The 285,708-nt window shown below is 45.1% G+C and overlaps 8 protein-coding genes, 2 non-coding genes and 4 pseudogenes across 34 annotated transcripts; 5 read left to right on the top strand and 9 right to left on the bottom strand.

Moving 5' to 3' along the window:
* Positions 1-5,630: 5,630 nt before the first annotated feature.
* Positions 5,631-6,781, top strand: LOC100971388 (cyclin-J-like; annotated as a pseudogene).
* Positions 6,782-54,954: 48,173 nt separating this feature from the next.
* LOC117981226 (uncharacterized) lies at positions 54,955-61,038 on the bottom strand (annotated as a pseudogene).
* A 10,825-nt stretch (positions 61,039-71,863) lies between these two features.
* LOC100971049 (interferon-induced transmembrane protein 3-like) lies at positions 71,864-72,360 on the bottom strand (annotated as a pseudogene).
* Positions 72,361-116,507: 44,147 nt separating this feature from the next.
* On the top strand, positions 116,508-118,241 carry NUPR2 (nuclear protein 2, transcriptional regulator). The gene is made up of 2 exons (XM_003811390.5): positions 116,508-116,945; positions 118,025-118,241. Exon 1 carries the CDS (start codon positions 116,646-116,648, stop codon positions 116,937-116,939), a length of 294 nt encoding a protein of 97 aa, XP_003811438.1. The 5' UTR covers positions 116,508-116,645; the 3' UTR covers positions 116,940-116,945; positions 118,025-118,241.
* A 7,939-nt stretch (positions 118,242-126,180) lies between these two features.
* Positions 126,181-131,350, top strand: CHCHD2 (coiled-coil-helix-coiled-coil-helix domain containing 2). 2 transcript variants are annotated; one of them, XM_003811393.5, is made up of 4 exons: positions 126,181-126,563; positions 128,450-128,699; positions 129,914-130,058; positions 131,062-131,350. In XM_003811393.5, the coding sequence occupies exons 1-4, from the start codon at positions 126,514-126,516 to the stop codon at positions 131,070-131,072; spliced, it is 456 nt and encodes a 151-aa protein (XP_003811441.1). In that variant the 5' UTR covers positions 126,181-126,513; the 3' UTR covers positions 131,073-131,350. The 2 variants fall into 2 exon arrangements, with proteins under 2 accessions (XP_003811441.1, XP_063461815.1); XM_063605745.1 differs by lacking the exon at positions 126,181-126,563 and adding an exon at positions 126,569-126,689.
* An 822-nt stretch (positions 131,351-132,172) lies between these two features.
* LOC112440618 (small nucleolar RNA U13) lies at positions 132,173-132,266 on the bottom strand (annotated as a pseudogene).
* A 502-nt stretch (positions 132,267-132,768) lies between these two features.
* Positions 132,769-153,052, top strand: PHKG1 (phosphorylase kinase catalytic subunit gamma 1). 5 transcript variants are annotated; one of them, XM_034964150.3, is made up of 11 exons: positions 132,769-140,126; positions 143,990-144,106; positions 145,190-145,368; positions 145,939-145,993; positions 148,709-148,804; positions 149,248-149,313; positions 149,522-149,685; positions 150,716-150,806; positions 150,923-151,076; positions 151,212-151,337; positions 151,673-152,713. In XM_034964150.3, the coding sequence occupies exons 2-11, from the start codon at positions 144,024-144,026 to the stop codon at positions 151,916-151,918; spliced, it is 1,260 nt and encodes a 419-aa protein (XP_034820041.1). In that variant the 5' UTR covers positions 132,769-140,126; positions 143,990-144,023; the 3' UTR covers positions 151,919-152,713. The 5 variants fall into 5 exon arrangements, with proteins under 5 accessions (XP_034820041.1, XP_008962058.1, XP_063461808.1 ...); XM_008963810.4 differs by lacking the exon at positions 148,709-148,804 and having other exon boundaries at positions 151,673-153,052; XM_063605738.1 differs by lacking the exons at positions 148,709-148,804; positions 150,716-150,806; positions 150,923-151,076 and having other exon boundaries at positions 151,673-153,052.
* On the bottom strand, positions 152,304-168,715 carry SUMF2 (sulfatase modifying factor 2). 10 transcript variants are annotated; one of them, XM_063605714.1, is made up of 10 exons: positions 168,559-168,715; positions 164,289-164,445; positions 159,845-159,959; positions 158,741-158,845; positions 158,224-158,374; positions 156,082-156,137; positions 154,784-154,868; positions 154,462-154,606; positions 153,931-154,048; positions 152,304-153,443 (listed from the first exon to the last, which is right to left on the bottom strand). In XM_063605714.1, exons 1-10 carry the CDS (start codon positions 168,680-168,682, stop codon positions 153,324-153,326), a joined length of 1,176 nt encoding a protein of 391 aa, XP_063461784.1. In that variant the 5' UTR covers positions 168,683-168,715; the 3' UTR covers positions 152,304-153,323. The 10 variants fall into 10 exon arrangements, with proteins under 10 accessions (XP_063461784.1, XP_063461783.1, XP_034820051.1 ...); XM_063605713.1 differs by having other exon boundaries at positions 153,931-154,028; XM_034964160.2 differs by having other exon boundaries at positions 158,741-158,785.
* An 817-nt stretch (positions 168,716-169,532) lies between these two features.
* On the bottom strand, positions 169,533-181,204 carry CCT6A (chaperonin containing TCP1 subunit 6A). The gene is made up of 14 exons (XM_034964140.3): positions 180,930-181,204; positions 180,430-180,493; positions 178,419-178,553; positions 177,125-177,298; positions 176,512-176,615; positions 174,828-174,938; positions 174,410-174,569; positions 174,232-174,314; positions 173,289-173,385; positions 172,516-172,663; positions 171,988-172,121; positions 171,091-171,193; positions 170,182-170,254; positions 169,533-169,924 (listed from the first exon to the last, which is right to left on the bottom strand). Exons 1-14 carry the CDS (start codon positions 181,064-181,066, stop codon positions 169,852-169,854), a joined length of 1,596 nt encoding a protein of 531 aa, XP_034820031.1. The 5' UTR covers positions 181,067-181,204; the 3' UTR covers positions 169,533-169,851.
* On the bottom strand, positions 172,330-172,462 carry LOC117981289 (small nucleolar RNA SNORA15). The gene has a single exon (XR_004672761.1). It is a non-coding gene; the product is annotated as a small nucleolar RNA SNORA15 (small nucleolar RNA).
* On the bottom strand, positions 177,420-177,557 carry LOC112440582 (small nucleolar RNA SNORA22). The gene has a single exon (XR_003028612.1). It is a non-coding gene; the product is annotated as a small nucleolar RNA SNORA22 (small nucleolar RNA).
* A 153-nt stretch (positions 181,205-181,357) lies between the features above and the next one.
* Positions 181,358-221,632, top strand: LOC103784930 (phosphoserine phosphatase). 10 transcript variants are annotated; one of them, XM_055115980.2, is made up of 9 exons: positions 181,359-181,776; positions 193,773-193,896; positions 198,822-198,964; positions 200,888-201,013; positions 211,434-211,592; positions 212,931-213,065; positions 215,292-215,437; positions 217,510-217,658; positions 220,814-221,632. In XM_055115980.2, exons 5-9 carry the CDS (start codon positions 211,453-211,455, stop codon positions 220,919-220,921), a joined length of 678 nt encoding a protein of 225 aa, XP_054971955.1. In that variant the 5' UTR covers positions 181,359-181,776; positions 193,773-193,896; positions 198,822-198,964; positions 200,888-201,013; positions 211,434-211,452; the 3' UTR covers positions 220,922-221,632. The 10 variants fall into 10 exon arrangements, with proteins under 10 accessions (XP_034820069.1, XP_054971955.1, XP_054971954.1 ...); XM_055115979.2 differs by having other exon boundaries at positions 198,771-198,964; XM_063605741.1 differs by lacking the exon at positions 193,773-193,896 and adding an exon at positions 201,717-201,834 and having other exon boundaries at positions 181,498-181,776.
* A 10,909-nt stretch (positions 221,633-232,541) lies between these two features.
* NIPSNAP2 (nipsnap homolog 2) lies at positions 232,542-268,196 on the bottom strand. Of its 2 annotated transcripts, XM_034964171.3 has the most exons (10): positions 268,043-268,196; positions 254,470-254,609; positions 254,340-254,385; positions 251,163-251,257; positions 250,450-250,520; positions 248,861-249,001; positions 247,832-247,863; positions 237,737-237,831; positions 235,296-235,379; positions 232,542-233,712 (listed from the first exon to the last, which is right to left on the bottom strand). In XM_034964171.3, exons 1-10 carry the CDS (start codon positions 268,132-268,134, stop codon positions 233,648-233,650), a joined length of 861 nt encoding a protein of 286 aa, XP_034820062.1. In that variant the 5' UTR covers positions 268,135-268,196; the 3' UTR covers positions 232,542-233,647. The 2 variants fall into 2 exon arrangements, with proteins under 2 accessions (XP_034820062.1, XP_057158864.1); XM_057302881.2 differs by lacking the exons at positions 250,450-250,520; positions 254,340-254,385.
* Positions 268,197-276,244: 8,048 nt separating this feature from the next.
* On the bottom strand, positions 276,245-281,258 carry MRPS17 (mitochondrial ribosomal protein S17). Its single transcript, XM_003811398.5, has 3 exons — positions 280,832-281,258; positions 279,444-279,583; positions 276,245-277,853 (listed from the first exon to the last, which is right to left on the bottom strand). The coding sequence occupies exons 2-3, from the start codon at positions 279,564-279,566 to the stop codon at positions 277,584-277,586; spliced, it is 393 nt and encodes a 130-aa protein (XP_003811446.1). The 5' UTR covers positions 279,567-279,583; positions 280,832-281,258; the 3' UTR covers positions 276,245-277,583.
* Between the last annotated feature and the right edge of the window lie 4,450 nt (positions 281,259-285,708).

Below are 285,708 nucleotides of genomic sequence, written 5' to 3'. Positions count from 1 at the left end.
CAATCAGACAGAGTCTCTCTCTGTTGCCCAGGCTGGAGTGCAGTGGCACAATCTCTGCTCACTGCAACCTCCACCTCCCTAGTTCAGGTGATTCTCCTGCCTCAGCCTTCCGAGTGGCTGAGACTACAGGCATGTGACCACGCCTGACTAATTTTTGTGGTTTTTTAAAAATTTTATTTATTTATTTATTTTGGAGACAGAGTGTCACTCTTGTTGCCCAGGCTGGAGTGCAGTGGCATGATCTTGGCTCACTGCAAACTCTGCCTCTCGAGTTCAAGCGATTCTCCTGCCTCAGCCTCCTGAGTAGCTGGGATTACAGGCACGTGCCACCATGCCCGGCTAATTTTTTGTATTTTTAGTAGAGATGAGATTTCGCCATGTTGGCCAGGCTGGTCTCATACTGCTAACCTCAGGTGACCCACCTGCCTTGGCCTCCCAAAGTGCTGGGATTATAGGCATGAGCCACCACACGCAGCCCTGGAAGCTGTGGAATCTGCCTCAAGGAGACTTCCTGAGGAAAACCAGAGGGCCGCATTGATGGCCCTTTGCCTGTGTAGCCACACGGGATTCTCACGGCAGCCCAAAGTAGGGCCTTGAGCAAGGGAGTTCTCCTGGCCCCCAATTTAGGGGCAGAGAAACAGCCCAGCAAGACCAAGAACTCATCTCTGATTACCCAGTGAGTTGTGGAGATTGGATTTCCACTTGTCATACTGCCTTTACATCTTGGCTTTTCAGAGAGAAGCTGTGCATTCAGCCCCTTTCAAAGGCAGAAAAGTGTTGTCGAAAAATATACCAGGGGCCAGGCACGGTGGCTCACGCCTGTAATCCCAGCACTTTGGGAGACTGAGGCGGGTGGATCACCTGAGGTCGGGAGTTCAAGACTAGCCTGGACAACATGGTGAAACCTGTCTCTACTAAAAAATACAAAAAATTAGCCAGGTGTCGTGGCAGGTGCCTGTAATCCCAGCTACTCAGGAGGCTGAGGCAGGAGAATCACTTGAACCTGGCAGGCAGAGGTTGCAGTGAGCTGAGATTGGGTCATTGCACTCCAGTCCTGGAGACAAGAGAGACTCCATCTCAAAAAAAAAAAAAAAAAAAAAGAGAGAGAGATAAATATCCTGGAGAAGGCAGGCACGGTGGCTCATGCCTATAATTCCAGCACTTTGGGAGGCTGAGATAGGAGGATTGCTTCAGGCCAGGAGTTTAACACCAGCTTGGGAAATATACTGAGACCCTGTCTCATTAAAAAAAAAAAATTAGCTAGGTGTGGTGGTGTGCATCTGTAGTCTCAGCTACTCAGGAGGCCAAGGAAGGAGGATCACCTGAGCCCAGGAGTTTGAGGTTGCAGTGAACTATGATCACAATCATGCCAGTACACTCCAGCCTGGGCAATAGAGGCCCCTGTGTAGGAAAGGGCACCCTTTGCTGCATCTCTCTCTCTCTTTTTTTTTTTTAAGGGAGGATGCATCTGTGACAGCCTCAGGAGGTCCTATGACATGTGCGCAAGGTGGTCAGAGGCACAGCTTGGTTTTGAACATTTTAGGGAGACAGAGAGACATCAATCAATATATGTATGATGAACATTGGTTCGGTCCAGAGAGGCGGGACAACTCAAAGTGGGGAGGGGGCTTCCAGGTCATGGGTAGATAAGAGTAAAATGGTTGCGTTCTTTTGAGCTTCTGATTAGTCTTTCCAAAGAAAGCAATCAGATATGCATTTATCTTAGTGAGCAGAGGGGTTACTTTGAATAGAATGGGAGGCAGGTTTCCCCTAAGCAGTTCCCAGTTTGACTTTTCCCTTAGCTTAATGATTTTGGGGTCCCACGATTTATTTTCCATTCACACAAGTATTACACAGACTGTAGCTTGTTACCATGGTATGTTAACTATGAGGAAATGTGTTAACTGCAAGCTTTAGTGCTAGATTATCCATCTACAAATCACATGATCAGTGAACGATTCTGTCACTTGTTGCAAAGCCCGTCACTGCACATCTATTATTCAGTTCACACACAGCAAAGTGTGTAGGCGTGTTGCCTCCCTATCTAATCCCAGTGTTAAATCCATGTGACATTTTATAAAAATGGATAAGTGGGAGTTGGCCAGCAAAGATCAAAGTGCAGCAAAGAAACAAAAAGTGATAATACTGGGAATGAAATTTGATGGTGACATAAATGGAGTTATAAAAGTAACAGCTGACCGTGGAAATATTGGTACTGCGGCTGATACCTTAGACACCCAATCAGAGAATTAGTGAAGGCAAACTTATCAACAGAAATGAAGGATTTAAAAAAAGAATTAAGGTGTCCCAGAGGAAGTGGCCCCAGTGGTAAACAACTTTGCATTAAAGGAACTCTCAGAGATATTTCCCAAGATTGAAAGCACAAAGAATAGAACATTGGAAGCTGATTCAATCTTACTCAGCAGTATGACAGTTCACCAAAGTGTTCACTCTGTTGTTCACATAGTTGTACAAACAGGAGAAGGCAAGCACTGCTAAAACTACTCTTGATACGTATTTCACAAAGAAAGATTTTAGTTCCCAATATTTCAATTACTTAAAATTTCAGTGTATGAAATATTTTCTTATTTTTAAATTTTTCTATACATTTATAATTGACAGTAAGTTTTTAAAGTTCTGACTTTTAAAGTTCATGAAACAATCATAATTTTTCCCACTGATTTTTTTTTTTTTTTTGAGATGGAATCTTGCTCTGTCCCCCAGGCTAGAGTGTAGTAAGGCAGTCTCAGCTCACTGCAACCTCCACTTCCCGGGTTGAAGCAATTCTCCTGGCTCAGCCTCCCAAATAGCTGGGACTACAGTCACACGCCACCACCCCTGGCTAAGTTTTTTGTATTTTTAGTAGAGATGGGGTTTTGCTATGTTGGCCAGGCTGGTCTTGAACTCCTGACCTCAAGTGATTCTCCCCTCTCAGTCTCTCAAAGTGCTGGGATTACAGGCATGAGCCACGGGGCCAACCCCCATTGATTCTTAAGATTGTTTTGCATGGTTCTGGCTTGCACAGTCATTGGGCATTTGATGATCCCCACTAGCACACAAAGCAAGGATTGTCTGTATTTACAATGGTTAAAAAAAAAAAATGCTATTTTATTTGCAATGCTAGTCATTAAACAAAACAAGATAAAATAATGAGGTAAAATAATTCCATCTTTAAAACTTGTTGCATTTTTTCCATGAAAAAGTGTTGTGTGTTCCTACAAAAGGAGCAACATGTTGGATGCGGTTGCTCACACCTGTAATCTCAGCACTTTGGGAGGACGAGGCGGGGCAATCACCTAAGGTCAGGAGTTCGAGACCAGCCTGGCCAACATGGTGAAACCCTGACTCCACTAAAAATAGAAAAATTATCTGGGGGTGGTGATGCGTGCCTGTAATCCCAGCAATTCAGGAGACTGAAGCAGGAGAATCGCTTGAACCCGGGTGGCGGAGGTTGCAGTGAGTTGAGATCACACCACTGCAGTCCAGCCTGGGTGACGGAGCAAAACTCAGTCTCCAAAAAAAAAAAAAAAAAAAAAAGGAACAACATACTGGGGTATAAAATTGCAGCAGAATTAAATTTTATTAGACAGTTGGGGCTTTGTTTTTGTTTTTTCTCTTTCTCTCTCTCTCTCTCTGTCTTTTTAAGAGACTGGGTCTTGCTCTGTTGCCCAGGCTGGAGTGCAGTGGCACAATCATAGCTCACTGCAACCTCAAACTCCTGGGCTCAAATGATCTTCCTGCCTTTGCCTCCTGAGAAGCTGGACCACAAGTGCTTACCACTATGCCCGGCTAATTTTCTTATTTTTTTTTTTATATAAACGAGGTCTTGCTATGTTGCCCAGGCTGGTTTTGAACTCCCAGCCCCAAGGGATTCTCCTGCCTTGGCCAGCCACAGTGTTGGGATTACAAGCATGTGCCGCCACACCTGGCCCCTTCATAATAAAAATTCATAGCTCTGACATCATCAGCAAGAAAAAAACATTTTAAAAACTGCTTACCTTTAGAAAAGAAAGTTAGTTCAACCATTGTGGAAGACAGTGTGGTAATTCCTCAAGGATCTACAGAATCAGAAATACCGTTTGACCCAGCAATCCCATTACTGGGTATATACCCAAAGAATTATAAATCATTCTGCTATAAAGACACATGCACACGTATGTTTATTGCAGCACTATTCACAATAGCAAAGACTTGAAACCAACCCAAATGCCCATCAACGATAGACTGGATAAAGAAAATGTGGCACATATACAGCATGGAATACTATGCAGCTATAAAAAAGAATAAGTTCATGTCCTTTGCAGGGACATGGATGAAGCTGGAAGCCATCATTCTCAGCAAACTAACACAGGAACAGAAAACCAACACCACATGTTCTCACTCATAAGTGGGAGTTGAACAATGAGAACACATGGACACAGGGAGGGGAACATCACACACTGGGGCCTGTGGGGGATTGGGGGGCTAGGGGAGGGATAGCATTAGGAGAAATACCTGATGTAGATGACGGCTTGATGGGTGCAGCAAACCACCATGGCACATGTATACCTATGTAACAAACCTGCACGTTGTGCACATGTATCTCAGAACTTAAATAATAATAATAATAAAGAAACTATAATGCCAGAAAGATTAAATATATCGGTAAATGTAATGGAGTACTAATATCTACCAGTTAATAGAGAATGTCAGATTGAGTTTATAAATACATACATACACACACATATATATATACACTAGTATACAAATGAGAGTTTAAAAGACAAAAAAAGTCACATAGTTTACTGATATCAGAGAAAATAAACTTTAAAGCAAGCAAATATTATTGTGAGTAAAGAGGATTGCTATCATGATCAAAGGTTTGCTTCGCCAGGAAGATCATTTTATTAGTAATAATTAGTTCATTATTAGTAGCCCAACCTCATTTATAAGAAAAATTACAGAACTACATGAGAAATTGTCAAATCCATCAACAGAGTGGAATAGGAAAACACACCTTTCCTAGGAATAAATAAAGCAAGCAGTAAATTACGGATGGGTTGAAATACACAGTTAACAAGCTTGACCTAATGAATATGCGTATGCGTGTCCCTGCACCAAACAATTAGGGGAATCATATTCCTCTCAACCACACACGAAACATTTATAAAAACTGACTGCACTGTGAGTCAGAAAGTTCTTTAAATTTTTCGTAGTACTGGCATCTAATAGACCACATTCACCAAAATTTAATTAGAAATCAGCAATAAAAAGGTAACTAAAACTCATGCATTTAGACATTTCAAAAACATACTTTATAAAGATCTTTTTATTCTGAAAATCACACACTTTTCAATTCGTGGGTCAAGGAAGAAATTAACATGGGAATGTTTCATTACTTGAGACTGAACCGTAATAAAATCTTATACATTAAAAATGTTAGTATGCACTGGGAGCTGCCTGCCGGTCCTTTAACAACCGGCAGCGCGAGCGTCCAGTCGCTAGGCCAGAGCTGAGACCCGCGCTTAGCAGCAGACTGTCTGCAGCGTGAGCGGGGCTGGCGTCCCCAGCACGCCGGAGGGGCTGGGGCTGTGAGGGCCGCGGTTCTGGACTCAAGTTACAGCGTCGGGCTGGGCGCGCCGCCGGGTCCCATGGAGTTGGAGGGGCAGTGGTGGCGAGACAGCTGGCCGCCGACATTCACCAAGCACTTCGCTACAGGGAGCTGAAGTTGCCCTCCTATAAAGGCCAGTCCCCTCAATTAAGTCTCAGACGGTATTTTGCTGACTTGATTTGCCACTGTGAGCAATTGCTTCCATGCCTTTGCCCTTCTGCCCGCCATCTTGCTGTCTAGTTTACTGGACCTGTTCACGGACCGCTATGACATCTCTATCCAGCAGCTGCATTGAGTTGCGCTTTCCTGCCTGCTTCTAGCAAGTAAATTTGAAGAAAAAGAAGAAAGTGTGTCTAAGCTGGAGCAGCTCAACAGCCTGGGTTGTATGACTAATATGAATCTAGTATTAACAAAACAAAATTTGCTACATATGGAACTATTATTATTAGAAAGCTTTCAGTGGAACCCCTGCCTTCCAACAGCCGCCCATTTCATTGAGTATTATCTCTCTGAAGCAGAACACAAAACAGATCTTCATGACGGCTGGCCAATGATTTGCTTGGAAAAGACTAAATTCTAAATGGCCAAATATGCAGATTACTTCCTGGAAGTATCTTTGTAAGATTACGCCTTTCTAAAGTATGCACCTTTAGTAGCTGCTGCGTATGTGGCTTCTGCGAGGATTATACTTCGTCTTTCTCCAACGTGGCCTACAAGACTGCATCGTCTTACTGCTTACTCTTGGGATTTCTTAGTGCAGTGTATTGAACAGCTATTGATCGCTCACGATAATGATGTGAAAGAAGCAAACAAACGGAGAGGGCAAGCAGGACCTCAGTCAGCACAACTAAGTGTGTTCCAGAAAGCCTCCCAGCCCTCACGGCTAGTTCATTTTCAGCAACCTCAATATCTCCATCAGACACCTCAGACCTCACTGCAGTATCGCCATCCTAGTCAGAACAACCAAGCTGTCAGCATATTGTATCGACCACACACACTTCATCTTACACACTACAGACATGTCCTGCTGGCTTCCAAGCTAGTGTTCAGGGCCTTGGGCACATGCAGACTAGTATTGGAATGTCACTGGCAATACCAGTAGAAGTTAAGCCCTGTCTGAGTGTTTCTTATAACCGGAGTTATCAGATAAATAAACATTACCCTTGTATTACTTCGTGTTTTGAAAGGTGATTATGTGTGAAGCTGATAACTGACCCAGACTGCTTTGTGACTATGGGTGAGCGTTTTGTAAACTTCTGTTCAAAAGGAAGGGGATCTAAGTGACATCAGAACTCTTCAGGTACCAGCTCCAGGAAGACTGAATATCCCTTTTAATGCACCATGAATCCTGGGAGGACTAAGCAAATTAACAGTGTGTCAAATTCTGTTACAACAAATCCCTGTATGACAAAAATGTTCAAGTCCTGGCTGATGGTCCAAATATTGCGAAAATATTCAATACAACAGAAAATTTGGACAGACTCCAATTTGCCATTTTGAGATTTGACCTGTGGCAGCATCTGGGCCTAATGTCGGCTTCTAAGTAAAAGACTAAATGTTTACCTTATCTCTGGACTTGCCAAACAGTCTTTTATGAAGGAAAGTTACAGTATTAATTTTTGAAAAGGTTTTTTATTCTGCAAATGTTTTTGTTCTACACATGATTTTAGAACTAAGTTTAAACTCATGAATTGTTATGCTATACCAATCTGTGCAGTAAAAAAATTTTTTTAGATGATTCTATATAACTTCCTCTCATAAATAGTATAGGTATCTGGATTTATATACTAAAATTAATGGTGGAGTAGATCTCTTATTTTTAAAATCACGGTCATAATTTTTCTTTTTTCCCTAAGTGATCAACCTCAAATTTTTAGAATTAAAACACGTTTAACTCAGGGAATTTGTACTACTTGGAAACACTTAACTGTAATGCAACAAGCCTTGGAAATGTTATAGTGTGAACTACCTTTATAACATAGATTAAAATACTCTTGCTAGGGTGTGTTTTCAAATAAGAACATAATATTATAGCTCAGAATGAAGTGGTAGTTCCTGTGTTTCATAATACATATGTAGGTTTTGCCTTTCTCAGTGCAATCCGTGATTTATACTCAGAATCGACATTCTTAAAAAGTTATTTCAAGGGAACGCATAACTGTAAGAGGTTGGTGCTAGAATAAAGTAGGTTTATTTTGGAGGGGACCGTGGCCAGGGAAGTTCTCGGGTTGTGCTAGAGCAGCACTTTGTTATGTGGAAGACAGGTTTTTTAAGCAACCTTTGAAGCCAGCTAGTCCGTCTAAGCAGGCAAAGGTACAGACTAAATTTCAGTAGCTACTTTCATTGGATTGACCCTGCAACTGCCCTGGGACATTTCACTGTACTGGTATTAACTGCGAACAGCAATAATTGTCATTACAGCAAGGGCAGTTTGGGGGTAAAGCATTTTGGAGGAATAACCTTAAAAGGTTAAAAAGTCATTGTAATAACTGATAAAGTGTATACATTGTGCTCGTTTCTGTGGGGGAAGAAAGATTTGTTGGAGGGAAGCTTTCTGGTTTAAAAATTAGTAAGCTGTGTCTTTTTATGTGTGTTTTTTTTTTAAGATAGCACTTGAATAGAAGGGAATCTGCATGGCAGATATGTGACTGTCACAATATGCATTGAAGACAAACTTACTATAAAGATGTGGGTATGCAGCAGGAGTCTCAGTAATCAAGCCAGTGGCCTTTGTTAGGAAGGGAAGGGGCTCAACACAGTGATGGAGTGATCCAGATGGCTTCCGGGGATGAATGTGGGTGGGTAGCTTCTGCCAGCATGAATGCTTAGAAAAATATGCTTTCCTTAAAAAGAAAATAACTTTTAGAGTACATAGGGCATAATGTGGATTTATTAGTCTGGTAGATAAAATGAAAAAGCACTCAGGTAAGAACACTCACTCATGGAAATTTTTAAGCATGAAAATTGTTTTTTGAAAGTACCATCACTTTTCCTTTTTAAAGAAGCCTGCTAATTGGATTTTGGTAGTTCTTACCTCAAGAAAACTTGAATTGTTTGGGGAAGTAGGCTCAAAATAGAATATATCTTTCACATTCACATTCAGAACTCAGCAACCTGGAGTCCAATTTTCCGTATTTTAACTACCTCAGAAATGGTATGAATGTGAGATATTGGGATGGAGATCCTGACTTGAAACAACAGGCAGCGCCTGTGGCAACTTCATGTCTTGTCAAATACTTTTATTGATTGGTTTATGTGCTATTCTTGTTTTAGAATAATATCTTTTCAAAAAAGCTTATTAATAACACTTTCCCAATTTATATTTTAAAAAGCCAAAGAACACTGGATTAATAAACTTTTGGGAGAGTAGAATAAAATAATTACTATTGCTGCATACCCGGGGTGGGATGGGGTGGTTGAAGAACCAGAACTATTTTTAAAACATTAGGTTTCAATATAAATGGAACTCACAACTGCTAGCTTTCGGGGTGGGGGAGCATTGTGTGGGTGTTGTTTTGTTTAATTTATTGATTAGTCTTTGAAGTAGGCTTTTTTTGTAGATTATTGGACCATCATTAAATGTGTACTGTGAAGAGATTAATATGTATGAAGGATTTTACCAAAGTCCATTAAATAAACACTACTCAAGTACAGACTGCAAACCAAAATGTATTGGTGTTATGACATGAATTGCAAATAGCAAGTATGGTGCTAAAGTCTACACTTTAGACCTTGGAATGGAATTAGATGAGTGCTATGCACTTAATTTTAAAATAAAGCTAGTTTTCAGTTAAAAAAAAAGTGTTAGTATACACTAAAGCAATGCTCATAGGGAAATTTATAATCCTAACTGCTTATATCAAAAATATAAAGAGTAAAAATTAATGGCCAAATCATCTACTGTAAGAAGTTAGTGACAGAACACAGAATAAACTTGAGGAAAGTAGCAGGAAGAAAGTAATAAAGATAGAAGATGAAAGGAATGAATTCTAAAATAAAGATGCAACAGAAAGAATTGTCAAAGCGAAAAATAACTTCTTGGGAAAGACACAGAAAGAAAAATGCTGCATGATTTCACTTATATTTGAAATCTAAAAGAAAAAAAACAAAACTCTTGAATATCTAGAAATAGAGAATAGAACAGTGGTTACCAGGGGCAGGGGAGTGGGTAGATGGGGAGATGGAAGTCAAAGTGTGCAAAGTTACATTTATATAGAATGAATAAGTCTAGAGAACTGATACACAACATCGGGACTATAGTTAATAGTATTGCACCGTATACTGAAAATTTGCTAAGAAAGTAGATTTTAGGTACTTTCACCATGAAAAATAGCTAACTATGTGGGATGATGAATATCTTAATTTGTCCATAATAATCATTTCACTATGTACATGCATATCAAAGCATTTTTTACACCAGACGTAGATGTAATAAAAATAAATAAACAAATATTCCATTGACAGCATTTAAGAAAAAGGGAGAAAAGGCATAATACCATGATTTTAAAAGGCATAACTTGAAGAGAACAGGTTGGGTGCAGTGGCTCACACCTTTAATTCCAACTTTTTGGGAGACCAAAGTGGGAGAATCACTTGAGGCCGGGAGTTCAAGACCAGCCTGGGCAACATAGCAAAACCCCGTCTCTACCAAAACAAATTTTCTTTTTGAGATGGAGTCTCATTCTCTCACCCAGGCAGGAGTGCAGTGGTGCGATCTCGGCTCACTGCAACCTCCACCTCCCAAGTTCAAGCAATTTTCCTGCCTCAGCCTCCCAAATAGCTGGGATTACAGGGGTGTGCCACCATGCCCAGCTAAGTTTCGTATTTTTGATAGAGACTGGATTTCACCATGTTGGCCAGGCTGGTCTCAAACTCCTGACCTCAAGTGATCTGCCCGCCTCAGCCTCCTAAAATGCTGGGATTACAGTCATAAGCCACTGCACCCGACCCTCAACAAAAATTTTAAAAATTAGCTAGGTATGATGGCACAAGCCTGTAGTCCCAGCTACTCAGGAGGCTGAGGCAAGAGGATAGCTTGAGCCCAGAGTTCAAGTCTGCAGTGAGCCATGATTGCACCACTGCACTCCAGCCTGGGAGACACAGTGAGACCTTGTCTCTTAAAAAATATTTTTAATTAAAACGAACTTTACAAAAGAACAGATTAAATAAAGATAACGAGAGATGATGTACATAGTAAGAAAATCAGAAACACCCTAGAAACACCCTAGAAGAAGAAATGGACATTGTCTTGGGGGGAAAAAGTTTATCCAGCTTACTCAAGAAGAAATAGGAGACTTGAATGCTCCTGAAATAACTGAACAGATTGAATCTGTACCTTATCCATAACAAAGAACAAACTCACAGAAATGCCCCCAAATAAGTAGACTTTTGGTTTTGTAAGATTTTTTCTTTTATCCCTATTCATCCCCTACAGTAGAGTTATTCATATCCTATAAAGCTAAGATCTTCAGCTACCAAATCTGATAACTGCTTGGAGATTCAGGGAAAACTGCTTAACCAGATACTTCAAACATAAATAGAATCAGTCATATGACTTCATAAACAGTGTAAGTTCCCCAAAACAGCAGAGTAAGTCATCGATGTTTAAGGAACTTCAAACCAACACTTTGGGAAAGTTGAGTTTTACGTTAAAAACACGAAGAGGCAATGAGATGTTAAGTGACCCAAATAAGAAATTAACATCTTCCATTCCCTGAGTTTTCCCATGAAAACCCAAAGTGAATCTAAAAAGTCCACAAAATCTTTCTAGAGCAGATGTTCAAAGTGTCCCAGGCTGTAGTTTTGTAGTTCTCTGAGCTACAGGTTTCAACCATTACTTAGGCTAAATTTCCCCTTTAATGTCTCCCAGGGCGCTGATGGGGGAACCCTCGATTCCCACCTCATTCCCCTCAAAAAGCTGCTGCTTTTTGCCTCGGAAACCTGGGAAAAGTGAAGAGCAGGTGGTTTTGGACTGTCGGAACTGAAAATGAACATGTAGCCTTGTAGTGAAGAGGGAGAAGGTAGGCACAGGAGACCAAGCTCCCAAGAGGGTTCCAGCACACACAGAAGCAAAGAGCTATGCCCCAATATCCAAGGGTACCTCTAGGATGCTACTTAATCCTATTATGCCTGGCACTCATGAGCAGTGGATAAAAAAGAAGGACAGGAATGCAATACAGCCATGATCTTTTCATACCCAACCCCACCCTGTGACCCCCACCCAGTCCACATTTACCACAAACTTATCATCATCACTTGCTTCTGCAGTAAATGCAATTAAACTTCCATGCCCAATCCACTGGAAACTTGAAATGTGGCTTGTAGATGACCCACCTTCTTCTGCCATGATGGTGACTGTTGAAGCCAGTATTGCACTCTATAACAACCAGTGGGGAACTATGGAAAAGGCAAGGCTTGGAAGGACAAGGGACCTGAGTTTATATCTTGCATTGGAGTGGTCTCACATCTCACCATTTAGTATATGCCTCAGCAAAATTTAATTTTAATGTACCATTACAGAAGCTTTCATTGAAAACCCCAATCCCTGCAGACTTGCTATTGGCCCTGGATTCACTGCATTGCCTTATTTCTTGGCTGAGGCAGCCCTAGGCATGACTTGAAGTTCTCGTGGTCCTGGAAGTCTCTGTTGCAAGGTATGACTGCCTCTACAGACCTAGCACCACTGTGGCAGCTAATACTGGTCCCCGTGTCACAAGCGGGCATGGCCAAAGAGCATCTTTCTTCATTCCTGTGCCCTGTACCTCTCCCTCCACCGTTCTGGGGCTCCCACATTGCTGTTGAGGTGCAAGATGCCTCAGAACCCACTTAGCACTTAGCCTCAAAATGCTGGGCAAACTTTTAACAATGGAAGACAGATGTCAACAGATCAATTCTTTCATCCTTTTCCCTCTTGGCAACGTGATCTCTCTGAAGACAACCCGAGAAACTGAGATACCATCACCACTGAAGTTGTGAAAAGTTAGCAACACATTTCCTTATATTTGCTCTCCCTCCTTTTGGGCTGACTCCTGCTACCCTGGGATTGCACTCCCCAATAAAGTTTTGGGCTTTAAGCCCTGAAGCTTAAGACACTATTCTTTAAAAGTGAGTTTTGACTGGGAGAGGTGGTTCACACCTGTAATTCCAATGCTTTGGGAGGCCAAAACAGGAGGATCACTTGAGGCCAGGAGTTTGAGACTAGTCTGGGCAACATAGTGAGATCTCATCTCTAAAAAACATAAAAATTATCTGAGAAGGGCGGTACATGCCTGTAGTCTCCGCTACTCAAGAGGCTGGAGTTGAAGGATCGCTTGAGCCCAGGAGTTGGGGGATGCAGTAAGCTAGAATCATACCACTGTACTCCATCCTGAGTGACAGAATGAGATCCTAAAAAAAAAAAAAAAAAAAAAAAAAGGATTTTATCTTTTTCACTTTGTGCTGCCACCTTTAGAAACTGCCCTCCTAGTTTTATGGGCCATGAGCCCAAACCAACACTGACCACTCACACAGTACTCCAGCCCACCCCTTCCCTGGATCCCACCTTCATGCGAAATTCATCACAAAACTAAGCAATAGATTATGTACAAAACAAAGACTCAGCTTCAACTTTTGCAGAATAGCTTTCTACTTGAGCATTTCACAAATACACTTTTCTCCTGTAGCCAAACAGAGAACACTGAAGAATCCATTTTCAAGCAAAGTTTGGTTCAACAAAATATGAGCTAAAGGGGAAGGAGGAGCAACATTCTTCAAGGCAGATTGTCATCACAAATTAAAGCATTTTAACACTCAGGTATAATAGCTTATTTTCAGACAGCTGGGTGGCTTCCTTAGATTTTATTGACAAGAAAAAAATTAATTGTATAAAATCAGAATGTTTGAAAGTAATTTATCTAATCACACACAAGGGTGATATAAAATGGAGATATAACAGAAAATTAAAAATTTTGCTAGTCCCCTAGGTATTATGTCACATCTCACAGTCCTGAATCACTAGATTTCAAAAAAAGAAAGCAAATGAAGTTACTATTAGGACTTTTTTTTTTTTGGAAGACAGAGTCTTGCTGTGTCACCTAGGCTGGAGTGCAATGGTATGATCTCAGCTCACTGCAGCCTCAACCTCTCAGGCTCAAGTGATCCTCCTGCCTCAGCCTCTCAAGTAGCTGGAATTATAGTCATGTGCCACCACACCCTGCTAATTTTTGTATTTTAAGTAGAGACGGGGTTTCACCAGTTGCCCAGGCTGGTCTCGAACTCCTGACCTCAAGTGATCCTCCCACCTCGGCTTCCCAAATTGCTGGGATAACAGGCATGAGCCACAGTGCCCAGCCTAAAATGAAATATTTTTACATGAAATATTTTGTTTAATGAATAGAATTTTAATTAATAGAAACACGAGAGGTTATTATATTGCCTAATGGCCATTCTCTTCTATATCAAATGTTACCACTTCATGATTAGGAACAGAGAAGTCTTGAGATGTCTGTTGGTTTTTTAATAAACCACCAGACATGAGTTTTTTAAATTTGTTTTCTGAAATGGCATCTTACTCTGTTGCCCAGACTAGAGTGCAGTAGTTCCAACATAGCTCACTGCAGCCCCCAACTCCTAGGCTCAAGGGATCCTCCCACATCAGCCTCCTGAGTAGCTGGGACTAGAGGCATGCTGGCCACCATGCCTGGCTAATGTTTGTATTTTTTGTAGAGACAGAAGGGGTCTTGCCGTGTTGCTGAGGCTGGTCTCAAACTCCTGGGCTCAAGCGATCTAATTACCTTCGAGTCTCACTATGTTGCCTGGGCTGGATATGAGTTTTTCTATGGGAGCATTTAAGTCTTTTTCATAACCCCATTCTCCTTTTTTGGTGATGCTAAATATGCAGCACAAATACCAATACTAACATGAAATTTAAAAGGAGACATGTGCTTTATATAAGCAAATGTAGTCACTCATTGCTGTTTATCCAGCTTTTCAAACAGACTCACAAAGATAAGCATGGAAGATTATAACTAAACAAGTGTGCTAAATGTGCTGCCTCATGTGAGATTCTGAATAGGTAGAAGATAGGTAGATATCCTCCATTCATTCAAAGGGACAAACAAAAACATTTATTGAACGTGGTTATCTGTGAGACACTGGGCTTATTTTATATACATTATTTCCTCTATCTCTGTAATAGGGTAACACTAGCTGATATAACAAATAAACCCCCCTAATCTCCGTGGATCATCACTCTCCTCTAATTATCTACTGTAGATGTTCCTGGTTAATGCGTATATTTCTTCCATACAGTGAATCCAGGACTTGGTTTTATTCCATCTGTGGGCTCCACCTCTATCTCCCAGGATCCTGGAGTCTTCTTCAGTTTTCTCCCAGTTAGCAGGCAAGAGAACATGATGTGGAGGAGGCATCCAGTCATGTAACTGTGTTGGCTCATATGTACAGAGATCACGCCTGTCCATGTGGTGAGCGTAGTTCCAGCCTCACCTGGATACAAAATGAGAACCAGCAAATGCATCACCTGGTTAGATGCCACCCAGAAACAACTGTATATTACATAAAGGAAAGTGCATGTTTTAGTGCAAAACTAGCCATCTCTGCAACAAGTGCTCTCTCTTTCTCTCTTTTCCTCCATTCTTCCCTCCTTCTCTCCCTTTCTTCCTCTCTTCCTCCCTGTATCTCTCTCCCTCCTCCTCCTTCCTCTCTTTCTCTCTGTCACTCTTTCTCTCTCTCTCTCCCTCCCTCTTTCTCTCTCTCTCAAACACATATACCCACAGCCATGCACACACAAACAAATGCTATGAAGTTGGCATATTTTCTTTTCCATTTTACTACTGACAAAGTGAACCAAGAGAAGTCTTATAAATTTTCTGAGATCTCAGAGTAAATGGGTTGTGACAATCATCCCAGTCTACGAGACTCTAAAATCCTGACTCTTTCTAATATATCATGTGACATATAACAAGAATTTGTATAGCTCCTTTGATAGAAAAAGAGCTTAGGGCTTATTGGGGACTGGTGTGTGAAGTGACATGTCCTCCCTCAGTTCATATAAATAATGTATTTCTTACCATCTTACCAATCAATTTGGAATGAATTAGTATGTACCCCAAAGGGCTTGAACAAATGACTATTTATTTATGAGGTTTTTTTTCAGATTCATTTTAGAGAACAGCAAAATATTTATAGTATAATAATTTGTAATATGGCAAAAATTATTTTACAAGACACATTGGTTTGGTTGTAATTTTAATGGAATACTTATATTCATAATGTTTTAAACAACTTTGATTTGGTTTATGATTCACTAAAAATAAAAGTGATACTTGGAACTGGTTCTGCCTGGGTTCAGTAAATTAATGTGGTTAGTTCTGGTTTATAGTTCAGTGTAGTACTGGATCCTGGTAAAAACAGTCTTATTTCAAGTAAAATGGATTGCTATGTATTTTTTAAAATATCTTTCCATATAAAGTTGTTTCCTTCCTCTTTGAGGCAGTAAATCTTTGATAAGACGAATAGCCCTGGGCCAGGTGCAGTTGTTCATGCCAGTAATGCCAGCACTTTGGGAGACCAAGGTGGGAGACTCGAGGCCAGGAGCTCAAGACAAGACTGGGCAACATAGTGAGACCCTGTCTTACACAAAAATAAAAAATAAAAAAAATTAACCAAGCATGATGGTGGTGCTCGCCTGTAGATGCAGCTATTTGAGAGGCTGAGGGAGGAGGATTGCTTGAGCCCAGGAATTAAAGGCTGCAGTGAGCTATGATGGTGCCACTGCACTCCAGCCTGGGTGACAGAGCAAGACAAGACATTGTCTCAAAAAAGAGTGATGTTTCTGAGTTGAGGTTTCTAGAGAGCCTCACCTGGAAAGTAAGCATGAACAGTGTTCCAGCTATTTGGATTGGCATAATGATCCAATCCAAAACTTAGTGACATAAAACGGCCGTTTCATTATGCTCATGGATTCTGTAGGTCTGAAATTTGAGAAGGACACTGGAGAACAGCTAGTCTCTGCGCTACAATGTCTGGGGCCTCAGCTAGAAAGCCTCAAAGGCTGTGAGTGACATGACAGCTGGAGGGTGAAACCATTTGAAGAAATCTGGATGTTGATACTGACTAGGACCTCAGATGAATCTGCTGGCTGTGACATCACCATGTGGCCTCCCCACATGGCCTGGGTTTTCTCATTGCATGTTGGCTGCATTCCAGGAGCCAATATGTCAAGAGAACAAAGCAGAAGTGCAGGACATTTTAATGACCCACTTGAGAAATCATATGGCATCATTTCCACCATCCTCTATTGGTGGAAGTGTTACAGGAAACAGTTGCCAATCCCAATCCCAAGACCCCAAGTGAGGGTTCTTGGATCTCGTGCAAGAAAGAATTCAGGGCGAGTCCATGGTGCAAAGCAAAAACAAGTTTATTAAGAGAGTAAAATTTAAAAAATAGCGGCCATGCGCAGTGGCTGACGCTTGTAATCCCATCATTTTGGGAGGCTGAGACAGGTGGATCATCTGAGGTCAGGAGTTCGAGACCAGCCTAGCCAACATGGTGAAACCCCATCTCTACTAAAAATGCAAAAAAATTAGCTGGGTGTGGTGCAGGGGCCTGTAATCCCAGCTACTCGGGAGGCTGAGGCAGGAGAATCGCTTGAACCTGGGAGGCGGAGGTGGCAGTGAGCCGAGGTTGTGCCATTGTACTCCAGCCTGGGAGACAAAAGCAAAACTCTGTCTTAGAAAAGAAAAAAAGAAAGAATGGCTACTCCATAGACAGAGGAGACCTGAGGGCTGCTGGTTACCCATTTTTATGGTTATTTCTTGATGAAATGCTAAGCAAAGGTTGGATTTTTCATGCATCCCCTTTTTAGACCAGGGTAACCTCCTGACATTGCCATGGCATTTGTAAACTATCATGGCACTGATGGGAGTGTAGCAACGAGGATGACCACAGGTCGTTCTCATTGCCATCTTGGTTTTGGTGGGTCTTAGCCCAGCTTCTTTACTGCAAACTGTTTTATCAGCAAGGTCTTTATGACCTGTATCTTGAACCGACCTCCTATTTCATCCTGTGACTTAGAGTGCCTTAACCATCTGGGAATGCAGCCCAGTAGGTCTCAGCCTCATTTTACCCAGCTCCTACTCAAGATGGAGTTGCTCTGGTTCAGACATCTCTGACAGAGGCAATTGCAAAGCTCTTCCTAGGCTCCAGGATAGGGGACATGGAGCACATCATTAGATGAAAGGGTTGTCAAGGTCACATGTCAGAAGCTGTGGGAGGGGAGAGATTGTTGTGACTATCTTTGGAAAATTCAGTCTGCTATGGGGAGTTCAGGTGATACACTCAAGAGGGTGGCAGCTGCCTCTCTACTGTTTCTCATAAGCTACTGCTGTTCCCTGAATCACCGCAGGTGTGGCCATAGCTTTTCCACCATTCTTCCCCACAATGGAAGCCAGGCAGCCAGACTATAGTGCTTGACGGACTTCAAGAAAGGCTTGAAATTAACAAAAGAGTATGACAATGTGGACAACTTCCTTCTATAGACTAGCTGTAGCTGTTCTCAGATGCACAGTCTTGGCCCCTGAAGAGTAGAACCCTCATTCCGAAGGTCCTAGAATGACACCAGGTTGCAAGAGTCAGCCACCTTGGTTTGGTGGATCTTAGCCAGCTTGTAAGAGTCAGCCTCTCCCCCAACATCGGCAATGCCCAGGAAGGCATCTCCTCCACCCAACATCCAGGACATAGTTCTCTGAGGCACAGATAAAGTCTATGATGTCCCACTCTAATCTGCCCTTCTCACCCCAAGCTGGTTTGCCGTGGAATACATCGCTTCAAATTTAAGATCTTACCCTTGGGTTCCCCCTGAAAAACATCAGAAAGCTTTATTATATTAGTCTATTTCTCAGAGCATAGAGCATTAAATACCTTAATTTCACCAGGTATAGGGCTTCAAAGAATAGTCCAGGCTAGGTTTCAGCCCTTCTGTTCAGGGCTCTTGGTATTCTCCAGCAGACAGGTAAGAACTTGCCTTCCTCTGTCTTCCAGGTTAAGCTCACAATTTCCTGTGAGCAAATACATGGGAATACATACACCCACAGCTTCTCAATATATAATCACACTTGACACGCAAAATTACCTATTGGAATAGGTATTCATTTTGCATACTAGGAAACAAAGGCTTAGCAGAAGTAAAGAAGCAGGCTCAAGTGTCTTAAACTAGGATTAATAGCTCAGCCTCTAACTCCCAGTTGTTGTCTCCACTGGACTACATTGGCAGTGCAGATTCAGATATTGTAATTTTGAATCTCATGCACATGAGTCAATATTTCCTACTTGATATTAACTCATTCATTATTTCTCTTACAGGAGGAGCCCTTGCCACGGGTTGTAGGTAGCTCCCCTATCTCCCTCCTCCTTCTGCAACCCTTCCTTTTGAGGCCATCAATTTATTTCCCATCATTATCACTTTGGTTTTCAGTTTTCCCTAAGTGATAGAATACCTTGTATCCCAAAGAGAAATGCCGCTACTCTGCGAAGTCAGCCTTTGCGTCTCTTTTTAGAGAGTTCCTACAGTGTGGCAGATTTTAATGACCTTTATCTCTCACGCCTGCATTAGGTCACCTGAGCCACGCTGCTCAAAATGATCTAACAACCTCATAATGCAGGCCAAGGCAGGCTCAGACTCATAGTGGGATGCCTGGCCTAATTCATTGTACCACTCAAAGCCATAAATCACAGAATTCTCCCACCTTTTCTCCCTTCCTTCCTACCAAAAGAAGAGCTCATATGAAATCTATTTACATGGAATAATTATTTAAGTTTTTCATTACATTTGCCAGAAAGCATTGCCAGGATTTCTAAAGCTGTCTTGTGTGTTTGCATTAATGATGACAGTAGTTCATGATACTTAATTTAGCAATTGTGGCCCATTGGAGGTCATGCCCTGCCATACGGAGACTGGAGACTGTGGAGGGGTGGCTGTCTGGTCAGAAACGTGAGTACCTGACACATATTTAGGAAAATCACAGAGGTATTAACATCTCTGCAAGCTATCTCCACTGCTCCGTCCCCACTGTGGTAGCCTTAACCAAGCTTGGACCTATGTCCTTTCTAGCCCAGGTGATTATAAGAACCCCCCAACCCACCTTTTTCTGTCTATTTGATCCCTTCCAAACCAAGGGGGAAGCTGAAGCAGGAGGATCTCTTAAGCCCAGGAGTTTAAGGCTGCAGTGAGCTATAATCACACCACTGCACTCCAGCCTGGGGGATGGAGTAAGACCCTGTCTCAAATAAATAAAGGGTACATCTGACTTTGTTACTCCCTTTCCTCATACACATCAGTGGTACCCAGTGGCCCAGAGAATAGAATCCAAGCTGCCAGCTCACCTTGCATGCAATACACTTTGTGATCCAGCCCTGACCTCCCTGGCCTCAGCTCTCACTACCTACTCTCCCAAGATGAGATCCATGTTTCAACCCAACACCACTAAACCACCACAACTTCTCAGACACACAGCCTTCCCTGGTGCCCACACTATTCCCTCTGCCTTGAAATATCCTTTACCTTCTTGACCACCTGGAAAATGTGCTCCCATTATTCAATACCCAGCTCAAATATCACTTCTTTGGAAATGATTGCTTACACCTCCAGAGAAGGTCTAGCAATCCTTCTCTGTGGCGTCCATAGCATGTTGTATATGCTTTAATCACAGCCCTTACCTCGTATTCTAATTACTTGCTTTCCTGTGAGTTAAAGTCAGAGTTCTGGTCATTCTTTCTTTTTCTTTTTTTTTTTTTTCAATAGAGACAGGGTCTCACTCTGTTGCCCCAGCTGGAGTGCAATGATGTGATCATAGCTCACTGCAGCCTGGCTCTCCTGGGCTCAAGGGATCCTTCCACTCTCAGCCTCCCAAGCAACTGGGATTACCACCATATCCAGCTAATATAAAAAAAATTTTTTTAGAGACAGGGTCTCACTATGTTATCCAAGTTAGTCTCAAACTCCTGGCCTCAAGTGATCCTCCTGCCTTGGCCTCCCAAAGCACTGGGGTAACAGGCGTGAGCCACCATGCCTGGCCGCTGGTCATTCTTTCTTGTACTCCTAATATGGTGACATTCAAATGAGAAATTTTTTAAAAATATGGATTATTTGGAATTCACCTAGGCTTATGGAGAAGCCCAGAAATTGGTATTTTTAAGTTTCCAAAACTGTTTTCTTTTGCTGACAGCCTGGCAAAATCCATGAACCCTGAGTTTGGGAACAACCACCCTAACATGTGGCCTGGCTCAGCCCACATGTTTGATGATTGCTTGCTGAATGAATGGAGGAAAGTGTATCTGTTGAGCAGGTGGGATCACAGAAGAAGGTTATGCTGATGAAGACAAGGAGAGTAGCTGCTCTTTCCTTCCTCTGACCATTACAGGCCAATGCTGATCTAAGACAGATCCTTTTTAAACCCATTTAAAAAGAAATGGATGATTGATGGGCATTTCAAGTAGATAGAGAAACTGTTATATATATATGATGGAATATATATATATATGATGGAATACTACTCAGCAGTAAAAATTAATGGCATTCACAGCAACCTGGATGAGATTGGAGACTATTATTCTCAGTGAAGTAACTCAAGAATGGAAAACCAAACATCGTATGTTCTCACTCATAAGTGGGTGCTAAGCTATGAGGATGCAAAGGCATAAGAATGACACAGTGGACTTTGGGGACTCCAAGGGGAAGAGTGGGAAGGGGGTGAGGGATAAAAGACTACAAATTGGGTGCAGCATATACTGCTTGGGTGAAGGGTGCACCAAAATCTCACAGATCATCACTGAAAAACTTACTCATGTAACCGAATACCACCTCTTCCCCAATAACATATGGAAATAAAAATTTTTTTAAAAACAGAAATGGATAAGACATCAATTTGGGTCTCACTTAAGTGTGCTTTGACTTCTAGGCTCCAAATACCATGTATTCCATTACCCTAGCATCTGCTCTTTCCCATGGGCTCCTTGTCCTTAGCCCACACAGCCTCTGGAGCTACTGCTTAGAGTCCAAGGATGCCTCTGGAAATCCCAACACTCACTCCCTTTGTCCAGGCACTGGGAGACCCTCCCAGATCCACTGGCCTTCTGGACTGTGAACCAACATTGTAAATGTCACCTCCTGTCCCACTGTGGCTGAAGTTAAGCTGCCTGGACTGCTTCTGCTTCCTTTCTGGAGGGCTGATATCTCAGGGGGATCATTCATAGCTCCAGAATTGTCTTCTTCTGGATTTGCTGAGAGAAAGCAAGCTTATTCTGAAGCATTGAGTAACTAATTATAAGACTTTTGCTGGTCAGGCCTTCATCATTGGGTTTGCCAACATCCTCACTGGATGGACACAAACCTTTCCCTGTGAGGACCGGGGAGTGGAGAGAGGAATTTGTCTTTCCTTGTGGCTGTGGAAATGGCTGCTAAGTTCATGTCGGAAACTGTGATGCCTTTGTGCAAAGAACTGGTTCTCCCTACCATGCAGGGCTGGGGCAACCTCTGCATTGTTGACTTAAGGTTCACAGAATTCGCTGCCTGCCAGGGCTGTGTCCTGGCTGCCTCCCAGGTCATTGAAATGCCCAGCAGAGATACCACCATAAGCTTCCTGACTTAAACACTTTACCTTCCTAGAAGCAACCAATACACTTTTAGGGACTGAGCTCTTAGTAAACTCATCATTACCCATCATGCCCCAGTTGAGAAAATTCCAGGGAAATGTAGAAAATTCTAGGAAAATTTAAAAAATGTGAAAAAGTGGGAAAAAACTAACATTTGTTGAGTTTCTCTTCAGTGCCTGGGATTAAACATATGTCATTCTACTAAAGGTTTACAACTACCTTCTGAAAAAGGTAGTATTCTCCCCATTTATGCATAGGGAAACTGAGGCTCCTATGGGCTGGGTTACTTGCCTGATTTTGTATGGATGTCAAGGCCATGGCTATCTGACCCCCAAGGCCCTTAATCTTTACATTATTCACTCCTTTCTCCAACTGGGTCCTTCCAGCAGGGCCTAAAGTAAAAGTCTGAGGTTTTGTTTACCTATTGGGCATTTTAATTTGGGAAAATCCTGTAAAGAAAGAGACAGTGCTTGGAGTACACATTCCCAAGGCTTCAGCAGCATGAGACCTCAGGGTTCTAGAAGAGTGGGCTCCAGAGGGCTCAAGGCTCAAGACCCCTTCACTACTGAGTTCAGGAAGCTCAGCCTTCTCTGATCCTCTGGGGAACACAGGGAGAGGCAATTGGCCAATTCATTTCTTTGGTTGGGACGATATGCTGCAAAGAGCCAGCTATAAGAATTCAAAATTGAATATACATTTATTAAGAACATACACTCTGCAGGTATTGAAGTATGGGACAGGAGTGGGGGGAAGAAGGAGAAACTTCAAAAGAATGATTAGATGAAGATGTGTGTATTAGTCTGTTTTCACACTGCTAATAAAGACATCTCTGAGACTGGGTAATTTATAAAGAAAAAGAGGTGTAATGTACTCACAGTTTCACATGGCTGGGGAGGCCTCACAAGCATGGCGGAAGGCGGAAGGCAAAAGGCGTGTCTTACCTGGCGGCAGACAAGAGGGAATGAGGACCAAGTGAAAGGGATTTCCCCTTATAAAATCAGATCTCGGGAGACTTATTCAATACCACGAGAACAGTATGGGGGAAACTGCCCCCATGATTTAATTATCTCCCACCGGCTCCCTCCCACAACACATGGGAATTATGGAAGCTACAATTTAAGATAAGATTTAGGTGGAAACACAGTCAAACTATATCAATGTCTTCAAGGAGATGGAGGATAGACTCACAAAGGCATAACTACAATAAGCCTGAGAGTCTCTGTGTTCTGATAACTAGAAATGTGCTTAAAATGTGGGGGGTTAGTCCACAAGGGGCAATTCATTCTGGTGGGCAAAAGGGGTGTAGGGAAAACAGGCACTTGAAGGATGAAGAGAACGTTTCCTCCCTGTGGCCCCAGCCTGTGTGAGAGCAGCTGGCGGGATATGGATCTCCGGGGTCGTCAATTCCCTCCCGACCACATAAAGATGGCAGGTGATTATTTTGTGTGTCCAGGCAGATTTCTTTAACTTCCTTCTGGTGGAGACCTATAAATGTGATCATAGTCCCTACTGTAAACTTTTGCAGGCCCTTTTAAAAACTCGGGCTCTTAATTCACTTCGTTACCTACCAGGGACGGTGGCTTCTTCCACTGATACTTCAGGGGGAAGAAGGAGGTGGCACTTTCATCAGCACCAGCCCTGTCTCCCTGAGGGGCCTTCTCCTGTGCTTCCTTCCTGCTCCCCTCACCTCTCCCTGCCTCCCCTCCTCTCCTCCCCTCCCCTCCCTTCTCCTGTCCTCTCCCCTTCCCTCTCCTCTCCTCTGGACTTTGTGAAGTCTGGTGTAAAGTAAGCCAGCCAACCACAAAAGACATGGGAGACCTTTGTGATGTGGAGGATGGTTTCATGAAGGTCCTTCAGTTTTCTGCTGTCAGGATGCCCGTCACTTTCTGCCCCAGCCTCTCAGGAATCACCACCTGTGGGCAACCATCTCAGTTTCTCTCTTAGGGATTAGCAAAGAGTCAGTCAGCTGACCAGTTCTCTGTTTCGCAGACACAAAGTCAGGAATTTGAATGTTAGTCTTTTTTTTTTTTTTTTTCAGACAGAGCTTTGCTCTTGTTGCCCAAGCTGGAGTGCAATGGTGTGATCTCTGTTCACCACAACCTCTGCCTCCCAGGTTCAAGCGATTCTCCTGCCTCAGCCTCCCGAGTAGCTGGGATAACAGGCATGTGCCACCATGCCCGGCTAATTTTTTGTATTTTTAGTTTCTCCATGTTGGTCAGGCTGGTCTTCAACTCCCAACGTCAGGTAATCCACCTGCCTCAGCCTCCCAAAGTGCTGGGATTACAGGCATGAGCCACCGTGCCCAGCCTCGAATGCTAGTCTTTAAGCTACTCGATGGCCAAGTTTCCTCTTCCATTATCTAACTAAACACAAGATTAACCTGTAACTTGAGCTCACTGGTCTCCATCTGAAATTGTCAGGGGAATCTGTGAAATGTCTCCTGATGTTGTGGAAAAGGCCATATGGGCTTTTGCTTGCGTCACTGAAGAAGGAAAACCAAGAGCTCTTTAATCTCCTTTGCATTGTTATTTAAAATTAATATGTGGGCCAGGTGCGGTGACTCACGCCTGTAATCCCAGCACTTTGGGAGGCCGAAGCAGATGGATCTCTTGAGGCCAGGAGTTCGAGACTAGCCTGGCCAACGTGGTGAAACCCCATCTCTACTAAAAATACAAAAATTAGCCAGGCATGGTGGCACGTGCCTGTAGTCCCAGTTACTCGGCAGGCCGAGGCAGGAGAATCGCTTGAACCCGGGAGGCAGAGGTTGCAGTGAGCCCACATCACACCACTGCACTCCAGCCTGGGCAAAAGAGCAAGACTCTGTCAAAAAAAAAATTAATATGTGATCTTTCTGGAAAATTTGAAATATTCTAGAATGTATTTGAAGAAAAAAACTTCACAACTTCATAATTCAGAGATAATCACTGTTGACATGTTGGTAGATTTTCTTACACACCTATATACATTATTTGCAGTTTATTACTTGCTCCTACTATTTTCATCAACTAGTCATCATAAGAAGCCCATCTAGCACAGCCATGAGCTCCTGTGAGGAGTTTTGGCTCAGAATAGTCATCGATTGGCCTTTATTATCTTTGTTCTTGTATCCTATTAGTAGCAGCAGTAGGAATAAGATACTTGGACCTTTGGGGTTTGTGAAGCTGCACAAACCCCAAAGTTCTAAGTTAGCATTCAGTTAGGAATCTCTTGGTTGTGACAGAAAATATATTCAAAGTTCCTTAAGCAGAAAGGTTAAGGCACTTCAGAGATGTGTTGGTTCACACTACTAAAAATTTAGGGAGAAACAAATAATTAGACGTAGTGGAATTCAGAGATTCAAACTATGCCACTAAGGGCTGGGCTTTCTCCACCTCAGCTCTGTTGCTGTGTGGTTTCTAGCTCACTTTGGCTTTTTCTTCCTGGTGGCAAAATGGCAGTGAGCTGTTCCAGCCTTTTCTTCATGACTTCATGGCTAGAAGTCATGAAGATTTGAAGAAAACTTCAAATCAAGTTCTAGCAGAAGTCTCATATCATTGGCTTTGAAGCAATCACCTGCTCATCTCTGAGCCAATCCCATGTCCCAGATGATATGGCTCTCTGATTGGCCAGGCCTTTGGCACACCCCCTTTTCTGGAGTCAATAAGAGTAGTCTCTGCCTCCAAACTTAATGGGCTGAGAAGGGAAAGCTCCTCCCCTGCCAGGAACTGGGGGCACTACCACCAATGTTCCAATCTTCTGATGGAATCAGTGTTAGTGACACTGTCCATTGCTGCTGTTGCTGCTACCATGTGTGTAAAGGATTCCTACTGCCCTGTCTCACACCTCCAGGGGTGCTGATGCCGAGACATGAGTAGCAGAAGAGAAATACGACATGCGACTTTCTCTCTTTTGATGAACCTGATTGATTTTCTTCACATGCTTCAAAGAAGACTTACAGAGTGATGCCTGACCCTCTTACCCTCAGTCCTAAGTTTCAAAATCCAGCTTAAATACCTTGCTAAATTCCACCTGCTTTGTGATATTGAATGAAGTCCAGCCCCTGGTCCCGTCATCTAGCACAGCCATGGGCTCCTGTAAGAAGTCTTGGCCCAGAATAGTCACTGATTGGCCATTGCTTAATTCTTTTTTTGTTCTCCTATCCTATTGGTAGCAGCAGAGAGAGAAGTCTGCAGGAATAAGATGCATGGGCCTTTGGGGTTTGTGAGACTACACACATTAAATTTTAACATGTAGAGGTTCTAGGCCGGGCGCGGGGTCTCACGCCTGTAATCCCAGCACTTTGGGAAGCCGAGGTGGGCGGATCACGAAGTCGGGAGATCAAGACCATCCTGGCTAACACGGTGAAACCCCGTCTCTACTAAAAATACAAAAAATTAGCCGGGAGCGGTGGCAGGCGCCTGTAGTCCCAGCTACTCGGGAGGCTGAGGCAAGAGAATGGCGTGAACCGGGAGGCGGAGCTTGCAGAGAGCCGACATCGCGCCACTGCACTCTAGCCTGGGCGACAGAGCGAGATTCTGTCTCAAAAAATAAAAAATAAATAAATAAATAAATAAACTATATATATTATATATAAAATACATATATCATATATAATATATCATATATCATATATAATATATATAATATATCATATATCATATATTATATATATTATATACAATATATTATATATATTATATATGATATATGATATATAATATGTGATATATAATATATTATATAATATATGATATATATTATATATGATATATAATATATTATATATAATATATTATATATCATATATAATATATAATATATAATATAATATATTATATATCACATATAATATATATCATATATCATATATAATATATATTTTATATATATTATATATAATATATAAAATATATAAAATATATAAAATATATAATATATTATATCTAAAATATATATAATATATATTATATCTAATATATAAAATATATATTATATATTATATATATTATATATAATATATAATATATATAATATATAAAATATATATAATATATATTATATATTATATATCATATATAAAATATATTATATATATTATATATATTTTATATATATTAAATATATTTAATATATAATATATATTAAATATATTATATATTATATATATTTAATATATATAATATATATTTCATATATTATATATTTTATATATTATATATATTATATATATTTTATATATTTTATATAATTTATATATATTATATAATATATTATATATTTTATATATAATATATAATATATTATATAATATATATAATATATAATATATTATATAATATATATAATATATAATATATTATATATAATATATATAATATATAATATATATTCTATATATTATCTATTTTTATAGATAATATATATTATTTTTTTATATATAATATATATTATCTATAATATATTTTTTATATATTATATATTATATATTATATATTTTTACATATAATATATATTATATATTTTTACATATAACATATTTTTATATATAATATATATTATATATTGTATATTATATATAATATATATTTTATATATTATATATAATATATATTTTATATATGTAATATATATTTTATATATAATATCTATTATATATAATATATATTTTATATATAATATCTATTATATATAATATATATTTTATATATAATATCTATTATATATAATATCTATTTTATATATAATATCTATTATATATAATATCTATTTTATATATAATATCTATTATATATAATATCTATATTATATATAATATCTATTATATATAATATCTATTTTATATATAATATCTATTATATATAATATCTATATTATATATAATATCTATTATATATAATATCTATTTTATATATAATATCTATTATATATAATATATATTTTATATATAATATCTATTATATATAAAATATATTTTATATATAATATCTATTAAATATAATATATATTTTATATATAATATCTATTAAATATAATATATATTTTATATATAATATCTGTTATATAATATATATTTTATATATAATATCTATTTTATATATATTATATGTATATATTATATATATAGGTTCTAAGACTTATCCAGATGTTAGTTTTCAATGTCTCATTTGCCACTAGTTTCACTGTGTTTGCACGCTTCTTGTAACATTTTTGAAAATTTTGAAAACTTTCTGTAAATGTCTTGGCACTAAAAAAAGGTAATAGTAAAATAAAATAAAATGTATAAGTTCTAGTTATGTGAGTGTTAGTGCCATGTAGAAGATAGGAGAGCTCCCATCACAGCAATCAGAACAAAAGGAAAGAATATTGGTGAACAAAAATAACTATGTGCACAGCAAGCATTTTCCCATGTCCTTAAACATTCTCTGAAAGCATGATTTTCATGGCTGCATAATACACTACTGTGTAATGCCCCGTGTTAACCAATCCCTGTTAAATGTTTTCTAGTTTTGTGTTTGTTTTGAACTGTTATAATATAATGCTATAAGGAAAATCTTCAGATATAAATCTTTAACTGCTTCTTTATTTTCTCAGGATAAATTCTTATAGTGGAAGTATTCGGTCATAGCCTCAGAAAAGCATTAAATTACAGAACCACCCACTAGGTGTGACATGGATCTCACCTGATCCTCACCATAATGTAGAATCTGAATCTTGGTCATTCATTCAGACATTCTTAATTCGTGCATTCCATTGCTTTGTTAATATGAGGAAAATAGAATATTGGTATTGAAGGGAAATGTAAAGTAGATAACAAACTAAAAGTGATTTCTGCCATTCAGCTTCGGAAGAGTTAAAGTTAAATCAAAATAAGACAGTGAGGTCAAAAGCTATACTTTGTGGACTTGTGTATGGAATGAAGCCATGACTCTGTCCTGCTGGACTCCATCTTGACATGAAACTGCTCTGAACAGTGTGATATTGGTAGAACCTTGGGTCTTGGGCAAGTAGACTAGAAAATATTCTTTTGTCCACCATTTGTTTTTTGTTAGAGTCAACCAAATATGTTAAATAAAATCTGCTTTTTTCTATTTAATCATTCAAGCTGCATGGAGACAAAAGTAAATCCAGTCATTCAGTCATTCATTTGATAAACATTTCATAAGATATTTATTTGAAGAACATTATTCTAGATATTTGAGGCTACAGAATTTGAAATGAAGAAAATGAATCTACTTTCTAATAGCTAAGTGAATTATTCTACACATAAAGAATGAAATCGGAAATATGTACATTACCCTTACTGGGATGAACTGGTTCCTAGGTAAAAATAAGACCTAGTGGGAGTTAACTGATTTTATTGTATTAACTTATCCAGAGAAAGAATGTATTAGACCAAAGGGAAATGTGATCACAGAACATAGAAAAGGGAGTATGGGAGAAATGTATTTTGGCGAAGCCCATCTAAGCACTCTTTTGGTATCCTAGAAGTGCATAGGAACACATGATTTGTTTGATTTCTCTGCAGACATAGATGCATCCAACTATCCCTGCCTGATGATATTAAACATTCAAATCTGCCACCAAGGCCCCTTGCTCCGATCTCTCGTAATCCATGCAACCTTCTGATGATTTGGCTCTCTATGTAGTTTTCCTAGATGGAGAAAATGTGCAGATCAGGCAAATGCAAATGTCTCCTCCTCTTGTAAGTTGAATTTCTCATCGTAAATTAATGAATTGACATTTTGATTTATATACATGAGATTTTTGTGAGCTGGGTTAATTTGCACCCTGAGAAATTGCTCCACTTAATATGCTGAGAAAATCAAGCTTCTATGCCCCCAAGGCTGAGGGTTAGAGTTACTAAAGTGGTACCATCCTATATAGTCAGCGATGACCGACCAACCTGCCTGATATGTGGACATTGTCCAACAAATGCTTCTTGACTTATATTGGTTTGAATTGAGTGGATTTGAAACAATTAAGGTTGGGTGAGCAATAAGGACAGGATCACAGACTTGGAAAGTCACCAGTATAGATCAGATGAATCTACATAAATACATGAGATTGTCCAGGAATCACGGAACTTGTTGAGGGGTGGAAATGGGAGCTGATGGCAGTAACTTAGGGAATGCCCATTAGAAGGATCTGGAGGCTGGGTGTGGGGGCTCACATCTGTAATCCCAGCACTTTAGGAGGCCAAGGTGGGAGGATGGCTTGAGCCCAGGAGTTGGAGACCAGCCTGAGCAACATAGCAAGATCCTATCTCTACAAAAATTTTAAAAGTTTAAAAGTTAGCCGGGTGTGATGGCATGTGCCTGTAGTCCCCCCAGCTACTCAGGAGGCTGAGGTGGGAGGAACACACCATCCCAGGAGGCAGAGACTGCAGTGATCTATAATCAGGTGACTGCACTCCAGCCTGGGTGACAGAGTGAGACCCTGTCTCAAAAAAAAAAAAAGGATCTGGAAGAGGAAGCACCGTTACTGGGGCATTTGAGTAAGAGAGGAAATATCAGTGGGTTGAAGATAATGTAATGAAACACTCCAAGTTCTAGTGTGTTCTTCTCCATCTCTACTCTGTCCACAGATTATCTACTGGCTTTAAAGATTATTTATATAGCCGCAAATTTTTAGCTCAAGCCTTGACCTTTTTCCTGGGTTCCAAACTCTTATATCCAGCAGACTGTTTGTCATGTATAATGAGATTTCTAGAAGGATTCCTTAACATATTTGAAACAGAACTGTGGGTGCTTTTCCTACAAAGGGGAGAAATTTTTTCCTCTTCCAGTCTCCTCAGCTTAGTAAATGCCACTCCAGTTGTTCAAGCCAAAAACCAAAGCATCACCATTGATTCTTCTATTTTCTCTACACATCTTCTCCTTGCATCAAGTCCATCACTATCACCTGTGACTCTATTTAAAAAATAGGTTTCATTCATAAACTTTCCTCCATCCACACTACTCTTAGTCAAACCATCAATATTTCTTGCAGTCTAGAAGATCCTCCTTACTATATCCCTGGCACCTCTATTCTTTTGTGACTGCACATTGGTTCACGGTGCTCCTCTAGAGCCTAAACATATGCAATGTTTTCCATTGTAATTAGGATAAAACACAAAGTAAGTCCTCACCATCGCTTCAAATTTCTGTGTGAACTAGTCCCAAATAGTCCTACAATTCCATTTCCTGCCATTGATGGCTACTATCCAGCCACACAGGGTTGCCTTCTTTTGTATGAATATGCCAAGCTCTTTCGTTCCTCAGGGGCTCGGCACTTGCTATTCTTTCTGCCCTAGGGCCCTATCTCCAATCTTTGCAAGACCATCAACTGTGATTCCGATCCCACTTGCAATGGACTGAATGTCTCTGCCCCCCACCCCCAAATCTGTGTGTTGAAATCCTAACCCCAAGTGTGATGATATTAGGAAGTGGGGCCTTTGGAAGGTAATTTAGGTCATGAGAGAAAAGTCCTCATGAATGGGATGAGTGTCCTTATGAAAGAGACCCCAGGCTGGGTTCAGTGGCTCATGACTGTAATCTCAGAACTTTGGGAGGCTGAGGCGGGTGGATCACTTGAGGTCAGGAGTTTGAGACCAGCCTGGCCAACATGTCGAAATCCCATCTCTACCAAAAATACAAAAATTAACTGGCTGTGGTGGTGCATGCTTGTAATCCCAGCTACTTGGGAAGCTGAGGCGGGAGGATCACTTGAACCTGGGAGGTGGAGGTTGCAGTGAGCCAAGATTGTACTACTGCACTCCAGCCTGGCTGACACAGCAAGACTCCGTCTCAAAAAAAAAACAAAACAAACAAAAAAAAACACCAGACCCCAGAGAGCTCTCCAGCTCGTGTGAGGATATGAGAAGTTGGTGACCTACAACCCAGAAGAGGGCCCTCACCAGAACCCAACCATGCTGGAACACTGAGATCAGACTTTGAGCCTTCAGAACTATGAGAAATAAATTTTTGTTGTTTATAAGCCACCTAGTCTATGGTACTTTGTGATAGCAGCTTACACTAACTAAGACACCACTCAGATACCTCCTTCTTGCTGCCTCTTAGGACCTGATCACATTACCCCATCCCACCTATAGCCACACTGCAACACATTACCTTGTTCCGTTTTCTCCATGGTGCCTCTCTGTTAACTCGTTAATTGTCTTTCTTGCTCCACCTCCCCATCACACCTAATCTATGAGACCAGGGGCATTTTGTTCCCACCATGCATTCTCCAGAACCTAAAAGACTGCCTGGCACATAGTAGGTGCTCAGCAAACATTTATTCAATAAAAGATTAATAAATGTGTGGGAGGCCAATGCAGAAGGATTGCTTGACTCCAGGAGTTTGAGACCAACCCAGGAAATATAGCAAGACCCTGTCTCTACAAAAAATTTAAAAATTAGCCAGGCATGGCGGTGCACAATTGTCATCCCAGCTACTCAGAAGCTCAAGGTGGGAAGATCACTTGAGCCAGTTGATAATCTGTGGACAGAATAGAGATGGAGAAGAACACACTAGAACTTGGGGTGTTTTTACATTATCTTCAGCCCACTGAGATTTTCTCTGTTACTGAACTTCAAATGCCCCAGTAACTATTCTTCCTCTTCCAGATTGTATTTTTTTTTTTGAGACAGAGTCTTTCTCTGTCACTCAGGCTGGAGTGCAGTGGCATGATCATAGCTCTCTGCAGCCTGGACCTCCCAGGCTCAAGTGATCCTCCCACCTCAGCCTCCTGACTAGCTGGGACTACAGGCACATGCCACCAGGCCTGGCTAATTTTTAAATTTTTTGTAGAGACAGGGCTTCAGTATGTTGCCCAGGGTGGTCTTGAACTCCCAGGATCAAGCAATCCTCCCTCCTTGGCCTACCAAAGTGTTGGAATTACAGATGTGAGCCCAGGGGTTCAAGGCTGCAGTAAGCTATGATTGCACCACAGCACTCTAGCTGGGGCTACAGAGCAAGACACTGTATCTTAAAAAAAAAAAAAAAAGAGTAAGAAGGTAAAGGTATGAAACTAAAAGGAGACTATATAAGAGGAGAAGGAGAAAATAGACCTCCTCATTTTTTGCCAGAACATATTATTCCCCACCAAGAATCCCCAGTAACAAACCTAGTTCCATTGGCAATGCTTTTTATTTTGCATTCAAAGACTCAAATTCTTGATCTCTGGCTCTTCTTAACAGCCTCAGGCCAGAAAGGAAAACAAAATCCAACCACCCTGTTTAAATACCAGAAAAATAATTTTCATGCGTTCAAACTCAATATTTATACTGGAATACAGAAATGTGATTCTGAGAAAGAGAAAAAGTAATGAAGAGATAGAATTAATTGTAATCGAGCCCCACTTTCTATTTTTTTCACCTTGAACAGATAAGTTAACCTCTCTGACCCTTAATATTCCAGGCTGGGAAGTAGATGTACCAATGATTCCTCTTCTTAACTCTCAGGTCTATTTTAACTCATAAAATGTGAAAAATATATAACAGTGGCTTAAGGTTAGACAGCTTATAGGTTATAGAGCTTGAGAATTTTTTGACAGCTTTGGAGAAAAGGGTAAATTATTTTTATGGTCATCAGTCAGGGTCAGTTTATCACATTATACAGCTTTGAAAAGAATTATTCTTTAACCAGAGAAATAACATATTTATATTACTGACTGTTATGCTAGTAATAAGATCCGTGACTACAGCATCAATGAAAGGAAGAAACTAGAATGAGAGGAATGCCCAAGGTAATTTATAGATTCAATGCAATCCCCATCAAGCTAACAATGACTTTCTTCACAGAATTGGAAAAAACTACTTTAAAGTTCATATGGAACCAAAAAAGAGCCCACATTGCCAAGTCAATCCTAAGACAAAAGAACAAAGCTGGAGGCATCACGCTACCTGACTTCAAACTATACTACAAGGCTACAGTAACCAAAACAGCATGGTACTGGTACCAAAACAGAGATATAGACCAATGGAACAGAACAGAGCCCTCAGAAATAATGCCGCATATCTATAACCATCTGATCTTTGACAAACCTGACAAAAACAAGCAATGGGGAAAGGATTCCCTATTTAATAAATGGTGCTGGGAAAACTGGCTAGCCATACGTAGACAGCTGAAACTGGATCCCTTCCTTACACCTTATACAAAAATTAATTCAAGATGGACTAAAGACTTAAATGTTAGACCTAAAACCACAAAAACCCTAGAAGAAAACCTAGGCAATACCATTCAGGACATACGCATGGGCAAAGACTTCACGTCTAAAACACCAAAAGCAATGGCAACAAAAGCCAAAATTGACAAATGGGATCTAATTAAACTAAAGAGCTTCTGCACAGCAAAAGAAACTACCATCAGAGTGAACAGGCAACCTACAGAAGGGGAGAAAATTTTTGCAATCTACTCATCTGACAAAGGGCTAACATCCAGAATCTACAATGAACTCAAACAAATTTACAAGAGAAAAACAACCCCATCAAAAAGTGAGTGAAGGATATGAACAGACACTTCTCAAAAGAAGACATTTATGCAGCCAAAAGACACATGAAAAAATGCTCATCATCACTGGCCATCAGAGAAATGCAAATCAAAACCACAGTGAGATACCATCTCACACCAGTTAGAATGGCGATCATTCAAAAGTCAGGAAACAACAGGTGCTGGAGAGGATGTGGAGAAAGAAGAACAGTTTTACACTGTTGGTGGGACTGTAAACTAGTTCAACCATTGTGGAAGTCAGTGTGGCGATTCCTCAGGGATCTACAACTAGAAATACCATTTGACCCAGCAACCCCATTACTGGGTATATACCCAAAGGATTATAAATCATGCTCCTATAAAGACACATGCACACGTATGTTTATTGCAGCACTATTCACAATAGCAAAGACTTGGAACCAACCCAAATGTCCAACAAGGATAGACTGGATTAAGAAAATGTGACACATATACACCTTGGAATACTATGCAGCCATAAAAAAGGATGAGTTCATGTCCTTTGTAGGGACATGGATGAAGCTGGAAACCATAATTCTCAGCAAACTATCGCAAGGACAAAAAACCAAACACCGCATGTTCTCACTCATAGGTGGGAACTGAACAATGAGAACACATGGACACAGGAAGGGGAACATCACACACCGGGGCCTGTTGTGGGGTTGGGGGGTGGGGGGAAGGATAGCATTTGGAGATATACCTAATGTTAAATGACGAGTTACTGGGTGCAACACACCAACATGGCACATGTATGCATATGTAACTAACCTGCACGTTGTGCACATGTACCCTAAAACTTAAAGTATAATAAAAAAAAAAGGAAGAAACTAGAATGAGAGGAATGGAAAATCAATTTGTCTAGTTTTCCAACCCTACATTTATATGCTGACACCAAGTGCTGATAGTTACTGAGTCAAGTATCAGATGTTTATGTAATGCCTCAAACACCACAGGCTGCCAGGATTTCCTTCTGCAAATTCCAACTGCCTGACTTCAGTTCCAAGTAGGATTTCTTTCTTCTTCTGCTCATTCGTGGTTTGATATTGAATATTTTCCAGCTGTGTTTGGTATGGTGCGATAAATGACTTAATAGTTATACACGTTAGACATAATTTTTGTTGCAATAACATAAGAAACCTTGACTAATATTGACTTTAAAACATTGGGGCGTATTTGTCTATCCAATAAGAATTCTAGGAGAGGGTAGTCTGAGGCTGAGATGTCGAATCAGTGATCCACCAGGAAGCCAGCAGTGGTGAGCTGGTAAATGTTTAACAACCATTCTGAAGGGACCGTACTTATGTTTTGTCAATTTCCATAGTGTTTGTCAATTTCCATAGTGCACGTACTTCCACCATGGTTTGATTTCCAGCTATCAATGTGACACATCTAAGTGCAGAATTGGGAAGAAACACTCAATTGCATTGCAGTATAAGATATTTCCACCATAAATATTACACACATAAATAACCTCACAAGCATTAGATAGTAGTAACATGGTAAAAAAAAAAAAAGTTTTCACTATTATCTTTGTTTTAATATAACTTACTTCATTGTAAGTTTATATAAGGCAATTTTTAATCATGGCTGTGCTAATCAAGAGACATGCAAAATTTTTGAAAAGTTATTGGTCAATTCTTGTAAGCTGGTAAAAGCCAGTTCCAACACAAGCTCTTCACATCATTTTGCTCTGCCATCTTTAGGGTGTGGACCTTCATCCACGCGCCTATTGCTTCAGGGTCACAGGATGGTTACTGCCCTTCTGAGCCTCACGTGTGCATGCAAGAAGAGAAAGGTACAAAACAGCTAATGTGGCATACCAATTTAAAAATATGCATATTTCCCAAAACCCCACCTAGAGGCTTCAGTTTACAATGCATTGGCCAGAATGGAGTCACGTGTGCCTAGTCTGAAGATGGCTAGGTAGAAGAGGAAACACAAATGATGTCTGGGTTGGCCAACCAAATGGGTCTGCCATGATAATAAAAATGTATTTACAGAACTCCAAAGTTCAAGACACCATGCTTTGCACAACGAGGCAAAGAAGAAAATAGAGTGGTTCAAAACTCAATGCTTGCCCTCCAAGATTCTTGGAAGATAAGTCTAGGCAGGGTGGCTCCCACCTGTAATCCTAACACTTTAGGAGGCCAAGGCAGGAGGATCGCTTTAGCCCAGGAGTTCAAGATCAGCCTAGGCAATACAGCAAGACTTCTTCCTTACAAAAAAAAAAATTAAAAATTAGACAGGTGTAGTGGCACATGCCTGTGGTCTCAGCTTTTCGGGAGGCTGAGGTGGGAGTCCAGGAATTCAAAGCTGCAGTGGGCTATGATCGTGCCACAGTACTCCAGCCTGGGCAACAAAGCCAGACCCTGTCTCTTAAAAAACAAACAAACAAAGATTCCTGGAAGATAAGACAGAGAAATATAACCAACAATTCCAGTTGAATTTTCCTTTAATAACACACTAAGAGCCAAGTGTTCATTCAGAAGCTAAGTACCTCTGTAGTTGGTACAGGTGGACATCACTCTGATCTAGGTGGTCCCTTCCAACAGAAAGGCTTAGCCTCACAGAAAGAAAAGTCAAGTCAAACAAGTAACTGCCAATGAGTTTATAAATTCTGCTTAATTTGAATAATAAATTACTGTACTTTGGGCACTTGCCTATTTCAGTTATTTTAGCTAATTGCATGGGAGGTTTAAATTTGTGTTGAAACATGTGGGCTAAAATTAAATTGCTCTGTCAGCAGTGATCTACCTGCTTTTTCTGGGTAACAGATAACTCATTTTTCTAAGCTTAGTCCAATTCTTTTCAACGCCCTCTGGAAAAACCTTACTGGTATCAAATGCTTTTTTTTAAGTATTCCATTTAAAAAATTATTTCTATGCAAGAAATATACCACCACGATGGTTAAAAGCATCTTGTTACCATTTCCAAAGATGGGCATAAAACTGGTTGGTATGTTATGGCCATGTCTCTGGAACTTTCTATCAGCATCAAGGTTGAATTAAATTATGCCCATATTTCTTTAAATTTTCTGAATCTCCTCCTGCACCTGGGCAGAGTGGGGACCCTTACTCTTCGCACGAATAACTTCACCAAAATGAACAAGAAGAATGGCTGCTGTAAGTTGCTGAGCTACACAAGCCTCTGGGGCTGTTGAATCAGCCATCAATTTTGCCTGTTGTAAAAGGTTATTCTGTTACTTCCTTCCAGTTTTGCCCTTTCAGCTCTGCACAGGCCACCATTGAATTTTTGCCTTAAAAAAAAAATTTTAGCCTTGTGGCTTGTCTGGCACAATGATAGATCTGGAAAGTTCAGAGAAACTCTTGCTACAAGGTCCTTCCTGAAGGACCTATGATAGACAACAGTTTCCTCTCCTCCCTGGTAACCTAATAACCTTTCTTTTTTTCCACCACCCCATCTTTCTCTCCATATGATATGACCCACTTTGCCCCATATAAAAATAATATATCAATCAGCTATTGCTGCATAATAAACTTCCCCAAAACATTCTGTCTCACTGCAGCAAGCATTTCTTTTGCTAGCTCCCAGGTCTGTGGAGTTCGTGGGACATGCCTGCTCCAGGCTGTGAGTCAGCTTAGCCAGGCTGCAGACTCCAGATTGAATTCAAGTCTTATCTTCTTCATCCATTTGTGTTGCTAAAAAGTGTTGTTGAAGAGTCAAAGTCTGTAAAATATTTGAACAGATTTATTCTGAGCCAAACATGATGACCATGGCCCGTGACAAAGCTCTCCAAGTGCTCAGGGTGGTCAGGGCACAGCTTGGTTTTACACATTTTAAGGAGGCGTGAAACATCAATCAAATACATTTCAGAAATACATTGGTTTTGTTCAAAAAGGTGGGACAACTCAAAGTAGGGGAGAGGGGAAGGGAAAGGGGGAGGAGGAAGAGGGAGAGGGGACAGGGCAGGGGGATGAGGGGAGGGGGACTTCCAGGCTATAGGCAAATTTAAACATTTTTTGGATGACAATGGGTTGAGCTTGTCTAAAGACCTGGAATCAATAGAAAGGAAATGTTCAGGGTGAGATAAAAGATTGTGGAGACCAAGGTTCTTTTAAACTCTCATAGTGGCTGCCCTTAGAGACAATAGATGACAAGTGCTTCCTATTCAGATCTTTAAAAGGTGCTAGATTCTTAGTTAATTGTTGCGGGGTCAGGCAGAATACAGCCATATTTTTCTTCTTGCAGAAAGTATGTAGGAGAAATATTGCTGAATTCTTTTCCCAGCAAGGAATAGCCCTGGGGAAGGAATGCATTCCTGGGGGTAGGTCTATGAACGGCCGCTGTGGGAGTGTCTGTCTTATGCGGTTGAGATAAGGATTGAAATATGCCCTGGTCTCCTGCAGTGCCCTCAGGCTTGCTAGGATTGGGAAATACCAGCCTGGTGAATTCTAGTCAGACTGGTTCTCTGCTCTCGAACCCTATTTCCTGTTAAGATGTTTATCAAGACAGTGCATGCACAGCGGGACACAGACCCTCATCAGTAATTCTAATTTTGCCTTTACCTTGTGATCTTTATGGCCCGTTGAAGCATGTGATCCTTGTGACCTATTCCGTGTTTGTACACCTCCTCCCCTTTCAAAATCCCTAATAAAAACTTGCTGGTTTTGCAGCTTGAGGTCACCATCACAGTCCTACCAATATGTGATGACACCCTGGGAGGCCCAGCTTTAAAATTTCTCTCTTTGTACTCTTTCTCTTTATTTCTCAGACTGGCTGACACTTAGGGAAAGTAGAAAAGAATCTATGTTGAAATATTGGGGGCTGGTTCCCCCAGTAGTTAATCTCTTCAGGATTGGGAGGGCCTAGAAGAAAAAGATCTAGCTATGTTAGAGAGTCTTTACAGATGTAAATTTTCCCCCACAAAGGACAGCTTTGCAGGGCCATTTCAAAATATGCAAAAGAAACATGTTTGGGGGTAAAATATTTTGATTTTCTTCTTTATCACATAATGTTATGACAGAGTCATATTGGAAGGCAAGTTATGATATATAGTGTTAAGTAAAACCAATCTGATGAGAATTTATGGTTTGTAGGGCATGACTCCCCAGATCCCTTAGATAGGAATTTGGGCATTTTGTAGATGATGAAAAGAAAAATTGGGAGTTCAATAAAACTTTGACTAAAATCCAGGTCTCCTGATTTTCCAAGTGAAGGCAAGATTCTGCCAGTCACCTGCTGTGTCCTTCTTATACTCCTAGAGCATTTGCTTATAAGCCATCTCCTCTCTAGCCTCCACAAAACTGAAACTCCAGAACAGCCTTGACTTCAGATGGAAGAACTTGATTCAAATCACAGCTCCCACATATTAGCTGGGTGTCCTTGGACAAATTGTATGCTCTCTCTATGCTTTCATTTGCTCCTCTGCAAAACGGGGCTGATGATGTCTAATGTGCAGTGGAAGCAGTGGAAGAATATATTTTACAGTGCCTGATGTGTAGGAGCAGAGTGACAAACAGCCATGATGATGGTGATAATGAGGGAAAATGAGCATAGTGGACTTAGACACCTGTCCAGAAATAGACCTGCACAGAGAACTTAGAGAAGGGATGTGGCATGAACTTGCCTGAGACCCACGTGGGGCATCTGTGGTTTTTCTGCCTTGGGATAGCAGAAGCAGTAGTTTCCCTGAACTAGGTGTTATCATGAATTTAATGAGCTGCTGTTGGATCAATGCACCTCTGGGGTAGGATAGAGGAAAGTAGTAATGGATCTTAAGATTCAGAGATTTCCCTGAGGATAGGGAGATATTAGTTTGGTGCAAAACTAATTGCAGTTTTTGCCATTACTTTTAATGGCATTACTTTTTTTTTTTTTTTTTTTTTGAGACAGAGGCTCGTTCTGTCACCCAGGCTGGAGTGCAATGGCGCAATCTTGGCTCACTGCAACCTCCACCTCCTGGGTTCAAGCGTTTCTACTGCCTCAGCCTCCTGAGTAGCTGGGATTACAGGTGCACACCACCATTCCTGGCTAATTGTTGTATTTTTAGTAAAGACAGGGTTTTGCCATATTGGCCAGGCTGATCTCGAACTCCTGACCTCAAGTGATCTGCCCACATCTGACTCCTAAAGTGCTGGGATTACAGGCATGAGCCACCACACCCAGCCAAATGGCATTACTTCTAATGACAAAAACCACAATTAGTTTTGCACCAACCTAATAGATTTCTCAAAAGGAAAATGGAGATGCACCCCATGGAGATTGGAAGAATAAGACAGTTGATGGGCAGGAAAAAAACCCTGAAGGTAGAAAACAGCAGGGAAAAAAGAATGTGCCACAAGGGACCCCTGTGGACAGTTTATCTTCCTGGGGGCCTTCCTGGTGAGCTACGGATAAATTATCCTTGACAGTTTTAAGGTTTTCCCTCCAATGTTGCAAGTCCCCATTTCCACAGCCTAATCCAAGCGTGAGTGATAATATGATGGAGGACAAAGTGTCAGGAGAATAACGGAGTGCAGTGGTGCAATCACAGCTTACTGCAGCCTCCAACTCCTGGGCTCAAGTGATCCTCCTGTCTCCTCACCAAGCCCCAGTGGTGAACTGCACCTTCTCTGTCTGCTCACAACCCTCAGATTGACATATTGGAACTTCCTTTCCCTTAAAGCCTCTTTTATTTTAACCAGCCCCTTGCACCTTGGTAGAAATGAACCTCCTGAGTAGCTTGAACTACAGGTGTTCACCACTGCACCTGGCTAATTTTTATTTTTTTCGAGATGGGGGTCTTACTATATTGCCCAGGTTGATCTCAATCTCCTGGGCTCAAATGATCCTCCCACCTCAGCCTCCCAAACTGTTGGGATTACAGGCATGAGCCACTGCACCCAGCAACTCAAGTGTTCTTTATAAAAACCATTGTTGGTGACCTTGACCTCCTCAACTTCAGTGATTCCTGACCAGACACCAGCAGGTCAGGAACTCAGGACGATGACTTCACTTCCAGGCCACCCAGTGCTGCGAAGGTGGACAGGAGGCTCCAGATTCCTAGGGATTCAGCTTTCATATCTCCTTTCTGGAATGACTACTGCCGGGTTCCCCCGTGGAACTCGGCATGCTCTCCCCCAGTCCTCCCTCCCCATGGGTCTCCACAGATTGTCAAAACACCAGCTGGTTCTCCTCGGCTGCTAAGTCTAGGAGAGGAAAGAGCAGAGGAGTTATGGACATGGCTTTGAGGGTTTTTGCATCATCTAAGGGTTCAATATTTAGAGCAATATTGATTCAATTTATCTAGTGTTGTAATGTTCCATTGGTTGCTAGACAACAGAGTTCTTCCTGCTGTGTACTCTGGATGGCTCATGGGAGTTTGACTACCAAAGAGATTACTTTGTGTATGTGGGACTAAATGGACCATAGGTGCCATACATAAGTGTAGGGGGAAATACTGTTTTACTGGGCAGTGTTAAGACCAGTTTTTCTATCACATCTCAGTAGTTGCAATCCAGCCTCCAGAACAAACACAGTAATTCATTTTCACATTCCCTTACAAGATACCCTCTGAGAACAACTTAACACAAAGTTGTGCCGACGCACAAAACCCTATGTTGTGTGCTTACCATTCCATCCTCACAAAGTTCAAACCTGCACTGGAGCAAGGATGGATTTATTCCTCCCCCTTTCCACCCGCCACAAGCCCATTGATAACCAAAAATAGCAACGTGGATTACAAAAGAGCACATTCTGGTTTGCGCTTCGATCCTAGTATGGCAGGGTCTTTCTTCATTTCCCTTATCCCATCTTCCCTGCTCATCCCAAAATTGCCTTCCCTGTTTTTGTTTTTGTTTTTGTTTTGGAGGCTCTTTTGTAAGTCCTTGACACTGATGCTTGCTGTGACTTTAAAATCCCGTCAGAACAGCAGGTAATGAGGCACTGTCAGCTTGGGCTATGTGGTTCAGTGACTTGGCATTGATGACGTTTATTTTAGAACCTGCATGATGGCCTGACCTATTTTAGGATCTCCACTTTCACCTTACTTTCCTCCTCCATTTTTGCAATTAGAAGTGAAGATAAAGGGGAATTGGGGGAGGATGGAGAGGGAAAGAGAGAAGAACCTGGAAAGTGATTCTCCAGAAGTAACATGAGAAGCTGCCCACATTGCCCTTAACATTGGAACCACTGTCATACAGACAATTTCAAGCCCTACTGAATATGCACGAACTGAGGCTGTGTCCGCAAAATGGGAAGAAAGTCCAGAGGCAATTCTCTGACTAGTTGCCAGGTGCAGCCACAAACCAAAGGCCACATTTGGTATTGTTCAGCATTTTCCTCTGTGGGAAGACCTGTTTGGGAGAGAAATGATCCTGTTCTTCCTAAGAGAAAAGGTATCTAGAGGAGAGAAAGGAAGGGGAAGGGGCAGGGAGAGGCAAGTGCAGGCAAGTGGCCAAACAATGCAATTTATAGGGAACAGAAATGGAAAACAGATGCTATGCAGGAGTATAAAGCATTGCCCTGGACCTTCATCAGCCTCTGGAGAACAGTTTCTCAGATCCAGGCAAATCATACAGTAAGTCATTGGGAGCTGCAGACTCATTGTAAGCAGCTCTAAGCAATGGCCCTCCTGGGCTGCCTGGTACCCTGTCTCAACATCTTTCTAGTGGCTGTGCAGTAGCCAGCATTCCTCTGATAACCACTGAGGTTTTCTTGCATTGTCCACAGTGCAGCTGCCCTGGGTCGTGGATCACCGACTTCCTTCTTTCCTCCAAGAGTGCTAAACTCCTTTGTTAGACTCTCCGAATAGTGGCCTTGGTCCTTTTGCATCCTTGTAACTCCCACTCTCTTGGAACAAATTCCACTGGAGCCACTAGAAAATGGCTTACAGAGCCACCATCTCCCTCTTGGAGGTCCAGGTCTTGCTGCTCCTGCAAGGTAAGAAGCTCTGCTGTAGATGAAAACACCCCATTGCTAGTTAAAGAGACAAGAACATCTATTCAGAGGAATGCTGTCTACACAGAAGACAGAGAAGGCAAGAAAGAGTGACTGGAAAAAGGATGGCTTCTGATTTTGTCAATCTATTTTGTAGCTTATAGAAGTTGTTGATTTAAATAATCTATTAAAAGACTTTGTGGATGGGCACAGTGGCTCACGTCTGTAATCCCAGCACTTTGGGAAGCCAAGGAGGGTGGATCACTTGAGGTCAGGAGTTCAAGACCAGCCTGGCCAACATAGTGAAACTCCATCTCTACTAAAAATACAAAAATTAGCCAGGTGTGGTGAGGTGTGCCTGTAATCCCAGCTATTCAGTAGGCTGAGGCAGAAGACTCGCTTGAACCCGAGAGGTGGAGGTTGCAGTGAGCCAAGATCGTGCCACTGCATTCCAGCCTGGGTGACAGAGTGAGACTCCATTTCAAAAAAAAAAAAATAGACTTTGTGGGCTGTGTCTTCAGGAAACAATTTGTTAGCTGGACTTATCACTACATTCAATTTTAGTTTTTTTTCTCTCTTTTTGGTAGAAACAAGGTCAAGCGATTCTATTAGCTTGGTCTTCCAATGCACTGGGATTATATGCATGAGCCACTGCATCTGGCCACTGTGTTCAATTTTAGTGACTTGCCAGAGTGGACACTTATTTCTTACTTGTATTTCTCTGCTTATGACTTGCCTGGGCCCTTTGTGTTCTTAGGACCCATATGCTCTAATGGACTTGCTTCCTGGCCCACAGCCTGGTCAGAGAAGACAGTTATACCTCTGGCTTTCTACCTCCCAGAATGCTGGGACCCCACACCTTTACATTCCTTATTCTGTCTCTTCTTTTTTTTTTTTTTTTTTTTGACGGAGTCTCGCTCTGTCACCCACGTTGGAGTTCAGTGGTGTGATCTCGGCTCACTGCAAACTCCACCTCCCAGGTTCAAGTGATTCTCCTGCCTCAGCCTCCTGAGTAGCTGGGACTATAGACACCTGCCACCATGCCGGCTAATTTTTTTGTATTTTTAGTAGAGACGAGATTTCACCATGTTAGCCAGGATGGTCTCGATCTCCTGACCTCCTGATCCGCCTGCCTCAGCCTCCCAAAGTGTATTCTGTCTCTTTAACTGGGAATAAGGTGTTCCCACATACCCCAGAGCTTCTTACCTTGCAGGAGCAGCAAGACCTGGCCCTCCAAGAGGGAGATGGTGGCTCTGTGAGCCTTTTTCTAGCAGCCCTGATGGAATTTGTTCTAGGAGAGTGGGAGTTACAAGGAAGCAAAAAGACCAGGGCCTCTATTCGGAGAGTCTAACAGAGGAGTTGTAGCACTCCTTGAGCAATGAATGAAGTCAAGGTCAGTGGTCTATGACCCAGGCAGCTACACTGTGGACAACTCAAGAAAACGTCAATGACTATCAAGAAGTGTCAAAGCTTGAACCACCTGGGACCTGCCAAGGGGAAGAAAGGAGTGTAGAAGGTGTGGGTTCCCAGCATTCTGGGAGGTAGAAAGCCAGAAGTACAACTGTCTTCTCTGACCAGGTTATGACCTAGGAAGCAAGCCCATAAGAGCAGGGGTCCCCAACCCTTGGGCCACAGACTGGCACCAGTACTGGTACTGGTCTATGGCCTGTTAGGAACCGGGCTTCACAGCAGAAGGTGAGCCACAGGCAGCTGAGCGAAACTTCACCTGTACCATACAGCTGACCCCCATCACTCACATTCCCACCTGAGCTCCACCTCCTGTCACATCAGTGGCAGCATTAGATTCTCACAGGAGCGGGAACCGTGTTGTGATGTGCATGTGAGGGATCTAGATTGCACGCTCCTTACGAGAATCTAATGCCTGATTATCTGTCACTGTCTCCCATCACCCCCAGATGGGACCATCTAGTTGCAGGAAAATGAGCTCAGGGTTCCCACTGATTCTACATTATGGCAAGTTGTAGAATTATTTCATTATATATTACAATGTAATAATAATAGAAATAAAGTGCACAGTCTATGTAATGCACTTGAATCATCCCGAAACCATCCCCTTCACCCCCACTGTCTACGGAAAAATTGTTTTCCGTGAAACTGGTCCCTGGTGCCAAAAGGGTTGGGGACTGTTGCATTAAAGCAAACAGAGGACAGCTCTGTTGAGGGATTCAAGAACATAAAGGGCCCAGGCAAGTCGTAAGCAGAGAAATAAAAGTAAGACATTAATGTCCACTGTGACAAGTCACTAAAATTGAACATAGTGTCCGGGTGCAGTGGTTCACACTATAATCTCAGCACTTTTAGAGGCTGAGACATGAGGATTGCTTGAGGAGTTTGAGACCAGCCTGGGCAACATAGCAAGACCCTGTCTCTACAAAAAAAAAAAAAAAAACCACGAAAAATTTCAATTGAATCTAGTGAAAAATCCAGCTAGCAAATTGTTCTCTGCAAACTGAACCCATGGAGTCTTGTCATAGATTATTTAAATCAACAACTTTTATGAGCTGCAAAATAGATTGACAAGATCAGAAGTCATCCTTTTACTAGAAAAAGAGTGACTAGACACTCTTTTTTGCCTTCTCTGAGTCTTCTCTTACAATTTCACATGGCAGGTAGGTGCTGCAATATTTTGGGCCCAAAAATATTTTTGAGGAAAGCAAGCTCAAAATAGCAACCTGTCAGACATTGTCTTAGATTCTTAGCCTGTCTGTTGGCTGCCTTGCAGAAGCTGGCTGGAAATTGGACCACGTGTGTGTTTCCCCCCTCTTTCCCTACATATTTCCTTTTTTTGCCCAGCATATTTTCCTAGAGTTATGATTCACATATTTAAAATCGGAGCAGAAAAAGGAGGGAAAGAGGTGATTCATGTTCTTTCCCCATTCCTAGCAATGCTTAGCCTCTGGAATCTAGATTAACAATGTGATGTGCTGAGAGCCTGAAGGAAAATGAAAGAGAGAGGAGGAAGAAAAGGAGGACAAATTGAAGAAGATGGAGCTCACTGCAAATTATATTTCCGGTTCCCAGACTTAGAAGGACATTGCAACTGAAATTGCTTGTGCTTGTAAAATTCTATCTTGCTCAAAGAACCTCTTTTATAGATGAAATCAGGTTTACCAGAGGAATATTGTGTCTTGAATAAATCAGTTCCCTAATGAAATATACCATCAAGCATGAAAAAAACCTAAAGGGTAAGAAGTATTAATGTGTTGATTAAGAGGAATGATGATAAGGATGTCAGCTTATGGAAAGTAACGCTGTGTCTATATACACAGATGGCTTTGAAAGATATCAACTCTTCCTACAGTTGGATCACAACCAACCAGTTACAAACTGCTTGGTTGCTTGACTGAATTCAGCTGGTTTGGTTTGAAAGTTACCCACACTCTGCCTAACATCATCACTTTCCAAACCACTTTGCTGGGTGCTAGCTTCACATGCCTGTCTGAGTTCAAACTGTTGATGGATGACACTTGGGAATTGGCTGAAGAAGAGAGTTAACAGAACGTCCTGAAATCAGGAGAGGACCAAACAAGAGCTGCCAGCGGAAAGCCAGCTTCAATTGAACAGAGATACCAAACCAAGATGGTGAAAGTGCCCGAGAGAAAACCAGGCGATTCTAGAAAATTCCATCCTAAAACATGTGGAGCCTGTTTTTTCCTAAGCACCAGTGCTCAGGCGGTAATCCTTGAAAACAGGAAGAAAGAACCAGCTTGGTGATCTGGTCTTTCCATACAGGAATTTAGTGAGGTGGGATTATTAGTCAATGACACCTTGGCACTCTCCCCGACATGAAATGTCATTCCTATTTTCATAATCCAGAATTTTTTAGGAACGGCACTGTTGATGTACTGCTTAACTGTTAGTTCCAAGAGAAAGATGGAGAAGTACACAGACAGCCGGCTCTTACTCCAAACGTTTGGGATGGAGTTGAAATGACACAAATGTAGACATTCATTTCTAGCACCTCACAGTATTCACACAGCTCCAGAGAAAGGCATGGGGATGGATTCCTTTCTAATTAATCACAGAAGCTTTTGATAAGAGCCCCAAGAGATCCGTGCCCCCAAATATCACTTGAGCACATGAGTCCACTAAATGCATCCTGGATGAGATGGATAGGTGGTGCCAAGTCCTAAATCTCCTATGGGTTTTCCCTTGACAGCCCACTCTTATGATTTACGGCACCATCGGTGGCCCTGATTTGATTCCTCACTTGGTAATTCATCTTCTCCAACAAGCTATGGTTCTTGTTTTGTAACGTCCTTCCATTCTTCTCCTTTGAAGAGAAAGAAAAACAGTGATAAAAGCCAGGCTTTGGAACAGAATTCTAGCTTTTTCCTTCCAGAATTAGCCCTCAGTAAGAAGAAGAAAGAAACAGACAATGAGGTCAACTTAAAGAAAGACTGTACCTATGGGCAAAACAATGACCATTTACATCAAGTATGCCACGTGTATTATTTAACATGTTTGTATAAGTCCCCTGACCAGTCATAGCAACATATGAACAAGTGAGTGGATTTTTCCATCTGAACATTCTGACTATTTAAAAGTTAAAAACACATATGGGTTTTTGTTTTTTGTTTGTTTATTTTGTTTTGTTTTTGAGATGGAGTCTCGCTGTCTCCCAGGCTGGAGTGCAATGGCGAAATCTCCACTCACTGCAACCTCTGCCTCCCAGGTTCAAACGATTCTCCTACCTCAGCCTCCCAAGCAGCTGGGACTACAGGCATGCACCACCATGTCCAGCTAAATTTTTTTTTTTTTTTTGTATTTCAGTAGAGATGGGGTTTTGCCATGTTGCCCAGGGTGGTCTTGAACTCCTGAGCTCAGGCAATCTGCTCCCCTTGGCTTCCCAACATATGGGTTTTTAAAAGAAAATTATATTTTGACTCTTATTTATATAAATTTGTTAATATATTATGTCTCACAATTCCGTCCTACAAGTTATTACTGCCCTTTTGTTTGTTTGTTTTTGAGACAGGGTCTGCCTCCATTGCCCTGGCTGGAGTGCAGGGGCATGATCTCGGCTCACTCCAGCCTTGGCCTCCTGGGCTCAAGTGGTCCTCCCACCTCAGCCTTCCCAGTAGCTGGGACTATAGCTGCGCACCACTACACCTGGCTAATTTTTGTATTTTTTGTAGAGATGGGATTTCCCCATGTTGCTGAGGCTGGTCTCAAACTCCTCAGTTGAAGTGATCCTCCCACTTTGGCCTCTGAAAGTACTGGGATTACAGGCGTGAGCCACCACGCCTGGCCATTATTGCCATTTTGAATTTTGTTATGTATTATCTGCTTTGGCAATTGTAAGTTCCTAAACTTCTTGCTTTTACAACATTTGTAAGCAATACTTAGTTTGCTTTTATTATAGAAGCAATGCGTATGCATTATAGTGAACTTAGAAAAATAACATTTCTGGCTAATATAAAGAAAAAACAGTATACTACTATTACTATATACTAGAAATAATCATTATACATAACTTGTTAAATTTTGTATATTTACATATAACATACATGTTAGATAAAATATATAAATATTAGGGTCCTCTAATCTAAAGGTAACACAGTAACATGTTGCTTTTCTCTGTAAACTTCCCTCATCCTAGTCAGCCCTAATCAGCCTGTAATAAACTCTATCAGTCTGAAGGGAGTTTATTATCAAAAGAAAGCATAGGAAAACTGAAGTAAAATTCAGCTTCTGAAATTCAATAATGGGATTCTGCATCAGACAATATCTTGCAATCTGAAGTATGTTCCGAAGAAATGTTTGTCTAAATCTCATAATCTCCCCTACCCTAACACAACCCAAGCCAACTATTTTTGTCATTTAGATTGCAGATTTTTATTTAAGAGACATCGCTAGAAAGAGGAAAGGGAAAATCTCGCCCTCTAATATAGATGTGCCAATTTTCCTCTCTCCAGCCTGAGAAGGGCAGCCATACGGATAAATGAAGGTGCTACAGGAGGCAGATATATGGATAAATGAAGGTATTACAGAGTGCAAAGGAGACACTCAGCCTACATTTCTCATCTATGACTCTACTTCTGAGTCTTGCCTCTCATGTTTCCCCAGCACCATCTTGGGGTGCAGTCACATGAATCTGGTTGCAGAGTATCAGATAGGGAAACACCCCGAGATTTGGCTCTCCTGAGCTGTCCTGGGTTCCTGGGTAGCAAGGATATGCAGTACAGAGCCAAATGGGCTGCCCAGGGGTATGACAGAGCAAAGTGGGTGTATTAGTTTGTTCTCATGGTGCTATAAAGACATACCTGAGACTGGGTAATTTATAAAGAAAAGAGGTTTAATTGACTCACAGTTCTGCGTGGCTGGGGAGGCCTAAGATGTTTAGATCCACGGATTTTAAACTTGGCTAAGTTTTTATTTATGTTGAGGGTAGAAGCAAAATATTATAGAACGTGTAAGGACCTAGGAAACTTACCAACTACTTGCTCTTTGTGGGAAAAAAAAAATGGTTTTGGAAGACATTGTCTAATTGACCTAGAGCTAAATCAATATTATGAACTCGTAAAAGTCAGTGCTCTGACATGCTTTGTATATAAAAATGAAACTTACAATCATGTCGGAAGGCACCTCTTCACAGGGTGGCAGGAGAGAGAATGGATGCTGAAGCATCAGGAAAACAGCCTCCAAGATTCAGTTAACTCCACCTGGTGTTGCCCTTGACCCATGGGGATTATTACAATTCAAGGTGAGATTTGGGTGGAGACACAGAGCCAAACTATATCAGTGGGCCTTCTGCAGAGCTGAGATGGGCCCCTAGGTCAGCAGCCTGGATGGAGGATGAGGCAGAAGCTCCAGAATCATGTTTCTTGAGACAGGGTCTCACTGCGTTGCCCAGGCTGGAGTGCAGTAGTGCAATCATAGCTCACTACAGCCTCAAAGGCTGTAGCAATCCTCCTACCTCAGCCCCCCAAGTAGCTGGCACTACAGGCACACACCATCATGCTGGGCTAATTTTTATTGTTATTTTGGAGGGACAGGGGTCTTGCTGTGTTTCCCCAGCTGGCCTCCAACTCCTGGCCTCAAGCAGTCCTTTCACTTCAGCCTCCCAAAGCTCTAAAATTACAGGAATGAGCCACTGCGTCTGACTAGGGATCATTTTTTATACAAAGAGTGTCAGAGCACTGATTTTTATGAGTTCATAATATTGATGTAGCTCTAGGTCAATTAGACAATGTCTTCCAAAACAATTTTTTTCCCACAAAAAGCAAGTCATTGGTAAATTTCCTAGATCCTTACATGTTCTATAATATTTTGCTTCTATCTTCAACCACAAATACAAATTCAGGCCAGTTTAAAATCCATGGATCTGGCCGGACGTGGTGGCTCATGCCTCTAATCCCAGCACTTTGGGAGGCCGAGGCGGGTGGATCACAAGGTCAGGAGATCGAGACCATCCTGGCTAACACGGTGAAACCCCGTCTCTACTAAAACTACAAAAAATTAGCCAGGTGTGGTGGTAGGCGCCTGTAGTCCCAGCTACTTGGGAGGCTGAGGCAGGAGAATGGCATGAACCCAGGAGAAGGAGCTTGCAGTAAGCCGAGATCTCGCCACTGCACTCCAGCCTGGGAGACAGAACAAGACTCCTTCTCAAAAAAAAAAAAAAATCCATGGATCTAAACACTTTTCTGTAAAACTTGGGGAACATTATTCCATCCCTTTCAGCATTTCATATTAAGGAGTAGAAGTCTGAAGCCAACCTGATATTTTGTTGTCCTGTGGTGAAACCGATTATTTTCCTGCCTAGATATTTCTAGATGTTTGCAAAATCCTGGGCTTAAGTGTTCCTCTGCCTCTGCCTCCTGAGTAGCTGGGAATACTAGGCATGCGCCACCATGCCTGGTTAATTTTTTCATTTTTTGTAGAGATGATGGGGGTCTCACCATGTTACCCAGGCTGGTCTCCACCTCCTGGGCTCAAGCTACCCTCCTGCCTCTCAGCCTCCCAAAGCACTGGGATTACAGGCATAAGCCACCACACTGGGCCTGTGTGGCTTATTTTAATTCTTGGAATTTTTTTTTATTGCTAAAATATGAGTGAGAGTGTGTGTGTGTGTTTGTGTTTGAGTTTTACCTGTAATATAACAAACCATTTCAATCTTTAAATTCAGATGTGTTTCAGATCATATAGATTCCTTAAACATACATTTTTTATTTTGTTCCATTTGTCCTGTTTCTTTCCTCAGAAATCTCTATCATTCTGAAGTTTTCTCCATATCTGTCTAATTCTTCTGGCTTTTATCTATTAGTTTTTTTCTCCTGAACTCTGAGAGCTTCTCAAGTTTGTCTTCCATGTCATTGTGTTTTTTTTATTTTAATACTGTATATCAGCTTCCTTGATTTCTTCTGTTAATTTCTCTTTCTTCTTGTTTGTCTCTGCTTGTTAAATCTGAATCTCATCCTGTTAAACCCTTCACCTCGTCCATTTCCTTCTTATGATTTTGCTTCCTCTTTGATCAAGGCAGTATTCCTGCAACTGTTGTGGTCACCAAACAGTTTTCTAAAAGGTCGTCTTTGTTCCTTCAGTAAATATTTTCGGAACTACATTTTTCTACTTAGTACACCAAGAACTTCTGCCCTTTTCTTATTCTTCAGCATTTTTTCCACCTAGCCTATGTGAATTATCCTTTAATGTTCTCATCCTGAAAATAGGAAAGCATACCTATATTGGGGGCTTCTCAAGAGATTTCATGTGAACTTCTTTGAGCTTTACTCACAAGCCCCATAAGTGCCAGGATGTCCCCTTTTCTTTGTATCAGAATGACCTGAATGAGATTCCCTTAATCAGTGGCTACTTTTACATTGTTTAGCCTGTAGATTTAATATATTGATCCCCTGCAAAATGCAAAATATATTCGAAGCTACTTTGAGGTTATAGTTTTAAGAATAATTATAACAGTAGTAGTAAGGAGACTCTCCCATCCAAAGCCCCTTGACATTATCTTAGGTAATCTTTACCTAGGTTTAGATCAGAGAAGGGGACGTCCTAGCCCTTACGGGGCTTGTGAGTGCCTAAATGATCCCAGCTCATTCTTAACGATCTTAGATGCATTGATCTAGTCCTAATTTTCTGTTTTCTCCCATCCCCACAGCTTGGTCCTCTACCTTTAAGAAATAATGGAGACCTGGTGCAGTGACTCACGCCTGTAATCCCAGCACTTTGGGAGGCTGAGGCAGGTGGATCGCTTGAGGCCAGGAGTTTGAGACTAGCCTGGCCAACATGGCAAAACACCATCTCTACTAAAAATACAAAAATTATCCAGGCATGGTGATGCACACTTGTAATCCCAGCTACTTGGGAGGCTGAGTTGGGAGAATTGCTTGAACCCGGCAGGTGGAAGTTGCAGTAAGCAGAGATCATGCCACTGCACTCCAGCCTGGGTGACAGAGTGAGACTCCAGCCTGGGTGATAGAGTGAGACTCCATCTCAAAAAAAAAAAAAAAAAGAATGGAATATAGACTTACTGTTAGCATTTGTATGCAGTAAAAATTAGACCTAAAAGTTTATAATGGCTCAAATACAGCAGATATATATTTCTAGCTTGTGTAAGAGTTCAAGAGCTGCTGAAAGAGAAGCAGCTCTCCTCCATGCAGTGATTTAAGGACTCAGGCTCCTTGAGTCTCCATCCAGAAGATGGAGGATAGGAAAGAGAACAAGGAGACAAAATCTCCTCTTAAAAGTCTTGGCCTAGGATGAGCACAAATCACTTCAACTCACATTTCATTGGAAATAATTAAATCATAACTATATTCAGCTTTGAGAGAAGTCTAGCTGTGTGTTCAGGAAAAAGAAAAGAACACTCATCTGGGTGAACAAGTCTGCCACAACATTAGAAACTTTCATCACCAGTACATACTACTATGCAGATTTTTCCTGCCTTCTCCCCTTGTCACCATTGCTTTTCATGGTTGTAAAAAATACAACTCCCAAATTCATTACTGTGACTCTTGCGGCTCCTTCTCTTCCTGGCTATTTTGAGTAAGATGGCCCATCCATCCCAGCCTCAGCCCCTGTGGTTCAAATTCTATAACCAGCTCAGGGAGCCCGAGATCATACTAGAAATTAATCAGAGAAAATTACAAGGAGAGGAGGAAGTGGCCAACATAAGCTAATTCCTCTTCTCTACTTATTTCAGAAGACTCAGATTTTCTCTGGCAACAGAGGCAAAACAAAGCAAGCCAACACACCCCCAACTCAACAGTTCTCAACGTGTGGTCTTCAGGTCAGAGCCTTAGCATCACTTGCGTACTTATTAGAAATGCAAATTTTCAGGCTCCACCCCAACCTGCTGAATTAGAAACTCGGGAATAAGGCTCAGCAATCTGTTTGAACAAGCCCTTCACGTAATTCTGTTATACACGATAAGTTGAAGAACCACTGCTCTAAATAAAGCAAGGCTGTGACCTGGGCCCTAGCAAGGAACCCTATGTGAACTAGGAGCAGTTTATTTTCATCATAAGCAAAACATACAAGCAGAATGAAATTCTAATCTTATGAAAGTACAGAATGATGATAGTAAAACTCAAAGCTCTGTTCTGACTTATGAGGGAAACTTGTAAAATTAAAGTCTTCATTAAATAGAAAGATTTCATTACTCACAAATGGTTGCTTATTTGTTTTCTTTGAGGCTAATTATCTCATTCCCTGTGCTAAATCAACATGACCATTGGTTATAAACACAGAGACATAAAATATCTGATGTGAAAGGAATTTCTGTGACCATCAAGTCAATCCCCTTTATTTTATTTACATTATTTATTTATTTTTGAGGTGGAGTTTTGCTCTCTCTCCCAGACTGAAGTGCAGTCAAGGATCTCAGCTCACTGCAACCTCCACCTCCCAGGTTCAAATGATCCTCCTGCCTCAGCCTCCCAAGAAACTGGGATTACAGGCATGGGTCACCACGCCAAGTTAATTTTTGTATATTTAGTAGAGACAGGGTTTCACCATGTTGGGCAGACTGGTCTCAAATTCCTGACCTCAAGTGATCTGACTGCCTCTGCCTCCCAAAGTGCTGAGATTACAGGCATGAGCCACCATGCCCATCCAGATCCCCTTTATTTTAGAAACTGGAAAACTGAGGTCCAGGAAGAGTAAGTGGATCTTCCAATGTCCCACCCTCTGGGTGCAGGGAGAGCCAGAACTAGTGCCCAAAAGTCCTGATTCTGGACCCAAGCACTCATTCTGCCTACATTATCTCATGTAATCATGTTTGTGAAACCCTCTGAAACATACAAAGTACAAAGTGGTTGCATTCTATTAATATTAAATTGGGTTTGGAAAATTTGAATTCCAAATCTTAAAGAGCCAAAATCAAATGTGTGTGCAAATTTGTGCTCTAATCCCTGTCCAAATGCAAATAAAAAATGAATGAACAGTATCGTCATATAATTATAGAGGATTTTGGAGCATTAATGTTGTTATTAAGAAATGTAATGGAGGCAATCCCATCACTTTGGGAGGCCAAGGTGAGCGGATCATAAGGTCAAGAGATTGAGACCATCCTGGCCAATGTGGTGAAACTCCATCTCTACTAAAAAAATACAAAAGTTAGCTGGGCGTGGTGGCACCCACCTGTAGTTCCAGCTACTCGGGAGGCTGAGGCAGGATAATCGCTTGAACCCAGGACACAGAGGCTGCAGTGAGCCGAGATGGTGCCACTGCACTCCAGCCTGGTGACAGAGCAAGACTGTCTCAAAAAGAGAAAAAAAAAGAAATGTAATGGAAAAGCATCAGGCAGCACGCTCTGATATCTCCTTTTTATGTTTTCCTCTAAAATGCCTGTGGTATCATAAAGATCTCAGAGAAATTTCCATTAACTTTAAGACAAATAGGCCTGAAGAGGGAACAGTAATCTGTGGGCTCCATAGACCTCATTTCACAAAGAGAGAAACCCAGGCATTGTAAAAGAAAGTGAGAAACGTGATTTTTCCCTCACTGACCCAAGAAACTAGAGCAAAAGCAACAAGAAACCTGGATCACACAGATGGCACACAAAACACTCTTTCCTGCCACTTTCTCCTGCCTCAGCCTTCCCATATCATTTCAACATCCCTTCAGAGACAGCACCTCCTAGGAACCCACTGGCTGACCTGGTCAGAGACATTCAGTTTCCGAATGCAGTAAGAGTCAGAGCCATGCACTGTGGCAGAGCCAGAACATGTCAGAGATGGAGAGCAAGTGAGGCAGTAATGGGCTTGTGTCCCAGGTCACTGATAAATGGAGTTGGGTGACCCTGAGTTGGCTTTATGGGTGGTCTTGCTGCCTAATACCCCGTTGGCTTACACAGGGCTGGAATAGCCCTGGGAGCCCTGTTTACTTTGCAGTTGACTTTTCCTCAGGAGTGGTGTTCCCTCCCATTTATTTTTTAGGGTGTGAACTAAAATAGTTGTCTCTCTGCCTTAACTTTGTAACTGGCTGAATTGGGTCTTTGACTTGGGAATCATTTTTTAATAGCTTTATTTATATATAATTCACATACCATACAATTCATCCATTGAAGTTGTACATTTCAATGGTGTTTAGTATGTTCACAGATCTGTGCGACCATAGCCACAATTTTAGAACTATTTCATCACCTATAAAACCCCATGCCCTTTCACTATCACCTTTCTATTCCCACATCCTTCCCAGCTCTAAGTAACCACTAATTTACTTTCTCAATAGATTTCCTTGTTATGAACATAATATGAATGGAGTCATACAGCACGTGGTCTTTTCTGATTGGCTTCTTTCACTCAGCATAGTGTTTTTATGAGTCATTCATGTTGTAGCATGTACCAGTGCTTCATTCCTTTTCGTTGCTGAATACTATTCCATTGCATGAATTGACCACATTTCATGTATCCATTCTTCAGCTGATGAACATTCGGGTTGTTTCCACCTTTTGGCCATTATGAATCATAGAACTGGAATTTTAGAATTGTCATGTAGTCTAAGGGAAAAAAATTTTTGAATTAGGTAATTTCCTTAATAACTTGCTGCTTTTACGTTGTTTAGCCTATTGATTTAATATATTGAGCCCCTGCAAAATGTAAAACATACTGGAAGCTACTTTGAGGTTATAGTTCTTAAGAATATTTATAACAGTAGTAGTAATGTCTCTCTTACAAAGACATTATTATTAATGTCTTGTACATTATTTTAGGTAATCTTTGTAACGCTATGAATCTGATATTACCAGTCCCCTTTCATAGAAGACATAAACTCTGATAATTCGGGATCACTAGAAGACAGGTTGGAAGACTTCTAGTTCAGCCTCTTGGTAAGGTATATTTTCATAGAAAAGAAATCCTTTTATTACCATTTTCTGTAACAATTAAGGCTTTTGCAGCCCTAGGTTCTGAATCAGAGACAAGTCTGTTTCCCCTATTCTAAATTCCACTACCTCTTTTTCTGCCTTGTAAAACATCACTTTTCGCCTTTTATCATCACATCTGGGTTTAGGGTTATTCTCTTTGGGGTAGTCCATAGGAGAAAGATTGCATCAGAAGTCCTCTGAGATGGCTGCTAGCCCTAAAGGTTCTGTAGCATTTTATTCAGAGATGTAGAATGATTCCACCATTACAACAATGCTGGTGGCTTTCCTAACAGTCAGTTCCTTTCTGTAAGTTCGGGTAAACCCAATAGAAATGCTGGCCATGTGGACTCATGCTGGCTGGACCTAGAACCATGGGAAACCAGGGTCTTGGGTGGGTCAATGCCAGGGAGGGTCTTGTGTTTGCTACAGGAATAACATCACGAGGAAGGGAGATTACCACCAGAGCAAGGAATGAGTGAGAATTCAGAAGGCAAAGAGATGAGTCGGAGGCTGGAAATGGAAAGAAACATAAGATGAGTTAGGGCTGTGGATGAATCAAGGTAACTGAAGTCTTAGTTATGTTGTATCTCTGTGTCTTGCTAAAAGGCAGAGTTGTCTAACAACCTAAATGTCCATCAGTTGTGACGAATTAAACTACGGTAAATCCATACAATGGGTAAATCCATACTATCAGTTCTTTAAACAGTGGTAGAAAGCTACACATTTTTCTGGGAAGTTATTCATGGTATAGTATTGAGTAAAAACAGGCTATGAAACACCATGTCATTAATGTAAAAATGTGTACATATATATGTGTATGTAATTATGTGTGTGTATATGTGTATGTAATTACACGTATGTGTGCACTTGTGTATATAATTTTATGTCTCTAAGATGTCTCTACTTTAAGATAATACTATTGACCAGACATTCACTATTTGCTAGTTACATGCATTATCTTGTCAGAACTTTACAGCAATTCTCAAGTAAAATATTAATATGTTTTAGATGAGGCAAGCAGGACTTTAGAATGTTGAGAAATTGACCCACAGTCACAGAGAAAGCAAATGATAGAGCTGGAACAGTAATGTCAGACTGTCTAACTCCACAGGAGATGCCCTCAATCACTGTATCACACCCCTATAAAGAATACAAGAAATACCTAGTCTCTAGTAACGACCATGACAATCCATGAGCATCATTTCCCCTGTTACTTCTTCTCCAGGGACACAGTGAGCAGATCATTATGAACTCGAATCAGCCTTGACAAAGAAAGTTCAGCACTCACAAACCTATTCAAAACTGAGTGACTTAATCCTCTTCATATACCAATGTGATGATTACTTTTATGTGTCAACTTGACTGGGCTAAGGGATGCCCAGATGGCTGGTAAAACATTATTTCCAGGTGCATCTGTGAAGATGTTTCTGGAAGAGATTAGCATTTGAATCAGTAGACTGAGTAAAGAAGACTGGCCCTCACCAATGTGGGAGGACACCATCCATTCCATTGAGGGCCCAAACAGTACAAAAAGGTAGAGAAAGGGCAAATTAACTTTCTTCTTGAGCTGAGACATCCATCTTCTGCTCTCAGACATCAGAGCTCTGGGTTCTTGGGCCTTTGAATAGGATGTAAGTCCTATTACATCAGCAGCATCCCCAGTTCTCAGGCCTTCAGATTTAAACCTGGAGTTAACATCATCAGCTCCCCTGATTCTCAGGTCTTCAGACTTAGACTGAATTACACCAGGGGCTTTCCTGGGTCTCCAGGTTGCACGTGGCGTATGGTGGAACTTCTCAGGCTCCATAATCCTGTGAGCCAATTCCCATGATAAATCTCCTCTCATATATAAATATATACACATTACATATACATTATATATGTGCATATTATATACATTACATATTATATTATATACATTACATATACTATATAGTATATATACATTATATATAATATACATGATATACACGGTATATGTTATATACACATTATATGCTATATATAATATAGCTGACATATCTATAGATATACTGTTAGATTGGTGCAAAAGTAATTGCAGTTTTTTTGTGTTTGTTTTGTTTTGTTATTTTTAGAAAGCTGCAGAAAGTGAATTTCTCTTGCTTTTTAAAACAGAATATTTCCCAAACTTGGGCATCAATGCTTGTTTTTTTTTAGGTGGGAGATAAAAGACTGGGCCATCTTCACATACCCTCAGACCCCGGCTCTTGGCAGCCCCATCCGCCAGCCAAACTTCCTACTTGGGGGACGGCTGCTTTCCCGCCACTACCCCCCCACCCCCCAAACCTGCACTGCTCGGTGCAGTTTTGCAGCTACTGGCCTTGCTCAGTGAGGCAAAGTTCTGTCTGACCAATTGTCTGTACTTCCCCATCCTGGCTTCGCGGAAGGCACTGGATTTTGGGTATCACTCCATACACTCTGACAAGGGCATCTTTAAAATCTGCAACTTGGTAGTAATTGACGGATGGTTTTAGCCGCAGTTTTAGGAGCACACTGTTGCTGTCCAGCTCCCTGTAGAGTTCCCGGCTTCTGCTAAAGTACTTCTTCTGGGAGTTGAGTGCGTCCACCAGGGCGGCAGAGGTCCCATGCTTCTCCCACTCATGCTTCCAGAAGTGGCTACGATTGGGAAACGAGTGAATTACATCAGGCCACTATGCCTTCATTTCCGGCAAAAGATCCTTAATCTCTTCTAAATTAAAGTGCCACGATCCATTACATCCTTCACTTTTATCGGGCCATAGTCCCATGTATTGTCCAGTAATCCGGAGGGTCTCTACAGTCGTTTTCAACTGTCTCGCATACTGTCTCAGGCCAGTGCTGGACCATAGTTTTTTCCACTCATGGTTATCACGCAGGCGCTTGTCCGCACCGCCCAGGAAAAAGCAATGCCAGGCAGAGGCAGCCCAGCAGGGCCCCGCTCAGGGCTGCAGGGGCATGGTGCCGACCTGAGGAGACAGGACGCCTCCCGCTGCAGCTCCGGCCCCCACTTCCCACCCACCGCCCCAGGAAGGCTTCTCGGACAAACGCTGTCTCCGAGGACCCCGCGCCGCCGCGCTCCTCCCGCTGCAGCTGCGGCCACTGGGTGCGCCTGAGCCAGCGCCTCGCGTGCCCAGCACTGGGCTCCGGGAAGGGCCGCAGCAGCCCTTGGCGACCCCGGCCCCTCGGCGCTTCCGTCCGGGCTCCTGCAACCCCAGCTCCTCCTCGTTGCAGCCACCGCCTGCCCAAGGCCACGGTCAGTCGCGCTTCCGCCCAGCCCAGAGAGTGCCTCTGGCCTTCACAGGAGCACAGAGCCACGCCCCCAGGAGAGGACGCCCCCCCGCCCGCCCCCCGCCCCCCGCCCCCCGCCCCCGGCTGACACATCCCCACCGGACGCCACGCCCCCGCCCGGCGTTCACGCCTCGCTCCGCGTTTGGCCCGCAGAGGCCGAGGCCGGAGCAGGTCCGTGGTACTTGCGGGCGTGTCAGGCAGCTGAGTTCCTTCGCCACGCAGGCGCCCCGCGCCTTTCCACGCAGCTCTGCGCCACTCCCCCACTGCCAGGTCCGAGCTAGCCTGGACCCGTGAGGAGCGCCCTCGGGGGGACCACCCTCGGGGTGGCCTATGTCTGCGCCACCCCCCCGCCAGCAAGTGGGTGTGCGGGACCCAGGGCCACCCGGCGCTCCAAGGACAGCCCCCAGCCCAACCCGCGCACTCCGCAGGCCGGCGGCCCGCACGCCGCAACCGCCTTGCACGCCGCCTGGGACTTCCTGACTGCAGACGGTGCGTGGCCGCCCTGGCTCCCTGCAGCCGTCACGTCGGCGCTCCACTGCGCAGCCGGAGGGACGGCTCCAGATTTAGGCGGGGACGTACTCGGGCCACTCCCCTGGAAACCTCTGGGTGCTAGGAGCACCAACATTCCTAGAAGGGCCTGGCCTCACCCAGCCCTGGGCCTCATCTAGCACTGGGCCTCACCTGCCCCTCCCCGCTGGCCCCAGGAGCCCAGAAGGCATCTCTGTGGGGTCCGCAAAGAGCCGCCTCGGAGCGCGACCTGGGAAGTCATCTTGTGAGGGATCCTCTCCCAGAAGGACGGGCCACCCCGGACAGATGAAGGGGACTTCATGTCAGCCCCACCTTGACGCAGCCAGGCCCAGTCCCAGAGGCCCAGGCGCCTCCCCCAACACGCTGGCCTTCCCAGCCCCTCAAAGGCGCGGGCTCACCACCCCGCCCCAGCTACCGCCCCTGCCCACCCCGCCCACCCACGTCCCCCTCCGCTCCACCAACCTCCTCCCCGCTCCCCCACCCCCGTCCTCATCGTCCCCCCCACCACCCACCACGCTTGGCTGCCTAGGCCTCCCAAAGTGTTGAAATTACAGGCGTGTGAGCCACTGCGCCTGGCCCTTCCTATAACTTTTGATGTAATGTGTTGTGCTGGGTGGGATCATTGTCAAGTTAAACATTAGGATGGAAAACTGACAGCAGGCTTAAGTCCCTTCTAACTCCAAGCCTCTATGAGTCGAATCTAGTCTTTTCCTCATTCATAAAATAAGCATAGTTATTACCTACCCTGCCTACTTCACACCACGCCTGTTAGCATTGGTTGTGACCACATTGGTTTGGAAAGTGCTAAAAATTTATGGGGTATCCTTTCGGGCAACACTCATCATGCTTACTTCATTTCAGCATGCCAACTCCACATGACTTATGGAAGTTTCCAAAACACCTCAAAATAGAAAGAATTCTAATATGACCCCTTCCGCCCATACCCATCACCCAGTGGCAGAAATTACCAGTATTTTTTTGCTAAGCTCATCATATGGTTTATTGACCTTGTTCCCATCTGGCTTCTCCTGAGCACTTTCTACATTGCCAGCGTCCCCAATGAAATGGAATGATTAATGGATTTTAAGCTATTGGAGTAGAGAGCATGCCTGTCCTGTTCATCATGGTATCTCTAGTGCCTGACACTGCCCTGGTCATGGTATGCTCTTAATAAAATATTATTCAATAACTGGACTTGGCTGGGCACAGTGGCTTATGCCACTCCATCTCAAAACAAAATAAAACAATTGAACTCATGGAGCTAGAGAGTAGAAGGATGGTTATAAGCTGGGAAGGGAAGGGTAGTGGGGGTATGTGGGTTGGTTAATGGGTATAAAAATATAGTTAGATAGAATGAGTAAGACCTAGTATTTGACAGCACAACAGGGTGACTGCAAAAATATGCTAGGTGCGGTGGCTCACGTCTGTAATCCCAGCACTTTGGGAGGGTGAGGCCGGTGGATCACGAGGTCAGGAGTTTGAGACCAGCCTGGCCAACATGGTGAAACCCTATCTCTACTAAAAATACGAAAAAAAAAATTAGCTGGGTGTGGTGATGCTCATCTGTAATCCCAGCTAATTGGGAGGCTGAGGCAGGAGAATTGCTTCAACCCGGGAGGTGGAGGTTGCAGTGAGCTGAGATTGCACCACTGCACTCCAGCCTGGATGACAGAGCGAGACTGTGTCCAGAAAAAAAAATTATCTGGGCATGGTAGTGCGAGCCTATAATCCCAGCTACTGGGGAGGCTGAGGCAGGAGAATCATTTGAACCCAGGAGGTGGAGGTTGCAGTGAGCCAAGATCGAGCCAAGTTCGAGCCACTGTGCTCCAACCTGGGTAACAGAGAGAGACTCCATCTCAAAAAAAAAAAAAAAATTAAAAGACACCAGAAAGTGTGAGTGTTGCCTTATGGAAGAAGAGAAGCTATTGCCTGTTTGCTTTTTCATGCTCTTTATTCTTGAACATCTGCCTTCTGTCTTATCTCAAGATGCACGGACATCATTGTCAGGCAGACTTTGGTTCAAGTCTGGGCTCAGCCTCTTTTACAATGGTATGAACATGGTGAGTTACTTAACCTCCAAGGCCATACTTTCTTCGTTTGATTTTTAAAATACTTCACTGGCTCTTCGTGGGGACTAAATGGGATATTTAATATTTCACTTACTGTGCTCTACAAAATTCCCGATAAGTTCTCAGTAAGGGATAGCCATTTACATTCTTATCCTCTGTAATTTTCTTCCCTGTGTTATGTTTAAGTAATTTTTTTTTCTTTCATGGAGAAGGTACTAGGAAAGTAAGATGTGGGAAAATGGGACTATTTACATATCAGAAAAGGAAGATTAGTAAAAAATTAATACGTGTTTATTTCCTCTGCTTGTCCATGTTGATTTCTCCTGCAAGAATGAACTTGTCTCTTTTTGCTCATTGCACCCAGGAGGGACAAAACCATGTCCAGAGGTCCCCTTGTTGAGGCTCTGACATGCGCTATTTTTTTACTTTGTTTTGGGGCTCACCACCCCCTGGGAACACTGGTCTTGCAGTCTACTGGGAGGCGGAGGTTGCAGTGAGCGAGATCATGCCACTGCACTCTAGCCTGGGTGACAGAGCAAGACTCCATCTCCAAAAAAAAAAAAAAAAAGAAATGAAGGATGGATGAATGGATGAAAGGAAGGAAAGGAAGGAAGGTACCAGTATGTAGCCTGTTAGGAACTGGGCCAGTGAGCAAGCAAAGCTTCATCTGTATTTACAGCCATTCCCCATAGCTCACATTATCACCCTTTCTTTATAAATAAAGATAATACAGTTGTATCCTTTAAACCACTAAGTTTGTGGTAACTTGTTATAGCAACAAAAGCAAAGAATACAGTCACCAAGGGTATAATAAACTGTTCAAAGAGGGAGTGGTCGGCAGGGTTCAGTGCTCCTGGCATACGGATGGCCCCAGATGAGGTGGTACTCTAAGTCAAGGTGGGGTGTGCATTTTTTAAAATTAGGGTGGAGGCAACAGGTTGTGAGGGCAAGGCTCAGAGTAAGGAATGGGACTTCGTTGACCAGGGACAGGAAGGGTGAGCCAGGCTGGAAGGGGGTTGGGTCTTCGCACCAAGCCCGCCTCCAGGGGTGAGCCAGAGTCTGGGGCCATCAGCCTAGCTGCAGGTACTGCAGCAGCAGATAGAAAAAAAGTAAGGCAATCTCTAGTTGCTGCTTGTACAAGATTGGCAGGTGGGCAGTGCACAGAAATAGAGCACCTGGGAAGGGGGTGGGGTGTATCTAGCTGGATATTCCTGCAGACTCTTGGCATTAAGAAGGCCTCTCTGGGACTGGGTATGGTGGCTCATGCCTGTAATCCCAGCACTTTGGGAAGCCAAGGCAGGAAGATCACTTGAGGCCAGGAATTTGAGACCAGTCTGGGCAACATGGCAAGATCCTGTCTCTTCAAAAAATAAAAAACATTAGTTGGGCACAATGGCACATGCCTGTGTTCTCAGTTACTCAGGAGACTCAGGTGGGAGGCTCGCTTGAGCCCAGGAGGTGGACTCTGCAGTGAGCTATGATCATACCTAGCCTGAGTGCTGTGCTGCACTCTAGCCTGAGTGACAGAGCAGGACTGTGCCTCTAAAAAACAAAACAAACAAAAAGTAAATAAATGAAAAAGGCTTCCATAGGCAACAGGCTCACTGACTGGGTTGGGATTGACGGTTAGCGCTTCAGTCCGAGATGAGAATTAGAGTGCTAAATGGGTGACTAGGAGCTGGACTAAAACAGAAAACAAATGAAAAGGTGAGACTCCGGGTAGATCCTGGTTTGGGTGAACAAGGTGCAAGCCTAGGTATCAGAATATGCTCCTAGAAGTGGGGGCAGAGGCACCTAGGTGATGGGAAACTGAGGCTGAATGTCAGAGCGAGGCCTGGAGGGAGTTAATTCTCCTTCCTGCACCAGTTCAGATCTGAGATTGTCAGGAGGGGGATCAAATAGCCACAGTCAGAGCCAGCAAGGCTTGCCATAGAGAGCAGAAGTAATGTCACAAAACTGGGTCAAGGAACAGTTAAGAGCAAAGCAGCACCAACCAAGGGTGAAGCTCTGTCTCATCCACAAGTTCTTCCAGTGCTCCTGGTGAGGCTTCTAGTCTGAGGATGGAGCAGATTATAAGGTGAAGATAGGGAGGGAAGATGAGTGCATGAATATTAACTTAAGGCCAGGAGTTTGAGACCAGCCTGGGCAACATAGCAGGACCTTGTCTTTATATGGAAAACTATATACTTTTATTACAACCCTGTTTCAAGTTGAAGGTGCTGAGGCTTTCAGAGGAGGTTGCTTTGCCCAGAGCCCTAAAGCTGTTAAGTGGTGAAAACAGAAATGGCTTTGGGTCTTTGAACTATCGGGCTTTGGCTATTTTCCCTGCACCTCAGCCAGCTCGCCAAAAAGGGCCAGGTCATGATTTGCATCTGGCTTGGGTCCACGTGCACATATTTTATAAGGATTGTACAATCTTGGCTCCTTTTTGGTAGGGAATATTCTATGCATTTGAATCCTGAGATGTGGACACTAGATTTCATAAAGCTATTGCCTTTTCTATATTGGCTGTGAGTCAACTGGAGTTGAGATGAGGTGAGAAAGGGCTGGAAATAAGAGCTAATGGATTCGGCATGGAGATATGACACTTGCATTTTTCACTCCATTTTAATCTACAGTGAGATGGCCTCCTATGGAATATTTCTGTGATGAAGTCCTGTCCAAAAAAGAAATCACTCATCACAGATGGTAGAGTGAGATGTAAAAATAAATGAAACTGCATATCAATATTTTCTGAAAAACCATTGTTCTGAAAAGAGGAGGGGGCACAGCCAACTCATGCCTGCCGTCATTTACAATTAGGCACACCTGGATCCCATCCTCAAAGATTCCAACTGGATAGGTTTGCACCCGGACATTCAAAGAGCCATTCTGATGCACGTCAAAGGTTGAGCACCACGATGCTAAGTTCTTCCTTGTGACAATTTCGCTTTTGTGGGTTTCATTATCAAGTGGCCCCATAACTCCTTGCATTGCACAAATCTGTGCAGAGGCGGGAATCAGAAACCTGCCCTATGTGAGACCTGTGGTGAGAACGACGACCCCAGTAAGCCCAGCTGACTTCTTCGAATTTGAGTATTGGTTGGTTAGTCTCTCTATGACTCTACCTCATTTAGGGTCTGGAGTTGTGCTCCAGTTTTTGAAGAAAAAAATGTGCTGGCATAGTACTCACGAATTGGAGGATTTGAATGGTTCCCTTGACAGCATTAAAAGCCTATCACCTAAGCCTTTCCAAGTGTTCTCTTTGCTTACTTGCCACATGTAGGTTTCACATCCAGAATAAGTCACCGGCCCTGAGAACATCTGATTTCCATGATCCTGGCAGTTTCTCTGATGGGGCTTCTCTGGGTGAGCAAATGTATCCTTCTCTCTTTCTTGTTTTACCTGGTTGGCATAGGAGGGAAGAAACCCAGCACAGATTTTGGTCTATAATGATTGTGGAGTATTTCCAGATGTGAAGTATGTAATCCTGTTGGTTCTGCTGTGTCTGCCAAGCAAGAGTCTAACAACTGCATTACAGAATAGAACAGAGAGTGAAACAAATGTGAAACATGATTCTGTTAGTAGGCTGTGCTTGAGGAGAAATGAACACAGTGTAATTAGCATGCATGCTGGGCTGCTTTTTCCCGTTTGTGTGTATTTTAAAATAACTTTGGATGGAAAGATGGTTGAAGGGGGAAGGTAAGGCTGATTTGGTGGAGCAAAAAATATTGATGAACAATGTGTTTCTCTGGTTCTAATTCAAGGAGATTGAATTTTTCTGAAAATTGTGACTCAGTGAACAGGCTTATGTTAACCAGAGAGAAAGAGGCAAGTAGTCATCCAGGAGAGGTGGTGGGGTAAAGAACTGATTACTTGTCTCCTCTCTCTCTCCCTTCCTGGTGTTGACTTGTTTGGACAAGCCTTTCTCAGCAGGGGGATGTGATAGGTTAAATGCAAAACTATATGGGAGAGAGGACTGGGCACAGTGGCTCACGCTTGTGATCCCAGCACTTTGAGAGCTGAGGCGGGAGTATTGCTTGAGCTCAGGAGTTCAAGACCAGCCTGGGCAATGTGGCGAATCCCTGTCTCTACAAAAAAATTAAAAATTAGCCAGGTGTGGTGGCACATATCCGTAATCCCAGCTACGTGGGAAGCTGAGGTGGGAGAATCGTCTGAGCCTGGGAGGTCAAGGCTACAGTGAGCTGAGCTGTGATTGCACCACTGCACGCCAGAGCTTGGGTGACAGAGACCCTGACTCGAATATGTGTGTGTGTGTGTGTGTGTGTGTATGTGTGTGTATGTATGCCACCATGCTCAGTATATATGTGCATGTACATACACATATATACATATATACACACATATATACATATATGTGTGCATATATATGTATGTTTATATATACACATATGTGTATACATTTATATATATACATATATATGTCTATACATATATACATATATATGTCTATACATATATACATATATATGTCTATACATACACATATATACATATATGTATATATACACATATACATACATATATATGTCTATACATATATACATATATACACATGTGTATATATGTGTATATATATTTATATACACACATATGTGTATATATGTGTATATATTTATATATACACATATGTGTATATGTGTATATATGTACACATATATGTGTATATGTGTATATATGTACACATATATGTGTATATGTGTATATATGTACACATATATGTGTATATGTGTATATATGTACACATATATGTGTATATGTGTATATATGTACACATATATGTGTATATGTGTATATATGTACACATATATGTGTATATGTGTATATATGTATATATACACATATGTGTGTATATGTGTATATATACACATATGTGTGTATATGTGTATATATACACATATGTGTGTATATGTGTATATATACACATATGTGTGTATATGTGTATATATACACATATGTGTGTATATGTATATATATACACATATGTGTATGTGTGTATATATACACATATGTGTATATACACATATGTGTATGTGTGTATATATACACATATGTGTATATACACATATGTGTATGTGTGTGTATATACACATACACATATGTGTATATGTGTGTATATATATACACACACACACGCACATATATACACACACACATATATAAGGGAGAGGTTAGAAAAGTGAACACCTTGCCAGGCGTGGTGGTTCACACCTGTAATCCCAGCACTTTGGGAGGCCAAGGCAGGCGGATCACCTGAGGTCAGGAGTTCAAGACCAGCCTGGACAACATAGTGAAACCCCGTCTCTACTAAAAATACAAAAATACAAAAATTAGACCAGCCTGGCCAACATAGTGAAACCCCATCTTTATAAAAAATATATAAAAATTAGCCTGTAATCCCATCTACTCGGGAGGCTGAGGCAGGAGAATCACTTGAATCCGCAGGGCAGAGGTTGCAGTGAGCCGAGATCGCACCATTGCACTCCAGCCTGGGCGACAAGAGCAAAACTCTGTCTCAAAAAGTTAAATTAAATTAAATTAAATTTTAAAAAAGTGAACACCTTAATACATACCTGTAATGGAATCTGTTTGATTTCTGACTGTGGGTGGTCTCGGAACCCTGCAAGGTCTCCTGAGCCCAGTACTCAGCCTCGTCCAGAACACTTGTAGCTCTCCTGGAAGTTAGACCCTATTGCCTGCATCACAATGGACTTTCTTGATCCAAGGCTCTGCCTTTCTGCAAGACCTCTGATAATAATAGCCTAGTGTCATGCTTTGCAAATACTGACTGTCCCCCAATGTAGACTGCCTATTGCTTACTCCATTGCATCTCCTTCTGACGACTGCTACCATCATTGATGGGTTTGGTCCTGGGTCTTGGTCAGCTGCACCTCCAACATTCAGTGCATGTCTATGACAGCATCCCCAATACAAGCATATTTTGCCTCCTGTTGCACTACCACTGTGATTCATGAATGCTTGACCTGTGTGATTTCTTTTCTTTTCTTTTTCTTTTTTTATTTTTTAATTTTTTTATTTTTGAGACAGAGTCTCACTCTGTATCCCAGGCTGGAGTGCAGTGGCATGATCTCGGCTCACTGCAACCTTTGCCTCCCAGGTTCAAGCAATTCTCGTGCCTCAGCTTCCCAAGTAGCTGGGATTATAGGTGTGTGACACCATACCCAGCTGGTTTTTGTATTTTTAGTAAAGACGGGGTTTCGCCATGTTGGCCAGGCTGGTCTCCAACTCCTGACCTTGTGATCTGCCCCCCTCGGCCTCCCAAAGTGCTGAGATTACAGGCGTAAGCCACCATGCCCCGCCTCTTTTTTGTTGTTGTTGTTGTTGTTGTTGTTGTTGTTGTTGTTGTTGTTGAGGCAGAGTCTCACTCTGTCTCCCAAGCTGGAGTGCAGTGGCATGATCTCAGCTCATTGCAACCTTCACCTCCCAAGTTCAAGTGATTCTTGTGCCTCAGCCTCCCACGTAGCTGGGATTACAGATGTGTGACACCACATGCAGCTAATTTTTGTATTTTTAGTAGAGACGGGGTTTAGCCATGTTGGCCAGGCTGGTCTCCAACTCCTGGACTCACGTGATCCACCCGCTTCAGCCTCCCAAAGTGCTGGGATTACAGGCATGAACCATGGCACCCGACCGACCTTGTGATTTCTAACTATCTTCATGGACAGTCATGAAACAGTCCTGGGAACCTGGATTTCAGTCTTGGAAGCTTGGATGTGTTGCTTAACTGCTCTCTGTGTTAGTGGCTTTGTCCAAAGAAGGGATTGTGGAAGCTCGACCTCGCACCTTTGCAACTAGGTAAACCAAAAGTCAAAAGATGCTTGATAACAATGAACTGCACTAATGCCTTGGTGTCTTTATTGGGTCTGTGTTTGCTGTATCTCACCTCTCTAGGATGACAGGCATCCTCAAAATGGGACCTAAGTTTGTGGTTCAATTTGGAGAGCATGCAGGATGTTCCAGAAGTATTATAGGATGTCATCAGACATGTTTAAAATGTGTTAAATTTTACACAAACATTTTACTTCTATTTGCAATGTCATTTTCTTCTAAATCATAAATCCACTTTTTGAGTCACTTAAATATTTTCAAAACTCATTATCACTTTTGTCCAATATAGGTATATTTTTTGAGACAAGGTCTTATTCTGTCAACTAGGCTGGAGTGCAGTGGCTCAATCATAGCTCACAGTAACCTTAAACTCCTAGGCTCAAGTGATCCTCCTACTTCAGCCTTCTGAGTAACTGGGACTACAAGTGTGAGGTGGCTCAGATAATTAAAACAAATCTTTTTTGGTAGAGACGAGCTCTCACTATGTTGCCCAGATTGGTCTCAAACTCCTGACCTCAAGTGATCCTCCTGCCTCAGCCTCCAAAAGCACTGGGATTACGGGCATGAGCCACTGTGCCCAGTTCATTTTTGTTGAAATCTTTAAAACTTCTATTTGGCAGTGAGTGTGGCTCAAAGGTAAGCAATATAACAAGTATTTTTGGAAAGTGCAAATTAAGCAAATGCAATATGAAATGCAGGAGTAAGTTCATATATAAGTAGTGAACATAGTAAGTTTGGGCTTAAAATAAAGACCCAGTTGTACTATGTAAATAAGAGCATCCTCTGTGTTTCTTTATGGATGGAGTAAGAGGAATTGATTTTGAAATCACCCATGTTAAATTCTTTGGAAGAACTATTGTGTATTTTTAAAATTCTGTTTGTATTTTAAACTCAGTGAAATTCACTCTCTCATATTTTAGCCTGCACCTATAGTAAAAATAAAACTGGCAACTTCTAGTGTTTATTCCATTAGTATTCAATTATATTTCCCAGAGAAACAGCTGGAGGCCATCTCTCCAGTGACAAATGTGTTTGATTTGACTTCATCACCACCACAAGGCACATAATTTACTAACATTTGCTGTAGTACAATTTTAACAAGTGGGGTGATTCACCCTGGGAAAGGAGAGAAGAAGAATGCAAAAACCGAGAGACAAAAACAGAGGCAAAGGTGAGCATGGAATTAGTAAGGTGTCTGTGCCTCTAAAAATCTCTATTTTTACAGAAGCACAACCTTGACACAGAAGCGTGCACAATTTTAAGGACATAGCTCAATGAACTGTCACAATTTGAGCACATCCACGTGCCAACATTCAGCTCAAGAAATGCAACACATCAACAATCTAGAACCACCCTTCCATACCCCTCCTATACCTCCCTTCCCCACAGTACCTGAGATTGACTGTGTTTTTGTTGATTTGTTTTTGGTTTTTGTTTGAGATGGAGTCTCGTTCTTGTTGCCCAGGCTGGAGTGCAGTGGTGTGATCTTGGCTCACTGCAACCTCCACCTCCCAGGTTCAAGTGATTCTCCTGCCTCAGCCTCCTGAGTAGCTTGGATTACAGGCATGTGCCACTACGCCCGACTAATTTTTTTGTATTTTTAGTAGAGATGAGGTTTCACCATGTTGGCCAGGCTGGTCTCGAACTCCTGAACTCAGGTGATCTGCCCACCTCGGCCTCCCAAAGTGCTGAGATTACAGGCGTGAGCTGTTGCACCCGGCCTTGTTGATTTGTTTTTAAGGATCTTTGCAAACTGTCATTTGAGCAGTTTCTCAGCCAGTCTCTTGTGAGGAAGTCCTGGATGTGTTTGTAGACTAAGGTTTCCATGACTCAGGTGTTAGATTTGGGCACTGTGTTCTGAAGTTTCATAGTGGCTCAAAAGGGAGCAAAGGTTTATGATGAGAGGCACGAATCTACCATCCTTTCCCCTGCTGCCTTGGGAAGCCACAGTCATCTTTTTCTTTCTTTCTGCACTGACTTCTCCAGCATGGACACAGGCAGACACCTGATCTATTTCCTTTCAGGACTGCTGTGAGGCTCTGATGACATGATGGATGTGAGAACACTTTGAACAGGATGAAGTATTGTTAAATGATTATATCCATTTTTTTTTTCGCAGCAGCACCAGAAACATATACACTTTATTGAATGCCATTGTAGAAAAGTGTGTGAGTATAAAGGGCTGATACAGGACTTGGCTCCGGGGCAGGGCAAGGAGTGGAAGGTGGAGTACATGGGATACAGGTCATGGGCAGAGCTCCTGGCCTCAGTGATGCCTCCTGATCTATCAATGGGCTTGGATGATCAACACTGGGATGACGATGAGCAGAATGGTCATGAGGATGCCCAAAGTCAGGGCCCAGATGTTCAGGCACTTGGCGGTGGAGGCATAGGCCTGGGCCCCGGTCAGGTCGCCAACCATCTTCCTGTCCCTAGACTTCATGGAGTAGGTGAATGCTATGAAGCCCAGGCAGCAGGGGTTCATGAAGAGGGTGTTGAACAGGGACCAGACAACATGGTTGGGCACGGAGGTCTCGCTGCAGATGTGGATCACGTCGGGGGAGCAGGGTTGTGGGGCACCCCTGGCACAGCCACCTCATGCTCCTCCTTGAGCATCTCATAGTTGAGGGGCTGGCCGCTGTTGACAGGAGAGAAGAAGGTTTGGACAGTGTGGTTCATGGTGTCCAGCGAAGACCAGCGGTGGTCGGGTTCGATTATATCCTTTAACCAACATGATGGAAAGGTACTGATAGTGCAGGGAGTTATCTTGAACAAGAGGAAGGCATGTAAGTATATGTCCAAACCAAAAGAGGTACTGACCCCAATGGTTTTAAATGGCTATGATTCTCTAATTTTGGAGAAATGCCATTAACTTATTAGCTTTTCAGGGCATAACCCTAACAAGGGCCAGTGACAGAATTATCTCTATAGGATTTTATGCAGCGGTCCCCAACATTTTTGGCACCAGGGGCTGGTTTCATGGAAGGCAATTTTTCCACGGATGGGGGTTGGGGTGGGGGGATGTAGTGGGATGAAACTGTTCCACCTCAGATCATCAGGCATTAGTTAGATTCTCATAAGGAGTGCACAACCTAGATCCCTCACGTGCACAGTTTACAATAGGGTTCACGCTGAAATGGGAAAAGTTTTTCCTTATCTACCTCGCAGGGCATGCAATGGGGGTGTGGCTCACTATTTCAGTGCCCTGCTGCTCAAACCCCTAGGGGGAGTGTGCAGACGGGCAAGTCTAGGGGTTAGTGTTTACAGCTCCCAAAGCCCCAGTGGGCATCTGTTACCACGTGCTCTTTCAGCTTAGCCATCCTCAGGCAGCTTGTGTTAATTAGCTCAATTACATTCTCTGCCTTATCGCAAAGACAGAGGGCTTTCTGTATCTCGGGTTCTTGCCCTAGTGTACTGAAAAATTGGATCACAAGTGGGCTTGGAGGATGGGGGCAAGGCTTTATTGAATGGTGGGAAGTAGCTCTCAGCAGATGGATGGGGAGCCAGAAGGGGGATAGAGTGGGAAGGTGCTCTTCTCCTAGAGTCGGGCTGCTTAGTGGCCGGGCTCTCCTCTGACCTCTGCCGACTTCCCCTTGGTGTCCGTGTCGTTCCATCATCAATGGCCTGCCAGCATCTGTCAGTGCGTTTTTCTGCCAGTGTGTTCCTCTTGATGTCCAGCTGCTTGTGTGTGTGCCTGCTGGGGTCTCAGGGTTTTTATAGGCACAGGATGGGGGGTGTAGTGGGCCAGAATGGTTTTGGAAAATGCAACATTTGGGTGCTAAAACAGGAATGCCTGTCCTCACATAGGTCTGTGGGCACAGGTCTGAGGGTGGAGCCCTTGCCAGGGACCCCACTCCTCTCCACCCAGCACTTCCCTACCCCCCTCCCATATCAATGCTCCAATGAGAATCTAATGCTATTGTTAATCTGACAGGAGGTGGAGCTCAGGCGGTCATGCTCACTGGCCTGCTGCTCACCTCCTGCTCTTTGACCCAGTTCCTAACAGGTCACAGACTGGTACCGGCCCTTGGCCCAGGGCTTGAGGACCCCTGATCTAATGAACTTTATTCTGTTTTGTAGCTGTTCCTATTTTCCCCAACTACATCCAATCCTAATAGCTTGTAATTAGATGATCAGATTACCAGAAAAATCAAGATATGTTAACCTACTAATAGAGGACTATTTTTACACAGATCCCAGCATATTCCAATATTTAGGATATGAAGTGATGACCTTTCTGTGCTTTGCCTAAGCAATTTTTGGAATACAGGTTGGTACCCTATAGATGATATGTTAGGCCTTGGAAATATAATAGTTAATGAAGTGGTCACTCTCTTTACCCAATGATATTTTAAATTTCTCAGCAAGTTTTTCTTATCTTGTTTAGTTTCCTTCTTATTTTGTTGTGTTTTCATCTCAGCCTCTTCCCTTTTGGCTTTGCATTCCTGGATCATAGAGGTTAGATGTTGCCTATCAAGAATAAGTTTTCTAGGCCAGGTGTGGTGGCTCATGCCTGTAATCCCAACACTTTGGGAGGCTAAGGAGGGTGGATCTCTTGAGCCCAGGAGATCAAGACCAGCCTGGGCAACATGGCGAGACCCCGTCTCTACAAAAATTACAAAAATTAGCTGGGCACGGTGGCTCACGCTTGTAACCCCAGCACTTTGGGAGGCCGAGGCAGGAGGATCACGAGGTCAGGAGATCGAGACCATCCTGACTAACATGGTGAAACCTCATCTCTACTAAAAATACAAAAAATTAGCCAGGCATGGTGGCGGGTGCCTGTAGTCCCAGCTACTGGGGTGGTTGAGACATGATAATCACTTGAACCCAGGAGGAGGAGGTTGGAGTGAGCTGAGATCACGCCACTGCACTCCAGCCTAGGTGTCAGGGTGAGACTCCATCTCAAAAAAAAAAAAAAAAAAAGTGGTCCTTGATAAGTGATGTTAGCAGACCTCTTTTCCATTTGTCCCCATTTCTAGAGGCTTCCCCAGGCTCCCTGTACTCAGGAGCCTTCATGCATGGTAAGTCCTGCTATGGTTTGGATATGGATTGCGTGTCGCCACCAAATCTCATGTTGAAATTTAATTCCACAGTTGGTGGTATTGGGAGGTGAAGCCTAGAGGGAAGTGTTTGGCTTATGGGGCGGACCTTTCATGAGTGGCTTGGTGCTGTTCTTGCCGTAGTGAGTTCTTGCTCTTGTGAGACTGGGTTGGTTCTTGGGGGTAATGATTCATTCCTGAGAGAGTGTGTTGTTTTAAAGCTAGTACCCCCTTGGGTTTGGTCTGTCTTCCCTTTGACCTTCTCAGTTATATACTGATACAGCACAAAAGGCCTCACCAGAAGCCAAGCAGATGTTGCTGCTATGCTTTTTTTTTTGAGATGGAGTCTTACTCTGTCACCCAGGAGTACAGTGGCATGCTCTTGGCTCACTGCAACTTCCTCCTCGTGGGTTCAAGTGATCCTCCCAAGTAGCTTAGACTACAGGCATGCACCACCACACCTGGCTAATTTTGGTATTTTTTAGTAGAGACAGGGTTTTGCCATGTTGGCCAGGCTGGTCTTGAACTCCTGACCTCAGGTGATCCACCTGCCTCAGCCTCCCAAAGTGCTGGGATTACAAGAGTGAGCCACCACACCCAGCCAGTGCCATACTTCTTGTACAGTCTGTAGAACAGTGAGCCAAAGAAACCTCTTTTCTTTATGAATTACCAAGCCTCAGATACTCCTTTATAGCAACACAAAATAGACTGAGACAAGCCTATGGGTTGAGCTCTAACTCAGTCTCTTCCATAACCCCAAGCTTGCATTTCCAACTGTCCGGTTATCTCTCTGTCTAAGTCAAAGAGGCATCTCACATTTAAAGGTACCAAAACAGAATTCTTGATTCTTCTTTTCCCACCAAAATTCCTCCAAATGTACACCTCCCATCTTCTTATCTCAGCAACCCCATTCTACCAGTTGTCTAACCCAGAACTTGAGAGCCACCCTAGACTCTTCTCTCTTACATCATATTCAACCCTTCAACAAATGCTACAGCTCTGATTTCTGAGTTCTTCCTGAATCTGTGCCCTGCTCACCACCTCCTCCTCTACTTCTCTATCCTCACCTCCTAAATGACTTTCCTATTTACACTCTTGACTCCATGGAGTCTAGTCTCCTTGCAGCATTCAGAATGATCCATCTAAAATGCAAAGGAGATCATGTACTTCCTCTGTTCCAAACCCTCTAGCAGTTCCTCATCTCATTGGCCTCATTAAAGAACAAAAAGTGCATTCAGAAAGAAATCCGTGCTAGCAAGGTCTCATGAGATCTTGCCCATGCATCTTCTCTTTTCTCCCTCTCTGCCCTCCTTCTGTTCCCTATGCTTGCTGGAATGTTCTTCCACCAGATGTCTGCATGGTTCAGCCCCTCTTTCCCTCGCTTGTGTTCAAATACCATTTCATCAGCAAAGTTTTTTTCCTAATCACCCTGCTAAGTAACACCATCAATCATCCATTCCTTTGACTTCACTTTATGTTTCTTCATAGCACTTGACATGTTATATATTTATTAGTGTGTTGACTATCTGTCTTCCCCATAATTGTGCTCACTGCTATATCTATTTATTTTATTTTTTGAAGACAGTGTCTTGCTTTGTCACTAGGGCTGGAGCGCAGTGGTGCAGTCATAGCTCCCGGTAGCCTCAAACTCCTGGGCTCAAGTGATCCTCCTGCCTTGGCCTCCTAAAGTGATGAGATTGTAGGCATGAGCCACTGCACCGAGCTGCATGGCTATAATCTTTAGTACTTAGAACAGCTCCAGGTACAATTCATATTTGATGAATGTATGGAAGAATTGATCATAATACATTAGTTTTGCTCTTCCCAGGTCATTAAAGACCATCAGTCTGGTTAGTAGTTTTCAAACTATTTTTCTGCTATAGAACATTCTCTGTAAACAAAGTCTCGCAAAGAAGACTAATAATGCAAACCAGATGTATTTGGAGTAATGTGATGGAGTGGCAGGTGGCAGCCAGGGAAGGGAGGTGCTTCTTTTTTCCTGCCAAGCTCCTTTCAACTCTTCATCTCTCCTGGCAGCCTGAGTATGTTTGGAAACCACAAATGTAGATTACTTTACCCAATCCCCATGACTGCCATATAAGGCAGATATAATCACCGCCATTCATAAATGAGGTAACTAACAAGGTGGTGTCAGCCGGCCAAGATAACATGGTGAATAAACCTCATGTCTGCCAATATAGTGAAACCATGTCTCTACAAAAAAAAAAAGTAATAATAATTAGGTGGGTGCAGTGGCGCATGCCTGTGGTCCTAGCTACTTGGAAGGCTGAAGCAGGAGGATCACTTGATATCAGGAGTTGGAGGCTTCAGTGAGCTATGGTCACACCACTGCACTTCAGCCTGAGTGACAGAGCAAGACCCAGTCTCAAAAAAAAAAAAAAAACCTTAGGAAGATTTTTGCTGTAGTTGGGATTAAAAAGCATCAAGAGGGGTGGGCACGGTGGCTCATACCTGTAATCCAAGCACTTTGGGAGGCTGAGGCAGGTGAATCACCTGAGGTCAGGAGTTCAAGACCAGCCTGGCCAACATGGCGAAACCCTGTCTCTACTAAAAATACAAAAGATAGCCAGGCATGGTGGCACACACCTGTAATCCCAGCTACTCAGGAGGCTGAAACAGGAGAATTACTTGAACCCAGGAGGCTGAGGTTGCAGTGAGCTGGAGATTGTGCCACTGCACTACAGCCTGAGTGACGGAGCAAGACTCCATCTCAAAAAAAAAATTAAAATTAAAAAAAGCATCAAGGGGGTCCTCCAACTATTGATTTTCCCAGGTACTGAAGATTTCAGAATGCTTCTTTGTATTTTTTTTTTATGGATTCCCTCCTGAGGTAGGCAGGGGTAGGGGGGACCATCCAGACAGGACTTTGGTCCCCTCTTGTAATGATGGAAGAAAGAGCATTGAAATAACAGAAGCTCCCTTTTAATGAGCAGGGGTGCTCTGCCTTGCATTTGCTGAGGGTGTCTATGCCTTAACTCACCCAACCTTCCCATGAACCTAGTAGGTAGGTACCAACATGATCCCAAAATGGAGGCACAGAGAAATCAAGTGACTTATCCAGCTGACAAAAGGATCTTGAGAGTAACCTTCAGTTTCCTGCTCCCCAAAGTTTTGCTCTTTTTCTTGTTTTGAATTCTCTAGCACCCAGGGAGGCCAGCCAGAGACTGACAAGGGCACTTAGGGAGTGGAAATAAAAAACAAAGGCACCTGCAGAGCCAATTAGTGAGTCAAAATTCAACTCCCAAACCTAAGGGTTGGTTCCTTGAGCTAAAGCAGAGAGCTTTGATCACAGTTACTAACTCGTGAATGAACTGACCTCCTTCCCTGCAGGGAAAGGTAAACATTCTTGTGGAAATGTAAACACATCACTAATGGTCTAAAATGGCCTGTAATGGAGGCATAATTTCTTTTGGAAACAAGCCCCCCATCAAGGTCAAGGCGGTGGTATTGTTGTTACCCACTGTGGGGATGATCTTTCCAAATCCAGCCAGCAGTTTTTCTGTGGTAGTGACCTGCAGGGCAGATGAAGAATGAAATACTAATTTCCCAACCCCAAATCTGCCTTGATCTGCTTGAAAAATCAGCACCTCCTCTGCTTGGGAGGTAAGTGTCACTCAGTATAGTTCTCCTCTGAAAAGGAGGTAGATAGGTGAGGTTGAGAAGGTATAATTACAGGTGGATCCCGGAACATCTCAGACTGTGATACCAGGCGAGGCTTTCTCTGCCAAGTGCACCCATGAAAGAAGAACCTTCCTTGCCACCATTATCAAAACAGCTGTCAGGAAAGTGCCCCTGTTATTAAATGTCGCTCTGCACGTCTCCATGGGAGGCATAATCACAGGTGCTCAACCTGGAGGGGAAGCTGTTCAAGAGGAGGAAGGAAAGAAAACACAAGAATGAGCAAACTAAAAACAAATAAATGAAGTGTAAAAATTCGATTAGAGCTCTAGAAACAGTGAGACGAAATGGAAAAGTGAGAAATGGGGGAGACTCTCTGAAGGTTTCTTTAGCTCTTTGATGAATGGATCTGTCCTTTTGGTGAATGGATCTGTCCTTTTTTTCTCTTTCTTTTTTTTTTTTAAATTGAGTTTTGCTCTTTTGTCCAGGCTGGAGTGAAGTGGTGAGATCTTCCCTCGCTGCAACCTCCACCTCCTGGGTTCAAGTGATTCTCCTGCCTCAGTCTCCCAAGTAGCTGGGATTACAAGCACCCACCACCACGCCTGGCTAATTTGTGTATTTTTAGTAGAAACGGGGTTTGACCATGTTGGCCAGGCTGGTCTCAAACTCCTGACCTCAGGTGGTCCACCCACCTCAGCCTCCCAAAGTGCTGGGATTTCAGGTGTGAGCCACCACACCTGGCCCCTTTTTGTTTTTCAATCCATGGAGCAGAGGGAGAGGTTCTAGAAAGGTCACAAACAGGAGAATGTGCAGTCCTGGCACAGCCGTGTCTCCCTGGCCCGCCCACCGCTTCCTTCAATGAAATAATAGACTGTTAGATCAATAAACTAGAAAGCTATTGGTGGCATGTCTGACCTGGCCTTTGCAGGTCACCAAAAACACAAATGACTATCAAAGACCACTTACCAGGCACAGCTGAGTGAGGGGAAGGGGTAGGTCGGCCACCCAAGATTCAGGCATGAGGAAATTAAGTAGGATTTGTTATCCCCAGAGTCATCCCCATGATGGGCCAGTGAACTAAAGACAATTGCTAGGTGTGTGAGTGTCAGTCACCAATTAATAAAATTGTCTTTCAGCTGTGGCTGCAAACCCAGGTGTACATTAGAATCACTGGAGGGAACGGGTGGTTTAAAAAGAATTCAATGGGCTGGGCATGTTGGCTTTTGCTAATAATCCCAGTGCTTTGGGAGGCCAAGGCAGGAGGATTGCTTGAGGCCAGGTGTTCAAGACTAGCCGGAGCAATATAACAAGACCCTGTCTTTACAAACAACCACAAAAAAAAAAAAAAACCCACAATTCAATGCTAGGTATCATTCCAGGACAGTTAAAGTAGAATTTCTGGGGTCAGGGCTCAAGCAGCCCCTTGTCTCTCTTTTTTTTTTTTTTTTCTTTGAGACAAGGTCTGGCTCTCTTAACTAGTCTGGAGTGCAGCGGTACAAGCATAGCTCACTGCAGCCTTCAGCCCCTGGGCTCAAGTGATCCTCGTACGTTAGCCTCCTCCATAGCTGGGACTACAGGTGTGTACCACCATACCTGGCTAATTTTCAGAAGTTTTTTTGTAGAGACAGAGTCTTGCTATGTTATCCAGGTTGGTCTCAAACTCCTAGGTTTAAGTGATCTTGCCTCAGCCTCCAAAAACACTGGAATTACAGGCATGAGCCGCCTCACCTGGCCCCCATGTCTTTTTTATTTTTATTTTTTGAGAGGGAGTCTCACTCTGTTGCCCAGGCTGGAGTACAGTGGTGTGATCTCGGCTCACTGCAAGCTCCATCTCCTGGGTTCATGCCATTCTCCTGCCTCAGCCTCCCGACTAGCTGGGACTATAGGTACATGCAACCACGCCCAGCTTTTTTTTTTTTTTTTTTTTTTTTGTATTTTTAGTAGAGACGGGGTTTCACCGTGTTAGCCAGGATGGTCTCGATCTCCTGAACTTGTGATCCACCCGCTTTGACCTCCCAAAGTGCTGGGATTACAGGCATGAGCCACCGCACCCTGTCAACCACCCCCATGTCTTTTAAAGCTCCCCAAGATGATTCTAATGTCCAGCCATGATGGAATTACCACCTAGAAGGAAGCAGGACTTGTACCTTATCTCCCGGGAATACCCATCCACACCTAATCTAAATCCTCCCAACCTCGAAGGCACAGCTCATATGTCACCCCTGAAAAACAGCCATTACTGAGCCCTTAGAGGGTGCAAGATAATGAGCTGCACGCTCTCGAGGACACAAATAAGAACAAGACAGTCTCTGCCCAGACAGTTTATAAATGCAGGGAGAGAGAAAGCAAGTGTCTTCTATTTATAAAATAAAAGAATGAATGAATAAATAAGCAAATGACTTTACAATAATAATACAGCAGAGAAGCAAGTATTATGCACAGAAGAAGGGATGATTGATGGGGTGGGGGCTGGGGGAGACTGTAAAGGTGGTAGCATTTGAATTGGGCATTGAAGGATTGGTAGTAATAACATGTAACATTTGTTCAGAGCTTTAAAGTTGACAAGTATTTTACATGCATGAACCCATTTAGTGTCTTTCTATAGTGCTTGAGGTTGGCATTGGTTGGTATTTCAGTCCCTACTTTAGAAGTGAGGAAAGGTCAAATGAGCTAACCAAGGTCATGTAGCTGGTGAGGAAGGGAGCCCGGGTCTCAAGCCTGGAATCCACTGCCTGTCTGTAACACTGCTGTGGACTCAGGACATTCCTTTGGGGGAAGGACATTACAGCCCAGGAAAACAGCATAAGAGAGACATGGATGTGTCATTTTGAGCATGTAGTTTATACATGGAAGGGTGATTTTTTTTAAGGAGGCTTCCTTTTAGGAAGAGTATTGAGAATGCAAGAAGGTCTGGCTGGCAAAAAAATGAATGAAACCATGTCCTTTGCAGGAACATGGATGGAGCTGGAGGCCATTATCCTAAGTGAACTAACTCAGAAGCAGAAAGCTGTTCTCACTTATAAGTGGGAGGTGAACATTTGGTATACATGGACAGAAAGATGGAAAATAATAGACACTGATGATTCCCAAAGTGGCCAGGGAGGGAGAGGTTGAAAAACTACCTATTGGGTACAATGTTCAATATTTAAGTGATACGTTTACTAGAAGCCTAATGCTTACCATTATGCAATATACCCATGTAATAAACATGCAGATGTACCCCCGAATCTAAAATTTTTTTAAAAAAGAAGGGTCCAGGTGCAGTGGCTCATGCCTGTAATCCCAGCACTTTGAGAGGCCAAGGCAGGAAGAGGGCTTGAAGCCAGGAGTTTGAGATCAGCCTGGGCAACATAGCAAGATCCTTTCTCTACAAAAAATATAAAAATTAGCCCGGTGTGGTGGTGTGCACCTGTCATCCCATCTACTCAGGAGGCTGAGGTGAGAGGATTGCTTGAGCTCAGGTTACAGTGAGCTATGATTGCACCACTTCGCTCCAGCCTGGGTGACAGAGCAAGACCCTGTCTCTAGAAGAAAAAAAAAAAAGGCTGGCATGGAGAGCTGAGATGTTGGTGAAGGTGTCCCCAGAGACCCCTGAACCCCCAAAATCATTAACATTTCTCTTGAGACTTGTCACATCCTGCCAGGCATTCTTCTTGGATGAATTTGTCTCATCTCTCCTCCTATATGATAAACTGCCGAGACCAGCTCAGACGGGGAGACCCTAACCCAGTGGCACTAGAGGAATTAAAGACACACACACAGAAATATTGAGGTGTATAGTGGGAAATCAGGGATCTCACAGCCTTCAGAGCTGAGAGCCCCAAACAGAGATTTACCCACGTATTTATTAACAGCAAGCCAGTCATTAGCATTGTTTCTATAGATATTCGATTAACTAAAAGTATCCCTTATGGGAAACGAAGGGATGGGCCAAATTAAAGGAATAGGTTGGGCTAGTTAACTGCAGCAGAGCATGTCCTTAAGGCACAGATTGCTCATGCTATTGTTTGCAGCTTAAGAATGCCTTTAAGTGGTTTTCCACCCTGGGCAGGCCAGGGGTTCCTTGCTGTCATTCCGGTAAACCCATAACCTTCCAGCATGGGCTTTATGGCCATCTTGAACATGTCACAGTGCTGCAGAGATTTTGTTTATGGCCAGTTTTGGGGCCAGTTTATGGCCAGATTTGGGGGGGGGGGCTTGTTCCCAACATGTCCCCCTTCTTTGATTTGCAAATTGATAAAAGCAAAGGCAGCTTTGTCCTGGTGAGCTACTTCTCACAGAAGTCAGGATCCACATCTGCAGACTATACAAAGACAAACAACACAGATTAAAAGCACAATCATCATTGAAATCACACAGCTTCCAAGTGTTTTTATCCATTTTAATGGGTTACTAGCTGCTAATCTGTCTGCAGCTCCTTTAAGCACTCCAGTTCTTGGCATTAAGGTCAGGTGTGCCTGGGATGCTTTAAATATTTGTTCTTTTAATTTTGCTATATCCAAAAACAACTTTGTAGAGTGTACTTCTAGGTGCTTTTTTACTCTTTCCCAAATTTTGATCTTATTAAGAGCTATTAATAGTTTCCACAAATCCTTAATGTTTAGCTCCTACAGTGGGCCATATCATTTGAGGTTGAGGTGCCACTATACCGCCATGGTTCCAGATAATAGGAACTCTTGCCGTACTTCTTATCATTTCTACCATCTGACCATTTTGTTCAGACCAGCTAAACATAGAGTGGCCATGGCACGCAGACTGAGAGGTGTAATTCAAACTAAACATCCCCTTAGGGGACCAACTAATAATGATTCCATAGTAATCATTGTGCAGCACCTCTGCCTGTTCTCCAATGCAATCTTCCCAAACAACTATGTTCATTATTTCTGGCCAGGTTCAATTTTGTTTACAAATAGGTTTTTGAGGGTAGTATGCCTCAATTATAGGAGCAGATTTATTATGGTAAATACTGAGATCAGAAAGCATGTGTAACTATGTCATAGAGTGATTATATCCAGGCATTATTACCAGCCAAGATTGATAAATATGTCCATAAGTATAATTGTTCTCTGTGTCAGCCCTTATTGAAGGAATACTCATGGCAGTGGTGATAACCGCTATCATAGCTTCCATTAAATTACCCATTGTGACTGGTTGTCCCGCTTTCCTCACGTTTTCTTCTGCCATCTGTGACAGCTTCTTGATCTGTCCCCAGGTGGGTGGCTGTGTTCAACAGGTGTTGCTTGTGACAGTTGGGGTCCTCCTCAGTGTCAGTCTCACCATGGCTGCAACTGAGGGGTCCTTGGGATCCTCCCAGAATCTGGCTCATGATAAGGTTTCAGGTGTCTTGATGGTATCCAAATCGGCTGTTGATTTTGGCCTGGAGAAACACAAGCATAACCTCTAACCCAAATTATTATTTTACCTATTTCCCAACTTTTTGTTATTGGATCTCTCCACCAAATCAGTTGTTCTGCTTCTGTCTTTGCAGCTGGTTTCTGTAGATGCTGTTCAGCTTCTGATAACATTTGGTCTTTTGGGCAGGCTCAAAAACTTTAGTTAATAATGCTAAATTCAGTTGCATCTGCGGGGTTCCATATTCTCTGTCTCCCCCTTTCTGCTTTTGCAACTGCTGTTTTAGGGAAAGATTCATTCTTTCCACTATGGCTTGTCCTTGAGAATTGTATGGGATACCAGTAATGTGTTTAATATTCCACATAGAGAAAAATGTAGCTAGAGCTTGCCTAGTATAGCCTGGGGCATTATCTGTTTTAATAGAAGCTGGAATGCTGATCACCACAAAACACTGTAAAAGATGATGTTTAACACAGGCAGAAGACTCTCCTGTTTGTCATGTAGCCCAGACAAAGTGAGAAAAGGTGTCCACACATACATGTACATAAGCTAGTCTCCCAAATGAGGGAACATGTGTGACATCCATTTGCCAAAGAGAGTTAGGTTCCAATCCTCTAGGATTAACTCCTCCTGTAAAAGATGAGGAATATACCATTTGTCAAGTTGGGCATTGCTGGATAATAGCTTTAGCTTCTTTCCAGGTAATGCTGTATCTGCGTTTGAGACCACAGGCATTAACATGGGTTAAATTGTGAAAGTGTCTAGCATTAGATACTGCATTAGCAACTAGGCGATCGGCCATTTGATTCCCTTCAGCCAAAGGTCCTGGAAGAGGTGTATGAGCCCTAATGTGAGTGATGTAAAAAGGGTGCATTCTACTTCTAACTGCTGTTTGCAATTGGGTAAATAAAGTTATTAGTTGTTTATCTGTATGAAATTGTAACTGAGCATTTTCAATTAACTGTGTGGAATGAACCACATATGAAGAATCAGAAATCACATTAATAGACATATCAAAAGCAGTCAATACCTCAATTACTACTACAAGCTCCGCTTTTTGAGCTGAAGTACAGGACATCTGGAAAACTTTACTTTTCGAGCCAGAATAAGAAGATTTACCATTACTAGACCCATCTGTGAAACAATGAAAATGCTTAGCAGGCTGCAAGTTGTTTACTGCAGGAATTGTAAATGCAAACCATTCACAGTCTTGCTCAGCTAAAGGGATAGTAAAGAAACAGTCTTCTAAATCTATGACTATTAAAGGCCAATTTTTTGGAATTATAGCAGGAGAAGGCAATCCTGGCTGTAATGCTCCCATAGGTCATATAACTGAATTGATGGCTCTTAAGTCAGTTAACGTTCTCCATTTATGTGATTTTTTCTTAATTATGAAAACTGGAGAATTCCAAGGGGAAAATGTTGGAGCTATGTGCCCATTTTCTAATTGTTCAGTAAATAATTCCTCTAAAGCCTCCAGTTTCTCTTTACTTAGCAGCCAATGTTCTATCCAAATTGGCTTATCTGTTAACTATTTTAAAGGTATAGGTTCTGGAGGCTTAACAATGGCTGCCATCAAAAATTATTTCCTAATCTTTGGCGGGAACTTTGTTTTTCTGCTTGAAGCGGTTCTTTCAAACCTTGCAAATTTTTTTCTAGTCCCATACCAGGGACATATCCCATTTCATGCATTGTATGTTTACTTTGAGGGCTATATAATTGTTCTGGAATTAGAACTTGTGCTCCCCATTGTTGTAATAAATCTCTTCCCCATAAATGTATAGGTACATAAGTTATAATTGGTTGAATAGTCACATGTTATCCATCGGGCCCTTCACAATGCAAAATATAACTACTTTGATATACTTCAGGGGCTTTACCAACTCCAACCATGTTAAATTGAGTGGGTTGATTTGGCCACACAGACGGCCAGTGCTGTAAAGAAATGATTGAAAGGTCTGCTCCTCTATCTACCATACCTTTAAATTTATTTCCCTGTATAGTTATTTCACAGGTAGGACATTTATCAGTAATTTGATTTACCCAATAAGCTGCTTTGCCTTGTTTATTTGTGCTTCCAAATCCTCCTGTTCATTTAATTTCACTTTTTCCCATTCCCACATATGGCACAATCAGGAGCTGTGCCATACACTCTCCTGGCTCTGCTTTCCAGGGAACAGAAGTAGATACAACAATTTGAATTTCCCCATTATAATCTGAATCAATGACTCCTGTATGTATTTGTATGCCTTTTAAATTTAAACTAGACCTTCCTAAAAGTAATCCTATTGTCTCTGCTGGCAAGGGTCCAGAGACTCCTGGTGGGACCTTTTGCAGGGGTTCCCCAGGCAGAAGGCTCACAACTTTCGTGCAGCATAAATCTACTGTGGCACTACCGGCTGTGGCGGGGGACAGACATTGTACAGGGGTGAGGGAATGGCCTGAGCTGGAAATGCCCTGGTTTAGAATGGGGCCCAGGACGGGCCCCTCATGACATTTCCCGAAATCAGTTTCCCTTCTTTATCAAACTTAGAGTGACATTGATTAGCCCAATGTTTTCCTTTTTTACATTTGGACATATTTCAGGATCAGCAGTTTTCCTTTTTCCCCTATCTGGTGGCCTGACTCACTGATTTTTTTCTACATTCTTTTTTAGTATGACCATGCTTCCCACAGTTAAAACAAGCTCCAGGAAATGGAGTATTTCCTTTATCCACTCTCAGTCCTGCCATTGCCTGTGCTAGCAGAGTAGCTTTATGCAGATTACATCCAATACCATCACAGGCCTTGATATAATCAACTAAATGTGCTTTCCCTCTGATACATTGCAGAGCAGCCTGGCAATCAGGATTAGCATTGTCGAAAGCTAATAACTGCAACACTATATCCTGAGCAGCCGAATCTGCAATTATCTGTTTAAGAGACTCCTGTAACAGAGCTATAAAATCAATGTATAGTTCTCTTGGTCCCTGTTTTATAGCACTAAAGGAATGGTATTGTTCCCCACCTGAAGTGATTTTTTCCCAAGCTCTAACGCACACTCCTCTAAGCTGTTCTAAGGCATCATCCTGCATCAGCAGCTGTGCATCTAAACCAGCCCGGCCCCAACCCCCAAAAGTTGGTCTGCAGTTATATTAATTTGAGGGTGGGCCTGGGCATTGTGAGCAGCCTGAATGGAAGCTTCATCTGCCCACCAAGTTTTAAATTGTAAGAACTGAGCAGGAGTTAGACGAGCTCAAGTAAGAGTGTCCCAGTCAGTAGGAATCATCCGACTAGAAACAGCAACATTCCTTAACAGTCCCATTGCAAAAGGAGAACCTGGTCCATACTGATTTATAGCTCATTTAAATTCTTTGAGTAATTTAAAAGGAAATGGCTCAAATGTAGCTATACTATTTCCCTGTTGATCTGGGGGGTGTATTCTAACAGGGAACTGCCAAGCCTCTAAATCACGCTCTCATCTAGCTTGCTGAATTCCTGCCTGAATAGAACTGAGAGTGCTCGCTTAAGGTGCTGCTTGAACAGTCACCGGGGCAACTACTTTTCCCCCAGTGTCCTCCAGAAAAGAAAGATCTTGAGGGTTTTTATCTTCAAAATAATAATGAGGGGGTGCAAAAGGGTAGGGATGAACCTCTCCTTCCTTTGCTGCTTTAGCTTTAGCTGGTAAATAAACATGTTCTGTAACCTCTTCTGTTACTTCACTATACTCTCCTTCCTCCTCATTATCAGTGTGAAAAAGTTCCAACACGGAATGAACCAGACCCCACACTTGTCCCATTGTTACCCTGACACTTCTGAGCTCCCCTTCTTACTCACCATGGGGATTGCTTTAAGAGTACTCGGGTGTCCTCCAGCTATTTCCACATTCTCCAACTGTCACTCTGGCGACCCTTCAACCTGGATTCGAGCCCCACGTTGGGTGCCAGCTCAGTCAGGGAGACCCTAACCCAGCGGCGCTGGAGGAATTAAAGACACACACCCTAACCCAGCAGTGCTAGAGGAATTAAAGACACACACACAGAAATATTGAGGTGTGAAGTGGGAAATCAGGGGTCTCACAGCCTTCAGAGCCGAAAGCCTATAAATATTTGATTAACTAAAATTATCCCTTATGGGAAACCAAGGGATGGGCTGAATTAAAGGAATAGGTTGGGCCAGTTAACTGCAGCAGGAGCATATCCTTAAAGCACAGATCACTCATGCTATTGTTTGTGGCTTAAGAATGCCTTTAAGTGGCTTTCTGCCCTGGGCAGGCCAGGTGCTCCTTGCCCTCATTCCAGTAAACCCACAACCTTCCAGTGTGGGCTTTATGGCCATCATGAACATGTCACAGTGCTGCAGAGATTTTGTTTATGGCCAGTTTTGGGGCCAGTTTATGGCCAGATTTTGGAGGGCTTGTTCCCAACAATAAACTCCTTCACCAGTCACTGGCCACATCTGTATTTAAATTTCTCTAAAACTCAGCCAGGGTGGATGTAGGTTTTGTGGATCCTGTAGCTTATACAATTTGAAAAGCCTTCTTTAAGAAAAATAATCTAAAATTATAAACACCAGATTCAGTACAAAGTGATTATTTGTTTAGAATGAAGGAAGAGCACACTACCAATTACAAATTTTAAAAATAGACAAATATAACAAAACCAGGAAAAGAACAGATATGTTTATTTCTTAACTACCTGACACCCCTTTGTAATACATTTTTAACCTCCAATTTTTTGGCCACATAAATCTTGATTGCCTTTTGAAATGATTTTTAAACTTGTAATATCATTTTTGATAGCAAGCATGGCTGACTAAAACTAGGTTCGTATTATTGAGGGTTTGCAAATGTTTATTTGAGCATTATAACTTGTTAATAGTGATATTATGTTTATAAAGTTAATTTATTTGATAACTGTAAGATTTGGAGACATTTCTTGCACAAGGACAAATCTCAAATACTCTTTGTCTTGATGACTCTGAGAGATAGGAAAAAAAGAAAATCACACATCACTCAACACAACACTTCTGACATCAGATGTGTAGGATATGGAGGGGGGTGTTTCCCCCACACACCAACCAAGCAATTCTCCAGCAGACACCAACTGGAGGTCCTATAATTCAATTCAATTCAGTTCTGATACTATCTATCTGGAGATAGCATCAGATCCCACAGGTTAAAGACTCAGTCCAAAAACTGCCCCCTACTTCAGATGCCAATCACAAGCCCTAGGTTGTGATTTGTGCTTCTGACCAACTATCAATCAGGGATTCTCACAATCCCCCCTTGAGTTCGATTAATTTGCCAGAACAGCTCATATAACTCAGGGAAATGTTTATGTTCACCTATTTATTGCAAAGGATATTACAGAGGATAGAGATAAACAGCCAGAGGGGAGATGGGCATGAGGCCAGGCATGTGGGAAGGGGAGGGGAGCTTCTGCACTCTCTCCAGGCTCACCACCCTCCAGGAACCCCAACGTGTCCCGCTATCCAGAAGGCCCCTGAACCCTGTCCTTTAAGGTTTTCATGGAGGCTTCATGACATAGGCATGATTGATTACATCATTGGCCACCAATGATCAACTCAACCTTCAACCCCTCTCCCCTGTCTGGAGGTCGAGGGTTGGGCTGAAAGTTCCAACCTTCTAAACACGTGGTTGTTTCCCCTGGCAACCAGCCCCATCCTGAGGCTGTGCAGGAGCCAGCAGCCACCAGTCATCATATTAGCCTACAAAAAGACACACTGCAGCTGGGCGCGGTGGCTCATGCCTGTAATCCCAGCATTTTGGGAGGCTGAGGCAGGTGGATCATCTGAGGTCAGGAGTTCAAGACCAGCCTGGCCAACATGGTGAAACTCCATCTCTACTAAAAATACAAAAGATTAGCCAGGTGTGGTGGCAAGCACCTGTAATCCCAGGCAGGAGAATCACTTGAACCCGGGAGACAGAGGTTGCAATGAACCAACATGGCACTGCTGCACTCCAGCCTCAGCAACAAGAGCAAAACTCGGTTTCAAAAAAAAAAAAATCACTTTGGAGATTACAAAGCCTTTTAGGAGCCATGTGCAAGGAGATGGGGGAATGTAATATATATGTCTTATTATAAATCACAATTTTACAATGACCCTCATTTACCAATACGTCATAGATTGTTCTTTCAGTGGTGCTGTATCCTTCATGTTATCTTTTTTTTTTTTTTTTTTTTTTTTGAGACAGAGCCTTGCTCTGTCACCCAGGCTGGAGTGTAGTAGCACGATCGTGGCTCACTGTAACCTCTGCCTCCTGGGTTCAGGTGATTCTCCTGCCTCAGCCTCCTCAGTAGCTGGGATTACAGGTAAGCACCAACACACTGGCTAATTTTTGTATTTTCAGTAGAGACAGAGTTTCACCATGTTGGCCAGGCTGGTCTCTAACTCCTGACCTCAAGTGATCCCCCTTCCTCGGCCTCCCAAAGTGCTGGGATTATGGGTATGAGCCACCATGCCCAGCCCCCTGCCAAAGGAAAATCTTGAGTTCCTTCAAGAGAAATTCTAGGCACCTAGCCAGCTCTGAGATGTAAATGAGCAACTTGATAAACAAGAAGGTAATAGTGGCTTAAAATGATATCCAAGGAAGTTACAGTGAAGAGATGTTTGGTCACCTATAGAAACTAAAGATAACATCTTAACATATGACCCCAAGTTGCTTTTCAGAAACCCAGACCCTCAACAAATGGATGCACTGACACAGAGACCTCAGATGAGGGGAAGCTGAGGCCTGAACCCTGACCCCCGTTGTTTTAAATTTCTTCCTGCAGGACCTGGAGGAAGCCATGCTCACAGGCCAGAGCTAACATTGTTTTCTACTGAACCTTAATTTTTAAACAAAGCTTTGCCTCCTGAACCAATTTCAAATCAGAAAACCTTTGAAATCAGAAACCACCTATTACCTGTGCCCCCATGCCCCCATTTTTAGATGTCCCATCTTTTTAGGTCAAACCAACGTAGAGCCTCCATGCATTGATTTATGGTTTTGCCTGTAACCTCTGCTTTCCCATCTTTAAAAACCCCTCCTTGCAAGCCATCAGAGAGTTCAGGTCTTATGCATGAGTTACCTGCTTCTCCTTGCTTGGCACCCTGCAATAACCACTTCGCTTTCTCTCACTGAAAATCCCCATGTCAGTGTTTGGCTCTGCTGTGTTGGATGGGGGAACCCAAGTTTGATTCGGTAACAATGACAGTTATAATGTATTAGGTTTATGAATTTAGGAAAAACATATGAGAATGCAAACACATTGCTGAGGCTTATCCAACACCTTGGAAGAAAAATTGAGGCAAGAAAGGAGTTTGAAGCTTCAGTTTCATCAGCTTCAAAGTAGATCCACCTTTGAACACATTCCAGTGCTTTTGAGAGAATAAGTGCTGAATGAATGAATGAATGAATGAATGCCTTTTTCTCATAATGTGGAAGCCTAGGCTCGAGGCTGAGATTACAGAACACTCCAAACAAGGGTCCTGCAGGCACTCTCTTCCTGATATGTGTCCCAGGTTGGTGGGTCCAGCCCAGAATTAAGCACAGTATTCCAGGAGTTATCTGGGTCTGCAAGGTGGGCAGAGTGCACCTGTTGCCTTGCTCATTCCAGGCCATTTGCCTCTATTAATCCAAACTAAAATTGCTGTATTGGGCTTTTTTTCTTTCCTTCTATTTTTGGCCAACTACTCTTTACATGGATGCATACTGAGCTTGTAGTCAACTAAAACCTTTCAATGAGGCCAGGCATGGTGGCTCATACCTGTAATCCCAGGAATTTGGGAGGCCGAAGCAGGCGGATCACCTGAGGTCAAGAGTTCGAGACTGGCCTGGCCAACATGGTGAAACCCTGTCTCTACTAAAAATACAAAAATTAGCTGGGCATGGTGGTGCACACCTATCGTCCCAGCTACTCAGGAGGCTGAGGCAGGAGAATCGCTTGAACCTGGGAGGTGGAGGTTGCAGTAAGCTAAGATTGCACCACTGCACTCCAGCCTGGGCAACAGAGCAAGACTCTGTCTCAAAAAAAATAAAAATAAAAAATAAAACTTTCAATGTTTCACACTTGCTAAACTAGGTCTCTCTCAGGCTGTAACTGAGCGACTTAAGGTGCAAATGTATGATTCCATATTGATTTCAATTAAATTCCACATTTTTATGCTTAGCTCACCACTCTGACCTCATGAGATGGATTTCACTCTCCAGTGTGTCATCCAGCATGATGACTATGGCTACCCTTTCTAGAACATCTAAGTCACTGATTCCAAGACATCAGATGTGGCTCTGAGTGGAGCCCTGAATCTCATCCCCCTGAACTTCCACTCTGGCCTGACATTAATTAACCATCAATATCTTTTTAGTCCAGATGTTTAATCTATTTTGAATCCATGTGGTTGTAATGCCATACAACCCAAATTTCAAACTTAGAAAATATCAAATGCCTTGGTAGACTCTATGTATATTCCGTAGTTCCACATTCCAACAGTACAGATATTCCATCAAAAAAATTAAATGGGCCAGGCGCAGTGGCTCACCATGTAATCCCAGCATTTTGGGAGGTGGAGGTGGGGGGATCATTTGAGGTCAGGAATTTGAGACCAGCCTGGCCAACATGGTGAAACCCCGTCTCTACTAAAAATACAAAAATTAGCCGGACATGGTGGTGTGCACCTGTAATCCCAGCTGTTCCAGAGGCTGAGACATGAGAATCACTTGAACCCAGGAGGCGGAGGCTGCAGTGAGCCGAGATTGTGCCACTGCACTCCAGCCTCAGTAACCGAGAGAGACTGTCTCAAAAAAAAAAAATTAAATGCAGTTGGTAGAAGATGCCTTTTTTCTTAGCACATCTATTCTTTTTCCTGTTTACCATCACTTTTTTTTTTTACAAGCACATGACACTGGCTTATCAGCATCCGATGTGGTTTGAATCTGTGTCCCTGCCCAAATCTCATGTCAAATTGTAATCCTCAATGTTAAAGAAGGGGCCTTGTGGGAGGGGATTGGATCATGTGGGTGGATTTCCTGCTTGCTGTTCTTGTGATAGTGAGTGCTGTTCTTGTGATGGTGAGTTCTCACAAGATCTGGTTGTTTAAAAGGCTGTAGCCAGGACTTTGGGAGGCTGAGGTGGGTGGATCACAAGGTCAGGAGATCGAGACCATCCTGGCTAAGATGGTGAAACCCCATCTCTACTAAAAATACAAAAAATTAGCCGGGCGTGGTGGTGGGTGCCTGTAGTCCCAGCTACTCCAGAGGCTGAGGCAGGAGAATGGCGTGAACCCAGGAGGCGGAGCTTGCAGTGAGCCGAGATAGCACCACTGCACTCTGGCCTGGGCAAAACAGCGAGACTCCATCTCAAAAAAAAAAAAAAAAAAGTGGGTAGCACCTCCTCCTTCACTTTCTTCCTCCTGCTCTGGCCATGTGAAAGATATGCCTGCTTCCTCTTCACCTTTCATTATGATTGTAAGTTTCCTGAGGCCTCCCCAGTTATTCTTCCTGTACAGCCTGTGGAACCATGAGCCAATTAAACCTCTTTTCTTTATCAGTTACCCAGTCTCAGGTAGTTCTTCACAGCAGTGCGAGAATGGACTAGTGCATCTCATTAGCTCATCTGACTCATGAGTCTCTCCAGGAACAACTCTTTGCAATAGGTAATAATACATCTTCCCATGTCTTTTAAGGTCAATGATTCCAGAATGTATTCATATGCAATTATTAATGTCATAATAATACTTTGAGGCTGTGCAGTTTACAAGGCTCTGTCTTGTACAATCTCATTTAACAAAAAGCTACCTAAGAAAAAATACGAGAATTCTACTTTATGAAAAAGAGTAATGAATTCTAATTACTAATGCCCTGTCCAGCCCCAGGACATTTCACTCCAAAAGTCAGTGAAATTGTACTTCCCAATTGAGCGTTCTCAAATCCAGGTAACATGATACCAGGATTCTAAAAGCCTTCATCTCCATGACACTGTCTTCATTAGAGCACGAAGAGAGTTCTACAAAATACTGATTTCCAAACTGCATGGGCAGCCTCTGTTAGGAATTAGAATGTGTCTACACTGACCTTTCCCAAAGACCTATAATTTGCATTCAAATAACGGTATCAGATTGGAGACAGGATGAGGTGTTAAATAGAGTCAAGGAAACCAAGTTCAGAAAGTGGACAAGTTGCATGTTTTACAATAGGGATAAAGCTCCTCAATCTTGAATTTGATTTCTTATTCACTACCTGGAGTTCAGTGTAGACTATGAGAAGAATGGATTAAATCAATGTAGAGATCTGGAATATGTGGACTTCTTTGGAAGTTAAGAGCACAACCATTCCTGGCATGCTTCTCCTTCAAATGGGAAGGAAGCCAGATGGAGACAGAGAGCCTGGAGTTGCAGTCAGAAAAGAGGAATTTAAATCCCCAGCTCTGTCACTTAGTGGTGGCCACTTTGGCAAACCATTTTGTCCCTTTTGCTCGACATACATTCTTTCTGTAAAACAGCAATGATTTCCCCCCTTGCTGGGCTTTTCCTGAGATGTCAGAGTTCCTAGCACCTAATCTAGTGGTTTTCAAACTTGGTCTCTGGACTAGCAGCATTGGCATCAATGTGGAACTGGTTAGAAATGCAGATTCTCAGACCCTTTCCCAATTCTATTGAATCAGAAACTCTGGAGATGGGGCCCAAGAATCTGTGTTTCAACAAGCTCTCCAGGGGATTCTGGTGTATGCTAACATTTGAGAACCTGACTTAATATAATATCAGTAAACATTTATTTTATTTTATTATAGATTTGGGGGGTACATGTGCAGGTTTCTTCCATGGGAATATTACATGATGCTGAAGTTTGGGTTTCTGTTGACCCAGTCACCCAAAGAGTGAATATAGTACCCAATAGGTAGTTTTGCAATCCCTTCTCCTCTCTCTCCCTCCCTTCTTTTGGAGTCTCCAGCGTCCATTATTCCATCTTTGTGTCCATGTGTACCCAGTGAATAGCTCCCACTTATAAATGAGAACAGGCAGCATTCAGTTTTCTGTTTCTGCATTAATTCCTTTAGGGTAATGGCCTTCAGCTGTATCCATGTTGCTACAACAGACATGATTTCATGCTTTTTTGTGGCTGTATTCTATGGTTTACATGTATCACATTTTCTTTATTCAGTCCACTGTCGATGAGCACCTATGCTGGTTCTAGGTCTTTGCTATCGTGAATATGGCTGTGAAGAATATACAGGTGCAGGTGTCTTTTGGTAGAATAATTTATTTTCCTTTGGGCATATACCCAGTCATGGAATTGCTGGGTCAAAAAAAGGTACTTCTACTTTTAGTCCTTTGATTAATCTCCAAACTGCTTTCCACAGGGGCTGAACTAATTTACATTCCCACCAACAGAGTATAAGCGGATTTTTTTTTTTCCTACACAACCTTGCCATTATCTGGTGGAGTTTTTTGACTTTTTATTAATAGCCATTCTTACTGGTGTGCTGTGGTATCTCATAGTGGTTTTGATTTGCATTTCTCTAATGATTGATGATGTTGAGCATTTTTTCACGTTTGTTAGCCACTTGTATGTCTTCTTTCAAAAAGTGTCTGTTTATGTCCTTTGCCCCCTTTTTAATGGGGTTATCTGGGGGTTTTTTCTTGTTGATTTGTTTAAGTTCCATATAGAATCTGAATATCAGTCCTTTGTCAGATGCATAGTTTGCAAATATTGTCTCCCATTCTGTCAGCTGTCTGTTTACGCTGTTGATAGTTTCTTGTGCTGTGCAGAAGCTTTTTAGTTTAATTAGGTCCCAGTTGTCAAGTTTTGTTTTTGTTGGATTTGCTTTTGAGGTCAGTAAATATTTAGAGTCTGCAGATGAAACACTGGATCACATCTGTGGTCACTTTCCCACTAGCACACAGCTTGTGCTCTCTGCCGCTAGGACTCTCCAAAGTTAGACTCCTGTCTCCTGTAGGAGGACCTGTCACAATGGCCCACATTCAGAGGCTGCTATTAGCAAGGGTACTAGTGGTTTACCAGGAAAGGCATGAGCAGGGTCATATACAACCCCCGACCCAGGGAGGTGTGAAAGTAGCTGAAACAACTCTGCATGGTTTGGTTGCGCTGAACCCTTCTTCACCACCACTAGCAATGTCACAAAGCAGAATACATGCCAATCAACTCCTTGTTCTATTATATATGGGCCCTACAAGGAGTATACACTGTGCTGGGAGGCTAAAGCAGCCTCCTTTCTGATATAGGGTGTGTCTGTCTAAGTACTTTCTGCCCCATCTCTGACCCTTTAAATCAAGGCAAAAAGTCAGGTATCAAGGGTGATCAACCATCCCAGTTTGCCCAGGACTGAGGGATTTCCCAGGAGATGGGTTTTTCAGTGCTAAAAGCAGGGATGTCCCAGGCAAAACAAAACAGTTGGCCAGGCCAGGCACGGTGGCTCATGCCTGTAATCCCAGGACCTTGGGAGGCCGAGGCCTGTGGATCACTTGAGGTCAGGAGTTTGAGACCAGCCTGGCCAACATGGTGAAACCGCATCTCTACTAAAAATATGAAAAATTAGCTGGGTATGGTGGTGCACACCTGTAACCCCAACTACTCTGGAGGCTGAGGCCAGAGAATTGCTTGAACCTGGGAGGCGGAGGTTGCAGTGAGCTAATATGGAACCACTGCACTCCAGCCTGGGTGACAGAGTGGGACCCTGTCTCAAAAAAACAAAACAAAACAAAAAACAGTTGGCCACCCTACAGTGAGAAAGCACACACTGCAGACAGGCTTCTTGAGAGATGTTTACCACATTCATCCCTGAGAAGGAGAAGGGAACCTTCTTAGAAGCCTGCTGGGCCCCCCAAGGATGGAAATAAAGGAAAATCTTGAGTTCCTTTAAGGAAATTCCAGGCACCTAGCTAGCCCTGAGAAGTAAGTGAGCAACCTGGTAAGCAAGAAGAAACCCAGGCCCCACCAAACAGATCTGCTGGTATATAGATCTCAGATAAGGGGGAGCTGAGGACTGAATTTTTGCTGCAATTATTTGTTCTAAATTTCTTCCTGCAGGGCCTGGAGGAAGTCACAACCACAGGCCAGGCCTTAACGTTCCTTTCTGCTTGACCCCAAGTTTTTACACAAAGCTTCACTTCCTTAACCAATCACAAATCAGAGTCTTTGAATCCACCTCTGGCCTGCAAGCCTCTCCACTTCAAAATATCCTGCCTTTTTGGGCCAAATCAATGTATAACCTTCATGTATTGGTTTAAAATTTTGCCTGCAACTTCTACTTTCCTGAAATTTACCCCTGCCTTTAAAAATCCTTGCTTACAAGCCATCAGGGAGGTCAGGTCTTAAGTGTGAGCTGCCCAATTCTCCTTGCTTGGTGCCCTGCAAATAAATGCCCTCCTTTCTCCTGCTGCAAAACCTCAGTGTGGATGTTTGGCTTTACTGCACTGGGTAAGGGGACCCCAGTTCAATTTGGTAACATCCTGAGTCTTCTCTGATCCAGACACATTTACTGACCAGAGCTCTGTCTTAGTCTTTGATTTCAAGCCTGTTTCTATTAATAGTTTTTTGGACCTGATGACTATACTCTGTCTTACTGAGGTTTCACCATTGGTTTCCCCTACTACATTTTGAGTAGATCCACATCTCTGGTTCTCACAGATGGTCTCTAAGAAAGCAATCCTAGCTGGGCATGGTGGCTCAAGCTTGTAATCCCAGCACTTTGAGAGGCCAAGGTGGGCAGATCATTTGAGGTCAGGAGTTCAAGACCAGGCTGGCCAACATGGTGAAACCCCATCTCTACTAAAAATACAAAAATTAGCCAGCCATGATGGTGCAGGCCTGTAATCCCAACTACTCTGGTGCTGAGGCAAGAGAATTGCTTGAACCTCAGAGGTGGAGGTTGCAGTGAGCCAAGATCATGCCACTGCACTCCAGCCTGGGTGAAAGAGTGAGACTTTGTCTCAAAAAAAAAAAGAAAAGAAAAGAAAAGACAAGAAAGCAATTGTGTTTCCAGTTATTAAGCCATCTATCCATTCTCACTCCCACACACTCACAAGGGGGATATCTTAGCACTCACAGATGCATTTGGGGTTCACAAAAGATAAGCACTTTGATTTAGATTCCTCTAGAAGGAGATGCATTCAAAATTGACTGTTTTGCCTTCCAATTAGCAATAACATCAACAGTTTCTTGCATACTCTACCCCACTTTCAACAAGTTTGCATGGATAGACACTTATGCAAATGGACTCCTCAAGGAAATTGTGAAATTTCCTTGGGCCTTGTGTTTTGGAGTGGCCAGTATGTCAATAGCACAAGAATCATAAAACAGAATTCTAGAATCAGGATCTCCTCTACCCTTCCCTGGGGTCCTCTGACATATGACACGTAACTGGCTTAGAGAATAGAAGCTAACTGGGTGTGGTGGCTCACACCTGTAGTCCCAATTGGGAGGCTGAGGCAGGAGAATCACTTGAGGCCAGAGGTTTAAGACCAAACTGGAAAATACAATAAGACACTATCCTAAAAAAAAAAAAAAAAAGTTTTTTAATTAGCCAGGTGTGGTGGTGCACACCTGTAGTCCCAACTACTTGGGAGGCAGAGGCAAAAGAGCAGTTTGAGGCCAGGAGTTTGAGACCAATCTGGGCAATATAGTAAGACTCCATCCCTAAAAATTTTTTTAATTAGCCAGGTGTGGTGGTACACACCTGGAGTCCCAGCTACTCAGGAGTCTGAGGCAGGAGAACCACTTGAGGTCAGTAGTTCAAGAAAAGCCTGGGCAATAGTGAGACCCCACCTCTAAAAATGTTTTTTAATTACCCAGGAGTGGTGGTGTTCACATCAGTAGTCCTAGCTACCTAGGAGGTTAAGACAGAAGGATCACTTGAGTCTAGGAGGTCGGGGCTGCACTGAGCTATCATTGTATCACTAAACTCCAGATTTGGTGACAGAGGGAAACCCTGTCTCTAAAAAAAAATTTTTTTTAAAAAAAAGAAAGATAGGAGTCAGCAAGGGAACCTGAGGACCAAAGATAGATAATACCAGGGTCTTCAAGAGCTGTGATCATAAGAACAACCAGCATCTGTCACATTCACCGTGCACACTGGGACACATCACATTGAAAAAAAAAAAAAAATTTGCCGGATGCAGTTGCTCACACCTCCCATCCCAGCACTTTGGGAGGCCAAGGCATGTGGATCACCTGAGGTCAGGAGTTCAAGACCAGCCTGGCCAACATGGTGAAACCTCGTCTCTACTAAAAATACAAAAATTAGCTGGGCATGGTGACATATGCCTGTAGTCCCAGCTACATGGGAGGCTGAAACAGGAGAATCACTTGAACCCAGGAGGTGAAGTTTGCAGTGAGCTTAGATTGTGCCACCGCACTCCAGGCTGGGCAACAGAGCGAGACTCCATCTCAAAAAAAAATTTTTTTAATCAAAATATTTTGTTTTGGTTTGGTTTGGTTTGGTTTTGAGTCAGGGTCTCATTCCATCACCCAGGCTGGAGTACAGTGGTGCAATCATAGCTCACTGCAATCTCCAACCCCTCAACACAAGTGATCCTCTTGCCCCAGCCTCCCAAGTAGTTGAGGCTACAGGGGCGTACCACCATGCTTGGCTAAGTCACATGTTTTAAGCCTACCCACTGTGCTCCATTTCTTAGCATTCTTAACCTATAAAACAACTTTCACATATTATCTCAGTATGACCTTATGATAAATCTGACACCAACCCTATGAAACAGAGAAAAAGGTACCATTGTCCTTTTTCTGATGAATCAATAGAGGCCCAGAAGAAACAAGTGACTTATGACCTCAACAGTTAAAACCATCAGTTAAGCTGCTCTTGATGTTGTGGGTCAGAAAGTCTCAGCTGATGGTGCATCTCTGCTCTCCATGTCACAAGCTGGGCCGGCGAGGACTAGAGGATCCACTTCCAAGACGGCTTCCTCACCCTCATGTGTGGTGCCTCGGTACTCCCTGGCCTCCATCATTCTACAGGTGCCACATCTTCCAGGCCTCTCCACATGAATTGGACTTTTTACTACACAGAGACCTAATGGTGAACACACTTCTAAGGCAGATGGTTCCCAAGAGGCAGGAACTGGAAGCTGCCAGGCCAGCAAAGAGCTATGCCTGATCTGACCCAGAGTCATTTTTTCTGTGCCCTCTTTATTAAAGTAGTCACAAGGCCTGCTTGGGGTCAAAGGGATAGACACTCTCCAATTCCTGATAAGGTAAAGTCAGGCTGAGAGATTATTCTGGTCACCTTTGCTCCATGTCAGGACTTTGATTTCCAAAATCCCATTTCCTAGTGCTTCCTGACAAATGACACTTTTTCTTTTTTTTTTTTTTTTAGACTGGGGTCTTGCTCTATCATCCAGACTGAATTGCAATGGCTCACGCCTGTAATCCCAGCACTTTGGGAGGCCAAGGTGGACAAATAGCCTGAGGTCAGGAGTTCAAGACCAGCCTGGTCAGTATGATGAAACCCTGTCATCATAGCTCACTGCAGCCTCGATCTCCTGGGCTCAAGTGGTCCCCCAGCCTCTGCCTCCTGAGTGGTTGGGACTACAAGTGTGTGCCACCACACCTGGCTATTTTTTTTTTAATGTGTTGTAGAGACAAGGTCTTACTATGTTGCCCAGGCTGGTCTCCAACTCCTAGCCTCAAGCACCTTGCACCTTGGCCTCCCAAAGTGCTGGAATTGCAGGCATGAGCCACCATACCCGGCCAGATAATACTTCTTGATTATGTACCAAATGTAAATGATGCACATACATTTACCTTAGCATAACATAAGTGCTTCATTCATCCCTTGTCTAACATTTTCCCCAAGAAAACAATTTGAATTTAACCCAATTTTTGGCAATTATAAATTCACAAGTGAAAGGTAAGTTTTTGTAAGCCAATAAAATACACATCCAGAATCAGCTCTTCTGAAATTAGTAGCGATTCTAGAAACATGTTTGCAAACCAAATGATCAATTCTAACAAAATCGGAAGGGGAAAAGTGAATCTACTTAAGAAAATTAACTCTGGATACTTAACATTCACATTATCAGCATCATTTGCATGTAAACATTCTGCTCTTTTCAAAGATTCTTATCTAGTCATTAAAGTAGGCCTTGTACTTGGCTAAATGCTTGTCATAATTTCACATTTTCACTCACTAGGGCTGTCCACCCTCCAAGATATTCCAATTAACAGTTTATCCCTCAGGCTGGGCACAGTGGCTCACGCCTGTAATCCCAGCACTTTGGGAGGCCAGGACGGGTGGATCACGAGGTCAGAAGTTCGAGACCAGCCTGGCCAACATAGTGAAACCCAGTCTCTACTAAAAATACAAAAAATTAGCTGGGTATGGTGGCGGGCACCTGTAATCGCAGCTACTTGCGAGGCTGAGGCAGGAGAATCACTTGAACCCAGGAGGCAGAGGTTACAGTGAGCCAAGATCATGCCATTGCACTCCAGCCTGGGTGACAGTGTAAGACTCTGTCTCAAAAAAAAAAAAAAAAGAGTTTATTACTCTGTCACACTTTCAGGAGCCTGAGTAGACATAGTAAAATTCTATCTAAAGGATGTATCCCAGGCTATAGCTGCTCTGCCTCAGTGCCATTTTTTTTTTTTTTTTTGGCCTTGGGTTTCTAATGAAAATAATCTATTGATCCCGTTCAAAAGAGAAACACACAGCTCCAAATCATTACCTCCTGGCAGTAACTGATTTTTGAGTCCTATCTGCTTCACCACACTCCTTTAATGGCAGTTGAATAAATATCTAAAATGCAGACTTTTCAGTCCTTTCTGAAGGATAGTGTCTTCCAAGAGGGGGGCGAAAATCAATAAAACTAACAAATATTTACTGCACATCAAACTATGTGTTCAGTGCCAAGCTAGACACCCTCAGGGTCTTTGTCCTTAAGGAGGTTACACACAGCAGTGGAAACTGGATAAGGTCAAAAGGATAATTCTGAACTGCCTGAAAGGGACCTCTAACCTGCCATTTGACCTTCCCTTGATCCTGCTCAAATAACAGCTCAGGGGACCAGGGAGGGACATGTGACCAAAGCCAGCCAGTGTGAGCCATTGCTTGTGTGTGGCCCAGCTCAGGGAGACAAACTGGTACAATCCAATTCTCACAAGAATTTGAGCTAAAAGGCATAGAAGTTTTTGCCAACAGGGGTGGTGAGCACTAGAGCTGAAAGGTCATATCGATTTAGGGAAGAGGACAATTTTCAACAACAACTAAAAGGGCTAATCAGCACAAAGAGATGAATTGCACAAACCCACAGCACACAATCAGAAAGAGAAAGAGAAGACAGGCTTCAGTTTGTGATGCCAAGACACAGTTCCCCAGAGGCTGCTTCTATTTCTAGTCCTTTCCTCGGATTCTGTGAGATTGCTTTACAAGACAACAGCTCCTTTTTGGGCCTGAGATGATTTGACTATGTTCTGTGCCTTAGAACCCAAAAGCCCAAAAGAAGCTCATGCACTTATATACTAAATGCTGCATTGGCCGGGAGCAGTGGCTCATACCTGTAATCCCAGAACTTCGGGAGGCTGAGGTGGGAGAAACAGCTGAGGTCAGGAGTTCAAGACCAGCCTGGTCAACATGGTGAAACCCTGTATCTACTGAAAATACAAAAATTGGCCAGGCGTTTGGTGGGCACCTGTAATCCCAGCTACTTGGGAGGCTGAGGCAGGAGAATCGCTTGAACCAGGGAGGTGGAGGTTGCAATGAGCCGAGATTGTGCCATTGCACTCCAGCCTGGGCAACAAGAGTGAAACTCCATCTCAAAATAAATAAAGAAATGTCGCGTGGGCAATGTTGACAATTCTTGCAACCAGTGTTCACTTGACAGTGCTGGCTTTGGGCTGCAGTTGAGGACTAGAATTTGAAAACTGAGCACAACTTGAAATGATGCAGATTACACTGGCTCTTTCTAAGCCCAGAAACCTTGGATGTTGGCAAATAGCATGCAACAAGAACTCCTGACAAAACCTGCTACATTGTCTTAGAATAAAGGACTGGCTTGCCAGGGGGCAGGGGTGAGCAGGAGACTTAACTGGGGCTACATACCTTTTTGTGTCTTTCGGAATTTTGTTAACATATGCATATTCAAAAAATAAATAAGCAATTTATTTTTTCACAGACAGCACACTTGGGCATGAACAAAACATGTAGCAATACGTTTTCGTGAAAACAACATCTCGCCCTAGAAAAACATTTTGTTATTTGACCTAGTTACCGGGTCTACCACGGTCTGGTTCAAAGTAATTTACTCAATCCTGCCGCCAACTGCCCACCTTCCAGAACATTCCATTGCAGCCACTCTGGTCTGATTTTAAAAAGTTGCCTTTTTCCTGTATTTTTTAAAATAATAGTACTCTCTTGCAGATCTACCAATATAATAAGTCCATTTAGAGTCAATAAGTAAATATTTCAAGAAACTAAAAATCCAGAAACAAACTTATACATAAAAAAGTGTCTTCTGGATGGGCATGGTGGCTCATGCCTGTAATCCCAGCACTTTGGGAGGCCGAGGCAGGCGGATCACAGGTCAGGAGTTTGAGACCATCCTGGCTAACACAGTGAAAACCCATCTCTGCTAAAAATACAAGAAAAATTAGCCAGGCGTGGTGGCACATGCCTGTAGTCCCAGCTACTCAGAAGGTTGAGGCAGAAGAATCGTTTGAACTTGGGAGGTGGAGATTGCAGTGAGCCAAGATCGTGCCACTGTACTCCAGCCTGGTCGACAAAGAAAAAAAAGTTGTCTTCTACTTTCTCCATTCTGAGGTTTTGCTTTTGAGGTTCTACTCAGGAATGCTTTTCTTACCCCAGTCCCTCACCCCCATGCCCCTCACTCCTCCACCCCCTGGTGCTACCCACCTGCTTTCCAGGCTGTGAAAAATTTTTCTCTTAAAGCCCTCCCAGATCCCACCAACCCATTTTCCTACTTCATCTATAGTTTGTTCAAGCCATTTGTCAATTTCTCATGTCTCTTCCAATCAGGCACTGTATACTCTATAACCCTAAAATAAATATTAGTTTCTTCTTGGCTTAAACCATTGTATTGAATGGCTACTGACATTGTATTGCTGTATAAGCTCTCACAGGTAGACCCTGCTTCCCTAGAGATCAGGGTCTGTGGTCTACTTCAAATTCCCTAACTGAATATAGAAGGTTCCCAGTAAATATATATCAATTAATTGAAAGCTCTGCATGAAAAACTTTTATTAGTGCACACACATACAAAAATTAGAAGACCTGGGCCAGGTGTGATGGCTCACACCTGTAATCCCAGCACATTGGGAGGCCAAAGTGGGTGGATCACCTGAGGCCAGGAGTTTGAGACCAGCCTGGCCAACATGGCGAAACCCTACTAAACTCTACTAAACCCTACTAAACTCTACTAAAAATACAAAAATTAGCCAGGTGTGGTGGCACGTGCCTGTAATTCCAGCTACTTGGGAGGCTGAGACAGGAGAATCACTTGAACCCAGAAGGTGGAGGTTGCAGTGAGCAGAGATTATGCCACTGCACTCCAACCTGGGTGACACAGTGAGAACACATCTCAAAAACATAAAAAATAAAAAATAATAAAAAAATCAGAAGATCCACATTCCCAACTCATCCAGCTGCACAAAGCATTCACTGTGTTTCTGTAATCTTCTCAAAGAGCTACTATAGCCAATTTCCAATTATTTGTGTCAGTGGGGAACAGGAATAGTCTGAAAAATGAAACCCACATAATCCATACATTTAATTTTGGTGGATGCTTCCAGCCAGTATGAAAATTTCCCACTGTGAATGTCACTGTATTTTTGTATTTTTAGTGCAGATGGGGTTTCACCATGTTGGACTGGCTGGTCTCGAACTCCTGACCTCAGGTGATCTACCCACCTCGGCCTCCCAAACTGTTGGGGTTACAGGTGTGACCCACCGTGCCTGCCCACCTCTTGACTTTTTATAGTTGTTGTATTATTTTAATCTTGAGTAAATAAATGCTAGCTGAAATGATGCAGTTCAGGAGAATCTTCTGCTTCTGTTACTAAAATATATATATATATATTCTTACAAGTCCAATAAGGTTACGCTAATGTTTATGTTTGGAAAATATTACCTCTTCTGCCGGGTGCATCACTATTGTTCCTGCCCCTCCTCTCTGGCAGAACTTTGGGAGGCCAAGGTGGGAGGATCACCTGAGGTTGGGAGTTCGAGACCAGCCTGACCAACATGGAGAAACCTGTCTCTATTAAAAATACAAAATTAGCTGGGCGTGGTGATGCCTGCCTGTCATCCCAGCTACTCAGGAGGCTGAGGCAGAATCGCTTGAACCTGGGAGGTGGAGGTTGTGATGAGGTGAGATCACAGCATTGCACTCCAGGCTGGGCAATAAGAATGAAACTCCATCTCAGAAAAAAAAAAAAAAAAAAAGATTTCTTAAAATGATATTTTCCGTATTTTATAGATGATGTGTGAGTAGCAATCTTAATAGGATGTTACCTGACACTTTAGGGGACTAGAAGATGACAGTGGCAGCTGATTCGATCCAGATGTCTCTAATTCTTTTTTTGTTTTGTTTTGTTTTGTTTTGGAGACAGAGCCTGGCTCTGTTGCCCACGCTGGAGTGCAGTGGCGCTATCTCACTATCTCAGCTCACTGCAACCTCCACCTCCTGGGTTCAAGCAATTCTCCTGCCTCAGCCACCCGAATAGCTGGGATTACAGGTGCATACCACCACACTCAGCTAATTTTTGTATTTTTAGTAGAGACAGAGTTTCACCATGTTGGCCAGGATGGTTTCAAACCTCTGACCTCAGATGATCTGCCTGCCTCGGCCTTGCACCTGGCCCAGATGTCTCTAATTCTAACATGATGTGTATTGGAGAATCATAGCAGAGTGACTTGCTGGTGTATCCACAAAGAAATGAGCATGGAACTCTCACGACAGCTGTCCTGAGTAGTGTGTGTGTGCTGTTCTTGAATATCTCACTGCTGATTTATACACAGGCTTTCTGGTGACTGAGTCAACAGTATCTGTTTCATAAATAATGTAGCCTTATTTCTTTCTTTCTTTCTTTCTTTCTTTTTTTTTTTTTTTTTTGAGACAGGGTCTTGCTCTGTTACCCAGGCTGGAGTGCAGTGGTGCGATCTTGGCTCACGCAACTTCTGCCTCCCGCATTCAAGTGATTCTTCTGCCTCAGCTTCCCGAGTAGCTGGGATTACAGGTGCCACCATGCCTGGCTAATTTTGGTTTTTGTTTTTTTGTGGGTTTTTTTGTTTATTTTTTGAGATGGAGTTTTGCTCTTGTTGCCCAGGCTGGAGTGCAATGACACAATCTCGGCTCACCACAACCTCTGCCTCCTGGGTTCAAGCGATTATCCTGCCTTAGCCTGTTGAGTAGCTGGGATTACAGGCATGCACCACCACTCCTGGCTAATTTTGTATTTTTAGTAGAGACGGGGGTTTCTCCATGTTAGTCAGGCTGGTCTCAAACCCCCGACCTCAGGTGTTCCACTCGCCTTGGCCTCCCAAAGTGCTAGGATCACAGGCACTAGCCACCGCACCCAGCCTAATTTTTGTACTTTTAGTAGAGATGGGGTTTTACCATGCTGGCCAGGCTGGCTCGAATTTCTAACCTTAAGTGATCCGCCTGCCTCGGCCTTTCCAAGTGTTGGAATTACAGGCGTGAGCCACCACACCCAGGCAGCCCTATTTCTTTAAACCTATATATTTTGCACTTGTTAAAAGTATTTGTACATACACTTATCCAGCTTCCCTTGTTTATGTATGCTTGAATTTTGTATAAGCTTAAATATTTTTTCCAATCTAAGCTTTATTTTATCCCCTTTCTTCTACATTTGTATAACTTTAGGTGACTGTCTTTGTTAAAGCTTTTTCTGAAAAGGCTTAAAATAGAATATAGTTCTTGGCATCAACTTGAAAGTTATTTGAGGAGAAAGGGAGATTTATAATGATGATTCAAATGAAGCAAACTAAAAAATAATGAAGCAAAACGAGGAAAAAGCAGTATTCACTTGAGCACATCCCAAAAGAATAACATTTCAAATGTAACTAGAAAAAGTATACTGAAGTTCACAATACAGAAAGAATTATTAATACTCAAAATAGCTTTAAAGCCCTGCTCAGCTTTTGAATGTTGGGAATTCACCCGGAGGTGGCTGTAACCTAAGATGGTTCCTTTAGTAATGACCATTTTTTCTTTTTCAAGATGATGATTATTCTCCACCTTCTAAGAGACAAAGACCAACGAGCCACCACAGCCACCAGTCCCGGAACCCGCCAATGCTGGGGAACTGAAAGTGAGGGAGTTCAACTCTGGTAAGTTCTCAGCGAAATCCACGAACTTTTCCTTCATCTTCCGGACTCTCAATGTGACTGATTAAACTTACAACATGCTCTGCAGGGGGAAACGCTTTAGCATGTATTACTACATTTTAATCACATGTTTGTAAAGCCAGGAGCATTTTGAAAGTCACATTACATACATTGTTTAAACATGGTTTCTATTTACCAAAGCATAGGATGTTGTATCATCTCATATTAATTAGTTAGTTGGCTCAAAATTAGTGGTAATGACTTAGTAATTCAATAATTTCTCTTAGCTTTAAAACCTTGTTTATTTCAGAACTATTTCACCTCTTGGTTTTTGTTTTTGCTGTGCATCACTGCCTGCCAGCTGCTAAACTCTTATCTCCCAGTGGATTATGTGTTCTGTGAAGGGACTGAATGAGATATTAGTGGCAAATTATGTTGATGATTCATATTTTGAATAAATATATTAAGCTTGTATACATTTTGAAAATAGTATTTTAATATTTTACTGTCATAGTCAATACCTGGGGGTACTCTGAGGCTCCCCAAGTTTCCCTGGCCCTGGCCGGCTGTGCTGCTGGCCTGGGCATCTGATGAGCCTGCAAGGATGACTCCCGAGAGGTGGGTGGTCCAGGAGCTAGGGCAGGAACTTTGGAGTCACGCTGTTGGCTTTGAATCCAGACTCCTACACTTGGTAGCTGTGACCTCTCCATGCCTCAGTGACCTGGAGAACTGAGCTCTGTCTGAGCCAGGTCCCATTCAGGCTCTACGGATCCATCCAGAGGGAAACTGCCCCAGGTTGCTCACTGTTCACTGCTAGCCTTGTGTGATGTCTCAAGGGCTTTCCCAAGCAGATCCTTGTCTCCTTCAAGGCTCTCACAATCCAGTGAAGGAGGCAAAACTCATCTGCTTCTGTCCCTCTGGGCACACCTCATGCCAGGTGCATCTGTGGACATGGGCCGTGCTCCTGGGCTTCCAAAGTTGGAGAATGTTGCCAGGCTCAGGTGGGTACATCAGAGCAGCTGCTGCACTCTGGACACAGTGACAAAAAACACTCTTGGCCTGCCGGGCACGATGGCTCATGCCTGTAATCCCAGCACTTTGGGAGGCCGAGGCGGGCAGATCACCTGAGGTCAGGAGTTCGAGACCAGCCTGGCCAACACAGGGAAACCCTATCTCCAGTAAAAATACAAAAATTAGCTGAGTGTGGTGGCAGGCGCCTGTAGTCCCAGCTATTCAGGAGGCTGAGGCAGGAGAATCGCTTGAATCCGAGAGGTAAAGTTTGCAGTGAGCCGAGATGACGTCACTGCACTCCAGCCTGGGTGACAGAGTGAGACTCTGTCTCAAAAAAACAAAAAACAAAAACACTCTGGGCCTGGAGTCCTGGTCTGGGGCATTGGACAAGGCTCTTGCACTTCTTTGAGCTTGTTTCCCCATCTGGAAAGTGCGCTGATTGTATCTTCCTGTGGGCACTGAGGGCTCAGTGTTAGTTTGAGAGCCAGCACCTGGGGGGTCTATAATTGGTCTATAATTCCCCTTTGGCCCTATAGCTGGGGGGAACCAGAGACTTTGTTGGGATTACCTTAGGCATCAGTCTAGCTTCCTGCCCCTAGCTTGGGCTCAGCATCTGAAGTAGTCTGGGGGGCAGGTGGTCTCGGTGGAGGTTGGGGCTTTTCTCCAGACTGAGGTCACACCCAGAGCCAGAAATCTTGGCACCTGCTCTGGGCTAAGGATGCTCCTGGTCCCCAGGGTGCAAGTAACTTCCCACCTTACCTGGTTTCTGCCCTCCGGGGCCAATCTTCAGAACTTGGGACTTCTCAGCCTATTCCACCTCCCTCTCTGGCCAGCTTTGAATGCTTGTGGGTCCAGCACTTTTTCCAGGCTATCTCCTAGTTGTTCTCCTGGTTGTTCAGCCTGGGCTCATGCTGCTCCCCCTCCCACTCACCAAGACCCACAAGGACCACTCCACACCCAGCTCAGCCCCATCCCCTCAGACAGTCCTGTCTCTTTCCTCAGGTGACCAGGTGCATATTTTGATGTAAGGACCTTCACTGCACCTGGGAATGCCTACTGGTCGGTCACCTTGGTCACAGAGACCAAGGCATTTACTTGATATGAGTGCCCTTGGTTCACTGTCTACATGGCCAGGGAGGGAGTGAATAATAGGCTTTTCACTTGCTGCAAGGGCCAGTTCTCCTGGCCCCATGGCTCTAGGGATGGAGGATGCTGCAGGAGACACACCCCTCACTTCCCAGCTGAGGAGTGTGGGTCATCTCAGGGCAATTTCACTGTCCCTGCATGCCCCATCTCCTCAGCTCTGCAAATACCAAGCAGTGCTGCCTGCCTACGGGACAGTGGGCTCAGGAGTGGCCAGGAAGTCCCCAGAATGCCCTTGGCAGGCCCCTCATCTAGCTTCTCCCACAGCTCTGTAGCAAGAGTTCTAAACTTTTTTGAGTGTGGAGACTGCTGAGAGTAAGAGCTGTGGACCGTTTTCCAAGAAATGCATGTGCACGCTCTCCACACAAAACCTTACATTGTTTCAGGGGGCTCACACCTTCCTAAAGGCCCAGTAATCGTACCCCTGGACCTGAGGGTGAGAAACCTTACCTCAGTTCTTCCCCAGTTGATCACCCCAGGAGTAAGGGAAGAGAGGCCAGAAAGCAGAACCCATGGGAAGGGCCCCCTCCTGGAGTTTGAGGCCTACTCCCTCCTGCCCCTGCCTCTCCTCTGTCCAGAACTCCTCCCTATTCTGCCCTACTCCTGGGGCCATGGCCATGGGGGTCTGCATTTTGATATAGGCCCCAGTGGCAACCCTGGGCCCAAAGTGGCCAGGCTCACCTGGAGGGGATCAGAGTAACATGGCAGGAAGTGAGGGGGAAAGCCGCCCTGGAACCGCGCCTCTCTGCCCCAACGTCACTGGCGTGCACTCCTCCCTCCCCTCACTCAGGCAGTGGCATGAGTTCCATGTGAGTGCTGTCCTGCTCCCTCTGCTGCCTCTTTCTAGTCTTAGGGCTATCATAACACTTTCCCTTCCCCAGCCCTGCCAACCCGGTGGGACATTGGGCTTCCCTCTCACAGAGTCCTTGGGACAGGCCCATCCTGTATCATACCCACAGAGAGACCCTTTTTTTCTTCAGGGCCTGGGGAGCAGCCAGGTTCCATGAGTTAAATGCAGGTCTGACCCATACCAAGCTGGGATTGGAGTACACACTCTCTTCTACTGAAAAGTAGCTAGGGATTCCAACTTGGTGAGAGGGAAAGTGGGGCAGAACCAGACCAGACAAGGACTGATCGCCTGGAAAAGGCCTGCCATCAAAGGTCTTGGCAAGTGCTGGGTGTAGTGGCTCACTCCTGTAATCCCAGCACTTTGGGAGGCTGAGACACATGGATCACTTGAGGCCAGGTGTTCGAGTCCAGCCTGAGCAACATGGTGAAAATTCGTCTCTCCTAAAAATACAAGAATTAGCTAGGCATGCTATGCTCCTGTAATCCCAGCTACTCGGGAGGCTGAGGCAGGAGAATCGCTTGAACTGGGGAGGCAGAGGTTGAAGTGAGCTGAGATCTTGCCACTGCCCTCCAGCCTGGGAGACAGAGTGAAACTGTGTAAAGAAAATGGCCTTGTCAGAGGGGATGGCCCGGCAGTACCTTCCCTTGGGTTTCTCCTGGGTAGGCCTCTGCCATGAGGAGGTGCTTCCTTCTGCCTGTCCATGGCCCACAGCAAAGGAATGCCTGCTTCTGGGGGTTGGGTGGGAGACGGCTGACAGAACTGGAAATCTTCTTCAGGTGGGTTGTTTTTTTGTTTTGTTTTGTTTTGTTTTTTTGTTTTTGAGACAGAGTCTCGCTCTGTTGCCCAGGCTGGAGTGCAGTGGTGCAATCTTGGCTCACTGCAACCTTCACCCCCCTGGGTTCAAGCAATTACCATGTCTCAGCCTCCTGAGCAGCTGAGATTACAGGCATGTGCCACCATGCCTGGCTAATTTTTGTACTCTTTGTAGAGACGGGATTTCACCATGTTGGCCAGGCTGGTCTGAAACTCCTGACCTCAAGTGATCTGCCCACCTTGGCCTCAGAAAGTGCTGGGATTACAGGCATGAGCCGCCACCTGCCGGCCCCTTCAGGTGGGTTTTGAGGCTTTACTACAATACTAGCTTCTAGTTGCTGCTGCAACAAATTACCACACACTTAGTGGCTTAAAATTACACAGATGTATTCCCTTAGAGTTCTGAAGGCCAGAATTCTAGTCAGTCCCACTGAGTGAAGGTGGGAGCAGGTTTGATGCCTTGCAAGGCTCTCCAGGAGAATCCATTTCCTGGTCCTGGGGGCGGCCTTCACTCATCAGCTTTTCCTGCCCTTTTTCAATGACTCATGTTTCCTGCTTCCATCACTACACCTCCCACCCTCTCCATCACCTGCTCTTCTAAGGATCCTGGTGAGTACATCAACCCCGCAGGGACAAGCTGGGATAATCCTCCTGGCCAAAAATCCTTAACTTCATTATATCTGCAAAGCTCCTTTTGCCATATACGGTCATGTTCACCGATCCCTGGGATTGGGATATGAGCATTTTGGGGGGGTCACTATCAGTCTACTACAGCTAGGCTGCAAAACTATTACACTTTCCTGGTGTTTCAGTGATTGGGATTGGGAGACAAAGTGTTGGGATTTTTTGCTTTGGGGTCCCTCTTTTTTTTTTTTTTTTTTTGAGAGGGAGTCTTGCTCTGTCGCCAGGCTGGAGTGTGGTGGCGCGATCTTGGCTCACTGTCACCTCCGCCTCCCGGGGTCACGCCATTCTCCTGCCCCAGCCTCCTGAATAGCTAGGACTACAGGTGTGTGCCACCACACCTGGCTAATTTTTTGTATACATTTTTAGTAGAGACAGGGTTTCACCATGTTGACCAGGATGGTCTAGATCTTTTGACCTCATGATCCACCCACCTCAGCCTCCCATATCCCAGGCATGAGCCACCATGCTCAGCCAGGGTCCCTCTTAAACTTGTATTTTTAAGGTCTGGGGTCCCTCTTAACCTTTTTTTTCCTTCTTTCTTTTTTGAGATGGAGTCTTACTCTGTCACCCAGGCCGGCAGTGGGGCGTGGTCTCGGCTCACTGCAATGTTCACCTTCTGGGCTCAAGCGATTCTCCTGCCTCAGCCTCCTGAGTAGCTGGGACTACAGGCACCTGCCACAACACCTGGCTTAGTTTCATATTTTTGGTAGAGATGGGGGCAGGGGTGGAGGTGGGGAGGGGGGTTTCTGCTATGTTGCCCTGAGCTCAAAGCGATCCGCCCACCTCTGCTCCCAAAGTGCTAGGATTACAGGCCTGAACTGTCACACCCAGCTGCTGTAAAGTCTTATTTCCACACAGCTGAGACATGTTTTAGGAAGTTTGCTAACAGACCCCTGGAGACCTCCTCATTGTGGCCTCCCTGTTGTTTTTGATTCATCTTTTCTGCCCTCCTGCTTTTCAGAAATTAAAAGGCTAAAAAGAGGTACTAAACTTTAAAACTTCACTTATAGTCTCCCATTAAACTAATTCTAAGAACCACCAAAAAAGGGGGAAAAAAATTTCAAAAGCAGTGAAATGATATGGACTGTGAGGATGTAAAATGTTGAAAATAAGTTATTATATGTTAGTGCTGCTCTGACATAGGGACATATTATTGAGAATCAACTTTTGCTCAATTTTCAGAGAAATGGAATAATCGTATCGCTGATCTATGTAAACAAGTTGAAGAATTGTCTGAAAGAAAATATGGTATGTCTAACCTGGAAAAGTCCTGTAATCCTTTGTTCATGAGCATTTACACAATGGAGTTACTGTTCATCATGGGGTACTGTGGACAAGCCCAGGGCTGCTGGTGAATCCTGCCATACTTACAGGTTTCTCCTTGTAAGGTTCTTTGTTGTGTCTAAATATTAGAAACATTCTTTGTTTCTAGATTACTGCAAAGCTAAGGAAAAGTTGTACTTCTTTAATTATCATTATCATTTCTTTTAAACTTTCAGCATGGATATTGGAGATTTACTTACATATTTATTGCAAAGCCCTGGATCTTAGAGATTTAACTGAATTTTTTAATACTGTTTCTCTTAATCTGCTTTGTTAAATTTGGTATTCACCAAGATGCCCCTATTGTCTCTACTTTTATCTTTTTTTTTTTTTTTTGGGGGGACAGTCTCGCACTGTTGCCCAGGCTGCAGTGCAATGGTGCGATCTTGGCTCACTGCAACTTCTGCCTCCCGGGTTCAACCCACTCTCCTGCCTCAGCCTCCTGAGTAACTGGGATTACAGGTGCCCACCACAACGCCCCCGCTAATTTTTTTTGTAGTTTTTAGTAGAGACGGAGTTTCACTATGTTGGCCAGGCTGGTCTCGAACTCCTGACCTCATGATACACCTGACTTGGCCTCCCAAAGTGCTGGGATTACAGGTGTGAGCCACCGCGCCCAACCTCTACTTTTATCTTGATGCATCACTGAGTTGATGTTAGATTTCAAATTCTTCTTTGCCCTTATGCCATTCTATCCTGAACCCACCTTTATATGATGATGAAAGAAATTAGCAATATGTTATTATCTATCTGTTGGTATATATCAAATTCTCACCTAAAAATAGCAACAACCAGTGAAAAACATCATGTGCTTTGGTGTTTTTATTTGGATGACTATTTACTTTGCAATCTACTAGCAAGCTATAATATTGTATGATATGCAGAATTTTAACTGAATTGCTTTGAGTGAACATTTAAACATGATAAACCATATTGATGGTATTTATGTTAATATACTTGAAATGAACATTTTTTTCTTCATCATGAGTAATATATCCCTCAATGAAAATCTAGAATTAGAGTAAATTTGCTAATGAATTCAATAACTTTTCCATAATATTTTTAGTTATGTGCTTAAGGTTCTCTTAGTGTTTCTCCCACTTTTTAATAGCTTATGCCTTTTTTGCCTTTGTTTTTTATTGGTTCATTTTAAAGCAAAAACCTCACAACATGTGCTCCCCAGAAGCACTGTAACCTAGTGGTAAGATCATAGACTCTGGGGACACAGGCTGGCCACGTCTCTTCTCCTGTCTGAGCCTTAGTATCCTCTTGTAGTCATGAGAACTGAAGATCTATCCTGAAGATTTGATAAGATAGTAAAGTGCTTCACATAATATCGGGCATATAAATACATAATAAATGCTTCCTGACCTCAGGTGATCCTCCCACCTCGGCCTCCCAAAGTGCTGGGATTACAGGTGTGAGCCACCACGCCCAACCAAGAAATTCTTATGTAAAAAGAGGCTGGGCTCAGTGCCTCAATCCTAGCACTTTGGGAGGTCAGGGCAGGTGGATCACTTGAGGTCAGAAGTTTGAGACCGGCATGGGCAACATGATGAAACCCCATCTCTACTAAAAAATAAAAATAAGTATCCAGGTGTGGTGGTGGGCACCTATAATCCCAGCTTCTCAGGAGGCTGAGGCAGGAGAATCACTTGAACCTAAGAGGTGGAGGTTGCAGTAAGCCGAGATCATGCCACTGCACTCCAGCCTGGGCAACAACAGCAAGACTCCATCTCAAAAAAAAAAAAAAAAAAAAAAAAAACAGACTCCATCTCAAACAAAAACAAAACACAACACAAATGTGGTATGGCAATGAAAATAATTGCTGTGTTAAAGACAGTTTCATAGAAAATAAAAGACCACTCAAATACAATAAGCTGTCTTTTTAGATGGGTATAATTATTATTCTTATTTAACAGCTAAAGAAACAGGCTCAGAGAATGTTATTTGATTGGACTGTGTTGCATCTCTGGACAGTGCAGCTGAGATCAGACTTCATGTGTAACTCCACTAGCCTACCAGGGTGCCTCTCATAAAGGTAAAAAATGTAAATCTGGCCTAATCTACAAAGTTGCCAGGGCAGCACTGGGTCAATTCTACATACAGTACTTCTATATTCATAAAGAGAAACATTAAGGGAAGGTGAAAATGCTTCTAGAAGGCGACTGGACACCAGCACCCTTGCTTACTACCTTTGGGCTCTTCTTTAAGGCCAACAGTGACCTGAAATTATTGACTGACTTTTCCAATCAACTGGAGAAAATGGTACCAAGGTCACCAACATCAGACAAATTCACTTAAGGACCTATCTATGTGCTTTGAAAGACAAAACTGCTTTTGTAAAGGATACAGTATTTCAGAAAAACAATCATATTAACAACTAATAACACTGTAAAATGCTGATGTGTTGAATGCTACTTTAGAAAAACAGGTTCAAATCTAGGAAAAAAATTTCCGACAGAAAACTATGTATCAATTATCTAGCTAGCTATCTAGAGACATGGTCTCATTCTATTGCTCAGGATGGAGAGCAGTGGGATGATCATAGCTCACTGCAGCCTTGAGTTGCTGGCCCCAAGTGATCCCCCTGCCTCAGCCTCCTAAGTAGCTGGGGCCACAGGTGGACACAGGTACACCTGGCTTTTTTTGTCTGTTTTGTAGAAACAAGGTTTCACTACATTGCCCAGGCTGGTCTCAAACTCTGGAGTCTCAATCTGTCGCCCAGGCTGGGATGCAGTGGTGCGACCTCGGCTCACTGCAACCTCCACCTCCCAGGTTCAAGCAATTCTCCCGTCTCAGCTTTCTGAGTAGCTGGGATTACAGGCATGTGCCACCACACACAGCTAATTTTTGCGTTTTTTGTAGAGACCAGGTTTCACCACATGGGCCAGGATGGTCTCAAACTCCTGACCTCAGATGATCCACCCGCCTTGGCCTCCCAAGGTGAGGCGGAGTCACCACACTTTCTTATGTTATTAAATAGCCTAACCCAGGAAGGGTGTGGTGGCTTACAGCTGTAATCCCAACAACTCTAAAGGCCAAGGTGAGAAGATCACTTGAACCCAGGACGAAACCGGCCTGGGCAACATAGCGAGACCCCCATCTCTACAAAAAATACAAAAATTAGGCCAGGGGTGCACCGCGCCCGGCTAATTTTTGTATCTTTTGTAGGGACGGGGTTTCGTCATGTTGCCCAAGCCATCCATCCTCCCGCCTCGGCCTCCCAAAATGCTGGGATTACAGGGCCCAGTCAGCCTCATGTTTTCTTTAAGCAGTCCCTCCCTATTGCACACTTGGATAGTTTTCTTTTTTATTTTTTTAGACAGAGTTTACCTCAGTCTCGCAGGCTGGGGTGATGTAGTGGGAACATAGCTCATTGGAGCCATGAACCTTGGAGTTCAAGTAGCTGGGAAGCTGAGGTGGGACTTCAGAGATGGGGTCGCGCCATGTTGCCCAGGCTGCTCTTGACTGCCTGGCCTGAAGGGATCCTCCCACCTCCGCCGCGCCTGAACATAGTTTCCTATTTTTGACCAACATAAACACTGTGCTGAGTTGGAGTTTGTCAGCTACCCTTCTCCAGCAACAACAGGACCTGGCGGGGAGGTCCCGGTTACCAGGCTGCACTCCAAGGAGAAGACAGCCCTGCTCCAGGCACTGTACCGCCACTGTGACGTCGTCGAAGGTCCGCCTCTGTGGCGTCGCCGAAGGCACCCCCACCTTCACGCGGAGCCCATCGGAACTCGAGGCGGGGCTGCTGGGTCTTCCAGGAGCGCCCAGACGCGGGCAGGTGGCCGCCGGTGGCCACAGGCCTGGGCAGGATGGAAGCGGCCGCAGAGCGGGCGCTTCCACGTCTGCAGGGTCTGGCCCGGCCGCCGCCACCCATAAGCTACGAGGAGGAGCTTTACGACTGCCTGGACTACTACTACCTGCGCGACTTCCCGGCCTGCGGGGCCGGGCGCAGCAAGGGCCGGACTCGGCGCGAGCAGGCGCTGCGCACCAACTGGGCTGCACCTGGCGGGCACGAGCGCAAGGTCGCGCAGAAGCTCCTCAATGGCCAGCGCAAGCGCCGCCAGCGCCAGCTGCAACCCAGGCTGCGCACTCGCCTCACCTGAGCCTGGGTACGTGCGCCCAACACCTCCCCCAACCAGTGCCCCGGGGACCCTAGGAGCGTCCCCCCACCGCGTGGCGCTGCTCGCCCTGGGCAGAGTCGGCTGCCTCTGAGGGAACCGTACTAGGCAACCGCACCCGCCAGCTTGGCCTCTTACGGCCATAGCAATAGCATTAAAGCCTGTGGAACTTCATAGGTGGGTAGAAGGGGCTAGGAAACGAAGAAAACATCTTTTTAAAAATATAAGCGATTGATGCCTGGGTGCAGTGGCTCACGCCTGTAATCCCGGCACTTTGGGAGGCCGAGGCGGGCGGATCACAAGGTCAGGAGATCGAAACCATCCTGGCCAACATGGTGAAACCCCGTCTCTACTAAAATATATATATATATATTTAAAAAAATTAGCCAGGCACTGTGGTGCGCGCCTGTAGTCCCAGCTACTTGGGAGGCTGAAGCAGGGGAATGGCTTGAACCCGGGAGGTGGAGGTTGCAGTTAGCCGAGATCGTGCCACTGCACTCCAGCCTGGCGACAGAGCGAGACTCCGTCACACACACACACACACACACAAATATATATATATATATATATATGCGCTCGAGCCCGGGAGGTTGAGGTTACAGTGAGCCGAGCCGAGATTGCGCCACTGCTCTCCAGCCTGGGTGACAGAGGGAGACCCTGTCTCTAAAAAAAATAGATGCAGGTAAGAGCTTTTCGTCCGGCGCTCATGCTCAGACTGAAGAAAGTAATTGGGCTGGGCCCGGTGGCTCAGACCTGTAATTCCAGCACTTTGGGAGGCCCAGGCAGACGTATCACTTTAGCTCAGGAGTTCCAGACTAGCCTGGTCAACGTGGTGAAACCACGTCGCTACAAAAATACAAAAAATAAGCTGGGCGTGGTGGCGCGTGCTTGTAGTCCCCGCTACTTGCGTGGCTGAGGCGGCAGGATCGCTTGAATCCAGGAGGTCTAGGCTGCAGTGAGCCATGATCGCCCCACTTCACTCCAGCCTAGGCGACAGAGTGAGACCCTGTGTCAAAAAAAGAAAAACAAAAAAAGTAACTGACCTGCGTTTTTGTCTGTATTTCCTACAGGATACTGAAGGACCTGTTCGAAGTATTTACTGTAACTCCAACTGTAACTTGGTTCTGAGGAGGAGAGAATCCATGTTTGGTCAACAGAACTTTTCGCTGTCACTTAAGTTTACTGCTTCGATATCTTTTCCTTACTAATTGATTGTTAATTAAGTAGTGCCCAAGTGGATTAGCCTTTTTAGAGTTTATTAATTAAAAGAGAGCAGCAAGAATGGCATTTTAACTCTCCCGGGTTTTTTTTCAGTTACTATGGTAACTCTTTTCAAGTCCACAAATGATTTGTTCTTATCTGTAAAGAAAAGGTCACAAAGATAAGCGGAGAGAGACCAAAGATAGGAATATGTGTAAGATTTCTACCTAAATGTCGGCCGGGCACTGTAGCTCACTCCTGTAATCCCAGCACTTTGGGAGGCCAAGGCGGGCAGATCACCTGAGGTCAGGAGTTTGAGACCAACTTGGCAAACATGGCAAAACCCCATCTCTACTAAAAATACAAAAATTAGCCGGACATGATGGTGGGTGCCTGTATCCCAGCTACTCGGGAGCCTGAGTCAGGAGAATTGCTTGAACCTTGGAGGCCAAGGTTGCAGTGAGCCGAGATCATGCCACTGTGCTACAGCCTGGGCGACAGAGCAAGACTACATCTCAAAAAAAAAAAAAAAAAAGGATTTCTACCTAAATGTGATAGACTACTCTGAAGGTTAATATTTGCATATTATAATGTATATTGCACAGCGTGCCAACCTCAAATAATCGAAAGGGTCAGAATCTAAAGGGAGTTTATTCATGCATAGAGTTTTAGGAGGGCCACCTGGGAACCACAGATACCAAAGAGTGGAAGTCAGTGTTCCAAGGCTTGGAAGTTTGGGATCACTTACACAGACAAAGTTTAGAGAAGCTTAGCAGAATTAAAGCACCTCTCCGTTTAGTCCAGGTGGTCTTTCTTTCACTCTGTCACCCAGGCTGGAGTGCAGGGGCACAATTGCAGCTCACTACAGCCTCAACCTCTCAGGCTCAAGCTATCCTCCCACCTTAGCATCCCTAGTAGCTGGGACTACAGGCACACACCAACACACCCAACTAATTTTTGTATTTTTTGTAGAGACAGGGTTTTGCCACATTGCCCAGGTGGTCTCAAACTGCTGGGCTTAAGCAATCCACTCACCTCGGTCTCTCAAAGTACTAGGATTACAGGCATGAGTGACTGTGCCCAGATGAGGTGGTCTTTTTTCCGGGAAAGGTGTGTTTAACCTTCCACACTGAAGATGTAAGTCATAGAGTCTTCTGTGCCATCTGGTGTGAGTTAGGTACAGAACAATAAAGGAGGCAGTTAATCTCTTAACAAAGATGAGTGATTGGAAGGAGAGGAGGTCTAGTCTCTGGTCTCTCATAATGAGTCATTTACAGAATGAAAATAATAAGGAAAGAATAAATTATAATTTAAGAACCAGAAGTTACGAACATGCTATGTGGCTCAATCAGGGTGTAACTTCCCCCTTGGTGTGATAAATTTATATGGGGTCCTGAAACTTTTTTTTATAGTTGGTAGGTTCTCCACACTATTGATCCTACAACAATTTTTCGAGGTAGATTCTGCTATCCACATTTTTTTTTTTTTTTGAGACAGTGTCTTGCTCTGTCGTCCAAGCTGGAGTACAGTGGCATGATCTCAGCTCACTGCAACCTCTGCTTCCTGGGTTCAAGCAATTCTCCAGACTCAGCCTCCCAACTAGCTGGGATTAAAAGTGCCCACAACCATGCCTGGCTAATTTTTGTATTTTTCATAAAGACCAGGTTTCACCTTGTTGGCCAGGCTGGTCTCGAACACCTGACCTCAGATGATCTACCCGCCTCAGCCTCCCAAAGTGCTGGGATTACAGGCATGAGCCACTGCGCCCAGCCCACATTTTAGAAAAGGGATTCTAAGGCACAGAGAGTTCAAGTACCTTTCCAAAGATGACACAGCTAATTAGATAGCAGACCAGGTGGCCTGACCCCAGGACTTTTGCCTTTGGCCTCTATACTACCTTGTTGAGCACAGCAGTAAATATTTCATATGTAGTTGTATCCAGAATTTTCCTGTTGGTTGTGGTAAACCATGTTTTGTTCTTTTGAGACAGGGGCAAGCTCTGTTGCCCAGGCTTCTGGTGTGCAGTGGCACAAACACCAGCCTCAACCTCTTGGGCCCAGACAATCCATTTCAGCTTCCCAAAGCGCTGGGATTACAGGAATGAGCCATCATGCCCGGCCTCACACTATATTTTAATGCTTTTTTTGAAAATGGAAACTTTTACAGGCAATTCACTTCCTTCAAACTAATGATAAGGAAATGATGCTGTTCTGTTTTGTTTTGTTTTTACATGTTTTTTGTTTGTTTGTTTGTTTCTTTTTTGAGACAGGGTCTTGCTCTGTTGCCCAGGCTGGAGTGTGGTGGTGCAATCATGGCTCACTTCAGCCTTGACCTCCCAGGCTCAAGCAATCCTTCCCCCTCAGCTTGCCAAGTAGCTGGGACTGCAAGTGCATGCTACCACACTTGGCTAATTTTTGTATTTTTTGTAGAGACAGGTTTTCACCATGTTGCTGAGGCTGGTCTCAAACTCCTGGGCTCAGCTATCCTCTACCCTCGGCCTCCCAAAGTGATGGGATTACAGGCGTGAGCCACTGTGCCTGGCTGATGCTGTTCTTTTCAAATGCATTTGTTGGTTTTTTATGGTTTTTTTTTTGTTTGTTTGTTTTTTTGAGATGGGGTCTCTGTCTCCCAGGCTGGAGTGCAGTGGTGCAATCTCTGCTCACAGCAGGCTGGTCTCAAACTCCTGACGTCAGATGTTCTTCCCACCTCAATATCCCAAAGTGCTGAGATGACAGGTGTGATCAACTGCACCTGGTGATTTTGCTCATTTAGCTAGTAGAACTTTTTAATTTAAAAAAAAAATGTTGTTGAGCTGGAGTGCAGTGGCGTGATCTCGGCTCACTGCAACCTCTGCCTACCGGGTTCAAGTGATTATCCTGCCTCAGCCTCTCAAGTAGCTGGGACTACAGGTGCATGCCACCACACCCAGGTAATTTTTGTATTTTTAGCAGAGATGGGGTTTCACTATGTTGGCAAGGATAGTCTCGATCTCTTGACCTTGTGATCCGCCCGCCTTGGCCTCCCAAAGTGCTGGGATTACAGGCATGAGCCACCACCCCTGGCCAAAAAAAATTTTCTTTTGAGACAGAGTCTCACTGTCCCACAGGCTAGAGTACCGTTGCACAGTCACAGCTCACTGCAGCCTCAACTTCCTGGACTCAAGTGATTCTCCCACCATAGTCTCCCAAGTATCTGAGACCACAGGTACACACCACCACACCCGGCTAATTTTTTTTGTATTTTGTAGAGCAGGGGTTTTGCCATGTTGCCCAGACTGGTCTCAAACTCCTGGGCTCAAGCGATCTTCCAGACTCAGCCTCCCAAAGTGCTGGGTTTACAGGCATGAGCCACTACACCTGGCCTTTTTAATTAAATTTAAATTGTAAATGTGGTCACTGTAGGAAATATGTGTATTACTTATCTACTGCTATGTAACAAATTACTCCAAACCTAGTGGCTTAAAATAAATACTTAGGGCCGGGCACAGTGGCTCATGCCTGTAATCCCAACACTTTGGGAGGCCGAGGTGGGCAGATCACAAGTCCAGAAGTTCAAGACCAGCCTGGGCGACATCATGAGACTCCATCTCTACAGAAAATGCAAAAATTAGCCAAGCATGGTGGTGCGCACCTGTGGTCCCAGCTACTCAGGAGGCTGACGCAGGAGAATCACTTGAGCCCCGGGGGGCAGAGGTTGTAGTAAGCCAAGATCACACCACTGCACTCCAGCCTGGGTGACAGAGTGAGAGACTGTCTCAAAAATAAATAAATATAAAAAAAACTTAGATCTCCATTTCTGTGGGTCAGGAATTCAGGAGTGACATAGCTGGGTCATTTGGGCTCAGGGTGTCTCATGACATTGCAGTCAAGCTGTCGACTGAGACTGCAGTCACCTAAAGCCTGTTTCCAAGGTGGCTCACTTAAGGTGACTGCTGACCTGAGGCCTCACTTCCTGTCACATGAGCCTCTCTACAGGCTGCTTAAGTGTCATGGTGTGACAGCTGGCTTTCCCAAGTCAGTAATCAAAGAGTGAACAAGGAGGAAGCCACAGTACCTTTTATGATGTAGTTTTCAAAGTTGCAAACCATCACTTTTGCTTTTTCCTATCTGTCAGAAGGGAATCAGGTAACCCAGCCCCCACTCAAGGGGATAGGGACTGGGCTCCATCTTTTGAAGAGAATATCAAAGAATTTGTGGACATATTTTAAACTACCATGCTATGTTTAATTATGGCAAGTATGGTCACTGTAGAAAAACTGGAAAATAGGGACAAGCAAAAAAAAAAAGTCACTTATAATTCCATGACTCAATGGATATGACATTACTAGTTGGGTATATATAATTCCAATATTCAAAATATATATTTACTTTCTCAAACTATAAACACACTGTGTACTATTGTGTAATCTTCTCTTTCACACAATGTATTGTATGTATTGTAAAAATACCTTTCATGTCAAATATTCTTTCCTAACTTTTTTTTTTCTTGAGACGGAGTTTCCTTCTTGTCGCCCAGGCTGGAGTGCAGTGGTGCAATCTCTACTCACTGCAACCTCCGCCTCCCGGGTTCAAGCAATTCTCCTGTCTCAGCCTCCCAAGTAGCTGGGATTACAAGCATGAGCCACCCACACCCAGATAATTTTTTGTATTTTTAGTAGAGACGGGGTTTCACCATGTTGGCCAGGCTAGTCTCAAACCCCTGACCTCAAGTGATCCACCCACCTCAGCTCCCCAAAGTGCTGGGATTACAGGTTTGATCCACCATGCCCAGCCCCTCATAATATTTTTTAATGGCTGCATACATTTCATCATATGTATGTATCATAACTTATTTAACAAATTCTATTATAGAACACTTAGGTTGTTTACAAGTTTTTCCTGTTTTACACATTCTGTTAAATAAACATCCCTACGACACATTTATCTGTACAATCTTGACTGTTTCTTAAATTCCGAGAAGTAAAATTTCTGGAATACAGTTTGCATAATTTTAAAACTTCAAACACCTGTTACCTAATTTGAGCAGAATGTTTACTACAATATTCAAGAGTCCATTCAGCCAATGTCATATCTATGATAAAACCTGCAAAAGTTCGGATATTAATAACTGTAAGTAAATTTGTTGAGAGTGACTGAAATCACTATGGGATGAGAAGTTGCTATAGAAATTTTACTAAAGAGTGAACTAGCCAGGCACAGTGGCTCACACTTGTAATTCTAGCACTTTGGGAGGCCGAGGCGGGTGGATCACTTGAGGTCAGGAGTTTGAGACCAGCCTAACCAACATGGTGAAACCCCATCTCTACTAAAAATACAAAATTAGTCAGGTATGGTGGTGCACACCTGTAATCCCAGCTACTTGCGAGGCTGAGGCAGGAGAATTGCTTCAACCTGTGAGGCGGAGGTTGCAGCGAGCCAAGATTGCGCCTGGGCAACAAGAGCGAAACTCTGTCTCAAAAAAACAGTGAACTTCACACATCTGTCCCAGCAAACTATAAATGGTATATAGCAGAATTCTGGTATTTTCCATTCTGAGTTTTTTGTTCTTTGTTTTAATTAACTTTTTCTTAATTTGTTTTTTGGATAGAATACATTAACTGCTTCAAAATCCAAAAGCTACTGACTGCCCCCACCCCAACCCAGTCCCACTGCCTGAAGGCAACCAGTGTTATCAAATTCAGATATTTTATGCATATCCAATATGGTCTTTTCTGTTTTACACAAATAATAGCACACTGTACTCAATTCTACCCCTTCCATTTTTTATCACTTGTAGTTTATTTTGGAAATCATTTCACATCAATATGCAGAGAAGATTCCTCATTCTTTTTTTATAGTTGCATATTATGTGAATGTGTCTTTTTTTTTTTTTTTTTTTTGAGACGGAGTCTTGCTGTGTTGCCCAGGCTGGAATGCAGTGGTGCAATCTTGGCTCACTGCAACCTCCGCCTCCTGGGAGCACGCCATTCTCCTGCCTCAGCCTCCCGAGTAGCTGGGACTACAGGCACGTGCCACCTCGCCCGGCTAATTTTTGTATTTTTACTAGAGACAGGGTTTCACCATGTTAGCCAGGATGGTCTCGATCTGCTGACCTTGTGATCCGCCCACCTCGGCCTCCCAAAGTGCTGGGATTACAGGCGTGAGCCACCGCGCCCAGCCTGCCATTATTTTTTTAACCAATATTCTATTGGCAGGAATTTAGGTTTTCTCCAATCCCTTACCAACACAAAATAACTTTGTGTGAACATCTAATAGTCTTTCAATTTAGGAATGAATGACTTAGCCACGTTTGAGTAAAATGGTGCCTGTTCTGATCTGGATTCCTTTCTGTCTTGAACTGTCCAAAGTTCTCCTCACTCTAAACCCTTCTTGTGCCAGAATGTATCCTTTATAAGACTGCTTTTCTTCATCTCTGCTTTTGAATTATCTAAAAGCAAGTAAAAAGTCTTATTATTTGTAAAGCATTCATTCTTTTAAGAAGTTATGTAAAAATAAAGCTTTGTTTTTTACAAAAGATTTTTGTATAATTCACCCTTTTTATTGTTTGAAATCTTTTTATTTCATTACTTTTGGGGGAACAGGTGGTGTTTGGTTACATGGAAAAGTTCTTTAGTGGTGATTTCTGAGGTTTTGATGCACCCATCACCCGAGCAGTGTACACCGTACTCAACAGTGTAGTCTTTTATCCCTTACCCCCCTAGCACATCCCTCCAAATCCCCAGAGCCCATTAATATCATTCTTTTGCCTTTGCATCCTCATAGCTTAGCTCCCACATTATTCACCCTTTAGTTCCAAGTACATTCTGCTGTTGCTGGGACACAGGAAGGCTGTTTTAAACTCTACTTCCTCTGATGGAAGGGAGAAATTTCTGATTGACATCAAGCAGAAATGGTTCCATGTCTGCTTCCTCTCGTCAATAAACCTCACTCCAACCGCAAGGGACTTTCCCATGAGCCCCTTATGAAATGCCACTAGCCAAATTTCCCCTTATCTTAGCGATGTTTAATGTAACTGTTGAAAGCATTTCAGGCTGGGCCTGGTGGCTTATGCCTGTAATCCCAGCACTTGCAGGCCGAGGTAGATGGATCACCTGAGGTCAAGAGCTCAAGACCAGCCTGACCAACATGGCGAAACCCTGTTTCTACTAAAATAAAAAATTAGCCAGGCGGGTTGACGTGCGCCTGTAATCCCAACTACTCGGAAGGCTGAGGCAGGAGAATCGCTTGAATCCGGGAGGCGGAGGCTGCAGTGAGCTGAGAACGCGCCACTGCACTCCAGCCTGGGCGACAGAGCCAGACTCCGTCTCAAAAAAAAAGAAAAAGAAAAAAGAAAGCATTTCACACCAAGTATCACTAAAGCACAGATCCTTGGGGCCTTTGCAATTGCTGTTCTCTCTTCCTGTAATGTTCTTATCTTCATAAACACATAGCTTGCTTCCCCACCTCTTCAAGGGCTCCGTTCAAATGACCCCCCCCCCCCGCCTAACCTCTAATTTCCAGTCTCCTTCCTCTCTTTTCATGTCACCACCATCTGATTTACGCAGGCGTTTGTGTCTCCCCTCCTTGAAACTTAACTTCGTGAAGGTAGAATCTTATCTGATTTGGTGCAGTATCTCCAGAACCCAGCTAGACAGTAAATTTTTGTTGAATTTACCAGTGTATGGTTACTGTCCCAATTCTGGACACAAATTCTATAATACATATGAAAAGGAGCTGAAAATATATAGTAATACATAAATGTAAAACATTATTGCTGCCTGAATTTAACTTTTGCTGACTGGATCCACAGACAAGAAAGAGAAATACCAAATACAACTAATTCAACTCTGTTTATTTTTGACGAAACCGATTTCTTTCATTCAGTTCATACTACGCGTCCACACTGTGCCTCCAAAAATATTTGCCCTTATAACTGAATGCTCAGAAAGGCTAAGAAATCTGCCCAAGGTCCCCTGGCAATCCAGCCAGAGATGTGAGTCACTCTTAAGGTTGGATTTAATACAGATGTTTGAAGGACGGAGCGACAGTCCAGCTGCCCTAGGGAAGCAAAATGCTAAGTGCTCTGATGCGAGGACCAGAGGACAAGTTTCGCGGATGAACCACAGGAACTTCCGGGTTTTAAAGATCCTGGCGCCAAGTTCAGGGCGTTGACCGCGAAGGACGAGGCGTCCCCGTGACGTCCTGCTCTTCCAATGACCTTCAGGCCTGCGGAGACGTCGGAGAACGGAAGTTCTCTGCCTGTGTGCTGGTTGGTTGCGCGTTGAGGCCAGCCCCGCCTCCCGTCTTCCGGTCTCCTCAGAAGTCGCTTAGATTTTCAGTGGTTGTCACACGTCCGGAGGCCTAGCCGTCGCGTATCTAGGATGCCGCGTGGAAGCCGAAGCCGCACCTCCCGCATGGCCCCTCCGGCCAGGTGAGACCATCGCAGGGTTTGAGACCAAAGCGCGGCCGTCCGGACTTTACTGGGGCAATGACGCAGAGGGAGGCCGCGGGCGGGGGCGAACCAAGGTCGGCTGCGGCGTGGGCTCGCCTCTGCCAGGTCGGGGGAGATTGAACGTAAAGCCTATGTTAGGGGAGTGTGGGGAGGGAATTCACTTACGGAAAAAGCTTCCTATCCAAACAACGGGAAAGGCATAACGTTATGGCCAGGTGGTAGGAAGGCATAAATTTTGACCTAGCTTGATTTCGGGGAAAAGAGCACCCAAGGAAATAATCCGGAAATGGTCAGAGGGAGCGTGATACATATGAAGATTTTTAAATACGTGCAGGACATAATTAGTCTTTTGTTATTTGAGAAGGGGTCTCGAAATTGTTGAAAGCATCTGAACGTTGAACAGATGAGGAATAGTTGAAGTTGCTTTTGGTGTAATAGTTCAGACGAGTCACTTTGGCCAGTCTTGTTTTGTAATGTGTAAAATGAAGGAATTGGACTAGATTATTTCCCCAGTTGACCATCTTTAGGTCTTAATTAGAATGTTTATTTATTTATATTTTGAGTCAGAGTCTAACTCAGGCTGTAGTGCAGTGACGTAATCATGGCTAACTGCAGCCTTGACTTCCTGGGCTCAAGCTATTCTACCACGTAAGCCTCCAGAGTAACTGGGACTACAGGCATGCGCCACCTGTGCACCACACCTGGCGACTTTATTCTATTTTATATTTTAGCAGAGACAGGGTCTCATTATGTGGCCCTGGCTGGTCTCAAAGTCCTGGCCTCAAATGATCCTTTCGCCTCCACTTCCCTAATCACTGGGATTACAGGCAAGAGCCACCACTCCGCAGCCTATGTTAATTATTTGATCCGTCAATAAAATGTAAACTCCATGAATGCAGAGATTTTTGTCTCTTGTTCACAGTTACATTACCAGCGCCTTGTAGTTACCTAATACTTGAATGAATGAATCCTGTAAGAATCTTTCTAACTTTTAGTAGTCTGTATTTCTTATGACGTGTTGGATATGTCTTTAAAGATACTGTGGGCTATGCGAATACATGGAAATGGTTGCAAAGAAGCAGAAAAAACTAGTATGTCCTAGGCTATTACTATTATAAGAAAAGATTAAAGTGGCCGGGCGTGGTGGCTCATGCCTGTAATCCCAACACTTTGGGAGGTCGAGGCGGGTGGATCACTTGAGGTCAGGAGTTCGAGACCAGCCTGGCCAACATGGTGAAACTCCGTCTCTACTAGAAATACAAAAATTAGCCAGGTGTGGTGGTGCGCGCCTGTAATCCCAGCTACTTGGGAAGCGGAGGCAGAAGAATCGGTTGAACCCAGGAGGCAGAGGTTGCAGTGAGATTGGATCGTGACACTGCACTCCAGTCTGGGCATCAGAGTGAGGCCCTGTCTCAAAAAAAAAAAAAAAATTAGGCCGTGCCGGTGGTTCACACCTGTAATCCCAGCACTTTGGGAGTCCGAGGCGGGTGGATCACCTGAGGTCAGGAGCTTGAGACCAGCCATGGTCACCATAGTGAAACCTCGTCTCTACTAAAAATACAAAAAATTAGCCGGAGGTGGTCGCGGGTGCCTGTAATCCCAGCTACTCGGAAGGCTGAGGCAAGAGAATCGCTTGAGTCTGGGAGGTGGAGGTTGCAATGAGCTGAGATTGCGCCATTGCACTCCAGCCTGGGCAACAAGAGCGAAGCTCCATCTCAAAAAAAAAAAATTGAAGAGAGAAAATGATGTAAATAATTTGAAATGAAAATCTTGAGGTCCATTTTAATATGTAAGTTATTTTAAGTTGACAATTTCCAAAACTGGTTGGAATTGGGAACTTGATGTTTTTTTCTTTTCTTTCACAGCCGGGCCCCTCAGATGAGAGCTGCACCCAGGCCAGCACCAGTCGCTCAGCCACCAGCAGCGGCACCCCCATCTGCAGTTGGCTCTTCTGCTGCTGCGCCCCGGCAGCCAGGTCTGATGGCCCAGATGGCAACCACTGCAGCTGGCGTGGCTGTGGGCTCTGCTGTGGGGCACACACTGGGTCACGCCATTACTGGGGGCTTCAGTGGAGGAAGTAATGCTGAGCCTGCGAGGCCTGACATCACTTACCAGGTGGGAATTTAGGCAGCATTTCCCTTCCATGGGTGGATTTTATGAGAAAAGCCAGACGTTTGTAAGTTCCTTAAGTGTAGGAATTGTCTTTGATTTTAGAACCCACTGTGCTGTTAATAGACAATGGGTTTTAAAGCCACATTTGGCCGTTGAGTTATTGCCTTAGGCCAGCACCAACAAGTACTGTACAAATTGTGTTTCTTCCCAAGGAGGAGACTTACAACAGTCCACTTGACTCACTGTAAAACAACCACTTTTCCCTTTGAATATTTCATCCCAGTGACACTTCCTACTAATCCTGTCTTGATCTTAGTTAACAAATCAAAAATCTCGCATAACTGTGTGTTCTTTTACGTGATGTTTGCCATTACCCATCTTTCTGATGTGTGTGGGCTTTCTAGTCTAATGAGCATAGGTGTGTATACTCTTGTATTTCCGGTGTGCTTGAAACTGCTCCATCCATTTTTCTATAATAGTACCATTTTTCCTCCCTGAAGCTTCAGTAAACCATTTAGTCTTGATAACAAGATAATAATTCCACTTTATTTGCATCTTTATTTAGGAATCTTTCTGGTTGTAATTGGAATTTTGTTAAAACTGTTGGCTTTCAGCTTTTAAATATTTTCACTTTTGGCTGGGCACGGAGGCTCATGCCTATAATCCCAGCACATTGGGAGGTTGAAGTGAGGGGATTGCTTGAACCCAGAAGTTTGAGACCAGGCTGGGCAACGTAGCGCAACCCTGTCTTTACTAAAAATATTTATTTAAATTCTTCTTTTTTGGAGGTAGAGTCTCGCTCTGTTATCCAGGCTCCACCGCCCAGGTTCAAGCGATTCTCCTGCCTCAGCCTCCCGAGTAGCTGGGATTACAGGTGCCTGCTACCACGCCCGGCTAATTTTTGTATTTTTAGTAGGGACGGGGTTTCACCATATTGGCCAGGCTGGTCTCAAATGCCTGACCTCAAGTGATTCACCCTTCTCGGCTTCCCAAAGTGTTGGAATTACAGGCGTGAGCCACCATGTTTGGCCTAAAATATTTTTTAAGTAAATGAAGATTTAAATGTTTTCACTTTCCATGTTAATAGATGGGAACTTTAATTAGCATCTGGTGCTAGTTCCATTTTCCATTAACCTCAAAGAGGATGGATACTCTTCATTGTCTAGGCATAAGTATGATTTTCTTTCTCAGCAATGTTGAATGTTTTGCCTTTGCAGGAGCCTCAGGGAACCCAGCCAGCACAGCAGCAGCAGCCTTGCCTCTATGAGATCAAACAGTTTCTGGAGTGTGCCCAGAACCAGGGTGACATCAAGCTCTGTGAGGGTTTCAATGAGGTGCTGAAACAGTGCCGACTTGCAAACGGTAGGTAATTTGTCCAATTTACATCTGCTTAATTCACAGTGGAATTCCTGGATCCTGTAGAACTTAGGGGAATCTGTGTTTAATAAATTAGAGAAGACTTTATTGAAATTTCTCTAGAATTAACTCCTAACAACTGGGCCAGAGGTTTCTAGTCATTTTTATGAGTAATTTTCTGAATTTTCTTCCTTTAGAAGGTATAGGCCAAGCACAGTGGCTCACGCTTGTAATCCCAGCACTTTGGGAGGCCAAGACGGGTGGATCACCTGATGTCAGGAGTTTGAGGCCAGCCTGGCCAACATGGCAAAACCCCATCTGTACTAAAAATACAAAAAATTAGCTGGGTGTGGTGGCAGGCACCTGTAATCCCAGCTACTCAGGAGGCTGAGGCAGGAGAATTGCTTGAACCCGGGAGGCGGAGGTTGCAGTGAGCCAAGATCCCGCCACTGCATTCCAGCCTGGGCAACAGTGGGAGACTCTGTCTCAAATTTAAAAGAAAAAAAAAAAAGAAGGTATAAATCAGTATGCCAGATCTTACTGTGATTACTGGATGTAAGTGACCTTCTAACCTTAAGGCTGCGAATATAAGATTAGATTCTGTTTTCACCAAAATCCAGGAATAGACAAAAAGACTGATACCTGGTATCTGTACCTCATTGAGTGAAAGGAGTCAATTAAGTTCCTCAGGGGAACTCCAAAGATTTAGGGTGTCTTGTTAGTTGTAGGATGCCTTCAGTAGCTTACAAGCAAAACCATAACCTTCCTGGAACCCAGCAGTCTGGAAGGCCAAGGTGGGAGGATTGCTTGAGTCCAGGAGTTCGAGACCAGCCTGGGCAACATAGCAAGACCTCATCTCTATTTTTTATCCAAAAAAAAAAAAAAAAACAAAACAAAAACAAAACCCATAGCCTTGGCCTTTTGTTGCTGCTTTCATAATTTGGAAGGCTTCTGTTTTATTGAGTATATGAAGCTAGCATTCTTCTAACTTAATATTTTCTGTTTGCAGGATTGGCCTAATGAAGAAGTTCAACCTGGAGAGATGGAAAATCAGCTCTCATAACTAAGTTAATTTAGTATAAAAATAGAATTGATAGTGAGGGTATAAAGTATAACCATCAGTTAAACCTCTCCTGTCATTCCTAGCTTCCTTGCTTCAGAATTGAAATGGAAGTGGGGGTGTCCCTACTCTGTAGAATCTGGGACTGGGCAAATGTTTGTGTGGCCTCCTTAAACTAGCTGTTATGTTATGATTTTATTCTTTGTGAGTTAATTAGAATAAAGTAATTTTCTTCTAAGGTATGGTTCATTTAGTCTATAGTCTCTGGTTATGAAATTAGCATCCTCCCAGATCTGACAGCTCCCTGAGGGGTTATATAAGGAGTAGCTCACTTGCAAACATAACATGCTGCTCAATTCAAAGGTTCTAGGTGCTGTGGGTCTGGAGTTATGTAAGCTGAGCTGTAGCAGGAAACTCTGCTTAAAATACTGTTTAAAGCTGTGTGTGCTGGCATGTGCCTGTAATCCCAGCTACTTGGGAGACTGAGGCGGGAGAATCGCTTGAACCCAGGAGGTGGAGGTTGCAGTGCACTGAGACCATGCCACTGCACTCACTGACAGAGCAAGACTCTGTCTCAAAAAAACAACAAAAAAAAATACATTGTTTTAATCAGTTGAATGATAAAGGAAACAGGAATAGGTCTATTTGGGGTGGGTTCCCTGTGGCTAGGTCAGCACTGCATATCACTATTCCTCTACTGTTTCCAAGCAAGCTTGTGCAACCCACCTTTTGTTCTGTTTTCTTTTGCTTTAGGCTTTTAGCAGCCTGGAGTCATAGTTTGTCTCTAGTGATAAGTGGAAAAGAGCAATGAGGAAGGGGTTTTACTGGCCTAACCATAAACTAACTAAACCCATGACTGTATTCTCTCCCTTGGACGCCCCTGATTGAAGATAAAAAACCATTCTTAATATATGCAGTTCCCCTGAAGGTGCTTTTCCTCTGTTTAAGGTGTTGTAGCCTCCTCTTCCTAAAACACTCAGGCTAACTGCCATCCCCCACTCCGTGCTAGGGAAGAACTTCAAGGGGATGGAATTCAATTTGGAGTAGGCCACTTTTTTCATGTCAGATGGGTAATGTGTCAATGCAACCAGTTTTGAGGGAGGCACACTTCATGAGTGTGAAAACCCTGTCATCACACTTAACTACAAAAGGATCAGCAGGTCTTTTTTTTTTTTAAAGTGAGCAGCAGAGATGGTTTCACTATGTTGATCAGGCTGGTATAGAACTCCTGACCTCAGGTGATCCCCCAGCCTCGGCATCCCAAAGTGCTGGGATTGTAGGCATGAGCCACCACACCTGGCCTCCGTAGGTTCTGTTTTCTGATTTTTTTTCTGAGTTTCAGAGCCCTGCATCACTGCCAGGTGAGTGAAATGCTGGTGATTGAGGGAATTAGCCAGTTGCTGTCTCGCCTCCTATCAGCTGTGTTCCTGGAGTGCCTAAACATTCAGTTCCTGAAAGAGGCTCCCTTTCAGAAAGAGGGTCTCAGCACAGTTCACTCCTGGCCAGTTCCCCGGCATACTCCCTCCTGGGTTTATAGAAGACACTTTTGCTAATTTTCCTGGAGGCTCGGGACCTCTGTGAGTCTGTAGTGTTAATGCTCAGATGTCCCTCGTGTCCAGGTGTAGTGGTGATTCAAATAAATTGAATCAAAGAAAAATGACGAAATATAAGCGTGACTGGCCAGGCCTACTCTCTGGTAGGAGTCATTGCTACAAGGAGAAAGGTGTGGAATAATCCTCTAGGTGCACTGGCCTTTTGCCCTAAAGTCAGAAAGGATTTTGTGATGCATTCATTGATTGTCCAGTTGGCGCTCCAATTCCCTGAGTTTGGTGTCCATGGATTCAGCCAATCGAGGATTGAGAATATTTGAAGTCTGTGCAATAAAGTGAGATCCCTACAAAAAATAAATCAGCCAGGTGCAGTAGCATGCACCTGTAGTCCCAGCCACTAGGGAGGCCAAGGTGGGGGGATCGCAGAAGCCCAGTTCAAGGTTGCAGTGATCTATGATCACACCACTGAACTCCAGCCCAGAGTGAGACCCTGTCTCAAAATAATTTTTTGGAAAAATTCATGGTCATTTCTGTAGGAAACATGTAAACTATTTTCCTTGTCATTCCCTAAACAATACAGTGTAACAACTTTACATCCTGTTTACATTATACTAGGTATTATAAGTAATCTAGAGATGATTTAAAGTATACAGCAGGAAATGCATAGGTTATATGCAAATAATGTGGCATTTTATGTAAGGGATGTGAGCATCCGTGGATTTTTGTTATCCATAGGAGCCTTGGAACCAATCACCTGAAGATACCTTAGAAACCAGCAAGAGTCAAATCTGTAGCTTAGAAATGTGAGGGAGAAAATAGGTTTTTAATGGTAAATTAGGCAGGGCACGGTGGCTCATGCCTGTAATCCGAGCACGTTGGGAGGCTGAGGAGGGCGGATCACCTGAGTTCAGGAGTTTGAGACCAGCCTAGCTAACATGGTGAAATCTCATCTCTACTAAAACAAAAATTAGCAAGGCATGGTGGTGGGTGCCTGTAATCCCAGCTACTTGGGAGGCTGAGGCAGGGGAATTGATTGAACCTGGGAAGCAGAGGTTGCAGTGAGACGAGATTGTGCCACTGCACTCCAGCCTGGGCAACAGAGCAGGACTCTCTCAAAAAAAAAAAAAAAAAAAAAAAAAAAAATTAGCCAGGACTGGTGGCACACACTTGTAGTCTCAGCTACTCAGGCTGAGGCAAGGAGAATTGCTTGAACCCTGGATGCAGTGAGCCAGGATCGTGCTACTGCACTCCAGCCTGGGTGACAGAGTGAGACTCCTCTCAAAAAAAAAAAAAAAAAAAAAGCAAATTAGACCTGGCACAGCGCCTCATGCCTGTGATCCCAGCACTTTGGGAGGCCAAGGTGGGCAGATAACCTGAGGTCAGGAGTTCAAGACCAGCCTGGCTAACATGGTGAAACCCCATCTCTACTAAAAATAAAAATAAATTAGCCAGGTGTGGTGACGTACTTCTGTAATCCTAGCTACTCAGGAGGCTGAGGCAGGAGAATCGCTTGAACCCGGGAGGCAGAGGTTACAGTGAGCCAAGATTGTGGCATTGCACTCCAGCCTGGGCTACAAGAGTGAAACTCCGTCTCAAAAAAAAAGAAAAAACAATTGCTGGCCATGGTGTTGCCCACTTTTGGTCTCAGCTATTCAGGAGCCTGAGGCGAGAGGATCTCTTGAGTCCAAGAGGTCAAGGCTGTAGTGAGCCATGTTTGTGCCACTGCACTGCAGCCTGGGCAACAGAGCAAGACCCTGTACAAAAAGCAAAAAAAAAAAGAGAAAACAGTAAGTTAAAGAGTTCCAGCTATTTAAAACCTTGCAGAATTTGTGTTTCAATGTGTTGCATTTCAGTAAGTTGGAGACTTTTATGCTTAGCACTCATTCCCTGAAGAATTTTTCAGCTCTTTTGTATGTAAACAATTCAACAAAAAATTTCCCCAAAGTGAAAGAAATAGATGGTCAGCATTATTATTATTTTTTGTTTATTTTTGGGACAGAGTCTAGCATTATTATTATTATTGTTATTATTATTATTATTATTATTGAGACCGAGTCTAGCTCTGTCGCCAGGCTGGAGTTCAGTGGTGCGATCTCGGCTCACTGCAGTGCCTCCCGGGTTCAAACAATTCACCTGCCTCAGCCTCCTGAGTAATTGGAATTACAGGCATGTGCCACTGTGCCCAGTTAATTTTTGTATTTTTAGTAGGGACGGTTTCACCATGTTGGACAGGATGGTCTCAATCTCCTGACCTCATGATCCGCCCACCTCAGCCTCCCAAAATTCTGGGATTACAGATGTGAGCCACCGCACCCAGCCAGATGGTCAGCATTATAAGGAACTGCTGGCGCCCACAACATCCGGGGTTAATCTAGGCTCTCTGACTCACCTACTTGGCAACCTTGACCAAGTCACAGTCTCTCTAAAATTGGCTTAATACCAGGGTTTTGTTGTCCAAGTGAAACTGTATGAAGTGCTTTGTAAAATGTGTATCAATTAGGTATCTGTGGTCAAGTGTGGTTTCTCACACCTGTAATCCCAGCACTTTGGGAGGACCAAAACAGGAGGATTGCTTAAGCCCAGAACTTTGAGACCAGTCTAGGCAACATCGTGAGACCCCTATCTCTTGTTATTTTATTTATTTTATTTTATTTTTTTTTTTTTGAGGCAGAGTCTCGCTCTGTCACCCAGGCTGGAGTGCAGTGGCACGATCTCGGCTCACTGCAACCTCTGCCTCCCGGGTTCAAGCAATTCTCCTGCTTCAACGTCCAGAGTACCTGGGACTACAGGCACCCACCACCACGCCGGACTAATTTTTGTTTTGTTTGTTTGTTTGTTTGTTTGTTTCTTGAGACGGAGTCTCGCTCTATTGCCCAGGCTGGAGTGCAGTGGCGCAATCTCGGCTCACTGCAAGCTTCACCTCCCGGGTTCACGCCATTCTCCTGACTCAGCCTCCTGAGTAGCTGGGACTACAGGCATCCACCACCATGCCTGGCTACTTTTTGTATTTTCAGTAGAGCCGGGTTTCACCGTGTTAGCCAGGATGGTCTCGATATCCTGACCTCGTGATCCACCTGCCTCGGCCTCCCGAAGTGCTGGGATTACAGGCGTGAGCCACCACGCCCAGCCTAATTTTTGTATTTTTAGTAGAGATGGGGTTTCACCATGTTGGCCAGGCTGGCCTCGAACTCCTGACCTCAGGTGATCCGCCCACCTCAGCCTCCCGAAGTGCTGGGATTGCAGATGTGAGCCACCGCACGCAGCTCCCATCTCTATTTTAAAAATTAAAAATACATACAAAATTAAAAACAGCCAGGTGCCATGGCACGCGCCTGTAGTGCCAACTACTCGGGAGGCTGAGGCAGGGGAATCACTTGAACTTGGGAGGCGGAGGTTGCAGTGAGACAAGATCTCACCACTGCACTCCACCCTGGCAACAGAGGGAGACTCCATCTCAAAAAAAAAAAAAAAAAAAATTAAAAACATATTTGTGGGCTCAGATCATGCGTAAAGCACTGTCTCCCCTACGTTCACCCCCTGCCATCAATTTGGAATATTAGGAGTTTGGAAAAAGGTAATTTTAGAATGAGAGGGAACAATGAAAACTAAGTGTCCACTGTGTGCCTGCATGCTGCACAGTGCTGCCAGTTTTGTCAACTCCCTGTAAGGTAGACTCATACTGATGAGGACCCTGGCAGGAAGTCGCATGCACCGAGAGACCACATGTTTTTCCTGGCATATGAAACTCCTCACAATAGAAACTGCAGGCTGAAAATGAAATGGGTAAGAAAGGTTCTTTAAAAAAATAAAAATAGGGCTGGGGGTGGTGGCTCACAACTGTAATCCGAGCACTTTGGGAGGCCAAGGCAGGCGGATCATGAGGTCAGGGGTTCGAGACCAGCCTGACCAATATGGTGAAACCTCGTCTCTACTAAAAACAAAAATCAGCTGTGCTTGGTGGCACGTGCCTATAGTCCCAGCTACTCAGGTGGCTGAGGCAGGAGAATTGCTTGAACCCGGGAGGCAGAGGTTGCAGTGAGCCGAGATTGCGCCACTGCACTCCAGCCTGAGTGACAGAGTGAGACTCTGTTTCAATAAATAAATAAATAAATAAATAAATAAAATAATAAAAGTAAAAGGCCAGGCATGGTGGCTCACGCCTGTAATCCCAGCACTTTGGGAGGCTGAGGTGAGCAGATCACCTGAGGTCAGGAGTTCAAGACCAGCCTGTTCAATATGGTGAAACCCTGTCTCTACTACAAATACAAAAATTAGCCGGGCATGGTGGCAGGCATCTATAATCCCAGGTACTCAAGAGGCTGAGGCAGGAGAATCGCTTGAACCCGGGAGGCAGAGGTTGCAGTGAGCCAAGATCACACCGTTGCACTCCAGCCTGGGCGACAAGAGTGAGACTCCATCTCAAAAAAAAAAAAAAAAAAGAAATACAAAAATTAGCCGGGCCTGGTGGCTTGCGCCTGTAATCCCAGCTACTCCGGAGGCTGAGGCAGGAGAATCGCTTGAACCCGGGAGGCAGAGGCTGCAGTGAGCCAAGATCGCCCCGTTGCACTCCAGCCTGGGCGACAAGAGTGAGACTCCATCTCAAAAAAAAAAAAAAAAAAAATACAAAAATTAACCGGGCATGGTGGCTTGCGCCTGTAATCCCAGCTACTTGGGAGGCTGAGGCAGGAGAATCACTTGAACCCCAGAGGCGGAGGTTGCAGTGAGCCGAGATGGCACCACTGCAGTCCAGCCTGGGCAACAGATCAAGACTCCATCTCAAAAAAATAAAATAGGCCAGGTGTGGTGGCTCACGCCTGTAATCCCAGCACTTTGGGAGGCTGAGGCAGGCGGATCACGAAGTCAGGAATTCGAGACCAGCCTGGCCAAAATGGTGAAACCCCGTCTCTACTAAAAATACAAAAATTAGCCTGGCGTGGTGGTGCGTGCCTGTAATCCCAGCTACTCAGGAGGCTAAAGCAGGAGAATCATTTGAACCTGGGAGGCGGAGGTTGCAGTGAACCGAGACCGTGCCACTGCACTCCAGCCTGGGTGACAGAGCAAGACTCTGTCTCATAAAAATAAATAAATAAATAAATAAAATAAATAAAATAAAATAATAAAAATAAAAGGCCAGGCATGGTGGCTCACGCCTGTAATCCCAACACTTTGGGAGGCCAAGGCGAGTGGATCATCTGAGGTCAGGAGTTTGAGACCAGCCTGGTCAACATGGTGAAATCCTGTCTTTACTAGAAATACAAAAATTAGCCAGGTGTGGTGGCAAGCATCTGTAATCCCAGGTACTCAGGAGGCTGAGGCAGGAGAATTGCTTGAACCTGGGAGGCGGAGGTTGCAGTGAGCCGAGACTGCGCCATTGCACTCCAGCCTGGGCAACAAGAGTGAGACTCCATCCCCCAAAAAAAAGGGCCAGGCACGGTGGCTCACGCCTGTAATCCCAGCACTTTGGGAGATCGAGGCAGGCGGATCACCTGAGGTCAAGAGTTCGAGACCAGCCTGACCAACATGGAGAAACCCCGTCTCTACTAAAAATACAAAATTAGCCGGGTGTGGTGGCACATGCCTGTAATCCCAGCTACTTGGGAGGCTGAGGCATGAGAATTGCTTGAACCCGGGAGGCGGATGTTGCAGTGAGCCAAGATCACGCCATTGCACTCCAGCCTGGGCAACAAGAGCAAAACTCTGTTTCAAAAAAAAAAAGAAAGAAAGAAATACAAAAATTAGCCGGGCATGGTGGCTTGCGCCTATAATCCCAGCTACTCGGGAGGCTGAGGCAGGAGAATCGCTTGAACCCCAGAGGCAGAGGTTGCAGTGTGCCAAGATCACACCACTGCACTCCAGCCTGGGCAACAGAGCGAGACTCCATCTCAAAAAAATAAAATAGGCCGGGTGTGGTGGCTCACGCCTGTAGTCTCAGCAATTTGGGAGGCCAAGGCGGGCAGATCACCTGAGGTCAGGAATTCGAGACCAGCCTGGCCAACATGGCGAACGAAACCCCATCTGTACTAAAAATACAAAAATTGCTCGGTGTGGTGGTGGGCACCTGTAATCCCAGCTACTTGGGAGGCTGAGGCAGGAGAACCGCTTGAACATGGGAGGCAGAGGTTGCAGTGAGCCGAGATCATGCCACTGCCCTCCAGCCCAGGCAACAGAGCAAGACTCCGTCTCAATAAAATAAAATAAATAAAACACATAAATAATTTTAAAAACCCACACATCTGATGTAAGATTAAAGGAAGGTTTTTTGTTTTGAGACAGGGTCTCCCTTTGTCACCCTGGCTGGAGTGCAGTGGCATGACTTCGGCTCACTGCAACTTCCGCTTTCCAGGTTTAAGTGATTCTCCTGTCTCAGCCTCCTGAGTAGCTGGGATTACAGGTGCGCACTACCACAGCTGGCTAATTTTTGTATTCTTGGTAGAGATAGGGTTTCATCATGTTGTCCAGGCTAGTCTCGAACTCCTGACTTCAGGTGATCCACCCGCCTTGGCCTCCCAAAGTGCTGGGATTACAGGCATGAGCCACCGTGCCTGGCCTTAAAGGAAGGCTTTTTAGATGAAATTATGGAGGGTAGATCAGAGGTGGATTCCTGCAGGGGAAGGTCCCTTATTGATTGATTGATTGATTGATTGATTCAGACTGAGTCTCTGTTGCTCAGGCTGGAGTGCAGTGGCATGATCATAGCTCACTGAAGCCTTGACCTCCCAGGCTCAAGTGATCCTCCCCACTAAGCCTCTTGAGTAGCTGGGACCACAGGTGCGTGCCACTACACCTGGCTAATTTTTTAATTTTTTTGTAGAGCCAGGGTCTCACTTTGTTGCCCAGGCTGCTGTCAAACTCTTGGACTTAAACAATCCCCCTGCCTCAGTCTCCCAAAGCGCTGGGTGTGAGACACTGCAACCGGCCTCCCTAACCTGTACAGGTCTGCATTATGTAGGGTGATCATGCACACTGTCCCTGCGACAGCCCGGGCAGTCAGCTGCTGCAGTCATGCATTGAGAAAGCCTCCAGGGCAGTGCTCTCAGCATAGGTGGAAATCAAAATTGCTCCCAGAGAAGCAAGTGCCCTCCGCACAAGGCTGGATTTACGTTCTCTGGGCCTGGAGGCCAAGGGAGCTCCAGAGGGGAGACTGATCACTATTACATCCTGTCTGGCCTGGTCTCAGGCCCCCAAGCTTCCCTCACCCTCCACCAGAGGTCCCCCCACCTCCCGCCCGGAGACTCGGCTCCATGCCCTGTCCCTGCGGAGCCTTGGCCTGCCTCCCGGGTTTGCAGTTGTGATTTATTTTTGGCACGTTAGCCTCCGGTCATCAAATAGCAAAACCCAAAACAACAGCAGATGATATCTTCCAAGTGTCTGCTCGGGACACGGCTTCAGCCCTCTGTGGTCCCCTCTCCCCGGGGGCTTTGGGATTCTTGTCAAGCTCCTTCGAGAGCCTGCAAGCACTTAACCGTGAGTAGCTAGCCCAGTGATGGACAAAAGCCAGGTGATAGGCAGGGAGCAGGGAGGACTGGGGGTGGAGAAGATAGAAACCCCCACATCCATTCCATCCATGTCTCTTTTCTGAAGGCGGATGGACCAGGGAGAGTGGCAGCATTGACCCTTGAAACCTCCATCTGCGGGAATTTTCTACAGAAAAGAGGTCCCCGCGGCTGATCTGGTTTTTGGACTCTCAGAGTTCAGGGGAGGGAAGTTATGTGCCAAAAAGTACCAGGCCAGGCAGGCGCGATGGCTCACGCCTATAATCCCAGCACTTTGGGAGGCCAAGGTGGGAGGGCCACTTGAGGTCAGGAGTTCAAGACCAGCCTGGCCAACATGGTGAAACCCCATATCTACTAAAAATACAAAAATTATCTGGGTATGGTGGCTCGTGCCTGTAGTCCTAGCTACTCAGGAGGCTGAGGCAAGAGAATCGCTTGAGCCCGGAAAGCAGAAGTTGCAGTGAGCTGAGATCTCACCACTGCACTCCAGCCTGGGTGACAGAGTGAGATTCTGTCTAAAAAAAGGACTGGGCCACCTACTCCCATGTGGTGACCCTGTCCACAGGGGTCTTGGGAAAGGTGTGAGGGGTGGGTGGGGCAGTAGACAGAGGCACAAAGTTGGCCCCAGTCAGAGCTGGGGCTGGGGCAAGATAACCGCCTCCTCAGCCCCCCAGGAAAGGTGAGTGCAGCCACAAGTTGGCCAAGCTGGCTGTGCCAAGGACTGGAGGCTTGCACCTAGGCTGGCATCTCATATGGGGGTCCAAGTGTACTTTCTGCTCATGGAGGGCTGGGGGAGAGGAGAGAGCTAGCGCTACCCAGCTTTGGGAGGTGATGAGGCAAAGGTGCCCATTGTGAGGACTTAGGACTTACCAGCAAATGGGCTTGTTTTTATGGGAAGCAGACAGTCCCAGGCTCCGCCGAGTTGCTGATGGGGCAGGCAGAGAAGGCCTGTGTGTGAGCAGCCCAGGGGCCTGGCACCAGCAGAGGGGACTTGTTATTCTAAACCTTCTTCTGGTAACCAGGCACCCAGTAGTGGGGCCACCAGGATTCCTGGAACAGCCTGCCCAATTCCGGAGGCAGCCAGAGCTGCTGTTGGCTGGTCAGCAAATTGGCTCCTTTGTGAGACCAGGCCTTCTTAGGCCCAGAAGCAGTAGGGGAAAGGGGGTTGGAGGCAGCTTTGGCACTGCTGAGTGGCAGGTTGGGCCTATTTTCTATCTGCCCTTTTCCCTGTTGGTTTTCTGCATTCCTCAAATCCTGCATCTGATTTTGTTTTGTTTTGTCTTTTTTTTTTTTTTTTTGAGATGGAGTCTCACTCTGTTGCCCAGGCTGGAGTGCAGTGGCATGATCTCAGCTCACTGCAAGCTCCACCTCCCGGGTTCACACCATTCTCCTGCCTCAGCCTCCTGAGTAGCTGGGACTACAGGTGCCTGCCACCACGCCCAGCTAATTTTTTGTATTTTTTAGTAGAAACAGGGTTTCACCGTGTTAGCCAGGATGGTCTCGATCTCCTGACCTCATGATCCTCCTGCCTCGGCCTCCCAAAGTGCTGGGATTACAGGCATGAGCCACTGCGCCCAGCCTGTTTTGTCTTATTTTTTGAGACAGAGTCTCACTCACTCCGTCACCTAGGCTGGAGTGTACTGGTGCGCTCTCAGCTCACTGCAACTCCACCTCCTGGGTTCAAGTGATCCTCCTGCCTCAGCCTCCCAAGTAGCTGGGACCACAGGCCCGAGAGCCATCATGCCTGGCTAATTTTTGTATTTTTTGCAGAGATGGGGTTTCGCCATGTAGCCCAGGCTGGTCTCGAACTCCTGACCTCAAGTGATCTGCCCACCTCAGCCTCCCAAAGTGCTGGGATGACAGGTGTGAGCCATCACGCCAGGCCTAAATCCTACATCTGAAGCAGGAGTTGAGTTCCCTGGTAGGAGCCTCCATGTTCCTGACACAAGGCGGGGTAGCTCAGCGCCTCTGTGTACAGGCCTGAGTGTCCTGGCTCTGTACTGCCTCTATCCTGCAGCAGGACCACTCAGGGCTCACTGGCCATTGTTAAGTAGGACATGGGGCATTCTTCCGGCAGGACCCTGAGCCAAAGGGGTACCTGCCCAACCCTTGACTCACATTCAAGGTATAGCCCCTGCCGGACACCTGCACTGGGTATGGGGGGCAGAGATGGCTAGGACATCCTAGAGATGATAATCTAGTGGGGGAGGTGACAGCATACACTGACAAGTGACACCAGAGGCAGGGACCAGGATGGACCCACCCAGCTCTCCATCCCTCAGAGCACCCAGCATGGTGGTTGGCAAAGAGTGGGTGTTCAGTGTCTGCAGAATGGAGATGTAATGAATGAGTGAGTGATTATGAAAGTCCCAGTTATGGATAGAATACATGAGGAAGGGCCAGGTGCGGTGGCTCATGCCTGTAATCCCAGCACTTTGGGAGGCCAAGGTGTGTGGATCATTTGCGGTCAGGAGTTTGAGACCATCCCGGCCAACATGGTGAAACTCCATCTCTACTAAAAATACAAAAATTAGCCAGGCATGGTGGTGCGTGTCTGTAATCTCAGCTACTCTGGAGGCTGAGGCAGGAGAATTGCTTGAACCTTGGAGGTGGAGGTTGCAGTGAACCAAGACCACACCACTGCACTTCAGCCTGGGTGACAGACTGAGACTCCGTCTCCACAAAAAACACCAAAAACAAAAACAAACAAACAAAAAAACATGAGGAAGGAGCAGTGGGATGGAGTGCAGGAAGCCTGTCCTAGAAGGGGGTGTGTTTTCAGGGAACACAGTCACAACAAGGGGAGATAAGGAGAGGCTACAGGAGTGGCCTATTTAAAAGGAAATTGTGGCCAGGTCCAGTGGTAGTTCATGCCTATAATCCCATCTCTTTGGGAGGCTGAGGCGGAAAGATTGCTTGAGGCCAGGAGTTTGAGACTAACTTGGGCAACATAGGGAGACCCCGTCTCTACAAAAAACTTAAATATTAGGGCCGGGCGTGGTGTTTCACGCCTTTAATCCCAGCACTTTGGGAGACCAAGGTGGGAGGATCACCTGAAGTCAGGAGTTCGAGACCAGCCTGGCCAACATGGCGAAACCCTGTCTCTAATAAAAATACAACAATTAGCCAGGCGTGGTGGTAGGTGCTTGTAATTCCAGCTACTTGGGAGGCTGAGGCAGGAGAATCGCTTGAACCTGGGAGGTGGAGGGTGCAGTGAGCTGAGAGCCAAGATTGTGCCACTGCACTCCAGCCTGGGGGATACTTTAGTCCCAGCTACTCAGGAGGCTAGGGTGTGAGGATCACTTGAGCCCAGGTGGTTGAGGCGGCAGTGAGCTATAATCGTACCACTGCACTCTAGCCTGGGTAACAGAGCATGACCCCATCTCTACAAAGAAGATTTTTTTTTTTTTTGAGCCGGAGTCTGGCTGTGTCGCCCAGGCTGGAGGGCAGTGATGCGATCTCGGCTCACTGCAACCTCTGCCTCCTGGGTTCAAGCGATTCTCCTGCCTCAGCCTCCCAAGTAGCTAAGACTACAAGCGTGTGCCACCACACCCGGCTAATTTTTGTATAGCAGAGATGAGGTTTCACCATGTTGGCCAGGCTGGTCTCGAAATCCTGGCCCAAGTGATCTGTCTGCCTCAGCCTCCCAAAGTCTGGGATTATAGGTGTGAGCCACCACGACCAGCCTCAATTCACAAACATTTATTTGGAACATTCACTATAGGCCAGTGTAGAGCCAGGAGATGTAACGATGAGTGAGAAACAGTTCCAGACCCCAAGGAGAACAGCCCCTGGGTCAGGAAGGCTGACAGCTTCTTTCTTTTCCCCTCTCAGAGCCACCCAGAGTTCCCTCACTGAAGATCTGAGCATGACCCGGGACGAGGCACTGCCGGACTCTCATTCTGCACAGGACTTCTATGAGAATTATGAGCCCAAAGAGATCCTGGGCAGGTAAAGCCCAAGCTTTCCCCACGAAGTGCTGTCCTAGGCTCCAGCAGACCCTGTGGGCTACAGCCAGCTCTGCTCCACCCCAAGTACTAACGCCACTTTCATCCCCAAAGTGCTGTTCACTTGGAGAAACCCTTTGTTTGGGGTCCTGCCCTCCTGAAGCCAGGACAGATAAGAGAAACCTCTCCCAGCAAAAAGTTCCCAGGGGCAGGCGCAATGGCTCACACCTGTAATCCCAGCACTTTGGGAGGCTGAGGTGGGAGGATTGCTTGAGGCCAAGAGTTCAAGATCAGCCTGGGCAACATAGCAAGACCCTGTATCTTTTTTTTTTTTTTTTTTAAGATAGGGTCTTGCCCTGTCATCCAGGTTGGAGTACAGTGGCATGATCTTGACTCACTACGATCTCTGCCTCCTAGGCTCAAGTGATCCTCCCACCTCAGCCTCCCTAGTAGCTGGGACAACAGGTATGTGCCACCAGGTCTGGCTAACCATCTCTATTTTTTTTTTAAAAGGGGGGGCCAGGCACAGTGGCTCATGCCTGCAATAGCAGCACTTCCTGCAATAGCAGGGAGGCCGAGGCAGGAGGATCACCTGAGATCAGGAGTTTGAGACCAGCCTGGCCAACATGTTGAAACCCCATCTCCAGTAAAAATACAAAAATGAGCTCTGTGTGGTGGCAGGCACCTGTAGTCCCAGCTACTCAGGAGGCTGAGGCAAGAGAATTGCTTGAACCTGGGAGGTGGAGGTTGCAGTGAGCCAAGATTGTGCCACTGCACTCCAGCCTGGCAATAGAGCGAGACTCCGTCTCAAAAAAAAAAAAAAAAAAAAAAAAAAAGCACTGAACGGCTCAAAAAGGAAAAAAAAAAAGAGTCACAAGGCCTGAGAGCAGGCTTGTTACTCACCAGTTCTGGGCAAATCACCTGTCTGTGCCTGTATTTATTCATCCACCATTTCCAAAAGCTCAGAGGAAGTTGGGGGAAAGTGTAAATCTCTGTCAAGGGCAGGACATCTCTGCTGCAGCCTCTAATCTGGGACCCCCCATGGGGTGAGGGGCCCCCCAAGGCCATCTGTCCTCTGCACTCCCAGGGGCGTTAGCAGTGTGGTCAGGCGATGCATCCACAAGCCCACGAGCCAGGAGTACGCCGTGAAGGTCATCGACGTCACCGGTGGAGGCAGCTTCAGCCCGGAGGAGGTGCGGGAGCTGCGAGAAGCCACGCTGAAGGAGGTGGACATCCTGCGCAAGGTCTCGGGGCACCCCAACATCAGTGAGTGATGGCCCCAAGCCACACGGCGGGGTGCCCCCCTGTGATTCTGCCCTGACAGCCCAAGCCAGGGAGTGTGGCCCCACCGCACAGCCAGCTAGAACCACCCAGGCTCAAGGCTCCCAGCTCCACCCTCACTGCTCTGATAGAAGGGGTCCCAGGCAGGGATGGATGCAGGCAGGGGAATGGGGGTTTGATGTCCCTGGGCTGAATTAGCCAGGCGTGCTGGTGCATGCCTGTAATCCCAGCCACTCGGGAGGCTGAAGCAAGAGCATCACTCAAGCCCAGTAGTTTGAGGCTGCAGTGAGTTATGATTGCACTATTACACTCCAGCCTGGGTGAGACAGTGAGATCCTGTCTCTAATAATAATAATAATAATAATAATAATAATAATAATAATAAAGTCCCTGGGCCTGCCCACATCCCAGGTTGACGTCTTTGAGCACCCTCCTGATTCCCCTGTCAGCTTTTGAAGTTAGCCCACAGCAGCCTCGGTCCCTGAGCCCCGTGCCCCGGCTGCCCCTGCCTGGGCTCCCCTGCTACTTGAGACAAGCTAGCCATTTCCATTTCAGTACAGCTGAAGGACACTTATGAGACCAACACTTTCTTCTTCTTGGTGTTTGACCTGTAAGTACCCAGCACTGGAGCAAGCCACACCTGAGAGAACCTCCGACTGTTGTCCCCTCCCCAACCCCAGGGCTGCCTGGAGACCACAGCCAGCTCCTGCGCTGAGGATGCCAAATACAATCACGGTGTTTAGACAGATCAGACCCTGGGGTCAGGCTGCCGGGTTTGGAAACCTGGGTTCACCACTTGTGGGCTGGATCATTTCTTTAAATCTTGGTTTTCTCATCAGTATTATGGGAGTGATAATAGCACAGTGACTGGCATAGTGTGAATACTAATAATTATTAGCTACAGGCAGGCGCAGTGGCTCACAACCGTAATCCCAGCAGTTTGGGAGGCTGAGGCCCCAGCTACACAGGAGGCCGAGGCAGGAGAATCGCTTGAACCCAGGAGGCGGAGGTTGAAGTGAGCCGAGATCACGCCATTGAACTCCAGCCTGGGCTACGAGAGCGAAACTCCATCTCAAAAACAAAAACAAAACAAAACAAAAAAACCCCAAAACTCTTGGCCTCACGTGATTCTCCCACCTCGGCCTCCCAAAGTGCTGGGATTACAGGCATAAGCCACCGTGCCTGGCACAGTATAGTGATATAATTGTTCTGTTTTATTACTGGTTGTTAGTCTCTGACTGTGCCTAACTTATAAACTTCATCTTAGGTATGTACATATAGGAAAAACATAGTAAGTATAGGCTTCAGTGCTATCCATGGTTTCAGGCATCCACTGGGGGTCTTGGAACATATCCTATGCAGATAAAGAGGGATGACTGTAGACATATATAAAGTAGAACAAGGGGTTAGCAAGAGACAGGGGCTTCCTCAGACCGAGTGGTCAGGAAAGCATGTCCAGGAAGTGACCCAGCAGAGGGTGGCAGGATGTAAGGTCAGTCAGCACCAAAGACCAGGTCCTGCAGGCATTTTAGCCATGGTAAGGAGTTTGGAGGGTCAAGACTGGGAGGGTGACATGATCTGATTTACTTTTTTTTTTTTTTTTGAGACAGTGTTTTGCTATTGTCGCCCAGGCTGGAGTATAGTGGTGCGATCTCGGCTCACTGCAACCTCCGTCTCCTGGGTTCAACTGATTCTCCTGCCTCAGCCTCCCAAGTAGCTGGGATTACAGGCACCCACCACCATGCCCAGCAAATTTTTTATGTGTGTACTGTTTTAGTAGAGACAGGGTTTTGCCATGTTGGCCAGTCTGGTCTCGAACTCCTGACCTCAAGTGATCCACTCGCCTCGGCCTCCCAAAGTGCTGGGATTACAGGCGTGAGCCACTGCGCCCAGGCTGACTTCCTTTTGAAAAGATCTCACTGACTATCTAGGGATGACTGTAATGAGGCGGGATTGGAAAAAGGGAGGCCAGCAGTATCGAGGAGAGAGGCAGGTGGTAGAGGTTGCATCTGGGGTGTGGTCCAAAGATCAATATCATCATCATCATCACCACCATCATCATGCCCCTGCTTTGGCATCAATAGGATTAGTAAGATGAGCCCCTTATTGCTAAGCATCAAATGTGAACAATACAAAGTGCTCTGTGAAATGCAAATTCCAGACTTATCATGGGCCAGGCACAGTGCCTCACACCTGTAATCTCAACACTTTGGGAGGCTGTGGTGGGAGGATTGCTTGAGGCCAGGAGTTTGAGACCAGCCTGGGCAACAAAGTGAGACCCCATCTCTACAAAAAAATATAAAATTAAGGCCGGGCATGGTGGTTCACCCCTGTAATCCCAGTACTTTGGGAGGCTGAGGCAGGCGGATCAGATGAAGCCTGGAGTTCAAGACCAGCCTGGGCAACATGGCGAAACCCCATCTCTACAAAAAATACAAAAGTTAGCCCAGCATGGTGACAGATATCTGTAATCCCAGTCACTCAGGAGGATGAGGCACAAGAATGGCATGAACCCAGGAAGCAGAGGTTGCAGTTAGCTGAGATCGTGCCACTGCACTCCAGCCTGGGCAACAGAGGAAGACTTTCTCGGACCCCTCCAGACTCACCAGCTGCAGCTGTCTCGACTGCTCTGTGGCACTGTCCTGTATAGCCCTTGGGGACAGCTCAAATGTCTTTAACCTTTGAAGAAGTTGCTGGGGGAAGCTATTTTTAATGCTGCCCTGAGGAGCCCTCCAGGGTATAACTAGATTGTTCTAGCAGAGTCCTTTCTAGATCATCCCAGGAGGTAAGAAGATTGAACCTCAATTCTTAATCCCGTAATTGGCAAACTTTGCTCCTGCAACTCTTGCACAGCCGATTCTTCCCATTTGTTTCCTGGGAAAAAATCGGGATACTCGGCCAGGCGTGGTGGCTCACGCCTGTAATCCCAACACTTTGGGAGGCTGAGACGGGTGATCACCTGAGGTCAGGAGTTGAAGACCAGCCTGGGCAACATGATGAAACGCTGTCTCTACTAAAAATACAAAAATTAGCTGGGTGTGGTAGTGGGCACCTGTAATCCCAGCTACTCGGGAGGCTGAGGTAGGAGAATTGCTTGAACCTGGGAGGCAGAGGTTGCAGTGAGCCGAGATTGCATCATTGCACTCCAGCCTGGGTGACGAGCAAAAACTCCATCTCAAAAAAAAAAAAAAAAAAAAAATTGGGATACTCACGTCCTTCTGATCTGGGTCTGGGGTCCTGGGCCAGTGGTTAATAGTCCCCTCTTTCAGCCTCCAGCCATCATTTAGGCTCCGATACATCCCAGTCCACACTGTCACTTCCACAGATGGGAAGACACTGATACAATAGAGATGGAACAGAAATGGTGCTTGGGCTGGGACTCTCCCAAGTCCACCAACTTCAGGGCCCAGGGCAGGGCAAGGTACTGCTCACAGGGCCACCAGCTCGGGGCCCATTGCTTCCCTGGTCACTTCTAGCCATCCTGGCCTGGAACTAGGGTAATGGGAACCTGGGGAGGGGACTTAGCTGAAGAAATGCCTACCTCATGAAATGGTGGGAAAAATTTTTCCAGGGGAAAAATTCAGTCAGGGGAGAAACCTAGGCCATCTCTATTCCTCGGAGGGTTGATGAGAGCCTGAGCCCCTGATGTGGGCCACCTCTCCAGCCTCCTCTGCTTTTCTCCCAGTTCTTCCAGAACACTTCTCTCCTCACTTCCCCGGCTCCTCTCCCCAGACTGTGGTTCTCCACGGAGAGTGGCCCACTTAGCTTCTAGAGGTATCAGGGCGGAAGGCAGCTCTCTGGGAGCAGGGTAAGGGCAGTGGTGGTCTTGGGACCGATCCAGCTATCAACCCTCTGTTTCCACAGGATGAAGAGAGGGGAGCTCTTTGACTACCTCACTGAGAAGGTCACCTTGAGTGAGAAGGAAACCAGGTGAGGGTCCCTTTGCCCTTCTCTCCACTCCCTCCCACGTGGCTTAGGGCCACAGGCACTGGGGTCTCAGGGGAGTCAGGGCGTGCACATGTCTGGGCTGGGCGTGTGTGCTGCTCCCTTGCAGTGTGGCTGAAATGTGAGCTGTGTCTCCCTGCCTGTTACCTGACCCTGAGCAGAGGAAGAGTAACAAGTGTGTGCCCCACCCTAGAAAGATCATGCGAGCTCTGCTGGAGGTGATCTGCACCTTGCACAAACTCAACATCGTGCACCGGGACCTGAAGCCCGAGAACATTCTCTTGGATGACAACATGAACATCAAGCTCACAGACTTTGGCTTTTCCTGCCAGCTGGAGCCGGGAGAGAGGCTGCGAGGTCTGGTAACATGGCCTTGGCCCACGTCCAGGCCTCGGGTGCTCAATCAACCGTCTGCAGAATAGAGATGGTCTGGGTTTCTCCCCTAACTTAATTGTTCCCTGGAATAAAAATTCCACCATTTCAAGGGCTAGGGATTTTTTTTTCTTTTTCTTTCTTTTTTTTTTTTTTGAGATGGAGTCTCACTCTGTCGCCCAGGCTGGAGTGCAGTGACACGATCTCGGCTCACTGCAACTTCCACCTCCCGAGTTCAAGTGATTCTCCTGCCTCAACCTCCTGAGTAGCTGGGATTGCAGGCACGCGCCACAACGCTCGGCTAATTTTTGTATTTTTAGTAGAGACAGGGTTTCACCATGTTGGTCAGGCTGGTCTCGAACTCCTGACCTTATGATCCGCCCGCCTCGGCCTCCCAAAGTGCTGTGATTACAGGCGTGAGCCACCATGCCCAGCAGGGCTAGGCATTTCTTCAGGTAAGTCCTCTCCCAGGTTCCCATTACCCTTGTTCCAGGCCAGGATGGCTAGAAGTGACCAGGGAAGCAATGGGCCATGAGGTGGTGGCCCTGTGGGCAGTATCCCGCCCTGCCCTGGGCCCTGAAGTTGGTGGATGTTGGGGGAGTCCCAGCCCGAGCGCCATTTCTGTTCCATCATCTCCATTGTCTCTTTGGACTTCCTCTTTTTCTTTTTTTTTTTTTGAGACAGAGTCTCACTCTGTCACCAGGCTGGAGTGAAGTGGGGCGATCTCAGCTCACTGCAACCTCCACCTCCCAGGTTCAAGCGATTCTCCTGTCTCAGCCTCCTGAGTAGCTGGGACTATAGGCACATGCCACCACGCCCAGCTAATTTTTGTATTTTTAGTAGAGATGGAGTTTCGCCATGTTGGCCAGGCTGGTCTCGAACTCCTGGCCTCAGATGAGCCGCCTGCCTCGGCCTCCCAAAGTGCTAGGATTATAGAAATGAGCCACTGCGGCCAGCCTGGACTTCCTCTTCTGAGTGCCCTGCTGACCTGCCCTGATGATGACTGTTCCTGCAGAGGTCTGCGGGACCCCCAGTTACCTGGCCCCTGAGATTATCGAGTGCTCCATGAATGAGGACCACCCGGGCTACGGGAAAGAGGTGGACATGTGAGTGCGCCGGGAAAGGAGGAGCACCCAGCTAGGCTGGGCAAGAGAGGAAGTAGGCAGGGCTGGGCCGGTGCCCCTGGCGCTGGGTAAGTGGCCCTGGGCCCTCGCATGTCCAGGTGGAGCACTGGCGTCATCATGTACACGCTGCTGGCCGGCTCCCCGCCCTTCTGGCACCGGAAGCAGATGCTGATGCTGAGGATGATCATGAGCGGCAACTACCAGTTTGGCTCGCCTGAGTGGGATGATTACTCGGACACCGTGAAGGACCTGGTGAGAGGCCAGGCCAACTGGCTCCTGGGCTCAGGGCCGCGATGCCAGGCGCCCCTGCCCGGGGAGGCCCCGCCTCTCCTGACATGCTGGAGGGGACCTGCCTTGACATTCTCGGTTCCCCTCTCCTCCTCACAGGTCTCCCGATTCCTGGTGGTGCAACCCCAGAACCGCTACACAGCGGAAGAGGCCTTGGCACACCCCTTCTTCCAGCAGTACGTGGTGGAGGAAGTGCGGCACTTCAGCCCCCGGGGGAAGTTCAAGGTACTAAGCGTCCTGATCCAGGCCCGCCAGCTCCCTAAGTGCAAACCTCTAAGCCCCCTCCTCTCCCAGGAGTCCTTACACCCCGTGAATTTCCAGAGTACCCATCCCTCCCCTCCCAGCTGCCCTGTGATGGCTTCAAAGACGGCAGGTGTCAGCCCACTGGCTCGGTCCCTGAGGATGCTGGCCAATCCCAGTGGGAAGTGGGGGACACTAGGAAGGCCCCGCAGAAGCCACCCAAGGCTTCGTGGCAAACGAGCCCAGAGCGTCCCTGTGCTGGAGGGGCAGGGCCTGGCAGGGCGGGGGCTGCAGCCCAGCTTCTCCGCCTGGCCCTGCAGGTGATCGCTCTGACCGTGCTGGCTTCAGTGCGGATCTACTACCAGTACCGCCGGGTGAAGCCTGTGACCCGGGAGATCGTCATCCGAGACCCCTATGCCCTCCGGCCTCTGCGCCGGCTCATCGACGCCTACGCTTTCCGAATCTATGGCCACTGGGTGAAGAAGGGGCAGCAGCAGAACCGGGCAGCCCTTTTCGAGAACACACCCAAGGCCGTGCTCCTCTCCCTGGCCGAGGAGGACTACTGAGGGGCTGGCCAGTCAGGGAGGGCTAGGGGGCAGGTGGGGAGGGGAAGCCATGGAAATACAAGTCAAAGGGGTGAGATGCGTGCAGGCCTCTGCAGAAGGAGCACTTGGCCCTGGCCAGGAACCCCTGGAGCTGAGGCCACGATCCCCTCTCAAAGGCTGTGCACAAGGGAAGTGGGTGTTCCCACCACACAGCAATACCTGCAGGCTGGGGCAGGCCCTGGGTGGGCAGAGATCACACGTGGCCTGAGAACCAGGAACCCCCTGCTCCTCTACTTCCTAGATGAGCCACCATCTCCATTTCTCTTTAGGGGAGGCCCAGAGTTACTGACACTCAGGCTTTCTTCCCTTAGGGTCACAGGGTGAGGATCAAAGACACACAAATGTCTGAGATACACAATTGCAGGAGATTTTATTGGCCCCATGACATCCAGTGACAGTGTGGGAGCAGGCTACTCTCCAGGGACATGTTTTTGGAGGCATATGGAGAAGGGGGCCCAGGCGAGGTGGCTCACACCTGTAATCCCAGCACTTTGGGAGGTCGAGGTGGGAGGATCGCTTGAGGCCAGGAGTTCGAGACCACCCTGGGCAACAGAGTGAGATCCCATCACTATAAAAATTCAAAAAATTAGCCAGGCATGGTGGTGCACACTTGTAGTCCCAGCTACTCAGGAGGCTGAGGTGGGAGAATTGCTTGGGCCCAGGAGTTCAAGGCTAGAGTGAGCCGTGATCACCACTGCACTCTAGCCTGGGCAACAGAGAAAGACCCTGTCTCAAAAAAAAAAAAAAAAAAAAGAATAGGAAGCTTCTGATATTTGTCTTTCTGGAGTACTATTTGCTTTGTGATTCCCACAATGCAATGCTTCACCTAGTACATCATCTGGTTCTCCCAGACCCTTTTAGGACTGAACTGTGCTTTAAATAGTTACATGTCTGCCTGTTACACAGTGGAAACTAGTTTCCTTCAGAGGGACACGAAACCACAGATGAGGCCACGAAGAAAGCATTCTCCTTCCACAGCAACTGGCTGAGAAAACAGAACCAGGAAAATTCTGCCTTGAGGAAACAATGTCAGCTTCCTGAATCATCCAGGGAGAAAGGGGGAGAGAATAGATTTTAAAATGCTTAACAAATGGCCTTTCAGAGTGTTCTGTTCCAATTGTTTGTGTGTTTGCAATCCTGTGTCAATAATACTTGGCCTCTAACAGAAACACCTGGTCCCCAGTCATCGTCAACACACATTGGGCCCCTTCTCCAAAACACAGGAGGCTGAGTCCTCTCCTGCCCTGGTGAGAGGCGCCTGCCACAGAGGGATGGGAGACAGGGAAGGGGAAGTTCTTTCCTGAGGCTGAAGCTCTCGAGCTTGGAATTGTGCTGTTTGCAACATGGCCAGGGAATGACAGTGACCCTAGAAGGCTTTTCTCCTTGTCACCACCCGGCTGCTTACAGCTCCCCTGGCGGCCGGCCTGCATCTGCAGCACAGCGGAAACCGAGGTTGTCTGAGGCTGAATCTGGAGTGTTGCCCATCCTGCCAGCAGAGAAGGGGAGAGAGGACAGACACGTCCTGAGAAAAAGGCCTGGGGCTTACCCATCTTCCCTGCCTCATCCGCAGGGCCGGCCATGATCAGGGAGCATGAGGGCTGGGGAGAGCATGGTCTGGAAAGAAGCCTGGTGTGAGGACAGGTCCTGAGCCTGTGCCAGTCCTGGGAGAAAGGGGGCAAGAAGGGGCTTTGGGACAAAAGGAGTCTTGCAAGAGTAGGGGGAGGGACAGTGGCCCCAAGAGACAGCACTGGAGAGCAGAAAAGACAGTGACTAACTTCTATGTTAGCAGTTGACAACAGCTCAGTAGAATGCTGTTCTCACAAGCAATGAGAATATCACGGCCGGGTGCAGTGGCTCAAGCCTGTAATCCTAGCATTCTGGGAGGCCAAGGCAGGCTGATTGCCTGAGTCCAGGAGTATGAGACAAACCTAGGCAGCATGGCAAAAACTCATCTCTACAAAAATTAGCCGCACCTGTAGTCCCAGATACTTGAGGAGCTGAGGTGGAAGAATCGCTAGAGCCTGGCAGTTTGAGGCTGTAGTGAGCTGAGACTGTGCCACTGCACTCCAGCCTGGACAACAGAGCAAGACTCTGTCTCAAAAAAAAAAAAGATTTTTCGTGTGCCCACCAGTTTGAAGAGTCAGTAAGTCCATGACCACCAGTAATGACCTACTGGTGTGGTCATTCTACTTCCCTCCCTTTGCCCACCTAGTGGTAAGGACAAGAGGAGAAACCCCATAATTAAGATGCCATACACAGTCTCCCTGGGTACCAAGAGCTGGCAGGAGAGTCACAAGGTGTCCTGGGTCCCTTTGCTTTTCATAGCAAGTGCTGCTGGCTTTCTTTTTTGTACCCACAACTGGGCACAGGCTCAGGGAGGTGCTGGGACCAGCTCATTACACACAGACGGTTGGTGGTGTGAAGGTGGGGACACTCTGGGACCGGGATTCAGACCTCAGCCCCCAGCTACAAGGCCCCATGTTGCCTGGGACCAAGCCCCTTACCTGGTGGTGACCCGGGCCCGGTGATTGGCAGAGCCATCAGCTGTGTCGATCCAGGATGCCCCCCGGAGGACGCGCATGTCCTGCTCAGCAGCCTGGTACGGTGATGCTGTCCACTCCCACACGTTCCCCAGGAGGTCATAGAGCCCTGCAGCCCCACCGGCGGGTCAGGCCAGGCTGGGACCCGCCGACCACCCCGCCTACCCTCTGAGGTCCTGGGGGCCAAATGGCAGAAGGGAGGTGCTTCCCTCTGCCTCCTCTCTCAGACACGATGGTCCCAACAGCCAGTTCATGGGCACAGCCGCAAGCCCAAGACAGCTCTTACCGTAGTTGTTCTGGGCGGGGAAAGCATTCACTGGGGAGACTCCATGGAAGCCATCCTCAGCTTTGTCTCCCTTGGGGAACTTTCCCTGATGGGAGAAAGGAAGGGTAAAGGATTTACCACCTGTCCCAAAGCAGGTCCTCTTGCCTATCCAGAGGAAAACCAAGGTCGTCTTGCTGTCGCATCTGGGGAAGGGGAAGGGCACGGGGCGGTGACCTAGATTCCTATCTAGAGTTCCCAAACCCATCACCTCACATCCCCAGGGTGACCCCCGCTGCTGGATTAGGAAGAGTGTTTCCCCTGTACCCACAGGGCTCCAGGTCAAGCCCAGCCCACACCTGACTTCTCCACTCTCAGCAACATCCTGCCCTCTGCCTGGAACCCCACATGCCACAGTGCCTCAAGAAGACAGGATCCTCTGCATCCTGCCCCCGTGTCTCATGCCTGAGCACTGCAGCCTATTCCTGCTGGCGTTCTCAGGACAGTGCTTTTTTATTTGCTTATTTTAGTTTTATTTTTTATTCACTTTTTTTTTTTTTGAGGCAGGGTCTCGTTCTGTCGCCAAGGCTAGAGTACAGTGGTAGCTCACTGCAACCTCCGCCTCCTGGGTTCAAGTGATTCTCCTGCCCAAGGCCCAAGCAGCTGGGATCACAGGTGCATGCCACCATGCCCAGCTAATCTTTTATTTTTTGTAGAAGCAGGGTTTCACCATATTGGCCAGGCTGGTCTTGAACTCCTGACCTCAGGTGATCCACCCGCCTCGGCCTCCCAAAGTGCTGGGATTACAGGCGTGAGCCACTGCACCCAGCCCTACAACTCTTTAATAGAAAGTACTTACGCTGGCTGGGCACGGTGGCTCATGCCTGTAATCCCAGCACTTTAGGAGGCCAAGGCGGGTGGATCACCTGAGGTCAGGAGTTTGAGACCAGCCTGGCCAACATGGCAAAACCCCATCTCTACTAAAAATACAAAAAAATTAGCCGGACATGGTGGCAGGCACCTGTAATCCCAACTACTTGGGAGACTGGGGCAGGAGAATCGCTTGAACCTGGGAGGCGGAGGTTGCAGTGAGCCAAGATCGCACCACTGCACTCCAGCGTGGGCAACAGAGAGAGACTCTGTCTCAAAAAAAAAAAAAAAAAAAAAAGCACTTATGACCCATTGTCTTTTGCTTTACCAGCTTATGAGTCATCAGTTGCATTAGAACCCAAGCCTTCTGGATGCAGCGGCCTAACAACACAGTGCCCAGCCTCCAGCAGGTCTCTGTCAATGCTTGGTGAAAGGAGGAACGTAGGTCTTACCTGCCACAGGTTGGTGCGGTTTGGCTGGAACCAGTTCCCCCATGGGTAAACTTGACCTGCGAGGAGAGCAAGGAGGCAGCAGAGGAGGGGGAGGTGAAGAATTAGGGAAGGGAAAAAGAACACAGAAAGAGTGAGGGAATCAAAAGGAAGTTAGAGGGTGATGAGAAAAAAGAGTGAATGACCTGCTTTTATTTCCCATGCCCATCCTCTCCACTTGCTGAACTGCATTAGAGGGCCCTGGCCTCCTCATGTGCTCCAGGGCAATGTAATCCTAAGCATGGTTCTGGGACCTGAGCCAGTTTATAAAGCATCTGTTATCAGTTCATGTTGAGAAAAGTACAGAAATCAAGAAACTTGAAATTGGACTTAGATTGCATAAATGAATGAGCCAGAGGCAACCTCACAGGTCATATTAAAAACTTCGATCACTGGCTGGTCGCGGTAGCTCACACTTGTAATCCCAGCACTTTGGGAGACCGAGGCAGATGGATCACGAGGTCAGGAGTTCGAGACCAGCCTGGCCAACACAGTGAAATCCTGTCTCTACTAAAAATACAAAAATTATGCAGGGCGTGGTGGCTCACGCCTGTAATCCCAGCACTTTGGGAGGCCAAGGAGGTCAGGAGATCGAGATCATCCTGGCTAACACGGTGAAACCCCGTCTCTACTAAAAATACAAAAAATTAGCCGGGCGAGGTGGCGGGCGCCTGTAGTCCCAGCTACTTGGGAGGCTGAGGCAGGAGAATGGCGTGAACCCGGGAGGCGGAGCTTGCAGTGAGCCGAGATCGCACCACCATACTCCAGCCTGGGCGACACAGCGACACTGTCTCAAAAAAAAAAAAAAAAAATAGCCAGGCATGGTGGCAGGTGCCTGTAATCCCAGGTACTAGGGAGGCTGAGGCAGGAGAATCCCTTGAACCCGGGAGGCGGAGGTTGCAGGGAGCTGAGATCGTGCCACTGTACTCCAGCCTTGGGCGACAGAGCTAGACTGTCTCAAAACAAAAAACAAAAAACAAAAAACTTTGATCACTGATGTACCTGGTGTTCACTGAAAGATTGTGTAGAGGGGTTTAATGTGCGGAGTTGCTTTTTGCTGTCCTAACTTTTTGTGTAATTAGGATTGCAGAATGACAAATGCCCGAGTTAGGAGCAAACAGTGATTCTTTTTTTTTTTTTTTTTGAGACGGAGTCTCACTCTGTCGCCCAGGCTGGAGTGCAGTGGCGTGATCTCGGCTCACTGCAACCTCCACCTGCCAGGTTCACGCCATTCTCCTGCCTCAGCCTCCCAAGTAGCTGGGACTACAGGCGCCCGCCACCAAGCCCAGCTAATTTTTTTTTGTATTTTTAGTAGAGACGGGGTTTCACTGTGTTAGCCAGGATGGTCTCAACCTCCTGACCTCGTGATCCACCCACCTCGGCCTCCCAAAGTGCTTTGATTACAGGCATGAGCCACTGCGCCCGGCCGCAAACAGTGATTCTTAACATTAATCCCTGTACCCCAGAGGCAGAAGTGTGTAGTCTTGGTAATTCTTTTTCCTTATGCTATGTTGCTCTAGTTATATTTATTGAAATGTAACATGTCTGTGGAATTTCCAATAAAATATTTTATGTCTGTTCTTTCAATTTTCCAGTTATTAATTTTTATGGTATTTTATATCAGTCTGAGATGGACTAGAAATTAAAAAAAAAACAAACACTGGTCCTCCACCACAGATAGCTTAAGAAGCACTGCTCTAGGGAACACAGACCCTTCCTGCCCCATCCCCCCCGCTTTTTCTTTTGAGACAGGGTCTTGTTCTGTCACTCAGGCCAGACAGCAGTGGTGCGATCATAGCTCGCTGCAGCTTTGAACTCCTAGGCTCAAAGGATCTTCCCACCTCAGCCTCCTGAGTAGCTGGGACTACAGGCACATGCCACCAGGCCCAGCTCATTTTTGTATTTTTCGGAGAGACAGGGTCTCCCTATATTGCCCAGGCTAGTCTTTTACTCCTGGCCTCAAGCGATCCTCCTGCCCCAGCCTCCCAAAGTGTTGGGATTACAGGCATGAGCCACCGTGCCCAGCCCCTTTCCACCCTTTAAAGCCCCTCATGCTGGGCAGGATGGGGAGAAGAATAAAGGAAAATCGCCTTATCATCTGGATACCCTTCAAGCCCCCTCGGGCGGCAAACTCCCACTCTTCCTCCGTGGGCAGTCGTTTTCCCCGCCAAGCACAGTAGGCACGGGCGTCATTCCAGCTCACGTGTAACACTGGGTGCTCCAGTCTCTCTCGGATGCCAGAGCCAGGACCTGCAGGCTGACAGCCAGGATTAAGTGAGACAGGCTTCCGGGAGCGCATTAAGTCGGAGGCAGGCTAGGTTTAGGGCGCCCGCGTTCGCTTTTACCACTAGATGGAGCAAGAGAGCTGGAAGAGAGCCGGGTGAGCGACGAGTGGTCGGAGTCAGAAAAAAGAGACTACAGGAGGCTGAAGGGAGAAATGGATGGGTAACAGGAAACAGGATTCGGGCAGGTGAAACAGGCCTGCTGAGCGCTTTCCCTGATATTCCCCTATCCTCCTTTGAAACTCAGTGTTCCTGGATGTACGAGGGGTAGAGAGGAGGCTGGGCCTGGAGAATAAGAGTCAAGCAGGGGTAGAAAATGAGGTAGTGGAATCAGCCCTTACCTGCCTCCAAAATGCCCTTTCCACTGGAAGCCACCAGAGTACAGACTGCGAAGAAGAAGGAGACCGACTGCAAGATGCTCCGGCCCAGCAAAGGCACCTCCCCGACTGAGCCACAGGACGCAGAACAGAGACGTCAGGCTGAGACTCAGGTGGTCTAAGTGAGGTTGTGGCTGAATTTTTTTTTTTTTTTTTTTTTTTTTTTGAGACAAGATCTTGCTCTGTCACTCAGGCTAGAGTGCAGTGGCACCATCAGAGCTCACTGCAGTCTCAACCTCCTGGACTCAGGTAATCCTCCCACCTCAACCTCCTGAGTAGCTGGGACGACAGGTGTGCATGACCATGCCCAGCTAATTTTTTTTTTCTTTTTTTTGTAGATATGGGATCTATGTTGCCCAGGCTGGTCTTGAATTCTTGGGCTCAAGCAATTGTCCCACCTCGGCCTCCCAAAGTGCTGGGGTTACAGGCGTGAGCTGCTGCGCCCAGCTGAGACTGGAATCTTTATACAGCCCATCTTACCACCCTTATTAGAGGTTGGCTTGCCAAGGTGATCTCTCTTTTTTTTTTTTTTCTTTTGAGACACAGTCTCACTCTGTCACCCAGGCTGGAGTGCAGTGGCGCCATCTCGGCTCCTGCAACCTCTGCCTCCCAGGTTCAAGCGATTCTCATGCCTCAGCCTCCTGAGTAGCTCGGATTACAGGAGCGTGCCACCATGCCTGTCTAATTTTTGTATTTTTAGTATAGACGGGGTTTCGCCATGTTGGTCTTGAACTCCTGACCTCAGGTGATCCACTCACCTCAGCCTCTCAAAGTGCTGGGATTATACGCATGAGCCACCATGCTTGGCCCACCAAGGTGATCTCTTGATTCAAGTTCCTTGGACCCTATCCTGACTTGGACATTTAGGCAAGAGCTAACTTGGGTTCAGGGTTAACTTCCTGGGAGTGTGTACTGATCTGACGCTCCATGGTGAGTTTCTCTTGCTTCCCCTCTGCCTCCACCTCTCAGGTCTGATTCTCCACTGTGTCCCAGGTAACCCATGTCCCACAGGATTCCCTGTCCAGGTCCCACTCCTATCCCCTCAGCTGCAAGACCAGGTTCTCTCACCTTCATTGGCTGGGTGGCTTTGTTTCTCAGCTCATCAGAGACAAAGTCCTCAAAGACAAAGCTCCATCCAAATATCTCAGCTTCTGTCCGATACTTTTTCTCCCTGACAAAATCCCTGTAAAGACATAGTTCAGCTGGTTCAGCTGGTGAGGTTCTGTGCCCACCCCATCTTCTCCTGCTCCAGGAAACTTCAGATATCCCTGTCCTGTAAGTTATACACCACAGAGTGTTCATGATTGCCAAGGAATTAACCTGAAGCCTGAGTGATTTTCTTTTAAATTAGAATACAACGAATTCACATACAGTAAAATTCACTCTCTTCAGTGTTTAGTTCTGTGAGGTTAATTAATTTTTTATTTTATTTGTTTGTTTATTTGTGTATTTATTTAGAGATGGAGTCTCACTCTGTCGCCCAGGCTGGAGTGCAATGGTGTGATCTCGGCTCACTGCAAGCTCCGCCTCCCAGTTTCACGCCATTCTCCTGCCTCAGCCTCCCAAGTAGCTGGGATTACAGGCGTCTGCCACCACGCCCAGGTAATTTTTGTATTTTTAGTAGTGACAGGGTTTCACCATGTTGGCCAGGCTGGTCTCGAACTCCTGACCTAGTGATCCACCTGCCTCGGCCTCCCAAAGGGCTGAGATTACAGGCGTGAGCCACCACACCTGTCCTATTTATTTATTTTTTTGAGACAAAGTCTCACTCTGTTGCCCAGGCTGGAGTGCAGTGGCACAATCTCAGCTCACTGCAACCTCCACCTCCCAGGTTCAAGTGATTCTCTAGCCTCAGTCTCTTAAGTAGCTGGGATTACAGACGCATACCACCACGCCCAGCTAATTTTTGTATTTTTTGTAAAGATAGGGTTTCGCAATGTTAGCCAGGCTGGTCTCGAACTCCTAACTTCAGGTGATCCACCCAAAGTGGCCTCCCAAAGTGTTGGGATTACAGATGTGAGGCACAACACCTGGCCAATATTTTTTTTTGAGACAGAGTCTTGCTCTGTCTCAAAAAGACTGTTGCCCAGGCTGGAGTGCAGTGGTGCAATCTCAGCTCACTGCAACCTCCACCTCCTGGGTTCAAGCGATTCTCTTGCCTCAGCTTCCCCAGTAGCTGGGATTACAGGTGCACACCACCATGCCCGCTAGTTTTTGTCTTTTTAGTAGAGACGGGTTTCACCATGTTGGCCAGGCTGGTCTCAAACTCCTGACCTCATGATCTGCCCGCCTCGGCCTCCCAAAGTGCTGGGATTGCAGGCATGAGCCACTGTGCCCAAATTATTTTTTATTTAATTAATTAATTATTTATTTATTTATTTTTAGACGGAGTCTCACTCTATGGCCCAGGCTTGAGTGCAGTGGCGTGATCTCAGCTCACTGCAACCTCTACCTCCTGGGTTCAAGCGATACTCCTGCCTCAGCCTCCTGAGTAGCTGGGATTACAGGTGTATGCCAGCACACCTGGCTAATTTTTGTATTTTTAGTAGTGATGGGGTTTCACCATGTTGGTCAGGTTGGTCTCGAACTCCTGACCTTGTGATCTGCCTGCCTCAGCCTCCCAAAGTGCTGGGATTACAGGTGTGAGCCACCGCGCCCAACCAATCATTTATTTTTTTGAGACCAGGTCTCACTCTGTCACCCAGGCTGGAGTGCAGTGGCACAATCATGGCTCACTGTAGCATCGACCTCCTGGGTTCAAGCGATTCTCGTGCCTCAGCCTCCCGATTTATTTTAATTATTTATATTTTGAGACTGGGTCTCACTCTGTCACCCAGACTGCAGTGCAGTGGCATAATCACAGCTCACTGCAGCCTTGACCTCCTGGGCCCAAGCAATTTTCCCTCCTCAGCCTCCCAAGTAGCTGTGACTACAGGTGCATGCCACCATGCCTAGCTAATTTTGCGGAGATGGGGTCTCACTATGTTGCCCAGGCTGGTCTAAAAATTCTGAGCTCAAGTGATCCACACACCTCGGGCTCCCAAAGTGTTGGGATTACAGGCATGAGCCACTGTGCTCAGCAGTTCTGTGAGTTTGACAAAGCATATAGTCACTACAATAATCAAGATACAGAATAGTTCCATCGGTCACCTCCAAAAAAATTTCCCTGCAACTCACCAACCACGGACCAGGTTTTTTTGTCCCTATAGTTTTGCCTTTCCCAGAACACCATATAACTTGAATCATACAGTATGTAGTCTTCTGGATCTGGCGGAGGTTTCCTTCACTTAGCAAAAGGCTTCTGAGATTCATCCATGTTGTTGCCATTAGTAGTCTGTCCCTTTTTATCGATGAGTAGTATCTTATTGTATGGACATACCATATTTTGTTCATACACTTACCAGCTGAAGATCATGTAAGTTATCTCCTGTTTTTGGAGATCATGAATAAAGCCACTGAGCAGGAGATTTAAGGGTGGGGAATGTGTCTCTTTTCTGAAAGGTCTCCAGCACATCTTTTTTTTTTTTTCTTTTTTTTGAGAAAGGATGTCTCTCTGTTGCCCAGGCTGGAGTGCAGTGGTGCAATCATGGCTCACTACAGCCTCAACCTTCCACACTCAAGTGATCCTCCTGCCTCAACCTCCCTACTAGCTGAGACTACAAGTGTGTGCTACCATGAAGGGCTAATTTTTTTTTTTTTAATTTTTAGTAGAGATGGGGTCTGTGTTGCCCAGGATGGTCTCGAACTCCTGGGCTCAAGTGATCCTCCCACCTCAGCCTCCCAAATTGTTGGGATTACAGACGTGAGCCACTGCATCCAGCCCTTCATCACATATCTAATCTCACAACAACCATCAGAGACAGATATAAGAGGTGTTATTGTTATTAACTCCATTTAAGAGGTGAAAAACACTGAACCAAATAGAAGTGAAAAATTGGGCTTTTAAAATGGATTTTTGGCCGGGCGTGGTGGCTCACAGCTGTAATCCCAACACTTCAGGAGGCCAAGGCAGGTGGATCACCTGAGGTCAAGAGTTCAAGACCAGCCTGACCAACATGGAGAAACCCTGTCTCTACTAAAAATACAAAAAATAGCTGGGCGTGGTGGTGCATGCCTGTAATCCCAGCTACTCAGGAGGCTGAGGTAGGAGAATTGCTTGAACCCAGGAGGTGGAGGTTGTGGTGAGCTGAGATCGCACCATTGCACTCCAGCCTAGGCAACAAGAGGAAAACTGTGTCTCTAAATAAATAAATAAATACAAATAAATAAAATGGATTTTCAAGGCCAGGCATGGTGGGTCACACCTATAATCCCAGCATTTTGGGAGGCCACGGCAGAAGGATCACTTGAGCCCAGGAGTTCGAGACCAGCCTGGGCAACAGGGCAAAACCCTGTCTCTACCAAAAATACAAAACAAAATAAGCCGGGTGTGATAGTGTGCACCTGTAGTCCCAGGTGATGGTTTGAGCCTGGGACGCAGAGGCTGCAGCGAGCTGAGATCATACCACTGAACTTCAGCCTGGGTGACAGAGCCAGACCCTGTCTCAAAAAAATAATAACAATAACAATAATAATAATAAAATGAATTTTCATATACTTTGGTATGGTTTAGTAAGTTTCAGGGGGCAGATTGTCAGGGTAAGATGGATTGTTATATATATATATTTATATATATATGTGTGTGTATGTATATTTATATACTTATTTACTTATTTATTTATTTTAGCAGAGATAGGGTCTCCCTATGTTACCAGCCTGGTCTCAGACTCCTGAGCTCAAGCAATCCTCCCACCTCGGCCTCCCAAAGTGCTCACATTGCAGGTGTGGGCCAGCACACCTGGCCTATAAGGGGAATTTAAAGGACTCTACTATGATGTCCCTTCTCCCAATCCCTTCCCCATGTAGAAGAGGTTTCTGTTGAGTGACTGGCGTTTGCTTATATTTCTCAGTGCTATGCCCAGTGTAATGGAAAATGCACTGGCTCAAGAGCCCAGGGATTTGAGTTCCAGGCCAAGCTCATCCACTAACTGAGTCAGTCAAACCTCTTTGGATTTCAGGTTCTCCATCTGAATAACATATCCCATAGTACACTGCAAAGATGACACGTGACAGTGAACAAGTTAGTTTTCCTTTAGATATTAAGAATGAGGCCAGGTGCAGTGGCTCATGCCTGTAATCCCAGCACTTTGGGAGGCTGAGGTGGGCAGATAGTTGAGGTCAGGAGTTCGAGCCCAGCCTGGCCAACATGGAGAAACCCCGTCTCTACCAAAAAAATACAAAAAAAAAAAAATTAGCCGGGCGTGGTGGTGAACACCTGTAATTCCAGCTGCTCGGCAGGCGAATTGCTTGAACCCGGGAGGTGGAGGTTGCAGTGAGTGAGATTGCGCCACTGCACTCCAGCACCTGGGTGACAGAGGGAGTCAGTCTCAAAAAACAAAAAAAAAAAAAAGGAAAGAAAAAAGAATGAGATTAGAGAGAGTCTTCATTCCTCCTGGAAGAATACCTGATGTACCTGAAATCTTTGTTGGTGACAGGAAATATGTCGATGGCAAAGGGTTTCACTGTCGCCTCCCGCACAGGCCCTTCACCATCTCTGCTGTCTGGAGAATTTGTTCCCATCAGGAATCTCCCACCCTGCAGTTGGACCATGCTAGTAGCCTGTCCATTTCCTGCAAAGAAAAAAGAGAGTTACCAGTAATACATGCATATATATAAAACAAGTGGTAATATTTGGATCATATGCAATACTCATGATGGTATAACAAAACACAACAAAAAATGTGGAGGCTTAAAAATCTGGCTTTAAATTCCTTTTGGGCTGGGCACGGTGGCTCACACCTGTAATCCCAGCACTTTGAGAGGCCGAGGCGGGTGGATGACGAGGTCAGATCAAGACCATCCTGGCTAACACGGTGAAACCCCTTCTCTACTAAAAATACAAAAAAAAAAATTAGCCGGGCGTGGTGGCAGGCGCCTGTAGTCCCAGCTACTTGGGAGGCTGAGGCAGGAGAATGGTGTAAACCCGGGAGGCGGAGCTTGCAGTGAGCCGAGATTGTGCCGCTGCACTCCACCTGGGCAACAGAGCGAGACTCTGTCTCAAAAAAAAAAAAAAGAAAGAAAGAAAAAAAGAAAATTCCTTTTGCGTTTTGTTTGTTTGGCTTCACATTCTTGTTCTGCCACTTAATTTGCTGGGAAACCTTAGGCAAATTACTTAATCTGAGATTCAATTTCTTGTCTTTTTTTTTTTTTTTTTTTTTTTTCGTGACAGGATCTCGCTGTGTCACCCAGACTGGAGTGCAGTGGTGCACTCTGGGTTCACTGCAACCTCTGCCCCCGTCAGCTCAAGCAATCCTCCCACCTCAGCCTCCTGAGTAGCTGGGACCACAAGTGTGCACCACCACACCTGGCTAATTTTTGTATTTTTTGTAGAGATGGGGTTTTGTTATGTCGCCCAGGCTGGTCTCAAACTCTTAAGCTCAAATGATCCTTCCACCTCAGCCTCCCAAAGTGCTGGGATTATAGGTGTGAGCCAGCACGCCCAGCTGAGATTCAATTTCTTCATCTGAAAAATGGGGATATCTATGGACGACCATAGCTTATTAATAAAAGAAAAAAATAAGTATGAAAAATAGGGATAATATCTCACTATCTCTTAGGTAGCAGCTGTATCAATTAAAATAACATGGAACCAGGAGCAATGGCTCAGAGACAGGGTGCAGAGGCTAAGGCAGGAGGATTGCTTGAGCCCAGGAGTTCAAGGTTGTAGTGAGCTATCATTGTGTCACTGCACTCCAGCCTGGGTGACAGAGTGAGACCCTGTCTCAAAAAATAAAAAATAAAAAGATAATAATAACAATAAGATAGCATGGGTGAAATGTTGAACACATGGTATATTTGCACTTACCTCTTTCTTCCTCTACACAAGTCCTTTTCTTCTTCTACACAAGCCCTTGTCCCAGCTAGGTGAATTTAGACACTCTATCCTAAAATACATCTAGCACTTTCTTTCCATCCTTCTGCTCATGCTGTTTCTCTGCCTTTTCCTCTCCACTTACTGAACTCTTATCAGTTCTTAGTGATTCTCACCATTATATGAGCCAGAAGAGAAGCATATAATACATATATGTTTGACAGTATATCCCTGGCCTCTGCCATAAGTGCATAATTATTGCCAAATAGTTGAATGAGCACCTTTAGACTTGTATGAATGCCTCAGAAAATCATAGAATTAAAAAGGACCGGCCAGGTGCGATGGCTCACACCTGGAATCCCAGCACTTTGGAAGGCCGAGGCGGGTAGATTACCTGAGGTCAGGAGTTGGAGACCAGTCTGGCCAACATGGCGAAACCCCGTCTCTACTAAAAATACAAAAATCAGCCAGGCGTGGTGTCAGGTGCCTGGAATCCCAGCTCTCAGGAGGCTGAGGCAGGAGAATCGCTTGCACCCGGGAGGCAGAGGCTGCGGTGAGCCGAGATCACGCCACTGCACTCCAGCCTGGGCGACAGGAGCGAGACTCCGTCTCAAAGAAACAAACAAAACCAAAAATAAGCCAGGTATGATGGTGTACACCTGTAATCCCAACTACTCCGGAAGCTGAGGCAGGAGAATCACTTGAACCTGGGGGGGCGGAGGTTGCAGTGAACCAAGATCGCGCCACTGCACTCCAGCCTGGAGGGACACAGCAAGACTCTGTCTCAAAATAAATAAATAAATAAAAAATAAAAAAGGGTCTTTGCTTCAACCTCCTTATTCCACAGGAGCAAACCAAGACCCAAAAAAGAAATATGACTTAAAGAGCTGGTTAGCAGGAGACAGGACTAGATTTAGGTCTCTTTACGGTGCTGTTTCCAATAAGCCATACTGCTTCAGCTGATGCACCACTTCACAGTGTCTTTCCAAGAAAGGATGTCTAAGCACTACAACTTCTTTCAAGGCAGAGTCCTTGTCTTTTGATGTTCCTCAAGATCCTATCTTTGGATCTCTTATTCTGACACACTCACAGTGATTTCATCCATGTTCAGTTTTTCGTTTTTTTTGTTTTGTTTTGTCTTTGATTTTTTTTTTTTTTTTTTTTTTTTTTTTTTGTGAGGCGGAGCCTTGCTCTGTTGCCCCGGTCAGAGTGCAGTGGCCCGATCTCGGAAAACTGCAACCTCCGCCTCCTGGGTTCAAGCGATTCTCCCGCCTCAGCCTCCTGAATAGCTGGGACTACAGGCGCCCGCCACCACGCCCGGCTAATTTTTTTGTATTTTTAGTAGAGACGGGGTTTCACCATGTTGGGCAGGCTGCTCGAACTCCTGACCTCGTGATCTGCCCGCCTCAGGCTCTTAAAGTGCTGGGATTTCAAGCGTGAGCCACCTCACCTGGCCCATTTTCAGTTTCTTTCACAAATATATTGCAAAGGGAAAAAACGGATCATCCTGGCGTGGTGGCTTACGCCTGTAATCCCAGCACTTTGGGAAACTGAGGCAGGGATTGCTTGAGGCTGCAGTCAGCTATGATGGAACCATTCACTCCAGCCTGGGCAACACGTCGAGACCTTGCCCCCCGCCCCACCAAAAATAAATAAATAAATAAATAAAAGGAGTAAGTAGGGAAATCTCAGATTGAATCGGAATTAAGAAATAACATACAATTGCAATGTATGAGATTTTGTCCCTAATTCAGCCAGCAAACGTTAAAAACCATTTATGAGATAATAGATGAATCTGAACAGACTGAATATATTATTAAGAAGCACTGTCAATTTTTTAGGTGAGAAACGGTTTGACTATTCAAGCTTAATAAATCCCTAGAATAAAATGGGATAATGTCTGGACCCACTTCCAAATGGCTCCAGGAGAGGGGGAGTGTGCGATTCCGCAGGAGCAGGACTGGCCACAAACTGGCAGCTATTTAAGCTGGCCGAGGAGTACGTGGGGGCGGGGGTCGTTCCTCGTTATATTCTCCTCTTTCCTTTTTTTTTTTTTTTTTTTTTTTTGAGACGGAGTCTCGCTGTCGCCCAGGCTGGAGTGCAGTGGCGCTATCTCCGCTCACTGCAGGCTCCACCCCCCGGGGTTCACGCCATTCTCCTGCTTCAGCCTCCCTAGTAGCTGGGACTACAAGCGCCCGCCATCACGCCCGGCTAATTTTTTGTATTTTTAGTAGAGACGGGGTTTCACTGTGTTAGCCAGGATGGTCTCGATCTCCTGACCTCGTGATCCGCCCGCCTCGGCCTCCCAAAGTGCTGGGATTACAGGCGTGAGCCACCGCGTCCGGTCTTTTTTTTTTTTTTTTTTTTTGAGATAAAGTATCGATCTGTCGCCCAGGCTGGAATGCAATGGCACGATCTCGGCTCACTGCAACCTCCGCCTCCTGGGTTCAAGCAAGTCTCCTGTCTCAGCCTCCCGAGTAGCTGGGATTACAAGCACCCGCCGCCACGCCCGGATAGTTGTGTTTTTTTGTTTTTGTATTTTTGTAGAGACAGGGTTTCACGTTGGCCAGGCTGGTCTCCAACTCCTGACCTCAAGTGATCCACCCGCCTCGGCCTCCCAAACTGCTGGGATTACAGGCTCGAGCCACCGCGCCCGGCCTCTCTTTCCCTTTTTTAGGTTTGAAAGATTCCACAGCAAGAAGTTGAAAAGTATAAGGCGGTGAAGCGCCACGCGCACCGAGAGCTACCTCCCCAGCCCGCCGCTGCAGCCGCATCCCGGAAGCCGGCAGAAGGGCCTAGGGCTCTCTTCCGTCAGGGCGGAGCGCCCCATCCCCTTCCCAGCGCCCCCAGGATGGACGGCCGGTTCACTGACCTAGCTTGAGCCACGCGCCGACCAGGAGCGACAGCAGGGGCAGCAGCGGTAACCCATGCCGGGCCATCAGGGCTGCCGCGCTGCGCCGCGTACACCCACGGCCCCGCTGCGCATGCGTCCTCATGCACCGCAGCGGCAGTCGACCCCTATGCACATGCGCAGGCTGCTCCACCACCCGCCCCGAACCCAACAGTTCAGCAGGGGGAAACTGACGGAGCGAGACGGAGGACTGGCCACACCACCTTCAGGACCGCCCAGGGAATTAAGGAAAACCACGTTGAGGGTCCCAGCCGTTCCAGAGGCCCCTTCACTACTTTTCTGAACCTTTGGACAGTTTTCATTCCCCTTAAGATTGCTTTTGTGCGTCATACCATCGCAAGAACAGAAAGGTTTCAACTTAACATTTATTGCACAACTCACTTCAGGCCACTGCTGACATCCCAAAACACAGCCTAGTAACACACAACTTCACCTTCAAGGACTGCAGAGATAGACCAACTATATATAAATAATCTCGTGGAAACGTAGTAATTTGGGTGAGAAAAATATGACGCTAGAGACTTTGGGATGAATATTTTGCCTAAGTTCAGAAGCTTGAAAATACAGTTGGCCTACAATCTCAAATTTCACCCAATAACCGTGGCCCTTAGTCACCACACCTTCCATCATCTTTTTACCTCTGCCTGTTTTTGCCCTTTACAGTTGCAGCTCTCTCAACTCCCTTGCCTCTAGTTGACTCCTCTTCCCATTTCCTACAACTTTGTGGCGGGAGCATTTTAGCAAAGCCATTTCAAAGGCGTTCGAAGTCCAACTGATCCAATGCATTTACTCAGAAATTTATACCAACAGGGATGCTTTCAATATTTTAAATTACTTGAGCATTTATATTAGCATAAAAATTTTAAAACCAAATGCTTAACAATAGGGTAGTTGGATAATTTAACATACGTCCACATAAAATTAAACCATTAAAATTTGCTTTTCAAGAAATATTTAATAACAAGGTAAGTAACATATGCTTATCTAACATGGAATTTTATGTCACTGCTGCTAAAGCAAAACATCCTGTTCACTGGATAAAAGACCTGCTTTATGTGTATACACTTCAGTGCAATTTTTAAAAATACTATAATTTCAGAACTTCCAAATTTCAACAGATGCCAGTGTTCTCTCCTTTTTTCATATGGGAAAATTTCTTTCAAAATTATTTGAAGCTTGGACAAAAATTCCACAGCTGTATTCCTCAGGATCACTTTGCAGTCTTCAAGATTCAGATACAGAGGAAGCTTCAATTCAACCTTTCAGAGAAGACATTCCAGCTCGCATGATCTCATCAACCAAGAGAATGTTGGTGGCAATCACAGTGCTGAAAGGGGGACAAAAATAAGATGGCTCAGATGATTAGGAGCCCTAATTCGACTCAACTTCCCACTTCCAACCAAGCTGCACACATTACATCCAATTAAATTTCCCCCTTCCCCTCTACACATCAGAGGGCTAGTTCAGTTTCCATACTTCCAGCTGATCACATTATTCATGGGGGAAAGGAGCAACTAAACAGAGAACACCAAATGAAAAAAGTATGATTCTCTAACAGTTTAGTTTTCATTTTCCCAAACTTACCAGGAGTGAAGAAGCTGTTTCTTTACACAATAGTTATCCCATACACCTACTTCTGCTGCTACCATTGGCTCACCTAAAAGGCAACCAAATCTTAAAATAAGTTCAGTCAGTAAGAACCAACAATATTGTGTGCAGCTTTGCTTATCACTGATGACTCATTTCCTCCAGTATTAACTATGAGAATTCAAAGCTTCTCTGTTAGCCCAATTTTCTACTCTAAACCATGACCCCCGTCCACAATATTTGATGAATGTCTGACTTATACTTAGAAGTCCTGAACACCCCTCTCTTCTTCTGGATACATTTCTGTTTACTCATACTGAAGTATAGCACTTCAACTATAATCTGACTAAAATGGACTGATCATTTCCCTCATTCTAGAAACCTTTTCTATTAATGTTGACAACAATAGGTCTTGCACATACTGCATGGAGGTACCTGTTATCTCCTACTTTGTACTTAATTTGTGTTGTTTTGTTACAGGAACCTAAGATCAGGGCTGTCACCATTTCACTAGATTTCTAGATCCCCTTTTCTGGCATTAATTGCTATCTTTAGCTGGTTTTCACCCATGAATATAATCACCACATCTATTTTCTTATCATAGTACTTGATTAAAAACTGAGTAAGGCAAATGCAATATGAAAATCCTTCAACATTAATCTGAACCATCTACCACCACTCAACATCTCCAAAATTGTATCCCCAAATTACTCATGTCTACTCGTCCCTTAATTATACCTAGTCATTCCATTTTTTATTAATATCCTATTTTATCCCATTTTAGAACCCAGAGTTCCCTAACAGCACTGGTGTCAAATTGCAAAGCAAAACATTTTTAATCTTTCCTGGCTTCAACTCACACGTATTACATCTAGTTTTCCCTCTACAACAGTTGCATTCTCTTACCTGTGTTCAGGTCCACACCCACAAGCTGACCTGATTCTGAATGTTCTGCTTGAATTTTAACTAATGTTTCCTGAAGGTCAAAACCAGAGTTCTGAGCAAGAACCTAAAGTAAACAAATTTAATTCTTGAGAAAACAGGAACTAATAACTGATAGTAAAAAAAAAAAAAGAAAAGAAAAAGAAAAAGAAAATCTCGGCCTGGTGCAGTGGCTCACGCCTGTAATCCCAGGACTTTGGGAGGCCGTGGAAGGTGGATCACCTGAGGTCAGGAGTTCGAGACCAGCCTGGCCAACATGGTGAAACTCCATCTCTACTAAAAATAAAAAAAAACCTCGCCGGGTGTGGTGGCAGGTGCCTGTAATCCCAGCTACTCGAGAGGCTGAGGCTGCAGTGAGCTGAGATCGCACCATTGCACTCCAGCCTGGGAAACAAGAACAAAACTCTGTCTCAAAAAAAAAAAAAAATCTCATTGCATAAAGACAGAACATTTATGTTCCCTTCAGAGAATACCAGACACAAGTTACTGATCAACTCTCTCAACTACCCCAAACCCAGCAGCAATACACCAGTCATAAATTATACATCAAAACTGGTATATAATAGAAAACAATGATATCAGTTTAAAACAAAAGCAAAAAGCAAGTTTGTACTCAAGTATAACCCCTAATACTGCAAATATTAAACTACAGGTTATCTCTTGCCATCTGCAATGTCAGCTATTCAGGCCTCCCAGAGAAACCAAATATATCTGGATGATGAGGAATACCTGTTCTAGAGTCAGAAAGAAAACTGATCAAACTTGCTTATCCAAAATCCACTTTATGAATAAATCCTACATTATCAGAAAGGTTTGATCAGCTGAATCTTTTGGAAGATTGACTGTTAAAAGCATGCACACCTTGGGAATAATGAGCAATGCATCAGCAAATGCTTGGACTCCAAGCTGTGCCCTGCCCTTTACACTGGGCTTATGTTTAATCAGGGCTTCTGCCATTGCCACTTCCACGGCACCAGCACCTGGAACCACACAGCCTGTTGGATGGGGGAAAAGGAAAAATGCTAAGAAAACTGCAGAACTAATTATGAATAACAAATAAAATATACATATGAAAGCCATTAATTTCTTACAAATTTACTATGACAAAATACAAGTGACTAACATACCAAATAGGAGAATGGTTCAACCAGAATGGCTTCACTAGCCACTGGCAGCTTTCAACAGATCAGTATTAGTTCATTTATTTGTATTCACCTTTAATAATGATATGCTATGAAAAACCTTAGCATACCATCAGTCATTCTAAAGGGAAGACTGCTTTTGCATGGTGTCTGGCTGTGTAAACTACTGATAAAAACACAGTATTTGGCCATGCCTTTCAGACCAGCAAAACAATATAAAAGAATTGAAATACAGTGAGGATCTTACCATCATCAATAGCATTTTTGACAGCCCTCAAGCCATCCCTCACTGCATCTTTGATCTGAGTGAGTGTGTGCTTATTTGGTCCTTTGATCAATAATGTGACAGAACGAGGGTTGTTACATTTCTCAATAAAGGTAAACTTCTCTTCTCCCTATGTGTAGAAAAAATATGATTTTCAAAAACAGGATTTGTGCAGAGTGAAGAGAGAAGAGGGACTTACAGAGAATGACAAGTAGCATATTAATAAGGAACAAACTTGATCACATTAAAGCAAATTATCTCCTTTTGAAAAATCACATAAAAGAAATGTGATTTTCCCCATCAATGGCTTCCCATTACTACATATAAACCTTCAAAATGTATATAAACAAAAATGTGATCCTGAATTTCAATTAATTTTTCTGCTAAAGACTTCATGAACCAGGCACGGTGGCTCATGCCTGTAATCTCAGCACTTTGGGAGGCTGAGGGTGAAGGACAGCCTGAGCCCAGGAGTTTAAGACCAGCCTGGGCAACACACTTATGAACCTGTTTCTACAAAAATTACCAAAAAAAAAAATTAGCCAGTCATGGTAGCACACACGTCTGTGGTCCCACCTGCTCAGAAGCCTGAGGCGGGAGGATCACTTGAACCCAGGAAGATGAGGCTGCAGTGAACTGTGATCACACCACTGCACTCCAGCCCGGGCAGGAGTGAGACCCCACCTCAAACAAACAAACAAAAATAATTCACGAGCTAAAAGGTTCTATTACCTTTAAGAAAAAAATACACTTACCAATGTATACTCATATACAAGTCCTGCATGTCCCAAGCAGTCAGGACTTAGGTCGTCAAAAGAATTCAGGGCTACCCCACCACAAGCAAGAGTCAGCCTGAAATAGCATTTTAAGGGAGATGGATAAGCAATGTTACCAGTGAATTTCAAAGATAAGACCAGTAATTTTTAGGAAGGAATTTTTCAGAATTACACACAAAATTAAATTTTAAAATGTACTTTAAGCCTTTCCATTTGCCATCAACCAGCTAAAATCTAGTCTTTTCTCTTAACCCTCCATTTAAACCACTCTCCCCAAGTTAGCAAATGAAATCTAAAAGGTGGACAAGAGCTCTTTATTAGCCAGGCATGGTGGCTCACACCTGTAATCCCAACACTTTGGGAGGTTGAGGTGGGTGGATCACTTGAGGCCAGGAGTTTGAGACCAGCCTAGCTAACATGGCAAAACCCCATCTCTACTAAAAAAACACAAAGCAATTCAGTGGGCATGGTGGCAGACACCCATAATCCCAACTACTCGGGAGGCTGAGAATCCTATGAACCCAGGAAGTGGTAGTCGCAATGAACCAAGATCATGCCACTGCACAAAAGAGCAAGATTGTCTCAAAAAATAATAATAAAATAAAAAATTTTTTAAAAAAGCTTTTTATCGTGGGGAGCTCTTTGGAAAAAAGTATACTGAATTCAGAAACAAAAAGTAAAATAATGTTTACAAGGGGCAAGGGGGAGGGAGAAATGGGGAGTAACTATTTAATGGGTATACAGTTTCAGTTTGTGATGATGAAAAACGTCCTAGAGATGGACAGTGCTGACGGGGTGCACAATGTGAATATAGTTAATGCCAATTAACTATACAGTTGAAAAACCCAAAAATAAAGTATAAGGAAAAAGAAATAATCCCAATTCACTTGCAAAATGAGTAAAAGTCAAATTACTCGGATACCTCTCCATATTTCTCCTTTTAGCTCTGCGCAGAGCGACTATGCCTTCTTTTGAAAGAGCATCTAAGGAAAAGGGGTCAATTCCCTATAACAAAAATAAAAATTAATTTCAACATCTTTCACCTTAAAAGTAAAAAGGATACATACTATTTAGTTTATACATTGAGTTTTCATTCTCACCTTTTGATTAATAACAACAAATCCTTTATCTGAATCGCCACAGACTTTCCTTTTCAGTTCTATTATTTTTTTAACTCTATCTTCAATGAATTTTCTTTCAGCTTTCACGAGTTTTTCTCTCTCTTCTGCACTCTTGTAAAAAAAGCCAGAATTCACTTCTCTATTAAGAAAAAAAAAAGTTACAGAAAGCAGGGAAACATTAAGAAAGTAGCTTCTGAAACTGGATTAGTCCTAAGATTTAACAGTTCACTGAGCTCCAATCCTGCCCCTTATGCATCTTCAGAGACTGTTTCCTATAGCTCCCCCAAACCAATTTGAGCATTATTGTCCTTACGGTGGGAAACAAAGTTTCACAAAAAAGTAACTCGCCTAAAATACGAAGCTTCTCCATTTCACTGTTAAGGGGCTATAAACTTACGTTTTTTCATACTCTAATGACACGTTACAAGTGAGGATGTATGCATCCTCCACCCTTTTCTTCATATCAGGATGCCGCGCTCCGTGGTCCAAAACAAGCCCTCTGATTAAGCTGTTTAAACACACACAAAATTATGGTTATTGATTTTCAGATGGGTGTTTAATATATTAAACACTGAAATGAGAAGGTATTGATATTTCACGCAGTCACATTTTTCTTTTTTGAGATGAAGTCTTGCTCTGTTGCCCAGGATGGAGTGTAGTGGTGCCATCTTGGCTCACCGCAAGCTCCACCTCCTGGGTTCACACCATTCTCCTACCTCAGCCTCTCAAGCAGCTGGGACTGCAGGCACCCACAACCATGCCCAGCTAATTCTTTTGTATTTTTAGTAGAGACGGGGTTTCACCGTGTTAGCCAGGATGGTTTCGATCTCCTGATCTCGTGATCCGCCCGCCTTGGCCTCCCAAAGTGCTGGGATTACAGGCATGAGCCACCGCGCCCGGCCTATTTCTTAAATTACCTGAAGATCCTACGCTGTACAGAAAAGTCTGCAGAGATAGTCTCACTGGTAGGCTGTCAAACTGTGATGACGTCCTTTAAAAACATGTTTTCTACCAAGCACCTGTAACCCCAGCACTTACGGAGGCACAAGTGAGAGGACACCTTAATCCCAAGAATTTAAAACCAGCCTGGGCAACATAGGGAGACTCCATTCTCCACACAGACACACACACCCCAAAGGGAAAACAAACATGTTTTCTAACTAACTCTTTGAAAAAAATATTTTTTTAAATTCCTCTACTACTTCTCATTATGCTTTGTACCTAGCAATTCAATAAATGCCAAATGACTGATGTTGTTCACTTTTCAGAATCATTCTAACCATAAACATAACATTCACCTTACTTCAGGAGAAAATATTACTAAAAACAATATTCTCCTAGCAGTTTATCCAACTTATATCTTCAGGTAAATATATAACATTTTATATCCAAAGATATTTTTAAAATTGCCATCTCACGCCTGTAATCCCAGCACTTTGGGAGGCCGAGGTGGGCGGATCACGAGGTCAGGAGATCGAGATCATCCTGGTTAACATGGTGAAATCCCGTCTCTACTAAAAATACAAAAATTATCCGGGCATGGTGGCGGGCGCCTGTAGTCCCAGCTACTCGGGAGGCTGAGGCAGGAGAATAGTGTGAACCCGGGAGGCAGAGCTTGCAGTAAGCCGAGATCACGCCACTGTACACTCCAGGCTGGGCGACAGAGCAAGACTCCATCTCAAAAAAAAAAAAAAAGCCAACTCTCTATATTGTACAAAGCACCCCTAAATTTCTAAACACAGTTTATTTTTTGTTTTTGTTTTTTTTTTTAATGGGACGGAGTTTCGCTCTTGTCACCCAGGCTGGAGTGCAATGGTGTGGTCTCAGCTCACTGCAACCTCCGCCTCCCAGGTTCAAGCTATTCTGCTGCCTCAGCCTCCCGAGTAGCTGGGATTACAGCCATGCCCGGCACGCCTGGCTAATTTTTGTAATTTTAATAGAGACGGGGTTTCCCCATGTTGGCCAGGCTGGTCTGGAACTCCTGACCTGAGGTGATTTGCCCACCACAGCCTCCCAAAGTGCTGGGATTACAGGTGTGAGCCTCCATGCCCATTAGTATTTCACAGTCTTCTACCACCTACCTTGTATCAGTTTCAGATTTATGTTTCATCTCCATGATCTCAATCATGAAGAGATCAATAGGTTCATCTTGCTTTTTAATGGCCAAAATGGAGTCCACTACAGCCTGCAATTGGAGAAGCATAACCGTTAAGTAAATTCAATTTGCAGCAGAAACATGTTGCTTTTCAGAAGGCTAAAGTAGACAGTTTCATTTTACAATTCGACACTGATTTAAGTCTTTTTCTATGAGCAAATAGAATACATTATATGTAAAAGGCAACAGCTGAAGTCATTTACATTTCTGAAATCTCCATCTGTAATTCCCAAACATTAATTAACATTAACATTCCTCTTGTTTTATTAAAAATACTGGTAACTGGAAGCTTTCTAATAAAAAAATCTCCACTTTATAAACCTTTTAAAGAAAGCTTCAATTTTACTTTTATAACCTGGTTAGGTATACTATTATTTTAATTTCCTCATTTTTAGAGACACAGATTAGGTATCATTGCCACAAAAATGAACCTACACAGCACCTTGTAATTGAAATTGGTAATCATATTCATGTTTCTACTATCAGAGATTTTCTATATAGGTGTACTACACCAGACACAGACAAAATTTAATACATACCTCTGTTAAGACATCTGCAAGTTCAGCATGAACTTTAGTACGAAGAGATGTTCTGGCCACATCTATAAGTGTTTCCCTGTCCATCTCTCTGCTTACTTTGACTTCTTCCAAAAACTGAAGGGCCTTTTCCTTTGCAGCTTCAAATCCTTCAGTGATTATTCTGGGATGAAGGCCCTAAAATAAACACACATTAACACTTGCATCTTCAATTAGGTGCAACCATAGTTCATGATAAAGTTCAGGTAATTATTGAAGGAGTGTTCTGGATCATCATACCTTTGAACACGAGGTAATATAATGTGCTGGCTTTCTGAATACATTTAAAAGGACAAATATTCCTTTCAATGCAGAGCAGATGAACAGGTAATGAATGCTCTAGCACAGGGTCAAAGCCAAGGGAACTATAAAGCACACTTGGGTGTTCACTGTGCAAACCACTCTGAATCATTTCAAAACCAACACTGTGTCCCAACAACTCACAGATGGTAGCATTATCCTATCTTTATTTTCTTTTTTTTTTGAGATGGAGTTTCGCACTTGTTACCCAGGCTGGAGTACAACGGCACAATCTCGACTCACCACAACCTCCGCCTCCTGGGTTCAAGCAATTCTCCTGCCTCAGCCTCCCAAGTAGCTGGGATTACAGGCATGCACCACCACGCCCGGCTAATTTTTGTATTTTTAGTAGACATGGGGTTTCTCCATGTTGGTCAGACTGGTCTCGAACTCCCAACCTCAGGTGATCCGACCACCTCGGCCTCTCAAAGTGTTGGGATTATGGGCGTGAGCCACTGCGCCTGGACTATTCTATCTTTTCTATAGGTAATCTCAAACTAACTCACATCATTTACTAATAAAAATAAAGATGTCTGCTCTCTTTCTCCAGGAAATTCTGACAATACATTCATATTCACTGAGGTTTGCTTTAACCTTGGAACTAGTCAGGGCTAAAAAAGTGGAATTTATCCAAATATAAGCTTTTGGTTGCCTTTTTCCTAACAAATATGCCTAGTCCTAAACATTCCATTTTTAGATCTCAATTATTAATCTACACTAAAGACAGATGCAAATCACATAGGCAATGCAACTTGATTACAAAATTATTTTCAGGCCAAGAAAGGTTCTATAACCTGTCCAAGGTCACAATTTGTTTTAGACCAGGATAAAGACCCAGATTTAAGCCCCCTAATTCTACTGTATGACCTCAGCTACTATTAACAGCACATCAATTTGTATAAATATCAGACACTTCCTATATACAAAAAAAAATTACAGAAACAAGAGTTGTGCATACTTCAGAAATGTAGAGATCCGCCTGTTTCAGCAGCTCTCCAATGATTAGGACATTAGAAGTCGTACCATCACCAGTTATATCATCCTGGGCTGTTGCTACCTTTGCTATTAAGGAAGCTGTTGGGTGTTGAATTTGCTGAAAGTAGAAAAAGAATGAATCACTTAAAACAATATGAAGCAGTCTAAATATACCACAAACAAAATGCAGGAAGGGCCTCTTTGAGTGCTATCTACTTGAAAAAGCTACCCAAATGTTTGGCTACAAATTACTTTGATTAACTATCATGCACATGCAATTATAATGATTGAAACGTCTTCATGTGTAATTTATTTCCCAGGTTATCTCTACTTTACAGATGAGGAAGCTTGAGGCTCAATAGAAGTTTACTCAAGATGACAGAGCTACCAGTTAACAATACCACATAATTGTACATCCTTGCCTCTTTATGGCAAGTGTAGAGCTCTAGTGAGAATAAGCCAGGTATCTCCTAAAGGGCACACACATTATAATTATTTTTGTAGGTTTGTAATTTTTTCAAAGAAAACTGAAAAACAGACTTCTGGAGATTGGAGAGAGGTTCCAATGGGACGAGACTTCTGAGGTGGTAGCAACAATTTATTAGCTACAGTGGTGGTTGTGTGTGTCCATTTTATAATTATTTCTTAAATTGTAAATGTTCAATGTGCTTCTCTCTACCTACGCTGTATTTCTCACACACTAAAACCCAAATAATTTTTTGTTTTGTTTTGGAGATAGCCTCACTCTGTCTCCTACACTGGAATGCAGTGGCACAATCTTGGCTCACTGAAACCTCAGTCTCCCAGGTTTAAGCGATCGATTCTCCTGCCTCAGCCTCTGAAGCAGCTGGGACTACAGGCGTGCAGGACCACACCCAGCTAATTTTTGTATTTTTAGTTGAGTCGGAGTTTTAACTATGTTGGCCAGGGCTGGTCGTGAACGCCTGGCCTCAAATGATCCACCTACCTTGGCCTTCCAAAGTGCTGGGATTACAAGCATAAGCCACCACACCTAGCCCCCAAACAATTCTGAAGTCAAGTTTAACTGTGGCTCCACTTTTCAAACACGGGACACCACTGAGCCCACTAAAAACAAAAACTACACCTCCTAGGTTAGCAAGTCCTTACTAAAGATATTTCCTCTGGATGTTGATGGCATGGTATACCACTAGCAAAACCCTACATATTATTCTGAACTCAAATCAGCAGGAAATAATTTCCTTTTCTTGGATTTGAACTGCTAAGTTTTGGGAATTTAAGCATGAGTAAAAAGCATACTCCCCTCAATAATCTAATATTCTCCATCCCTAAGACTTGCAAAGAGACAGATTTATCTCCCCTCCAGTCGGAGATAGAGATGAGACCTAACAGAGAAACTGCTGTTTTAAAAAGAGAAAACCCAGCTGGGCACGGGCCTGGTAATCCCAGCACTTTGGGAGGCTGATGCAGGGGGATCGCCTGAAGTCAGGCGTTCAAGACCAGCCTGGCCAACACGGTGAAATCCTGTCTCTACTAAAAATACAAAAATCAACTGGGCGTAGTGGCGCGAGCCTGTAATCCTAGCTACTTGGGAGACGGAGACAGAAGAATCGCTTGAACCCGGGAGGGAGAGGTTGCAGTGAGTTGAGATTGTGCCACCGGACTCCAGGCTGGTCGACAGAGCGAGACTTCGTCTAATAAAAAAAAAAAAAGAAAAGAAAAATCATCCTCATGCATTTTGCCCATGTGATTGTATCAACCTCTCTTAATTTTTCAAGTTTTAAAATAATTAACTTTAATATACAATTACAGCCCTTTAGCCCGGACTGTGAATGGCAAAAAAGCAGGGATTCAAAGGCAGGGCTGTCAGACTCCAGGCACTCCGGACTATTACTGATTACACGCCACTTCTGAATGTTCTCCTACCTTGAAAATGGACACTGCAAATCTTTCTACAAAGAAAACATTCTACGGAAAATCAAGACCTTTCTGACCTAGCCCAGAGCACCTCTCACCATTTCGTGAAGCAGCACATTGCCGTCTTTAGTAAGTTTGATGTCTCCAGCGCCAGAAACGAGCCTGTTTAAAGGACAGAAATGAACCAGACTATGACTTTTTCAACGATAACTAAAAGTCCCATTAGAAAACGGGCTTTTCCCAGATTTTAGGGAGCTAGGGATGTGGGGCTAGTTATCTCCAGCAGGATGGAGGACAGGTGCAGTGCCCACCCCGTCCCCACAGAGATTGTGCCGAGTCCTCAGGGTGCCTGGAAGCCCCAGAGGGCGGGGAACGCCGCGCTCTAGAGCCGCTTTGTTCTCCGCGGAGACTGCATCGATGCGGGAAGAAATGGCCGGGACGGTGGGGCTTAGCAGGGACACAGGACCGACCCCGGAGGACGCGGAGAAGGACGGCTGCGCAGCCCCGAGGCGGCGGGCTCCAGTCCGCGGTCCCGGGCCCGCCAGGTGCGCGGCGGCGCGCGGTGCCCGCCCGGCCCTCCGGTTCAGCCCCGCCTTACATCTTCATGGTGCCCTTGGGCCCCAGGTTGGTCCTTAGCACGTCCTGCAGACCCCGCGCCGCGCTGATGTTGACCGCCAGCGCCGCCTGCGCTCGGGCCACCTCGGCCTTGGGGTTCAGGGTCTTCACCGCCGCCATAGCTGCTCCAGCGGAGGAAAAGGAAACGATGCTGAGTGCCCAGAGCCGGCGCGGCGTGGCCGGGAGGAACTATCCGGGTCTTCTGGAAAAGTCGGCCCGTCTGGCCGGCCCCCAGCGTGCCCGCGCGCCGCCGCCATTGGGCCACAGGTCGTCCGGCGCCCGCTCATTGGTCCGCGGCTGCACGGCTCCTGCGGTCCCACCCTTCGCGCCGCGGCCTCGTCGTCATCGCGCACGGGAGGAGCTTGTTCCCGGCATTCCGTGCTCCTTGGTTCCGGCGTTGGAGCTCTGTGGGGCCCAGCTTTGCGGACCCGGGAGCTCGGGACGCAGGCGGGGCTTGTGCTCCGCGGGGGCAGGCGTAGGGTGGGCCTCCTACCGCCCCTAATCTCGCGGTTTGTTCCGTTTCATTGGAGCTTCCCGGACCGTGTGCTCGACGGTGCCCTAGGTGCCGTGGGGCCACACGCGAGTCTGATAAGCACCCTCCCCCGGGATCATGCGGTGCTGTGAGGCCTAGCGAAGATGAAGATAGAATGCAAGGTAGAAAGTGCTGGATACCTTTAGAAAGCTGCAGGACTGGTGCGATGGGAGTTGAGACGTAAGAACCTGCCCGTCCGTAGGGCTCTGGATGCTGCTGAGGCCCGAGGCCCCTATGGCAGATTTGAAAATTCACCCTTGTAGAGTCATTCCTGCCTTTGAGCGGACTCCCTTTTAAGGTAAATTTCCAAAGAGCTCCACAATTGTTTCCAGTATCCAGTGTCCCGCCAAATACCAAGGATTCAGTAACACGTGGTATTTTACTTTATTTATTTTCTTTTTGTAAACACAGGGTCTCACTATGTTGCCCAGGGTGGTCTCAAACTCTTGAGCTCAAGTGATGCTCCTGAGTTCAAGTGATCCTCCCGCCTCGGCCTTCCAAAGTGTTGGGATTACAGGCGTGAGCCACCGCGCCCGGCCGTATTTTATTTTTAATAAATAACGGAAATTGTTCTGAATTCAAAAGGCACCAAAGGGCATGTAGTGAAAATTAAATCTTCCTCCCACTTCTAGTTCAACACTAGAGACAAGCAAAGTTACCGCTGGGTACTCTATGAATTTTCGGAATGCTTTCTGAATTTATAAACTTACATATGAATATAATCATTTCCCCACACAAATGGCAATTCATAATACACACTGCAGGGTGTGTTATACTTTAATTGTCTTGGAGATTGTGCCATATCAAGACTAATGGGAAGTCCTCGGTAACAGCTGCGTGATGTTCTTTGTAAGAATGACTCAACTAGGGGCCAGGGCTGCGTGGCTCACGCCTGTAATCCCAGCACTTTGGGAGGATGAGGCAGGGGCATCACTTGTGCCCGGGAGTTCAAGACCAGTCTGGGTAACATAGTGAGACTCCATCTATACAACAAATACAAAAATTAGCCGGGCGTGGTGGTGCACGTCTGTGATCCCAGCTACTTGGGAGGCTGAGGTGGGAGGATTGCTGGAATCTGGGAGGCGGAGGTTGCAGTCAGCTATGATCTTGCCACTGCACTTCAGCCTGGGCTACGGAGCTGACCCTTTCTCAAAAAGAATGACACAACTAACCGGTCACCTACTGACTGATGTTTAAGTTGTTTGCAATCTGCTATTCAGACTGCAGTGAATATCTGGGTATATGATGCTCTTAGGTGGGTTTGTGTATTTGAGAATCACAAAAACATCTATATATGTGACTAGTAGCACTGCACGATAGAAGACTAGTTATTAGTTCCATAGGCATTACATGGTGTGCATGCGGATTTATTATAACTGCTGTTAAAAATGTTATGAGGAGGCCAAGCATGGTGGCGCACGCTTGTAATCCCAGTACTTTGGGAAGCTGAGGTGGGCGGATCACTTGAGGTCAGGAGTTCAAGACCATCCTGGCCAACATGGTGAAACCCCGTCTCTGTAAAAATACATTAGCCTGGCCTGGTGGTGTGCATCTGTGATGCAAGCTACTTGGGAGGCTGAGGCATGAGAATTGCTTGAACTCAGGAAGCAGAGGTTGCAGTGAGCTGAGATCGTGTCACTGCACTCCAGCCTGGGCAACAGAGCGAGATTCCTCAAAAATAATAATAATAATAATAAAGGCCAGGTACAGTGATTCACACCTGTAATCCCAGCACTTTGGGAGGCTGAAGCGGGTGGATCACCTGAGGTCAGGAGTTCGAGACCAGCCTGGCCAACATAGTGAAACCCGTCTCTACTAAAAATACAAAAATTAGCTGGGCATGGTGGCGGCTGCCTGTAATCCCAGTTCCTCAGGAGGCTGAGGCGGGAGAATCACTTAAACCTGGAAGTTGGAGATTGCAGTGAGCGGAGACTGCATTACTGCACTCCAGCCTGGGCAACAACAGCGAGACTTGTCTCCCAGGCGACATCTGATGGAAGCATATTAAATACATAAATAGGTGTTCTTGATAAGGGGAAAAAACATTTTAAATAACATGTATAAGAAGTTCTCACTTTTGAAACATTTCCCATGGGTCCGTACAGGGAGGGGAACATCACACACGGGACCTGTCAGGGGGTGGGAGCAAGGGGAGGGAGAGCATTAAGACAAATACCTAATGCAAGCGGGGTTTAAAACTTAGAGGATGGGGGCTGGACGCAGTGGCTTACGCCTGTAATCCCAGCACTTTGGGAGGCCGAGGCGGGCAGATCACAAGGTCAGGAGATCGACACTATCCTGGCTAACACGGTGAAACCTCATCTCTACTAAAAATACAAAAAAAAAAAAAATTAGCTGGGCATGGTGGCGGGTGCCTGTAGTTCCAACTACTGGGGAGGCTGAGGTGAGAGAATGGCATGAATCCAAGAGGCGGAGCTTGCAGTGAGCCGAGATGGAGCCACTGCACTCCAGCCTGGGCGACACAGTGAGACTCTGTCTCAAAGAAAAAAACAACCACCAAAAAAACCCTAGAGGATGGGTGGAAGGGTGCAGCAAACCACCATGGGATATGTATACCTATCTAACAAAACTGCTCATTCTGCACATATATCCCTGAACTTAAAGCAAAAAAAAAAAAAAAAAAGCCAGGTGTGGTGGCACACGCCTGTAATCCCAGCTACTTGTGTGGCTGAGGTGGAATTGCTTGAACCCAGGAGGCGGAGGTTGCAGTGAGCCAGAATCACAGCACTGCACTCCCAGTCTCGGCGACAGAGTGAGACCTTGTCTCAAAAATGGAAGGAATTTGTAAAAAACAGTAAGAAGAATTCCCATACTCTACCCACAGATCCCCCAGTGTAAACATCACATTTAACCCAGGAATAAGAAATTACATTGATGCAGGATCCAATCTATAGATTTCATTCAAATTTTGCTAATTATGTCATGAATCTTCTATCTCTGGCCCAGGATTCTATTTATCCAAAATTACATTTCACATTTAGTTGTCATGTTCTTCAGTCTGGAACAGTTCTGCAATTTTTCAGTCTTTAATGATCTTGGCATTTTTTTGAATACTGGCCAGTTATTTTACAGACTGTCCCTTACTTTAGGGTTATTTGATGTTTCCTTATGATTTTTTTTTTTTTCAAATTTTTTAAAGACAGAGTGTTGCTCTTTTGCCCAGGCTGGAGTGCAGTGGCATGATCTCTGCTCAATGCAGCCTCCGCCTCCTCGGGTTCAAGTGATTCTCCTGCCTCAGCCTCCAGAGTAGCTGGGATTACAGGCACCCACCACCATGCCGGGCTAATTTTTGTACTTTTAGTGGAAATGGGGTTTCACCATGTTAGCCAGGCTGGTTTTGAACTCCTGACCTCAGGTGATCTGCCTGCCTTAGCCTCCCAAAGTGCCGGGATTACAGGCATGAGCCACCACGCCTGGCCTGATGTTTCCTTATGTTTAAATGCAGATTATGGCCGGGCACAGTGGCTCACACCTGTAATCCCAGCACTTTGGGAGGCCAAGGCGGGCGGATCGTGAGGTCAAGAGATTGAGACCATCCTGGCCAACATGGCGCAACACCGTCTCTACTAAAAATACAAAAAATTAGCTGGGCGTGGTGGTGCACGCCTGTAATCCCAGTTACTCAGTAGGCTGAGGCAGGAGAATCACTTGAACCCAGGAGGCGGAGATTGCAGTGAGTCAAGATCACGCCACTGCACTCCAGCCTGGGTGACAGAGCGAGACTCTTATCAAAAAAAAAAAAAAAAAAAAGCAGGTTATTCATTTTTGGCAAGAACACCAGAGAAATTAACGTGTCCTTTTCAAGGCATCATAGGAAGAGTCACATGATGTCAGTTTTTCCCATTCCTGGTGATGTTAACTTTGTTCACTTGGTTAATATTTGCCAGATTGCTCTACTTTAAAGTTAGTAGTTTTTCTTTGTATTTAATAAGCATTTAATAAGCATCTTATGGGAAAATATGTGACTGTTCTGTTTTTCATCATAACAATGCCTACTAATTTAAGCATCTATTTTTTCTTTTTTTTTTTTTTGAGACGGGGTCTCACCCTGTCGCCCAGGCTGGAGTGCAGTAGCTCAACCACACAGCTTACTGCAGCCTGAACCTCCTGGGCTCAGCTTCCTATCTCAGCCTCCTGAGTAGCTGAGACTACAGACGTGCACCACTATTGCTGGCTAATTTAAAACTTTTTTTTTTTTTTTTGTAGAGAGAAGGTCATGCTATGTTGTCTGGGTGAGTTTCAAACTTCTGGGCTCAAGCAGTCCTCCTGCCTCAGCCTCCCAAAGTGCTGGGGTTACAGGCATGAGCCACTGTACCCAGCCCATCAATAATTTTTGCCTGAAACAATTATTACTGTGATCTTTGTATTGAAAGTCCTCCATGGATCTGTTGTGTGCTTACATGTCTTGCTGTGTGTGCCAAGAATGCAAGGCCCAAGAATGCTCTTTATCTGGGGCTTTTCTCAGGGTTGTTTATACAGCTGCTAATCTTCAGAGACAAGTTAATGTTTCTTCCTGGACAAAGAGCAGGCTTGCCCGCTCACTACTTGGTATGAAAACAATAGATTTCAGCTGGGTGTAGTGGCTGATGTCTATAATCCTAGCCCTTTTTTTTTTTTTTTTTTTTTGAGGTGGAGTCTCACTCTGCTCACTCTCACTCTGTTGCCCAGGCTGGAGTGTAGTGGTGCAATACCGGCTCACTGCAACCTCCACCTTCTGGGTTCAAGTGATTCTCCTGCCTCAACCTCTTGAGTAGCTGGGACTACAGGCTCCCGCCACCATGCCCAGCTAATTTGTGTATGTTTGTAGAGACAGGGCTTCACCATGTTGGCCAGGCTGGTCTCGAACCCTTGACTTCAGGTGATTTGCCCCCTCGGCCTCCCAAAGTCCTGGGATTACAGGTGTAAGCCACCGTGCAAAGCCATCCCAGCACTTTGGAAGGCCAAGGTGGGAGGATCCTTTGAGGCCAGGAGTTCAAGACCAGCCTAGACAACATGGTGAGACCCCATCTCTACAAAAATAAAACAATAAAACACCGAGGTGGGCAGATCACCTGAGGTCAGGAGTTCGAGACCAGCCTGACCAACATGGAGAAACCCCGTCTCTACTAAAAAAATACACAATTAGCCAGGCGTGATGGTGCATTCCTGTAATCCCAGCTACTCAGGAGGCTGAGGCAGGAGAATAGCTTGAACCCAGGAAGCAGAGGTTGTGGTGGGCCAAAATAGCGCCATTGCACTCCAGCCTGGGCAACGAGTGAAACTCTATCTCTAAAAAATAAAAAATAAATAAATAATAAAAAGCAATAAAACAACAACAACAAAAGCAATAGATTCCCCGAGCTGAGTGTTCCTTAGCTGTGATCCAAACCCATCATCTTTGAGGCATCCATCTGGGCCACATTGTGTTACCCCATGGAAGTTGGAGGGAAAGGGGAACTGATGCAAATATCCTACTGCCCACACTGCTTGCTGTGCTGTAAGCAATAAAGTTCTTTGTCTCTGACACAGGAGACTTGTTTCTTTGTTTTTTTTTTTTTGTTTTTTTTTCTGAGACAAAGTCTTGCTCTGTCACCCAGGCTGGAGTGCAGTGGCATGATCTCGGCTCACTGCAGCTTCTGCTTCCTGGGTTTAAGCGATTCTCCTTGCCTCAACCTCCTGAGTAGCTGGGACTACAGGCATGCACCACCACACCCAGCTAATTTATGTATTTTTAGTAGAGGCGGGGTTTCACCATGTTGGCCAGGATGGTCTCGATATCCTGACCTCATGATCCACCTGCCTCGGCCTCCCAAAGTCCTGGGATTACAGGCCTGGAGCCACCGCGCCTGGCCAGGAGTCTTCTTTCTTAGGCCACATCCATAAAACAAGCAAGAGGCTAACGTATTAGTTTGTAAGTAGGGTAAAGTCAAATCTCAGACCTAACCGTTTGCAAGTGGTAATTTTCTATTAATTTTTTCTTTTATATATTTTTAAGAGATAGAGTCTCACTCTGGTGCCCAGGCTGGAGTGCAGTGGCGCAATCACTGCTTACTGCAGCCTCGACCTTCTGGGCTCAAGTGATCCACCATCGTGCCTGGCTAATTTTTTTTCAGAGACAAGTTCTCTGAAAAGCTATGTTGCTCAGGCTGGTCTTGAACTCCTGGCCTCAAGTGATCCTCCCACTTTGGCCTACCAAATTGCTAGGATTACAGGAGTGAGCCACTGCACCTGGCCAATTTTCTGCTTTCATCATTCATTATACATTTATTGGTTGAAATTCTGCTGTAAGGAAGAACTTTCCCTTCTCCTCCATGAAAGACTGACTGAATGAATGAATTTGTATCAGTATGGATTCAAGAATTCTATTTTTTTTTTTTTTTTTTTTTTTGAGGCAGAGTTTCACTCTTGTTGCCCAGGCTGGAGTGCAATGGCACGATCTCAGCTCACTGCAATCTCCACCTCCCGAGTTCAAGCGATTGTCCTGCCTCAGCCTCCAGAGTAGCTGGGATTACAGGCATGTACCAGCATGCCCAGCTAATTTTGTATTTTTAGTAGAGATGGGGTTTCTCCATGTTGGTCAGGCTGGTCTCAAACTCCTAACCTCAAGTGATCTGCCTGCCTGGATTACAAGCATGAGCCACCACACCTGGCCCTTTTTTTTTCCAGTCTCACTGTGTCACCCAGGCTAAATAAAGTGCAGCGGCACAATCATTAGCTCACTGCAGCTTTTAACTCCTGGGCTCAAGTGATCCTCCCACCTCAGCCTCCCAAGTAGCTAGCCTCAAGTGATCCTCCTGCCTCAGCCTCCCAAAGTGCTGGGATTACAGGTGTCAGCCACCATGATTGACCTATTATCTGATTTCAGCCAGCAATGTTGTTTTTCTTAATATTATTCTTACACTGTTAATTAAATGTGATTTAAATAATCTTTTAACTCTCGGTTATTATAGATGAAACAGCCTGCAAAAACTCACCCTACTTCATTTATTCCATAATCTTTGTCCTCCTAATTGTTCTATTGCATCATTTCTATATTGTCAGAGTAGGTAACATTTACATTCTGTTTTTTCGCCCCCAAACCTGGGTTTATTTAGTCTTAGTTTTGCAATGATGTACACTCAATGCTCTTGCTTGTCCCTTTGCTGAAGTTCCCTTTGCTATCCATTGGTGAGTAATGTTTATTCATTAGCAGTGTCCTCAAGAAAAATATTCCCATGCAAGGCCAGGCACAGTGGCTCATGCCTGTAATCCCAGCACTTTGTGAGGCCAAGGTGGACAGACCACCTGAGGTCAGGAGTTCAAGACCAGCCTTACCAACATGGAGAAACCCCGTCTCTACTAAAAATACAAAATTAGCCAGGCGTGTATTCCCAGCTACATGGGAGGCTGAGGCAGGAGAATCACTTGAACCTACGAGGCGAAAGTTGCGGTGCACCAAGATCGCGCCGTTGCACTTCAGCCTGGGCAACAAGATGAAACTCCATCTCAAAAAAAAGAAAAATATTCTCATGGGAAAAATATCCCCAGAATTCCTGTATGTTCAAAACTATCGTTTGTAGCCTTTGTGTGTGAATGATGGCTTGGCTTGTTTTAAAACAAAAAAATCGCTGGCTCATAACTTTATTCATTTGTTTTTTTGAGACAGGGTCTTGCTCTGTTGCTCAGGCTGGAGTGCAGTGGCATGATCACAGCTCACTGCAGCTTCCACCCTGGGGCTCAAGCTATCCTCCCACCTTAGCCTCCCAACAGGTGTGCGCCACCACGCCCAGTGAATTTTTTTTGTTTTATTTTAGAGACAGGGGTTGGGGTGGGCGGGGGGGGGGGGTCTCATGTTGCCCAGGCTGGTCTCGAACTCCTGACCTCCAGTGATCCTCCTACTTTGGCCTCCCAAAGTGCTAGGATTACAGGCATGAGCCACCACGCCCAGCCTCTATATCTTTAAATATTTATTTATTTATTTTTAGAGATATGGGGTCTTACTCTGTTGCTGAGGCTAGCCTTGAACTCCTGGCCTCATGTGATCCTCCTACCTCAGCCTACCTAGTAGCTGGGACTACAGGTTCAAGTCACCACACCCAGTTAAATACTTATTTGTTCTAATGTTTGGGTTATCTTCGTTGAAAATTTCAATTGTGCATGTTGGCTCTCTTTGGTCTGTCCTCTACAGCTGTCTTTTTTTTTTTGAGATAGAGTCTCACTCTATCGCCCAGGCTGGAGTGCAATGGTGCCATCTCAGCTCACTGCAACCTCCCCTTCCCAAGTTCAAGCAATTTTCATGCCGCAGCCTCCTAGCTGGGATTACAGGTGTGCACCACCTCGCCTCGCAAATTCTAATTTTTGTATTTTTAGTAGAGACAGGTTTCACCATGTTGGCCAGGCTGGTCTTGAACTCCCGACCTCAGGTGATCCACCAACCTTGGCCTCCCAAAGTGCTGGGATTACAAGCGTGAGCCACTGCACCCCGCCAACTATCATTTTTTCTCTAATTTCATTTAATTCCTTTTGTTTATATTATTTGCTTTTCTCATTTTTATCATCCATATTGGTTAATATATTTTTCATAGTGTCCACTTTTATTTTTCCTCTTTTTAGCTTCATATTCACTTCTGTGATGGTTATTTTACCTGTTTTTTGGAGATGGTGTCTCAATATGTTTCCTAGGTTGGATCTGAACGCCTAGGCTCAAGTGATCCTCCTGCCTCAGCCTCCTGAGTAGTTGGCATTATAGGCATGTGCCACCATGCCCAGTGTGATAGTTATGTGTTTTCCTTCTACATCCTTTTTTTTTTTTTCCTTCTGAGACAGGGTCCCACTCTGTTGCCCAAGCTGGAGTGCAGTGGCACGAACATGTCTCACTGCAGCCTCAACCTCCTGGGCTCAAGCTTTCCTCCTGCCTCAGCCTCCTGTGTAGCTGGGACCACAAGCACTCGTCACCACACCTGGATAATTTTTTGATGTTTTGTAGAGACAGTGCTTCAGTTTGTTGCCTGTGCTGGTCTTGAACTCCTGGCCTCAAGCAGTCCTTCTGCTTTGGCCTCCCAGATTGCTGAGATTACAGGTGTGAGTCACTGTGCCCGGCTCCCTTCTGCTTCTTTCCTGGATTTTGTCAGTTTTGTCTTGCCTTATTTTGTCATCTTTTCCATGAATCTCTATATTTGTATTTTTGTTTGTCCTTCTTGGAAATAATTCATTAAGTTTTTTTTCAGACGGATTTTTTTTTTTTTTGAGACAGAATCTCGCTCTGTCGCCCAGGCTGGAGTGCAGGGATCTTGGCTCACTGTAAACCTCCGCCTCCCGGATTCAAGCGATTCTCCTGCTTCAGCCTCCCAAGTAGCTGGGATTACAGGTGCACGACACCACACCCTGCTAATTTTTGTTGTTTTAGTAGAGACGAGGTTTCACCCTGTTGGCCAGGCTGGTCTCGAACTCCTGACCTCAGGTGATCCACCAGCCTCGGCCACCCAAAGTGCTGGGATTACAGGCATGAGCCACTGCGCCCGGCCCAGATCTTTTTTTTTTTGAGACAGAGTCTCGCTCTGTTGCCCAGGCTGGAGTGCCAGTGGCACAGTCTCAGCTGACTGCAACCTCTGCCTCCCAGTTCAAGCAGTTCTCCTGCCTCAGCCTCACGAATAGCTGGGATTGCAGGCATGCACTACCACACCGGGCTAATTTTTGTATTTTTATTAGAGACAGGGTTTTGCCATGTTGCCCCAGCTGGTCTTGAACTCCTGGCCTCAAGTGATCTGCCCACCTCGGCCTCCCAAAGTGCTGGGATTACAAGTGTGAGCCACCGTGCCCGGCGCACTCACACGTTTCTGATGTCTCTCCATGTCCAAATTTTCTCTTCTTACAAGGACACCGGTCACATTAGATTAGGGCTCACTCTGAACACCTCATTTTAACATAATCACCTCTTTAAAGACCTTGTCTCCAGGCCAGACTAGGTGGCTCATGCCTGTAATCCCAGCACTTCGGGAGGCCTAGGCAGGCAGATCACAAGGTCAAGAGATCGAGACCATCCTGGCCAACATGGTGAAACCCCATCTCTACTAAAAATACAAAAATTAGCTGGGCATGGTGGCAGGCACCTGTGGTCCCAGCTATTTGGGAGGCTGAGGCAGAAGAATCGCTTGAACCTGGGAGGCAGAGGTTGCAGTGAGCTGAGATTGTGCCACTGCACTCCAGCCTGGGCCACAGAGCGAGATTCTGTCTCAAAAAAAAAAAAAAAAAAAAAAAAAGAGAGAGATAGAGTCTTGCTATGATAATCAAGCTGGTCTTGCATTCCTGGGCTCAAGCAATCCTCTCGCCTTGGCCTCCCAAAGTGTTTGGATTACAGGCGTGAGCTTCTGTGCTGGCCAAAACAGAATGTTGGAGACACACACTGAATTTACTTGGAAGGCTGATTGTTTTCCCATGCCCTTCCTAGGAGGGTGAGCTGGGTGTTGGGACCTTAACTCTGCCCATAAGATGTTCAGGCCAGGAGAGATGCCCTTTACCCCTTGGGTTACAAGGGTTTCCACTCCCTTTCTGCTTGATTGAGGCTTGCCCTCAGTTCTTTGTATCCCTGCTCTGCTCTGCTTGTTTCAAACAACACATTTTTGCACTGTGGCATGAACAGCTCATCTTCAGAGAGTCTGTTTTTGCTGGTGTTTTCTGGGATCTGCATGTGCCTCTTCCCATGTAACTTTGGTAGCCCTTGTGCAGGTCTTGGAGTTTCCAGTGACTTTTTGTCTTCTAGTTTTGTTGAATATGGGATTTCTGCCTCATTCCCCCCCTCGCCACCATATCTCCCTATCACTTTGCATAATTTCTAGGAGGAGGAAGGGGACAATTCAGTCAAATATTGCCACAGTTCTTATGCTATAATCATATCGCTTAGTAATATAAATTTCTCCCACTTTTTCCATTATAAGATTAAAAATAGCTCACACGAAAATCCCATCGCTTGAACCCAGAAGGCAGAGATTGTAGTGTGTTGAGATTACACCACGGAACTCCAGCCTGGACAGAGACAGAGCCAGACCCTGTCCCAAAAAAATAAAAATAAATAAGTAAATAAATGAATAATGTTTCCTTTTTTATATAGATATATAGACATAGATATATAACCATATATCATACCTGGATATAGACACACATAGAGATTTCTTTGTTCAAAAATGGCTCAAACGATATATACGTTCTGCAACTTCCTTTATTCATGTGAACATATCATGGGCATATTTCCATGGCATGACTTATTTTGAATGCCAATGTTTATATTAAATCACATTTCAAACTGTGTTCACTGTGTTCTTTCAAGACATTTATATTATTTTAATGTATTGGTTTTTTTTTTTTTTTTTTTTTTGATGGAGTCTTGCTCTGTCACCCAGGCTGGAGTGCAGTGGCACAATCTCAGCTCACTGCAAGCTCTGCCTCCCAGGTTCACGCCATTCTCCTGCCTCAGCCTCCCAAGTAGCTGGGACTACAGGCGCCCACCACCACGCCCAGCTAATTTTTTTGTATTTTTAGTAGATACGGGGTTTCACCATGTTAGCGAGGATGGTCTCGATCTCCTGACCTCGTGATCCGCCCACCTCGGCCTCCCAAAGTGCTGGGATTACAGGCGTGAGCTACTGCGCCCAGCCATATATTGGTTGTTTTTTTTTAATTTTTTTTTTTTTTTTTTTGAGACAGAGTCTTTCTCTGTCACCAGGGTGGAGTGCAGTGGTGCAATCTCGGCTTACTGCAACCTCCACTTCCTGGGTTCAAGCGATTCCCCTGCTTCAGCCTCCCAAGTAGGTGGGACTACAGGCACGTACTACCATGCCCAGCTAATTTTTTGTATTTTAGTAGAGATGGGCTTTCACCAAGTTGTCCAGGATGGTCTCAATCTCCTGACATCGTGATCTGCCTGCCTTGGCCTCCCAAAGTGCTGGGATTACAGGTGTGAGCCACCGTGCCCGGCCAGCAATGTATTGGTATTTAACATATTGATAAGAAATATTACAATTGTTAGCAAATATTTTATACACACAGATATAAAAAGCATCCATATACCTACCATCCTACTTAAAGGAAAATTGTTATAATATCATTGATTAACTACATACCTTTTCTCAATCTCATTTCCTTTCTTACTTTCAGAAGTAACTACTGTCCTGAATTTTATGTTGTAAATTATCATTTATGACATTAAATGATAGTCTCTTTTTAAAGTTTCCAGTGGCTATTGGAGCATCACAGTAACTGAGAATGTTCACAGTACTGCTGTGAGAATTCTTATATATGTGTCTTTTTTTTTTGAGACAGAGTTTTGTTCTTGTTGCCCAGGCGGGTATGCAATGGCATGATCACAGGTCTCCGCCTCCCGGGTTCCGCCTCCCGGGTTCAAGCGATTATCTTGCCTTGGCCTCCTGAGTAACTAGGATTACAGGTATGCACCACTACACCCAGCTAATTTTGTATTTTTAGTGGAGACGGGGTTTCTCCATGTTGGTCAGTCTGGTCTTGAACTCCTGACCTCAGGTGATCTGCCCGCCTCAGCCTCTCAAAGTGCTGTGATTACAGGTGTGAGCCACTGCACCCAGCCTCATTTTTTTCTTTTTTTTGGGGGGCGGAGTCTCACTCTGTCACCCAGGCTGGAGTGCAGTGGCGTGATCTTAGCACAGCCTCAACCTCCCAGGCTCAAGCCATCCTCCCACCTCAGCCTCCCAAGTACCTGGGATTCGAGGTGTGTGCCTCGAGGTGTGTGCATGTCCAGCTAATTTTGTTTATTTTTTGTACAGATTAGGTCTTAATATGTTGCCCAGGGTGGTCTTGAACTCCTGGGCTCAAGCGATCCTACCACCTAGGCCTCCCAAAGTGCTAGGATTAGAAGCATGAGGCACCACACCCAGCTTACTCATGCAAGTTTCTCCTGAGTGTCTTCCTCAGGTGGGATTGCTGGGTCATAGAAATTGCACGTGTTCAGTGTTTTTTGTCTGTTTGTTTTTTAGACGGAGTCTCGCTTTATCGCCCAGGCTGGAGTGCAGTGGCGCGATCTCCGCTCACTGCAAGCTCCGCCTCTTGGGTTCATGCCATTCTCCTCCCTCAGCCTCCCAAGTAGCTGGGACTGTAGGCGCCCACCACTACGCCCGGCTAATTTTTTTTTTTTTTTTTTTTTGGTATTTTTTGTATTTTTAGTAGAGACGGGGTTTCACCGTGTTAGCCAGGATGGTTTCCATCTCCTGACTTTGTGATCTGCCCTCCTCGGCCTCCCAAAGTGCTGGGATTACAGGTGTGAGCCACCGCACCTGGCCGCATGTGTTCAATGTTACCGAATAACACCATGTTGTTTTCCGGAGGGCTTGTTCCAATTTACTATACTTTAGAAGGCTATTAGCACTGAATGACTTATAAAAAGAGTATATGATTCTAACATAATTAGCCATGAGAAAATTTGTGGCTGGGCACGGTGGCTCACTCTTGTAATCCCAGCACTTTGGGAGGCCAAGGCGAGTGGATCACCTGAGGCCAGGGGTTCAAGACCAGCCTATCCAACATGGTGAAACCCCGTCTGTACTAAAAATACAAAAATTAGCCGGGCATGGTGGTGCATGCTTGTAATCCCACCTACTTGGGAGGCTGAGGCAGGAGAATCACTTGAACCCAGGAGGCAGAGGTTGCAGAGAGCCAAGATCACGCTACTGCACTCCAGCCTGGGTGAGAGAGCAAGACTCCATCTCAAAAAAAAAAAAATTTGTTAGCTTACAAAAATGTGATCTATAGAAAACCTTTCAGAGCTGGGTAAAGTGGATCACACTTGGGCTTGAGCCCAGGAGTTGGAGACCAATGAGACCCAGACTCTACTAAACATAAAAACCAGCCTGGTGTGGTGGCACACACCTGTGGTCCAACCTACTCGGAAGGCTGAGGCAGGAAGATTGCTTGAGCCCAGGAGTTCGAAGCTTCAGTGAGCTATGATCGTGCCACTGCACTCCAGCCTGGGTTACAGTGAGACCCTGCCTCAAAAGAAAAAAAAAAAAAAAAAAGGAAAGAAAACCTTTCCGGAACAGTAGTATGACCTGTATTACTTTTGACTAACCAATTGTGATTAAAACTTTGCAAAATAATTTGCTAATATTTTTATTACACCTTCATTATGCTGTATTGTATTTGGTTCTTATGTGCTATTATTCCAGTAATTATGCCTTTGTCTTCATTATGCTGTATTGTATTTGGTTCACATGTCCTATCATTCCACTAAGAACAGCAATGAAGCTTTTTTTTTTTTTTTTGAGACAGAGTCTGGCTTTGTCACACAGGCTGGAGTGCAGTGGTGTAATCTCGGTTCACTGCAACCTCTGCCTCCCGGGTTCAAGTGATTCTCCTGCTTCAGCCTCCTCAGTAGCTGAGATTACAGGCGCCTGCCATCAGGCCTGGCTACTTTTTGTATTTTTAGTTGAGATGGGGTTTCGCCATGTTGGCCAGGCTGGTCTCGAACTCCTGACCTCAAGTGATCCTCCCGCCTCAGCCTCCCTAAATGCTGGGATTACAGGCATGAGCCACTGTGCCCGGCCTGATGAAGCATATTTTAATCTGTTTCACAGTTTTGCCTTGTCTGGCAAGATTACCTCCTGGTTGTTACACTTGTATGTGACCACTCATTAGTGTCTTCTAGGCAACTATATATATATTTTTAATGTGATGTGCTCTAGCAAAACAATGTCTACAATACAGCCATCTCATGCTCACAAGTATCAATATAGGTGTGAATGTGAGGTGGATTCCAGGACCATGAAGAGGTGGCAGATTTTAATTAATTAATTAATTAATTTTTCAGAGACAAGGGCTTGCTCTGTTACCCAGACTGGAGTACAGTGGCATGATCACGGCTCACTGTAACCTCGAAATCCTGGGCTCAAATGATCCTCCCACCTCAGCCTCCCAAGTAGCTGGGACTATAGGCATGCACCACCACACCCAGCCAGATTTTAGTAAATATAAATATTTTATCTGAAATTTTTAAGAATATTTAATATTTTAAAGAATACTTAATATTAAACATTTATGAAATACAAATAATAGCATAAGTTAACTCTTCTAGCCTTCCACATTTACTTACTTGAGTTTCTTTTCACCTCAAAATAAATTCTGTTACCACTTACACTTAGATACAAACATTTGGTGTTTAACATTTTGTTTCTTTTATTATGCTTTTTATTTGTTTATTTGTGGTTTTTTTTGAGATGGATTCTCGCTCTGTTGCCCAGGCTGGAGTGCAGTGGCATGATCTCGGCTCACTGCAACCTCTGCCTCCCAGGTTCAAACGATTCTTCTGCCTCAGCCTCCCGAGTAGCTGGGATTATCCATGCACCACCATGCCAGGCTAATGTTTATATTTGTAGTAGAGATGGGGTTTCAACTTGTTGGCCAGGCTAGTCTTGAACTCCTGGCCTCAGATGATACACCCACCTCGGCCTCCCAAAGTGCTGAGATTACAGGCGTGAGCCAAGGTGCCCGGCCTATTATGCTTTTTAAAAAACTACTGCAGGCTGGGCGTGGTGGCTCATGCCTGTAATCCCAGCACTTTGGGAGGCCGAGGTGGGCAGATCATTTGAGGTCAGGAGTTTGAGACCAGCCTGGCCAACATGGTGAAACCCCATCTCTACTAAAAATACAAAAATATTAGCTGGGCACGGTAGTGTGCGCTTGTAATCCCAGCTACTGGGGAGGTTGAGGCAGGAGAATCGCTTGAACCCAGGAGGCGGAGGTTGCAATGAGCTGAGATAGCACCACTGCACTCCAGCCTGGGCAACAGAGTGAGACTCAGTCTCGGGGGAAAAAAAAATTGTGTTTTGGTGGGGAGGGTCCTGTAGCTAAGGGTAGAGATGCTGTGACCAAGTGTCCTGCCCCAGGGATTGCATCCTCTGCGTGGGTGAGCATCTTAGAGTGAGCCTGGAGTGCAGACTGTCAGCCTTTGAGGTTTCAGGTTGTGTTTTTGAGTGGATCTCAATGCCCAGCTCCAGCCAGCTAACTCCAGTGGTAAATGTTTGGGGAAAACACCCCTTATTTGTTGTAGTTAACATACAAGGAGCTGGGCAAGTGACACATGGAATAATTTTTTTTTAAAACGGAGTTTCACTCTGTTGCTCAGGCTGTAGTGCAGTGGCACGATCTTGGTTCACTGCAACCTCCTCCCCCCACCCGGGTTCAAGCAATTCTCCTGCCTCAGCCTACCAAGTAGCCGGGACTACAGGCATGCACCACCATGCCCCGCTAATTTTTGTATTTTTGCTGGAGATGGAGTTTTGCCATGTTGGCCAGGCTGGTCTCGAACTCCTGACCTCAGGTGATCCGCTTGCCTCAGCCTCCCAAAGTGCTGGGATTACATGCTTGAGCCACCGCGCCTGGCCAGAAGATTTTTAAAAAGAAATAGGCCGGGCGCGGTATCTCACATCTGTAATCCCAACACTTTGGGAGGCCAAGGAGGAAGGATCGCTTGAGCCCAGGTGTTTGAGCCCAGCCTGGGAAACACAGTGAGGACCCCCCCATCTCTATTTAAAAACATAAATAAAAATTAAAAATAAAAGTAAGGTGCAAAGACTCTCATTTTGTTACTCATGGTTGCATTTTAATTAAGAATATAAGTAGTCTTGGCCGGGCGTGGTGGCTCACGCCTGTAATCCCAGCACTTTGGGAGGCCAAGGCAGGCGGATCACGAGGTCAGGAAATCGAGACCATCCTGGCTAACACGGTGAAACCCCGTCTCTATTAAAAAATACAAAAAATTAGCCAGGCGTGGTGGCGGGCGCCTGTAGTCCCGGCTACTTGGGTGGCTGAGGCAGGAGAATACCGTGAATCCAGGAGGCGGAGCTTGCAGTGAGCCGAGATCGTGCCACTGCACTCCAGCCCAGGCGACAGAGCGAGACTCCGTCTCAAAAAAAAAAATATATATATATATATAAGTAGTCTTTGAAGTTCTTTTGGGACCTACACTGCTGCAAGCGTATAATGCCAAACGTGGATTTCAAAAGAGGCCCCCCGACGGAGATTTCACTAATTGCTAAATCAGTGCAGCAGTGCCTTGCTTCCCTCACCTATCCTTATCCTAAGTGGTGGTGGCGGCAGCGCGGAGCAGTTTCTGAAGGTCCGGGAGCTCTTTTCCTCTGCAAAGCGGAGGTGCCACAGGCACCGTGCACCTCTCAGACTGCAGGGGCTGAGCCCCCGGAGGAGGAGGGGGCTGGTTCAGGGAGCCCCTCCCCTGGGGCGGGGCCAAATCGTCCTCCCAGCCCGGCTTTGCAGAGCAGAGAGATCTGGTGTCTCCAGTTTACAGAAGCACTTGCAGAACTCATCAGAAGCCACCCCGCTTATCAGCAGATCTCAAGAGAGCGTTCGGTGGAGGCCCTGGGTCTGCACAGCTCACCTCCCTGGGAACTGCTCGCCCGAGCGTCGGAGCCGGCGCTGGCCCCCTGCAGCCGGAAGGTTGCAGCCGCAGGAGCCCCGGAGGCCCAGGACACAGGGTAAGTCCCGGCTTGTGCCTTCCCTGCGCCCAACTTTCAGATTTTGCCGACTTTCCTTTTCCTCTTCCAGGCTTCCTCTCTGAGTCTACATTTCTTCTTAATCGCGTAGGCAGATCATTTCCTAAAATCTCCAGGCTTTCTTTTCATTGATTTATTTTTTGGGTAGCTTCACTTGTCTAATCTTACAGCAGCTGCCTGTTGCCAAACAGCATGAATGAATGATGCAATCCTACACAGGAGCACCCTTAGTGCAAGATTGGAACAATCCCCAAACTCAGAGTTGAAGTGTCCGACTTTGTCTTCTTTCCCATTAGAATTAGAATTTTTAAATAAGTACTTACCAGATACATTGTTATAACGATACTGCCCTAAGTTGGGAATTAAATAAATCATGCTTTCATTCATTAAATATATTTATTATATTTTCTTTTCTTTTTTTATTTTTATTTATTTATTTATTTATTTTCAGACAGAGTCTCGTTCTGTCGCCCAGGCTGGAGTGCAGTGGTGTGATCTCGGCTCACTTCAACCTCCGCCTACAGGGTTCAAGGGATTCTCCTGCCTCAGCCTCCTGAGTATCTGGGTGCCCACCATCATGCCTAACTAATTTTTAAATTTTTTTATTTTTAGTAGAGACAGGGTTTCACCATGTTAGCCAGGCTGGTCTCAAACTCCTGGCCTCAAGCGATCCACCCGCCTCCACCTCTGCCTCCCAAAGTACTGGGATTACAGGCATGACCACTGTACCTGGTCACTATATTTTCTTTATGTATGATTTGCATATTATTACTTTTTAAATATTTGATGACTGATATTGGAATGAGGGTCAGGGAGGAAAATAATAAAATCCAAGATTTCTGTATTACCGTGCCGGGTAGGTTTTCAATATCATGACCATATAGCCCTGTCACTTTCATGTCGGTGAAACAAAGTAGTCAGGACTTTTAAAATTTTCAAATGATTTAATATATGCCTGATACCTACCCTCCTTTCCTTCCTTCTTTTCTTTTTTTTTTTTTAAGAGACAGGGTCTCACTTGGTCACCCAGGCTAGAGTGCAGCGGTGCAATCATAGCTCATTGGAATCTCAAACTCCTGAGCCCAAACTCCTGCCTCAGCCTCCCAAGTAGCTGGGACTACAAATACGCACCACCATGCCTGGCTCATTTATTTTATTTTTTGTGGAGATGGCATTTCACTATGTTGCCCAGGCTTATCTTGAACTCCTGGGCTCAAGCAGTCCTCCCTCCTCGGCCTCCTGAAGTGCTGGGATTACAGGTGTGAGTCCCCATGCCCGGCCTTTTTTTTTTTTTTTTGAGACGGAGTCTCGCTCTGTCACCCAGGCTGAAGTGCAGTAGCACGATCTCAGCTCACTGCAAGCTCTGCCTCCTGGGTTCATGCCATTCTCCTGCCTCAGCCTCCCGAGTAGCTGGGACTACAGGTGCCCAGTAGCACGCCTGGCTAAATTTTTTTTGTATTTTTGGTAGAGACGTGGTTTCGCCATGTTAGCCAGGATGGTCCTGATCTCCTGACCTCGTGATCCGCCCGCCTTAGCCTCCCAAAGTGCTGGGATTACAGGTGTGAGCCATCATGCCCGCCCAAGTCTGCTTCCTTGTCTCTGCATTTAGTTCTCCTAAGAGATTCTCTTTCCCTTTCCCTTGTCTTTGCACCCTGCTAATCAGGGGTACATGATTTCCTATCAGACCTGAACCTTGCAGAATTGAAGCCATAGAAGAGTATGTTGACTCTACAGTACTTGAAGGGGGGTAGGAGTAAAGCATTTCCCAGAGGAAGCAGTCTTAGGAAATTTTGCCTCTGACCCATTTTTGTGCCAGTCCCGCCAGGAGAGAGAGTGAAGCCAGTCTCCCTCTTTCCTGTTTTGTGTGTGGACTTCGATGTTCATTTCCTCATTCTCTCTTTCTAGGCTCTTGCTCTTGCAGAATCCACAGGTCTTTCTTGAGGAAATCTGTAGACAGAACTTTGTGCTGCGTTTTTATCTAGGGAAGGAACAGAAGAGTGTCGTCTCCTAGAAATCTAGCACTTGAGAAACGTGAGTCTGATTTGCCTTTTCTTGGTTTTGTTTTGGTTTTTTGCTGTCATTGTAATGTTTTTAATGCATTGAACTGTTACACGTTTGTCTATCTGCTAGCAGTTTACTCTTTTTTGAGACAGAGTCTTGCTTTGTCGCCTAGGCTGGAGTGCAGTGGCGCAATCTTGGCTTACTGCAACCTCCACCTCCTGGGTTCAAGTGATATCTCCTGTCTCAGCCTCCTGAGTAGTTGGGATTACAGGTGTGGGCCACCATACCTGGCTAATTTTTGTATGTTTAGTAGAGACAGGGTTTTGCCATGTTAGCCAGGCTGGTCTCGAACTCCTGACCTCAGGTCATCCATCCACCTCGGCCTCCCAAAGTACTGGGATTACAGGCGTGAGCCACTGCACCCGGCCAGCAGTTTACTCCTCACCTGAATTTTAAAAATTGATGTCAACTATGTGGCATGCAGAAGATCTCAGCTTCCCAGAATAGCTGGTTATATTACATATCATTTCAACTTTTATTTTAGCTTTAAGGAGTACATGTGCAGGTTTGTTACATGGGTATATCACATGATGCTGAAGTTTGGGGTACAATTGATCCCATCACCCAGGGTTTGAGTGCAGTACCCAGTAGGTGGTTTCTCAGTCCTTGCCCTCCTTCCCCTGCCTTCTTGTAGTCCTCAGTTTTTTGTTGTTGTTGTTTTTTGTTTTCACAGAGTCTCGCTCTGTCACCCAGGCTGGAGTACAATGGTGTGATCTCGGCTCACTGCAACCTCCACCTCCAAGGTTCAAGTGATTCTCCTGCCTCAGCCTCCTGAGTAGCTGGGATTACAGGTGCCCACCACCATGCCTGGCTAATTTTTGTATATTTAATAGGGACAGCATTTCACCATGTTGGCCAGGCTGGTCTTGAACTCTTGATCTCAAGTGAGTTGCCCGCCTTGGCCTCCCAAAGTGCTGGGATTACAGGTGTGAGCCACCGCACCTGGCCATCACTGTGTGTTTTTCCCGTCTTTGTATCCTCATGTACCCAGTTTAGCTCCCACTTATAAGTGAGAACATGTGGTATTTGGTTTTCTGTTCCTGCGCTAATTCACTTAGGATAACGGCCTCCAGCTGCATCTGTGTTGCAGCAAAGGACATGTTTTCATTCTTTTTTATGGCTGTGCTGGCTTTTTTTTTTAGGCCGGGCATGGTGGCTCACACTTTGGGAGGCCGAGGTGAGCTCCCAGCACTTTGGGAGGCCGAGGTGAGCAGAACTCCTGAGGTCAGGAGTTCAAGACTAGCCTGTCCAACATGGTGAAACCCCATCTCCACTAAAAATACAAAAATTACCTGGGTGTGGTGGCACACACTTCTGATCCCAGCTATTCGGGAGGCTGAGGCATGAGAATCACTTGAACCCGGGAAGCAGAGATTGCAGTGAGCCAAAATCATACCACTGCACTCCAGCCTGAGTGACAGAGCAGGACTCCATCTCTAAACAAAAGATAAAATAAAATATAGTGTAAGTGCATGTGCTGGGGATCCCAGCCCTTGTTACAGGGAACCTCTTTGACTCTCCTCTGATTCAGAACCTTTTCAGAATCTACTGTGTACTCTTTTTTTTTTCCTTTTTTTTTTTTTTGAGATGGAGTCTCGCTCTGTCGCCCAGGTTAGACTGCAGTGTGGCACAATCTCGGCTCACTGCAACCTCTGCCTCCCAGGTCCAAGCAATTCTCCTGCCTCAGCCTCCCCAGTAGCTGGAACTACACACACGTGCCACCACGCCCGGCTATACTTTGTACTCTTTCAATGCCCGGGGACCTGAACAAATTTATCCCTACTACCAAAGCAAATAAGCTTGGTTCTCGCAACTATGCGTGACCTTCACAACTCTGTACAGGCTTTTATTTTTTCTTACACAGGTGAAGATAAGAGGTAAGTCCTAACAAGGTGAAGGAAGTAAGGTGATCTTAGAAGCCTCTTGAAAGATACAGAGATTGAGAAGTTGGGAAAGCATTTCTTTGGGCAAGGAGATTTTTCCTCTTATCCAAAATCAGACCTCCGAAGGCTGGCCCTGCAGGAAAGCTTGCTTTTGTACTTTGGAACTAGGGATGAGAAGGCCTTGTCAGCAGTGGCTTTTTTTTTTTTTTTTTTTTTTAATCAGTTGGTCCTTTGCTTGCCAAGAGATGAACTAGCTGGGGCCAGCCAGGCAGAAGTTCTGTTCTGAGCTGCAGAAGGCAGTGGTCTGGATGGGACCTGGGAGCTGCTGTGTCTGAGAATCTGAGAATAGACCTTCCCACCGGCATGTCTTCTACCCTGGCCCTGCCCTCTCCCTCCCTGTTAGAGCCAAATACGAAGAATCCAGAGTCCATTCTCTGGCAATGATTTTTCTGTGTGTGGAATTCTAATGTACACAATTTACTTTGAAGCAACTGACCTTACTCAGCAGACTTTTTTCCCCTATAGCCACGAGAATTTTAAATACGCATAGATTGTGAGTCACTCCTGGTGGAGACAATGAAAAGAGGAGGAAATTGGCCAGGCTTGGTGGCTCACACCTGTCATCCCAGCACTTTGGGAGGCCGAGGCAGGTGAATCACTTGAGGTCAGGAGTTTGAGACCAGCCTGGCCAATATGGTGAAACCCCATCTCTACTAAAAATACAGAAGAATTAGCCAGGCGTGGTGGCAGGCGCCTGTAATTCCAGCTACTCAGGAGGCAGGAGAATCGCTTGAACCCGGGAGGCGGAGGTTGCAGTGAGCCAAGATCACATCACTGCACTCCATCCTGGGCGACAGAGTGAGACCCCATCTCAAAAAAAGTAAAAATAAAAATTAAGAAGGAGGAAATCAAAAGTGTACAGGGAGGTACACCATTTTGCAGAGCAGGATGGGAAGAGCTAAAAGGAGCTGTGGCCGAGTTTGCTCTGCTGCCCAATCAAGCAGGGAGGGAGTTGATACTCCTGTAACCCAATGGGTGAAGGCCATCTCCCCTGGCCTGACCATTTCATGGGCAGAGTTAAGGTCCTAAAATCCAGCTCAGTCTCCTAGGGAGGGTGTGGAAAAAGAATCAGCCTTCCAAGTAAATTCAATGTAAAGTGAGTCTCTAACATTCTGTTTTGGCCAGCACGGTGGCTTACACTTATAATCCCAGCACTTTGGGAGGCTGAGATGGGAGGATCATTTGAGGCCAGGAATTCAAGACCAGCCTGGGTAACATAGTGAGACCTCATCTCTACAAAAATAATAATAATAGTAACTTAGCTGGGTGTGGTGGTGCGTGCCTGTGGTCTCTGCTACTCAGGAGGCTGAGGCAGGAGGATCACTTCACCTAGGAGGTTGAGGCCACAGTGAGCTATGATTATACCATTGGCACTCCAGTGTGGGCAACAGAGTGAGACCTTGTCTCTAAAAAAGCCAAAAATATTCTGTTTTCTCCTTGGGACCACATTACAACCCAGGAGGCAGGTGTCAACAATTCTGAGCTGTAAGTCAGGCCTAATGTTCAGCTGGGGATGTGTAAATCAGTTCTCACTTTTAGTGGAGGAAATGTACCTTTCCTTTCAAACTCAAGGCTGATGGTCTTGCTTTTTTTTTTTGAGACAGGGTCTCACTCTGTCACCCAGGCTGGAGTGCTGTGGCCTCACTGCACCCTTGAACTCCTGGACTCAAGCCATCCTCCCACCACAGGCTCTTGACTATCTGGGACCACAGGCATGCACCACCATGCCCCACTTTTTTTTTTTTTTTTTTTTTTTTTTTTAGAGAAAGAATCTTACTGTGTTCTCAAGAACTGATCTCAAACTCCTGGGCTCAAGTGATCCTGCTGTCTTAGCCTCCCAAAGTGCTGGGATTATTACAAGTGTGAGCCACTGCACTCGGCCAATCTCATTGAAACTATTGCTAGTGTCAGTGGTTGGAAAGAGGTTCAAGTACCTGGTTTGCCTTTTTTTTTTTTTTTTTTTTTTTTGAGATGGAGTCTTGCTCTTGTCGTCCAGGCTGGAGTGCAGTGGTGGGATCTCGGCTCACTGCAACCTCCACCTCCCGCGTTCAAGCAATTCTCCTGCCTCAGCATCCTGAGTAGCGGGGATTACAGGCACCTGACTAATTTTTGTACTTTTGGCCAGGGTGGTCTGGAACTCCTGACCTTGTGATTCGCCTGCCTTGGCCTCCCAAAGTGCTGGGATTACAGGTGTGAGCCACCGCTCCCAGCCAAAGTAACTGGTTTTTCAAACATGGCCAGTAATTATTTGTCCAATCATTTCGACAAGACTGGAAACCTCTTGAAGATGGCACCCATGCATTATGCATTCCTCTTTGGGTCTTGTGTCAGGGTCCCTGGGGACTGGCTTTGAGATTCTGGTGCCCATCAGTCATTCTCAGGAGCATTGCCCATTCTTAGTTATGTTATGTTGCCTCATGCATCTTCTTTTTTTTTGTTTTGTTTTTGAGACAGAGTTTCGCTCTTGTTGCCCAGGCTGGAGTGCAATAGCGCAATCTCGGCTCGCCGCAACTTCTGCCTCCCGGGTTCAAGCGATTCTCTTGCCTCAGCCTCCTGAGTAGCTGGGATGACAGGCATGTGGCACCATGCCCAGCTAATTTTGTATTTTTAGTAGAGACGGGGTTTCACCATGTTGGTCACGCTGGTCTCGAACTCCCGACCTCAGGTGATCCACCCGCTTCAGCCTCCCAAAGTGCTGGGATTACAGGCATGAGCCACCGCGCCCGGCCTTCTCATGTACCTTCTTAAAAAGTTCTTTAGCTTATCCCACTTATCTCATTTTAGCTCCTCTTACACCATTTGTCTGTTTCTGGCTTCCTCTTCACTCACCTGTGGTTCATTCTCCATTCTTAGTGGACTTGCACTACAGTAAGTGCTGCTGCTCTGCTGATAGACCTGCTGACTTCAAGGTCTTTACAGTGAGCCTGCCTGGGCATGTAGTATGAATTAGCTTGATTTCTGCTGGACCAAAGCCAAATGACTGGTTTCTTTTTATTTTTTATCTTTTTTTTTTTAATAGAGACAGGGTTTCACCATGTTGGCCAGGCTGGTCTCAAACTCCTAGCCTTAAGCAATCCACCTGTCTTGGCTGCCCAAAGTCCTGGGAACAGGCATCAGCCACCATGCTGGCCCTTGTTGAGTTCTTTTTTTTTTTTTTTTTTTTTTTTTGAGATGGAGTCTTGCTCTGTCACCCAGGCTGCAGTGCAGTGGTGCAATCTCGGCTTACTGCAATCTCCATGTCTCCACCTCCCAGATTCAAGCGGTTCTCCCACCTCTCCGTCCCAAGTAGCTGGGATTACAGGTGCCTGCCACCATGCCTGGCTAATTTTTGTATTTTTAGTAGAGATGGGGTTTCACCATGTTGGCCAGGCGGGTCTCGAACTCCTGACCTCAAATGATCCTCCTGCTTCAGCCTCCCAAAGTGCTGAGATTACAAGTGTGAGCCACTGCAGCCGGCCCCTTGTTGAGTTCTTAATAACTGCTTAGGTTCAACTCTATTTAATTCATAAAATATTTAATTCATGAAACATTTAACTAACACCTATTGGGTGCTGGGTGCAGAGATAGAAGATAATTCAACTGGAGTGATTGACTGATTTTCTGGGTTGATGGGGAGGAAATAATATAGTATAAGGGAGGCCACTTGATCTGCACGGTGAAGAAGTAGGACTTTCTTCATGACATGGGGGATATGGTGATTCCAGGCAGAGGAGCAGCATTTGAAATGGTGTAGAGGAATAAAAAAACACATGACATAGGCCGGGTGCGGTGGCTCATGCCTATAATCCCAGCACTTTTGGGAGGCCAAGGCAGGTGGATTGCCTGAGGTCAGGAATTCGAGACCAGCCTGGGCAACATGGTGAAACCTCGTCTCTACTCAAAATACAAAAATTAGCTGGATGTGGTGGCACGTGCCTATAGTCTCAACTACTCAGAACGCTGAGGGAGGAGAATTGCTTGAACCCGGGATGGGGAGGTTGCAGTGAGTCGAGATTGCACCACTGCACTACACTCCAGCCTGGGTGACAGAGCAAGACTCCGTCTCAAAAAAAAAAAAAAAAAAAAAGTCCTTAGTATTCCTTGAGCCATAAATTGTGTGTGTCACCAGGCGCGGTTGCTCACGCCTGTAGTTCCAGCACTTTGGGAGGCTGAGTCGCATGGATCATTTTAGCCCAAAAGTTTGAGACCACCCTGGGCAACATGGTAAAACACCATCTCTACTAAAAATACAAAAAATTAGCCAGATATCATGCCTGCCTGTAGTCCCAACTGCTCAGGAGGCTGAGCCAGGGAGGCAGAGGTTGCAGTGAGCTGAGATTGCACCACTGCACTCCAGCCTGGGTGACAGAGTGAGGCCCTAACTCAAAATAAAAAAAAATGTGTGTGTGTGTATGTGTGTGCATGTGCATGTGAATAATGTGTGTGTGTAAAAATGTGTGTGTATGTGTATTTGTGCGGACTGAGGTTGGTAAAATCCACAGGCATAGGAGCCAGATCGTGAAGGGCATAAATTATGTAATAAAGACATTATGTTAATGGCTGGGTACTGTGGCTCTGGTAGGGCACGGTGGCTCACACCTGTAATCTCAGCTCTTTGGGAGGCCGAGGCAGGAGGATCATTTGAGGTCAGGAGTTCGAGACCAGACAGGCCAACATGGTGAAACCCCATCTCTACTAAAAATGCAAAAATTAGCTGGGCGTGGTGGCATGCACCTATAATCCCAGCTACTTGGGAGGCTGAGGCAGGAGAATCACTTAAACCTGGGAGGCAGAGGTTGCAGTGAGTCAAGATTGTGCCACTGCACTCCAGCCTGGGTGACAGAGCGAGACTCCTTCTCAAAAAAAAAAAAAAAAGATTTATTAATAGACACTGAAATTTGAATTTCATTTTTATTTATTATTATTACTTTTGAGACAGGGTCTCACTCTGTCACCCAGGCTGCAGTGCAGTGTCATGGTTGTAGCTCACTGCAGCCTCAAACTCCTGTGCTCAAGCAATCCTTCTGCCTCACCCTCCTGAGTAGCTAGGTCTATAGGTGTGTGCCACTACACCTGGCTAATTTTAAAAATACTTTTGTAGAGATGAGGTCTTGGTATGTTGCCCAGATAGGTGTTGAACTCCTGGCTTCAAGTAATCCTCCCACCTCAGCCTCCCAAAGTGCTAGAATTACAGGTGTGAGCCACTGCAGCCAGCCTGAAATTTGAATTTCATTAGTTTTTACATGTCAAAAAATATTATTCTTCTTTTGATTTTTTTTTTCAACTGTTTAAAATGTAAAAATCAGCCAGTCGTGGTGGCTCACACCTGTAGTCCCAGCTACTCAAGAGGCCATGATGGAAGGTTCACTTGAGCCCAGGAGTTTGAGGCTGCAGTGAGCTATGATGGCACCACTGCACTCCAGCCTAGGTGACAGAATGAGATCCTGTCTCAAAAAAAGTAAAGTAGGCCGGGCGCGGTGGCTCATGCTTGTAATCCCAGCACTTTGAGAGGCCGAGGCGGGCAGATCACGAGGTCAGGAGATCGAGACCACGGTGAAACCCCGTCTCTACTAAAAATACAAAAAATTAGCCGGGCGTGGTGGCAGGCACCTGTAGTCCCAGCTACTTAGAGAGGCTGAGGCAGGAGAATGGCGTGAACCCGGGAGGCGGAGCTTGCAGTGAGCGGAGATCGCGCCACTGCACTCCAGCCTGGGCGACAGAGCCAGACTCTGTCTCAAACAAAAAAAACAACAAAAAAAAGTAAAGTAAAATAAAATAAATGTAAAAATCATTCTTACTTGTGAGCCATACCAAACCAGGTGGCAGGGTGGATTTGGCCTACAAGCTATAGTTTGCTGACCCCTGACTTAAAATATTTTTTTTTCCAGGTCAACTTAAAATGGCCTTATTCTGCCAACTGCATTGGTTGGAAATCAGTTGAGCAGTGGGTTGTTCAACTGCTTTGAGTCTGTTTTTAACTGCAGTCTATTCTAAATATAGATTACTTACATCATCTGTGTAGCCTTGTATATGACATATTAGTCTCTGATAGGAGGCTGGTCTAGGCAATCTTGAGGGTCCCTTTCATCCTAATTCTAGTCCAAAGATTTTCTAAAAAATAAAGGCCAGGCATGGGGGCTCATGCCTGTAATCCCAGCAATTCGGGAGACCTAGGTGGGAGGATTGCTTGAGTCCAGGAGTTGAAGACCAGTCTGGGCAACATAGCAAGACCCCCATCTCTTCAAAAAAAAATTTAAAAATTAGCCAAGCATAGTGGTGCGCACCTGTAGTCCCAGCTACTTGGGAGACTGAGGCAGGAGGATCACTTGAGCCCTGGATTTGGAGGCTGCAGTGAGCCATGATTGTACCACTGCACTCCAGCATGGGTGACAGAGTGAGAACTTGTCTAAAAAAAAAAAAATTTGTTTTGACTCTCTGTCCTCTGCAGCTTCTGTAGCAGTGTGGCTTCCAGAGTTTCTTCCTGTACCTTCACCATTTTCCTTCTCCTTCCCAGGCTCAAGTCAGGACGTAAAGGTGGTGGTCCTGCAGGCTCTGTCCTTAGCACTCTTTTCTTCTCCCTCTCTCTATTCTCCCTGGACTTTATTTTTATGATTTTTTCTTTTCTTGAGACAGGGTCTCATTCTGTGGCCCCATGCTGGAGTGCAGTGGCGTGATCTTGGCTCACTGCAATCTCCGCCTCCCAGGTTCAAGAGAGTCTCCTGCCTCAGCCTTCTGAGTAGCTGGGACTACAGGTGCACGCCATCCTGCCCGGCTAATTTTTAGTTTTTTAGTAGAGATGGGGTTTTGCCATGTTGGCCAGGATGGTCTTGAACTCCTGGCTTTAAGTGATGCTCCCGCCTCAGCCTCCCAGAGTGCTGGGATTACAGGCGTGAGCCACCGCGCCCAGCCTCTTCCTGGACTTTAATCAGACCATGTCTTCAACTAGCCCCTGTACACTGGCGACATTGTGTATGTTTAGCCCTCATATTTAGCTCTGACCTTTTTTCCGAGGCTTAAAGCCTTTCCCAGTATCTGGAAGTTAAAGTCTAAACTCCTTAGCCTGGCCCTAGGACCTGCTTAGTCTGAATTCCTGATGCACAGCCAGGCCCCTGGGCCAAGCCATGGGGTAGCTTCCAGCAGGTCATCTGCTTCCTTCTCCTTGTCTTTGCTCACACTCCTCGCTCTGCCATCACAAGCCTCCCTCCTTGTCTCCACCCCCGCTCCCTCTCCTCCCAGCACATGCCAAATCGATGCCCTGCCCTTTGACAACCCACTCAGAGGGCCACTTACCTGTCAGATTCAGCTCAAATACTTGTGCCTCCTTGAAGCCTTCTTTTTTTTTTCTTTTAGTTAGAGTCAGGGTCTTGCTCTGTTGCCCAGGCTGGAGTGCAGTGGCACGATCTCAGCTCACTGCAGCTGTACCTCCTGGGTTCAAGTAATTCTCCTGCTTCAGTCTCCCAAGTAGCTGGGATTTCAGGCTTGCACCACTATGCTCAGCTAATTTTTTGTATTATTATTTTTAGTAGAGACTTGGTCTCTCTATGTTGCCCACGCTGGTCTTGAACTCCTGGCCTCAAGCAATCCTCCTCCTGCCTTAGCCTCCCAAAGTGCTGGGATTACAGGGATGAGCCACTGTGCCCAGTCTGAAGCCCTGTTTCATAGATAAGGCTAAACATTTTTCCTGTGTTCCCACAGAGCCTCATGCACACCTCTGCTTTTTTTTTTTTTTTTTGAGACGGAGTCTCGCTCTGTCGCCCAGGCTGGAGTGCAGTGGCGCGATCTCGGCTCACCGCAAGCTCCACCTCCCAGGTTCACGCCATTCTCCTGCCTCAGCCTCCCGAGTGGCTGGGACTACAGGCGCCTGCCACCACGCCCAGCTAATTTTTTTATATTTTTAGTAGAGACAGGGTTTCACTGTGTTAGCCAGGATGATCTCGGATCTCCTGACCTCGTGATCCGCCCGCCTCAGCCTCCCAAAGTCCTGGGATTACAGGCCTGAGCCACCGCGCCCGGCCTCACACCTCCGCTTTAATGCTTGCTTCCTCACTACAATTAGGTAGAAAAAAAAAAAACAACTATATGTATATCTAAAAGAAAAGAAAGAAGGCTTCAAGGAGGCACAGGTATTTGAGCTACTCAGGAGGCTGAGGCAGGAGAATCACTTGAACCTGAGAGGTGGAGGTTGCAGTAAGCCAAGATCGTACCACTGCCCTCCAGCCTGGGCAACAGAGTAAGACTCCACCTAAAAAAAAAAAAAGAAAGAAAGAAAGAAGAAACTGGTGTAGTGTGGGAAGTAAACAAAAAGAAAAGGAAAAAAAAATGAATCTGTGAGAACACTCTTATGTGGCCTGCACTGACTTTGACACAAATTAGATTGGCTTAGTAGGCAAGGTGGGATCTTTTCATAATTTTATTTGGTGTCTTTAAATACATTTATCTTTTAAATACATTTATCTTTTTTCTTGTAGGAGGAAAATTCTTCCAGCGATGGTCTCCCACTCAGAGCTGAGGAAGCTTTTCTACTCAGCAGATGCTGTGTGTTTTGATGTTGACAGCACGGTCATCAGAGAAGAAGGAATCGATGAGCTAGCCAAAATCTGTGGCGTTGAGGATGCAGTGTCAGAAATGTAGGGATAGCATTTATTCACTTTATGAAATGATAAAGACTTTCTAAAGAGTGACTGTTTTGGATGAAGTGCTAGACCCTGGCTATGGAACATGAGCACTAGGCTTTTTCTTTCATTACTTAGAGCTGAATTTGACATATTCATTCATTTATATAAATATTTATGGCAAACAAACATGGATAAGACATGTTCTTAGCTTGATCGGGGAATGACAACCGTCACTAACTAAAGAAGATGGCCTGGGGGGCGAGGTCCAAGTGTCCAGTGGCTTTGTGTCATGGTTGAAAGTGTGGCCTTAGTGGTTCCCTGGAAAGGTTCAGAGTCTCTTGGTGGATCCTGGGTCAGATCCCCTCTCTCCCTCCTGCCCTCCCGCCCTGCAGCTGGGGACCTCCCTCTGCAGTCCCAGTCCCCCAGTCATGCACCATGTCATTTTCTTTTTTTTTTTTTCGAGACGGAGTCTCATTTTGTCACCCAGGCTGGAGTGCAGTGACCCAATCTCGGCTCACTGCAACCTCTGCCTCCCAGATTCAAGCAATTCTCCTGCCTCAGCCTTTTGAGTAGCTGGGATTACAGGCGCATGCCACCACGCTCGGCTAATTTTTGTATTTTTAGTAGAGATGGGGTTTCACCATGTTGGCCAGGGTAGTCTCGAACTCCTGACCTCGTGATCCGCCCACCTTGGGCTACCAAAGTGCTGGGATTACAGGCATGAGCTGCTGCACCCGGACACTATTTCATTTTCAACTGCCTTTCATGGAAGAATGTTTAACCTTTGGTCTCTTTCTTGATTTATGACAGCTCACAGCTTGCAAGAAAAATACCTATGGATAGGCTGTGTGCCTTTTTTTTTTTTAGATGGAATCTTAACTCTGTCATCCAGGCTGGGGTGCAGTGGTGAGATCTTGGCTCACTGCAACCTCTGCCTCCCGGGTTCCAGCAATTCTCCTGCCTCAGCCTCCTAAGTAGCTGGGATTACAGGCGTGCACCACCACACCTGGCTAATTTTTGCATTTTTTTAGTAAAGATGGGGTTTTGTCATGTTGACCAGGCTGGTCTCAGACTCCTGGCTTCAGGTGATCTGCCCACCTCAGCTTCCCAAAGTGTTTGGGATTATGGGCATGAGTCACTGCACCCAGCCTGTTAATGTTATCTTCAAGCAATCCTTCAAAAGTTTATTCCAAGGCCTTGCTCTCCTAGTAGCAAAGCCTGTCTGTTGCACACTGGGGCTCTTGGTAGCTTCCTCCTTTTGGTGGATGTTGTGCAGACCTGGGGCAGTAAGGCATGTTAACCTCGAGGACATCGGACCTGGCTGGCCTGACTGTTGGGTCTCCCTCCTAGGACACGGCGAGCCATGGGCGGGGCAGTGCCTTTCAAAGCTGCTCTCACAGAGCGCTTAGCCCTCATCCAGCCCTCCAGGGAGCAGGTGCAGAGACTCATAGCAGAGCAACCCCCACACCTGACCCCCGGCATAAGGTAAGAGGAGCCCCGGCTCCAGGTGTATTTCAGCACCAGTGTTGGGGGGCACATCCTCCCAAGAGCATCTAACTATTCCTTTAGAGCGCCCTCTGGGTGGTTTATTTATTTTCATTTTCATTTTTTAATTTTTTAATTATTTTTTTAAATTGTATTTTTTCGAGATGAAGTCTCACTCTGTCACTCAGGCTGGAGTGCAGTGGTGAAATGTCAGCTCACTGCAGCTTCTGCCTCCCAAGTTCATGCAATTCTCCTGCCTCAGCCTCCCGAGTAGCTGGGATTACAGGTGCCCACCAGCACACCTAGGTAATTTTTGTATTTTTAGTAGAGATGGGTTTCGCCATGTTGACCACACCGGTCTTGAACTCTTGACCTCAAATGATCTGCCTGCCTGGGCCTCCCAAAGTGCTGGGATTATAGCTGTGAGCCACTGCACCCGGCCTATTATTTTTTTTTTTAGAGTCAGCGTCTCATTCTGTTGCCCATGTTGGAGTACAGTGGTATAATCATGGCTTACTACAGCGTTGAACTCCTGGGGTCAAGTGGCCCTCCCTCCTTAGCCTCCTTAATAGTGGGGACTACAGGTGCATGCCACCATGCCCAGCTAATTTAAAAAAAAAATTTTTTTTTGAGAGACAGGGTCTCACTTTGTCACCCAGGCTGGAGTGCAGTGGCATGAATAGAGCTCACTGCAGCATCAGCTTCTGGGCTCAAGGGATCCTCCTGCCTCAGCTTCCTAAGCAGCTGGGACTACAGACGTAGGCCACCATGCCTAATTTTTTTTTTTTTTAATTTTCTATAGACACAGGGTCTCACTATGTTGCCCAGGCTGGTCTTGAACTTGTGGGCTCAAATGATCAATTTTCCCACCTCAGCCTCCCAAAGTGTTGGAATTATAGGTTTGAGCCACTATACCCAGCCTTTAAAATATTTTTTGTAGAGATGGGGGTCTTGCTATGTTGCCCAGGCTGTTCTCAAGCTCCTGGCCTCAAGTGATTTTCTACCTTGGCCTCCCAAACTGCTGGATTTAAAGGCGTGGCCTGTGTGGTGCTTTTGGCACTTACACGTGGTCTTGTCTGGCCAGTTGTCTGGTCCTGTCGGTTTCTGCCTTTCCTCTTTCTCCAGAGAAAACCTAAGCTTTCCTTGTTTGTCCTCATTTTGTGTTTTTCTGGGTCCATGGGCAGAGTAGAGTTCTGGAACGGTTTCCTAAAGTAGACAAACCCTACCCATTGTTTTTTTTTGTTTTGTTTTTTGTTTTTTTGAGACAGAGTCTCGCACTGTTGCCAAGCTGGTGTGCAGTGGTGCAGTCTCGGCTCACTGCAACCTCCACCTCCCAGGTTGAAGCAATTCTCCTGCCTCAGCCTCCCAGGTAGCTGGGATTACAGGCATGTGCCAACATGCCCAGCTAATTTTTGTATTTTTAGTAGAGATGGAGTTTCACTATTTTGGTCAGGCTGGTCTCGAATGCCTGACCTCGTGATCCACCCGCCTCGGCCTCCCAAAATGCTGGGATTACAGGCGTGAGCCACCACGCCCAGCCCCTACCCATTGATTTCTAAGTGCATTTAGAAAAACATATATAAGGCTGGGCATGGTGGCTCATGCATGTAATCCCAGCACTTTGGGAGGCCAAGGCGGGCAGATCACCTGAGGTCAGGAGTTCAAGACCAGCCTGGCCAACATGGTGAAACCCCATGTCTACTAAAAATACAAAAGTTAGCTGGGCGTGGTGGTGCGCATCTGTTGTCCCAGCTACTCGGGAGGCTGACACAAGAGAATCGCTTGAACCCTGTAGGAGGAGGTTGCAGTGAGCTGAGATCGCACCACTGCACTCCAGCCTGATGACAGAGACAGAGCGAGACTCCATCTCAAAAAAAAAAAAAAAAAAAGTAACTGGATGTGGTGGCAGGTGCCTGTAATCCCAGCTACCTGTGAGGCTGAGGGAGGAGAATCGCTGGAACCCTGGAGGCAGAGGTTGCAGTGAGCCGAGATTGCACCACTGCACTCCAGCCTGGGCGACAGAGCGAGACTCCATCTCAAAAAAAAAAGAAAAAGAAAAACATATATAAAACATTAACACCCCAGGCAGTATACCTTGTCAAACATACCTCAGGCAAATGCATTCAGGAGAAGAAAATATATCTTATTTCCCTCTTCATGTTTCGTTTTTTTTTTTTTTTTCTTTTGTATTACTCAGTGTTGGGTATTTTGTATTTTATTTTGCAGGGAGCTGGTAAGTCGCCTACAGGAGCGAAATGTTCAGGTTTTCCTAATATCTGGTGGCTTTAGGAGTATTGTAGAGCATGTTGCTTCAAAGCTCAATATCCCAGCAACCAATGTATTTGCCAATAGGCTGAAATTCTACTTTAACGGTAAGATGTTAACAGTAACATGTTCCCTTTCTTAGCAGTTCCATTGTTCAGTATTCTGGGTAATGTCTTTTGGAATGCAACTTGAACAGTCACATCCGAGTTAAATATTGAGATGAATGGTTCTCTTAATTGATGTCTTTTGCCCTTTGGTACCCTTTGCTCAGCAAAATAGACTTAGGTCATCACCTGTCCTAGCTTTGGTATCTATAACATCACCTGTCTGTACATAAATGTCTGCATTTTGTGAAACATTAACTCCTACGAAGCCCCCTATGACTTACTTTGCTATATGTTATATTTCAGCTTTATGGGAGCTTCTATGCATTTGAAGCAATTTAGACTCAAGAAGGAGACTTTTGGCTGGGCACGGTGGCTCACGCCTGTAATCCCAGAACTTTGGGAGCCTGAGGCGGGAGGATCACTTGAGGTCAGGAGTTCAAGACCAGCCTGGCCAACATGGTGAAACCCCAACTCTGCTAAAAAAAAAAAAAATACAAAAATTAGCTGGGCATGGTGGCACATGCCTATAGTCCCAGCTACTTGGGAGGCTGAGGGAGGAGAATCACTTGAAGCTGGGAGGCGGAGGCTGCAGTGAGCTGAGATCTCGCCACTGCACTTCCAGCCTGGGTGACAGAGTGAGACCCTGTCTTTAAAAAAAAAACAAGACAGAGACTTTAGAAGGGAGACTTTTGTTAATGGATTACTGAACTACAGCCCTTGGGGAAGCCTCCTGTCCCCTCTCTGGTCCATAGCGGTGCCACAGCTGTTATATTATCTCAGATCGCCAGTTACATCAAGGAGTGACTGATAGTGATTTTTTTTTTTTTTTTTTTTTTTTTTGAGACAGGGTCTCACTCTGTTGCTCTGGCTGAAGTGCAGTGGCTCCATCTCGGCTCACTGCAACCTCTGCCTCCTGGGTGCAAGCGATTCTCCTGCCTCAGCCTCCCAAGTAGCTGGGATTACAGGTGCCCACCACCACACCTGGCTAATTTTTGTATTTTTTTTTTAGTAGAGTCGGGGTTTCACCATGTTGGTCACACTGGTCTCAAACTCCTGACCTGAGATGATCCACCTGCCTTGGCCTCCCAAAGTGTTGGGATTACAGGCGTGAGCCACTGTATGTTAACAGAACATTCTTGAATGATCTAGAGATAGAGATCATTGAAAAAAGAAGTCAAGAATGAGTGTGGTAATTACTGTAAAAATAGAAATAATTGATAAAAAATAAGCTGGAATTTCCTCTTGGGTGACATAATATATTAACATTTTAAATTTAATATATTAAGGCTGGGTGTGGTGGCTCACGCCTGTAATCCCAGAACTTTGGGAGGCCGAGGCAAGTCTGATCACCTGCGGTCAGGAGTTTGAGACCAGCCTGGCCAATGTGGCAAAACCCCATCTCTACTAAAAATACAAAACTTAGCTGGTGTGGTGGCATGCGCCTGTAATCCCAGCTACTTGGGAGGCTGAGACACGAGAATGGTTTGAACCTGGGAGGCGGATATTGCAGTGAGCCGAGATCACACCATTGCACTCCAGCCTGGGCAACAGAGTGAGACACTGTCTCAAAAATAAATTAATTAATTAATTAATTTGATACTACTATTTTATGGTGTTCTGCCACCTCAACAAGGTTTGAGAATTACTGGAAGCTTAAAGGATACAACAAAATTCACCTAATTTATTTATGACCTAATAGAGCCATCTCTACAATTGATAGTTATAATTTAAAAGCAAAGGTTGGCTAGGTGTGATGGCTCACACCTGTAATCCCAGCACTTTGGGAGGCTGAGGCAGGAGGATCACATGAGCCTAGGAGTTCCAGACCAACCTGGGCAACATACCAAGACCCCATTTCTATAATCATAATCATAATCATAAAAGGAAATAAAAGCAAAGCAAAGCTTGTTTATTCCCAGGAACAGGTGTGGAGCTCCAGGCTGTCTGACTTTACCGACGGCCATTTTTAGCCTTCTCAGTGACATTTAAGTGAAGATAACATCTATGCAGAAAGCTGGCATTGGTCAGATACTTCTCTGGGTCTTTAACCCTATTTTTATTTCTCTTTTAAGGTGAATATGCAGGTTTTGATGAGATGCAGCCAACAGCTGAATCTGGTGGAAAAGGAAAAGTGATTAAACTTTTAAAGGAAAAATTTCGTTTTAAGAAAATAATCATGATTGGAGATGGTGCCACAGATATGGAAGCCTGTCCTCCTGCTGTATGTATTAAGGGTGCTAATTTTTTTTCAGGTTGTACTTTTGTTTTATTTATTTATTTATTATTTCTTTATTTTTTTTGAGATGGAGTTTCGCTCTTGTTGCCCAGGTTGGAGTGCAGTGGCGTGAGCTCAGCTTACTGCAATATCCGCCTCCTGGGTTCAAACCATTCTTGTGTCTCAGCCTCCCAAGTAGCTGGGATTACAGGCACACGCCACCATGCCAGCTAAGTTTTGTATTTTTAGTAGAGACGATGTTTCACCACGTTGGCCAGGCTGGTCTCGAACTCCTGACCTCAGGTGATCTGCCTGCTTCGGCCTCCCAAAGTGCTGGGATTACAGGCATGAGCCACCGTGCCCGGCCGTGCTTTTGTTTTAGACAGCTGATGCATCCTATATTCCCAACACTTTGGGAGGTCGAGGCAGGAAGATGGCTTGAGCACAGGAGTTTGAGACCAGCCTGGTCAACATAGTGAGACCCCATCTCTACAAAATAAATAAATAAAATAAAATAAAAACAGCTGATTTCGAACTACATAAGATTTAAAACAGGAGTTAAACAAAAACAACTCTCATTACAAGATAAAAATGAAGTAATAAAAACACATTCCATCTTGTTTTGTCAACTTTGTGCAAACCCAAGAAAAGTTGTGAATAAGGAACTAAAAACCTTTTAAAACTTTTAACAATGCCTTATCCCCATAGGATGGGCACCACCTTTTAGCCTAGGTGTGTGCTCAATAAGTTGATTTCATTTCCCCAAATAATACCATCAACAACTCATAACCAAGATTTTAACGTCATTTTATGCTTTATATACTAGCTCCTCATACATTACCTCATTTAATCTTCATAACAGCCCTGTGAAGTCAAATATTATGTTTTGTTTTGTTTTTCTTAGATAGAGTCTCACTCTGTCACCCAGGCTGGAGTGCAGTGGTGTGCTCTCAGCTCACTGCAACCTCCGCCCTCTGGGCTCAAGTGATTCTCCCACCTTAGCCTCCCAAGTAGCTGGGACCACAGACGCATTCCACCACACCCAGCTAAGATTTTGTGTTTTTGGTAGAGGCAGAGTTATGCTATATTTCCCAGGCTGGTCTCAAATTCCTGAGCTCAAGCGATCTCCCCTGCTTTGGCCTCCCAAAGTGCTGGTATCACAGGTATGAACCACCATGCCTGGCCAAATGTTGTGTTCTTCTTACTGATAGGGGAACTGAGGCTTGCAGAGATTATATGATTTACCTGTAACATATCAGAGCATTTTGTTTTTATTTACTTATTTATTTTTATTTTTTGGAGACAGGGTCTTGCTATGTTGCCCAGGCTGGAGTGCAGTGTTGCGATCATAGCTTATCACAGCCCTGAACTTCTGGGCTCAAATGATCCTCCCGCCTCAGCCTCCTTGGTAGCTGGGATTACAGGTGTGTGCCACTGCATCCCACACCACAACAGCGTTTTATTCCTCTGAATTAATGTCATTTTCTGAGACTAGCAGAGGTTTTATTTATTTTTTGAGACAGGTTCTTGCTCTGTCACCCAGGCCGGAGTGCAGTGGTGCAATCTCAGCTCATTGCAGCCTCAACGTCCCAGACCAAGCGATCTTCCCATCTCAGCCTCCTGAGTAGCTGGGACTGCAGGCACGTGCCACCACACCTATCTAATTTTGTTTATGTTTTGTAGAGATGAGGTCTCACTATGTTGCCCAGGCTAATCTTGAACTCCTGGCTTAAGTGATCTTCCTGCCTTGGCCTGCCAGAGTGCTGGGATTACAGGTGTGAGCCAACATGCCCGGCCAGGGATTTTATTTCTAAGCATTTTAAAATCAATGCTATATATATATATATATATATGTGTGTGTGTGTGTGTGTGTGTATACACATACACATATATGTATATATATGTGTGTGTATATAAATATATACACACATATGTATATATATGTGTGTATATAAATTATACATACACATATACATATATGTGTGTATATATATACATATATAGTATATGTGTGTATATATATAATCAAATGCTATATAGCAAGTGTCATAAATATCAAATGTGTCCATTTCACATAGGGCTTTGCCTTTGCCATGTCATTCTAACGTAAGAAAAACTACACCAAAAATATAGTGTGGCCAGGCGCAGTGGCTCACGCCTGTAATCCCAGCATTTTGGGAGGCTGAGGCAGGTGGATCACCTGAGGCCAGGAGTTTGAGACCGGCCTGGGCAACACGGTGAAACCCCGTCTCTACAAAAATACAAAAAAATTAGAGACAGGGTTTCACCATGTTGGCCAGGCTAGTGTCAAACTCCTGACCTCAGGTGATCCACCCACCTCAGCCTCCTAAAGTGCTGGATTACAGGCATGAGCTACCACACCCAGCCGCCTTTGAGTCTTTTTACTGTTAGCTTAGATAATTTATAACCAGTGTTGGGGTTGTCTAAGTAGTGAACATTGGGCTACTAGTTTAATGAGGAATACATAAAAGTAAAATGAAGAGATTTCTCAGGGAGCTCCCAATCTCATTTTCAAGAAATGACAAAATCAGCCAGGAGCGGTGGCTCACACCTGTGATCCCAGCACTTTGGGAGGCTGAGGCGGGAGGATTGCTTAAGCACAGAGGTTCAAGACCAGCTGAGCAACGTGGCAAAACTCTGTCTCTAAAAAATTATTCAGGGATTGTGGTGTGCACCTGTCATCCCGGCTACTCAGGAGGCTGAGGCAGGATGATCACTTGAGCCCAGAAGTTCAAGGCTGCAGTGAGCCATGACGGTGCCACTGCACTCCAGCCTGGGTGACAGGGTGAGACTCTGTCTCAGGAAACAAAAAAGGAATGACAAAATTAGATGGGTGCAGTGGAGCATACCTGTAATCCCAGCACTTTGGAAGCTGAGGCAGGAGGAGGTTGAGAGCAGCCTGGCAACATAGCAAGACCCTACAAAAAATAAAAAAAAGTAGCCAGGCGAGGTGGGGCACACCTGGAGTCACAGCTACTCAGGAGGCTGAGGCATGAGAATCACTTGAACCCAGGAGGCAGAGGTTGCAGTGAGTGGAGATTGTGTCACTGCACTCCAGCCTGGGTGACAGAGCGAGACTCCAAAAAATAAATAAATAAATAAAAATAAAAATCATTTCTCTCTCTTTTCTTCCTTCTTAGGATGCTTTCATTGGATTTGGAGGAAATGTGATCAGGCAACAAGTCAAGGATAACGCCAAATGGTATATCACTGATTTTGTAGAGCTGCTGGGAGAACTGGAAGAATAACATCCATTGTCGTACAGCTCCAAACAACTTCAGATGAATTTTTACAAGTTATACAGATTGATACTGTTTGCTTACAATTGCCTATTACAACTTGCTATAGAAAGTTGGTACAAATGATCTGTACTTTAAACTACAGTTAGGAATCCTAGAAGATTGCTTTTTTTTTTTTTTTTAACTGTAGTTCCAGTATTATATGATGACTATTGATTTCCTGGAGAGGTTTTTTTTTTTTTTTTTTTTTTTTTTGAGACAGAATCTTGCTCTGTTGCCCAGGCTGGAGTGCAGTGGCGCGGTCTCGGCTCACTGCAAGCTCTGCCTCCCAGGTTCACGCCATTCTCCTGCCTCAGCCTCCCGAGTAGCTGGGACTACAGGCGCCCGCCACCACACCCGGCTAATTTTTTGTATTTTTAGTAGAGACGGGGTTTGACCGTGTTAGCCAGGATGGTCTTGATCTCCTGACTTTGTGATCCGCCTGCCTCAGCCTCCCAAAGTGCTGGGATTACAGGCTTGGGCCACCGCGCCCAGCCAATGTCCTGGAGAGTTTTGTAATCTGAATTCTTTATGTATATTCGTAGCTATATTTCATACAAAGTGCTTTAAGTGTGGAGAGTCAATTAAACACCTTTACTCTTAGAAATACGGATTCGGCAGCCTTCAGTGAATATTGGTTTCTCTTTGGTATGTCAATAAAAGTTTATCCATATGTCAGAACGGATTTGTGGAATTTTCAGTTCTGCCTCTTGCATATTGGAATACCCAATATTTCAGGTACCGTGTTGAAGCATAAATAGCCCCCAGGCAAGAAACAGGCTTAAGACTTTGCTTAGTGCTGGGCACAATGTCCTCACCCCATGAGCCCACTCCCACTTCCTGAAGCCCTGGGACCTGGAAAGTCCTTTTTTTTACTTCTTGGGATTTGTCATATATGAAATGTTACAAAAGTTTTTTGTTTTTTGTTTTCCTCCAATATAACAATAGAGTCTTAAACAAAAGTACTGATTAAAAATGGATATTTGGGCTCAGGCCTGTAATCTCAGCACTGTGGGAGGACAAGGTAAGAGGATCACTTGAGGACAGGAATTCGAGACCAGCCTGGACAACAGAGCAAGACCCTGTCTCTACAAAAAACAAAAACATTAGCTGGATGTGGCGGCACGCACCTGTAGTCCCAGCTACTTGGTGGGCTGAGATGGGAGGATCCCTTGAACTCAGTAGTTCAAGGCTGCAGTGAGCTGTGACTCTGCCATTGTACTCCAGCCTGGGTGACAGTGAGACCCCGTCTCTTAAAAAAAAAAAAAAAAAAAAAAAAAAGATATTCGAAAATCACATAAAGTAAAAGAAATAAAAACAAGTTTTACTAATCACAAAGGCCAGCATTTTCCCCTAAATGAATTAAATATTAATAACTCCTAACAGCCTATATAAACAATTTCTTTTTTATAAATGACTTGGAAATACTCGAAAGCCAGGTTTATGTTTGTTTTGAGCAGAGCCAAGCAAGGGAAATTTCAGAACATGCTTTGAATGTGTGAGATGCTATACCCTCCCTGGAGGAAAAATGGGGGGAGGGAAAGCTACGAGGTTAACATTGAGAATTAGTTAAAAAATTTATCATTTAACCAAATTTGGCCAAATAATTAAATAATTATTCAGCCACATAAGCAAATCAGATGAATCAAATTTCCTCCAAATCAGTTTCTGAAGGAGAGACATGAAATAAGTTTGGCACCATTTAAATGAGATTCCAAACAATGAGGCCGTTGTTCCCAACTGTGAATACCTCCTGGCTGCTCTCCTAGAAACTGTTTTGTGGTGTTTGCACTTTTCAGTAGTGCCAAGCTCTGGGCAGGACCAGGCATGCCAGGACCTTGAAAAGTGCTGCAAACGGCATCAGCCTCTGCACTGCCTGGTGTGCATGGCAGGAGCAGGCCATGGGTGGACGGGTGGGAGGACCGATCACCCACTGGTTTTCACTGTCTGACCGTCACAGCTGCTATTGCCACACGGGTTCTTCTTGCCTGCGGCCCAGAGAGAGCCCATTTCTCAATACAGGGGAATTGCAATAGAGACAAATTCATGCAGAACCGGTCGAACAGGAGGCCGGAGTTTTATTCTTACATCAATCACCCCAAAAATTCGGAGGCTAGACTTTTTCAAGGATACTTTGGCAGGCCAGGGGATTCGCTTCTGGCTGGGGCCATGGGGTGGGGTGGGGTGAGGTGGTGGGGCGGCAGGGGTGGGGAGGTCATCGGATCCAGGTGGAGCTACTGATGGTCAGAAATGCAAAAACCTGGGCCAGGCACGGTGGCTCACGCCTGTAATCCCAGCACTTTGAGAGGCCGAGGCGAGCAGATCACTTGAGATCAGGAGTTGAAGACCAGCCTGGCCAACACGGTGAAACTCCATCTCTACTAAAAATACAAAAATTAGTGGGGCGTGGTGGAGCACACCTGTTATCCCAGGTACTTGGGTGGCTGAGGCAGGAGAATCACTTGAAAAACTCCAGGGGGCAGAGGCTGCAGTGAGCGGAGAGATCACACCACTGCACTCCAGCCCGGGCGACAGAGTGAAACTCTGTCTCAAAAAAAAAGAAAAAAAGAAATGCGAAAATCTGAAAAGACATCTCAAAAGGCCAATCTTAGGTTCTACAGTGGTGATGTAACCCGCAGGAGTAACGGGGAATTGCAAATCTTGTTCCTGCCCTCTGGAATAATAACTGGAAATGGTGTTGATGTGTACACCTTGGCAGAATTTAGGCTTCTCTCATCCTCCTTGCCTGGTGGTCTCTCATTAGCTTTATGAAGGTAGTTGAGTTTTGGGGAAGGGCTGTTATCTTTTTTTTCTTTTTTTTTGAGACGAGTCTCGCTCTGTCACCCAGGGTGGAGTGCAGTGGCGCAATCTTGCCTCACTGCAACCTCCGCCTCCTGGGTTCAAGTGATTCTCCTGCCACAGCCTCCTGAGTAGCTGGGATTACAGGCATGTGCCACCACGCCCAGCTAATTTTTTTCTGTATTTTTAGTAGAGACGGAGTTTCACCATGTTGGTCAAGCTGGTCTCGAACTCCTGACCTCGTGATCCTCCCGCCTCGGCCTCCCAAAGTGCTGGGATTACAAGTGTGAGACACCACACCCGGCCAAGCTATTATCATTTAAGCTATAAACTAAATGTCTCCCAGTTTTGCTTCGTCCAAGCCCAGCTATGATTAAGGGCAGTTTGAAGGCTAAAGGCAAGATTGGGGGGTGGTTAAATTACATCTCACTTGTTAGAGTTTTTGCAAATGTGGTTTCATTTGTGTGTGTGTGTCTGGGGGTTTTGTTTTTGTTGTTGTTGTTGTTGTTGTTTTTTGAGACAGAGTCTCGCTCTGTCATCCAGGCTGAAGTGCAGTGGCACGATCTCGGCTCACTGCAACCTCCGCCTCCTGGGTTCTCATTTTTCTTTGCTGGTCCATCTTTCACAAGCATGCAAAGGTGGTTTCAGAGCCCATCCATGGGGCTGTGGCCTGAACATAAGATGGACATGAATTTGGCTCAGAGGGATCTGATCCTCCGAGAAATACTGATGGCCGCATGGGACCCTTTATAAGAGGGGCTGGTCCCACAGGCTGCCCAGCTCTCAGCAAACTGCCCAAAAGCTGCCGTCTCAGACAATCCCTGCTTTGTTGTGTTAGAGGAGTGAGTTTAAAATGATGCAAGAACTGCCTTTCATACGTTTTGAATTCTGGACTCACTGGAAACAGCTACGGAACAGCTCTCCCAGGAGTTACGCACATGCCTACACTAGGATGGACTCAGAAAGGCATGGCTGATTGTCCGTGTGACGCCACTGTTCATTCTGATTATGAACACCGCTTACGTAAACAGAAAGAGCTAAGAATTGGGATCATGAAGCCAAGAGCAGAAATTTTTCAGGGTATTAAGTTGAAACAATAAAAGTCCTTTAAAGCTTTTATATGCTTTAAAAAAAATGACTTTATGCCCCCACCCACTCCATTCTCTCCTGGTTTAACTGCTGCTTATTTTTTATTTTTATTTTTTTGTTGAGACAGGGTCTCGCTCTGTCGGTCAGGCAGGAGTACAGTGGTAAGATTATAGCTCATTGCAGCCTGGAACTCCTGGGCTCAAGCGGACCTCCTGCTTTGACCTCCTAACTGGGAGCACAGGTACACACCACCACACCTGGCTAATATTTAAATTTTTTGTGGAGATGGGGGTCTTGCTGTGTTGTCCAGGCTGGTCTTGAACTCCTGGCCTCAAACGATCCTCTGTTCTCAGCCTTCAAAAGTGTTGGGATTGTAAGTGTGAGCCACTGCATGCAGGCCTAACTTCTGGTTTAATGATTCTTCCATTTCTCTCTCTTCTACTGGAGACAAGTGTGTCTGTCTCCATGGCACCCAGGGAGGCCCACTGGGGCTGCTGCTCCCAAGGGCAAGGCCACAAGAGAACGGCAGATTTCAGAGATTGGCCTCAGGAAGCGGTAACACGAACCTGATGGCTTTTGACCCTACGACCCTCAGAATCTTTATGAGCAGCTTCAGAAAAGCTAACCATGAGTCACAGTGCTTATTTTCACATTTTGCAAGGTGTTTTCATGTCTCCTCATGTGATTCTCACAGTCCTAAGGTCAGCAGTATAGAAACTGCTGTCCTTTTTTTTTTTTTTTTTTTTTTTTGAGATGATGTCTCGCTCTGTCACTAGGGGCTGGAGTACAGTGGTACGATCTGAGCTCTGCAACCTCTGCCTCCCAGGTTCAAGTGATTCTCTTGCCTCAGCCTCCCAAATAGCTGGGATTACAGGCACCATGCCTAGCTAATTTTTGTATTTTTTGTAGAGACTGGGTTTTGCTATGTTGCCCAGGCTGGTCTCAAACTCTTGGCCTCAAGAGATCCGCCCACCTCAGCCTCCCAAAGTGCTGGGATTACAGGTGTGAGCCACCGCGCCCGGCCCTGCTGTCCTCTTTAACAGCTGGGAAATACCCTACCAGAGTTCATGACAGCTGTGAGATTACATTCAGAGCTGGAACCCGAGGCAATGATTTCCACACCATTCTTTATCTTGTAAGCATTCCTAGAGAGTTAACAATTTAGCAGGCCAGGATTATCCACCCCAAGTGAATACTTAACACTGTGGTCATAAGTGCTGACATATGAATACAACGGAGAAATTTTACTCCCTGAGATGGAAGGCCTGTTTTGCAAAAACTTCAAGTGGTTTTCATCTATTTTTAAAATTTTTTTGTAGAGATAGGGGTCTCATTATGTTAGGCTCAGGAACTCAAGATCAGCTTTACAATGTAGCAAGACTCATCTCTACAAAAAACACAAAAAATAGACAGATGTTGTGGCTCATGCCTGCCGTCCCAGCTACTCAGGAGGCTGAGGCAGGAGGATGGCTTGAGCCCAGGAGGATGAGGCTGCAGTGAGCCATAATTACACCACTGCACTCCAGCCTGGGCGACAGAGTGAGACCCTGTCTCCACAGAAAAACAAAAACAAAACCCCAAAACTGACAGTCTCTATACTTTTTTTTCTCCTTCATTCTCTTCTCTCTCCCTCTCTCCTTTTACTTCTTCCCTCCTTTCTTTTTGTTGATTCATCTTATTATTGACCATCTATGATGCCCCAGAAATAAACTGAAAGTATAAATTTAATAAGAAATACATTTATAGAGCAGGGTGCGGTGGCTCATGCCTGTAACCCCAGCACTTTGGGAGGCCGAGGTGGGCAGATCACGAAGTCAGGAGTGCAAGACCAGCCTGGCCAACATAGTGAAACCTCGTTTCTACTAAAAATACAAAAATTAGCCAGACGTGGTGGTGCACTCCTCCAGTCCCAGCTACTCCGGAGGCTGAGGCAGGAGAATCGCTTGAACCTGGGAGGCGGAAGTTGTGGTGAGCTATCACGCCACTTCACTCCAGCCTGGGCAACAGAGCGAGACTTCACCTCAAAAAAAAAAAAAAAGAAAAAAGAAATACATTTGTAGGCCGTGATGGTGGGCTCAAGTCTATAATCCCAGCACTTTGGGAGGCCAAGGCAAGCAGATCACATGAGGCCTGGAGTTCAAGACCAGCCTGCCCAACATGGTGAAACCCCATCTCTACTAAAAATACAAAAATTAGCTGTGCTTGGCACACACCTGTAATCCCAGCTACTTGGGAGGCTGAGACAGGAGAATTGCTTGAACCTGGGAGGTGGAGGTTGCAGTGAGCCAAGATCCTGCCACTGCACTCCAGCCTGGGTGACAGAGTGACACCCTGTCTCAAAAAATAAAAAAAAAAATAAAAATTTGTAGTGAATTCTTATAATTTTATATTGCATCAGCAACCTTTTGAAATTTAAGTTGGACTTTCTACTACCAGAAGCAGGGCTCAGTCATTCTTTTTTTTGAGACAAGGTGTCGCTCTGTTGCCCAGGCTGGAGTGCAGTGCTGTGATCTCGGCTCACTGCAACCTCCTCCTCCCAGGTTCAAGCAATTCTCCTGCCTCAGCCTCCCGAGTAGCTGGGATTACAGGCATGTACCACCATGCCGGCTAATTTTTGTATTTTTAGTAGAGATGGGGTTTCACTATATTGGCTGGGCTGGTCTCGAACTCCTGATCTCAGGTGATCCACCTGCCTCAGCCTCCCAAAGTGCTGAGATTACAGGCGTGAGCCGCCACAGCGCCGGGCCAACTCAGTCACTCTTGACACTGTTTCCAGTTTTACTCCCTGACCCCCACAGTCCCTCAATGTGGTGGATCCAGAAGTCTGCCTTACACAACTGCCCCCTGGTGGCCACCTTCCCGTGGGACAGTTACATGCAGCCTGTTCAGCAGGCCCCACTGACCCTCACACCGACACGGACTGTGCAGATATGCTGCAGTGACCACCATTCAGTCACTGCAAGACCTCCTGGAACTCGTGACTGCTTGCTTTATTTTTTGTTTGTTTTTTGAGACAGGGTGTGTCTCTGTTAACCAGGCTGGGGTGCAGTGGTGCAATCTCAGCTTACTGCAGCCTCAATCTCCCAGGCTCAAGTGATCTTCCTACCTCAGCCTCCCAAGTAGCTGGGACTACAGGCGCCCACCACCACGCCCAGCTAATTTTTGTATTTTTAGTGGAGACAGGGGTTTCACCATGCTGGCCAGGCTGGTTTCAAACTCCTGACCTCAGGTGATCCATCTGCCTCAGCCTCCCAAAGTGCTGGGATTGCCGGCGTGAGTCACCTCGCCTGGCCACTTGCTTGCTTTAAACCCACCAATTAAAATCCCCACGTGAAACCTGCTTGGGAGACACCCAGGACCCCACTAAAGGCACTGGCCCCCAAGTCTCTTTCTGACCTCCTGTGTATGACCTCCAGGAGTGTTGTGTATCCCTAGGATCTTTAAGTGATAAACTGTTTGTTTGTTTGGTTGGTTGGTTTGGTTTTTTTGACAGGCTCTCACTTTGTCACCCAGGCTGATGTACAGTGACACGAACACAGCCCATTGCAGCCTTGACGTTCCAGGCTCAAGTGATCCTCTTGCCTCAGCCTCACAGGTAGCTGGGTACCATCACACAGGTACCATCACACCTGGCTAATTTTTAAATTTTTTGTAGACACAGGGTCTACAGAAATTGCCCAGGCTGGTCTCCAACTCCTGTACTCAAGAGATTCTCCTGCCTCGGCCTCCCAAAATGCTGGGACAGGCATCAGCCACTGTGCCTGGCCAAGTGATAAACTATTTCCATCTTGGGCCTCTCCTAATCACTGGAGGGGTGCTGTCCATCTTAAAGGCCCTACATTAAAGCAATGGGCGGCCAAGCGCAGTGGCTAATGCCTGTAATCTCAACACTTTGGGAGGCCCAGGCAGGAGGATTGCTTGAGCCCAGGAGTTGGAGACCAGCTTGGGCAACATAATGAAATCCTGTGTCTACAGAAAATTTAAAAATTAGCCAGGCATGGTGCATGCACTGTAGTCTCAGCTACTCAAGAGGCTGAGGTGGGAGGGTCACTTGAGCCTAGGAGGTCGAGGCTGCAGTGAGCTGAGGTCACGCCATTGCACTCCAGCCTGAGTGACAAAGCAAGACTGTCTCAAAAACAAAACAAAACAACTACTTGATATCAGCGGAAGCTTGTCAGGTAAACGTCCAAAGAAAAAGAAGAAAAAAAATATATATATATATATATTGTTTTAGTCACCTAGAAATACAAGCCATTCTAAAGATTTTACTTATAGAACACTAAAAGGGCAGGAAAGTAACTGATTATCTTGTGGTATGGGCTGTCCCAGAGGGAGGCTACTGCCTAGGGACATTGAGTTAAAAATTTTCCTCTTTTTTTTTTTTTGAGATGAAATCGCACTCTGTCCCCCAGGCTGGAGTGTAGTGGCATGATCTCGGCTAACTGCAACCTCTACCTCCCAGGTTCAAGCGATTCTCTTGCCTCAGAATCCCAAGTGGCTAGGGTTACAGGTGCATGTCACCACACCTAATTTTTGTATTTTCAGTAGAGACAGGGTTTTGCTTTGTTGGCCTGGCTGGTCTCGACTTCCTGACCTCAGGTGATCCGCCCTCCTTGGCCTCCCAAAGTTCTGGGATTACAGGTGTGAGCCACTGCACCTGGCCTATATTAACACATTTTTGATGTGGCTCCCATCCCAAGGGTTAAGAGGCCAGGCTGGGGGCACGCACTCTCCTAGGCCTCACTAACCACAGATTGTGACACAGCCTCCACCTCCTGGGCTCAAACGATCCTCCCACCTTAGTCTCCTGAGTAGCTGGGGCCACAGGTGTGTACCACCGCACTGGCAAATTTTTTGATTTTTTTTTTTTTTTTTTTTTTTTTTGTAGAGACGGGATCTTGCTATGTTGCCCAGGCTGGTCTGGAACTTCTGGTCTCAAGAGATCCTCCTGAGTTGGCCTTCCAGAAGAGCTGGGATTATAGGTGTCAACCACTGTGCCCAACCATGCTTGCTTTAAATCTACTAATTAAAACTCCTCATAGGGAAATCTGTTTGAGCAATGCTCTGTACCCCACTAAAGGCACTGGCCCATGCGTCTCTTTTTCTCCCCGTCTGTGCTCCCTGACTCCATGTGTGTGACCTCCAGGCATGGTGTTTACCCCCAGGACCTGTAAGTAATAAAATCTTTATTTCCATCTTGGGTGTCTCCTAATCACTGGAGGGATGCCCTCCATCCTAAAGATCCCAAACTAAAGCAAAATTATGATGGGGAACTGCAAAAAGGGTCTTTCACAGGCAGTTGTGAAAATAAAAGACGGTTCTATCAAGGGCTAGTTTGGAGGAAAGCAAAGTGGTTCTAAAAAGGCTTTTAACAAGTGGTAAGGGCTGGGTGCGGTGTCTCACGCTTGCAGTCTCAGTGCTTTGGGAGGCTGAGGTGGGAGGATTGCTTGAACCGAGGAATTTGAGACTAGCCTGGGCAATATGGTAAGACGCCATCTCTACAAAATAACAGTAATAATTTTAAAAAGCCAGGCATAGTGGCACACCTGTAGTCCTAGCTCTTTGGGAGACTGAGGTGGTAGGATTGCTTGAGCCCAGGAGTTTAGGGTTACAGTGAGCTGTGGTCGCACCACTGCACTCTAGCCTGGGCGACAGAGTGACACTGTCTCCAAAGAACAAAGAAGGTGGTAGGGATGCTGATAATATGGCACACTTGCTTTTTGAAACAGACTTAAAAACCTCACGTGTGATAACGAAAAATGAGTTGGCTTTTATAATATTCCTCAGACTTATAACCAATAAATGGAAAATGAGTTTGGAAGTTTTGAATACTGCCAATGAAAAGTAATAGTGTGGCCGAGGACAGTGGCTCACACCTGTAATCCCAGCACTTCGGAAGGCCCAGGTGGGTAACTTGAGCCCAGGAGTTCGAGACCAGCCTGGGCAACATGACAAAACCCTGTCTCTACAAAAAAATACAGAAATTATCTGAGCATGGTGGTGCACACCTGTGGTCCCAGCTATTCGGGAAGCTGAGGTGGGAGAATGGCTTTAGCCTGGGAGGTGGAGACTGCAGTGACCCAAGATCGTGCCACTGCACTCCAGCCTGGCGACAGAGCCAGACCCTGTCTCAAAAAAGAAAAAAGAAAATTAATAGTGGGACAAAATAATGATTCATTGTGCTATAGAAATTCAGTAAAATGACTTGTCAAACTGAGCAGGAATTGCTAAAATAAAGTGATAATTTCATAAAATAGTTCAAGAATAGAATGCCCTTATCAAAGGTCACTAGTGACCATCATGTTGCTAAATTCATGAATTTTTTTTTTTTCCTAGATGGTGTCTTGCTCTGTCACCAAGGCTGGAATGCAACCTCCGCCTCCCAAGTTCAAGTGATTGTCTTGCCTCAGCTTCCCCAATAGCTGGGATTACAGGCGTATGCCTCCATGCCAAGCTAATTTTTGTATTATTTGTAGAGATGGGGTTTCACCATGTTGGCCAGGCTGGTCTCGAACTCCTGACCTCAGGTGACCCGCCCGCCTCGGCCTCCCAGAGTGCTGGGATTACAGGTGTGAGCCACTGCACCCAACTATGAACAGTTTGGGGACCACATCTGGCCCAGCCACTTGGCAGCATTTGACAGAGGTGATCTCTGATGGACTTTCTTCACTTGGCTCTCATGACGCCTCACTTGCTTGAGTGTCTGCTGAGTTCCCTGGTGGTTTCTTAGTCTCTTTTGCAGGTTCCTCCTCATCTTGATCCTCTCCTCTGACTACAGTCACTCCCTTGGTGAGCTCCTCTAGTCTTACTTTTTTTGAGACGGGCTCTCGCTGTCACCCAGGCTGGAGTGCAGTGGTGCGATCTCAGCTCACTGCAACCTCCACCTCCTGGGTTCAAGAGATTCTCCTGCCTCAGCCTCCCGAGTAGCTGGGATTACAGGTGCCCACCCCCATGCCCAGCTAATTTCTGTGTTTTTAGTAGAGACAGGGTTTCACCATGTTGGCCAGGTTCATCTCGAACTCCTGACCTCAGGTGATCCTCCTGCCTCGGCCTCCCAAAGTGCTGGGATTACAGGTGTGAGCCACTGTGCCCAGCCTTATTATTATTTTTGAGACAGGATCTAGCTCTGTTGCCCAGGCTGTAGTGCAGTGGTGCAATCACAGCTCATTACAGCCTCGACCTCCTGGGCTCAAGCAATCCTCCTGCCTCAGCCTCCTGAGTAGCTGGGACTACAGGCACATGCTACCATGCCCAACTAATTTTTCGATTTTTTGTAGAGATGAGGTTTCATTCATGTTGCCCAGGCTGGTCTCAAACTCCTGCGTTCAAGGGAGCCTCTGGCCTCGGCCTCCCAAAGTGTTGGAATTACTGGTGTGAGCCATTGGGCCCGGCCACTAGGGTCTTTCTAATGGCCTCCAACACTCAAGGGATCCAGCCCTGTGACCTCTGAGCTCATGTCCCACCACACTCTCCCTCATGTCTGCTTCTGCCACTGGCTTCTGCTGCCCTCAGCACATACCAGGCATGACCTTGCCCAGGGCCTCGTAATTTGTTCCTATGGAGGGATTTTCCCCAGAAGCCAGCTGACTTCCTCACTTCCTTCAATCCTTTGTGACAAGCTATTTTGCAAGAGTGACAGGGTCATTCACAGCAATGTTTGTCAATCTCAGAACAAATTAAAAAAGAAAATCCAAACGTGATATGTGAAAATTAAGAGGATTTTATTGACTTTTCTATGTTCTTTGAGAAAATCATTCACATGTAAAAGTTTGACATTTGATATGAGATTTATTCACACTTTACACATACATTCTTGATTGTGGGGCAGACAATTGTTCATTTCAACAGGACTTTCACATGGTAACAGTCACAAAATTGGCATACTATATTAAAAAATGAAATCAAACAGCTAGACAAAAAGTATGCAGCTTTATGCCAATTTAAATCTCAACATGCACCACCCCTCATCCATGATCTCAGAATTATCTGCTGTGAGCTTATTAAAATATTAGCCAGAGAGTGTCTGAGGTCACAAATGATCGTTTACAAAATAAAACCTCTTTTCCTAGAGCTACTTGTTTTGTTATAGAAAAATACCACAAATAAAAATTAGTGCTATTCAAGGTGTTCATTTCAAAATCACATATGATACACAAGTTTCAAGCCATTGTTTTTGTGTCTCACATTGAAACATCACAATACATGATGCGAAACTGATTTACTGATTAAATGTACCTTGCCCAGCTTGGAAAACCCATTGTCTACTATGTGGACTGCTTACAAATGAGAGTGAGTTAAAACATTTTCAGTTATTGGGTACACTTGTAATTTGTTCCTCCTCAGAAACTACTCAGAAAAACTGCTTGAGAAACATGACAAAATTTGTATTTCTTCCTGATACAAGAAATTTGTCTAAAAATCTGTGATTATAAAACAGATTTGTTTTTTGTTTTTTTTTTAGTTAAAGAAATGGCTAATTTTTTTTTGTGGTTGGAATCTTATTTTCAAGATGATTCAGAATTCAATGTGGACCCCTTCTGGAGGGTGGGGAGAAGTGGCTAAGTGTTATAAGGTATACTGGACAACACGGGGGTGTTTCAAAGAGGACGACAGGGCACTGTCACAATCAGTCCAACTGTAATTCCTTTCTTGTGATTATGTAAATTTTAAAGAAAAGAGGTTTCTCACAAGCTATATACAGCAGCTTAAAACCTCAGTGTTTCTTTTTCACTTGATACACAATTAAAATTAATTTATGACAAATACTTGTCACAGAAATGTATGTAGGCACATAGAAACTCTACAGCTTTACTGAAGGGGCGAAGTCTTCAGTGGGATCATGATTCTGGATTCCATTTCCTGAATAAGTGGAACTGAAAACAGGATCAGGGTTACTGCACTTGTTACTTTCTAAACACATTATGGTAAATGACACTAACAGACAGATTGCCGAGAATGTTCACAGATGTGCTGCTTGAAAACAAGAGAATATCATAATATACAGGACTAACCTCAAGGGCAGAAATATACAAGTGGACCCTGTATCAGCTGCCATCCTACAAGATGCTATTAAAATTACAACAGATCAGCTGGGCACAGATCACCTGTAATCCCAGCACTTTGCAACAGATCACCTGTAATCCCAGCACTTTGGGAGGCTGAGGCAGGTGGATCACGAGATCAGGAAATCGAGACCATCCTGGCCAACAGGGTGAAACCCTGTCTCTAGTAAAAATACAAAACTTAGCTGGGTGTGGTGGCGCCTGCCTGTAATCCCAGCTACTCAGGAGGCTGAGGCGGGAGAATCGCTTGAAACCGGGAGGCGGAGGTTGCAGTGAGCCGAGATCGCGTCACTGCACTCCAGCCTGGCGACAGAACAAGACTCCGTCTCAAAAAAAAAAAAAAACAGATCCTACCTGGATATTTGTTTTATTTGTGGGAGGTAGGGAAAGTCCATACTGTGAGGAGAAATGGTGATTTCTCAAACGTTCGCATAAGCAGCAAAATCAAACACAATTATATAATTATAACATGTAATTATATGTTATATAATCTCTTGAACTGAAAGACAAGGTAACGCCTACTTTCTAGGACAAATTACTCTTTCATTTTCGTGGTAGTATAGGGGCTGAGATACGCTTTTTTTTTTTTTTTTTTGAGACGGATTCTTGCTCTGTCACCCAGGCTGGAGTGCAGTGGCACAATCTCCACCTCCCAGGTTCAAGCGATTCTCCTGCCTCAGCCTCTCAAATGGAGACAGGTTTCATCATGTTCGTCAGGCTGGTCTCGAACTCCCGACCTCAGGTGATCTGCCCACCTCAGCCTCCCAAAGTGCTGGGATTACAGGCGTGAGCCACTGCGCCCGGCCTGAAATATACTTGCCATGCAACATGGCTGGTACTGATTACCTCTACCAATGCCACTGGGTTACATTCAGCCAACTGTTTTCTTTTAAAAATCAAGCAAACAGGGGTTCATAATATACTTATGTATGTGCACATGCATGTATTATGTACCCAGATACATACTGTACATACAGGAAGTTTAATTTATCTAATTTCAAAATCACTCTATAATTGATGTATTAAGTTCTGATTTGGGATACTAACAATTCTGATGGAAAAGGAAAGCTTAGAAAAAAATTTTATTTGTGTAATAAGTTTTTAGAGAATATAGAAATCTACAAAAAAAGGTAATGATGTAAAATTTACAACATCCAAGGGTCTGAAAACTGTAACAGATGATATACCTATTTGAAAGCATGGATATTCTACTTTATTGAAAAAAAGTCATGTAAGTATTAGAGAAAAATTGACCATCTCCCTTCCCCCCACAACCTGATAACTCACTATCCTAGCAACATACTATTACGAAAGCCACCTATTAGTGTCAGGGTGAAAGAACATGATTGAAACAGTAAGACAAAAAGCATATTTCATGGCTGTTAAGAGATTACCTGTGTAATATACCAATTCCTCCCAGCCATGTTTGTGCCATGCTGCATTCCGTATGTCTTCCCTGGTCTGAAGATCCCTGTAAGCTTAAAAATAACCACACAGAGAAGTAAGACTTAAAACACATACACTGCATTCCACCCATACATCCGTTAAAGTCTTGCTTCACCTGGACATCTAGTTTTCTCAGGGACTACTTCAGGTGTGTAATATACTGGGCTGGGGAAATTCTGAGCAAAATTATATTAGGCCATGTGGGAAAAGCAAACTTTCAGTCTTTTTTTTTTTTTTTTTTTTTCTGAGACAAGGTCACTCTGTCAACCAGGCTGGAGCGCAATGGCACGATGATGTTTCACCGCGGCCTTGACCTCCTAGGCTCAAGTGATCCTCCCACCTCAGCCTGCTGAATAGCTGGGACTACAGGAATGTGCTACCACATTGGCTAATTTTTGTATTTTTTTGTGCCCAGTCAGATGTCAAACTCCTGGGCTCAAATCATCAAAACGCCTCAGTCTCCCAAAGTGCTAGAATTACAGGGGTGAGCCACCACGCCTGGCCCATTCTTAAGTTAAAAAAATTATTTGTTTGTTTGTTTGAGATGGGGTCTCACTATGTTGCCCGAGCTGGTCTCAAACACCTGGACTCAAGTGATCCTCCCAACTCAGCCTCCAAAACTGCTGGGAATCGAGGCGTGAGCCACCACATCCAGCCACAATTCCCTCTTAAGCTTTACAATCTAGTGAATCTAAGATATACCTTTATAAACCAAGTGAAATTCTCCAATAACATGTTAAATTCATGACCAGAAACTGTGAGACCACAGATGAGCAATGTCAGATCAATTTTACTCAACATTTATCTCGCACTACACTGATCTGGGCAGGGAGTGTGTTTCAGCGGTGAAGCCCCAGGATATGAGGCAGGCGAGGTCAGTTGTGGAGAGTGCCGTGGCCCATACGAGGACACGGTGTATAGGGGAGCAGGGCAAGCAATGGGAGAGCTGTGAGAAAGGTGCAAGCTGACCAGGTGGGTGTTGAAGTTGAAAAGGACATCACAGACGTAGGAATAGGAAGAAAGGCGCTTCAGGTGGAGGGGGATCACCTGTGTCATGGTACAATTCACAGGTATCTCATCCAGATGCCTTGGTTTCTTTTTTTTTTTTTGAGACGGAGTCTTGCTCTGTTGCCCAAGTTGGAATGCAGTGGCGCGATCTCGGCTCACTGCAACCTCCGCCTCTTGAGTTCAATCGATTCTTCTGCCTCAGCATCTTGTGTACCTGGGATTACAGGCATGCGCCTCCATGCCTAATTTTCTGTATTTTTAGTACAGATGAGGTTTCACCATGTTGGTCAGGCTGGTCTCTTAACTCCTGACCTCAGATGATCCACCTGCCTCGGCCTCCCAAAGTGCTGGGATTATAGGCGTGAACCACTGTGCCCAGCCAATATCTTGTTAATTACATTTTTTTTTGAGACAGGGTCTTGCTCTATTTGCCCAGACTGGAGTGCAGTGGCACAGTCATAGCTCACTGCAGCCTCAAACTCCTGGCCTCAAGCAATCCTCTTCAACTTGCTGTTGCTCTGTGAAGCCTTGAGTCCTCCCCACAGGGCAGAGACAAGAGGTCTGTCCTGCATTCCCCACAGCCTCTATGAGAGCTCCGCCATTCACACTCTGGTGCCTGCCTGTTTGCCATTCCAGGATCCTGCATCTGGGAGGCCCTCTCCGGGCAGCTACAGGTGCTGATGTGAATGGAGCATGCACCTGGCTTGACCTCTGCCCAACAGCCAAAGGGATGGAACCTTCCTCCATCCAATCCGGCCCTTCTAGCACCTGTGCTTATTCACATGCCTGGGAGGGTTGCACACCATATACAGCCGCAACGGTAATAACCAGCACCACACAAGGCTCTGGGGGCTCAGGAGGAGTGACGATGTTCACTAGTGGGGAAAGGTGACATCTGGGGCAGGCCTGGAAAAATACCAAAGATGGTGCCAAACAAAAGTGTGTGGGGATGGAGATGGTGAGGGGGTCAATGTCCTGAGACAGTGGAACCACGTCTACAAAGGCAGGAAGCTGCTGCTCTGGGTAAAATGCAGGCCTGCCTCTGTCGAGGAAGCAAGCAGTCAGTCTACAAAGAAAGGCTGGGACCACTCTGTGGAAGGCACTCTGACTTCCCTGGCCTCCTTCTTCCATGGCTGCTTGCTTTACCCCTTATTCCTTTCCCCATCATCCCTACTCACTTTCAGCTCACTAATGCCATCAATCTATGGACTTTCACTGTTGACCTCCCTAGTTCCAGACAGCCCCATACAGACTGTCCCTCTGTGACGTCTGGATTTGCTGTAGTGGTTAAGGTTACTGACTCAAGATGTGCTCTACTTCCCAGTACAACTTAGTAATGAACTCTTAAATCCCAGTAACTCAAAAAGGGAAAAACAGATACCCCAAAGATGGTGCACCATGTAAAGCTGCCCAATCTGAGAGAAGAATCCCCCGACGGCTTCATTACCATCCTGTCTGAAGCGGATTGCACGAGCCCTGTAAGAATGAGATGATATTTGTTTAAGACACTGAATTAGATACGCTAACGAGAATCGGTAGACTAAACCTTCACCATACTCAGGGCAGGCTGTTTAAAATGAAGACTAATGGTTTATCAAACTGGTATCAAGTTATCTAAGGCAAATCAAAAGTTATTTTATTTACTTTATTATTATTTGAGACGGAGTCTCATTCTGTCACCCAGGCTGGAGTGCAGTGAAACAATCTCAGTTCACTGCAACCTCCACCTCCTGGGTTCGAGCCATCCTCCTGCCTCAACCTCCTGAGTAGCTGAGATTACAGGCACCCGCCACCATGCTCGGCTAATTTTTGTATTTTTAGTAGAGACAAGATTTCCCTATGTTGGCCAGGCTTGTCTCAAACTCCTGACCTCAAGTAATCCGCCCGCCTCAGCCTCCCAAAGTGCTGGGATTATAGGCGTGAGCCACCACACCTGGTCTAAAAGTCATTTTAATGTATATGAAATGTAAGCATACTTTTCTGTAGCTATACTAATTTTTGTGAGAAAATGTACAGTATTTAATAATTATTAAAAATAACAGCAACCTGAAGACGTATATATAGTTGCACTGGTGATTCTTGAAATAAAGTCTAGAACTGGCAGAGGATGGGACCCGTCAATTTAAAAAGCACTGCTTCTCCAGAACACCCTCAGGGGAGAAGCGAGGCAAACCTGGAACTAGAGCACCCAAGGTGCCACAGGGCACTGTACCCAAGGGAGACAGGGACCACCCCTGGGGCAGGGTGTTAAAACACAGGTGAAGGAAGCACACCTTCAAAGCAGCTGATGACTCTGAAATCCTGAGATACACCCCTGCTCTCTGAACTACACAAGGGACTCTGCAACTTCTTGGATGCCATACGGAGGAACCATGGGAATGAAGCTTTCTGGTGGTACAGCCTCGGTAGTGCAGGCAAAGCTGCCTCTTGCTTTTTTTTTTTTTCTTTCCTACTAGAGCAAACCATTCAGAAAATGAGTACCAAAGGCATTCATTATGTACCAAATATGGAAGAAAGTACTAATATACATTGTGCCTCTGTGGACATCACACTATGATCAGTTAAAAATAGGCACTTGGCTTAAAACTTTAAGAATTTCCCACTGCAAAAGGTATCAGCTCTTTAATTTTTTTTGAAACAGTCTTCCTCTGTCTCCCAGGCTGGAGTGCAGCGGCGTGATCTCAGCTTACTGCAATCTCCATCTCCTGGGTTCAAGTTATTCTCGTGTCTCAGCCTCCTGAGTAGCTGGGGTTATGGGCACATGACATCACGCTCGGCTTTTTTTTTTTTTTTTTTTTTTTTTTAGCTGGAGTCTCGCTGTTGCCCAGGCTGGAATGCAATGGTATGATCTTGGCTCACTGCAACCTCCACCTTCTGGGTTCAAGCGATTTTCCTGCCTCAACTTCCCGAGTAGCTGGGATTACAGGCGCCCACCACCACGTCTGGCTAATTTTTTGTATTTTTGGTAGGCATGAGGTTTCGCCATGTTGGCCAGGCTGGTCTCGATCTGCCCTGCTTCGGCCTCCCAAACTGCTGGGATTACAGGCATGAGCCACCAGGCCAGCCTACCGCCCTTTTTTTTTTCAGACGGAGTCTTACTCTGCCACCCAGGAGTGCAGTGGCGGGATCTCGGCTCACTGCAACCTCTGCCTCCCAGGTTTAAGCTATTCTCCTGCCTCAGCTTCCTGTGTAGCTGGGATTACAGGTGTGCACCACCACGCCCGGCTAATTTTTGTATTTTTAGTAGAGATGGGATTTCACCACATTGGCCAGGCTGGTCTTGAACTCCTGACCTCAAGTGATCTGTCCACCCCAGCCTCCCTAAGTGCTGGGATTACAGGTGTGAGCCACTGCGCCTGGCTCAGAGCCCTTTCCTTTCATACTTGCACCACTTAAAAAAAAATATTTAGTGATGCATCTGAATTCCTAAAAATGTTTTAAAATGTGCCCATTTTTTCAAAAGCAGTCTTCTAGAATCAAAGGTGAAAAGGAAGGGGCTTCAAATGACATAGGGAGGTCACCAGAAGACGCATGGTTAAGGTCTATCAGGAGATGACACACCATGCGTTACCCAGTAAATCCATACCACACTGCCCAGGCTCTGGCCTGAAGTCTCAGTCATATCAGGGTCCCACAGGTGACAAGACTTGGGAAGACAGATTCACTCTAATTCATTCAAAAGAGCTGGCAGCATATAAACAAGGATAGCAACCTACTAACAATGACAGTGAAAGATGTCACTCTCAAGGCACAAGATGCTTGAGTTGGCTTGGCTGAGCATTCTCTTCCTGGAGGCAAACCTCATATATACTGAATGATAACATCTCAAAAGGGGGAAAAAAATCCAAGTAAGAATGATTTCCTGTGAGTGACTAAGCCAGTCTCCTTTTTTAAGACAGAGACTCACTCTGTCACCCAGGCTGGAGTACAGTGGCATGATCTTAGCTGACTGCAGTCTGGAACTCTTGGGCTCGAGGGAGCCTCCTGCCCCGGCCTCCTGAGTAGCTGGAACTACAGGCTTGCACCACTAAGCACAGCCAATTTTTTATTTTTTATTATGTTTTTGTTGTTGTTGAGATGGGGCCTTGCTATGTTGCTTGGGCTGGTCTCGAACTCCTGGGCTCAAGCAATCCAGTCTCCTTAAAATCACTCTACACCTCTGCTCTAATCCACCATGGGCTCAGTGCCATGATGGGAACCTTACCCAAGCGCTTGGGTTCCTTTATGGTGAAAAAGGGACTTCTTGCTATTGCCCCCATGGATTATCCACAAATAAGATGACATCTTTAATCTTTACATTGAGAATTAAGTGATCAATATCTTCACAGAAATTATAAATCTGATTATTGAAATTAAGCAAATCACTTCAATGTGCATTCTAACTCTATTCAGAAGAAAAAAACCTGGCTTTCATTGATAGTGATAAATATTCCAGATTATTCATTTCATTCTGAATTTTTGTAATTTAGTTATGGTAGGCAAAGAAAACATACTTGCCTTAGCCTGGTAACAATCAGAAGCCTGTACAGACGAGGTGGTCACCATCTTAGTTACCTATGTGCCAAAATATAAATTGAATGCTAAACTGGCTTTATAAATAATATATATATATATATTTTTTTTTGAGACAGAGTTTCACTCTTGTTGCCCACAGCGGAGTACAATGGTGCGATCTTGGCTTGCCGCAACCTCTGCCTCATGGGTTCAAGTAATTCTCTTGCCTCAGCCTTCCGAGTAGCTGGGATTATAGGCATGCACCACCACACTTGGCTAATTTTTGTTATTTTTAGTATAGACAGGGTTTCTCCATGTTGGTCAGGCTGGTCTCGAACTTCTGACCTCAGGTGATCTGCCCATCTTGGCCTTCCAATGTGCTGGGATTACAGGTGTGAGCCACCGCACCTGGTCAAATAATTTTTTAAATAACTGAATAACCCCAGTATGTCCCTGTGGATTCCACGGCGAGCAAGTCTTGATCAGTAATGTGCAAAAATTGAACTAGTGAGTAATCCTATTCCGTGAGTAGCTACATGATTAACAACAATAGTCTAAAAACAAAAGAACAAAAATTGTATATAATAGTAGCATACAACCAAATATGTATTTCTTAGTTTTCAAATGAAAAGAAATTCTAACTTGCATTATTTAGCCTTTGATGATCTAAGGAGGAAAGGTTCATTAGAAATAAATATCACAGAACTATTTGTTGGAGACAGAAGGGATCTTAGAAATTATTTCATGCACAGCAGGAAATTTCATAACCGAAAAAAGAGAAAAACTGGGGCCGAGCGCGGTGGCTCACACCTGTAATCCCAGCACTTTGGGATGCTGAGGCAGGCAGATCACTTGAAGTCAGAAGTTCGAGATCAGCCTGGCCAACATGGCGAAACTCTGTCTCTACTAAAAATACAAAACATATTAGCCAGGTGTGGTGGTGCACGCCTGTAATCCCAACTACTTGGGAGGCTGAGGCAGGCTAATCGCTTGAACCCAGGAGGCAGAGATTGGAGTGAGCCGAGACTGCGCCACTGCACTCCAGCCTGGGCAACAGAGCAAGACTCCGTCTCAAAAAAAAAAAAAAAAAGAAAAAGAAAAAAGAAAAGATATAAGTTGAAGTAAAAAAAAAAAGGCAAAAAGGTACAAGTTCTCTTTTCAGGGTGAGAGCTGTCAAGTAACTCAAACCCAGAGCTTTTTCTCAGCACCATGTGGCCTCCCCCTTTGTGGGTAAATAGTTATGAAATGCCAGCTTAGGAAACAGAAATAGCAAGTTGCCAAAGAAAAGTAAGAGTTAACATAATTACTTCAAAGAAATAAACACACACATCTCCCCCTAAAAACGAAAAACAGGCTAGGCACGGTGGCTCATGCCTGTAATCCCAGCACTTTGGGAGGCCAAGGCGGGCGGATCATGAGGTCAGGAGATCGAGGCCATCCTGGCTAACACAGTGAAACCCCGTCTCTACTAAAAAACACACAAAAAATTAGCCGGGTGTGATGGCTGGTGCCTGTAGTCCCAGCTACTCGGGAGGCTGAGGCAGGAGAATGGCGTGAACCTGGGAGGCGGAGCTTGCAGTGAGCCGAGTTCGCACCACTGCACTCCAGCCTGGGTGACAGAGCAAGACTCCGTCTCAAAAAAAAAAAAAAAAGAAAAGAAACAAAAATTAAGGTACAGAAATATGTTAAGTTTCAAAGAAAAAAAAAGCTATAAATCTTTTGTTGAATTAGATATAGATGTATGCTTCAGATTATTTTAGGAAACTATCCCAATGTTTCAAAATTATATATATATTCTGAGATGGAGTCTCACTCTGTCGCCCAGGCTGGAGTGCAGTAGTGCCATTTTGGCTCACTGCAGCCTCCATCTCCTGAGTAGCTGGGACTACAGGTGCTCGCCACCACACCCAGCTAAATTTTTTTTTTTTTTTTTTTTTGTATTTTTAGTAGACAGGGTTTCACCATGTTGGCCAGGCTGGTGTCAAACTCCTGACCTCAAGTGATCTGTCTGCCTCAGCCTCCCAAAGTGCTGGGATTACAGGCGTGAGCCACCATGCCCAGGCAGTATTTTTAGCTTCCAAAGAAATCCCATAATGAAGTAAGTATGGAGACTGGTAAAAAGAAAACACCAACAATCTCACCATCACAGAACCCTAAATGTCACTAGTGTGTTTCTTTCCATTTCCTGTCCTAGGCACTGACTTCAGCTAACCAATGGTCAATAATTTATTCTTGCATCCCTCTTAATTATTGAGGCTTTTTCGAGACAGGATCTTGCTCTGTTGCCCAGGCTGGAGTGGAATGGCATGATTATGGCTTGCTGCAGCCTCAACAGCGAGGGCTCAAGTGATCTTCCTGCTCAGCCTCCAGAGTAGCTGGGACTACAGGCAAGTGCACCACTGCACCTGGCTAATTTAGTATTTTTTGTAGAGATGAGGTTTCACCATGTTGCCAAGGCTGGTCTTGAACTCCTGGGCTCAGGGGATCCTCCCACCTCAGCCGCCCGAAGTGTTGGAATTAGAGGCGTGAGCCATAGCACCCGGCCTATTGAGGCTTTGTATGTCTCTGTCTTTTCTCATATTATAATAGTCAGGATTTCTAAAAACGGTATTAAATCATAATGGTGAAAGCTGGTATTTTGTTACAATTGTAATCAGCATGCTTCTTGTGTTTCTTGTGTTTTGAATTTAAGGTAGCTCCTGGGAGGACATGGACAGCTTTATCATTTAAAGCAGGGCTAGTAAACTGGCCCTCTGGCTAATCCCACCCTCTGCTGATGGGCATTTAGGTTGTTTCTACTTGTTGGCTATTATAAAACATGCTGCTATGGTCACTTAAGTGTTTACATGGATGTTTGCTTTCTAACTTGCATTATTTAGCCTTTGATGATCCAAAGAGGAAAGATTCTTGTATAAGAAACACTTATACACATATGTATAAGTGTTTATATGGATGGTATCTTTTGGGTAGACACCCAGGAATGAAATTGCTGGGTCGTATGTAATTTTTCTTTTCTTTTTTTTGAGATGGAGTCTTGCTCTGTCACCCAGGCTGGAGTGCAGAGGCGTGACCTTGGCTCACTGCAACCTCTACCTCCTGGGTTCAAGCGATTCTCCTGCCTCAGCCTCCTGAGTAGCTGGGATTACAGGTGCACACCAACATGCCCGGCTACGTTTTTGGTATTTATTTTTAGCACAGATGGGGTCTTGTCACGTTGGCCAGGTCGGTCTCGAATTCTTGACCTCAGGTGATCCGTGCCCTCAGCCTCGTTAAGTGCTGGGATTACAGGCGTGAACCACTGCGTCCAAGCCCACATGTAATTTCTGAGGGACTACTAGACTATTTCCAAAGTGGCTGCACCATTTTACATTCCCATCAGCAATATCAGAAGGGTCCACTTTCTCCTCACCTCACTAACACGTTATTATCTACCTCTTTTAAGTTACAGCTGTCCCAGTGCGCAGGAACTGGTATCCCATTATAGTTTCACTTTGCATTTCCATAATGACTAAGAAGGTTGAGTCCCTTTCCATAAGCTTATGGGCATTCATGTATTTTCTTTGGTGAAATCCTATTCAAATCCTTTGCCCATTAAAAAGTTTTAAAATTTATTTAAAAAAAAATTTTTTTTTTTGATACAGGGTCTGTAGCCCAGGCTGAAGTGCAGTGGCACAATCTCAGCTCACTGCAACCTCTGCCTTCCAGGTTCAAGTGATTCTCGTGCCTCAGCCTCCCAAGCAGCTGAGATTACAGGCATGTGCTACCACACCTGGTTAATTTTTGTATTTTTTGCAGAGATGGGGTTTCACCATGTTGCCCAGGCTGGTCTCAAACTCCTGATCTCAGGTGATCTGCCCACCTTAGCCTCCCAAAGTAGCTGTGAGCCACTGCACCTGGCCTAAACATTTTTTAAACGTATTTTTTATTGAATTTACCATCTTACCCATTTTTATGCAGTGTCCAGTATATTTACACTGTTATGCCACAGATCTCCAAAAACATTTTCATTTTGTAAAACTGAAACTCTAAACTCAATAAACACCAATTCCGTATTCCCTCTCTGCCCAGCTCCCGGCAACCACCTTTCCACTTTCTGTTTCTATGATTTTGGCAACACTGGATACTTCACATAAGGAGAATGATACACTATTTGTCCTCTTATTTCACTTAGCATTACATCCTCCTCAAGGTTCACCATATTGCAGTATAAGACAAGACTTCCTTCTTTTTTGGAGGCGGGGGATGAAGTCTCGCTCTGTTGCCAGGCTGGAGTGCAGTGGCGCGATCTCAGCTCACTGCAACCTCCACCTCCCGGGTTCAAGTGATTCTCCTGCCTCAGCCTGCTGAGTAGCTGGGGCTACAGGTGCACGCTACCACGCCCAGCTAATTTTTGTATTTTTAGTAGAGACGGGGTTTTGCCATGTTGGCCAGGCTGGTCTCAAACTCCTGAGCTCGGGTGACCAGCCTGCCTTGGCCTCCCAAAGTGCTGGGATTACAGGTGTGAGCCACCGCACCCAGCCCACAATTTCTTTATCCATTTATCTATTGATGGATATGTGGGTTGTTTCTACCTCTTGGCTACTGCAAATAAAGCTATGATAAACATGGGTATGCAAATCTTTTTGAGATCTGCTTTGAATTCTGTTGGATATATACCCAGAAGTGGGACTGCTGAATCACACTAATTCCATTTTCAATTTATTTTTTATTTTTGTGAGACAGGGTCTCACTGGGAGTGCAGTGGCATGATCATGGCTCACTGCAGTCTCCACCTCCCCAGGCTCAAGCAATCCTCCCATCTCAGCCTCCTGAATAGCTGAGACTACAGGCATGTGCCACCACCACGCCTGGCAAGTTTTTTTGTTTTGTTTTGTTTTTTATAGAGACAGGGTTTCACCATGTTGCCCAGGCTGGTCACCAACTCCTAGCATCAAGCGATCCTCCTGCCTTGGCCTCCCAAAGTGCTAGGATTACGGGTGTGAGCCACCACACCCAGCTGCTGTCTTTTCAAATTCTTTACCCATTTTTTAATTGAGTTATCTGTATTCTTATTATTGAGTTGTAAGAATTATTTATCTATTCTGAATTCAATTTGCTTATCAGACATATGATTTGCAAATATTTTATTCCAGTATATGACTTGTCTTTTTAATTAAATTTTTTTTTTTTTTAGTATCACTGAAAGTAAGGCATTTTTTTGTTTTGTTTTGAAACAGTCTGCTGTCACCCAGGCTATGGTGTAATGGGGTGATCTTGGCTCACTACAACCTCTGTCTCCCAGGTTCAAGTGATTCTCCTGCCTCAGCCTCCTGAGTAGCTGGAACTACAGGTGCACACCGCCATACGTGGCTAATTTTTGTATTTTTAGTAGAGACAGGGTTTCACCAAGTTGGTCAGGCTGGTCTCAATCTCCTGACCTCAAGTGATCTTCCCACCTTGGCCTCCCAAAGTGCTGGGATTACAGGTGTGAGCCACCATCCCCGCCCTAATTTTTTATTTTTTTGAGACAGGGTCTTATTCTCTCCCAGGCTGAATAGTAGCACAATCATGGCTCACTGCAGCCTCCACCTTTAAGGCTCAGGTGATCCTCCCACCTCAGCCTCCCGAGGAGCTGGGATTACAAGTGTGTGCCACCATGCCCGGTTAATTTTTGTATTTTTTTGTAGAGTCGGGGTTTCGTCATGTTGCCCAGGCTGGTCTCAAAGTCTCAAACGTCTGGGCTGAAGCAATCCTCCTCCTTCAGCCTCCCCAAAGTGCTGGAATTACAGGCATGAGTCATCATGCCCAGTCTTTATTTTTATTTTTATTTTATTTTTTTGAAAAGGAGTCTCACTCTGTCACCTAGGCTAGAGCACAGTGGTGCGATCTCAGCTCACCGCAACCTCTGCCTCCTGGGTTCAAGCAATTCTCCTGCCTCAGCCTCCCAAGTAGCTGGGATTACAGGAGTGCACCGCCACGCTCGGCTAATCTTTATATTTTTAGTAGAGATGGGGTTTTGCCATGTTAGCGAGGCTGGTCTCGAACTCCTAACTTCAGGTGATCTGCCCACCTCAGCCTCCCAATGTGCTGAGATTACAGGTGTGAGCCAACATGCCCGGACTTTTTTTTTTTTTTTGAGACAGGGTCTCACTCTGTTGCCCAGGCTGGAGTGCAGTGGTGCAATCTTGGCTCACTGCAAACTCCATCTTCTGGGCTTAAGCAATTCTCTTACTCAGCCTCCCAAATACCTGGGACCTCAGGCATGTGGCATCACACCTGGCTAGTTTTATTTATTTATTTATTTTGGTAGAGGTTGGAGGTCTTACTATGTTGCCCAGGCTGGTCTTGAACTCCTGGACTTGAGTGATTCTCCTGCCTTGGCTTCCCAAAGTGCTGGGATTACAGGCATGAGCCACAGTGCACCTGGCTAGTCTTTTGCACTTCTAAAGCCTGCTGGGAGTTTGATAGGGATTCTGCTGAATCTACATATCAACTTGTGGAAAAATTGTTATTTTTCTACTCAAACTAGCAAGGAAAAAAAGAAGAAACTATTATTGACATGGTGCGTATATATGACAAAAGTAACGTTTCAGAAAAGATGATATCCAAGAAGTATGTAAACTAACCTTATGCAATATTGGTTTTGCTTTTAAAAAAAAGGTGCTTATCTTTTAGAAATATATATAGTACTGAAATATTTATGAATGAAATAGAATGCTGTCTGGGATTTAATTCCAAACAATCTGGGTTGAAGGAGTTAGGCCTAAACAAGATTGGCCATGTGTTAATTATTGAAGCTAAGAGATGGATGTGGAAGGGGAGCCCCATTATTCTCTCTAGTTTTGTATGTTTGAAAAATCTCATAATAAAAACATCAAACGAAACATTAGTGTAGTGTTAAGTCACGGTACTATCCTCAGATTTTTTTCCCTAGAATTAACACTATGGCCTAAACTAATCTATTCACAAGACTTAAAAAATCACCATTCAGTAATATACTCACCAGTAATTGCCCCATTCAATCATGGTTCCTGGCTGAAAACAGATTTAGATTTGGTTTGTTAGTTCTTCTGTGAAAAAAAAAAATACAGAAATAGCAAACAGCAGTAGAAAAAACATTAAGTGACAAAACTAACTTCAAAAAACCTTTTTTTTTTTTTTTTTGAGACAGACTCTTGCTCCGTCGCCCAGGCTGGAGTGCAGTGGCTCAATCTCAGCTCCTGCAACCTCCGCCTCCTGGGTTCAAGCAATTCTCCTGCCTCAGCCTCCTGAGTAGCTGGGATTACCGGCGCCCGCCACCATGCCTGGCTAATTTTTTATATTTTTAGTAAGAGATGGGGTTTCACCATGTTGGCCAAGCTGGTCTCAAACTCCTGACCTCAGGTCACCCACCTGCCTTGACTTCCCAAAAAGCTGGGATTACAGGCATGAGCCACCACACCCAGCCAAAACTTTACTTTTTAATTTAATAGAGACAGGGTCTCACTATGTTGTTCAGGCTGGTCTCAAACTTCCTGGCTCAAGCAATCCTCCAACCTTGGCCTCCCAAAGTGCTGGGATTACAGGCATTAGCCACTTTAATAATGCTGCTATGTGGGGCTTTCTTTCTAGTCCTCAGTAGGAAAATTTCTAGAAAGTGTTATAAGATATTATTGCCTTTTACTCTTATCATGTTATATAATTTGTTCAACAGTCACAGTGTTTATTAGCTGCTCTCCTTTAACCACAACAGATGTTACATATTGTACCTTATCCTGCACTTTAGGTCTTTCTTCTTAAAAACAAATATGTTATTTAGAAAAATATCAAATAATAAGCTTTATGTGTAAGGCCATAAAAAGCAAAAGAGCTTAGCCTTGGTGACAGTGTGAGACCCAGTCTTAAAAAAATATATATATATACATATATATATATATATATAATGCTAGACACACATCACAGAATGTACACACAAGTTCTGTTGTCAGCCTTACAAAATGCTTGTGCTTTTTCACAGAGGAGTAAAAGGAATAACTTATATTTCTGTACTTACTCGGAGTTGGTAAGACCTGAGTTCATATATATTAGGTCCGGATCTTGGCACAGGCTCATTCCAGAAACTGAACTCCAACAGGAGCTGATTCTTCCTGGAGAGAAGCATGTCACTTCTTGCCTTACGAAATTCCAAAAATTCCTTTGAGTGAAAAAAATGTGCTCATGAAATCTTCTGATACTTACATTAAGCCCATTTCAGTAACATTGATGTTCCTACAGAATACTATAATAGGGTAATCAACAGGTCCCAGTTGGCCTGAGACAGTCCCAGTTTACATCTGTTGAGCTTGCATAATCATTAACAGCATTCCTTTTCATTCTCAAAAGTGTCCAGGTTTAGATGACAAATTACTTGGGCATCCTAATTATTTAGGTGGCAATGCAAACAAATTTAATTTGCTATATTTTTAGATTCTTCTAACAGTGTTTGATGGCACATCAATAGAAGTAGCATGCAGACTACAAAAGAGCAGATAATTCAAAACCTATTTATATTTGTCTGGGAATCTATACAAAAGAATTTCTTTCTTAATGATGTGTGGCTTTTAAATTTCTCCCTATTGACAAGCACCTGCTAGTGAAGGGAGGGTGGAAAGCAAAGTCAGCCCAAGATAAACTCTATGTGTGTGACAAACAGTTCCTGAATTACACAGTTTTAGGTCATCCAGAGCTAATTGTGCCTGCCATGCTGACTGATACACCAGTCACCAGTCTTTTGGGGGTTTTTTTGTGTTGTTTTTTTGAGGCAGAGTCTCACTCTGCTGCCCAGGCTGTAGTGCAGCGGTGTAGTTTCGGCACACTGCAACCTCTGCCTTCTGGGTTCAAGCAATTCTCGTGCCTCAGCCTCCCGAGTGGCTGGGATTACAGTTGTGCACCACCATGCTCGGCTAATTTTTGTATTTTTAGTAGAGATGAGGTTTTGCCATGTTGGCCAGGCTGGTCTCAAACTCCTGGCCTCAACTGATATGCCTGCCTTGGCCTCCCAAAGTGCTGGGATTACAAGCATGAGTTACCGCACCCAGCCCAGTCACCGGTTTCAAAGTACCACCTTATCAGTTTCAAAGCATAATTGACTTTTATAATAAGAACAATAAGAATTTTTTTTTTTTTTTTTTTTGAGACAGAGTCTTGCTCTGTCGCCCAGGCTGGAGTACAGTGGCGCAATCTCAGCTCACTGCAAGCTCCACCTCCCGGGTTCACGCCATTCTCCTGCTTCAGCCTCCCAAGTAGCTGGGACTACAGGTGCCTGCCACCAAGCCCGGCTAATTTTTTTGTATTTTTTTTAGTAGAGACGGGGTTTCACTGTGTAAGCCAGAATGGTCTCGATCTCCTGACCTCGTGATCCGCCTGCCTTGGCCTCCCAAAGTGCTGGGATTACAGGCGTGAGCCACCGCACCCGGTCAGAATTGTTGTTTGAATAGTATTACAACTGTTTATGTTTAAATACAACTTCAGGAGTCCAAACAATAAAATTTCTGTTACAAAAAATGAAGTTTATTAACAAAAACTGAAGACAGAAAAGTCATTTAATTCTGTACTAACATCTATATATCACTAGTCTAAGTAAACATTTTTCAATATCATTACCTTATTTTCTCTGAGTTTATTCATGACTTCTGTGAGGGCTGGATAGCCTCCTTCATACCTCCAGAGGTGGACTGAAATGCATTTTAAAAGACAGTATACATTTAGAATTTCATGATACTACTACTTGAAAATGTTCTAGATAGGTATAACGTTAACACAGCACAAAACTGTAGGCTGGTTGTGTGGTGGCTCATGCCTGTAATCCCAGCACTTTGGGAGGCTGAGACAGGCGGATCACTTGAGGTCAGGAGTTCCAGACCAGCCTGGCCAACATGGTGAAACCCCGTCTCTACTAAAAATACAAAAATTACCTGGGTGTGGTGGTGGGCACCTGTATTTCCAGCTACTTGGGAGGCTAAACCAGAAGAATCGCTTAAACCCGGGAGGCAGAGGTCGCAGTGAGCCTAGATACTCATCACTGCACTCCAGCCTGGGCAACAGAGCAAGACTCTGTCTCAAAAAACAAAAAAACTGTAATGCCCCATGTTTTGGCCTATGAGTTACATCATAATGGTTCAATAATAGATTCAAACATTAAAAACAATTTTAAAACCATTTTCGCAATGAATTGTTGAAGAAACTACTTTAATCATAAAATTAGACTGAGACTTGGAAAGCTTTGATGATAAGAACAAGCATTAAATTAGAAAATTACTTAAGTGTTACATAAGGCTTAAGGAAGAAGTGTTTATTCCAAAGACTTCGCTTCCTACCAGCTTGGTCCTGCTCGCCATACCACGTGTTCCAAGTCCCCACCAAAGTACAAGGGTAGTGTTTATCTTCGTGAATCTTTGGCAACACCTCTTGACTTAAAGAGAAGAAACAGCAACACTAATTAAACAACCAGCAAAATTTGACCAGGTGGACAGCACCTGATCAGTAACAGGAAAAAGACCACCTACTCTGTGTTCTAACAACTGACCTTAGAACATCATGATAAAACGGCATGTGGAATTAACCTTTTAGCTGAATTATGTTGTATTCCAACACCCTGCTGATCAGAAGCTTAGGTTTCTGATACCCCAACTATCTAGAAGAGTTGTTCAATCAGTATAAAGATGATAAAGAAAAACCAAAGGTCCCAGGATTTTGGGAGCTATGGGTCTACTATTTTCCATTTGAGGGGAAAAAAAACGACATCACCAAAAAACATTCTGTTGGTTCCAAAGACAGGAAGAATGAGAGACGGGGAATAGTAGAAAAGAACACGGAAGAAATAAGGGAGATGGAAAGGGAGGAAAGTAATGTTCAAGACAGAGGCAGACAACACAAGCAGTACCAGCAGGCAGAGGTAACAGGAGCAGAGAACAAGCTGGCGTTCAGGAAGGAGCAAGAAGACAGCTGGAACACAACATAGTCTGGAAGCGACTCCAACCTCCAATAGTCCCCAAGGGCATCAACATGGCAGAAGAATAAAAATTAAAGATACAATGCGAAGCATAAATTATGTTCTACTCAATTCAATGGGCCAAGGGGATGGGAGGGGTGTCACGTAGTCTCGCACCGAACACACCAACCAATTCATTCCCGCGCATTGTGCAGGGACAGGGACAAAGCCATGACAGGTCACGGCAGTGTATGAATTTAACAGGGGTGTCAGAGTGGAGCTTGGTTCCATGGAAGCTTTCCTATGGTATAGATTCTAATGTACAGGGAAAGGCAAAGGGAAGAGTGTAACTGTTTTACACCAAGAGAAAAGCTAAAACCTGCACACTTTTTGAATAGAAAAATTATGATGAAAAAGTATCATACAGATTCAACAATGGATGCAAAAGGGGATCAAGGGCAAGAAATGGAACCTGTTCACACTATTTGCTGACTCTGATATTTTAACTAGTGATCACCACCACATGCTGGGGCTACAGGACCAAGGGTATGTAAGTACCATGTGCTAACCGACTGCACCACTGGAGCTCCATACGACCAGGGATATATAAATGGTTAACAGAGAAAAGTTCCAAAACGGTCTAAGTCTAACTAACTGAAAACCCATACATCTTTATGACCCAGTATAGTGACCACATCATGTGTACTTTTGGAAGAGTAGCATTTACTTTTTAAATTAGGATCTGATATTAAATGTATCTGATGCGTGACTCATGAATGTTCAGAAATAACATGGGATCAATGAAAATCGAGGACAGGGAAAGAGGGATTCTGCTAGGGAAATGTATGTCCAACATTTCCTTTTCGTCGCATGACATGAGCAGGAATAGACAACCCTGCATTGGAGGCAGTGCCCAGGAGGAAGCCCAGTACACATGATTCAGGTGGGGTCCAGAAAGGGGCCTGGCAACGGGGCCTAGGTTTTTCACCAACACAAAGTCACGCATGGATTTGTAGCCACTCCTCTTTGCTGGGGACCCCAAACCTGCTCTTAGGAGCCCTGGCCTTACCTGAATGGAGATTGTAAGGCAGGCAGTACTTGTACCCAGAACTGGATGGGTTGGGCAGAATCCCATTATTGGGACCCCTAAAAACCAGGCAGGAGTTAAGTCTTTATGTTCTGGAAACAGGGAGCTGCTGAAAGTTTCAGAGAAAAGAAAAAACGTGATGAAAAAAGAAAACAGAACTCAAGCAGATCAATCTGACAAACTTTGGGGTAATGTACTGCAGGGCAGGAAGGAGACACAGGTATAGCTTGGAGCCCAGAAAGGTAGTCAGAAAAAAAGCTACTTGGGAATGGGGCTCGAGAGGCTTGGAGAGGGAGATGGAGAAGGAAACGAGAACCAAAATACATGTCCGATGAAGAATGCACGGCTTAGGTGACAGATTCACCACAGAGAACTAAGGAACGGGCTGAGTAAAACAAGGTGAGTGGCACAGACAGGGAAGTTGGAAGAGCAAGGTGATTCTACATGCTGGGTGTGAAGTGAGAGCACAACATCAAATAGAAATAGGAACAGACAGCCAGAAACCCGAGACAGGAGACGAAGTGATAAGACAGGACAAAAAAGGTAATCCAGGACAACATCGGCATAGGGAAAAATTCCATTTTCATGAGAAAAGACTTAGAAATAAACATCTGCTTTGTTTTAAGGGCATTTTTTAATAAAGAGAAATGTGCTGGAATGAGCAAGAAATTCAATGCTATTGTTACATTTCATAAGCTATCTTCAAAAACAAAACAATAAAAAACAAAAGGTTTTTCTTCTAAAAAGTATGCTGATTATAGGGACAAAATTGTTTGCTTTCTTAAGAACGTAGTAGATATTAAAGGTAAAAACAAAACAGAACTAAACTAAAAACCTTTTTCTTCACATTTGCTCACCATGGGTCATTAAAATACTATTTCTGTTAACTTGAAAGCTGGTAAGCTTAGTTCTCCCCTTTCGTCTTAAAGTTTACAAATTCTGTAAGCAGGTTTAGATCTCAAATCATAGGAGAATCAGCGGAAGGGACTTGGATCCTGGAGAACAGAGGAGTTGGGAAGAAATGGCAGCTATGTTCGAATACATACAGGACTCTCACAGGGCAGTTTTACTTAGGGGAATCAATGAAGGACTCAGAGATGTGAATTCTTATTCCTAACACTCAGAGCTGTCCCGAGATGGAACTTACTTCAGGACAGGCAGTCAGGAAGGTCTGTGGAAAGGACTCCAGCACTGGATAAGTAGATGGACTAGACAGCCTGGCAAAGTTCCTCCAAACACAAGAGTCTGGTAACATTCTAAAGTCTGATAGCCTATATGATGATTTAGCTGTGTGAGTGCTTAAAATCAAAACGCCTTCCGCAATCCCACACGAAGCTCAGTTTAAGAGCCTCTGAATGTTCAGCTTCAAAAGAGAGGGATGAAAGATCTCTCTCTATGCTATCAAGTGTTAGTGGAATTAACTAACAAATAAAGTCATTATTTTTCCCCAAGTAAAGGATAGTTTGGTATACACACCAAATTTTGTTGTATGCTTCTAGGCATTCCGGTTTAACATTGTGAACTGAAACAAAAGAAAATTCAACGATAAACTTAGGAACAAAGGGGAAAAAAAGTCAACTATGAAGATAGCAAACCTGTCACTCACACTGTAATTTGTATAGATTGCTTGTTTCCTTTTTGGCTAGGAGATTGGAGTGGGCATCTTTTCTTGGATCAACTTTCCGGACAAATAAGGATTTTAGCCAGCTGTCTTCTCGAGATCTGTTGCTGGAAGATGTCCATGTCCTATGGAATAACAAAGGTGTTGTCACGCAGTATACTGTTTTCATATATCCATCAGTTCACCTGGCAAACACAGTGAGCAGCTATTCTAGGCACCGTTCCAGAACCTGGGCTACCACAGAATACCTGCTTTCCATGACAACAGCATGCACTCCAAGAAGCAGAAGCAAAGAAAAATGTAAAATGTGTGGCACTCCTATAAGAGAGCCCACATTTATCTTTGCAATTTGCACTATGTGTTTTTCAAAGCAATTTTTGACACAGAAAAAATACACATGGATACCTAGAGTAGATAAACCCACAGAGACAGAAAGCAGAACGGAGGTTGCCAGGAGGTGAGGAAAGGGGAGGTTGGGGTAAGGAGTTTCAGTTTGGGAAGATGAAGAAATTCTCAAGATGAATGGTAGTGATGTTTCCCCAAAATGTGAATCTACTCAATGCCACTGAACTGTATGCTTAAAATGGTTAAAATGGTGAATTTTACATTACGTACATTTTGCCACAATTTAAAAAATATTATTTGATTTGGAAACAGATAGTGGTGATGATTGTACAACATTGTGAATATAAGTAATGCCACTGAATTATGCACTTAAGATGGTTTAAATGGCAAATTTTATGTATATATGTTTTACCACAATAAAAATATTTTAAAAATACAAGGAAAATGAAATACATTCTTTCTTTAAAAAAAATTTACCCCTCAAGTAAATTAAAAATCAAAAATTTTTTTTTTTTTAGATGGAGTCTCGCTCTATCGCCCAAGCTGGAGTGCAGTGGCACGATCTGGGCTCACTGCAACCTCCGCCTCCCAGGTTCAAGCGATTCTCCTGCCTCACCCTCTAGGGTAACTGGGATTACAGACACACACCACCACGCCCAGCTAATTTTTTGTATTTTAGTAGAGATGGGGTTTCACTGTGTTGCCCAGGCTGGTCATGAACTCCTGAGCTCAGGCAATCCACCTGCCTCAGCCTCCCAAAGTGCTAGGATTACAGGCAGGAGCTACCGAGCCTGGCCAAAAAAAAAATCAAGATTTGTAAAAATTAACTTTAAAAATCAAAAATTTTTTAACTGCCCCCACAAACCTCAGAATACCAACTTTATTAACACATTGCTAATTTTCATCTTATAATTAAATTTCTATTGTGAATGCTTTCAGAAAGTGAGGATAAATTTGACTCAAGTCACAAACTATACTTTACTCATGGATTTCTTTCTTTTTTTAAGACTGGGTCTTGCCCTGTCACCCAGGCTGGTGTGTGGTGGTGCAATAGCTCACTGTAGTTCACTGTAGCCTCAAATTCCTGGGCTCAAGTGATCGTCCGTCCCACCTCAGCCTCCTGAGAAGCTGCGACTAGAGGCATATGTCATCTTGCATGGTTAATTTTTTAAAATTTTTTGTAGAGATGGGGTCTTGCTATGTTGCCCAAGTTGTTCTCAAACTCCTGGCCTCAAGCAATGCTCCCACTTCAGCCTCTCAAAGTGCTGGGATTATAGGTGTAAACCACTGCAATTGGCCCTACTTCACAAATATCTATGTGCATGTTGAACTCCCATATGCCAGCTAATAGGAATGCAAATTTGTTGACCTCCCAAGAGGGCAGTGTGGCATCATCCATATCAAAATGGAAACTGTGTATGACTTCAGCCCAATAATGACACTTGTGGTTATGTCCTACGGCCAGCTATATTTAGACAGGTGCACAAAGTTGAATGCATACAAATATTCATTGCTGTCTTGTTTCCAGTTATCTCCTGGCATAGGCCATTTGAATAGCCATTAATGCAGACTGGCCACATAAATTAGGAAATACTCCCCGTCAGAAAATATGCACTCGATAAAAAGAATGAGGTAGATTTATGTGCACTGATGTGCTGACATCTCCAAGATAAATTCTGTAAAAAAGCCAGCACAGAACAGCACTATACATACACATACAGAGTGAGCTGTTAAAGGGTGATGACATCTGGGGAACATGACTGGGCCTGGGGTGGGAGTAAAGGTTTTTTCTTTTCATTGTATAACCTTCTGAACTATCTGAACAATTTCTACACACACACACACACACACACACACACACACACACACACTTTTTTTGAGAGAATCTCGCTCTGTTGCCAGGCTGGAGTGCAGTGGCACCATTTCAGCTGACTGCAACCTCCACCTCCCAGGTTCAAGCGATTCTCCCGCCTCAGCCTCCTGAGTAGCTGGGACTACATGGTGTGCCACCGTGCACGGCTAATTTTTGTATTTTTAGTAGAAACAGGGTTTTGCCATGTTAGCCAGGCTGGTCTTCAACCCCTGACCTCAAGTGATCTGCCCACCTCGGCCTCCCAAAGTGCTGGGATTATAGGTGTGAGCCACTGCGCTCAGCCCTCTTCTGAACTTTATGTAACCATGATCAAATGACAAACAGCGTTTCCCTCATCTTCTTGGTTTTTCACATCTATGTACAATAAAATGTACTTTTTTGGCAGACAGTACTGAGTTTTGACAAATGCCTGAAGTAATGTAACCAGCATCACAACAGTTTCTTCACCCCTTGAAGTTAATCCTTTTATAATCAACCCCTCTCCCCATCTCTAGCAACCACTGCTGTGTTCCTTGTCCCTCAGTTTTGCCTTTTCTAGAACATCGTATGTATGGAATCATACAGAAGGGTAGCCTTCTGAATTCCTGCCCCTTCTTTCTGCACAATCCCTTTTATAATTGGTGATCTTACTTCTGGCCAGGTCTATCACAGCATACCCTTTATACTTTTGTTCTCTTTTTATTTTTGAGACAGGGTCTTACTCTGTTGCCCAGGCTGGAGTGCACTGGTGTGATCACGGCTCACTGCAGCCTTGACCCCCAGAGCTCAAACGATTCCCCCACCTCAGCCTCCAGATTAGCTGGGACAACATATGCACACCACCATGCCTGGTTAATTTTTGTATTTTCTATAGAGAATGGGTTTTGCCAGGTTGCCCAGGCTGGCCTTGAACTCCTGGCCTCAAGCGATCCTCCTGCCTTGGCCTCCTGAAGTGTTGAGATTTCGAGCATGAGCCACCATGCCCAGCTACTTTTGCTCTCTAACTGACCTACACATAGATCTTTTCTGCCTTTTCCTAGATCAGTAATGTACTGGGATTCCAAAGGGCCAGCATAAATGTCCAGAATCTTAGTGCTTCTGGACATAAAAGTCCAGATGCTGATGGGCCAGTGTGAACCTCTTCTTGGGGATCTCTTTAGAAACACTAGATGATTTTCTACAACAGTATTTCTTTTTTTTTTTTTTTTTTTAAGACAGAGTCTCGCTCTGTCGCCCAGGCTGGAGTACAGCGGCATGATCTTGGCTCACTGCAAGCTCCGCCTCCCAGGTTCACGCCTTTCTCCTGCCTCATCCTCCTGAGTAGCTGAGACTACAGGCGCCCGCTGCCACGCCCAGCTAATTTTTTGTATTTTTAGTAGAGATGGGGTTTCACCGTGTTAGCCAGGATGGTCTCGATCTCCTGACCTCATGATCCGCCTGCCTCGGCCTCCCGAAGTGCTGGGATTACAGGCGTGAGCCACTGCGCCCAGCCTTCTACAATAGTATTTCTAATCTGCTTGGCAGACTTGCTTAAGCACCCAGATACCACCAGGTAAACATTAAGAGGAAAAGAGAGAGCAACTCCAGGTATTAAAAAGGGGGACCAGGAATTTAAACAAGGGACAAGAAAAACTCTCATGAGAGCAAATTCCCCAGTACTTCATGAAATGAACACACGGATTTCATACTACAATAATAGAAATTCCTATTCTTACGCAGCAACGGTATTTTAGAAGTAGGGCTCTAAATTTCACATGATACTGGCAGCCTTTTTCTTTTCTTTTCTTTTCTTTTTTTTTTTGCTTAAAAAATCAGTTTGCTGCTTTATTTATTTATTTTTGAGGCAGGGTCTCATTGCACTTGTTGGAGTGCAGTAGTGCAATCTCGGCTCACTGCAACCTCTGCCTCCCAGGTTCCAGCAATTCTCCCACCTCAGCCTCCTGACTATCTGGAACTACAGGTGCATGCCACCACATCTGGCTAATCTTTGTATTTTTAGTAGGGACAGGGTTTCATCATATTGGCCAGGTTGGTCTCGAATTCCTGGCCTTAAGTGATCCGCCAGCCTCAGCCTCCCAGAGTGCTGAGATTGCAAGCGTGAGCTGCCGCGCTCAGCCTAGTTTGCTGCTTTCTTGAACAAACATTACAGAGCAATCTTCTCCCCAATATGATGTTCTTTTAATTTAAAAACCAATTCATAGGATATTGTCTCAAATAGGTAGAAACCAGATATAAAGATTTTTGAATGATGTGAACTTACAAATACAAAAAATACAAATATATTGGCCGGGAGTGGTGGCTCACGCTTCTAAATCCCAGCTCTCTGGGAGGCCGAGGCAGGTGGATCACCTGAGGTCAGGAGTTCAAGACCAGCCTGGCCAACAAGGTGAAATCTTGTCTCTACTAACACTACAAAAAAAAAAAATAGCTGAGTGTGGTGGCACATGCCTGTGATCCCAGCTACTCAGGAGGCTGAGGTAGGAGAATCGCTTGAACCCAGGAGGTGGAGATTGCAGTGAGCCAAGTCGTGCCACTGCACTCCAGCCTGGGCTACACAGCAAGACTCAATCTCAAAAAAAGTAATAATAATAAAATAAAATAAAATAAATTAAAAATAAAATGTGCTCTATAAATAATTATAAAGAAATATAAAAGCACGTTTTCACATCCTTCAAAGATTAAAAAGAAGCAAACTCACTTTAAACAAGCAAAATAATAATACCAGTAAATGCAATTTTTCTTGAAAGTGAGTAAGATAAAAACATATAGTATTAAGTGGCATTTGCAGATGTAAGTTGAAGATGCTTCCAATTTGTGTTTACTATATATAAAAATTCCTAAAAATTAAGAAAGCATTAATGGTGGTTTCCCTGAGAAAATGGTTTAAAGGGATAGAGGGGAAAGACACACAGCTTTCTCCATATAATGTCTATATTGTGCTTTTCTCTTCTGTATTTTTTTTTTCTTTGAGACAGGGTCTCACTTTGTCACTCAGGCTGGAGTGCAGTGGCGTGATCTTGGCTCACTGTAGCCTCGACCTCCCGGGTTCAAGCTATCCTCCTGTCTCAACCCCTCCCAAGTAGCTGGGACTACAGGTGCCCAGCACCACATCCAACTAATTTTTGTATTTTTTTGTAGAGACAGGGTTTCACCATGCTGCCCAGGTTGGTCTTGAATTTCTGAGCTCAAGTGATCTGCCTGCCTCAGCTTCCCAAAGTCCTGGGATTATAGGCGTGAACCACCACACCCAGCCATATTCCAATAAAAATGAAAGCACATTTTGTCAATTAGTTTGAAGTGTTTTACATACACTACATTTAGGGATATCTGTTTAATAATATCATGGGCTGGGCACAGTGGCTCATGCCTGTAATCCCAGCACTTTGGGAGGCCAAGGAGGCGGGTGGATCACCTGAGGTCGGGAGACCAGACTGACCAACATGGAGAAACCCCGTCTCTACTAAAAATATAAAATTAGCCAGGCATGGTGGCGCATGCCTGTAATCCCAGCTACTCAGGAGGCTGAGGGAGAATCGCTTGAACCCGGGAGGTGCAGGGTGTAGTGGGCCGAGATCACGCCACTACACTCCAGCCTGGGCAACAAGAGTGAAACTCTGTCTCAAAAAAAAAAAAAAGAAAAAGAAAAAAGAAACTTACCCATTACTTTAAGGCAACCATATAAAATTAGTGATACACAAAGTAGAAAGTTTTAAGATTTGTTTATGGGACTATGTAATTTCTGTATGTTCTTTTTTTTTTTGAGACAGAGTCTTGCTCTGTTGCCCAGGCTGGAGGGCAATAATGGCACAATCTCAGCTCACTGCAACCTCCGCCTCCTGGGTTCAAGTGATTCTCCTGCCTCAGCCTCCTAAGCAGTTGAGACTAGCGGTGCCCACCACCACACCCATCTAATTTTTGTATTTTTAGTAGAGGTGGGTTTTCACCATGTTGGCCAGGCTGGTCTTGAACCCCTGACCTCAGGTGATCCGCCTGCCTCGGCCTCCCAAAGTGCTGGAATTATAGGTGTGAGCCACTGTGCCCAGCCAATTTCTGTGTTTATTTTAGATTTTAAGTTCATTAAACAGAAATTGTGTCTACAATTTTTTTTGTTAAATAAATTGTAAAAGCTTAGGAATAACAATTATGAGCAATTAAGAAAGGGATATAATAAAAAGTGTCTAAAAATACTGACTAGGGAGTTTCACTTAAAATAAGAAATACTAAAGCAATGACTACTAATAGTTTTATGTATATCCTTCCAGAAATACAGAGGCAAACGTATATTATGTATATTTATAGACAGATAATATTTTCACTAATAAAGGATGCCTTTGAAATAAAAATCACCCCAACTGAGCATTTATTTCATATCTCAGAAACACCAAAGTCAGCCTGGGCAGCATAGGAAGACCCTGTCTCTACAAAAAAAAATAAAAAGAGTAGCTGGGCATGGTGGCTCGTGCTTATGGTCCTAGCTACCCAGGAACCTGAGGCAGGAGGATCACTTGAGCCCACAAGTTCAATGCTGTAGTGAGCTATGATCATGCATTGTACTCCAGCCTGGGCAACAGAGCAAGACCACCTCTAAAACAAACAAACAAATAATAATACCAAAGGGATTCCCCTTTGGGTGGGTACAATGAGGTAAGGGATGTGACAATGCTAGTAATCGAAAAATGCAGAGCAGGGGGTGAGACTAAATCAACACAGCACACACAAAAGAACCTGAGTGGCATTTGCTTGTGAACTTGGGCAGCAATCGTCTTGACAAATGAAAAACAAGCCGGCCAGTACTACCCCCAACCGGCCAGTACTACCCCCAACCGTCAAACTGAAATCTTTGAGTGTCAGGTGACCAAAGCTGCCTAACATGCCCAACCCATCTAGTCATTCGAGTCGCAGCTATGCCAACGGCTGCCCAAATGATAAGATCTGGCTTGGGCCTGGGTTCTTAACTGACAGTGACAATCGCCAAGATGGTAGGGGGCACTTTCCAGAGGATAAGGAAGGGTGCACTATACAAAACACTAGACTTGAAATCCAGTCAGCATTCTATGCCGGGCTCTATGGATACAAAGATAAACCAGATGCCAAGCCTATTCAGTCTCACAGGAAAAACCTATCAGTAAACAGCCAGAGTGGCCACAGATGCTGTAAACTTAGACATACACTGCAAGAGCTCAAGTGAACCCACCATCAGCTTGGCCTGGGAGGCGCAGGAGGGACTCCAGTAGGGGCATTCTGGCTCTGTTTTGGAGGGCAAGCAAGACAGGTGGAGAAGGCAGGTGCTAATTCCAGTCAATGGGAACAACATGTACAGGGACATGGAGTCATGACACTGAATGGCATATGTCTGGAATGGCAAGCTGTTTAGCAAGGCAGAAGAGCATGTGGGAGGACCGTGAGGGCGAGGCGAGGGCGACTTTATCCTGTGTAGGGTGAGATGCTGTCAAGTTTTCAAAAAAAATATAAGTGTCGGACGAGCGCAGTGCCTCATGCCTGTAATCCCAGCACTTTGAGAGGCTGAGGTGGGCGGATCATCTGGGGTCAGGAATTCAAGACCAGCCTGGGCAACATGGCCAAACCCTGTCTCTACTAAAAAATACCAAAAAAATGGCCAGGTGTGGTGGTGGACGCCTGTAGTCCCAGCTACTCGGGAGGCTGAGGCAGGAGAATCACTTGAACCTGGGAGGCGGACGTTGCAGTGAGCCAAGATCACGCCACTGCTCTCCAGCCTGGGCGAGAGTGCAAGACTCCGTTTCAAAAAAAAAAAAAAAAAATCTAAGTGTCAAAAGCAGCCTGGCAGGAGCGTGATATATGGCTGCAGCAACGAAGGCCAGGAACATGCTTCCTGGGCACCCTGGCTGCCATGCCCAGCAGCACCAGGTATGCAGAAGGCACTCAATAAATACTCACTAGATGATCTGGGGTTAAGATGGCAGTGGGGATGAAGAGAAAGGAGTGCATTCAGAAGAAGCTCGTGGGTGCTGATCAGGCGGGGAAGAGGAAACCGAAGAAGGGAAAGGACTTAACGCTGAGACCACAGGATGAGGCAGCAGGAGCACACTGCGCTTCATTCATATGATCATTTTTTTTTTTTTTTTTTTGAGACGGAGTCTCGCTCTGTCGCCCAGGCTGGAGTGCAGTGGTGGGATCTCGGCTCACTGCAAGTTCCGCCTCCCGGGTTCACGCCATTCTCCTGCCTCAGCCTCCTGAGTAGCTGGGACTACAGGCGCCCACCACCACGCCCGGCTAATTTTTTGTATTTTTAGTAGAGACAGGGTTTCACCATGTTAGCCAGGATGGTCTCGATCTCCTGACCTCGTGATTCGCCCACCTTGGCCTCCCAAAGTTCTGGGATTACAGGCGTGAGCCACCGCGCCCGGCAATATGATCACTGTTATTTACAGACTGTGCACTACACCTGTCAGCCACTGACAATGCACAGATGAACCTGGCCCTGACTTCACGGGAGCTCAGTTTGCTGGTGAGGGCAAACAGACAAACACGATCACAACTCAAACAGACAAGCTCTTCAATGATGACACAAGGAAGTAGGTAGCTGTTGTGGCATGGGTAAGGGCAGCCTGGGGGCCAGCTCTAACGAAGTACCTGTTGAGTGGAAGACTGGAAAGAAGAGGAGCAGATGGTCAGGTAGATACCCATGGAAGGGAGATTCTAAGCAGAACCAGTGATGGCCAAAGCCACAAGTGTGCAAACAGCACCAGAATTTGGAAGCACAGGCCCGGGGGAGAGAAGAGGTTGACAGACCCATGCCAAGAAGACTCCTGCCTTAAAGCAGCAGCTCCCTGACTCCCCTCCCCACCACCACACTCCATCCAGCCCCAGTACCCGTCTTCCACACTGCTGCTCCAGAGACCTGTTCCCACACCTTTCATTTCCAGAAACTTCAAACCCAGAGGAGTTTAAACATGACAAGACTTTTCTGCCCTGCATCTAGATTTTAAAAATGAACATTTTACCATTAAAAGTTTTTCTCTCTATATATTTGCTTTTTAATTTTTTTTTTCTTTTTTTTTTTCAGACAGGGCCTTGTTCTCTCATGTCAGCTGAAGGGCAGTGGCGCGATCTCGGCTCACTTCAGCCTCCACCTCCTGCGCTCGAGCAATTACCTTGCTTCAGCCACCTGTATAGCTGGGACTACAGCCCTGCACCACCACACCCTGCTAAATGTTGTAGTTACCCTGCTAAATGTTGTAGTTTTAGTAGAGACAGGGTTTCATCATGTTGTCCACGCTGGTCTTGAGCTTCTGGCCTCATGTGATCCGTCAGCCTTGGCCTCCTACAGTGCTAGGATTACAGGTGTGAACCACCACACCCGGCCCTATATTTGCTTTTTAATTTCTACTGAACCATTTGAAAGTAGAGTTTTGGGCTGGGGGCAGTGGCTCACACCTATAATCCCACCACTTTGGGAGACCAAAGCAGGCCAAGGCGGGCAGATCACGAGGTCAGGAGATCGAGACCATCCTGGCCAAATGGTGAAACCCCATCTCTATTAAAAATACAAAAAAATTAGCTGGTTGTGGTGGCGCACGCCTGTAGTCCCAGCTAATCGGGAGGCTGAGACAGGAGAATCACTTGAACCCGGGAGGCAGAGGTTGCAGCGAGCTGAGATCACCCCACTGCACTCCGGCCTGGGTGACAGAGCGAGACTCTGTCTCAGGAAAAAAAAAAGAAAAGAAAGTAGAGTTTGGACATAATGATACTTCTCCCGTAAATCCTTCAGCATGTATCTCCAAAACACAATGACAGAACTACAATGCTATCATCACATCTGAGAAAAACAATTATTCCATCATATCTAATATCCACTCCCTATTAAAATATCCCCAGTTCTCCCCAAAATGTCTTTCATTGCTCTTGTGGGTAGGGGAATGGGGGCAGACAGGGAGGAGGGATTAGGAACCAGTCAAGGTTTGTGTCATAGAGATCTTTCTACTAGGAAAATGTCCGCTTAGAATTCTTTAGACGTGTGGCTGGGCACAATGGCTCACACCTATAATCCTAGCACTTTGGGAGGTGGAGGGTGGGAGGACTGCTTGAGGCCAGGAGTTTGAGACTAGCCTGGGGAACATAGCAAGACCCCCCTCTCTACAAAAAAATTAAAAATTAGCAGCTGGGTGTGGTGATTCATCCCTGTAATGCCAGCACTTTGGGAGGCCGTGGTGGGAGGATCACTTGAGGCCAGGAGTTTGAGACCAGCCTGGGCAACATGGAGAAACCCCATCTCTACTAAAAATACAAAAATTATGCAGGCGTGGTGGTGCACGCCTGTAAGTCCCAGCTGCTCAGGTAGCTGAGACAGGAGAACTGCTTGAACCCAGGAGGTGGAGGTTGCAGGGAGCCGAAATCACGCCACTGAACTCCAGCCTGGGCAACAGAGTGACACTCTGTCTCAAATAAATAAATAAATAATAGCTGGGCATGGTGGTGTGGGCCTGTAGTCCCAGCTACTTGGGAGGCTGAGGTGGGAAGATCCCTTAAGTCCGGAAGGTCAAGGCTGCAGTGAGCCGTGGTCATGCCATTAAACTCCAGCCTGGGCAACAGGGCAAGACTATCTCCAAGGAAAAAAAAAAATTCTTTAGTCATCCCCTTCACTAACAGGTTCGAGCCCACACTCTTCGTAGGAATCCAGACGAGTATTGCTGAGGGTTGAGCTAGGGCAGTGAAGATGGAGAGGGTGGATTCAAGACATACTAGAGGCAGAACTGACAGATTTGGTAAATGATAGATGGCGGCAAAAAGAGGGATGGGCTTGGGGAAGACCATCTGGTGTCTGGCCTGGGCCACCACATGGAAAATGTTTCATGACTGGAGAAGAAGAACCAAAGAAAAGCAGGCTTCGTAGAAGGAAGAGGAGTTAAATCCTGGGTACAGCAGTGTTTTGAGCACCTGTGAGACACTTATGCAATGTCCAGGAAGCGGCTGGGAATTCCAAGCTTGCTGCTGAGCAGCACTAAGTGAAATACGCTGGCTAATGTACAGGCAGGGATGAGGCTCCCGGGAGGACGCCCTTCTCCCTTGCTGAAACTGATTCAGCAAATCCTGTTTTCTTCTGTCATTTTACCTAACACTTTCGCAGCGGATGGCACTCCCTCCCTCCTCCTGGCCACTGCCACATAACAATGAGCTTGCCAGCTCCCCCTCCTACATTCAGCCTATATACGCTGCACATCCCAGGGCTTGCTTTGCAGCCCCTTCTCTCTCCACACTCTCGCCTCAAGCAATCTCACACATTCCTATATTTTTTTGTTTGTTTTATTTTGGAGACAAGGTCTGGCTCTGTCACCTAGGCTGGAACGCCGTGGCATGATCTCGGCTCACTGCAACCTCCACCTCCCAGGTTCAAGCCATACTCCCACCTCAGCCTATCAAGTAGCTGGGACTACAGGCGTGTGCCACCATGCCGGGCTAATTTTTGTATTTTTTGTAGAGATGTGTTTTGTCATGTTGCCTGGGATGGTCTCGAACTCCTGAGCTCAAGCGATCAGCCCAGCTCGGCCTCCCAAAGTGCTGGGATTACAGCCTGAGCCACTGCACCCGGCTTCCTATGGTTTAAAAAAAGTTTCATTATACAAATTTTTATTTATGTACTTATTTATTATTAGGGACAGAGTTCCACTATGTTGCCCAGGCTGGTCTCAAACTCCTGGGCTCAAGCAATCCTCCTGCTGCAACCTTCCAAAGTGCAGGGATTACAAGTGTGAGTCACTGCGTCCAGGCTTTATTATGAAAAACGTAAATCAAATACGAAACAGTATAATGAAATCCATGTGTCTATTAACATTTAGCATTCCTATATACTGACAACTCCTAAATGTTACCTGTAGCCCAGACACCTCCTTTGAGGAGTCATACTGCCAACTGTCTATTTGCTTTTCCACTTGAATAGCACACAGCCTTCACAAACTTTACCAGGTCCTAAACTGCTCTGAATTCTTCTTCCCCAGCCCTCCTGAATTACTGCTAAGCTCCGGATGGCCTTGGACGCCTTATTCACTGATGTCTCTCAACAGTCAACAGTGCCTGGCACGTGGTAGGCACTCACATTTTGGCAGAAGAGCTCTCAGCAAACTCTCAACTCTCAGTGCCAGCGTCCACTCAACTGGCCACCACCCTTAATTCTGCCCCCTCTCCCAAGTCAGACTCATCTTTTTAAAAAGATCAGGCCGCGCCTGGTGACTCACGACTGTAATCCCTGCACTTTGGGAGGCCGCGGCAGGTGGATCACCTGAGGTCAGGAGTTCGAGATCAGCCTGACCAACATGGTGAAACCCCGTCTCTACTAAAAATACAAAAATGAGCTGGGTGTGGTGGTGCATGCCTGTAATCCCAGCTACTTGGGAGGATGAGGCAGGAGAATTACTTGAACCCGGGAGGCGGAGGTTGCAGTGAGACAAGATCGTGCCGTTGCACTTCAGCCGGGACGAGAGCAAAACTCCGTCTCAAAAATATAAATAAACAACAACAATAATAATAAACCATGTTACTGAAACCTCCCTGGCCCATGGCGAGTTTAACACACAGTTCCTTAGGTAATTTAAACTACCCAAAGCAATGAATACGAGAAAGCAACTCTGGGTAAGTCAGGATAGGCTTTGCTGTTTGAATGTGGAAAACAGCACATGCAAATATCAAGGTGATGAATTTGGACAACCAAACGTCCAATCCACTGAAGTAAGAAAAAAAAAAAAAAAAGTTTAAACAAGAGCCCCACGCCTGAACTTAGTGCTGATAACTCTAAGTACTTTTAGATCCACGGCCGGCTTTAAATTTCAACTCCAAGACGTTAAGTGATTTGACCTCCTCCAAGCTCTAACTTCCCCTACCCTCCGCGGAGAGCTGGCCCGGGACAATGCTTTACTCTTTTATTCCCTACTCACGGCACCTCAGAGACCAGGGTCACCAACGTCCTCGGCAGACGCAGCCACTCAGGCTTGGAACAGCCTCCGGCGAGGACCCAGCAGACGGCGTCCGGGGCCTGCGGCCTCAGGCGCGCGCTGTCCCTGTCCCTGGCCACGGGTCGCGCCGGTCAGGGCCCTGCAGGCCGGGCCAGCGCCGCGGGGAGGATGTGGCCTCCGGGCCGAGCCTCGGGGGCCTTCCCGGGCGAGGGTGGAGCCGCAGGGCGGCCCCTCCCCGCCGTGACCTTGAGCCCGAGGACGCCCCGACCCCGCCCCAGCTCCGGCCCCACCCCAGCTCCGGCCCCACTGCCCCGAGGCCGGGCAGCCACCCGCGCTGGGGACAGGGCCGGGGCGGAGACCGGCGCCGGGAAACCCGCGCCCTCCGCCTCGCGGCGGCCCCTCCCCGGCACCTCCCGGAAAGGGCGGCGCTGCTCACCGGAGCCTGGGCAGGAGGCTGCAGGGGGCCGCCCGCTGCAGGAGGCCGCCGGACCAGGCCGCTCCGCGGGCGCGCAGCACTCGCGCCGCCATCTTGCTCGGCGCCTCGGCTCCCACCGCCCGGGCGCCGCCGCTGACGCCGCCGCCGCGCGACCCCTCCCCCGGCCGGGCCTCAACGCGGCCACTGCAGTGCGGGGCGCGGCCGCCAGGGGGAGCAGGGCGCGCGGCCGCGGGGTCGGCGGGGCGTCCAGGCGCCAAGGCCCGGCCGCTGCGGGAAAGCGCGAAGCTCAAGCGCAGTCAGTGCAAGCCGATCACTTCAGCGGGAGGAGCTCGGTGCCCAGAAGCGCGGGTGCAGAAGGGACAAGGGCATAACTTCAATGATCAGGGAAAACTCCACAAGGAAAGAGTAACACTGTGCCTAGGGGAATCCAGGGCCTGGGGCGGGGCAGTGGCAGTGGGTTTACCCCCACTCCACCCCGCCAATGTCTTTTAAATTTTGTAGTATATGAATATATTGTCATTTCAAAAAGCCCCACAACGCTTTAACAAGTGCATTCTGGGGCCGGACGCAATAGCTCACGCCTGTCATCCCAGCACTTTGGGAGGCTGAGGCCGGAGATATCTTGAGGCCAGGAGTTCGAGACCAACGTGGGCAACATAGCGAGCCCTCACTGTGCAAAAACATTTTTAAATTAGCCGGGCATGGAGGAGCACGTCTGTGGTGCTAGCTACACTGGAGACTGAGGCAGAAGGATCGCTTGAGTTCAGGAGGTGGAGGCTGTAGTGAACTATGATCGTGCCACTGTACTCCAGCCTGGGCAAACACACGACGTCCTGTCGCGAAAGAAAGAAAGAGGGAAAGAGAGAGAAAGAAAGGGAGGGAAAGGAAGGAAGGAAGGAGAAAGAAAAGAGGAAGGGAGGGAGGCAGGGGAAAGAAAGGAGGGAAGGAAGGAGAAAGAAAGGAAGGGAGGGAGGCAGGAGAAAGAAAGAAAGAGAGAAAGGAAAAGAAAAGAAAGCAAGTGAGGAAAAAATTAAAAAACACCATACACACACACAAAAAAAAAAATTAAGGAGAAAGGACTGGGAAGGTTCTCTTGAGGTCTTGGGACTGCATCGTTCCCATTCATTTCAGCACCGGTGGGCACTGGCCATGGAGAGTCCTTGGTACCTTACCCTCAAGGCCGTCTGGGTCTAGTGGGGACAGAATGTACAATGATGATTGAACCGAGTGTGTTAAGTGTCAAAATGGACAGGTTCATGAGACACGAAAGAGGCACGGAAAGAGAGCATGTAACCGGGGGTGGCTGTGAATTAGAGGATAGATGGGGAGAAAGTTCTCCAAGGAGCTGGCAGGACATATCAGTCCCAGGGGAAGAAGGGAGGGCATCCCTGTCTGAGGAAATAACTTAAGCAAAGGCGTGGATCTGGGTGGCTGGCGCTATAGAGGGAAAAATGTGTCCTCCAGGAAGATTTTTTAAAAAGCCACAAATGTAGCCAGGCACGGTGGCTCAAGTCTGTAATCCCAGCACTTCGGGTGGCCGAGGCAGGCGGATCACCTGAGGTCAGGAGTCCGAGACCAGCCTGGCCAATATGGTGAAATCCCATCTCTACAAAAATACAAAAATTAGGCAGGCATGTTGTCGGGTGCCTGTAATCCCAGCTACTCGAGAGGCTGAAGTGGGAGAATCGCTTGAACCTGGGAGGTGGAGGGTGCAGTGAGCCGAGATTGTGCCTCTGCACTCCAGCCTGGGCAACAGAGTGAGACTCCATCTCAAAAAAAAAAAAAGAGAAAGAAAAAAGCCACAAATATAACCATGAAAACTGCAACCACGGTGAGGGCAGGAGGAAGGAAGCTGGACCCTGGGGGTGGGGGAGAACTTGGGAGAAGTAGGGGCTCTGGCCACCAAAGGGAGCATTTCCAGGCCAGTGTGGGGCTGCAGAGGCAGAGAGGAAAGTGCCCTCAGGACTGGGTTGCTTGGAGGTCATAAGGTGGACAAAAACTGGGAGGTTCCCTGAAGCTGGTAATCTTGGGGGCCAAGGGAGCATCAGGGCTCAAGGGGTGCAGTTTTCTGACTGGGGTAGAATTTGAACACGTTAATATGGCAAGGAGCCACCAGGGAGGACAGAGGTGGACCCTGTGGATGGAGGAGGGCTTTGCCCCAGAGCAGGGAAAGGCACCTGTCCCTTGGAGGCCAGTGGGATGGAGGCCAAGGGACACAAGGATAGGAGGCCAGAGGCTGTGTGGCTGAAGACCTCCTGGCCTCAACTAGTGTATGCTTAGTAAAGCTGTGGAGAGCCCTGTAACAAGTACTTTTTAAGTGGTCCATTTTCAGAAAACAGACAAGTCTGGGCAGTTCCCTTGTGGATGTGACAAGATGCATGGTACAGACATCTGGGAAGAGTGATAAAACTCACAGAAGTCAGAGGGGAGGGAGAAAAGTGGCAGGGGTGTCTAATCCATAAAAGGAAAGAAAGCTTAGCCATTGGGAAATCGAAACTTCAAGTAGGGAAGAGGACAAGATGTAACCTAATAAGGGGATAATGGAACTTAGGTGATGTCCAGGAAGACTGCAACCCCATATTACTCAGCCTGTGAGGAAGGTGGGGGGACCTGTGCTCTAGGGGATAAATTGTTGAAACTGCACTGGGTGTGCCTGCCCATCACACATCCGATCTGGCAAAACCATTATTAAAAAGTCTTACTTTTGTCCAGGTGCGGTGGCTCATGCCTATAATCCCAGCATTTTTGGGGGCTGAGGTGGGTGGATCACCTGAGGTCAGGAGTTCAAGACCAGCCTGGCCAACATGGTGAAACCCCATCTCTACTAAAAATACAAAAATTAGCCAGGTGTGGTGGCGCATGCCTGTAATCCTAGCTACTCGGGAGGCTGAGGCAGGAAAATCACTTGAACCTGGGAGGTGGAGATTCACCTGGGAGGTGATCTCAGCTCAGCAATGAGCTGAGATCGCACTGCTGCACTCCAGCCTCAGTGACAGATCAAGACGGAGTCTCAAAAAAAAAAAAAAGTCTCACTTTCACTGTTCTTCATGCCTCTAAGTCCATTCTTTGGGTTTGAATGGGTGAGTGTGTTTCTCACACTCCAAAGAGAGGTAGAAGTGAGCTCTCTCCAGGGTATCAAGGACTTGGCCCAGCCCTACAGAGCAGGAGGCCAGGCCTCTTTAAGGGTGGATGAGCTCCTGTGACTGTCACAAATGCCCCCAATTTCTCAGCTCTGTTTCATGAGACACCTGCTTTTAAATTTATTCTGAAATATAAACTGTAGCTAGACACTTCTTTGCTGACCTTGCTTTTGTGTTTAGTATTAGCCTGCTTAGCCTGCATTGCTTTTCTCCACTATCATTTTGTTGTGGAGTTCCATTCACTCAGGACTTTTTACTGGGGAAAAAGAGGGTACTCCGATTTCACAGCTGTGTGGCTTCAGATATTTGAAGCCATAGAATAAACATAGCAAGTCTTCCTGGAGCATAAGTTTTATACAAAGACTCTCAGGAAAAAGTATGTGTTAAAATATAAACAAGTATCATTTATATGTTAACATTTCAGTGGTACTTAGGTATAATTTATATTTTAATACTTCGATGGTACTTAAGTATCATTTCTATTTTAATACTTGCATGATACTTAGGTATCACTTATATTTTAATGCTTCAATGGTACTTAGGTATCATTCATATTTTAATACTTCAATGGTACTTATACATCATTTATATTTTTTTTTATTTTTTATTTTTTTGAGATGGAGTCTCACTCTGTCACCCAGACTGGAGTGCAGTGGCACGATCTTGGCTGACTGCAACCTCCGCCTCCCAGGTTCAAGTGATTCTCCTTGAGAATCTGCCTCAGTCTCCTGAGTAGCTGGGATTACATGCGTGCACCACCACGCCCCGGCTAACTTTTATATTTTTAGTAGAAATGGGGTTTCACCGTGTTGGTCAGGCTGGTCTCCAACTCCTGATCTCATGATCCGTCTGCCTCAGCCTCCCAAAGTGCTGGGATTACAGGCGTGAGCCACCATGCCTGGCCATCATCATTTATATTTTAATCCTTTGATGGTACTTAGGTACTATTTATATTTTCACATGCTTTTAATTTTATATTTATACTTTAATACTTCATTGGTACTTAAGCATCATTTATATTTTAACATATTTATAAATGATGCTTATTTATAAATGTTTAAATATTTAAACCTTTAAAATATTTTAGAGACGGCTTGGACTCCATCCCAGAGCTGGTGACACATGTGTCACCATATGCTAGGAGCACCACTTGGAGATGTCTGATGCTTTATTTTTAATTTTTTTTTTAATTTTAAGTTCTGGGATACATGTGTAGAACATGCAGGTTTGTTACATAGGTATACATGTGCCATGGTGGTTTGCTGCACCTATCAACCCATCATCTATGTTTTAAGCCCCGTATGCATTAGGTATTTGTCCTAATGGTCTCCCTTCCCTTGCCCCGACAGGCCCCGGTGTGTGATGTTCCTCGCCCTGTGTCGATGTGTTCTCATTGTTCAACTCCCACTTGAGTGAGAACATGCAGTGTTTGGTTTTCTGTTCCTGTTAGTTTGCTGAGAATGATGGTTTCCAGCTTCATCCATGTCCCTGTAAAGGACATGAACTCATTCTTTTTAATGGCTGCATAGTATTCCATGGTGTATATGTGTCACATTTTCTTTATCCAGTCTATCATTGATGGGCATTTGGGTTGGTTCCAGGTCTTTGCTATTGTAAGTAGCGCTGCAATAAACATATGTGTGCATGTGTATTTATAGTAGAATGATTTATAATCCTTTGAGTACATACCCAGTAATGGGATTGCTGGATCAAATGGTATTTCTGGTTCTAGATTCTTGAGGAATCGCCACACTATCTTCCACAATGGTTGGACTAAGGTGATCTTTTTTTAAGCTGCTTATTAGTGATATGTACTCTCAAAGCAAAAACAGCCAAGCACATTATTTTCACAGATATCAGACTACACAAGTGTGTTTTCAAAATCTCTGGTTACTCCTTGGGTTTCTAACCCTTCCCCTCAACTGTGTAGATGGTATTCTGGTGTTTTCTTGAACTTTCTATCACAGAGAAAAAGCCAGGGTCAGTCTGATTTTCATTCAGTTCTAAGTACTTTTCTCAGATCCTGGAATGGTTTGAAGTTTTCCAGCATTTCAATACATATTTTGCCAGGATATGTCTATGTGAGGATCTCTTTTTATAGAACATGATTTTTCTAAAGGTCAAGAAAAAATGTTTTCTATTTCTTTTTTTCATTAGTTTGTTGTTTTTGTTCTATTCTATTCTGAAAAATGTATTGTATTTATATTGGAGTTTTAAAATTGAGTCTCACAGAACTATCATTCTCGTTACTTTCATTTCTTTATCCTTTTCCTCTACATTCTTAGAGAACTTCTGAAGTGTATTCTTACTATCACTGATTTGACTTTTCTTTTCTTTTTTTTTTTGAGACAGAGTCTCGCTCTGTTGCCCAGGCTGGAGTGCAGTGGGGTGATCTTGGCTCACTGCAACCTCCGCTTCCCAGGTTCAAGCGATTCTCCTGCCTTAATCTCCTGAGTAGCTGGGATTACAGGCGCGCGCCCTCATACCCGGCTAATTTTTGTATTTTTAGTAGAGACGGGGTTTCACCATTTTGGCCAGGCTGGTCTCGAACTCCTGACCTTGTGATCTGCCCACCTCGGCCTCCCAAAGTGCTGGGATTACAGGCGTGAGCCACCGCACCCAGCTGATTTGACTTTTCTACGATATCAGTCTTGCCTCACTTCCATGTGGATATTTAAATGCTTTTTGATTTCTTGCAAATCTTATGGCACATATGATGGTTCCCTCCCTGTGTCCACGTGTGTGATGTTCCCCTCCCTGTGTCCATGTGTTCTCATTGTTCAACTCCCACTTATGAGAATATGTGGTGTTTGGTTTTCTGTTCCTGTGTTAGTTTGCTGAGAGTTATGGCCAGCTTCATCCATGTCCCTGCAAAGGACATGAACTCATTCTTTTTTTTTTTTTTTTTTTGAGACGGAGTCTCACTCTGTCGCCCAGGCTGGAGTGCAGTTGCACAATCTCCACTCACTTCAAGCTCCGCCTCCCAGGTTCACGCCATTCTCCTGCCTCAGCCTCCTGAGTAGCTGGGACTACAGGCGCCCGCCACCACACCAGGCTAATTTTTTTTTTTTTTTGTATTTTTAGTAGAGACGGGGTTTCACCGTGTTAGCCAGGATGGTCTCCATCTCCTGACCTCATCATCTACCCACCTCGGCCTCCCAAAGTGCTGGGATTACAGGCGTGAGCCACCACGCCTGGCCTTATTTTTTATTTATTTATTTTTTTGAGACGGAGTTTCACTCTTGTTGCCCAGGCTGGAGTGCAATGCTCACTGCAACCTTCGCCTCCCAGGTTCAAGCGATTCTCCTGCCTCAGCCTCCAGAGTAGCTGGGATTACAGGCACCTGCCATCACGCCCGGCTAATTTTTGTATTTTTAGTAGAGACGGGATTTCACCATGTTGGTCAGGCTGGTCTCGAACTCCTGACCTTATGATCTGCTCGCCTTGGCCTCCCAAAGTGCTGGGACTACAGGCATGAGCCACTGCACCCAGCCGAACTCATTCTTTTTTGTGGGAGATGCCTGATACTTTCATGTACCCTTCCAGGCTAAGCAGTCCCACAGCCCCACCTGCCAGAGACCTGGACAGTCTAAGATGCTTCCGTTTCCTTCACCTACCCTGGCACCAGTTCTACCTTAGAACCTGTTATTCAGTCCCTCACTGCTGTTACTCAGTCCTTCCCTGCACAACTCAGTTTGGGTCTTAGGACCAGTCTTTGAACTGTGGTCTCCCCACCTCTATCTAACATGTCCGCTTCCAGTCTGTTCTCTACAATCACGCAATCACTTTTATTAAAATGCAAATGCAATTGTATCACTCTTTAAAACGTTCAGCCACTATCACTTATAGTTACTTTCACCTATTTCTGAGTTCCACCACTGCTGAAAATGTTGCAGCAATCCTCATCTGCTTCCAGAAGCCCTGGTTATACTTTCATTCACTTTGTGGATTTTACATTCCCTTTCCTCTGCCTCAAATGCCCTTTCCACCCCATCATCTACTGTCCTGGAGACTCTTGCTTCAATGCTTACTTCTAGCACCATCTCATCTCTCCTGAGAAGTGACCTTCAATTCACCCTCACCCATATCCTGTTTGCCATGGAGGCACCTGTGCATACGTCCCCAGCTAGATTGATCCCTGAGGCCGGCAAGGCCTGTGATCATCCTGGAAACCCTGTGCTTACACAATACATGTATCAAGGCTGGGCGCGGTGGCTCAACGCTGTAATCCCAGCACTTTGTCAGGCTGAGGCGGATGGGATCACCTGAGGTCAGGAGTTCAAGACCAGGCTGTCCAACATGGTGAAACTCTGTCTCTACTAAAAATACAAAAAATAATAATAAAATTTAAAAAAATTAGCTGGACATGGTGGCAGGCAGCTGTAATCCCAGCTACTTGGGAGCCAGGAGAATTGCTTGAACCCAGGAGGCAGAGGTTGCAGTGAGCTGAGATCACACCATTGTGCTCCAGCCTGGGCAACAGAGCGAGACTCCATCTCAAAACAAACAAACAAACAAACAAACATGTATCAGCTAAGATTGAAATATTCCCCTTTTGGCCAGTCGCAGTGGCTCACGCCTGTAATCCCAGCACTTTGGGAGGCTGAGGTGGGCAAATCACCTGAGATCAAGCGTTCGAGACCAGCCTGGCCAACATGGTGAAATCTCGTCTCTACTAAAAATACAAAAAAAAATTAGCTGGGCGTGGTGGTACACTCCTGTAGCCCCAGCTACTCGAGGAGGCTGAGGCAGAATTGCTTGAACCCAGGAGGCAGAGGCTGCAGTGAGCCAAGATTGTGCCACTGCACTCCAACCTGGGCAACAGAGGGAGATTCGATCTCAAAAAAAAAGTCCCCTATTCTCTTTCTAGGGGCCAGAAAACGGAAATATACTGCTCAATGCTTCCTTAAGTCAAAATCTAAATTATCGTGGTATATTAATGAATAGCAACAAAACTCACTCTCCATCTCAAATGCATGTGGGAGAAGTCCTACAACTTAATGTGTCAGATTTTAGGAACTTACACCTATTTAATCTAGCCTAGGATGTAAGAAAAGTGACACAGAATTGTAAAATTTTATTTTCCACACATCAATATTCTTAACACAGCTTGATTGAAAGAATTCTGACCAGTGGCTGGTCATTACATGCAGTGGCTCATGCCTGTAATCCAAGCACTTTGAGAGGCCCAGGCGGGCGGATCACCTGAGGTCCGGAGTTCAAGACTAGCCTGACAAACATGGAGAAACCCCATCCCTACTAAAAATACAAAATTAGCTGGGTGTGGTGGCACATGCCTGTAATCCTAGCTACTCAGGAGGCTGAAGCAGAATCACTTGAACCTGGGAGGCGGAGGTTGTGGTGGGCTGAGATCATGCCATTGCACTCCAGCCTGGGCAACAAGAGTGAAACTCCAGCTCAAAAAAAAAAAAGACTTTCTTCCTTCAAAATAAAGGTTCTAAGATAAATTCAAAATTCCTTTGAATGAAAAAAAGGAAACCGGCTGGGCACAGTGGCTCAGGCCTGTAATCACAGCACTTTGTTAGGCCAAGATGGGCAGATTGCTCCCAGGAGTCCGAGACCAACCTGGGCAACACAGGGAGACCCTGTCTCTACAAAATTTACAAAAAATCAGCCAAGTGTAGTGGTATGCTCCTGTGTTCCCAGCTACTCAGAAGGCTGGGGTGGAAAGATGCTGGAGCCAGGGAGGTCAAGGCTGCAGTGAGCCAAGATCATACCACTGCACTCCAGCCCCGGCAACAAAGCAAGACCCTGTCTCAAAAGACAAAAATAAAACCTTCTAAAACAGTGAGCTTGCTAAGCACAGTGGCTCACGCCTGTAATCCCAGCACTCTGAGAGGCCAAGGCAGGCAGATCACGAGGTCAGGAGATCAAGACCATCCTGGCTAACACGGTGAAACCCCGTCTCTACTAAAAATACCAAAAAAAAAAAAAAATTAGCTGGGCATGGTGGCAGGCGCCTGTAGTCCCAGCTACTCGGGAGGCTGAGGCAGGAGAATGGCGTGAACCCGGGAGGCGGAGCTTGCAGTGAGCCAAGATTGCACCACTGCACTCCAGCCTGGGTGACAGAGTGAGATTCCATCTCAAAACAAAAAACAAAACAAAACAAAACAAAAATCAGTGAGCTTACAAAATGCAACAGACTGCTAGGCACACTTAATGTAACGTGGAAGTATGTTCACTGAAATGATGAAAATTTGAAACACGACCATAAACCTTTGTGAAAAACCATAGTATGCCCTTTACTTCATTTGCTTTTAGCTATTTCATGAACACCACAGAGAAACTGGACACAGTTTGTGATGAAACTTAGAAAAATTTCTTTTTCCATAACATAAACATGTCAGTTTTTCCCTTTAGATCCTTCTTCCACTCCCGCTTCACTGTGCTGAAGAGATATTGAGTTCTTCCAGATTTTTGCTTAGCTGGGTGGTTTCCGAACTCAACGGACTCTCCAGGTAGGTAGTTCCAGCACAGGGCTTTCCTGTCACTGGATCTATGACTTTTCCAACTTTGAAAACGATCTCAGCCAGTTCATGTTTCACATGCTTTGCTCGTGGAACAGGTAAAGCTCTGAGAAGCACAATATCCCCAACTGTGCACTGCTGAAGGGCATCGTGAGCAAAGTAGGTTTTCCGCTTATTAAAATACTGTTGAGAGAGGGAGAGAAGCAAATCAGTAGTTCCCATCTGTGACCTGGTAATGCAATATGTAATATGAAAAAGTAATGTATGGAAAACAAGCCAGGACTTAGGAAAAGATAAGATACTTAAGGAGGCTTCTAGTACAAAAATTAGAGCCTGAGTGATATAGTGAGACAATCCAGTGAGATGGATTCTCGCTCTGTTGCCCAGGCTGGAGTGCAATGGCACGATCTCAGCTCACTGCAACCTCCGCCTCCCAGATTCATGAGATTCTCCTGCCTCAGCCTCCCAAGTAGCTGGAATTACAGGTGCCTGCCACCATGCCCGGCTAATTTTTTGTATGTTTTTTTAGTAGAGATGGGGTTTCACCATGTTGGCCAGGCTGGTCCTGAACTCCTGACGTCAGGTGATCCACCTGCCTCGGCCTCCCAAAGTGCTGGGATTACAGGCATGAGCCACCGCGCCCAGCCTAGAATCACCTATTCTTTATAACAACCCTGTTGCAGCAGGTACATATGAGAAAAGTTCAGGGAGGTTAAGCCATGTGTGTAGCTGGTAAACAAGAGTCAGTATTCAAACTAAGGTCTCCCAAAGGTCAAGGATCATGCAGTCACTCTTCAGCTTGCTCCTGTGTTTCTAATCCTTGATAATGACCAGCATTGGTACCCACCTGTGTGCTGAACTTTGGATGTGAAACCATCCTTGGCACCTATCCGTCCCCTGGGCACAGCAAACAAATCAATGACTCTGTCCTTCCTGAAATATTTTTTCCACTCCATCCCCACTACATCAACTTTAGTTCAGGTCCTTATTTCCATCCTAGACTTTTGCAGCAGCCTCTTTGCCCATTCCCTTACCTCCAGTCTTCATCCCTACCCGTGTTTCCAAGCCTGTCTTTGGGTTCAAGCAGGGATCCCCAACCCCCAGGGCAGCAGACTGATACCATTCAGTGGTCTGTTAGGAACAGGGCCGCACAGCAGGTGAGTGGCGTTGAGCCAGCATGAGTATTACCGCCTGCGCTCCACCTCCTGTCAGATCAGCAGCGGCATTAGATTCCCATAGGAGCACAAACCCTATTGTGAATTGTGCATGGTAGGCAGAGTTTTGCTCTTGTCCAGGATGGAGTGCAATGGTACAATTGTGGCTCATTGCAACCTCCGCCTCCCGGCTTCAAGAGATTCTCCTGCCTCAGCCTCCAGAGTAGCTAGGATTACAGGTGCGCACCACTATGCCCAGCTAATTTTTGTATTTTTAGTAGAGACAGGGTTTCACCACGTTGGCCAGGCTGGTCTCGAACTCCTGATCTCAGGTGATCCAACCTCCTCAGCCTCCCAAAGTGCTGGGATTACAGGTGTGAGCCACCTCATCCGGCCAGTACTTTGCATACAGAATGACTACAGCAGTTAGAGTGGATTGACATTAACTCTGTTTTCTTGGAATGTGTAAACCGTGTTATACCTACAGACCAGCAGAATGCCTGGCTCAAAGCAGATGAGAGACAAGACATCTTTACTGAGAGAGAAATGTTTTTTTGCTCAGGACCCAGGACATGGTGGTGATTTACCAAAGCCACCCGGAAACAAGAATGTTTCTCACCTTTAATAAATAGGGATCCAGAACAAGCCTGGTCACTCTCACTTTAGCAGTCTTTTGCATTTTTGTCCCAATCACCTTCCCCACAATCCATTTGGCATGGACGGATGAGCGAACTACGGACATTACGTGGCTTTGGTCACCTGAAAAGCAAATTCCAAAGTCTCATATTCTGGTGGTTATGATGCCACATGAATTTTGTCACAAGAACTGTCCAAGTTAGTCCAGAAACAGTTTTTTTCTTTTTCGTTCCCCTCTCCACCCAGAAACAGTTTTGGTTTTTTTTTTTTTTTTAGATGTAGTCTATCTGTCGCCCAGGCTGGAGTGCGGTGGTGCGATCTTGGCTCACTGCAAACGCCGCCTCCTGGGTTCACACCATTCTCCTGCCTCAGCCTCCCGAGCAGCTGGGACTACAGGCGTCTGCCACAACGCCCGGCTAATTTTTTTGTATTTTTAGTAGAGATGGAGTTTCACCGTGTTAGCCAGGCTGGTCTTGATCTCCTGACCTCGTGATCCGCCCGCCTCGGCCTCCCAGAGTGCTAGGATTACAGGCGTGAGCCACCGCGCCCGGCCATATTTATTTTTCTTGAGATGGAGTTTAGTTCTTTCGCCCAGGCTGGAGTGAAGTGGCGCGATCTCGGCTCACTGCAACCTCCGCCTCCCGGGTTCAAGCGATTCTTCTCCCTCAGCCTCCCGAGTAGCCAGGACTACAGGCCCGCGCCACCACGCCGGGCTAATTTTTGTATTTTTAGTAAAGACGGAGTTTCACCATGTTGGCCAGACTGGTCTCGAACTCCTGACCTCAGGTGATCCGCCCGCCTCAGCCTCCCAAAGTGCTGGGATTAAGAGGCGTGAGCCACCGCGCCCGGCTTGAATCACCATTTCAGAGATGCTTACACGTTCCCCACTACCCAACCTCTCATCTTTACAGCGCTTACAAAGCGGTAACTTTAACTTCGCCAAGCCTCACGTTCCCCTTCTGCAAAATGGGCAGGCCTATTTCGCAGGAGTGCTTTGAGAATTTGACCCACAGAACGCTCAATACCACGGACAAACGCTGGACGTTACTGGTCCCTTATCTCTCTCCACCCCGCTGGGTCGCCTCTCCCCACAGGCTCAGTGCCCAGGTAGCACTCGGCGGGGCCGCCGCGGTGTCCCCCTCCCCGGCCCAGCGACGGATGACTTGGGCTGCTTTTGAGATCAGTTCATAAGCCATTCCACCAGGCTTCGGAAAGGTTGGGGTGATTCGTGCCCTCGCCCCGGACAACCCCGAGGTCAGACGAAGCGATTCGCTCTCAGGGCTCTCACGCGAGGGTGCCTCGGGTCCCCAGCAAATCCTCCCCCGGCAGCAACACCCCGGAGCCCGCCCTCACCTCCACCGCGAGACTCACCTCCGCCAAGACTATGCAGCCACCTGCCCCGGGGAGCGCCGGTCGCAGCGGGATGGCGTCACGCCGTACGCATTGGCTCAGTCCCACACTACCCCTCTCGTAGGCCGTGCATCTCCTTAGCCGTGGGCGGAGTTAAAGGCAGGACCCCGCCCACTCTCCCTTAAAGGGACCCGCGGCGGTGGCGGGGCGGGGGGCGCTGACCTCTGGTTTCCTAACGCGCGCAGCTAGTGGACAGTGGCGCAGGAGGTTTCGGACTTTTCTTTCATTCTTTTGTTTTCTTTCTTTCTTTTTTTTTTTTTTTGAGACGGAGTCTCGCTCTGTCGCCCAGGCTGGTGTGCAGTGGCGCGATCTCTGCTCACTGCAACCTCTGCCTCCCGGGTTCAGGCGATTCTTCTGCCTCAACCTCCCAAGTAGCTGGGATTACAGGCGTGCACCACCATGCCCAGCTAATTTTTGTATTTTTAGTAGAGACAGGGTTTCACATGTTGGCCAGGCTGGTCTCGAACTCCTGGCCTTAAGTGATCCAACCACTTTGGCCTTTCAAAGTGTTGGAATTACAGGCGTGAGCCACCGTGCCCGGCCTAAAAGTGTTTTTGTTGTTGTTGTTGTTGTTGTTTGAGACAGGGTCTCACTCTTGTTGCCCAGGCTGGAGTGCAGTGGCATGATCTTGACTCACTGCAACCTCTGCCTCCTGGGTTTAAGGGATTCTCCTGCCTCAGCCTCCTGAGTAGCTGGGACTACAGGCATCTGGCACCACGTCCAGCTAATTTTTTTTTATTTTTAGTAGAGACGGGATTTCACCATGTTGGCCAGGCTGTTCTTGAACTCTTGGCCTCAAGTGATCCACCTACTTCGGACTCCCAAAGTTCTGGGATTACAGGCAGGAGCCACTGTGCCTGGCTGGTCCAGATTTACCTATACTTTCCCTGACCAGTTATTGTATCAGAAGTTTTTCAAACGAAAAATATCAGTGGGGAGTGGTACTTAGCAACAAAGCTCTGAGTGCTAGGTGAGCAACTTGCTACTGGGATTTTCCTGCCTGTAGGCTATTTCAGCAGATGTAGCTATCGATACATTGAAACACACACACACGCACACACACACACCTACCTTTAAACACCAGTGGGTTTCTTTCTTTCTTTCTTTTTTGGGACGGAGGCTGTCTCTGTCGCCCAGGCTGGAGTGCACTGGCGCGATCTCGGCTCACTGCAAGCTCCGCCTCCCGGGTTCACGCCATTCTCCTGCCTCAGCCTTCCGAGTAGCTGGGACTACAGGCGCCTGCCACCAGGCCGGCTAATTTTTTGTATTTTTTTTAGTGGAGACGGGGTTTCACCGTGTAAGCCAGGATGGTCTCGATTTCCTGACCTCGTGATCCGCCCGTCTCGGCCTCCCAAAGTGCTGGGATTACAGGCATGAGCCACCAGTGGGTTTCTTCTTTTGCTTCACCAGTTCCGTATTTTTATCTCCTTTCTTCCACAGTTAGAACTCTGGTCCCTACCCCGACAACATCAATGATTAATGCTAAATCCTATAGTATACACTATATGCTTTTGGAGTTGTACTAAAAATATCCCGACTAAAAACAAACTTTCTAAGTGATGCGTGAGATTATTTTTTGTGGTTCTTTTTGTCCTTAGAGTGTACAATGACAGCACTGTGTTCAACATTTCTTGGGATTCTTTTTTTTTCTTCTGTGTGGTTATAACAATATTCTATACAATTAGATTTTTTTTTTTTTTTTCAGACGGAGTCTCGCTCACAATCTCGGCTCACTGCAAGCTCTGCCTCCTGGGTTTACGCCATTCTCCTGCCTCAGCATCCCGGGTAGCTGGGACTACAGGCACCCGCCACCACGCCCGGCTAATTTTTTTTTGTATTTTTAGTAGAGATGGAGTTTCACCGCGTTAGCCAGGATGGTCTCCATCTTGTGACCTAATGATCCGCCCGCCTCGGCCTCCCAAAGTGTTGGGATTACAGGCGTGAGCCACCGTGCCTGGCCTTCATTTTTATATGTTTGTATACAATTTTGTATTCGAGGATAGGAAAAACCATATCCTTTTACTCTTATTTTTTGAATGTGTAAATCATTAAAATGGTTCAAAAATTAAAACTTTAAGGCTGGGCGCAGTGGCTCACGCCTATAATCCCAGCCCTTTGGGAGGCCAAGGCATGCGGATCACCTGAGGCCTGGAGTTCGAGATCAGCCTGTGGCAACATGGTGAAACTCCATCCCTACTAAAAATACAAAAATTAGCTGGGCATAGTGACACACGCCTGTAATCCCACCTACTCAGGAGGCTAAGGCAGGAGAATCGCTTGAACCTGGAAGGTGGAGGTTGCAGTGAGCGGAGATGGTGCCAGTGCACTCCAGCCTGGGTGAGGGAGTGAGACTCTGTCTCAAAAAAAAAAAAAAAAAAAAGGGACGGGAAGGGAGGGGGAAGGGAAGGGGAGGGGAGGGGAGAAGGAAGGACTAAAACTTTAAAAAGATACAAGCAGAGAAATTTCATTCCATTCCCAATCTTTTTGATCTTGTTCTTGTTTCCCATAGGTAACTAATTTATTAATTTCTGGTTTGGCCTGCTTATATTTCTTTTTGCAAAGATTGTATATATTCTCTTACAAAAGTAACATTCTATGTAGACTGCTTTGTATTTGCCCTTTTCACTTAACATATCCTGGAAGAATTGCTCCAAATCAGCTTCTGGAGTGTACTGAACATGCTGATCTTTCTTTTCAGTTGCACAGAACTTTACTATGTGAATGTACAATAGTCTTTTTTTTTTTTTTTTTTTTTTTTGAGACAGAGTCTCACTCTGTCACTGAGGCTGGAGTGCAGTGGGGTGATCTTCGCTCACTGCAACCTCTGCATCCTGGGTTCAAGTGATTCTCCTCCCTCAGCCTCCCGAGTAGCTGGGATCACAGGCACTCGTCACCATACCCGGCTAATTTTTGTATTGTTAGTAGAGACAGAGTTTCATCTTGTTGGCCAGGCTGCTCTTGAACTCCCGACCTCAAATGATCCACCAGCCCTGACCTCCCAAAGTGCTGGGATTACAGGCGTGAGCCACTGCACCCAGCCTTATTCATTATTGACCTAAAAAAATATATATTTTTTCTTACTAGGTACGAGCATATGTACACACACACATATATATGTATGTGTATATAGATTTGTTCCTGTTTAATCAAGAAATAATAAACACTGGGGTGCTAGGCAAGCCAAGTAATCTTGGAAAAAGTTACTTCAACAAAGTAGAAAGATGGTCTAACAGTTAAAATAGTTACTTCAACAAAGTAGAAAGACGGTCTAACAGTTAATTGGCTCTAATGATTACATACAATAATAACCAAGGAGAAGCAGGATTCAACAGTGTGTTTCAAAATGATTAAGCAGCCAAATGTTCTACAATGAAAAGCTGACTACAAAAACTGCACTCTTCACGAAGAAGGAGCTGGATGGCCTTTTAATTATACAAATAAGGAATATAAAGGCTTTGGAATAATGCTAGCTAAAAAGATCATTATGTCCTGTCATAAAAATGACCAGACAATGGCTAGATACTTTTGGGAAAGTTCAAGTCTCAAAAATTTAAAGTTTATACAAAAGGTCTTAAAATGTCCCACAACATTACAAGTGATATTTTGTTATAAAAGACCAAATAAGAGTTATTTCATCGATGCAAGGTCTTATGGATGACGTGACCAAGGATGAGGCATTGCTAATGCATATGCTACAATTTAGTTTGAGACAGTATTATTATTTTGGGTCTGGTAAGATTGGCAGGCGGATCACAAGGTCGGGAGTTGGAGACCAGCCTGGCCAATATGGTGAAACCTCATCTCTATTAAAAATACAAAAAAAAAAAAAAAATAGCCGGGCATGGTGGTGCGTGCCTGTAATCCCAGCTACTAGGGAGACTGAGGCAGGAGAATTGCTTGAATCCAGGAGGCGGAGATTGCAGTGAGCTGAGATCACGCCACTGCACTCCAGCCTGGACAACAGAGCAAGACTCTGTCTCAAAAAAAAAAAAAAAAAAAAAAAAGGTCGGGCGCAGTGGCTCAGGCCTGAAATCCCAGCACTTTGGGAGGCCAAGGCAGGTGGATCACCTGAGGTCAGGAGTTCGAGACCAGCCTGGCCAACATGGCGAAACCCCGTCTCTACTAAAAATACACAAAAGTAGCTGGGCGTGGTAGTGGGCACCTGTAATCCCAGCTCCTTGGGAGGCTGAGGCAAGAGAATTGCTTGAACCTGGGAGGTAGAGGTTGCAGTGAGCTGAGATTGTGCCATTGCACTCCAGCCTGGGCGACAGAGTGAGACTCTGTCAAAAAAAATAATAACATAAACCTAGAAACATATGGATAATTGGAACCCTGTTCCAATTGGAAAAGTGTTCAAATAAGGATAAGAAAAAAATTAAATCCACGCAGTTAACATTTTTTAACTGGTTTTGGTATAATGATTGTGACATCTGGGTGTATCTTTTCTGTTTCTTGAAGTGTTTAAAGCATTTAATAGAATCTGACAGTTTAGGTTTGGATATAATGAAACATTAAGATCTGTTTACATCTGAAGTTAATGTTTAAAAGAGTAGGCATATCTAATTTTAGAAATTCTTAATTTTTTATTTATTAGTTGCAAATGTCCAAATAAGTAGAGGAATGCTGACTGTTAAAAGAACGTCAATTGTTTTCTTAAATAAATACACAGAGTTAGGTGTCGTACCTCATGCCTGTAATCCCAGCACTTTGGGAGGCTGAGATGGGCAGATCCAAAGGTCAGGAGATCGAGACCATCCTGGCTAACATGGTGAAACCCTGTCTCTATTAAAAATACAAAAAATTAGCCAGGCGTGGTGGTGGGTGCCTGTAGTCCCAGC

This window comes from Pan paniscus, chromosome 6 (genome assembly GCF_029289425.2).
Source record: "Pan paniscus chromosome 6, NHGRI_mPanPan1-v2.0_pri, whole genome shotgun sequence".
Taxonomy (NCBI): Eukaryota; Metazoa; Chordata; class Mammalia; order Primates; family Hominidae; genus Pan; species Pan paniscus.
The sequence above is the reverse complement of the archived record's forward strand: the minus strand, read 5'-3'. Positions and strand labels throughout refer to the sequence as shown.

Bases quoted from the DNA above. Each gene is read 5' to 3' on its own strand.
- CCT6A (XM_034964140.3), bottom strand. From the start codon at position 181,066: ATGGCGGCGGTGAAGACCCTGAACCCCAAGGCCGAGGTGGCCCGAGCG. The intron at 174,570-174,827 runs GTAAGTTTATAG...TTTTCTTAATAG, and splicing joins TCATTAGAGTATGAAAAAAC to AGAAGTGAATTCTGGCTTTT. The intron at 171,194-171,987 runs GTGTGCATGCTT...TGTTTACTTTAG, and splicing joins CATTGCTCATTATTCCCAAG to GTTCTTGCTCAGAACTCTGG.
- SUMF2 (XM_063605713.1), bottom strand. From the start codon at position 168,682: ATGAGGACGCATGCGCAGCGGGGCCGTGGGTGTACGCGGCGCAGCGCG. The intron at 156,138-158,223 runs GTATCCAGATGA...CTCTCCTCGCAG, and splicing joins CGCCCGAGGGGGCTTGAAGG to GTCAAGTTTACCCATGGGGG. The intron at 153,444-153,930 runs GTGCGGCTAATT...CTCTGCTGGCAG, and splicing joins TCAAGTATCTGGGACTACAG to GATGGGCAACACTCCAGATT.
- CHCHD2 (XM_003811393.5), top strand. From the start codon at position 126,514: ATGCCGCGTGGAAGCCGAAGCCGCACCTCCCGCATGGCCCCTCCGGCC. The intron at 126,564-128,449 runs GTGAGACCATCG...TTTCTTTCACAG, and splicing joins CGCATGGCCCCTCCGGCCAG to CCGGGCCCCTCAGATGAGAG. The intron at 128,700-129,913 runs GTGGGAATTTAG...TTGCCTTTGCAG, and splicing joins GGCCTGACATCACTTACCAG to GAGCCTCAGGGAACCCAGCC.
- NIPSNAP2 (XM_034964171.3), bottom strand. From the start codon at position 268,134: ATGGCGGCGCGAGTGCTGCGCGCCCGCGGAGCGGCCTGGTCCGGCGGC. The intron at 250,521-251,162 runs GTAGGAAGCGAA...AATGCATTTCAG, and splicing joins TGGCGAGCAGGACCAAGCTG to TCCACCTCTGGAGGTATGAA. The intron at 237,832-247,831 runs GTGAGTATATTA...TCATTCTTACAG, and splicing joins ATTGAATGGGGCAATTACTG to GGCTCGTGCAATCCGCTTCA.
- LOC103784930 (XM_034964178.3), top strand. From the start codon at position 211,453: ATGGTCTCCCACTCAGAGCTGAGGAAGCTTTTCTACTCAGCAGATGCT. The intron at 213,066-215,291 runs GTAAGAGGAGCC...TTTATTTTGCAG, and splicing joins CACCTGACCCCCGGCATAAG to GGAGCTGGTAAGTCGCCTAC. The intron at 215,438-217,509 runs GTAAGATGTTAA...TTCTCTTTTAAG, and splicing joins GCTGAAATTCTACTTTAACG to GTGAATATGCAGGTTTTGAT.
- NUPR2 (XM_003811390.5), top strand. From the start codon at position 116,646: ATGGAAGCGGCCGCAGAGCGGGCGCTTCCACGTCTGCAGGGTCTGGCC.
- PHKG1 (XM_034964150.3), top strand. From the start codon at position 144,024: ATGACCCGGGACGAGGCACTGCCGGACTCTCATTCTGCACAGGACTTC. The intron at 144,107-145,189 runs GTAAAGCCCAAG...CTGCACTCCCAG, and splicing joins CCCAAAGAGATCCTGGGCAG to GGGCGTTAGCAGTGTGGTCA. The intron at 150,807-150,922 runs GTGAGTGCGCCG...TCGCATGTCCAG, and splicing joins TACGGGAAAGAGGTGGACAT to GTGGAGCACTGGCGTCATCA.
- MRPS17 (XM_003811398.5), bottom strand. From the start codon at position 279,566: ATGTCCGTAGTTCGCTCATCCGTCCATGCCAAATGGATTGTGGGGAAG. The intron at 277,854-279,443 runs GTGAGAAACATT...CTCTCTCAACAG, and splicing joins TGGATCCCTATTTATTAAAG to TATTTTAATAAGCGGAAAAC.